A 252636-nucleotide genomic window follows, 5' to 3' on the forward strand; every position below is an offset into this window, starting at 1 on the left:
ACCACAACTGAACTGCATATACAGCAAAACTAAACTTTACTTTAGGTCAGAAGAAAGAAAAACATTATCCAAATATAGAAATATTGTAGGTAAGCAGAATTTACTTAGGTCACCACAGTCGGACATTCTAATTCTCCTGTCACAAATTCAATCATCACAAAGTCAGGACAGCTGTAAGATGGTCTGTAAAAAACAGAGTGCCTCCTCAGCACCTTAAAGCAGCATTTTCTCAGCAGTGAGCCAGAGAGAGAGCTGGCTGCATCTTCTGACCTAGAAACAAAATTTCCTTAAAATGGAGAACCTTCAAAGAGCACTTGATAGACATGCAAGATCTGTACTACAGCATTACTTGACAAATTCTCACATTTCCCTTAAGAAATCAATTCAACTCGCAAGAGAAAGTTTTCAGTTTTCAAGGTCATTTTTATTGAACCAGCTTTGAATTACATTGCTTAGCTGGTAGCAATACTAAGCAGGACCAAAAAAATAAAAAGGAGAGTGCCATTCAGCATTCCAAGCTAAGTCATCTAGCAAGGTTTTGAAATATATTTTATCCATCTTCTGATTTCACAAGTTGTCATGCCAACGAGTGTTTGGAAACTATGTAACAAAATCCCTCAGAAGGAACTGTTTATGCATTTAATTAAAAAAGACTAGACAATTTAATTTCTCAAGTGTGCATTGGTCTCATGTCTACAATCATTTACATTCCACACTTCATGCTCTCAAATGAGTTATTGTAAAGATTAAGTTTTATTCATCACTGATACTACTGGAAATATTAGCCAGGCTCATGTACAGCAGCCTTATTATAAGTTATATTTTAGTAAGCAATAAATTATGACACTTGCTGATCAACCAAAACAAATTTCATCTAGGCTAATATTTGATACATTCAGATAAGAAAAGCATTTGGAAGTTTTATGCTACTCATATTATACCCCGCAGTGCAAAAAAAAAAAAAAAAAAAAAAAAAAAAAAAAAGACACCTATTTTTTCCTGAGTGTTTAGGAAGTTAGTATCCTTTTTCTCCATTGTAACTTGTGATCCATTTAAAATATGCCCCCCCCCCCCCCGCTTTTAAACTTGTCTTGTCAAAACTATACAACTAAAACACGCTGCATTTTGTAAATATCAGAAATATCTCATCAGGAATTATAGGGTTATTTAAAAGCATTTTTAAAAATCCTTCATTTCAGTTTTCCAAGTCGGAAGAATGCTGTAAGTATAACACTTAACAAAAAGTTGAGCATTAACATATTTTCCATTGACCAAACGCTCCAAAATATACATGCCATACGCCTTTCAAAACTTTAGAGAAATAGTCTGTTTGAACAGTTTCAAAGTACTTTTTTTTTTTTTTTTTTTTAACAATTTATATTACAAGTTTCAACTCATTCTTCCCTAAATAACATAATGCCCAATGGAGCTGCCCCTTTTCTAGACAGAAAACATCAAACACAAAAAAGTTCTGGAATGTATTTTGGGCAAGCGGAAAGGATACTGCATCCCTTACAAATTCATCTTCATGCTGAAGGCTACAGACCACGAGTCTCTAATTCAATCTTCTCTTCCGTTTGCAAAATGTCTGGTTCTACTGGTGCCACAGGTGGTCGAAGTATAACCTCTGGTCCTCCCCCATAGATTGTCTGCAGAAAATTCCATGTTTCCTCAGATATCTGCCCAGAATCAGCTCCTGAAAACAAAAACACAATTAAAAGAATTTGAATGAAAATCTGCATAACATTCCTAATCATTCTTTTTAAAGAAAAATGTATGAGGGGGTAATAATAATTTAATTCTTCAAATTAATGTTATCCTCACTGAATTTCTACTACCTTGCAGCACATACTACTCAGCTCAGTGACAGTATTTTGAAAGCTAATGGTCAAAATGTAATTTAAAAACACACTGCTTCCTACATTTCCTGCCTGATGCCAACATTGACTGCTTTCCAGATGTTGTTATACCTTGTCTGAAACACTAGACTAGCAGGGCTGTGAAAAGTTTTGGTCCCCAATTCGATTCGGCAGAGATTCAACCCAATTAATTCATTGGCCAAATCTCCAAATCTGAATCGAATCAGAGGACCCTTTAATCCCTCTGAATCGATTCGGACAGACACAGCTTTAAATGTTTTTTCTACATACCTCTAGGTACCAGTTGGCTCATGAATGCTGCGGCGCTGGGGTGCTGGGTCGTCCCACAGAAGTGCAGGGGGTGCTCCAGCGTGCTCAACAGCAGACCCAGAAGTGGACCAGGTCTGCTAGGGAGCTCAGTGACTGGTGCCTCCTGGATCTGGTGGTGGCGGGGGGGGGGGGGAGGAGGTGAGGGGAAACCCAGGGTCTCCCCCACAGCTGATAGCTGAGCTGAAGTAGTGCAGGGGAGCCCAGCACATTCTCCAGCAAACCTAGAAGTACTTCTGGGTTCACTGCTGAGCATGTGGAGGGCCTCCCCTCCTCTAGGACACTGTATCCGCCCCAGCATCACAGTGTTCACAAACTACGCCTGGTACCTCCAGGTACATAGAAAAACATTTAAAGCTGTGCCTATGTTTGAACTGCTGATTCTCTGAATCAGCATTAAATCTTCAGATTTGGCCAATTCAAATCAAGGACAGTGATCTGAATCAATGATTCAGACTGAATCTGAATCAAATAGGGCCCACTTCGCACACCCCTATGAACTAGCACATCATCTGAACCTCAGAAGGTGATCTAGTCCAACCTCCTAGCCAGTCATCTTAGCCTGTGTTTGTGCAATGTAATTTCTGTCAAGTGCACTCATCCTCACTGCACCTGGACAAGTGCCAAGTCCTATACTTGGGCTGGAGTAGACCGTCAGGATAATACTGATGAGACTTTTAGAATCGCATTGGCTTTGAATCAATGCTCATCTTGGTCTCTTCCCATTATGTGCAGCATTAGTAAGCCAGCCAATTTCCCTTTCTAGCCACCAATTCCTGCTTCACATCTGGTGGTTTACTGTGCACTGAGGTCATAGCACAGCCCCCCTCTTTTCTCATCCTAGGGCTGTGCCCACACATTTTTCTAAGTACCAGGCAGGGACCCTGTATGAAGCAGCTGAGACCAGTTTTCCTTTGCTTATTAATTCCTCATACCACACCTTGAAGGCATTCTCTCACTCCTGTACTCCCTTTCCCCAAGGCAGCTCCCTTAAGGTCTGGTGGTGCAGCAGGCTCCTAAGCTTGTCCAAGGGAAATTTATAGGCCTCATTCTCTAAAGATGACCTCCACTGGGAGCAATATCCTCCTCAGCTTTACTGTCCTCCCTAAGCTCCATTCCATGCAGTCATTCTAATGCCAGGCCTGGGCCACCAGGTCTCCTGCTATGGTAAGGGGTCTACCTACATTGCAGGGGGGCGTACTAATTTTCTCAGGTTGATTATGGCATAAATTTCTAATTCCACAGTCATTTCACAGTGGCCCCACCCCTTCACTGGTGTAGAGGCCCCACCCCCTCTGCTGATTGCGGGGGGGGGGGGGGGGCAGGGATGAGGGGGCAGCCACCATCTTGACTGCTGGCTGTCCTTTGCACAGACCTGCCCCTTGGCGCTGATTGGTGGAGAGGCCCCAGAGCAGGGCAGGAGGGACAAGGACATGCCATCTTGTCTGCTGCCCTTTGTGCTCTCCACTGGGGAGCCTGCATTTATTTTTATTACCTTTTTTTGTTGTCAATTTCTCGGTTTCCACAAAAACTGGCAAACTGTGAATTAAAGTAGGCGCCTAATTATAGGAGAAATGTGTTTGCCAACCCTCAGATCCTGAGCTTTCTTCTTCCATAGTACAACATGTGGGCAGCTTTAATTGAAAGGGGTTGGCCAACTGAGTCACTGGATTGGGTCATAAAGCAAGTACTTAATTAATCGTTCATCTTCCCAACTTTGATTCAATGCAAAGCAAGAGGGTTTTAGGGAAATATTTACTCAATTCCTATTCAAGTTCTACTATGAATCAATGAATCTAAAGATTCACCACTAAACTCTCAAGTTCTTTAGTTTCTTTGTTGCCATACTTTATGATCATAAGCTCAATATTACAGGAAGGAATTTCGTGTGTATACCTTAAATAAGAGGTGACAAACCTACAGCTCAGGTGCCACATGTTTGTGGCATGCAGCAGATTGGGGAGGGGACAGACAGGCAGGGAGCAAAAAGGCAGAGCACCAGATCAGGCAGGGAACAGAGCTACAGACTGGGCAGGAGAAAAGGGATTGGAGTGGCACTCAGGTAGGGTGCAGGGCTAATTTGTGGCATTTCTGCTAAAAAAAAAAAAAAAAGGTTGGCTCCCACTGGCAATACAATATGACTTGATTTGTAAGAGCCTTAGAACCCATAACAAGTTAACCATACTGCACTGCATGCTAGCTTAATGTGTCTTTTTGAAAGTATTACTGTGCTGCCTATCAAGAATTTTCAAGTCAGTAACTGCTACAAATACAGCTAACTTCTCTGCTTGTGATGACTTATTAATAGTTCTCCATTCAAAGTCCCTAATTGACTTGCTCAACCTCCTCTGAAAAGATTCTCCAATCTCATGCAAACTTTTTTCCTGAAATTTAAGATATAAATTTAAATATATAAAGCCTGCAAAACCTGGAGAATAGAACAAAAATACAGCCAAGTTTTCCAAACCATTTAAAAAATATATCACTACATACACAACTTTAATAATATCAACAGATACTTACCTTGTTTAAGTGTAATATTTCCACACTTAGTAACTGCAATCTTGGTGTTATCAATAGGACCTGGAGGATCTGGTACAATAAAAAGAATTATCAGAAATTGAGATTGAAGAAAATATCAAAGCTAATTTTTAAACATGTTCTCTCTTGATATTACTACTTAAGAGTTTTGCAGATCCCAAGAGTTACTTACCACTATCTTTGCCCTTCACAAATCCTTCCCACTCTCTGAACCACTGCATACTTATGCAGTAAAAAGTAGATGGAGATTCTTCTTCTTGGAATGCTCTATTGAGCTGAAAAAACAGAGATAGGTCCACTTGTAGAAAGATCATTCTACAGCTATCTAACAACTGATAAGTGACAGTACGAGAGGAAAACATACTTTTAATGTTCTCTAGGGCCAAAGCTTAAACACCTTGTGAATACAGATGCTGGAAGCAGTTACTCTGTTCATCTGGTATTCCTGACCAGCATTTAAAGGTAAATTATTTCATTTGAGAAATTAGGATTTTCTGTTTTCCTTTAAAAAATAAAAGCTTGCTTTAGTTTCTAGTTAAGTCACTAAGGCTCCTGCCATATGATACACATATTACACAATTAACTGATTAATCACACAATAAATTTAGACTGGCCACACCTGCAAAGTAATTACTGCGCCATAAAAATATCCATCTAGATATAAAAAAAACCTAACCAGCTACAAAGTTAGTGCTTGAAAGTATGTAACAACTTTACAGCTGGCTTCCAGCTTTAATTTAAATATGCTGCAGGGCCCTAACACTGATCTGAAGTACAACCAGTGCAGAGGAATGCTAGGCAAAACTGGACCCTGCAAGCAGGTCACTTAGCCTGCTGGCTTTGGCAGGAGACCTTGCTCCCTGAGGAACCCCTCAGCCAGTTCTCCAAAGCAAAGTTCTTCTAAAAACAAACAATACAAAAATCCCTTCGTCCTTTAACCATCTTCTGCTCTGACTTCAGCCTAGCAGCCTGGCCCTTCCCTGCAGCAAGCTGTTCCCTTCACAGTTTGCTTCCTCCTCTCCTTGCTTACTCTTCTGGAAAAGATCTCAGGGATGCTCCATTTTTACTCAAGTGCCCTACAGCCAGTCTTTCTTAACAGAGCTGACTGTTCTTCTTTAAAGAGACAGATCACCCTGTTACAAACCCATAAGCAAAGGAACGGAGTTATTTTATTTTACTATGTAAATGGGTTTGTAATTCTTAAACAGCCTTGATTTCTTTAATGGCCTAATGAAAACTAGTAAGAAAATTAGCCTAGCAAAAAAGACTGATTTTATACCTTATTTTTTGTTACAATTTAAAAAGAATGAAAGAGGGTTTTACTCCTACATTTTTACATTAAGAAATTAACATCTGCTTGATTTTCCTAAACAAGCAGAAATAACTAGAAAGGAAGTAAAGTGAGAATGAGTTAAAGATATTTTAAGACTGTTAAAAATTTCAGGCTTGATTGTTTATATGCAACAGCTGGAAGGAACAGATTATTGGTTAATGAACAGCAAGCCCAAACTTGCAATTAAGGGCTCCTAAATTCCATAGACCATTTTTGAGTCTTCCAGATCAGAGGAAAAGAAAGTACAAGTAGAATAAAAACAAGAGAAACTTCAGACCTTATTTTACATCATAAAGAAACAACAAAAAGGGACAAAACTCCACTATTCCATAAAGCAGATCACTTTTAAACCCTGTTATGCTAACAACTGGAAATCAAATTCTGCTGCTACTCTTCAATTCAAAAAATTAGCCAGAGGGGAAACAGCCGTATTCTCTTTGATGCCAAGTTTAAATGTCCCAGCTTTTAAAGCACCAATGATACTGACCTCCTGCAGTGTCAGGTAGAGTAACCCTCAGCAACAATCATTCTCTGCAGCAATCTCTACATAGGTCAATTTAAATATAATCCTTTATGCTTGGTATCCTGTCAGTTATGGTTTACTGGCAAATATACACCACCAAAGCAAAAGAGTTATGGTACATTAAACTGATAGTTCAGTGTACTAAGGCTACAGTGTTAACATGGACAACAAAAGATTTTGCAGAATAACTCTCAATCTCACTGAACAGCATTCAAGTATGGACTGTAACCACACTGAAAGACATGCAGGTAGCTGAATATATTGTATGTGTATCATTCTCTGTATTCCACTATTCAGCAATTAGGTGCACTATTTCAACAATCAATACAAGAGATACTAATTCTAGAACAAATGTTAGAAGCATTTTATTCAAAGGGTTTATTAAAAATAAAAAGACCAAGTTCGGGATTAAAAAAAAAAAAGGCTAATAGTTTTGGTTGTAGTGTTAACAAAATTCAGTAATATAGTGTGCTGAATAACCACAGAGTTAAAGATTAAACAGAACACCTAACTCAGCTTCCTTTTGTTTGACATAACATAATAGAAGTCAATAAAAAGAAAATGAAGACACATGTAGGCTAATCTGAGATAATTTAGCGCTGATTTTTTTTTGTTTAAAAATGATGACTTCACTACATGACTACATGTATGGTTACTCTACTCAGACTGCCTCAAAGCAGCCTTAGTTCCTCTATAGGTATAAGTTTCTGTATTTTCCATAAACTTGGTGTGACAACTCCTACTTCTGACATTAAATTTACATTCAATTATATATGTAAAACCATATTTTATATCAAGAACAGCTCTTACAATGGAAGTAAAATGGGTCAGGAAGAATCCCCCTCTGTATGTACCTACCCATAGAAGTACTGAATTAACTATTTCCTAGAACAGTAGTGGTGCACCCAGACCTTTCAAACTTTTCTGTAGTCTGTTGCTGATGCATAGCCATGACTATTCACATGAATCCACCTAATTAGTCAGCCAAAACCCACATTAATTATGCCTCTAAAGTTACAGCTCCCATGTAACAACTGGCAGAGTTGCCACAGGAATATTAGTATAAATGGCAGAAAGTCGTGGGTTTGCTTTTTTTACATGAACGAACTATTCTGTTAAAATATCACCCATATTATAAAAGAACTTAAGAATCTGGATCTAAATATTGCTTATGAAGAATGTATGGAATGAAGATAGAGTTCAATGAATCAGAATACTGATTACTTTTTTACCCGAACAAACATTTCTAATTCAGTCTTCCGTCTTTTCTCAATTTTCTCAGCCTCTATTTGACAGGTATGACAAACATACAGATGGTTAACAGCTGGTCCTCCTCCATACCTATAATCATAGTAAAACTTCATTAATTTCATGGAAAATAGTTCATATATTCCCTCCATGTCACTACTAGCCGCCAAGAATGTCAGTATTGCATTTTGGTTGCTTTTAATGGTGGATTCCATATGCATTTAGCAACATAAGCCAATTCCTTATTTTTGTTATCTTGGATAACCCAGGGCCTGCACCTGTGAAACTACAGCCTGGCACAATTCCAAGCTTTAAGAGGGGTGATGAGTCGGACAAGTCTATGATGCACTCCTGTCTCATCACTGAGGCACATGTGCTACTCATTTATTGTCAGTAATATTTTGCATTTGATGTCTGAAACATTCTCCTTATTCTGTGCAAACCTAGATTCAGGTTGAATAATTTGTTACTGAGATCTTCTAATATAGACAGTTTGCTACAGGTTTTTTTAAGACTGATACTACCAAGTAAAAAAAAAAGAAACAGAGTTGAAGTGCAAAAAACCTCTTAGTTATTGAGATACTACAAACTATATAAAAAAGCACAAAATCGAGGCCCCAAAGCTATACCAGAAAAAAGCAGCAGATACGACTTATTACTTCTAATAGCAAATATTTTACATGAATAAAATAGAATTACCAGAGAAAGCTGTAAAAAAAAAATAAAATATAAATATATATAAAAAAATAAAACAAACAAACAAACAAACAAACAAAATCTATTTATGGCATTTCTTCCAGATGAGGATTCAAAGAAAAGTGAAGGATGTTACCAATAATAACATTTTTAAAAGCGCAGTTCATTCAGCAGGCACAGAGTCACTCTGGTTGCCTTATCACTTATTGTGCTATTTCACTTCTGTTTCATAGAAGTGAACAAGTACTACATGAATTACCTGTAATGGTGATGGATTCTTAACCCCTAAAATCTCCACTCCTGATCCAGTAAAAAAAAAAAGACCCGAGCTTTTTAAAAAAGAGAAGCAACAGTATCTTTTAAAAAGTCTCTCAGCGCATGCCTCAAAGAAGTTATCATTCAGAAGAATGCCCCCTTGACCAGTTCTAACTTTAAAAAGCTAATATACAACGGCTTTATACTTTGTATCACAGAAAGGTATTTAAAATACTTCAACAAATTCTGACTTAAAAACAGCCTCCTTTCTCTTGGTTATACACTTGGCTCCCTACCACTGATTCCAACATATAAACTTGGTCAATGTCCATTGTTTTATTCATGAATAGATCATTTTTCAATTTCCTCCTTTTATTTTCACTCCCTGCCAGCTGCTGACGCATGAGGAGTTATCTTTAAGAGGCACTGTTAACAATCAAATATGAAGCAGCCAGCATCACCATCCAGGGGATGGAGTGCAGCATCATGTGAACTGCAAAATATAGCCAGGCAGACACTGGGCTGCTTCTGCATGCCTCTTAGCCAATATTAATAATATTTATTACTGCAGAAAGGTCAAGATGAAATATAAGTTAAGTGCAAAGGCGTTTTCAGATGTGATCCTTTCCAACAGAATTCACTACTTTAAAGGAAGCAGTGCAACTCTGACAGTCTGACTCTAAGTTTAAGATTTATCTCTGGAAATTTTAACATTCTACTCAGCTGGTGTACTCTTTAATTCTACTGGTAGAATATTTACTCTTCAGAGTTTTTTAAACTTAATATAAGTGAGGGTCTTTTGTTTTTCTTTTTAAATCATACACAAAATACAGTGCTTTGAAATGATGTGATGAAAAGCATTTTTTTTTAAATTTAAGAATGTTCTCTTCACTTAGACAAATAAGCACCAGGCTAAAACCCATAATAAGAGACCTTGGGCTCAGAAGAGAGCTGTATTCAAAGCCTCTGAAGCCAGTATATTTCATGGTACTGAAATTAATTTGAGAGTTTGTTATTCAAGTTACTGAGACACCTTACTGCAGTGAAATAGCCAAATATGTTTTTTCACATACACCTCCCTGCTGGTACATGGAAGATCTTAGATTTCAGAGATTTTAGGGTCGGAAGGGACCTATTAGATCATCGAGTCTGACCCCCTGCCCTGGGCAGGAAAAAGTACTGGGGTCAGATGACCCTAGCCAGGTGTTTGTCCAATCTCCTCTTAAATACCTCCAAGGAAGCAGACAGCACCACCTTCCTTGGAAGCATATTCCATATTTTGGCAACCCTTACTGTAAAGAATTTTTTTCTGATGTCCAGTCTAAATTTGCTCTCCTTCAGTTTGTGGCCATTGTTTCTAGTTACCCTGATGGGCGCCCTGGTAAACATCATATCCCCCATTTCCTGATGAGTTTGTAGATGGCCACAAGATCTACCTCTCAGCCTTCTCTTGCTGAGGCTGAAGAGATTCATGTCCCTCAAACTGGTCCTCGTACGGTTTTCCCCGTAGGCCTTTAACCAGGTGGGTGGCCCTCCTCTGAACCCTTTCCAGGTTATCTACATTCCTCCTGAAGTGCAGCACTCAAAACTGGACACAGAACTCCAGCGGTGGCCTGACCAATGCCACATAGAGGGGAAGTATCACCTTCTTCTAGATCTGTTTGTGATGCACCTACTTATGCAAGAAAGAGTGCGGTAAGCTTTACTTATTACTTCGTCACATTGGTGACTCGTGTTCATTTTGGAGTCACCTATGACTCCGCGATCCCTTTTCGCAGTTGTGCTACTTAGAATGCTACCTCCCTATGCTGCTTTTCTATATGTTGTCACTCATCATTACTTCACATAGAGATACATTTCCTTAGGTGACTGCCTTAATTGTACCTTACAAGACTGTATTTTAGATTTTCAACTACAACGATCTGTCCACAAATATATCAGACTGAACTACATCATATATGCTGCTTGTACACTTTGGATTTTAAAAATGAAAATGAAATGAAACCATGAACATTCTGCAGAAACTGCAGATGCATTATGAAAACGGGTTTTCTTTAGCACTTCACCCAAAAGTCATCCCTTCAATCCAAGGTAGAATGTGAGAAAGCCAGCACATGGCTGATCTTTGCCACACTGCTTAATGTGTTACTGGAACATATTTGGATACTGAGGTGACTACAGCCTAGAAGCTAGGGAGGAGTCCATCAAAATGATTTCCTGTCAGAAAAAGCAGAAAGATTTTTATTTTGCCAACGTGTACTGGCTCTTCCCTAAGGAAAAACCCACAATGAAATATTTCAGTTTAGATCACTTGCACAACACCTTTTTTTTTTTTTTTTAAAGGGACCAAAATATATTTAATTTCCAATTAGCTAATAAACCATTAAACTACATTTTCTCCTTCATGGCCAAGTGCATTACAGAAGTTCAGGCCTCCATTACCAAGAGGCCAGCCTGGGAAGGGTTACTGCTTATGCAGCTCAGGTGGAATGAAAGGACAATACAATACACAACAGGAAGTGGAAGCAGGCTGTAACAAGCCTATTTCCACCCCCTTTTCTTATGTTATTACGGCTGTCTGTAAATCTTTGGCCTGGGCTTCCATGCTAAGGTGCCCGGAATATCAGAAGTGCAAGAGTCCTCACTGACCTCAACAGGGCTCCAATGCAACTTACGTTGCTGTTTTACAAGGTGTTGGGCTTTGCAAGAGTTCCTCTTCCAGGAGGTATTCACACCCAACCTCCAAGAAGAATACACAGTAATTACAGAGAACTCTTAGAAATAACCTTTTTCAAAGCAATTCTGGCAGCTGACAGACTAAGGAGACAATGCCAAAAAACAGAAAAAGCTGGCTTTCTCCAGCCAGCAGAAAAAGAGAGGCTGATACAGATGTGTTTGCCAATACAGATGTGTGTTTACTGACCTACTTTATGGTGTTTTTTTTGCAGTGTGCTGTGTAAATTTAATACCCCAGATATTCCCATCGTTTGCTTGGGCTTTTAGTACTACTTTGTTCAACCAAACCTAAATTTAACTCCATTCATTCTCATTTTGCTTATAATTCCTTTTTACCACTTATCTAAGGATCTGTCAGCTTATGATCTAGATATAAATGCAGTCTCTCAAAACAGAACAGGGTGGGATCAGTTATTGTTGGAACCTTACCTGCTGTACAGGTTATCCCATATGTTCTGAGGTAGCATTAGTACCAGGTCCTCTATAAAGGCAGCCTTACGTGGAGGAACACCTATAAAATAAAGAAAAAGTTTTACTGTATTGTTTTTTGGCCATTCCATTGCAAAGTGAGTTAGAGAGAGACATAATGAGACCTTTAATAATTAGTTACGTCAAGGCTGTCCAACTTATGAGTGGATGGGAGCCGCAGATCCCCAGCAACACACTACGAAGGCTGCATCCTCGCTGGGCCATATGCCAAGTCTCATTTGTCTAGCTCCTACTCTGAATTCACCAAGTATCATAAACAGCTATCGGATGTGTCTAGCCTACTCAGCAGTCCCTTTTATTTGACAAGAACTGAAGACTTCAGGATATTATGACACACAAGAAATTTGCAGCAGTCCTGCACAGTATCATGGGTATGCCAAGAGCTGCTTTTAACTACAGCAGGGGTGTCAAACTATATGGCCCATGGACTGGATCTAGCCCATGACCTGGCCATGGGTCACTGGACTGACACCACATGTTGGCCCCAGCCCTGCAAACTGCATGCAATGTGTGGAGTTGACACTGTCTTGTGCCCTGCATGCAGCACAGGGGGGCAAGTCCAAGACATGTACTTCATGTAGCACCCTGCCAGGCTGGGCCTGTGCTCCAGGGCCAATCCAGATTGGGCTATGCCAGAACCAGTGTGAAGGGATGGTTCAGCAGGGTGCTGCAGGCAGCATGCACCCTACATTGGCCCCATGTGTGCTGCATACAGTGCATGCAACCAGTCCAGCCTCATGTACAGCATGCACTGGTCTTCGGGTTTGTTGTGCAGACAGCATACAGGAACAGCACAAGATGTGTGCTGTGGGCAGCATGCAGGTACGGACCCAGCACTATACGAGGCACAGGGGGCTCCAGAGCATGGGCTGCATGTAGCAGGTCAGACTGATCCCCCTATGCTGCCTGCAGTGTTGGGTCCAGCCTGCGCACCATGGGCAATGCTGGTCCCAAGTGCCTTATACAGAGCCCTAGGGCTGGTGCCTGCTGCATATGGGTCTGGACCCAATGCCATGGATGCTGCACAGACGGTTGGTTCCTGTCTGGTTTGCAGATTGATTTAGTGATGAATCTGAAACCCCTATCCTACAGCATACGCACAAACTCTGTGAAGTTCATCATATGCAAAACATCCTTTTCTGTGCACATACCCATTCAGAAGAGCATGTTGGAACCCTTTATATTGTTGATAAACATGCTGAGACAGTTACTGGCCTAACATAGATGAAAAACTTAAGGTTACCTTGCGGTTGTTGCTTGGAAAGTTAGACGCTAAAATAGGTTTTGAAAAGACATTTCAGTTCTCTCCTATTTCTATTGGTATCTGGCAGAGGAAAGACAATTTAAAACTTGAGTACAATGCACATCATAAAACTTCCCTGATCACTACAGATTTGTTGGCTAAGTGTTGGATACAATCCTTCACGCACTCCTTCCTGCTTTGTTTACAGACCTACAGTTAGCAGCAGCCAGTAATTTAAATCCTTGTTTCAACTAGAGGTGCTAATCAAAACGAGGGGAAGTTTAACTAAATAATTAAGGATATAAAACAGTGGAAAAAACAATGTAAATTATTAGTAAACATGCAGAAAAAAATATTAGGAGCTGTATAGAAAAACGTGTACACTACAGAAAGTTTTTCTATACAATTGGCTGTCTAGAATTACACTCTGATAAGATACTGTTTTTTAAAACATTTACATATTACCCTAACTAGAAGCAATAGAAAGAGAAATGTCAGTTATCCAGAAAACAAAAATCCAGAACAAACATTACATACAAGTCTCTGAAATGTAAGAGACATCCCTGCATGCAATTATATAATCTACCTCCAAGTACATTTTCTGTTTAAGTGGCAATGCTATTATAGGTGAACGCTCTCACCTCCATGCGCACAGAGGAAATCATTATTTGAAATGGGTCCTGGCTCTGCAAAGGTCTTGAATTTATTCAGCCACTGTCTAGAAATGTAGAACTGCAGAAGACTTGGTTCCATCATATTCAACAGACTTGATATCCTCCGTCTCTCTCTCTGTGCTTCTTCACTGCTTTTTCTATTATTATAAGAATAAAAAATAAAAGCTTATTATTACAGGAATTAAAAAAACAAACAAACCCAAAACAAAACCTTATACAGGATCTGTTCTGGCGCAGTGGCTATTATTTAATGAAGCCCGATTTAGCATTTTCTTTCACTGGATTTCTTGGTGTTTACATTGAATGCACCTTAAAAACCCTACGAAGAATATCCCATTAATACACCACTTCATAAAGCATTTATATTTTACTTTACAATTTTGAAAAACAAAATGGGAGTATTTATTTCACTTCACAACTGTAAAAACATGAAATATGCAGTTAATAAATACACTTCAATAACTTTTCCAAACCATCAATAGAAGTCGCTGATTATATAAAGTGACACAGACTAGAATTTTGATGCGTCTTCTAAGAGTATGCCTCTTTTTGAAAGAAACACAGAAAGCAGTCATTCTGGTAAGACCAATGATGGCAGCAGCCTGTGTCTAGTGCTTCTGATCAGAGGCAAAACATTCCCATTATCCACCTAATAATTTGTGCAAGTCTAGCCTATTTCTGTTAGACTCAAGAAACTGATATCAATACTAGAAATGTATATCTTGAAAACTGAATTTTAATAGTTAAAAAAAAACACTGGGAGTTAAAAACAACTACAACCGACTCAGACTGAAGTTAGTAAGAGCAGGTCTCCCTCCCACTGCATTTCAGCTTCAGGGAAGGAATGGCCCCTGAATTCCCTAAAGTTAAACCAAGACGCAGTAAAACCCCCTTTGTTCCATGTTCCAGCTGCTAAAGAGTTTCTTCTATTCCCTTTATAACTCTAACAGTCCCAGTCTGTGCAGAAGCCTTCCTGCACAAGTTCTCTCCTGCATGAAAATGAGGCAATCTTAGTGGCAATTTTAACAGTTCTTTCTAGTCATCTTACTGAGTTCTTGTAATTCCCAATCTGCACAAATAACGTGCTGACCCATTTCTCTGCCTTTACTGAAGTTTTTATGAAATGTTTGAAAATTCAAAATACTTCACCTTGTTATTGCACAAAGAAAACAACCTATAGCAAAGTATTTCAATGAAAGCAAAGCACCTCCAGAGTGCCACCTGGTGATATTCAGAGAACAGTGAAATCAAGTTTCCTAGTATGGTAGCTCCCCTAAATTACACCATTCATTAGAAAGACCACAGCCTCCTCTTTACTTGCGTTAAAATTAATATGCTTTTTGGGGGGATATCATAAAATAAAAATATCACCAAAGTATTTTTGATTTTATACATGAATTCTCCTTGAAGTACAAGGTCTCCAGTACCTGGGTCTCTAGCTGCCCTTACACTGCCAACCTCTCTGCAACTTCTCTGACCAAATTTTGAGAGCTAGGTACCAAAATGGCCAACAGCTTGTACTTAACCAAGACAGATGTAGACATCAACCCGTCTCCCTCTAATTCAGATTCTTACCTGTAAAAGAGAACATAAGCTTCGGCGTTTTGTACTGTAGATTCTGTTACTTCTGTAACACTCTGGTCATCAAATTCATACCAGAGATTATTTAAATTGTTTCGGCAATAAGCTATGTAATGCCCACCTAGAGAAAGAATGTGTTAAGCATTAGAAACTATACAGTGAAATATACTGTTATGAACTATACTGGTAAAAGGGGCAAACAGCATGAATTTATCTTTTCTGTAGACACGTTCAGTGGCATTAACAAAACAGCTTTAACTTACGCATACTTGGTTTGAATTATAACTCAAAGATCAGCAGCTCATTCCATCTTCCTCCCAGGTAATAGAAAGAGGCAAACATGATTTTACTCCTTCAGTATATTCTGTCCTCTTCAACTGACCTTTAGCTTGAAGTATTTCTGACCAACATGAATATTTTACAACAGGTCTCTGAGTCCATTCATATTGTGAATTGATTTTGGAAAAAACAATTTTTGTCAACCTGTATAACATCAACCTGCACATCAGTACGCACAAGAACAACATTCTACTAGTTGGGATCAAGATTCTGAACGTGCTTCTTGGATATTACTCATATTTAGACTTCTATTGTTTCTTAAAATACAAAGCCCACAGTCATTAACAAATATCTACCCGTGATCCACAAGGCAGACAGTATTAAGGAACAACTTGATTTTAACAGTGAGGCCCAGCTTTTGGGGCTTTACTCTGTGTATAGACACTGTAGAATATATTTCTTTTTTGTAACTGAATGCATCCTTATGCTCTCTGACTTGTCAGATACACCAAACCAAACTAGTCAAGAATACCACATTGGCTTCATTGTTTAGGGCATTCTTTGTTTTGGCCATGTCACAGAGAACAAAAAGATGATCCTCTCCTGAACAAGTGCTTGTCAGACAGGAATAAGCACAAATCTTTCTATTCATCCATTCCTGTACATGAACTTCATCAGATAAAAATCGTATGAGGTAACCAGAATTATGGTGGCAGACAAACACCAGTTTTTGACTGCTAGCCATCCTCCGCGGCACTCTGTCAACCATTGCAAGAAAAGGAGAATTAGGGTACAGACAGACATAACAATTATTTTCATACCAAAGGATAACAACAGTTATATCTGCACAATCCTGTAGAGATGCAAGTGCAGCAAAACCACTCTACCTTTAACTCGGATTCATTGGTGTCATTTAACTTGCCTTGCTACAGGATCATGTAGATATAACCTCTAGCTCATAAGAACTGCTGTTCACTCCTGACCTGCATCTCCCCCTCTCCTTGAGACTAAAATGAACACAAAGCTAAAATGTAATTAAGTGGATCAAAATCAAGTGCCAGAGTCAGAAAAGTAGTCTACTGTTATCCCTACAGTGATTATAACATATAAATCAAAGTGGACGACATTTCAGGGTATACGATTATCCTTAGGCTGAGATGGTTTCACAATTCTTGTTATATTTACTGTTTTGTCTGCTGGAAACAGAAGAAACTGGGAAAAAGTAGCCAAAGAAGAGCCTGTAGACAGTACTGTTAAGTCCTTAATGCTTTATTACTTACATCCTTCAATTTCTATAACAAGAATCAAAGGATGGTTACCTAGAGAGGCTTTTACAAAGTTAAATATAAATTTAAGGTTTCGTTATTGTTTTTTAGTGCCAGTATCAGTTGATATAATCCTCTTGAAGCTGTGCAAAATTCCCAAGTAAGATTCCAAGTGTATGTGCTATATGATGGTCTGCCCCTTTAGGGTCTTGAGGAGCAAAAAGTAATAGCCAGCTGTATTCTGGAGGAGGCAAACAGAGGCAAGATGCACCCATTTACTAGGGCTGGGCCCCAGCTGGGAGTTTAAGAGAGCTCCCAAAGGAGGCACAAAACTCATGACTGGAACTGGGTGTTCTTGTCACGAGTCCTGGTGATGTAAAAATCACGGTTCGTTTCTTTGGAGGCTCAATGAATAATAATCCTTAGGCACACATTGTTGGTGATACAAAAGGTATATATTTGCAAATAGGGTCAGAGGGAGAAGACAAAAGATCAAAACCCTCTGCCCTGGGAACAATCATTAGCAGGCTTTTATCCCCTCTCTTCTGGCACGTGTACAGAAGCAGGAACTCTTACAACTCATTTCCGGTTCATACAAACATGCATGTGAATACGTCAGATCATACATCGCATGTATATTATAATTAACTACTTAAGTATGCGGGGCGGATAGGCTTAATATGTATTAGGTTATTGCGCATGCTTAGAAGGGACCCGAGGTTATGAAGGGTTCAACCCCAAGGCTAAGATTGCAATTACTCTTATCTTAGCCTAAGAAATGTGGGAGCCATGAAAGAAAGTGTGATTTAGTGTAACAAAGAGATAGTAAATTTGCAGAACAAAGAGAGAGTGATACCTTAGTACAAAGAGCCTTTGGTAGTTTTCCTTTCAATTTCCAACCCCCCTTCCCTCTCCCATTAAGGAGACAAGGAGGGCTAGCAGCTGTGTTTTTTCTAAATCTGCTATTGATAATGCATTTTTAATAATATTTCTAACACTGGGATCCTCCAAAACTTTATATGCAGATGAGGTGCAGGCAACTTGGTCCGGCTTCATCTCATGGAGGGTGGCACCACACTAATCATTTGCTCCAGGCTGAGAGAGGGGACAGCATGTCTTGAAAAAAAGTTGGTACGGGGGGGGGGCGGGCTGCACTGAATGGGTGTTATCATACATCTTATTCAGATTATCTGCACTAAGGACATAAACACCTGCATGTTTTTTATTTTAAGGTCCAAAAGTATGTAAATAAAAGTTCCCTTCAGCAATAAATAAAAGTTCCCATGGGCCATGTGTTTTACAGTCATGCTCTGTGGTGTTTGAATTTAATCATCCTCATACTTGCTTTCCATTGCTGAGCACATGCTGCTTTTAATGTCAGCAGTTTAATGATAGACAATGTAGTTAGTGAGATTTCCTTGTATGCAATAATAAGACGAGAGGCTTTTTTCCCCCTTGCCAATGGGGGACTAGCAAGGTGATAAACCTTGTTGTGTATCTGAATAAATACAATATATGCCACAAACATGTATCACAGTATTTGCATTCTGAAATAATTTATTTATGCTTACTGCTTGCGGTTCCATGGTGGCAGATGACAGACAAGAGATCGTAGGTCACTATTTGAGTGGGACTGTCTTTGGCAAGGAAAGGCTGAAGATCAAGTCCTTCCAGAGGAAATGATACATGGGTACCAATTTTTGTGGAAAACATTAGCTCATGTCTAAACCTTTTGAGATGAATGCATAGTATCTGTAAGAAAGATTGACAGACACAGTCAAGAACTTAATTAAAATGTGGACTGCTACTGTTTTGTATTTAACAGACACACTACAGGAGGCCTACTTTCCTTTTGTCACTTGAAAATAAGGAATTTCAAAGGCCCTTGTATGGGTTGGAAGGATTTACTTCTAATTGCAGAAGGTGGCTGACAGCAGCAATCATGATCATTTTAAAATTTGCTACAGCTTTGGTGTGGGAAAGAATCTCAAACATATTTGTGGAATTTCTTCAAAAAATCATCACTGAGGGTACACGTGCAATTAATTTGAAGAAATAAATTCTGGAGCAGTTTAAGCCAGAATAAACTACTCCCGGGTACAGCTACAACATCTACACATGTACCCAGAACAGCAGCAATTTGAGCCAGAGCAGAGCAGTTTATGCCAGGACCGGGGGCACTGGGGGTCAGCCCTGGGCTCTGGATGGCAGCACTGGGCAGCAGAGGGGCTGGCTGGCGCACAAGTGTGCTGAAAGTGTGGAACTGTGTGGCTAGGCTGCAGGCAGGAGTCTGGCCCCCTGCTGGCTGGGCTGACCAGGCACAGTTTATACCTGCAGTCAGAGTCTACATATGTATTTAAATTGCAAAATACATATGTATTTTAAATTGAAAGAGTTCAGAGGAGGGCCACTCGTATGATCAAGGGTCAGCAGGGCAGGCCTTATGAGGAGAGGCTACGGGACCTGAACCTGTTTAGCCTCCACAAGAGAAGGTTAAGGGGGACCTTGTGGCCTGCTACAAACTGGTCAGGGGGGATCAGCAGGTATTGGGGGAGTCCCTGTTCCCCCGTGCGCTGCCAGGAGTGACCAGGAATAACGGTCACAAGCTGGCGGAGGGTAAGTTTAGATTAGATATTAGGAGGCGCTACTTCACAGTCAGGGCGGCTAGGGCCTGGAACCAGCTTCCAGGGGAAGTGGTGCAGGCTCCTAGCCTGGGGATTTTTAAAAGGAAGTTAGATGAGCACCTTGCCGGGGTCATCTGACCCCGGTGCTCTTTCCTGCCAAGGCAGGGGGTCGGACTAGATGATCTACCTAGGTCCCTTCCGACTCTAGCTACTATGAAACTATGAAACTATGCAGTTAATTACCCTGCCATAAGATAGTACTGTTCCTGACAGCAATCTTACAGCAGCATTAGTTAGTTTACTACGGCCAAATAGTATCACACTTGTAGATGGTAATGCTTTACTCTGCAGCTAATTAATCTACTCCACAGTTAAGTGCATTTGTAGATGCAACCTGTGAAGCCAGCCCTGAGCAGTTGCTATGCCCAATACTGCAGTGAAGGGAAAAACTCTTATGCTTCCATATTTAACTCTTTGTTCAAGCTGTCACGAGGGAAAGATTCTTTCCTGAATATTGCAGCCATCAGCTGATGTTATGAAGCATAAGATTTGACTGTCTTCAGCATGCTAACTACAAACATTACTGGAAAGATTTCCAGCACAATTACAGTATTTAAACTCCATGACCTCCAGTAAAGGTGAATTCCACTAGCTGACTACAGGAATGAAAGGAAAGCATTTTCTTTTCTTTTTTTTTTAAACTTTACCTCCATTTGTAATTGCTCACCTTCTTGCTGAGTACAAAAGTACAATCAGATATTAACAGGTTTTTGTGAATGCAAGTATGCAGTTATATTTTAATCATTTAATATTCAAGACCGACTGCATCTTCTATACAGATCATTAGTCTTGCCACATTTCTAAGCATGTAAAATAAGTGCTTCTAAAGTGGGTGTGCTAACAGTACCTCAGGAAATATTTGCACTTTGCAGAATTTCACTCCATTTCTTAACCTAAGCACAGAAAAATAAAACACATTTAGTGCCAGAAAGGTTTTACACTTCCTTGTGCCAACTCAGCAAAAAAGTTAGTCTTAAAGTTGAGAGTTACATTAGTAAACCTGAAGTATTTCTGGAATGCAAACTAAATATACAGTAGCCAAAGTGATATGAATAATAAAGCTGTGGAAGCAGATACACAATCTGTACCACTAAATAATTGAAAACCATTACTTTATGTGCTCTCTCTCTCGCTAATGAGTGTTTTTTGGATGGGAAAATAATTTACTGTTTAAATGTTATGAAAGCCTGTTACAGGGAGTTGATTCCCATTTTTGCTAAGTTAGCTTATTCTTGAAGAAAAATTATTTCTGGTAGCTCAGTATAATTGTACCAAGGGCTAAACACACTCCATCCCCACTATACATTCTTTAGTTCCATTCTTCTACATATTCCCCATTCCCACTATGCATTCTCCCTCTTACATTAAAACAGTATTATGATACCTGCACATGAAAATAATTTCACTTTATAAACAGCAACTATTATTGTGCTAAACTTCTAGGTGCCTTTATTTTTATTAGGGCTGTCAGACAATTAAAAAATTTAATCATGATTAGTTGTACGATCAAAAAAATTAGTTACAATTAATTGTGATTTTAATCACACAGCTAAACTCAAAATTATGCACAGAAAAATTCAAAATGATACAAAATTATGCAGGTACTTTGTATGGTGGGGGTGGGGGGGCAATCTGTGAACATGTGGGCAGTTGTGGTTGTGTGTGGGGTTTGGAGCCTGGGGAGGGGGGACCCCCACGTGCCCTTGCAGTATGTGGGGTACTGTGGGTCAGGAGTCAGGGGAGCAACAAGGCTGGGTGGCCTGTGGCTTGGGAAGGAGGGGCAGGGCACATCACTGCCCCCCAATCAGATTACCCATTCCCCATGTGTCCTCTTTTTTGAAACTGGAAATGGTAACCCTACAGGAATGCAGCCTGGCAATGTGTAGAGCAGCAGCAGCAGGTAAGTCTGTGGAGGGGGAGGGGTGAGAAAAAGGACTGTGGGGGGTAGGAAAGAGAGGCCCCCATGGTGAGGGATGAAGGGGGCAGGGGTGAATGAAATCCCAGGACTGGGGTGGGTTGTGGGACAGAGCCGCAGGTGGCTCATCCAGAGTGTGGAGGTAGCTCCTGGGGGAAGTGTGAGGGGCAGAGGCAGGCTGTTGGCTGGGGCTCAGCACTCTGCTGCCTTTGCCCTGGGACCTGTGTAATGCCATATTGTGCCTCCTGCCACCAGGCAGGCAGGGAGGCAGCCAGTGTGAAGCTCCCGACACTAAGACAGCAGGGTGCAGAGCCCCAGCCTGCAGCTGGCAGCCCACTTCCACCCAGTGCACAAATTCAGGAGGCACATACCCCATATGTCTCCTCTGGGGTGTGCACAGTGGCAGGGAGCACCCCCTCCCCTCTGTCCCTGGACAAGACGCCTATAGCTCTGTCCCATGACCTGCCCCAGCCCAGCCCCAGGGACACATCAACCCTGGCCCCCCTCCTCCCCTCTGCCCCCCTTCCCCCTGCAGCAGCTCAGAGCTCTTGCCTGGGGTAGCCCTGCAGCACTTCTACACTGCCCAGGGGTGGTGGTGACAAAGAGCTCAGGCACAGGCTCCAAAACCATGTGTGCAATTAATATGTTAATTAGTTCTAGCTTTAATCACGCATGTTAACATCAATTAATTGACAGCCCTATTTTTTTTTTTCTAATCATGTATTAGACCAGGGGTGGGCAGTTATTTTGGGTGGAGGGCCACTTACTGAGTTTTGGCAAGCCATCAAGGGCTGTATGACAGGCAGATAAACATTAACTTTCTAAATTTTTAGGGGCCCTGCGGGCCGGATAGAATGGCCTGGCAGGCCATGTCTGGCCTTTGGGACGCATTTTGCCCGCCCCTGTATTAGAGGGGTACTAACTGACCATTAAAGAACAGTTATAAGTATAGCAGAATGTGGATTCTTTGCAGAGTCAGATTCCTTACTGCCCCTTCCCAAGATGATGGTTTGTGAACTAGATGGGGACATATATAGATAGAACAAGTGAATGGGACCACTAAGCTGCTTTAGCTGCTAGCTGTGTCATTTATTTCTCTAAGCAGCTGAAACAGAACCACAGTTGAGTTACAGCAAAATGGAAAAATTGTACCTTTTGAAGTGAAAGGTGAAATAATCAGCTGAGTGGTTTGTCCCTTGTTTAGCAACTGGCTGAGAACCAAATGGGTGGTGAACAACCCATATACGAATGATCCTGATTCTACCATTCAAAGAGTTGTCATACAGTTAAATGAAATGACCTTTACATGGCAGTGTCATCCCTCCAGCTCTTGCAATCTGCTGCACCTTCACTGCTACTAGACTACATGTATAGAACCAAATAACTTAAAAAGATCCTCATAAATTCTTGTCATTAAGACTGTCACAAAGACAGAATTCTCCCATTTAAAAGGTTATTATATGATGCATTTATTTCCATGCATAAACTGTTTATAGAGAATGTGAGAACAAGACACATTAAAGCAAAGAGAGTAGAAAGTTACTTACTTTTTACACTTTTCACAGCTGTACATATTGTCACCTGCAAGTGGTGGGAGGAGGAAATAGCATTATTCTCCAACTTCATGTTTTATCCTTCAAACCATCTAACTACAATTGTGCTTTTCCTTTGCATTAGTTTGGATGTGTCAGAATAATTTCAGAAATATTTCACTTTTAGGGTTACACGTGTTCATAGCCTCAAGACTCTGGATTGCTCTAGGGCAGGGGTGTCAAACATGTGGACCAAGGACCAGATATGAATGACTCGGCCTGAAGACTTTTGTTCCGATTCTGGCTGTGACTGGGACCTTTCCATAGTGGCAGTTAAGTGCCTGGGCAAAACCCACTGGTGTTAGAACTCCAGCAGCTTGTGGCTTGTTCCCATGGTGGCAGCCAAGTGAGAGCCAAAGTGCTGAAGCCTCACAGTAGGGCCGAGGGAAGTAGCCCAGCACCAATGCCAGGGTTCCTTCTTGTGGTACTACTCAGGATCCAGTGCCTCAACTCTTGCCTGGGCATTTGCTCACTACTGCAGGAACAAGCTCCAGCACTGCTGCTCTCACCAGGGTCACTTGGCTGTAGTCGCAGAAAGAAGCTACAGAGCTGCTTGGGCTCCAGCATGTTGGCTCTTCTCAGCTTGGCTGCTAAGCACCCAGGTGACAGCAGTGGGGCTGGAGCCCTGCAGCTTGCTCCTGCAGCAGCAGACAAGCCTGCCAGGACTCCTCTTGCTGGGTCCTGGACTGGGTGAAGTAGATGCTGTGTGTACTGGATCTAGCATGGGGATGGGGAGGGGCAACAGGCCTGATCCAGTACACTGATCCAGTACACAGTACATTGATCCAGTCTGTGGACCAGTCCTATGCCACTCATCCAGTTCATGGGGCCAGACAAATTTGATACCTCTGCTCCAGGGAAAATTTTAGCATTGAATTAAATATATGTATCACAGGGTTCTTACGTTTTATATTCCCAACCATTAAAGAAAAAGTAGAGTCCAAAGAAAAAAAAAAAAGAACGTTTAATCCTAAACAGTGTATATGTTAAGGGCAAAATAAGAAGCAAAACCCCAGATTCAGACAATATAGTAGTCACGACAGAATTGAGAAAGAAAACTACTAGTCAGAAATTGTTCTGAACCTTCATCTGATTTTATTTAGTTCAGAGGAATCCAGTTGTGACTAGTATTACCAAGTAAATTTACATGGAAAATTCTTCCCTCAAACTTCAGTCTCACTAGCCATTCTGCAATAATTGATCCTAGACCAGGTCATGGGATATATAATTTGATTTAATTAAAAAAAGAACAAATGGTATTATTTAAGTTTTGGTTTAACTAAGGAAGCATATTAGATTTAATTTAGACTTACCCTTGAGCTCATCTCTGGCAAAAAAGGCAGCAAGACAGTCTTGTAAGGTTACAACTGGACCCCAAAACCAGCTAGGAACACGTGAGACAACAAACGTGAAACATTGTTGATAAAAAAACCCGCAAAAAACAAAAACAAAACAAATGTTCTGCTTGAAGAGCAGAAACAGCCATTTTAAAATCCAAGCACTACAAAAGTGAGTTACCTTTTAATGTACTCCATGAAAAATGCTATCCACCCTTGTGGGGCATATGCTTCTCCACATGACCCTGCTTTGACCAGAGAAGTCTGATGGCTTGCAGAATGCAGTTTAGCAAGATCTTCTTTGCCTGGAATAGGCAAAGACAAATCCTGAAAAGTCTCCAGAGTTATAGACACCTGAAACAAAAAACAAAGAGGAAAATTAGACTCCTTATAGCTTATTTCTTTTAATAAGCTGACCTAATTCTTGAAAAGTCCATCAGTTTTCATTGCTTTGTTTTTTGATATGGGAAAGTTCAACCAAGGAATGACTGCCAACTGAAGATGTAGAGTTTTACTCCAAAAATTTCACTAGATGGCACGCTCTGGTGATTTATTATAAAGCAGGGTAGAGTTGCTCTTTACAGACCAACTAAATCAAACGTAAAAAAGCTTTTTAAAGCAACTGCTTACTTCACCAGATGTTGTGAAAGGACATCTGTTGTAAGAGCAGACTTGTAAAAAAAACACGTGGCATTTGTATACCTGAAGTAATAACAATGGTTCTTTTATACATCCCAGCTGGTTCCCCTTGAAGGTGATGACAGTGGTGCAGGACTGTGAAATTTTCTCCAGAGGCAGCCTATCAAGGGCACTAGGTTAAAAATGTTATTCAAGTTACTTTGACTATATTTCACTTAGTATTTGGCCCCAGAAATAAGCACTGGCATATTTAACTTTTGGGAATCCTGTCAACAAAATGAAGCAGGTTATTAAGACTTCTTTCCAAAATAGTTTTGACAAGTTTCTAAAATTATCAGTTACTATTTGAGGGGCTCTCTGAACAAATGGGGCATGATTCTCTAAGTGGAGGGTGTCTTTTTTATGACATAAATACTACACTTTCCAGCAAAGAACTAAAACTTGTGAGGCAAATCAGAAGGTCAAATAATTTTGAAAACTCTTTTTAAAATCAGGCGCTGAATTTTCTCATCTAACTTGCTTGATGAAACTTCCAAAATGGTACGGATTAAATTATTGCCTGAATTAAATTAATTATTTTCTGTATTTCTGAAAATATACCATATTTAATTATTTGCCTTTTATAACCTGATGTAGTAATTAGATGATTTTATGTGAAAGTAGTATTTTTTCCTCAAGATAAGTGTATGAGAGTGTTAGAGTAATCATGATTAGCTTTTTTATTAAATGAAGCAGAATACAAAATATTTCATCAATCTTGGGAGGAAAACGGTCATGAAACACTTCTCATAAGCAAAGGCTGTGTATCAAGGAATGAAGAATTCTTTCTTGTTTAAAAACAGAAGATTTACATAATTCAGTGCTCACAAATTTATTTAATCCAGAACTGCTCACTCATCTCTTACCCATGAAACTTTGAGCCATGGTTATGCACACACTGACTGGCTATAATATAATAATGAACTGTGGGCCATTCAAATAATTTATCCAACAACAAGAAGCCAAGAGCAGTAGTTATTAGGTGATTAGAGGAAAAAGACAACTACTAATCTTGGAGGAAAAATAGCTGCAAATTAAACCTGACAGTTTTGTTCACTTTCAGGTATATTTATGATTTTTCTAGTATCATATGAGAAGGAAGAGTTTGAGTAAATGAAGGGCTGAAACAGCTGCTATTAAGGCTTACAGAATCAAAATGAGAAACACAATTGCAGAACTCAAAAGTGGCCATACCCTTACCATCTGTCCGCCATAAAAAAAACCCCAATAAAAAGATTACACCTCTAGTACCCAAACTACTGAAGTTAACTACTGTATGTTAGTATAAATAGTCAAACCCAAATTCATATCACAACATGGCTATTCTCACTACACTTACCCGATCACAAGTCAGGCACTGCACTGAGCTTATGATGGTCCCATCAAATATGTCAGAGATAATACTCCTGTATCGCTTCTGCCTCTTCTTTTTTGGAGAAGTCACACATGAAACTAATGCAAAAAGGCAAAAATAGTTTTAAAAAATAGTTCAAAGTATATTGCTCAACTTTTATCGTACTCTGCCTAAACCCTTTAAATAGCATAAAATGAGTTGTCATGTTTTTAGGTTTGAAAAAAAGGGACAAACTTTATTAGGCAGTAGACATGATTACTGTCACCTACGGCTAGGCTGTTATAGCCCCATGGCATTTCTTTTAGGAGTAGATATGGACAAACAGAAGGGTTAGTACTGAGTGGATTTTTCAATGAGATAATTTAAATAAGCAAAACTCAGGCTGCAGGAGCTATTTTGACACTCTTAGTCTACCGGTCTTAAATTAAGATCCAGTTCAACAATATTCCCAATGAGCAGCATGATTTTATACATTAGAGTGTACAGGCCAATGCCATTTGACTGTAACCACTTTACAGGTGGTCTTCACTATGTTCTGGTCCAAAAGACTCAATCTATGCAAATTCAAAATACTGGAACATTGATTATGCTGGATACAATTAATGCAACTTTCAGTGGTCAATACAGAACCTAAGAAACTGCTGACTGAATGGGAAAAAACCCCATCCCTGACCAAACAAAGCAGTGTCTGAGGGCTCTCAGCAGTATTTTCTCCCACTGATCAGAAAACGAGTAGAAATAATTTTGAGTCTTGATCTGCATGAAGTCAGTCACTGAAGATATTTGCAACAATCCCTGGAATACATAAAGCAGCCCTTTGGGACCCAATACTTCAGAGAATAAAACTTGGAAACTGAAGTACAGACTACAAATTCCCTCCATGAAGTCACACAAACGCAAATGACCCAGTTGGCCAAAATCCTTTTGGTGGAGTCTTGAAAGCAGACTGTTCACCTTCCGAGTGCAAATACTAATGGAGATCAGTGAAATAAGGCTACAGCAATTGTAAAAAGGGAAACTGAACTTGCTCCAGCAACATCCCATAAGGGATACGATTCTCTAAAGCTGTTTTGTAGATAAACAGAGTTGATACAGCAAATGATTTTCTCCTAATCAGATATCCTTGGCTCCTTGCCCTCTTAACAGTAGCCAGAATTGCCCGTCTCTTCCTTAGCTGGAAAAGGTTCAGAGTTACTTCTGCCTTTACTTGAAGTTACTGACAGAAAAAGGTATAAATTCTTGCAAGTCCTCTTCTCCTATATGATGTGCACTGTGAGAAGACTGCCATTTATACTGTATAAATACGCTGCACGGCTCCATTTCCAGACCCTAGTACACGGATTTTTTTAACACTGTGCTGTAGAACAACCCTCAATTTTCAGCTTACCAAAGTTCGTTGTGCTCAGCGTGCATAATCCTCTCACAGACATAGCTGGAGGGGAAGTTGGAGTTGCTGACAGCTTGGCCTCTTCACACTCTGAAATGTGAGACAATTCAGCTTTTGGTAACCAGAAAGCAGCTCAGGCTTTTGGTACAGAGAGGGGATAAGTCTCCTTTTTGGAGACCTAGCTTTAAAGAGGACAAATTTTACGTTTCCAGGAAACCACGATTGCTGTAAACTAATTGATTACTACCTCCTGCCCCCTATCTTTCACTACACACAAAAATTATGGTGTAAGCTTAATATTTATGCAAATATAACTAAGACTGAAATATTTAATGCTGGAATTTAAATTTGTCATTAGACTTCAGTGTTGACACACCAATGGGAAAAACAAATCAATTAATCCAAGAGCTATCGTCTCTACTGAATTCAGCAGGATTCACCATCTGGAGGTTTTCTTCAAAGTTGCAAGGGATTCAACAATTAAGAATACAGAAGCAGAAGTTCAGATTCTGGGTCACACTTGAAAACATGAATGATTACAGAGCAATTTCCCTGGTTGGTTTACTGCATTACACCATGGCACATGGGCAATGAGCACAAAAGGAATATAAAGAGCCAGGCACTGGCCATGTTCCAAACACCATTGGTAGCAGACCCTTGGCAGGGTAAAGACAAAAAAAAAAAAAAAAAAAAAAAAGAAGCAGGATACCGAAGTGGATTCCCATTGGGATGGTTCACAGGTTCCTGATGATGGCTGGAGGGGCCAGCTGTCAGGCTGAACACCAGGGGAAAAGACACCACAGGTGATAAACTGCAGTACTGCCAGTGCTGAAACTAAAATAAACTTCTTAATGGTGACCCACCCACACTTGTGTCTGAGCACCTTGTGGGGCATTTCAGGCTGTGAAAAAAGAGGGAAAGAATATACTTGGGTGTGGCTTCAAAATGCTCCTCTGCTAAGCTGTTCATGGGTCAGCTAACCAAGGAAGAGGAGCCAGTCAACACAGAAGACAGGATAAGAAAGAAACACCTATCAGTGGTCTTCCACACTGTGATCGATTCTATGAAGTGCCCAGTGACAGCAGCAACTGTCAAGTACAGAGTAGAGGTATTTGTTACAGAGACAAAGGAAGGTGATACAAAAGTATACATTCTGTATCTAGAGACTGTAATGACAGAGGAACACCATCGCAGAATCAACCTCTTTCCCTGACAACACAGGTCAACCTGACAAATTAAGGAACCAAACCAGACTCGTCACTATACCGCATAAGTGTAGTAATTAGCAGGGATCCTGGTTTTCTCCAATTTTAAAAAAAATCTCCTGTTTTTGGTTAAAAATGTGGTTACCCCAAATCCACATTTTCCCATGATTTAAAGGAAACATCACTAATATATAAATCTATATATAGTGGTGTTTCATTTTAATCATGGAAAAAAGTGTGGATTTGGGATTACTTTTTTAAAACCAAAAATTTGGAATTTTTTTAAATCACAGAAAGCAAGGATCCCTGGTAATTAGGACTGCTAAAATGAGTCAACTTACCACTTACATTGGGGCACGATGAACATATTATGAGCCCCTTTACCCTGAGGGGACATCATTGATGCCCCATTCCCCAGAAATACTGTCTCCTGAATACACAATAGGTTGCCTCTGGGGACTGTTCTCCTTTAAAATAAAAATTAACCTTTACCTTCTCTTTTAAGGCATTCCTCTGCCCACCCATTTCTCCAATCATATGCTCTAAAAGAAAGACCTTGAAAAATACTGCTCCATGCTTCAACAATTAAGAAGCAAAAACAACTGCAGCACCAAGAGGGTGCATCTGCCTGTATATGCATCTTGCTATAGTGAAGAAAATCACGTGAACAATTTTGCACTCTGGTATCACTGTTTGATGCAAAAAGAATACAATAAAGGACAAAACACTAATAAGCAGTGCAGTGCAAAGTGAAAAAGAAGTAGGTACCTTTGTGGGATGGTGCCAACGGTGACCATGATGAGACTGATTTTGGAGGACTTTGTGCTGCAGACAGATCATTTGTGTGGACGTCACCAGCAGCGTAGTCTGAAATTAGAAATCTGTATTATTACAGTTTCCAACAAAACAATTATGCCAGGTTGAATAATGGCAATAATTAAAGTTATATTTCAGCACACCACTGGATTTCTGATTAAGCACTGAGCAATAAAAACTAAATTTGAATTCATCAACTGGAAAAGTGGCAATAATAAGCAAAGGTCACTATAAGAATATATTTGGAGCCTTTCAACCATTGTAGTTCTTGAATAGTTGATAGTGTTTAATGCATTTCAAAGCAGTAACAAAACACATAATCACTGTGCTGACCTTAATGAACCAATTTAGAAACATATTAGGATATATACCGAGTTTTAGATCCAGTATTTTCGTTCTAACTTCTATAAGCACTTCAGTAAATACTATGACATTACAATTACACATTGCAGCTTGATATAGTCACCTGAAAGTCTGCTGTGTATTTGTACTTTAACTGTTCCTTGGTTGTTTAAAAATTCAGCAGTTTCTGAAGCACTGTGTGCGTCTTTCTCTAAGACTTCCATAGAATTTGTTCGATTAAGCTTGTTACAGAGCATTTTTTCCTTCTGCCAATCTCTGCATATGAGAGAGTGGTTTTCATCATCCTGAATTAACATAGCAGACTCTGCAGGATCTTCCATGAGGGGTTTGTAACTGGCTTCATTTTCTGCTTTATCACTACTATTACAAGATTCACAAGACTGGAAATCCAGATCTGATTGGCTTTTGTCTTCTTCCATGTTTTCTTCTACACTTGTAGGGTGGACATCTTCTATTTCCATGACTGGTTCCTTTAGCTCTTCATGAAGCAGATCCATTAAACAACGCAGAAATTCTTGTGCATCCTGAAATAATAATAAAAAAGTTAATTAATATTGTCCTTGTCTATTTGGAAGATATGTACATAGTGGTGACAAGACATGACCACAAAAAGCTGGCTATTAAATCAATAGTTCAAGGTGTGAAAAAATCTGATTGACAATTCAAACAATATTCATGTTTCTTTTCTGTGTCACAAAGATTGCTACTTAATAACACTCCTCCTTACTTTCACTCATCACAAAAACTTATGCTGTATGAATTCCTTACTTTAAATTGGGAAAGTGCATAGTGATGTAAGCAACCACCAACTGTCTTAGACTCTAGCTGTGAAAGCAACAAAAAGGTATGGAAAGAAATCTACCTACATTATAATATTTTCAGGGCCTTATCTGATCTGATCATGGAAATTATATTTGCACCTTCCTAACAATCAGGTTTAAGTTGCTTCAGTCTTCCAACTGCATCAGAGCAGCACTGCCTGTGCATAAGAAGAAGAGTGGACTGGCAGATTCAATCTGCAGCAATGCAGCAGCTTCTTATGGGAGCAGTAGCAATGCCACTGCTGACTTAGGTCATTCAGTCCCAAACAGAGTAAGTGAGCAAGACAGATTGATTTGGTGGTCTGGAAAAAAAAAGCTGAGATGGGGAAGGTCAGCAGTGGTGGGCTGACACTAGAGCCTGGCATGTGTAACAATTTTGTTGTTCATTTACAAGTTAGAAGTGCTGTCACCAACTGGTTTTAAGCGAGCCTCTCCCTGGCTAATGATTTATGCATATATACACATGCACCTAAAAATCACTTGTAATGTTTGGTCCTTTACAGAAAGAGAACAATGGAGATTTGGATTATAAATTAAGGAATGTTTTTGATTTCCCAATCTTGATTGGAAAGTGAAAAAATTTATTCTTCTGCAGACTAGAAATAAGCTGACCAGGATAATATTAGGCTGTTGGAGAGCAACTACTGTCAGCCAGGACTAAGCAAGGATTATTTTGGTAATACATTTTATTAGACCTAGTTAGGTGAGAGGTTAGACAAAGTTTGAACACAAATGATCTTCCGCATATCAAAGTTATTTTAGAGTTGCTGTGTTTAGTCACTGGGGAACCCAACAATGACTTGTTTTGATGGGTCAAAGTAGGGTCTAGATATCTCCTGATAAATGTTCTAGCACAGAGAGACTACATCACTCTTGAGAACCAGAGGTCAATAAGGATGCAAATGATTTTGTCACTTTTCTAGCTAGACCTAAAGGAAGAAACATGTTCAAGAATAAACTTAAAAGTGCTTGCTGGGGACAGCACAAGAGATGGCTGAAAATACCTAAAAGGCATGAGCATCAGTTCTAAGGCTTCACATGCCAAATAGGTAACTCTTGACTGCTACAAATACTTTAAAACAGCTGCATAAAGCGCTCCCCACTTCAACAAGAAAAATAAACAAGCAAAACCTAAGCTCAGTTTTAAAATGTTACAGGATGAAATGAACATGGTAAAAACTTGCTTTGCTATACTCTTATCTAGGAAAACCCTTGTGCCATTTTCTGGAACTGCTTGTATGTCACCTTTACTACAGGTGAAGAGGTGTTTTTGGCATTAACCACTCCACTGCTTTTCCCAAAAAACAAGAAAAGGAGGCATTCATAACAGTCACAAGGCTCTTCAGCAGTTGTTACCTAGGCTGAGTAGGGAAGACTGTGATTAAGAGAAGCTGGGCACGTCCACATGAGCCTGCACGTGCCACTTGCAGTGTCTCAGAGCCCTTTGTGACACTGTAAGATGCACGCCAGGAACAAAAAAACCCATTCCCCGTGCTGTATATTTGCAGTGCGGGGGCAAATTTGATATATGGAGATCTAGGTATTAAAAAAATACCCCAGGGAGAAAAAAACAAGGGGGGGGGGGGAGGCCACGTTCCTGAACAGTGCCCTGAGGCAACTGGAGGCTCAGGTCCTCCACAGAGCTGCTCTGCTAGCCAGCCAGGGTTTCTCTATGGCATGCTTTCTGCCCGTGCAGGGCAAACAGCGATGTAGGCTGCAGGCACCTAACCTCTGTGACAGGTAAGCAGCTGGGTAAGCAGCTGGGGGGGGCGGGGGGGGATGACCCAACCACAGCAAAGCAACCACAGCTCCCCAATTGTTCTCCCAGCTCTGATTGCTCCTCTGTCTGGTCCCAGCCCATCCCCAGCTCCTCCTGGCCTGGTCCCAGCTCCTGCCCAACCCCAGCATCTCCACACTCACCAGCTGCAGCAGCAGCCATCAGAGCCACTTGGGGCCTCACGACACAGTCTCCCCGCGCAGCATGGGGCAGTGGGGCTCGGTCCCAGCTGCAGGGCGCCAGGTGGCGCCGTGCACTGTTGGGCAGCTCAGGGCCGCTCAGGCTGAGTGGTGCCAAGCCCTGGGTGACTGTTGCAGTGGCCCCGAGCTGCCTGACAGCACACAGCGCCACCCAGCCATGAGGTCCTGCAGTGGCCCCAATGGCTGCTGCTACTGCTGGTGAGTGTGAGGAGCTGGGGGAGTGGGCAGGGGGTTGGGAGCAGGTGGCAGGGACTTGGGGGCTGTAGCCCCTGCAGGAGGCCATGTTGCCCCTGTTGATGGGCTGTAGCCCCTGTTGGGAGCAGTCCATGAGCTGTGTGGGAAGGCTGTGAGGGGCAAGTGAGCCACCCCCCCCCCAAGCAGTCCCCTCCATCTGCCCCCCCACACTCAGTCCCCCCACAAACTCCACCCCATCCCCCCAAACCTGGTCCTGTGGGTCAGAAGTGAGGGGACTGGCGCAGGGCACTGGTATATCAGTGCTGCTCAGTGCTGCACACCTTGGTGAGCAAAGGGGGTATGGGCAGCTCTGATTTTTCTATGACAAAAAAGCCGAAAGTAAATACCTAACTGTACAGATATTTAGAATTTATTTTATTATGATGACAGAGGCAGTGGTAGGCTTCCAAATTGTAAATATATCAATAAAACATTACCCAACCGATTTTTCTCTCTCTCTCTCTTGTTTTAATTGTGGAAGAACATGGATTTTGGGGTATTTTGAAGAGTGACCTTGGAATTTTTTAATTTTTTTTTTTTTTAAATCAGGGATTTTGCAGTTTTTAAATACGGAGTATCAGAATTCCTGCTAGTGAGGCAGGTGGCAGGACTCCGGCAGAGGAGCCTACTCAGAGTTGGCACCTGGGACCCAGCTGGAGGTAGCTGACCTCCTGGCCACTTGAGTCGAAAAGGACATTCTTCGCTAGTTCAAAGCAGGCCACCACACTGAGAACATCTTCCGGGAGACAGCTGCCCAGATGGCCAGGTGGTGGCACATATGGCAGTAGTGCCTCAAAGACCAACTGTGCAGCCACAGCCTACTTGCAGCTGGCCCAGAGGTGCAGATGCCTCTAACGGTTATGAAGTCTCCATTTGGGTCTGACAGGCGTGCAGCCTTGGGGGCATATGGTGTTACACATGGCAGCAGGTCACAGCCAGGCAGCAGCTGCCACTGCTAGACTGCTGCAGTGGGTAGAGGGTGTAGGGAACTCCCAGGGTTGCTTCAGCAGTCCAGCTAGCATAAGGTGTAGTATCCCCAGGTACTGGGCCCCAGAAGCTCCTGAGAGTGAGTAGCCCTCAGCTATTTGCCAGGGCAGCTTTTTATACTGGTAGGGCCAGAACAGATGCTGGTCCCAGCCTCTAGCTCCTGCTGGCTGCAGATCTGGGACGAGCCAGGCATGGTTATTTTGCCCCAAGTGGCACAATTTGCTCTACAACAAAATGCATGTCTGGGCACGTGTGCTAAGGCAAAAGGCCACAGCTCAAATTTGTGCTGTTTCTATTTCAGCTGCTGCAAGCGCACGTGCCTGCATGTGTGGATGTACCTGTTGAGTGTTAGGAGATATATACCTAAAAAGCATATAAAAAGTAAGAAGGGTTACGTTTAATGTAATTTAAATAACTATATTTTAATGTGTAATGCTTTAAATCTTACATTTGAACCTACCCGAGTCTTGTAGTTCTATTTCATTGTTCTAATAGTGAGTAAAAGGCTAGAAAATCTTACCTGTTGGGAGTAGCCTCGAAACGTTGGATTAACCGTTTTAATTCCTTGAAACAAATTTGTGGGAACAATGGAACCAGGTCTGGGAGAGAGGTTAAAAAAGGTAAAATTGTAAGTGAACTTCAATTTTTCTACCTTCATTGGGATCTGTTTATTAGGAAGTAAATTAGAACGCAGGCACTGGAAACTCATTGCACAAATTTTCATAAAAGGACACCGTTATTTGCCACTTGGGAGGCTTTGTTGCATGAGAGTCCTGGTAAACATTACTATCGTACAGTGACAAAGTTTATAACACTACAAGATACCGAGTGCTATGTGTAGGTACATGTGCACAGCTCCCTGGCTTAGAATGAGATTAGAATATGACAAAGTTGCCCCAAAGGCACAGTCTCCAGCCACGGGGAGACGGGACGAATGCCCCCAGAGAGATAGGACGGGTGTTCCTCAGGGCCCTCTGCCCACAGAGAAGCTAGTCAGTGAGCCAGATAGCTGATCCTGAAACCATGTCAGTGAGCCTGTTACTACTGTACCAGCTGCAGCATCCAGAGGTGGATCCAGTGGTCTTTGGTTTAGGGCTGTTGTTACTACAGCAGTCCCTTATGCATACACAGTCCCTTGTGTGTGCATAATTACCAGCCAGCCATCTCAGGCAATGATGGGACAGGAAACTGCCGAGTCTGTGATTGCTGTAACCCTGTCCTTGTCACTGAGTGGCAATAGAGACAGAGCACCTTGCAAGCCACTCTGGCGCAGCAAGGGCTGACCAGGCAGGGAAACTGTCCAGTAGGCTCCTGACAGCACACAACAACAGGAACAGGGCAGCCTGCATGCTGCCACAGGTGGCAGGAGGCCAAATGGACAGCTGCCTACACTACAACCCTGTCCCTGTTGCCACTCAGTAGCAACAGAGACAGAGCAGCCTGAAAGCCTCCTGACAGCCTGCCCAGTAGGGAGATAGCTATCAGGAAGCCAGATGCTCTCCCTCCCTCCCTCTCCGTTGGCGGGGAAGAGGCAGAGCAGAGCACTGTGAAACAGGGGTGGGGGGAAGGGGGGGGCTAAGACCTGGCTAAATACTAAACTTGTCCTGGAAAGGCAAAGAAGTTGCTGCTTGAAACAGAAACCTCTTTGTTGTCAACCTGCCATTTTTGTGACGAGTTAGTCATTTTTATAGCGTGACAAATGGTGTGTGTGTGTGTGTGACCATTCACATTTTGTCATGTTAACCTTGCATATAAAATAACATCTGCTAAGACTCTAAGGAAGTCAATATAAAACCATAAAGCCGTTTTTCATGATTATGGGTTCAACTGCAGAATATCAAGACATTTCAGTTATCATGTAAGAGAAAAATCACTACTAAATTTGAAGGCAAGTTGGACACATTTGAGACTCAGCAATATGCTCTTCGAGTGTCACGTTATATATACAGAAAAGCCTCTTGTGTACCTCTTGCACTAAAATAAATGCTGCCTTCTGAAACTGAACACATACCAATTTAGAGTTATTATTTTCAATTAAAATGAAACTTCCAGATTTTGTAATATCTCTTCTGAAAAATCAGAAAAGACAAATCTGCCCCTGGCTTGTACTACCATGTGAAGTTTACTTATAATATGTTCTGCAGGGGAAACAACAGCATACCTGCTTTTGTGCCAAAGTTCTGTCATCAGCTTGAGGTAACTTTTACAAATTGCTGGTTTCTTATCCGTTCGAGCTAAGGCGCCACAGTCGAGAAAAAACTGTGTCAAAGGCGGACTGATAATAAGGAAGAAAAACCCTCATTAATTTAAAGTGGTGCTAAGAAAAGGGTGAGCTCCTATTCCCCCTACTCATAATAATTAGTCTTGGTCAATACCTCATTAACATCTAAACACAATGATTTATTTCTTATGCCTTCAGGACATATTCAGCTACTCAGTTACATGGGAAACTATATGGGAGGAGCAAGTACCTTCTCCCTCCACATAAATCCTAATATCTGGTAAAGATGCTAGAATTGCAGCGGTGGTGTCCGACAGCTGCTGCTCCTAATCTGGGTCTGGGTCCTGGAGGAGCAGCTGCCAAAGACAACCTGTCCTTGCCAGGGAAGGGGGAACCAGGCAAGAAGTCAGTGATCAGGGCTTCCTGACACAGTCTCCCTTGAGGGCAGATGAAGGGAAAGAGCAACCCCAGGTGAGCCCCTTAGCTAGAATACATGCCTTTGTTTCCCTACAAATAAATGCACATCAAGGCCTAAGAACAATTAATGGGAAGTAAAGAGTGCACTGAACAGGAACTCAGAAGATTGTGCTTATATTCTCTCTGCTGAGACAACTTGGATGAGTCATTCTGTCTCAGTTTCTCCCATCGATAAAATAAAGGTAATGATACCTCCATTTTCGAATGTTTTGACATTCACTGATGGAAAAAACATGATGTATGAACTAAGCGTTAGTACTAACCCAGTCCTTTACCATGGTTTTCAAGGTGGGAAAGTTGCAAACAAAAAACAGTAGCTAAGCAACAAACCATTAACTTAATAAGAGAAGTGTCTAATTATGTTTTTGGTGTTTGTACATAAATACAAAGATTGAAAATCAACTATATCTTCTAAATCAATACATTAATTGGCAATCTACACAGAGAGAAGTCATTTAATCTATTTTATCACTAGAAACATTAAATAAACAGTAAGTGGGAAACCCCTAATTTTCAAAGCACTTCCAAATAAATATGGCTATGCTGGCTTTTCTGACTTGCAAATAAGATTAGAAATTAAGCCTTCTAAATTATGTCTCACTGAATTCCTAATCACTCTTTATCAACATTTAGTATTTAACTAGGATCTTGAAATACTTTGATCTGTTTTTGAGACTTGGATCCTAGGAACTGAAGAATGTAATCAAGGGTCACAGGACTGAGGCTATCAAACATTTTAGAATGAAGTCTACAGAGGTATGATTTTTTCCCCCCACTAATGTTTCTACTTTGGTTTTAGAGGGGTTTGATCACTGAAGAATGTATATCTTCATACCAGATTTAAGTTTACATTTAATGGCTGTTTTCCTTACCAATTGGAAAGAGCTTGCAAAGCTGCATTCATGTAACAAGTGTTTCCTATATTTTTCAAACCAGTAAGACCTGTGGGAACAGAAAAAGTTACATTTTTAGCTTTCTGGAAAATATATTAAAAAAAGAACATTTTTTTTAATCAAGAGACATACTAGTCCAATTCTACACAGCTACACTTTAAAGCCAATGTTGTTGCAAAGGTACAGCTGAAAACAGAATTTGATTCTTGGACAATAAATACATTATATCCCAGAGTAAATATTGTTAGAAGTACACTGACATATTGGTTGTATGTCAGATTGGCACTGATAAAAGGAAAATTAACATTATCAGCTATCAGCTTTTTTTGGCCAGTGTAGCCGATAATGTTACTGATAAATGCTGTGTGCATGCACAGAGCCGCAACATGCATACAGCTAGGAAAGCAGCCCAGCAGCACTGCCCTGCAGGTAAGTCTGTGGGGTTAAAGAGGCATAGGGGGGTTGGCGGGGCAGATTGAGGCCCCTTGCAGTGAGGGAGGGAGTGGGGCAGGGGCTGCTCAGCCAGGGCAGTGAATAGGACCCCGGGGCTGGGAGTGGGACACAGCCACAAATGGCTAGTCCAGGAGTGAGAAGAGTGAGTGGATGCCCGCTGCTGCACGCACCCCCAGGAAAGGTGTGGGGGGCATGTACCCCCCAGGATTTGTGCGTGAGGCAAAGGCAGGCTGCCCACTGTGGGCTGGGGGCCCAGGATGGCACTAGTCTCTTCCCAGTGTGGGGGCTGGGACAGGGCTGAGCCAGGCTCAGCTGCATGGGGCATGTGGCAGTAGCTCTGCTGGGAGGGGTGGATACAGGGGAGCTAAGACAAATGTTGGGGGTAGCTATAGTCCCCCCCAGCACTACCCCTTCTCAGGGCACTCTGGTCTGCTGCCTTTCCCCCCGGAGCCCTATGCTGGCCACACATCTCCTGCCCTCCCTCAGCACAGGGCTTCCAAGAGAAAGGCAGCAGAGCAGAGTGCCCTGAGCAGAGGCAACACTAGTGGAGAGCTATAGCCACCCCAAAATTTGCTTTAGCCCCCAACATAGCCACCCCTCCCAGTGCCACTGTTGCCCACATGCGTGCACAGCAGGCAACCTGCCTGCACCCTGCAAGCAAATCTGGGGGGGGGGGGGACGGACACATACCCCCCATGCCTCCCTTGGGGGTGCGCTGCCCCACCCCGCCTCCACCCTCTTGATGAATAACCCTTGGCTCCATCCCGCTCCTGGCCCCAGGGTCCCATTCACTGCCCTGGCTGGGCAGAGTCTGCCCTTGCCCAACTCCCTCCCTTACTGTGGGGGCCTCAATCTGCCCCACCCCCACCCCTCCACAGACTTACCTGCAGAGCACTGCTCTCCAAGTTGCCAGGCTGCATTCCTGTATATCAGCTACTGATCAGTATCGGTCAATATGGCTGGTTAATAATCGACTATAGGCATCAGCGCACACCTACATATTATTTTACTATTTGTTGATTATGGTACCTACACTGAATGTATTTTATTTGATCTTTTCATTCATGCATAGTATTTTTTCAGTTTTTTGTGAAATATGAAGGTAGATTATAAAGGTCGAGGTCTATATAGCCTTTAATTTTACTTGCATTTAATGATTTAACCAGTTCAGTTGTGTTCTGTTTGTATATGAAATCTGTCATTTTAACTGTGCAATCAAATGGAGGATTTAATTTTTCAATAACTGTTCAAATAAACCTTAGAGCTTGGAAACTGTATACATGTAATTAATGATAATGGGAAATAAAATAATTTTATCTGTACAACTTTCATATGAACTGTATCTCCAAAACATTCATAAGGTAAATACAAATAAAAGCAAAAGGAAGAAGGTTAGGAGGCACTAAAAGGGGATAAAAGACAGATTTTTCAAAGATTTAAGAACAGATGGTGAAATGGCAAGGTGGAGACACACAGGGAAGCAGTACCAGATGGCATTAACTGCAAAGGAAATGCCTTTTGGGTCAACAGCAGGGAGACAGTGGGGAGGCTGGTGTATATGAGTGGAGAAAGAGCAGAAAAACAAGGTCCACGAACTAGATTAAATATCTTTCCCCATCACTGATGTGAGAAATTGTCTTGTCATCTCAACAAGGCAACTGAGAAAAATATGATCAGCAGATTAAGCTAAGGAAATTTATACAAATATAAAAACACATTGATATAATCAATTTAAAAATTTGAAAAGATGCTATGATACAGCTCACTTGTTAAATGACAGAATAAACACTTTGTTTTGGGCTTCACAACAGTTTCTGTTACTTAAATATGTGGCATGGGTAACTTTTATGTTAGCTAAAATCTACAACTGCCAAAAATAAAAAAAAGAAGAAAAAAACCCATTGCTATGAACTGCTGGCCCAAAAGGGTTACCCAAAATATAGAAAGCATTAATACAAGGCATCCAGAATAAAAAAAATATGCTTGAACAAGTTTAATAACTACACTCTGACCAGAGGGGACAGAGACATCAATTTTAGTCCACTGAAAAAAAGGAAGTTACTTACCAAGAACTGGTGTTCTTTGAGCTGTATTCTCACTTGTGGGTATGTTTGACCCTAAGCCTTTGACCAGACACTTCTTGCCTTAGCAGTACCTGTACTGAACGCACTTCGACCACCCATCCTCTCAACTGAAAAAAACCCATATATTAGACTTCAAGGGAGAGCACAGGATGAAGATGTATACATGGAGAAAAGTGCAGCTGCCAATAGCTGGTATAGCTGTAGCAAAATCTGGATTAAGGCAAAGGAGTAGACCACTAGCAGTCAGAGGCTGGTCCATAACTCTTTCAAGAAACAGAATTTCTCGTCTGTAGTTCCTCTGCAGCTGAAAAGTTCCATTCCTCCAAAGGACAGTTTTTCAGTTGCCCCCTGATTATCTCTGGGTAAACCAAAATCATGTCGGTAGAATGACTTTTTCACAACAATTGTGCTAGCCATAGATCGGAGAGGCTATGTCTCCTGCATCCATAGGTAGTCTGCAAGGCAGTCTTAACAACCAGCTGGCTCTCTGTAATCAAAGGGGATGATTTGGAGCTTGGTCACATGGTCAAAATGAAATTACAACTGGTGAACAGTATCTGATATTGCCCATTGTTGAGGACTCACTGCACCACAAGCTTCACTGAGTCCTTACTGGGTAGTGAAGATTCTGGCCAGGAGACAGGGACAGCATCATACTGCCCAGTGCTCAACAATCCCGTTTTGGGATTCCAAGTGTTATGTCCTTTCAGAGTTTGCAGATCCAGTGTTGGACAATATAAGCCTATTGTGGGTCTTTGAAAAACAGAATCCTCCCAGACATGAGAAGATGAAGCAGCCTTCTCACTTGACACCTTGATTGGAGATCTCCCTCAGGATCAGGATGCTAGGTATAGTGAGGGCCTCCAGGGCAAGTGAGCACTGGAGGCATCAATGCCAGGTGATAAGAACCTGAATCCAAATAGCAACAGTGTGACTTATCAAAGAGAAACATCCTTAACTGTCCTTTCTGGTTCTTGGCTTGAACAAACAGTAGAGAACACACTTATCAGAGACACAAGATTTCCCCTGGCAGTATAGGGACCTGGAATATGTCTCACACAAGAGGAGATGGTGTTTGAAGAACTTCTTGGATAGGTAAAGGGGAGGCCCTGATCCCAAGTGTGGCTGAGAGACCAGCATGGCAGTGTTGCAGAGCACAGAGAAGAACTTTCAGGGACAAAGCAGGTAGGGCAAAAACAAAAAAACTAGGTACCCTCAACCCCTTAAGGGGAAAGGAGTAGAAGGGATTAAATAGAAAGGGAGAAAAGATAAAGAACAGTTGACAGGATTCAAAGGAGTAGTCATCAACACAGAACAGCAATATGTTTGGTCCTAATCAGGTAGTTGAGAGAAACTAGCGGTATACTGCCTTTCACCTCTCAGCGTGGGAGTGGGGTAGAGTGTACTCTGTGGGTACTGCTAAGTCTCTGGTCAAAGGCTCAGAAGCTAAGCATATCCACAAGTGAGAATGTGTATCTGGATAATTACTAGGAGGAGCGCTAGCACACACACAACACAATTATTTAAGTGAAGGTGTGACCCAACACTAGCCATTTAATTAGTTGACTGTAAGGGGTTTAATCATTCAGTTCTATTACCTCTTGTCCTCAGTTCATCTTCTTCCACCTCGATATCCAAGTCATCAAACACAGCAACTAGAGGAATCTTCAGTGTCGGATTACCAGGTATTTTAAAATCCTCATTGGAAGAGAGGGGAAAACATAAGCATGATTATTTTAATTACTCTAAATGTTGGTATATTTCTACTAATCTGACTTTGAATTAAACAGCACTGAATATATGCAGCTAGAATGTAGTTTATTTTACTTAAAGCAAAAGTTTAAGGTAAGTTCTCAGGAAAAGAACATAATACCGAGCCATTTTCTGTAGACTAAGAAAAAGAGTCAACCAAAATGCAAGGCCAAACATTGCAAAATGTCATGACACTGCATTAGGAATAGCAAATTTGCATTGCAGTTTACTGTACAATTACAAACACTGCTTTTACAGAGGATTACATGAAAATCTGTATATACACTTTTGCTTCTACCACCAGATGGCCCACTGCATTTAGTCAAAAGAAACAGAAGGTGAGCCAAGCAAGTACTTAATTGTATTATGTCTTCTTTCTGTAAGAATGTGAACAGGAAACCTTAGAATCTGAATGCAAAAAGAGGGAACAAAAATTTCACCAGTTACGTTAATTTCTCCTTACATGATGCAACTTCCTTGGAGAGTGGAAACAAAAATTGCAGATATTTGCACAGTAGTAATGCTAGAGTGTTTTCGTAGCTGCATATTTCCTGGACTACTGCAATAATAAGGGTTCTTTGGTGGTATCTTTTATTCGATCAGCTGTATAGTTGGGAGAGAAGCTGGACAGGCTTTTGGGCACAAAATGTTTTTCTTCAGAGCACTTTGTGCCAGACAGCTTGTCTAACATTTCTCCCAACTATACAGTTGGTTTAATAAAAGCTATCACCAAAAAAACCCCTTGCTTCTTGCTTAACATGCAGGCATTTAAAGACAGAAAAGGCCAATCCATGGTTTTTTCTACAATAAAGCTACAGTCAGCTTCATTTCTACAGGAAAATTCTGCCACAGTTTCTCAAAGCAAATGTTTCATGTCTAACGATTACATATAAATAATTTAGAGTGCCAGTGCTACTGTGCATAATACTGTTTGTAAAGCACAATCTTGGCAAGGGCCGAGAGCTCTTAATGCTTACATAACAGATAATACAGGAGCTTCAATACCTTACAAAAGTAGATATATAATCTATGTGAAAGCAATACTCCTGCTCTTAGGAACTATAAGTACCTACTTTAGATAAAGAAGTGCAGTTTATTTTAATACTATAACTTAAAAAGAAAACCTTGAAATTACCTGCTCTCCTTCTGTTGTCTTCATTTGTAACAATTTAGCTAGTATTTTTTTTTACATTTACAGATTTCTAGTGTAATTTTCATTGTTTACTAAATCCTAGCCACACAAAAACATGAACAAAAGCTTAACCAACCTAACTGCTCCAACAACTAAAATTAGCTGTCTATTGACTTAATTAAATTAAATGACTAGCCTATAGAATAACATTGACTCCTCCCATGACTAGCTGAACTTCTGTGTCAATAGGGCCAGTACTCAGGAGGTTAATACTGCTGCTTGCCCTGCTGGTCATCTAGCTCACATGGCCAAAAAGGTTTGACACCCCTGACAGAACTGAACCATAACATAACTTTTATGAAAACACAGTGTCATTATTAAGTGCTTGTGTGCATTTTAAAAAAAGGAACAAAACTATTTCTTGCTGCCCCCTGGGAAAGCACCTATGATGGTCAAAGGGAATGAGATTAATAAAAGTAACTGAAGCCACATTGTTCACCAAAAAACAGTATTTCCAGAAAGAAAACAATTATGAACCTCAACTGTCATTTATAAAGAGATTTAAAAAATTATGGTTGAGCTAATCCTCTGCATCTCCTCATATTAGAAAATAAATTAAGAGGGACAGTTTGCCTGGGCTGCTTTAAAAAAAAAAAATCACCATACTTTTACATTTGAATTTGTACCTCTAACTGCTGCAAAATGATCTATGAAGACACCAAAACATGAGACTCTTCTACATAGTAGCTAGTAATAGCTTCCTTAAGATCTGTAACTAAGACAGTTGCATTAATCCTGGATGACAGGAAATAAAGTTAAACTATTTCAATTTAAAAACCTCAAATGTAAATCTACATTGTTTCTTCACCCCCAATATATGATAAATTAAAAAAAAGAGGATTAAATATACTTGGTACCAGTCTTCTTGGGAGACAATATTATACAACGATTTAGAGCAGATAGCTTAGTCTTCAGAGACAGCCTTATAAAATATCCTGAAAAAAGCACATTATTCTCCAACATTGTCAAAAATCAAATTGGGCTTTAATTACAAAGCTAAAAAAGGTTTGTACATATTTGACTAGTTTAAAAGTTTACCTGTACACTATTTTCTTGTGCATGGTGAGATAACCTTGCATTTGGTAATGGAGAACGAGTTCGTAATTTTCTATCCAGAAATACTTCTTTGCTACAGGCATAACACCAGACACGGAGGGTAGTAAGGTTGACTGTAAGATAGTGCTGTGTGTCCTACAACAGAAAAAAAGTGATTAGGAACATGGAAAAATGCTTCTTGATAAGATAAGCATAAATCAAACTATTAAAATGAGGTTAATGATGTTCATATTGAAAACAGCAGTAATTTAGCTGCCTCTGAAATCCTAGACTCCTTTTTTAAGATGAAGTGGTACAAACCAGCAACAGAAACTAATCACATCACAATCACTGTCAAAGCTGACACACATCTGACTAATGGTATAATCAGAAAAGAGGGCAAGATGTTGATGGTGTCCATAGTAAAAGTATTTCTGCTTGTTAATCAAGTATCTAAAAAGGATGGACGAGAGCCACTTCCACATAGTGATCACTATGTGTAAGAATGAATGAACATCAATTTGACATCAATTGCAGAAAGACATAAAACCCTGTGGCAGAACACTTCAGCTACCTTGGACACTCCATTTCTGACTTCAGGATTGCTGCTCTCAGGCAAAAAAAAAAAAAGTTTAAAAAACAGCTTGAATGGGAAATTGTAGAGCAAGAAATCATCCACAAACTGGATTGTGTTAAGTATGGTTTAAATATGGACTATGGATTTTTATCTCATTGCTCAGATTAGCTTTTGTGACCCAGTTGTTCCCAGGTGTTTAATGCCTGTTTGCTTGTGTATCCTAGCACAGCCCCACTCCTCTACCTCTCTCTTTTCCCTGCTCCCCTTATCTTTTGCATTTTACTTCTGTCTCCTTCTTGGTCTGCTTTCTGCATGCCCTTTTCACAGCATCTGATAAAGTGAACTTGGGTTCATGAAAGCTTGTGCTGTCTATATAAATCTTAATTAGTTTATAAAGGTGCATATCTACCCTACCTTCTGACTTATTTCCAACTACCACAGCTAACTACCTGCTTCTAAGCTTTCAGCTCTCTCCTCCCTCTCTATGGGGCTAGCTGCTTTTCTCTTTCTAGCTATTACTGCATGCTCAGCTTCTGCCTTTCTTCTTTCCATTTTCCAATGTAGCAAGCCTGTTCCTCTGCCTTAATCTCAAGGTTAAACAGTTCTTCCTAGTCTGACCTCCGGGTCTTCTTATTCAGTAGGTCTCTGCAAACCTTGAAATGTCTGTGCAGTCTTCTTTCCCTCCTCAACCCCCTGCCTGAATATGACCATGTTCTGCAACTGAATCTCTATTCTTCCAGGATTCTATCAGGTGACTTGCCATGCATACAAATGTCCAGCTGGGTAACTACTCAAGCACAAGAAACATGCCACAGCTTCTGCATCAAAGTATTTGTACTGAGGCTGCAATTCTTCAGGTATTCCCTACTCTTGCCTCAATTGCTACCATCTTCTCTTCCTAGTACCTACTGTTAAAGAAACAAACTCCCTGTTTAAAATTCTGCCTGATGGCTCATTCAGCCTTTTTACCTAGATCAGCTCTGCTTCCTCATTCCTCCTTTAGGCCCAGGCTAGGGACAGGCATTCAAAAAGCCTGACCACTGAGGGACCCAGCAGGGAGTTGATAACACCCCATCAAGAAAGCAAAAGCCTCTCTCATTAGTTCAAGCTCTTCTTAAACAACTTTGTCCAAGGAAGGAACTGAGGGACATTACCAGCAAACCTGTTGCTGAGCTCCAAAAAGCCCTAAGCAGACACTGTCCTGTCTGCCTTACAGACACCTCTCCGCATTAGCTAGCATACCACATGCTGGCTACAGTCTGTGCTGTGGAAGAAGTGGGGAGGGGGAGGGGGGAGAAATCTCTGCTTGAGCAGGGAGTGGTGGGGGAGCTCGGGCAAGGGGAAGCCAGGCAGACAGTGCTGTACTTGTAGTCTCCACCGGAGCTTCAGCAAGGGAACAGAGAGTTGGGGCCAGTCATGCTCTGGAGCAGAGAGCCCAGCCCAGGGTTGCCAAGCATCTGGGATGCTGGAGGACTCTGGGTTGACTGCAACCAGGAAGGAGTCTAGGACAGACATTGCATAAACAGCTTTGACCCAAATCAGTTGTCTGATACTACATTCAACCAGGTTTATCTCAAGCCGGTTTCAGCCATTTTCAAACTGGTTAATGTGCGCTGAAAGTCTGTTCTGTTACAGGTTCAAACCAGTTTCCGATCACTTAAACCAGTCTGTGTGTAATATCTGTCCCTAGCCACAGTGGTTAACTGGGCCTCAGATGTGATCAGAGGCAAAGACACTCACACAACAACATCAGCTGCAAGACTCCTGTAGTACTCATACACAGCCTCGACACTCCACAAGCTACAAACTGCAACCCAACAAGTAAATTACTTCACTCCAGAGGAATAGCAACTGCTCTGTTTTCACCAAGAACAAGCCCCATGCACCTCTTGTTTAGTGTCTTCTGGTAGCTTAGACATTTGTCTTATGAATTCCTTGACTAGACCATTGGTCTAGTGGTCTAGACCACTAGACCATTAAGTCAGAATATCTGACTTAATAATATTCTCTTAAATGCTAAATGTCCATCTTCCAATTGTCCGACAACGTATTAAACTTCTGTACACATTATTTGGATAGTGTCACTAAATTTGGATTCACAGCCATTTCTTATCAAATGGCTACTTCTATCACCTTTATTTTAAAACATTCAAAAACAAATTTCCTCCTGTGAAAAGTGAGGTAGCAACTCAACTTTAAAAAAAAAAAAAAAAGTTGCAACTACAGGGTTAGTTGACATAAAATTTGCTTAGTTTACTTACTGCAGTGACAGCAGCATTTAAGACTCCAGAACACAGGTCTACAGAAGCATATTGCTAGCCACAAAAATTCCAGAACAGCTGCCTGTATCTGCAACTGCTCCATGTTGTTCACACTGAACAACATGTTCTGTGTAAAATAGTATAGTGCATCTACCCACAGACAGAGCAGCCTGTCATAATTATGCATTACTGCTTTTCCCACAACTAAAAGTACAGCCACTTAAGACAAATTCTTGGCTTGTTAAAAGACATGTTAAACAGCTCGTCTCACATACATTGCAGAAGTGGGATACAGATTTAAAAATATACTAAGTAATTGCCCATTAAGAATGACCAGGGGTGGTGGGGCAGGGAGGACCTGGGGGGAAGCTTGCTAACCCTAAACACTCCCCCTGCCTCCCTCTGCAGCCCCCCTCTGCCAGCATCTTGCACCACTGCCACCTCCAGGGAGCAGGGCTGGGGGCGGGGACGAGGCCTGTCTGCTCCACCCCGTCCATCCCTGCTGTCATGGCAGTGCTCCACCACCACTGCTTCCTGTCTGTAATGCTCTCGGAGTACTCCGATTGGTTGTTTCAGTAACCAGTCAGAGTGTTCCAAGAGTGCTACGGACGGACGGACGAAGTCCTTAATTATATTAGAACTAGAACATGTTTATCTATAATTGCAAATAAATAACTAAGCCTACATTTTTTCTAGGCATTCAGATATTATCTAGGATAGTTTCCAAAGTTCTATCAAGAGCAGGCAAAAAATACACTAGAGGTGTAATCAGCAGCCAGTTTCTCTGCACAGAATACATTTTTCTCTAAAGACTCAAAGACCTACACAGCTTTTCAGATAGTCCTTTCTCATCATCTAACCAGAACCAGATGTTTTAAACACTGTAGATTCCAATCAGGACAGAAAAACTTCAATAAGCAAGTTCCTAAGAGCATCCAGTTGCTGCAGACAATTAAACGCAAGAATTACACACATGCTGAAGCAATGCATTTAGAAAATAAAAACAAACAAAAAGACATTCCCGTTAAAAAGTTATGTCTGAGAAGGATGAAAACAAAAAGTTTCTAACTTATAAACTTATCAGACCAGACTATTAGGAGTTGAAGAAATACAAACTGCACAGTACACCAAAATCATACAAAAAGAACCTCCAAACTATGAAAGGTCAATTTTTCACCTTCTTTCAGTCAGCAGTCTCTCTCTCATTACTGATTTTGACAAAAAAAATGGTTACTTTATCCAGATTCTCTATTGAAGCTGTCAAGCAGAAGAAAAAGGGTTTTGGAAGCTCAAGCTTTTGGCATCCAGGAAAACAAAGAACTCCTTTTTCTTGCTACAGCCTGGCAATAACTAGGTCCAACAGTAACAAATAAGAATTTTTGTTAAAAATTGTCAAAAGAGAAAATATGCTGAAATCTAAGGCAGCATAATTAGAGTTCGCTGTTAACACCAAAATAAGCTGGATGGGCAGTTAATATTACAGAGAAGAACTACATAGCAAAATTAAGTAGATAATACTGCATAAACATAAAGGCCTCTCGGGAAAAACTACTCCTGAGGTACTGAATGTACTGACAAGATGCAAACATAAATAAATAATTAAATAAAATAAAAATCACTGTAACTATATTACTTTCACTAACCAGCCAAAGTCACTATTTCAACATAATGGGACAGTACTACTTCAAGGCTTTTGCTTACAAAAGCTAAAGTGAAAACATATGCACATACCTGAGAATGGATGGTACTGTGATCTACATGGGATTCACCACAGCCAACATATGAACATCTATTCTGTTGAACAAAATTTGAGAAGTTAATAACTGAGAAGAATTAGAGTACATTGCATTACAGTATGTTAGAGGTCAAATGCAAACCCAAAGAACAACTTTGTTAAGGCTTCCAAGTCCATTTTTAATTCACAACACTTATGATTGAAAGGTCCTGAAAAGAGCAAAAATCATGCAAGTTAAGTACTTTAATAAATACAGTCCATCAGATCAAATTAAGATTGCTGCAAGATTTAACTCTTGAACCTCCTTAATTCTAAAGTTAGAATTAGACAAAATGCTTCTGATGCAGAGTTCTTCAGCCATTTTAACTTTTTTTTTTAAATAAAGAAAATCAAGTGAACAAGATAGTGTTAAAACCAGGAAACATGTCAGATATTAATTTTCCTAATTCAAAGTTTGACACCCTGAAGAGTAACGATTTTGAGATATTATAGAAGTGTGCATTTATATGTACATCATATCAAATGACCATAAAACATTATTTTAAAAATCAGTAGGATTTGTCACCTTTAAAGGTTAACAGCCATGAACATTTCAGCTTTAAATATGTGCTGTGACTGGACTACAAAATGCAAAGCTCTCAGTGCAAGTGCTCTGATTTAAAATGCATTTGCTAAGCTGGCTGTGGAATCTTGCAGCTGCCAATAATATGCTAACCACAAGCCATAGATATTAATCTCTCATTTCCATGAGCACTAAATACAGGCATTTAACAAAGCATTCTATGAAATGCATATATGCCGTTATGCACACAGATTTACACATACACAAATTGTGCTTATATAAAGTATTGGTACTTAAAGTAATTAAATAGCAATTGTATGTTTATATTAACTGCTTTCCAACACTTTAATTGCAGCCATTTATAAAAAAAAAAATAACCATAGGTAGTGGTTAAGCAATAAGTCACAACAAGGTGTCTATCATGCTGGGATCTCACCGCGTGCTGAGTTGCTTTGCTATGCACGAGGGCGACGGCAAGGTGCCAAACCATCCAAGAAGAGGAGATATCACAACATGACACCTCTTTTGTAGTATCTTACTGTGATTTTAAAATTGCCCTATGGAAATATTGGTAGGAAATTACATTAAAATTTTCAATACATGTCCATGCTTTCCAGATTAAAAGACAATATTAATTGTAAATTGAAAAATAAAAATCTGGGTTGGTTTTTTTTTGGTTTGTTCTGTTTGTTTTTTAAACAAGCAAATACCTTTTTTAGGCTGTGTCATTTTCTGCCTGTCATTCCAATTCTCCCCACATTTTCCACTTTGGCTTCTTCCTTTTAAAAAGTTTTTTTTGTTTGTTTGTTTGTTTGTTTTTAGAGGTAACTTGTTACCTTTTAAAAAAAAGCTTAATTTAAAGTTAATAATCCTTAAATCAGAATACTCTCTGGTGACAGGAATAGCAGAAAAATCAGTTCTGTTCCCTGCAACTGATTCACTTGGAACAAAGGGGGTGAAAGGAAATTTTTAAAATAAAAGCATACTGGCTGTTCCATCACATTTCAGTTCAGATTTGAGTGCTCACAAGCAGTGTATTTAAACCTACAGAAAAGAAGTTAATCTCTGCTGAGATAGATCTACACACCTGGAATACCTATAAAAGGCATCATTGATTCAACTGCTCTTCTCAAAGCACAGAAAGGCAGTTCAATCAAAAACAACATTGTCTCTTTCCAACCTAAAAAAATAGAACATCACTTGGTCTATAGCTAGGAGAATAAAGCAGCACTAAATTTTAGTCTTAGAGAAAAGACTATTACATTACTTTAAGAGAAAACAGGGCAGAAGTTGCATGTGGAATAAATAAGGTCAAACATGAACAATGTTTTTTAAAAAGTCTGAGAAAAAATTTAATCTACTTGTTTTGTTTGGTGATAATTATGAATTAATTCTATGCACTGACATGTCACATTTACCATTAGCGCACACTTTAATGGTATTATTTATGTAAGAGCTCAAGAAAGCTAATTTGTTTGGCCAAGTTTATTACCCAGAAAAACACAGGCTTTGTGAATACTATTTCACATACTACTCACAGACAACAGCGAATAGCCATCAGTAGCCTTTCCAAAGCTGAATTTAAGCACATTAAAATTCTGAGCTACCAGATAGATGTATGTTTAAATCTTATTACAAAGCAAATCACTTTAAAGGTAAAAACTTTTTTAACAAGCTTTGGTCTAAAGTCATTTTTAAAAACCCATCCTAAATATTTACATAAGAAGTATTGCAAACTTTCAGCTATAGCTTCATCAGATGAGGACCCTGCGTCTTGCATAACATATGGTAGATCACCTTACCTCTAAGCATGCCCAAAGATTTGGTCCTCTGACTTTACAGTCTTGACAAGTGCCCTGTTGATAAAATATGAACAAGGAATTATTTCACTAGTAAGGCTGCACAGTCCAAGAAAATAAGACTCTAAGGCAAAACAAAAAATCATTAGTACTACAAAGTAATTTTAAATAAATCAGTGGCATATTATTTTGAATCAAGCCTACCATTTTTAGGTTAATCTTTATAAAACAAAAATTATGTGGATGCCAATTCAGTTTTCATTGCACTTTGATTACTAAAACATGTCAAAACTCTCCTAATCTTGTAACCATTCTACAATAGGACAGACACTGAAAGAAGTGTTTTATACGTAGAATAAAATGTGATATTCCATTTACCATTAAAACAGAATTTAAAATATAACATTTAAATATAACTAACATCTGACCTTAGGTTTTCAAGGTGACACCAAAACAAACCCTTTTAACACTTTAAACTAAAAGATCACATAAGGGCCTGGCTTTCCCTTAGAATAGGACCATGCAACTAATATATCATAACATTAGTGTAATAGTATCTGTAGAGCTTACTGTGTTGCTACTTATTTCTGTAATGTTGAACTTCTGAGTGGCAAACCATGTAGATAACTGTTGTACTTTTATGTAAATGAAATTCACTTTTAATTAAAGTATCATAGGCAAAAAAAAAAAAAGGATTTTTTGCCAACTCATAGCTATCAAGTTTATAAATTACTAAATGCTGGGTCTGCCTTGTTTAATAACAATATATAAAAGCAATAATATAAAGGTAGATGGGGCAAACAGTTTCAGAACAGTTGCCTTTGGATCACAAAGGCCATCAGAGTCTAGTAAGAACTGGCTAGTTAGTCATGGGGTGATCCTTCCTTGCCCCTTTCACCCTCTTCTAGAAGCATAAGTAGCCACTTAAAAATATGTGCATTTTCATTACATTACTTTCTCAAGTAAGCAGTTACTGTAGTTTATGGATATTATTAAATTGCAAATAGAAGGTATAAGCTGTCTGTTCAATTATGGGTAGGAGGAATCAGCTCATGAAACTCCCTATTAAATGAACAATCCCTGAGAAGGATACTTTCTGAATGCAGCGTATGAAGGTATTTTTAAGGTTTAATCAGGCTCATGTTTCCTTCTCACTTTTAACTACAACTCAGATTTCATACACTGTAATTTACAGTAACCTGTGTGGTAAAACCTTTAACATAAATATTTTGTCCACTGTAACACTTCCCAGTTAAATGTGTTGCACATATAGTAATTTGTCAATCCATCACTGACAAGCTACATACCTAACACACCTCCAAGTAATCTCAACTAAATGTGGAAGCAAATAAAAAAAACTTGAAACTCACGTGAGATTTTTGTATCAATTCTTCTTTTGTTATTTCGCCAACTGATTCCAAGTGTGGGCAATCACTGCTGAGTGCTGACATTTTAAAAAGCAGTAGGTCCCTAACTCCTGCAGTTTTCAAGAGCAGGCAATATCTACATAACAGGAATAAAAAATATAACCTTTGGGAATATCTTACTGTAGACGTCTAATATCACTGTGCATCAGAGCTGTATACATATAATCTCGTAGCATAAAAGTTTTTATTTAAACTTATTTTTTACACAATTTATTTAAACTTATTTTTAAATTTTATTTATTTAAAGAATGTATTTAAACTTCTTGTTTAAACATTTTCACTGACTGGCTCTCACATGCATACCAGCTTCTGGCTTCTTTATTATTATAAACACAGACCACCTGCAGATGCTTCCTCAGCCTGATGAAAGGAACTTGTACCCGAAAGCTTACAAAGAACAAATTTTTCCAACTATTTTAGTTGGTCTAATAAAAGATACCAGATTTACCCAAAGAACTTTTTCTGCCTTGTTTAAACAAAAGCATATTTAGGAAATGCATGTGCTGAATTTTAAAAATGAATGCAAACTGGACTTTTTATTTTAAGCAACAGAATCCAGTAAATGAAATTAAAGTACAGGTGACCCTACTAACTGCAAGCCTGAAGCTTACTGAGGCACAGAGCAATGAAACAAATTATATGCTAAGAACAAGAACAGAATTGGTTCCACAGAATGCAGGAACATAAACTCCCTTGCAGAGAGGAAAAAAAAAGTCAACATGGGAAACTTTATCCTGACCTAATTTATTTACAATGACACCCGCTCTTGAACAGGCATATTAAATATCAAAAGCAAGCTGAAGCTTATCATTTGTATGTAGTACACACCACCCTGAACTTCAACAAAATTTTCCTTTGCTCCCAAGTCCTCTAACACAGAATGTATTTAAATATACTATTTTTTTTGTTAGCAGTACATGGGAATTCTCTATAACCTGGTCAGCTATGACACTACTAGTTGGTGGAAGCAAAAATTATTTGTACTGATTACCTACAAGACCCCCTTCAACCTGGTTTTCCTTTTCCAATGCCAAGACCCTCAACTAAATCCACCTAACCACTTCCCAAAGGAATGTCTAGACCCTGGTAGTCTTGATCTGTCTGCTGCTTTCTGCATGATTCATGACTCCTTTGTTGCTCTTATAATGGCTTCTGTAATTCTCTTTCCTCCAGTTTGTCCCTTTAGCAATCGTTCTGGTGTTTCCTCATTCTTCCCATTTACCTAATTTGTTGGCAACCGTTATTCCTTCCTGCTTCTCTATATTGTTTCCAGAGGACCTCACCAAACTCCTGGTTCCACATATTTTGTCCTTTCTCCATCCCTGAACAGTACTTCCATCATAGCCTCACCTCCTGATCTCTCTCTTAGGCAGGGAGTTTGCAACCTTTTGCCACGGCAGGCAGCTGCTTGCAACCCAGTTTCTGGCTGAAGCCACAAATCTCCATGGTTCCCAGTAATCAACAGATGTTGTGGAGGGAATAGAAAACAAGGCGGGTGGTAGGACCATGGGGATTCCTCCTGTGCTGCACCAGTGGCAGGAGAGGAATAAACTGAACAGAGCAGGCAGAGACCCTGGGCTGCCTCCTTCATTGCCCAAGCTGGATTATTGAGTAGATTCCCCATGCTACCACCAACCAGATCCAGTTTCTTCATGGGCTGGATCTGGCCCTCGAGCCACAGGTTTTCAACCCATCTTAGGCCACAACTCCTACAGTAGCTACAAACTCATTTCTCAATCAACTTCCTACTTTTTTCTCCCTTCATTATCACCATTCATTTCTTTCATTTCTAAATTCAGTATATCCTCCATTTGACCCAACCATTTTGATTTCTCTTAGCCTGGAATCAGGAAAAACTTTTTCTAGCAGCAATCTAGCCTCTCCATTTTGTTGTTAGACAGCACAACAATTTTGGTAACACATTATAAGAAACTCTTATATTAAGGTCTAATGGTTTGAGAGTTGAGAAAGCCAGAAATGCTGTAGCAGACAAAGACAAAATTTGCTTAAGGTTCTGGAGCAGTGAAGAGAAATTAAGAATTGTCACACCTAAGAGCAAGGTGCAACTGGGGACATAATCCTCAAGTTTTATAAAACAAGTGTCTACTTGCAACACAGCTTCAAATTTCCTGACAAGTGTTGGAAAAAAGGTAGCTTGCTAGCTCAAAAAGAAAAAAAAATATGTCTGCCCTCAATGTTTAAAAACATTTAAAAACTCTGGTCATACTCTCATAATATTATATAAACCCAAGTACATGTTAAAGTAAAAATGAACAGGGTATCTTTCCCAAATTCTTTTAATGTTAATAACACCAGCTAAAATGCAAAAATCAATTCCTTTACTATACAGAAAAGGAAACAAGAACGTAGGCTTCATCTTGCACATATTGCAAGCCCTACCAAGGCATTAGATTTGGATGACTGAGTTCTAAATGAAGCTCATATCATCTCAAAAACCTCAGGACTGTATTAATGCTGAAGATCAATGCAAATACCTTGGAAGGAAGAGTATAATGGATTAGTAAGCCTAAAGGCTTAATTATTTGTATGTAATAAGATTTCTGAATGTATTACTTTAAGTAACACAAAGCAAGCTAGCGGAGAGCTCATCTTGTATTATTAGATCCGTAGCTAATGTGCTGCTTTTCACCTCTCAAACTGCTTCAAACCTAACCTGCAGTCCTGCAGGTTGGATGCAGATTTATGAGTTCAGTTCTATTTTTCATACAGTTGGTATGTGATCACAAAAATCAAGCCCTAATTTTCCACATGGAGCCTATACCCAAAAAACATTAAGCAAGCATATCAAGAGCAAGCCTTAAACTTTTTCAACTTTAAGAAAAGGCTTCTTTATCACAAGCTAGTTGTTACTGACATACAAAAATGCAAACACAATACATTCAGCTCTTATATAGGTGTAACCAAGTGGTCTCTCCTCTCTTTCACCTTCCTTTTCTTTCCTGTGGCCACAATGCTAGCTCGCACATGTTAGTGTCCCATCATTATCATATCTATTACAGTATTCTCTTCCCTTGCTTACTTGTCTTTTCCTATGGCAAACACTTTCTATCTCATTCAAAATGCATCTGTTAAAAAGCATTTCTTTTCCCTTTTCTCTGACCATGCATTACTCAAATCTCTTCAATAAATTAAAGTTTCTCCACTTTAAGCAACCCATACACTCCACTACTGCCTACAAGTTTGCCCCTTCCCTATATTTTGCATTTCATTCCCTCTCTATGCTCTGCCCTGTGTCTTCGGGTGACTTCCAATTTTGTGTTTCCATTTACATTGAATATTTACACTTATGGAAGTAGCAAAGAGCCCCACTTACATAATGCAAGATGCAGCATGCCCTAGAAAGCTTACAGTCTATATAGACAAGACAAAAATGGTAAAAAGGGAAACAAAGGAACATGGAAAGAAGCAAAAGCGGGGGTGGGGAGCGGAAAGAGGAAAAAGAATCCAACTTGCCTTACTTCCAGTTCACTGCCTTATGCACTGTGGCATACATGGTCCCTCTTAAATGTCCCTTGTTCATTTGGAAAAACCTTCCAGTTAGTACACTCCTAGCTCTTTCTACTGTTACAAAAAGCTTGTTCCAGCCTAAGTCCATAACATATTCTCATTGTACCAACCAGGTCACTTGCTCCTCAGGGCAGGGACAAGATAGTAATTTAGCACATTTTCATTTAGTGTATCATGTACAGCAGTGATTCAATACAAATAGCAACGAGCCTAGATTCGAAGGCTCATCCTAAATTGCATGTAGTTAAATATTCTTTTATTTATTACATCAAGTCTGCTCAATAGAATACTACCAGAGCAACGTGAACTGCGTCTTAAAGCATGATGTGCAGCAGCTTCTTTCTCTATTTATAATTCATTATAAATTCCACAGCACCATATGTGCTATGGGAAAAAGCCACTTACCTCACACGTAAAGGTCCTGCCAACCAAAAAAGGTCCCTAACCCCTCAAACAGTACTAGAGACTATTAATCAGTTCCCAAAGCTTAGTCTAAGCATTCCTTAGTCTAATGCAGCAACCCTTGAAGCCTTCTCCTTAGTTCCCCTCTGATTTTGTTACCACAATGATATACTCAAAAGAAAATCATATACAGTATGCATTTAATGTTAGCCATCCCGTTTGCCTTCAACTTATCTATCAGTTAACACTTCAAGCACTACTAAAATAAGTAAATACACATCCCACTACATTGTGTAAATCCTTAATATGCACCTATTTGACCAAACAATTTCATGGGATATTTCTTCCTCTGAACGCTGAATATGAATGTACGCATTAGTGACATGAAAGGTTAAACTATTAAATAAGTATGTTTACACCAGTAACGCACAGTAAATGGTTAACATTTAGCACCGGGCACAGTCAGGCTGGGAAGGGAAACAGCACAGTGCCTCAGGAACAGGAAGGGGGCAGGGCATGTAGGAAGGAGGAGCGAAGGTTGGGTGGGGCTAGTACCCATAGTTAGTCTGCTACCCTCCCTTTCAGGGAAAAGCCTTACTTAAAGAGGAGAAAAACAACAGCAGTAGTAAAACCTGGTAAGGATTCCAATAAAGCTGAGAACTACCACCCAATAGCATTATTATATGACTTACAAATTATTAGAAAGACTGATATATAATAAAACTTTTCAGATTATAAATGAACATATTACTCCTGAGCAAGCAAACCAGGTTTAGACCAAACAGAGGATGTTGCTATCAAATCATGCCCTGTTTACCAGGATTTGAAAAGTCACTAAAAACTGTAGCCGTTTCCCTTGATTTCTTGGCTGCATATGATACAGTCTAGAGTCAAGGACTTACCTTGAAGTTCTTGGACATCATACCTTGTCTAGTAAACTAGCAGTTTTAAGACAACTTGCTTAGCAGTAGATAGTTCCAGATTTTTTCTGATAACATTAAGAATAGGCCACATAAATTGAACAACAAACTCCCAAGGGCATCAGTCCTTGCAACTCTGCTGTTTAATTTTTACATTCATGACCTCCAGGCATCTTCTCAAGAAACATCATACATGCTGATGACATAGCCCTCATTACGCAATGATCTTGTTTCTCCAGAGCAGAAGCAATACTCACAACTGATCTGAATACTTTAGAAACCTACTTTAAATAATGGCATCTGCACCCAAGCCCTGGGAAAACGGAAGTGTCTACATTTCACTCGAACAATAAACAAGCTAATTAGTAACCCATTATTGTTTTCAAAAAGTCAGCTCTTAAGTTATAAGAGTACTTCTAAATTTTTAGGAATCATCCTAGATAGAACACTGTGCTATAAAAATCACGTAACTATGCTAAGTTAAAAAACTTGTAAAAATTTGCTCCAGAAACTCACTGGGACTTCCCAGGGAGCTGATGCTGATGCACTGAGGACAACAGCCTTAGTGCTGGTTTACACTTTGGTGGAACACTGTGGCTCAATTTGGTTAAATAGTGCTCACACTGATAAGGCTGATAGTGACATGTAACAGACTGAATCATAAAACGAACAATTTGATCTGCCCCTCTTTAACAGCTCCCTATTCTTAGTAACATACATCTTCCCTCACGAAAAAAATGCCTTAACTAAATTATGAACTAAAATAAAAAATAACCCACAGCTGCCTATACAAAAGATTTCTTAAACTCACATCCAAGACTAAAATCTAGACATCCCAACTGGAGAACAGTAATTCATCTTGAGCAAGATTCATTTAACATCCAAGATGCCTGGATGCAAATGTGGTTCAATTCATCCCCTGACACAGAAAATATTACTACAAATCCCACTAAAAGACAAGCCAGCTTTGATCTCCCTAGATGTCTTTGGTCTTCTCTAAACAGAATCGGGGCAGGACACAGCAAATGTGTATTTCTGTTACGTTGTTAGGGCTGAACTAGCTTACAGAACTGCAGTTGTGGTGACTCCTTTCAAACTCTGCATTGCATCACCCCTGAACGCTCTCTTCATACACTTAATGGAACTCTATTGGAGCTGAACAATACTACACCTAAGGCAACGAGCTAGCTGCAAAATTTGGACATAAAATTGTGAATATGTTTCTCCTTGCTTTGTGATCACTGTATCATCAAGTGCTAAATAAAAAAAGTGGCTGCAGCAAGTTGGGAAAGCAGGCTGCTGTCACCCCTGGCTTCATGGTGGGCTTAATAGTCTGGCGAGGCTTGGTGCCACCTCCCCGCAACTCAGTCAAAGGCCGCAGGGAGTGGTCCCCAGCACCAGCAGTGTCTGAGCGGGTCTGTGAACAGCCCTTGGCTCCCCACGCTGCTCCGGGCAGGTGGCTGCGACATCTCCCCTGTGGCAGGGCGGGGCAGGCACTGGCCCAGGGCTCTGCACCGCTCCGCCAGGACTAGGCATGCATTATTAATCAACTGTTTAACCAATATAACTAGAGATGGTTACATGGATAATTTTTTTTAACGCTATTTACACCTCTAGCATGTATACATGAACGGAACCCAACTATATCAGTTTTGTAAGGCTCCTAAATATACTGGTATTACAAGTCCTTCCTTTTTTGTGCACTTGTGACAAAGTATTTAGCAGAATTTACAGATTCACTGAAATCTGACAGGCTATGCTATGAGTGCTTCTGCCATGGCCTCATCATTTTGATTAAAAACACAGAAAGCAAATCATGATAAACTACACTGGAATCTTGGTACAATTTTTTTAATGTAGTTTATAGAATTAATAATGTTTCCTAACAATACGGGTAATTGTTTTATATGGCATTACATGCTAATCCTGCAATCTTCATTGTAGTAACACACTGTGACCAATGACAACAAAGATAACATATTTTTAAAAGACATTGCTTTGAACTCTGGGAAGTACTAAATACAATCAAATTGGGTCCCTACTCCATGTACTTGCCCACTCAGAGAAAGTTACAGGTTCTGGGCTTTGATTTGTACCTGCAATTATTTCCAAGACTATGCAACAAAGCAACAGTACTTTATTTCAAATCCTCACTCCCCCAAATCAGACTCTGTGACTGCAATCATATACTGGAAGATTTAGACACAAACACAAATTTAAAGAAAAGAAATCATGAAATCCTGCATCTTCCAGCAACCACCACACTTTAACACAAACTTTATTCAATGTGCAGCCATACAGAAGTTGTGCATCCAGTACACTGAGGGGCTTCAGAAAACCTTCCATGTTTTAATTTTCAGATGTTACTGATTTTGGAGCTGCCCAAGTATACACAAGTCATAGGAAATAATAAATACTACAAATACATAACAAATGATGCAAAATCAATGCTTACAAGAATCAGAGCGCTTGAGAAGTCTTGCCACTGTACTCACAGGAGCACAGGGAAGTCAGGCTGGAAGGGATGCCCAGGGGTCACCGAATCCTAAGAGATCAGAGCAGGAAGGGCCCTCATCTAGTCCAACTGCTGTTCACAGCAGCACCACATCATCCCAGCTAGGGTTTTGTTTTAAAAACCTCCAAGGATGGTGATACCACCACCACTCTGGGCGACCTGTTCCAGTCCTTCTCCACCCTCCTAGTGAGGAAATCTTGCCTAATAGCCAACCTAAACCTCCCCTGCTGCAACTTGAGCCGACGGCTCCTTGTCGTGTCACCTGCCCCCCGCAGAGAACAGCCTCCCGGGGGCCGCACTGAGCTGCCGCTGCTCCTCCCCCTCCCTCGGCCGCCCTTCTCCTGGCTCAGCAACTCCGGGCTAGTCCAGTCCAGCCCCTCCCTGAGGCAGGATCCTCCCCACCCGACACGCGCCCCCGCGGGGCACTGGCCCAGGCTCCGAAATTAAGCCTGCAACGCAGCCCAGGCAGGGAGACGCTCGGCCCCGCCGCGGGCCCCGTTCGGCCCAGCCTTTTCCCTCGGAGGAGGAGCGAAGCCAGGCGAAAGGGCAGCCCGCAGGCGCCACGACGCAGCCCCTTAAGTCCTTCGGCTCGTGCCCTTGGAGCTGGATGGTAGAGCGAGCCGAGCCGAGGATCCCACCTCACCTGGGCCACCGGGCGCCTGCGGCTCCCACCGTCCTCAGCCCCAGCCGGCGAACGCGCCCCGCACAAAGATGGCGGCGTGGAGGCGTCGCTCCCTCCCCGCCCCTCAGACACACGTGGGGGCGCCCCGCACAAAGATGGCAGCGCGGAGCCTGCCCCCCCCCGGCCTACTCCTCACCAAGATGGCGGCGGCGGCGGGCCGCGCTGCTGCCCCGGGGCCTTCGCGTGGGCAGAGCTTAGGGTTGCCCGCACAAAGATGGCGGCGGCGCGGGTGCACATTTGGGGCTCATTCCTCCACCCAGCTCTGCGTTGACCCCGGAAGCGGATGTGCTGCTGACTCCTAGCGGCCGTCGTGGGGGCGGGGCCGGGGCTGGAGCGGGTGGTGAAGGGCTGCTGTTGCTCGCGGAGCCCAGTAGGTAAGCGGGGGCGCGGCCTAGAGGAGGCGCGGAGTCCCCTCAGGGTCCGCCCCGCCCCGCCTGGAGGCACATCGCCCTACCCCGCGGGGCCGAGCAGCGCCCGCCATCCCCGCCTCTGTGGTAGGGAGCGAGCGAGCGTCTCCTGCTGCGGGTCCCTCCCTGCCGCTCCTTGCAAATCCCTCCCCGCAGGCCGCTGTTGCTCCCCACGATGTCCGGTGCTGCCCCCTGCCAAGGGCAGAGCGGGGTGGAGGACGGGCCAAAACCTGCCGCGCCCTGCTCAGCTTCTCGGTAGAGGTGAAGGAGGAGGATGCCGGCCCGCCTCTGCGCCCTCTGCAACCCCAGGCTTTGACAGGCTGTAGAGAACAGACTGGGAGAGGTGTAATTGAACACATCGCTTTCATTTGACAGGGGATGCCAGTGGCAGGTTGTGACTGATGCGGCCTCAAGGTAGTTTTGCTTAATGAGGTTATGGGAGAGAGAGAGCCATGTCCGAAGAAGCAGTTAGTGAGACGCACTTTTCTTTGAAGACAGCAGCTTTACAAGTGTTTCATCTTCCCCTTTCCTGGTATTATTCTCTCATTCAGGTAATGAACATAATATTGTGTTATCTTCATTTGTGGCATTTTCATCCATGGATCTGAAACGGTGTCAGTTACTTAATTTTTTTACAGTATTTTAAACAATTGAGCTCCTGGGGGGCATAATATTTGGTTACATCTTCATTAAACGTTTTCCCCCAGGAATCTCTTTGTTCTGGTTCTCACCCAATGTGAACGCATGAGAGACAAAACTATTTTTGTTTGTTTGTTTTGTTTTTCTCCCTTCTACTCCCTCAAGTCAGTTGTATGTCAGATAACAGAAATGACTCTCTGCAAACCCATAGGTTTCATTGCAGAGTAATCATTGCAGCATTGTAGTACTTCTGATCAAACCAAATATCATGCTCTTCAGTTTTGTTTTTCACAAGAAAATTTGTCAGTTTCTTAAAAGTTTAAATGCAGAAGTCGTTAACCCAAATAATCGTATTGGGCATGTTCTAAAATCTTTTGTAGATTGTAGCTATTTTTTCTTTTTTTGACTGTATTTGTTTTGATGAACTATTGCATCAATTGTGAAGATTCACCCAGCTGACAGTGTTTTTGACTGATTTACAATAAGTGATATAGTACTGAGAGATGCTTGGTTTAAATCCAATCTGGTGGTTTTTTTGTTTTTTTTATGTTAATAGTCCCTTATAGTTGAACATAATGAAGCTTTAGTTAATCACTTCTTTGGCTTTTATGCAGATGCTTTTAGCACTGATTTATTGCCATCCATTTTCTTGGTTTTATATGCTAAGTTGCTGTATGTAAAAATAGTACTGGTGGGTAATAAATGATTTATCTTTAATAGTAAAGAGTCCGTTGTAGTCTTAGTTTCCAGACTCATAGAGCTTAGTAGCATCATGGAGTTGACACTCCCTGTCTGCAGGGGAACGTGTCCCTGGAACATTCTTTAATAGAAAGTTAGGGTGGAGAATCAGTATTTGTGCTTTGACTACAGCCAAGGGAGGAGGCAGTTCTTAGTCAGATATAACTAGGGCATGTTTCTGAACAACACAGTGAAACCAAACCTGTTTAAATAACTGTAAGCTTTATGAAATGGGAAAACTGCTTCCATATTTCTTATTCACAGAAAAAGTCCACGTTCTAGTATGTTGAAAAAGATGCTACTTTTCTGTTAATATAAGGGGGGAGATTGTGAGCTTGTTCTTTATTTAATCCATGCAGCCATACTAATAGGTGTGAGCGTAAGCAAAATATGATCCATCATCAGGACTCTGGCACTTTTTTAAGAGGAAAGATGTTACTGAGTCATTAATGCGGATCCTGATTTTCTCTGTTTAAAAATTCAAAATTCTCTGATTAAAACCCCACAAATTCATGTTTTTTTCTGCCATTAAAATGGAATGCCACTATCGACTGAACACAATGTTTTATTGCTATATTTACCAGTTTAAAGCAGTGTGGAAGCCTACCAGTGCCTCAGTTATTATAATAAAATAAATTCTAAATACCTATAAACTTTGGCATTTCATTTTGGTGTTTTTTATCATAGAAAGTGGGAGCACCTCCTGTCCCGTTCCCTCACAAGGACACGGGTCCAGCTGCAGCTGTCCCCGCAGTTGTGTTGTGGCGCAGAGCATCACTGATTTGCTGTTGCTCTGCCCCTGCTGTTGCCCCTCACTCCTGACCAGCAGCCCCTGACTGCCCCCGACTTGCTTCCTCCCGGCAGCAGTAGCGCCCCCCCGCACCAAGCCACAGGTCCAGCTGAAGGTGTCCTGCCTGATGCTTTGTGGCTTTGAGCAGTGCTGGCCCTTGCTTTTCTGCTCCCTGTGCCCAGGCCCCAGCGGTCTCCATAACCTTCCTGGGAAGCCCTTGACAGGGCTCAGGGACTGGACTGGACTGGATTGGGCCTGCCTCTGACTGGGCAAGCCCCTTCTCTTCTATGCTAGTCTCCCTCTGCAGAGGCAGCTCTAGGAGGGCAGGGAGTCTCCAGGCCCAGTTCTAGTGACCATTTCTATCTGGAGCACCTTCCTACCCCACCTTTCTCTCTTGTAGACCCTTCCCCATTGCCACCCCCAGCCCATTACATATGCACACACACATAGACCCTGCTGCCAATTCAGTCCTCTTTGCAGGGTCCCCAGCCCTCAAAAGCTCTACTTACCCCAACAGCTGCAGGAGGGAAAGTGAGTCTGAGCCAGAACTGGCTGGTCTCAGATTCTCAGGCTTTGTCTCACCCTCTCCAGACAGGGCTTAGGGTTTTCTGCCCTTTTGCAGGTAGCTCTTGCAGGCTGGAACTCTGCCCAACTGCAGAGAGCTGTTTGCAAAAGGGAAAACCCACAGTTTCCTCCTTCAGAGGGGAAAATCCACGTTTTTCTCCTTTAAAGGGGAAATCTGTATTTTTCTTCATTTTTCTGCAGGAAACAGAAATCCTAGATCCCTAGTCATTAAATCTCAATAACTCTCCAAATCCAGTGGCATTGATAAAACCCTATTTTATGTTTTAATAGTACAAGCGGCCTAAAACATCTTTATCGTATTACATAAATATATGTGTATGTATATGTATGTTTTAGTATAAATATTAAGAAGAGTGAATAGTCTTAATATCTCTCATGTGACTACCCCAGGACTGTAAATTTTTCCAACATGGAAAAAATAAATTCCTTACTAAGAGCTCACTGATTGCGTGGTCTGTATTGCTGTAGTGGTTTTTCTAGAGCTCCTGCATCTCTCAAGTCTTTTATTAACTCTGGGATTAATTATACATCACCAGAGATTCCAGTGTATGTCTGTTCACTTGTTTACCATCTTCTGCATGTCCAGTGGGATGGAAAAAAGTCACGGAACATCTAGTTACAGTTATTAAAACTTCTGAAATGTAACGTCCACTTGGTTGAAATGAATTTATAAATGGATTTCTAATTATTTATTATATGAAATGAATATGAACTCAGGTGTAATATTTTGCTTAATTTAATCTTTCGTACAGTATTACTGCATCTTTACTGTTTGTACAGAGAGTGATTTTTTTATTTTTATTTTTTTAAGCATTAAAGTACATTTTGTGTTTTAATACCTGAGCTAAATCCTTTGCTTTGGTTTAGATTAGGAGTGGATAATTATTTGGGCAGGAGGGTCACTTGGGGAGTTTGGGTGTGCTGTTATGGGCTGGGTCAACATTCCCCCCCACACACACACTCTTCCTCTCCCCCCGCTCACAAATACTCACCAAAACTCCCTTTGGCTTTGCCCTGTGGCCCGGCCCTGTGCTCTCACTGCCCAGTGATCCCAGGGTCACCATGGAGGTTGGCCTGAGACCCACATGGGCAAGGCATGCTTCAGGGGCGATGCGTAGTGGGTGCACATGCACCTTGTGAGTGTGACAGTGCACTCCCTGCCGGCAAGCGATTGCCACTTGCCATCCTGCCACTGACACTGCCAGCAGTATCTGTGGGCAGTCCACGATTGCCCCTGGCTGCCGGGAGCGCCTGTGGGTGGACGGTGTCATCAGCGTCTGCAGGAGCTCCCAGCTTATCCCACTGTCGCTGCTCTCCTGCTGCTGCCAGCATAGCCATGCCCCCACAACCACTGGGGGCATGTGCCATTCATGGCACACTTGGTCAGGCAGATGGGGGCTGTGGGTGGGACTGGCGCAGGATGGGCAGGCAGGGTTGGGGATGGGATGAGGAGTATGGGGCAGTGACAGAGCTGTTATTCACTTCCTGCATGCTCCTGCCCATGGAATTGGCATGTTGCAGGAATGTGCAGATAGTGGATTTTGGGCACTTGCAACTGCCTCCTCATCCCAATGCTGGCCTTGAATCTGCCCGTCCATCCTGCTCCCAGATGCCACTCCCTGCCCTGCCATGACCCCATCCCATCTGTCCAGATGCAGACCTTGCCCACATGGGTCCCAGGCTCCATGGAAGCTCTGCCCATCTAATTCATCTGGTGCCCCCAGTGATGGGTGTGGGACAGATGGGTTGGGGTACCCAGGCGGTGGGGCCAGGTCTAGCTATGGTGGCAGAGACTGGCAGTGGCAGCTGGAAGGAGCTATCAATGTGGGGGCATCTAAGAAGTGAATCCAACCACTGCACTGCTGCAGCCCCACACACCACATCTTAGGCTGCCCCCTGCGCAGAGAGCCACGTGGGGCCAAGGGACTTGCTGCAGGCCAGAAAAATCCCTTGGCAGGCCAGATCTGGCCCACAAAATGTGTTTTGCTCACTCCTGCTTCAGATACAGTCAGTAAACATGAGGCTGGGGATGCTGCCTTTTCAGTTGTCTGACCCAGGTCAGGGCTCACAGCAGCAAGGAACTTCTCCATCCAGCCCTGTTCTGTCTTACCACACCAGGTCCCACCTGTGGCACAGCGGAGGCCCTGGGGAAGGGCAGCAGGGCAGGGAACCCTAAGCCTGCACTGGGCAGCCTGTATCTGTGGGGTATGTGCTCCCTCAGGAGTGCGCACAACGGGGAGCCAGCCCCGCTCCCTTGACAAGCCGCCTGCAGACCCATCCCACTCCCTGCCAGAGTTCTGCAATCACACAGTGCAGTCCCACATACCACATGGTTGGGCACCAGCCCCAGTCCTGCCCAGCGTGAGACTCTGTGAGGGCCTCGATTCCCCACTCCTGCCAGACTTACCTGCAGGACCTGCTACCCAAACTGCCTGGAAGCCATGTGCACATATATGCACATGGTGCCCCCTACCAGCTTGCCCTCCTCCCATTCCCGCCAGCCCCTTGCGGGCTGGAACTCTCCTAGTCTGCAGAGAGCTGTTTGCAAAAGAGCAAGATCTGTGTGCATCTCCTTTAAAAGGTAAAATCTGTGTTTTTCTCTGATAAAAGGGAAATCTGTGTTTTTTCCTATGGGAAATGGAAAACCTGGATACCTGCTCATGATTCCTTGCATTACAGTAAGCTTGGTCACTCTGATTCTTTCCTAGTGAACTGAAGCAGAACTTCTTTGTCCTGGGCGGGTGATGGCGGGTGGAATTACCTTACATTCTCACTGAGACGTGGGTGGGTGACTAGCTGCCCTGGCCAGGCTAGCTAACCCAGGAGCAGCACCCTATAATAATTGTGTAGTGAAGAGCTTCTCTTGATGTATTTCAGATAAAGTTTTCTCCTGGGTTGAAGAAGCTGTTTGCAGTAACAGCAGTGAGTGCAGTATCTGTAATTTTTCTGGCCCACCATTTTAAAAGAAGACGAGGAAAGAAAAGCCGGAAAGTGTCACCATGGGAACCAGGCCATCTTTTACTAGAATGTACAAAAACGGTTGCATCGGAAAAAGGTACATGGGGAAAACCAAAAGTGCCTTTTATTTTTCTTCTTTTCCATTGGAAAATTATTATTATTGAAGTAAACCCAAAACTATTTACATTTTAATTCTAGGGGTGAATGGATGGGAAAGAGAAATGTGTGCGTTTTGTGATATTAATGAAGAGAAAGCATAGAAACAAAAATTAGAATGGTGCTTTACCTTAGGCAAAGAGTAGCTCTGCATGCTAATGTTTTAATGATCTCTTAAATGCTCTTTGAATCCAAAGCCGAAAGCCAACAATCACCTGTTAAGCTTCAAAATGTTCTGAAAATCCCTCCAACATTGAAAGAAATGGTGTGATTGCTTATAGAACTAATGTACTTACTAAGTTCTAACGATTGTTCTTGCAGGTGTTCTAACTACATTTATATATGTAAATAGTTAAGTAAGAAAAGGTTCATTGTGGTTCAGGATAACTATTGTAATGTACTAGATTAGACAAAGTTCTGGGTAAAGCACCTTGGGTACAATGATTCCAATTGCAGAAGTTTTAAAATTGGTTTATCTGTTTCTTAGGTTCCAGTTGTTCCAGTAGCAGACAAAACTTGACGCTTTCTTTGAGTTCAGCCAAAGAAAAAGGATCTCAGTCTTGTATCTATGCAAATGGAGGACCTTTTAGTAAATATTCTGGTTCAGTACAGAGTTTGGCCTCAGTAAGTATAAGCCATCTTTAAGGATTTCTTGTACAATGAACTAAACAGACTTCTGAGCTTTTAAGTTCTGCTGCCTACTGTGAATGCACTCAATGCTTCCGTTGAACTGATATGGTTTGCCTATACCAGGAATGCTAGGCATACAGAAAGATGACATCTATGGGGAAGTCTAGCTTACTTTCTGTAATAAGAGCAACGAAACAAATTCTGTGTTCTGTAGATCAAGTATACAGGCAGCAGGCCAGATTCGGCTTGTAGAACGGTTCTATCTAGTGCATCATTAGGCCGGTGGGCTACTAGAAGCTGGGAAGGTATGGCCTGTTGCAGAATTCAGGATCTGTGGACCCTAGCAGACATGGCAGTTGGCACCAGCCCTCCAGCTCCCACTGCTGCCCTAATGCAGACTCCCATGCTAACACACCCCTCTGGATCTGCGCTGCTGCCCAGCCGGAGTCCTATGTGGCTGCATGCCCTCTGCTTTGTGCTGCAGGCTGGCCAGGGCTCTGTGCTGCCACATGGCTCCAGACCAATGCACAATTCCATACAGTTGCTTCTGGCCACGTGGATCTGGCCTGTGGTCTGGATGCAGCCTGAGGTAACTTGATGCCACTGTTGTAAACTATTAGTACAGCACAATTCTGAGGAGCTCATGGAGCCCTGGGGCTGAATAGCTTTTGTGCAAGGAGCAGTAACAAAAAAAACAAAACAGTTTTCTGTAACCTTTCAGAGAATGCCAGAAAGGAAAGGAATTGGCAGCAGCCCCTCAATTTGAGTTCTGGTAAGAAGGGGAGTTTTTTCTCTTCTACAAATGACACTGATCTTTACCATAGCATATACCAGGCATTTAGGCTGTGGATGTTCACTAGGTTCTTTTGACTTCTGTGAGGTGTTATGCTACCATGTAATCAGATAATTTGGGCATTCATCATCAAATTTAACTTGGAATTTCTCCACTTCTGAAGCTTCTTTCTCTTCTTTTGCCCCCAGTTGGAGAAAGTGAAGCCAGTTATACTCTACTTCAACTATCCCATGTTTTTAAAGACCTGTGTCACAGGGCAGGGACCCAGGAGCGGCCGTGATCTTTCCTGGCGCCCCCCTACCATGCCAAGTTGTCTGTCAAACACCCTCGTTTTCGCCTGCGATGTCTTTGATGGTGAAAGTATTCTAAGGGGGGCTGCCTTTACTTGTCCCCTTGGACACGGTGCTCTGATTTATCCCAGCCCTTTGTCTCATGTAGGTCAATCTAGTGGTCCCAGCCCTATGGGCTGTGCGTGGCTCCTACTACCCCTTAAACCACGCCCCAAGCCTCTCAGGTGTACCAGATGTTGTTGCGTCTATTGTCTTCTCTTAGTGGCCCTCTCCCGGGCCTTTCCCCGTACGTTCGCCCTCTCTGGGGCTCCTACCCATACACTCGCCCTCTCCGGGGCTTCTACCGGTACGCTCACACTCCACGGGGCTAAACGTGTTACTCTCGCCCTCCCTGGGGCTTCTTATTCCTATATGCCCTCCCTGGGGCTCTGCTCGTGCTCACGCGTGCCCTGGGACTTGCTCACGCAACTCCTGCCTGCACTGGGGCCTGTGTGTGCCCTCCCTGGGGCTCCTCACAGTTGGGGCTCCGGCAGCTGTAGCCATGCCTGGCCCCCAATGCACTGTGCCCCTTCTCAGGGCTCGGGTCAGTGCACCCCCTCCTCGGGTCTGCAAACCCCACCAAGGCTCAGGTGGCTGTAGCCGTGCCTGGCCTCCAAACCCACCTTCTCGGGTCCCTCATCCGCACTGGGGCTCCTCGTCCTGCACAACACTGCCCCACTGGGGCTGGGGCCTATACGCCCCCAAAACGCAGCACCTTCTCAGGCGCCAGGAACCCCCACGCTACTGGGGAGCTTCCATGAGGCCTCCTCCAATCCCTACAGCCTCACCCGGTCCTCCGGTGTAACAACAAACAAAACCATCAGCTGCTCAGCCCCAACTCAAACTCAAGCCTCCCGGCCCAAAATGTAAACCCTAAACCCTCTGGCTAATCGTCATTTCCATCCCTGCCAGGAGTTCCTCTGCCTGGTATTCTCACCCATAATCTGCTCAGGTCATCAGGCTTCTCAACTCTGCCTACTCCCAGCAGAACTCTCTCTTTCACAGCTGTCAGAGGGGAACTGCCTATGGCCTCAGCCTGTGCTGTTTATATAGGCCAGGACCTGCCCCTTCCTGGTCAGCTGACCCTTGTTGCCCCAGCAACCAACACCTGTTCTTCCCTCTAGGAGCAGGCACTTCAGTGCACTGCGACAACCCGCATACCTAGTTCTTTCCTCTTCTGCGCCTGCTGTCCTTGTTCGAGCAACTTTTAGTACAGGGATCTTAATAATAAACTTCTCTACATTTGAAAAAGTCTGGTAGCCCAGTGTTAACTCTGGCCACTGTCATTAGTGGCATCTGAGTCAGGCTACTTACAGACAGTCTCTGCTCTCTCCCAGAAGAAACAACAAGTACTGTATACAGATGTTCAGGCCTTTTCTCTCAAAGGAAAAATGGCTGCTCCAGGAGAGAGAAATCACTTCCAGGAGAGTTTAACTTATGAGAGCAAATGGCTATACAACTTACCCTTCTGAGAGAAGCCACAATAGTGTTCTCCCCCAGCCCAGGAACAGAGTGCATAGCTTGGCAGACTCTGCTATTCCAACTGAGCAGGGAGCAGAAAACGTCCCATTTACAATTCTGTATTTTGCTGCAGGGAAATGTAAGCTGACCCTGAGCAATCTGGGTCAGCCAATCAGGGCTGCCCTATCTATTGCTGCTATCTGTCTCTGGGCAAACTGAGGGGGCCTGTAGAGCATCCTGAGATGTGTGCACAGGCCCCCCCTGGCTGCACAGCATCAGCACAGAAAACTCTGTTCTTCAGGGGCTCAGCAAGTGAATGTGTGTTCAGGCATCTCTGGATAAGTATGTCTACCAGGAGAGCAAACCTGGGAGAATTCTCCCAGGTCATTTGAATGTGGGTATTGTTTTAGTTTCCAGTCTCAATTAATGAGCCTTTCACATCTCTTGCATATTATAGGCATCTGTCAAGTTGTGCAGAGAGCCTCTACATTAGTTGCACTTGCTTTGTGGTTTCCATAGTAATCAGGATTTTTTTTTTTTATTAAACGAAAGCTGAAATTGAGGAATAATTGCAAAGTCTGTCCACACCCAGCAACTTAATTATTTATGTGCCCTCTACTCACTCACTTCCAAAGGAGGCTCTGGATTACATATTACACATTTTGTTAGGTTAGTGCTAGTACTTTAGTGAAGGTGTCTCCTTTGGCCCACTGTGATGGTAGATTGGGATCATAAGCCATGATGAATATGTTCTCTTGTCCTGTTAGTGTATGCACATTTTTACATGTATAGAGTTTTATTGACACCTTTCATTTTGTAATGAATTTTTTTTTTCAGCTAACGTTAAAAAAAAATCAGAGTGGGATAGTTTGCATTACATACCGTATTTTTCGGACCATAAGATGCACTTTTTCCCCCCCAAAAGTGGGGAGAAAACGAGGGTGCGTCTTATGGTCCGAAGGTGTGTGTCCCGGGGAGACGGGGCGGAGCTTGCCCGCGGAGGCGGCGGAGCCCGAGCGGGACACCCGCCGCTTGTTTGTGCCGTGTCCCGGGGAGATGGGGCGGAGCTTGCCCGCGGAGGCGGCGGAGCCCGAGCGGGACATCCGCCGCTTGTTTAGACCGGAAGCCGGCGCCCGTGCCGGTGGCCGGGAGCCGGCAATAAAAATGGCCGGCCGGAACAGATGGGGCAGGAGTCCGAAGGAGGGACTCGCTGCCGCGGAGACTGAGGCTCCAGGAGGGGTGTGTCTTATGGTCCGGTGCGTCTTATGGTCCGAAAAATACGGTACATACTTAACAGCAAAAGATAGAAATTGTCCAGTAAATGACAGGCTTAGAGAGATGTATATTTTTTTTAAACATTTTTCATATGAGTTTATAATTGTTTGTTAAACAATTTTGAACAGCGATTCTTATCACTGATTATTTTCTCAGTGCGATAATGGGTTACTATTGATTTGATTTTGTCACACAGATGAATTAGCTAGTGAGACAAAGTATCATCATATCCATGACGTAGTTATTAATATTGGAGTTAGGTTTGCAAAGAAACATTTCTCTTGATCTGAACAGAACCATCATACTTTGAAAAATAATTTGTTGCTGAAATTAGGGAAGTATCCCTGATTTGTAGCTGCATGAGGAAATGCTACTGCATCAAGACAGATCAAGTCTTTGTTTAATAATGCACCCAATTTTTTTAGGTTCAAAGTGCCACCTCCTGTCACAGCTGTGCTTGTGCCAATTCCAATTCCTGGGATAAAACAGATGAAGACGATATTAAACTTGTCAATATTCCAGTTACTACTCCTGAAAACTTGTACTTAATGGGTAGGTTATAATAAAATGTGATGCCTGTAAGTTTTGCTTTTTGCTAACTATTTTCAGCTACTTTGTTTCATAGTAAAATGATTTCTATGCAATATTGTCATGATAGGGTCTGAAGGTGTCCTGCGATTATTAATCTTTCTACTATATGATAAAGGTACTTCTTCTTGGTAAAGCTTGAATACCAAAATGTTGGAATTATTTTTATCTGAAGATAATTGGAATTAAGATGAGAAATGGAATTTTTATTGCTGAGTGAAGTGAAATTTTTCCCTGGTAAAGCAAAAACATGTATATTTTTTAGTTAAATAAAGAAATTGACCTTTCAGTTGCAATTAACTCAGTGGGGGCTTATCTGTAACAAAGTAAGTAAAAGAGAGAAATTCCTACTGAACTGCTTTGTTGCTATATTTAATCATTGCTCTGTAAGGAACTTCCTTCTGGTTTCTACTAGAAATTTACATTTTTTAAAAAATTTTATTTATTTTTTGAGAGAAAAGGAAAGCTTTCCAAGTATGATGTATTTAAGCCATTTATACCCATGGTTGGTTGGAAACTGAAAAAAGATGCAGAGGGTGTGTCTACACAAGACACTTGACTGTGAAGTAGCATAGTTACTGGGCAGTAAGCATATGCATCTACATGTGCACATCCTTACAGTGTAGTAAACCTTGCTAATCATGAGTAAATTTGCTACCTGCGTTTTCAGGTAGGTAAATTTGCTACCTGCAAATGCAAGTAGCAAATTTTACCTGTAATTGCTAACTGCTCAGTAGTGGTTGTGTAGAAGCCTGACCAGGAGCAAATTTGCTCCCGGTCAGCCAGCCACCAGGGGGTGGGAGATTGCTTCCTGCCTGCAGGAACTGCCTGCTGCCAGGGTAGGCTCTGCCACTGGAGGCGGCAGGGAGCTCCAAAGTCCCCCACCTCCTTGCTCTGAGATCTTGATCAGGGAGTGGGAATTGGAAAATTTGTGGAGCTGAGCAGGAAACAGGCTCTCCAGCCCCCATCCTATTATTGTGCAGCCAGGGGCTGGGAACTGTCCCAGTCAGGGGCAGGTCCCAGCCCTGTGCCCCAATTGGGTGGTTGAGGCATGGGGCTTGGAAAGAGCTACAGGAGTGAGGCAGGTCCCAGCCTCATGCCCCAATCTGTCAGTAGAGCATCTGGTAGCGAGCCTTGAGTGGGGAATCTCCACCCATCCAGGGGCTCACTGCTAGCTGTGCCACCAGTGGATTGGGGCAGGGGCCTAGAACCTGCCCCACCTCTGCAGCTTTTTCCAAGTCCCTTAACTGGATCAGGGAGCCAGGGCTGGGAGCTCCTAGTTGTGGGGGCCGGTGGACTTTGTCTCTGCTCCTGCAGCAAGCAATTGCCCAGGTCCCAGCCATGGTCAGGAGCTGTCTCCTGGCCTGGTGCTCTGCCAACCCCTGGGCTAGCACCCAGGGGAAGCCCAGAGCTCCCCCTGGTGGCAGCAGGGGCCAATTGTAGGGCCCCAGGAAGCAAGAGCAGTTTGCTGGCACTGGTAGCAAATCTGGTCCTGCTTCCTTACACATGTAGACGCCTGCTGTGGTGCATTTACTCATGAGTAAACTGCTCCCAGATCTAATGCACATGTAGACACACCCAGAAACTTTTATTTAATAGAATGCAGATGTTGTTTTTTGGGGGTTTTTTTAAAGGTATGGAGCTTTTTGAAGAGGCCCTACGTCGGTGGGAGCAGGCACTGACTTTCCGTACCAGACAAGCTGAAGATGAAGCAAGTTGTAGTTCCATCAAACTAGGAGCAGGAGATGCCATTGCAGAAGAGAGTGTAGAAGTAAGCATTAAACTGTGTTATTTAGTTTCTGCTTAGCCAGATCACTCTGACAATTAAATATTTTCAGGTTCTGCTGTGACAATGAAACTAACTCCCTCAATTCAAGCTTGCTGTTTGGAATACCTGCACTCAGAGGACCTCCTTACCGTACCCTTTTCCCCCAGTCCTGTTTTGCTAAGACAATCAGTGCTCTCTCATTGTTTACTACTACTACCATTACCACCACCACTACTATCAGTCTTACCATCATAATTCTGTCAGCAAGTTCCCTACAGAAAATCCCTGGGTCACTTCTTTCCTATGTAAAAAGAATTGATGACCGTAACTATGCAGTAAAAGCTGTTCCTGGGACGAAAGATTAATTTGTAAATACTGTAATAAGATAGAATTGAATTTTACTTTGTTTAACTTTTGTTTGTATAAATTCTAACCTAAAATGCCAGAGCAAACACTGGGTTATCCTAGGTGTTCATAATCACGAGTGTAAAAAAGTGTTAGTAGTAATCCTAGGTGTTCATAATCACTAGTGTAAAAAAGTGTTAGTAGTAATAATTACCTTTTTTTTTCTTGATTTATTTATTTTTTTTTAACGCAGGTGTTATTTTACTTAATAGGCATGTATGCCTGGTAATTTAGGCATCCTAGATGCATATCTTATCTGATATTACCCTTTTCACTTCTGTTTTAATGGACAGTTAATGGAGTACTATGAGCTCTTTGAAGCTTAATATTTTTAAAATTATAAAACTAACTGCACTTGAAGGGCATGCACCAACTGCAGATGCTTCCTCTGACCTCACATGCACATGTTTATACCCATAAACTTGCAAAGAAGAATTTTTCCAACTATCTGAGTTGGTCTAATAAAAGATATCAGATTTACCCAAAGAACCTTGTCTGCCTATGTCCTTAGACCAACACAGCTACAACCTGTACCCCTAGAAAAATATGTGATTTTCTGTTTGCTTATAGTCTGATTCCATTATGTTTGCAGGATATCATTAGTGCTGAATTCATTCATAAGCTTGAATCCCTTCTTCAAAGAGCTTATCGTCTCCAGGAGGAGTTTGAAGCCACCCTTGGTGCTTCTGATCCTGCTTCCCTAGCTAATGATATTGGTAAGTTCTCTTACTTTTACATTTTTATCAATAGGATCATCATTAGTGCCCCCTCCCAACATTGCATATGCCAAACATCAAGTACATCTTCCGCACAGCAGAGCTGAGCTTTATTTTGCCAACTGACCTTTTTTATTGAGTCAGTTTCCAAATTTTACACACATTTATAAATCAGAATTGGCTTGAAGGATTACTTTTTGCATATACGTGTGTGTATCTCTTTCAGGATTTATCTTAACTCAATATATATGGTAAGGATATGTATATAATAAGAATAAGAACATTGTAATATTTGGAATAACCAGTTGAATGTCTTGGTTCAAAATTCTTTTATCACTCAGCTATCTAAACTGCTGATGACAGTGGCTGAAATGTCACAAAGAAGTAGATGAGGGAATGGGGAAAATTGGAGGGCTGTGACAAATAATTGTGCATAGATTTGCAAGAGAGAGAGATGAGATCTGGCAGTTGCCTGTAGGTAAATTGGTCCATAGTTATTAGTGAATTCCACTAAATTTATCTGATGGGTTAGTTTCCCCTTTTTTGTGGTCCCATAACATTCTATTGGCAATGACTGAAAGAACAGTAGGAAAGTATTTCTGTTTCAGTTGTCAAATACTTTATTTTTCTTTTATTCTTTTTCTTCTTCCTTCAGCTATTTAACTCCTTTGTCTTACCTTCCTGTACCTGCATTAATATAAACACCAAAGAATTAAGTCAGGATTCAGAGTATAACAATCACAAGTTGAATTTTTTCCTTAAATAATATTTTTTTGGTTTACAAATTTAAAAGCTAATAAACAGTGCCCACAGCCAATAGGCGTGACACCTGCACCATGGTGGAGAGCTCCAAGGTTTTCCTTTACTCCTTCCTTAATGCGGGTGTTGCAGCAGTGGAGAAGACAGGTTAGAAGAGAACAGAGCTGGGCTTTTCCTCTCCTATGTTAAAAAAACAAACAAAAAAACAAAACAAAAAAAACCTGGCAGCTCCTCTTGGCTCCTGAAAGAGTGGTAGGAGAGCAGTTGCTCTGATTTGGATGTTCTCCCTAGGAAGTGGATAAGGCTATTAACCCTCTCCACCCCCCAAAAAACAACCACCAAAAACAAACAAACCCACCCCCCACAAAAATACTAGCTGCTCATTGTTTCTGTTGTGGGAGAAATACATATGTATTTTGTGCATATATGTGCACACATACAGTCTAAGTGAAAAGAACAGTATTAAAATTGCAGTCATCTACTTATGTTAAAGTCCTGTGGAAAGTATTGCATAGAAGTATTTCTGCCCTTTCCATTCTAGCCTCTCTGTCTGTTCCTCAGACTTCGTATCTTAACGAGTCTTTGTCCAGCCATTTTCAGGCTTCCTTCTCTTAAGCTCCTTGTCCAGTCTTTTATACCAGTTCTCCCCAGCGTTCACTTCTCCTGGCTCCTAGTTCGAGTCCTCTCATCCTGACTCCTTAATTGAATCTGCAGTCTTACCTAGATAATGCCAGTTTTCCTCCTCTTTCCATAACACACACTGGCACCTTACCAGCTTCTCCTGTGCTGCTGCTGCTTGGCTGTCAATGAGAGGGAGTAAAGAATGTAGGAAAGACTTTCTTTGCTTTTTGCATTTGGTGCCTCTTAAACACACCACATGTATATTTTCAAACAATAGTTTGCTCAGCTCTGGCTTAGAGCATGCCCAGTGTTGGTAGAATTTTAAGTATATTTAGCAGCTAAGTTCTGCCAAGTCTGAGTCTTAACTTGGCGAAATTTGGGAAGACTGGGAAAAGGCAAACAATAAAACATACCTGGCACAGAGGCTCACTTCCTGCTGAGGCCAGGAGCAGACATTACATTTTTATCAGTATAAATGATTGAAAACTGGTCTGTACCTATAACAGAATAGAAGTTTGGTGGATAGACTGGTTTAAAAAGGCTGCCTGCCGCTTCCCTCCCCCCCCCACTCGGCAAATGTGTGTTCTGCTTGCGACCAATCTAAACTATGCTGATTACACAAAATGGTATAACTTTAAATTGATTCTGGCTTGGGGTTTTTGAATGTCTATACCTGGCCTGAATGTATAGCCCCTGCTTCTACACACGGGGGTGCTAGAGTTTTTTGAAGCAAACTTGAAAATATTGTCAGGTTTGTAAAATGGGCAAAATCTGTCTGGTTCTTTCTTCCCATCGCCTTCCTGGCCCTGTTTTCAGGAATTGCTGAATTGTTTTAAAGTTCACCTTTACCCTAGGAAAAACACAGATCATAGGCTGAGATTTTTAAGTGGTTGAAGTTACAAGCAATTAAACAAACATAAGATCTTAAATGGCAACTGTTGGACATACTTCTTAATGGAGGTGGTCCATAATACACAATTTAATTTAAAAAATAATTCTTAAAATATGAATGTCAGGTGTTCTTAAAAGTACAGCAACTAAGCCATTTTAAAATTTAACTACAGTGGTCAGTTGTCACTGACCTAAGTGGAAAACATTGCGATCAGTTCTTTATGGCCTTAAGTTTAAATTTTGAATGTCACTAGGGGGCAGCAGTCTGCATTTCTTGAGCTTTATGATATTCTATAACCCCTAAATAAAGCTCTTAGCAACATGGGAGTTAAATTTAGGTCAAAGGCTGATTCCTGGCATGTTTCTCTACACCTGTTCCTGTAATTCATAAAGCAAAAAAAGAGTTTGGATATATACACAGAGACCTGAAATGACGGTAATATAAATGTCCAGTGGCACATGAGGTGCCAGTGAATGTCAGATGTTGAATGTCAGTTTACTTGTAATTTCCATTTTCTCAACGGGGGGGGAAAAGTTAATAAGTTTTTAAACCTTGCCCACGAAGTTGAAATCTAAGGGCAGAATATGTCAACGTGTTTTAATTATTGTGATTAAGCAACAAAGATTTCCTTTTTAAGATGAATTTTAAGCTGATGTTCCATTATTATATGTGACTATGGTATTACTTGTTTAGTAAGAATATGTTCTAAAGTAATTGCATTCTTTTCAGTGTTCATTCTCTGGGATGAGTTTTGTAGCTCCCCTGGGGAGGAGCTTTTCAATTGTCTGACACAACTTATTATTATCAGAAAACATTTTTGAAGTGGCATGTGGTTATTTTCTGTACTGTGTGAACTTTTGAAGTATAAAAACACTAAATAGGATAAACATTTAGTGTTTGAGAAAAATGGATCTTTTAAAATTATCATTATCGTCTCATCATTTTTATTACTACTTTCTGGGAGGAGGAGAGTTAAGGAAATGTATAAGAGAATGGAGAAGGTTAAAGGCTCTTAAAATCATAGGAGTGTAGGGCTGGAAGGGAACTCACAAGGTGACCTAACCAGCTCCGTGCTGAAGGCAGGAGCATCCCTGACTAAACCATCACAGCCAAGTGTCTGTCCTATCTGCTCTTGGAAATGTTCAGGGATGGAAACTTCCTAACTTCTCCAGGTAGCCTGTTCTAATGCTTGATCACGCTCACAGTCAGAAAGCTTTTCTTAATCTCCAACCTAAATTTCTTCTGCAGCAGCCATTGTTCCTAATTCTGTCTCTTATAGGCACAGAGAAAAAATCCTTTCTGTAATTGCCCTTCAGGTATTTGAAGACTATTTTCAGATCCCCCACTCCATCTTCTCTTCCAGACAGGGCCATCTCTAGGTGTGGGGAGACCGCCCCAGGCCCTGTGCTTTGGGGGGTGCCCCACGGAGTTGGGCAGGGTGACTCTGCTGCCGCAAGCTTCACATCCGGCCACTCGCTACCGCCTGCTCCCCTGCTGCCAGCACTTGGTGCCGGCGGTTTCTTCGCATCCAGGGCACGTGGGATTGGGGCTGGGGCAGGGCCCCGCACAACCTGATTTGCTCCGGTCCCTGCACCCTGCTCAGGTTGGCTCTGCTTCCTAATTCTTTCCTCACAACTCATGCTTTTCCAGGCCTATAATCATTTTTGTTTCTCTGTACTGGACTCTTTCTGATCTGTCCACATCATTCTTGAAATGCGGGGCCCAAAACTGGACACAGTACTCCAGGAGGGCCTTGCCTCTGCCAGGTAAGAGTGGAAGAACCACTTCCATTTATCTGCAAATGACACTTCTTTTAATACAACCCAGTATGCTGTTGCCTGTTTTTTGGTTTTTGTTTTGTTTTTTTTGAAGAGCACGCTGGTGCCTCATATTTAGTTTATAGTTCATTAAAGCCCCCAGGTCTTAGTATGGAGACTAACCAGTCACTTCCCAGACTGCCTTTGTGCATGCAATTATTGAATTCCAAGTGGAAGACTTTGCACTTGCCCTTTGTTGAATTTAATTTGGTTGAATGTAGACCATTTTCCCAGTCTATCCAGGTCATTCTGGATCCTGGCCCTACCTTCCAGAGTGTTTGGAACTCCCCCCAACTTGGTGTCATTCACAAATTTGCTAACTGCACATGTAATCCCATCATCCAAATTAGTATGTTTTATACAGGTACCAATTCTTGTTGTCTTTTTTGGGGAATCTGACCTTGATAAACCTAGTGAGATATCTCTGGGTGCCCTTGATTCTTGTTTTGTTTGTTTTTAGAGCTTTCATTTTTAAAAACTATGTGCTGCCCAAAATATGTAAATGTACACATTTGTGATCCATTTCTGGGTAGTATTTTTCCCTGTGAATTGCCTTTTAAAAATGTTTGAAGCACAAAATCTTATTTTTCAAATTTTGTACCATCATGTAGTCTTCTAATTGGGCTTGTGCACCATATTTATGACTGACTTCGTTTTTTGTTTTAGATAAACTGTGGTTTTCTGTGGCCTTAAGAGTAATGAGGACAGGAAAAGGCACTGATATTTCAAAGATTCCTTTGGTCAATAACATTAATGATAGGTATTTCTTGTTCCCAATATGTTTTTAAAAATACCTGGGGTCAGGTGTGGTTCCACTGTTAGATGCATGTGGTAAAGTTGTAAATAGTAATGTAGACAAAGCAGGAATGTTCAGTGCCTATCTCTTGCATATTTGAAAGGAATCAGGGAGATGCAGCCGTCCTATATGTTTTTCTTGTAGGTTTCGACAAGGTATCAACTATGCTTCATGTAATACATTCAGAGGCATATCATCTATATCATAAGTGCTGAGTGCTTTATTTCTAAATAGACACCTGATCCTAAGAATGAAAAACAAGTGTCCTGGGCTATAAGCAGAAAAAAAACCATGGTTTTACAGACCATGCTATCTTTTGGTGCAAATATATGCTATTGATGCAAATACACTCGTTTTGTGTTTTGAGACTAGTTGCTCGCAACTTCAGTTTCTTCTACTGATGAGCTATCTTGACCTTTCTTAATAGAGATTCAGTTGTCATCATAAATGCATGGTCAAAACTGAGATTTCTTCTTAATTCTGACATAAACCTTTTTCTTGCCACTTTTTTGATTTTATAGATAAAACTACTATTCTGCTAGTAAATCAGGTGTCTTCTTTGACTTGTCCCTCTCTCTGGATCTCCTATCTCTAATCCCACTTAGAAGGATACACTTTTAAAAATGGCATCAATTTTTCAACAGATGCTTGCAAGTTATGTTCCTAAGACTGTCTCACCATGTTGTCCCATGAGGGCTGTCAGCTGGCACTGTCTCAGCCCATCATGTCCCTCTGCCCATCATCGAATTGGAAGATCTTCTTGGTAGGGGTTCCCTTTTTCTGAATGTGTAGATCAGCAAACACAGTGGGGCCCTCATGGATTGAGACCAAAATATAAATATTTACTATTATTAGTTTACCCATATATTTATCATTCCCCTTCCCTGCCAAATTGCAAACAAAACAGGATTAGTATTTGTCTAAGTATTACTTGATCCTGTTTCACTATTTGTGGAATACTGTTTTTGGAACTTCTAGGTCCTCAGTCAGACTTGGCTTGTGAAAATGAAGTGATAGTCTTGAGATCATTATCACAAGTTATATTTTTAGTATCTTCAGTATAGTACCTTGGATCGAATTTTTTTTTTTCCAGAATTTGTTTACACCTGCAAATACAAAGTAATTTTCTTAAACTTGTTAGGCTTCTTATTTAACACAAAGATAACCAGGATTCCTAATTACTACTCATGTTATTTCAAATGGGATCATTGTACATCAGTGATCATTGCACAGCAACTACATGGTTTGGCACCCAACTGTACACAAGGGCACAAATACAGAAACGCAGGAGAGTGACCACTGAGGTCTGTGGGACACATCAAGCCTTAAATGTTTCCTCTGAAGTAATGCAAGTGAGGAACGACAGTCTTCTGATAACTTTGTACACTATGGAACCATGTATGTACCAGGCTATATTTCACTGTAATTTTGTAGCAGTGATCACTACTTCATGTATACCATTTTACTTTTATTTTCCTGCATATTTTGGCAGTGTGGAGGGGATTGACTATATTAAACCTTCAATACTAGCTATTTTGATGCTTATATACATTTTTGTCATACCAGGTTTTTTTTACCATGTTTACTGACAATGGGATAGAGAGAAATAAGATTCATCTTAAAGTGAAAAAAAAACTACTTTTGCTTCCTCTGAAGTAATTGTGGCAATTTTTAACCAGTTGATATTTAGATATAACCTTATTAAAAAAGGATCACTTCATAATTTGTATGCAATTGCATGTATACTTTATAAGTGTGTAAGTGTACTTGTAGCAAGAGGAACGATACTGCCCAAATGACTGCTTGAACTGGTGAGAGAAATGTTAGTTGTTGTTTTTATCTGGAGTAGAACTATGTGACGTTTTATGCAAACTGATGATCAATAGCATATTTTGGCTTTCAAAAACGGGAATTACCTCTAGTAAGAATTTCTCTAAATATCAAAAGTAGATTTTGTCTAAAAGGCATTTCAATAGAATGTCCCTTACCTTGCAAAGCTGCTTTAGAATGTAAGTGGGGATAGTTGTTCCTGGGCTGTTACCTTGATTAATTACGCTTGAGTATATACAAGATTATATACCATTCTATAATGATTTTTTTTAAAGGTGATTTAATGTAATGTATAAGACTGCTTAAATATGGTGGTTAGCCTTAGAGTGCAATCCGCTTGGTAATCTCAGACTTTTAGGTTGGTATTAAGTGAAATTAGAAACGTTCCTGCATTCCTAGATTTTGTTGCTGATGTTCCTGATAAAATAAGCAGAGGTTTCTCATCTCTGCAAAAAGACTGAACTGTTTCAAGGCCACTGATTTACGTGCAATTGGCAGAGCTCTTGGAAGACCAATGAAGATCTGTTTTGAAGAATACAAAGCTCCTAGGTAGCACTTCCTGGTAATGGTACTTGTATTGATTTCTCTCTGTTGTCTGCTGCTTCAGTAGGGTAAGCTGTGTGTGTGGAGGAGAAGAAACTAGCAGAGCTGCTTAGGAGGGAACTAGGGGCTAACTGATTATGCACTTAAGTGCTATGCTGACTTGAGACTACTCGTGCTTCATGTTACTGTCTCATTCATTTTAACTACAGCAGGTTTCTTAAAGTGAAAAACAGATCTGAGGTATGAGGAGAAAAAAATCTCTTAACCTTTTAACCTTCACCCCTCAACCTGATAAGAACCCTTCTCTGCTTAAAATCTGTTGAGGATTACTGTTTGCATTCTCCGGAGAGGGGACATTGGGGCTGGAATTTGGAGGAATAAAGTTAACCCTAGATGGGGAAGCACTAGAATTAGTCTTCCTTTTCCCTACCTTTCAAAATGACTTCATATTTTGGGTCATTCCTGCATCAGAATACATAAATATGCCATCGCACTAAATGGTTGGGTTGTTCCCCAATTGCTAGGAAATAGCTCTGTGTAATAGCTTTGAATGTCACTGCCTTTTCCTAGTTTTTCCACATTTTAAAGACAGGTAGAAGTAGGGCTAGACTCTAAAACTTGTCTTTAATATGTGGAAAATCTAAGAAAAGGCAGTGACGTTCAAATCGGATGACAGAGGTGTCTGGCAGTCATCATGGCACTCACTCTGTTATAAAATCCCCACTGGACAGCCTGGATTTTAGAAAAGGCATCTCTGGAATTCAAATGAGACTTTGCTGTGGCAAAAATAGATTCAATGCTTTCTAAGCGGCAGGAAAATAGAATACAGCTAAGAAAGGAAAAAGTGAAATCAGCCATGCTGATAGTCTACTTGAATTAACTGTGAAAGATCTGGATAAACTTCAATTTATTTAATTTATTGGGTACAGAAGGCAAATCAATACATCAGTTTTCAGGCCTGAAAACACTGAATGGTGAAAAGTCAACGTTCTTCAATAAATGAGGCAGTATTTTTTGGATTGGATTTCAAGCTGTCAACCAGGCAGGACCCACTTATTTGGCTTCAGTATCTAGCAAAGAAAAGCAGCCATATGGAAAAATTGTAAGTCTGTATAAATATTTAAGTGTGATTTTTCAGCTCACCAGTGGCAACAGGATTTTTTTTTTTTTTGGTTACCTTCGTAACTGGCAGTTGAAAACCAGTATTAGGAATGTGCTTGCTGACATGGGGAAGCATATTAGAGAGCTTAAGATAGTACAACACAAAGATAGGCTTCTTTACAGAGCTGAAGCATCTTGCATCAAACAACAGCTAATTTGATATAGCTGAAATTGGGCTTACCAGCATTAGGTTCCAAATTTGATTGTGTGATGGCAGAGCAGCAAAGGGGTGGAGTCTTAATGAGACTAAAAATATAAGCACAAGAAGTAATATATTTGTCTGCTTCCACTGAAGTGAGTAAGGTGTTTTCTAATCTAGGAACTATTTATGCTGTAAAATGGTTTTAATAGCTTCATGATCCACTCGCAGTTTAAATTATATGGGCAGTGAAGAAGATGTGCAGTTGTTTAACTTCAATCCCAGTATTCTGTTTAAATATAACTGTGAGACAATATAAATCAAATATGATTTTATCAAAGAGATTACACCACTGGCTACCTATCAGTAATTGCAGTTATACTATCCAAGTGAATGGGAGAAAATCACCAATGTAAATTTGGATTATACATGAGTCTCATGAGATCACTAAACTTGTTGAGAGATCTTGGTGAAAAGTTTATGATGCACAGAGGAGTTAAATTTAAATTTTTAAAGGAGAATAAGTAAATCCAGAAAGAGCAGACCTTCCAACCAAATGAGCCTTGCTGTATATGTATATCACATATGTACATCACTGGCACTTTCAGAAAAATTCATTACACGTACATCAAGCAGAATCAATAGTAGAAACAAAAATGACAAGCTCATATTTAATAGGGCTGTGCAAAATTTGGCCAAGTATTTCCTTTTGAAGCTGTTTGAAAGTGTTTCAAGCTGGAAACAGCAAAATCAAAACGAAACAAAAAGCTTTGAAATGAAATGAGGGCACTCGAAACTAAATGAGGGCTCCACAGCCCCATGGAGTGCAGCTTGGCAGTGGGAAGCGGGCAGAGCCAGGGCTGCGCTCCGTCTCCTGCCACCGGGCTGAGGTCCATGGAGCTGCGGAGCCGCTTGGAGCACAGTCCTGGCTCTCCCCTGCCTCCCGCCACCAGACCAGATGACAGGAGGCTGCTGCTGCTCCCTGGGGCCAGTGGCAGCATCAGTCTTCCCTGGCACTGGGTGCAGGCTGCGCCCAGTGCCGGTCCCAGGCAGCAGCAGCCTCCTGTCATTTGGCATGCAGATCCGGGGGCCCACACACCCGGGAGGAGTCCGGCACAGCCCTGCAGCCCTCCCATGGGTGCAGGCTCCCGGGTCAGCGTGCCGGATGATGGGAGGCTGCCAGAAAGTGTCACAAGTTTTGCTTTTTGCAGTTTGAGCTGCGGTTTCTGAAAAACCTCTGCACCTATCTCCTTGAAACTTGGCAGGCTTCATGCCTTCAGAGGGGGCTAACATCCCTGCAATTGTCATCCGAATCAGGCAAGAAGTGACGAAGTTTTGGGCATTTTCATGATTCCCCATTATAGCCTGTGGGCAAAAGGTCAAAACAACGAAACAATTTCGATGAAACGAAACCGGACAGTGCTTTGAAATGAAACGAAACAAAACAACAAAGTGAAACACTGTCCCTTGGAAACAGCAAAATGGACATCAAAACGAAACGATGATGTTTCGCACAGCCCTAATATTTAATGCACATAGATTAGGGTCAAATTTGTTTACTAAATATAGTTCTCTCAGTATTTAGAGAAATGGGTCAAAAGTTGGTGTTACTTTAATTTAAAAATAACAGATTAATATAATATCTAGGAGCTGTAGCTGTGGACCAAGACCCCATTATGCAAATGGAGAATACAAAAGACAGTCTCTATGGTCCAGAGAGATTACATTTTAAGTAACAGTACTTGTTTTCCTTGCATCAGGAGTAAGGTCACTGTCTGCAAACATGTGTTTTTCTGAGCAGGTGGCAAGGAAGATTCTGGCACCCGATATAAAAAGCTCTTGGGCTTCCTGCTGTCCTTAAAAAAGCAACAGAGAGAGGAGGGTTTCATGTGGTCTCCTTTGCTGTGCTTCACTTGGAACCATTCTAGCCAGTTTGGCACCATTCCACTGAATCACTGCCCTGGTTCTTCAGTTGGCAGCTCAGTTGACATGAAAGTTCAGTTTACTACACATGCCAGAAGCATATTTTCATTTCATTAGAATTCAGAAATGCTGGCAACCAACAGGAGTTAAGGTGTGCCATTTGTTGTACTAAACCTGTTTGCCCTGCCTCTCTCGCTGAGATTTTAATATTAGCTGCACACATTCAGATCATCCAGGACAACTCTGGTTTTCCTGAGGGGGGAAAAAACTGACCTGTACAGAAGTTCAGACAGAGAAGCAAAGAGCCTACAGTGCAGATGCTGGGCCTCCAGGGGTCCCTAGAGCATGCAGCCCAGAATGCTTTGCAGGTTTAAGTGCAGGTAGGTAGGAATCATTAGGGTCAGGGTAGGTGGGGACAGGGTCTGTGCTGTTCACGAAGTCCTCCAGCCTTTCTCCTCCCCCATGTTGTGTTGGAGCCCAGCTAAGTATGGGCAGGGTGAATGGTTGTATGCTTCCCTGCAACCAAATGCTTCAGTGCGATTCAGTTAGGGAACAAGCCAGGAGAAGAGCATGCCCCCTAAGTGCTTTAGCATTGGGCTTTTCCAGCCCAAAGCTTGAGTGGGGGAGGGAGATAGAGAAGCAGCAAATCACACTGGCTGCCTGTTCAGAAGATCAGTCTCCTGAGTGAGATTCTCCAGAGAGCCACTTCACTTAAGCTGTTCCCAAATTATTTTTCTTCCAGAGTGGCCACTTTTAATCTGGAAGAAAAATTATGAACGTCTGTATGCTTTTAGTTTCTCCAGAGCAAGCAGAGACTCTCCCTAGAGAAACTGAACATCTCCCCAAGCTCAGGGTGCTCAGGAACAGCCAGAATGGATTCACAGGGAGCAAGTAGTGCCTGAACAGCCTGACTTCCTTCTATAAGGTGACATGTGCTATAGATGTGGGGAGAACAGTGGCTTTAGCAAGGCTTTTGACACTGTCTTTCATGACATTCTCATTAATAAGCTAAGGAATCAGAAGTTCCTAGACCTTAAATGCCTGAGGCTGCAAGTGAGAGAGGATCAGTGGAAAAAACCGTAGTTATACCCAGTTCGCTCTCCCTTTCAGCATCCACTCTAGGCCACTGTGTGACACAGGATGCTGGGCAAGATGGACCTATGGTCTGACCCAGTAAATGGCAGTTCTTATGGCTAGACAAAAGTACTATAAGGTGAATACATAACTGGTTGGATCATTGTACTTGGTGAGTAGTAGTTCTTAATGGCTCAGTGTCTAGCTGAGAGGAGGTATCAAGTGGGGTTCCCCAGGGGTCTGTCCTGAGTCCAGTATTGTTCAACCTCTTCATTAATGAGTTTGATGATGTGATTGAGTGCACACTTAGCAAATTTGCAAATGACACTAATTTGAATGGAGTTGAAGACTCTCTGGATGGTAGGACTAGGACTAGAAATGACTTGGATAGACTGGAGAAATAGTCTGCAGTCAATATGATGTGATTCAAGAAGGACAAGTGCAAAGTCCTGCATTTGGGATGGAATAACTGCATACACAAATGCAGACTGGGAAATGACTGGTTAGGCTGCAGTACTGCAGAGAAGGACCAGTGGGTGATGGTGGACCATAAGTTCACTATGGGCCAACAGTGTGGTCTTGCTGCAAAAACAAAAAGAACCCACAACAAAACAAAACAAGAAACCAACAACAACACCTTGGCTTGTATTAACAAGGGTGTCATTTCCAAATCAAAGGAATTCTTCCATTCTGCTTAGCACTAGTCAGGCTTCACCTGGAGTACTGTGTCCGGTTTTGGGTCTCAGGCTTCAAGAATGATGAGAACAGTTTGGAAGAAGTCCAGCACAGGGCAACAAAAAGGATCAGGGGTCTGATTTCTGACGAGACTTATGAGGAAAGGCTGAACGAACAAGGGATATTTAGTTTGGAGAAAAGAAGACTATGGCAGGATTTGATAATAGTTTTCAAGTACCTAAAGGGTAATTATAGAGTGGATGAAGATGGGCTTTTCTCTGGCTACAGGGGGCAGGACTAGAAGTAATGTCCTCAAGATGTACCAGGGGAAATTTAGGCTGAAGAATAAGAACTTTCTGACTGTGAGTGTGGTCAGGCATTGGAACAGGCTACCTAGCAATGCTGTGGAATCTCCATCATTTCAAGAGCAGGTTAGCTGGACACTTGGCTGAGATGATTTAGTTAGGGTTGGCCCTGCCTTGAGCAGGGGGCTGGATTAGATGATGTTATGAGGTCCCTTCTAGTTCTACTTCTTTCCTATGATCCTGTGATAGCCACTGTACTAGTTCCTCAACTCTGACTCCAGGAATTAACCACTTTCACTTCTATCTGCTATAACAAAGGCATAAGAGTTTGTAGGTGCGGCAGGCCAGTAGGGGGTGCTCCTGCATTGAGCCACCTGCCTCGCTGTGCCCGACCACCTTCCAGGCTTCAAGTGCCTCCCTGGGGGTGCCTCACATCCGGCCTACCCCCTTCCTGGAGCACGCTCGCAAGCCTGGGGATAATGCCGACACCACCGACTAACTGTATACCCAGGAGCATGCTAACTGCTAAGAATATGCAGGGTCTAGCAATTGTTTCTGTAGATGGGGGTGAATTAAATGGTCACAGCAGGGTCTAAAGAAAAGCAGAAAGCTGGGGGAGCATTTAGGAAGGCTGTAGAGAGAGCTTCTTTATGAAGAAGACAGGTACAATATTAATTATTTTAACTATCATTTAATTTGGGCTAAATCTGTTTCTTTTCCAGACCTGAAGAAGGCCTTTTTTTTGTGCCTGGTAGCTTAATAACTCTCCCAACAATAAATTGGTCTAATCTCAGCTCACAGATCTTGCTTCTCTAGTTTTTAGAGTTCTCTGTGGAACTGACTATATTTACTTAAAAGATCTGCTTTGCCTCTCTAACCTTTTACCCCCAGGACCTATCCTACTGGGAGAATTGGGAGCGCAAGTCACAGGACTTTCACAGGAAGACTTTAACTAGGAAACTCTCCAGCTTAAAAAATAACCTCAGACTGTGCAGCATTAAAGACTAATCTTTTTAACCTGCAGTAAACTCCTTATACACAGATATTCATGTTCTTTCTTTCACAAACATGTACATGAAAACACTCCCCATACCACCCTGTTCATACTGAAATACTTGATGCTTGCACCCTATTAGATCCAAAGGTGCATGTGAAGTGTGGACTACTCCTTTGGGAGTTCAGAGGATCAGCTCTGAGGCCTGAAAATACTCGGGTTATAATGTTAAAATAAATAGACATAAAATAGATTTGACAGTAACTTTTATGTAAGGCTTCTAACTTAGGAGTGGGTAAAGTGGTGGATCCAGCTGGCAGCTAGACTCCATTTCCCAGCAGCTTCTGCCTGCGTTGCTATGGCCAGTTTCCATAGAGAACCCAGTAGCGGTGCCACCATGACAGCGAGGGGCGAGGGTTTCTGTGGAGTGCTTGCAGGGCATGTGACTGGGCTGGGGGGGTTTCCGTGACTGAGGCTGGAATCTTGCAGTGGTGACAGCATGGTCCAGAGCTGGAGCAACACCGTGCTCCACTGCCTGCACGCCCCTGCCCAGGGTGTGTGGGCAGCAGGTTGCAGCTCTGCTCCAGTTCCAAACCATGCTGTCATGGCTACAAGATCCCAGCCCTGGAGCAGCTCCCTGCCCGGCTGCCTGGCGTGCCAGTGCTGCTGGACCTTGTCTCCATGGAAACCAGCTGCAGGGATATGGTCAGGGGTTGCTGGGAAATGGACTCTGCCACAGGCCAGACTTTGCCTGCCCCTGTTATAGCTGTTACTTTTGTCAACAGAACATCTGCAAAACTGACCTCAATGTCTTTATGAAGGTAAGATGGTCTTTAAAAATCCATTGCTTCTCAAATAAAAATAGAATGTGAGAAGCATATAAAATAACTATGGTATTAGACTACTTGAGAACTTGGGTCTACTTAACCAGCAGATGCAGCCTCCAGTGGGCGGGTTTTTCTAGCAGCTGTTCATTCCTGGACTTTCTTTGTGCTACTGTCTCTATTTCTCATGTTCTTGTATCTAGTAATGTTCTCAACACTTGTACAGAATGCACTTCAGCTGTAACTTATTTTTTGCCCTAACACTGTCATAATGCAGTGTTTTCTGAATAGTTTTGGTGTCAGTAAGCACCTGCTTGGCTAAAAGAATCTTAGAAGATCAAGGCAGTAATAGTCAGAGGGCCAGAAATATTTGACCAGGCTTTTTTTTTTTTTTTTTTGGCTTTAGTGGAGACTCTTTGCAAGTGATATATCCAAACAAAAATCAGAAGATTGTTTGAGTTTTCTGCTCTTCAGCATGGCTATTAAATGTCATAAAATGTGTCTCCTGTCTTTTATTAGTAAAAAGCTCATGCATTTTCTGTGTGTAAAAACTTAAAACTCCCATAATCCATATAGTTTAAATGATAAAAAAGGTTGTTATGGATGAAATCTTATGTGCACAATTTAAAAATTCAGTTATGATTATTGCTTCAGTTGTAGATTAGTTATATTGCTCACATGCAGTTCTAATAAAGAAACTTCCATTTTGTTGCTTAAAATAAACTTGAAAAATATTTTGTCTTTTGATTTTTTTCCAACGTGAAATAGTAACATTTGTCTTTATTAGTTATCGTTCTAGATCCACCTTTTTGGTTAGGAGGAAAGAATATGTTTTGCTTAGGAATTTATAAAGCAGCCTGTCCTGTTTTATCTGGATGCTAAATACCACATCTCCTATACATTAATTTAATCCAACATGAATAATTTATCGACATTTCAGTAGTAAGGCCATTGAGCTGCTTGTCAAGGATTACCAGAGAGCAGGGTGATTTATGCTCTTACTTTTAGTTCCTTCCTACCAATGTGCAATCTAACAACTTTCAGGAAATTCTACAGTTTAGAGCATGCACAAGGTACTGCTACAACATCTTACTGCATTAACCTGCAATGGAGGCTGGAAACTGTATGATCTTTAATTAGCAAGAGATCTTGTTAAATACCAATATCAATACCAGCTGGTTAGTGTGGGAGAATCAAACTGGCAATCAGGGTAAAGATTTTTTTTTAACTCGCATAACAAAATTTGCTATAGACAACTATATTTGGTCTTGGTTGGCACATCTTTAAATAAGGAAATCATCTGGAATTCAGAAATAGTATTTCTTAATGAAAAGATCAAATAATGGCACTGCTATTGAAGTCCAACGTTGCTTGACATTCAACATTGAAAAAAGTGAAGTGCTCCACCTTGGGAGGAGCAACCCCCAACACACCTACAGGCTTTGCGGTACCAAACTGACCAGCACCACAAATGAAAGGGACCTGGGGGTAATAATAGACCACAGTATGAATATGAGCTGGTAGTGGGATGCTGTAGCCAGTAGGGCAAATAATGCTCTGGCATGCATCAATTGATGCATCTCCAGGAAAGCCAAGGAGGTGATTCTTCCACTCTACTCAGTACTGGCGAGATTGCAGCTGGAGTACTGCATCCAGTTCTGGGCACCACACTTTAACAAGGCTGTGGACAAGTTTGAGAGAGTCCAAAGAAGAGGATCAGAGTCCTAAAAGGCAAGCCATACGAGGAGAGGCTGAGGGATCTGGGACTCTTCAGCCTGAGGAAAAGAAGGCTGAGAGGGGATCTGGTAGCAGCTTACCACTACGCTAGGAGAGCACATCAAGGCCTTGGTGAGCAACTGTTCACTAGGGCACCTGAGGGGAAAACCAGGAGTAATGTCCACGAACTCCTGGAAGATCGATTCAGGCTCAGCATTAGGAAAAACTTCTTCACAGTCAGGGTGTCCAGACTGTGGAATCAGCTCCTTCCAGAGGTGATGGAGTCACCCTGGAGATTTCATAGATTTCATAGATTTTCATAGACATTAGGGTTGGAAGGGACCTCGGGAGATCATCGAGTCCGACCCCCTGCCATGGCAGGAAAGAGTACTGGGGTCAAACGACCCCAGCAAGGTGTTCATCTAACCTCCTCTTAAAACCCCCCAGGGTAGGAGCCTGCACCACTTCTCTTGGAAGTTGGTTCCAGACCCTAGCCGCCCTGACCATGAAGTAGCACCTCCTGATATCTAGCCTAAACCTACCCCCTGCCAGCTTGTGACTCTTATTTCTGGTCACTCCTGGTGGTGCTCAGGGGAACAGCAACTCCCCCAATCTTCAAGAAGAGACTGGACAGTCACCTGGCTGGGGTCACCTGACCACAGTTATCTTTCCTGCTTGGTACAAGGGGCTGGACCTGATGATCTTCTGAGGTCCCTTCCGGCCTTACAATCTGGGAAACCTTAAAAATGTAAATTGCTAATAAAACTAGTAAACTGCTGACAAAACCTCTAACTAAAAGTCCTGTAAAATATACTGAAAAACTGAAATGGCTATAGTATTTCAGGTACTATGTCTGGTGGAAGTCATCTGCTCAAGGGTCAGTTTTTTAGAAAAAACTGCATCAGTGCTAAAATTTGTTTAGGTTTTTTTTTTCCTCTGGAAAATGTTACCCCCAGTGTCCAAATATCAACAAGTTGGCAAAGTTTATCGGTTTCATGGACGACTGGTGCCTCCCAAGTCTGGGGGGGAGTTGCCGACCAGCGGGGTCCCCTAGCAGCCAATCACTTCTGCCAGCACTTCCAGTTTTACTGCTCGCGCTTCCAGGGGATGCATGGCCGATCTCCCCTACGTGTCGCCAATTATTGGTTTAATTTAAAAACTTAAAATGATTGTAATATGTTCTATTCAAAGTGTATAGGAGCACAAATACTCCAGAATGACCAAACTTTTCATTTCTACCTTCATCTCGAGTCCTAGAACGCTTTTCTTCTGTTGTGGTGGTTCTGAAACTTTTCCATAATGTGGACTTCACATTAATACAGGGATTTTTTGTGACACCTCGGATTCTCAATAGTATAGGCTAGTTTGGTTTTTTCCCCTCTCTTTCGGAATCGCATCACCAAGGCTCCGTGACCCTTTGTAGCAAGTTAAAACTAAATTTTGTGTCAATTCTGTATCTGTTCTGTGGCACCATGGTGCAACAAACTGGAAATTACGATGCTGCTCCATTTTCATTAAAAATAGTTTAAATTACATTATTCCTCTTACTTAATTGATTTAGTAATTCCTATCACTCCTCCCTATGTGAGAACAACAAAAAATATGCATAATGTCAAATTAAGATTTTATTTATTTATTCATTTTTAGTTTTCAGTGGGCTGCAGAGATTTTTTTTTTTTTTTTTTAAATAAACATTACTATGTAGCTGTTGTCAAGGAATATCTTGGGATAGTGAGGAGGGTAATAGTGCTATTGGGACTTTTTACATGAGAAGATACTGGAGGCATTTGTTTTTGTGAGATAAATGCCTCAGTATGCCTGAGTGTCACTTACAATAAAATGACTCCACAGTGGTCTTTGTGTACATGAGAATTAGGCCCATTTGGAGGTTCCTGCTAAAATATTCAGTATGTAATGAAATGGTTAACAATATTGACACTTGCATTGTCATCAATAGGTCACTGAATTCACATTACAAACATGAATAGGGCAGTTCAGATTCTCTATGCAGTTTTTACAGACTGAAGACCTGGGTATATCAGAAACACAAGGCAGCTTTGGCTTCGTCTCAGTTCATGTTTTAGGGTCTTCTTTCGCAATAACAAGAGAGGAAAAACTTTGTTTTTAATGGAAAGTTTAACTTGGAAAACAATTCTGCAGTAAGGCAAGATTGAACGGAAAATTCTGCAGCCAGACTTTATCTACTTGCAACCCTCCCTTCCACAGAGCTGTTGCAGCTGCAGCAATTGTTTATGTAGAAAAGTAATAGTATAACACACTTAATGTAATTTTAGGTGGGAATTAATGCATATTATGAGCTAGAAATAAGGAGGAGGCAGCATCATATTACAAAGCTTGCTGTCTTCAGACCTCCAGCAAGTACTTTGTGGACCACACTTTGGGAACTTTTGCTACCCCCTGTTCTACAAATTCTAGTACAGGATATGGGTTTTTTTGATGCCTGAACAATCCATCTAGAATGTTGCAATAATTTTGTTTCCATCAAAGAAAAAGTAGGCTAGCAGGGAGAGAAGAAGCCATAAAATTAAAGTATCTAACATGAGAATTAGAATGTGTATCAATGAAATTGTGATTAAAAATTGTACTCAGTCTAACTAAAATTGAATGCAGCATAGCAAAATCTTTGGCCAGAATTTTAGTATTTTCCTCATAAGGCCTTCTCAAACACAGATACATATTCTGCATGAGTTTTAAACTGCTGTTTTAAAGCTATAACTAATAGAACTATAATCACTGAAATAGGAGTTATGTGGATTGGAGCATTTCAGCTGATGAGTAAACTGTTCCAATAAAGCTGGCATCTAGCCACTTTGGTATGTAATAGTGTTTTTTTTTTTTATAAAGAATTGCCATAGTAACTGATCTGGATGACATTGAGAAGTTGGTCGCTGCTGACTGTTGGAAATGAAACAGACTTTTAACAGTATATGTGTAATGTCTGAAGGTAAAGTAACTCGAGATAAATGCTTGTGCTCCAGTGAGAGTGTTGCATGAGCCACATCAAGCCAAGGTCTGACTTAATGACTTATGAATTTAATTCTTCTGTGAAGGTGCTTCTGTACCATGAAGACAAAACCATAGACACTAGTGGGATTATAGCGACTTAAAATCTGAAAGTAAATGAAAATTGAAATAATCTATTGTAGATTTAAATAAGTGTGATTTAGGCACAATTAGGATTTTCAACCAAACTTACATGCTAATAGAAATATTTTCTAGGCATTTTGGGGGAATGGAGGAGAAGGGATGTTTTGATTACTGAAAAGGGAAATCTAAGGTAAAACAACAACCTTGGTTGGAAAAAGAACCTAAATTTAATTTGATGATTGATCCATCTGAATAAAATACAAAAAGTGCATGGGGGGAGGGTACACTTACATATAAAAAAATATATATACTGAATGTCTCTGTTTAGCAAGAATTCCAATCTATTTTCCTTATAAATGCAGCTACTAAGATATCACTGAAATATCAATCGTATATAAAAAAATTATATATTAGTAGAAATAAAAAACCTGCAGTAAGATTTACTGAGTATTTCTTGGAAGGATTTGACAGTTAGAAACTAACAGATGAACCCAATTAAGATTTTTTTTTTTTTTTTTTTTTTTAAATTCAGCTTCTAATTTTGTTTTGGGTAAAATAAGTAATATTTCCTGGTTACTATATTTATTACTGAAAGGCTTATTAAGCCTTAGCTGAGGTTTTAAATAAATCTAGCAATGTAGTAGATTTCTTTGATGGAGTCAGGGAAGAGACAAAACCCATAGCGAAATTTTGCCTTATTTTTTCCAATTAAATTTTCTTACATTGTAAAAGTAGTTGAAGCACTTACAAGGCCACCTTCTCAGGAAAAGCAAGATAATTTAGCAAACGCACATGTTGAGGAATTAAAGTAGGATACAATAGTTTTTTTTTTACACACGACTGTATGTAGCATTCTAGGTGTCTCGCCACAACCAGTACTCTAGTAAGTATGAAGTTGTCAATGAATTTGCTGCATCATAAGTTGCTTAATCAATTTTATATGCAAAAATACTGTATCTAAGATCTTGCTGCACAGTTAAAGGAAGGCGTTCTAAAAAAATCCACTTAAGTTCAAAATTAACTGCTAAATTGGAGATTTAGACAGAGAAAATGGCAAACTAGTAAACAGTCTTTTCATTTTTAAGATAAAGATACAGACATCACTGTGAAGGATAATACCGATGATTTCTGCCTGCGAGATACATTGAGCATTGCATCAACAGACTCCTTTGTTTCAGCAGCTGAGGTAAGAGTCTGAAGGATTCTTTAACAATTCTAGAGTCTCTGTTTTTAATCAAAGTAAATAGAAGACTCCTAGTTACTCACTATTGTAAACTAAAAACACTAATAATTTTGTGCAGAAAATAAATTGCATATTACGTGAAAATGTATAACTGCAAATAACTTGCTAGTATATTAAATAATGCAATTAAAATCACATGTACATGTCGCTTCTGAACTTAAAGTGCTCCCCCACTTCTGCTATCTTATTTCCTGAATCCTGTTAAAAATGAATGCCATATAGTGTAAATAGCAGCCTTCCCTGGCTCTCCGGCTTTAACCACTTATAAAAATTCAGATTACTGAGGCAGCAAAATTAGGTGGGATCATACCAATCCATTTAACTATTAACTGCTTTTTTCCTGTGCCACATTTCTATAATCAAAAGGCTTCTGGAGAAGAACATTCATTTGTGCAGTGAATTTTCTAAAACAGCTACCTGCTTTAGTAAGTTTTATTGGCACTACAGGGAGAAGATATCATTAAAGTGGAATTGGCCCCCTTCTGCCCTCCATACAAGAAAATCAAAGGAGACTTAAAGAAGTCATTTGACCTTTGGTTGTTTGAATGTCACCTCTTAGCTTTAATTTGCTAATACTTCTTAATTAGTAATGAGAGGATTTTCATAAAAAAAGATAGTTGCAGTTAATCACTTTTTACCCTCTCTCTCATTTTTATAATTCCCTGAGTTAAGTACCTCAAAATAACATTCAGTGTTATGTTTAAAAGTTATTTCTAGCAAATAATGTCTACCAGACTAGTTGCCTTTCCTGTGATTTGGATGAGAACATTATCAAAGATCATTTCAGCTAAGTGAACTCTTGTCAGTTCTTGAGAGAGGCTACAGTACAAAATGTCCCTATATATCTTTTTTTCCTGAGCTTTTCCACTATTTATGCCAATTTACAGGAAGCAAGAGAATCTAGTCTGCTTTTTTGTATCTTCTTTTTAACAGGCAGGAATGCAGTGACTTGACAAGACTGATTTCAAGGGTATGTCACCTTTTGGGAAGATTTTTTTTTTCTACTTTAAAACTAAAATAATTTAATGTAGAAGAAAATTCAGTATCCACAATGTGGTGTCCTTGAAGTCACTAATGGTCATTTAATACCCTTCCTCCCAAAAGCACAGAAAATGGTACAAATTGGGCTGCCCAACTGGCACCCCTGGGCTTCTACCCAGCCACTGCTCCCCACTTTGCTTCAGCTGCAGAAGCAGCTGGGGGCCCTGGGCTCCTTCTCCCTCTCGCTTCCCCTTCTGCACCCCAGGGAGCGAGGTGGGGCAGCACAGCCTGCAGTGTTAGGGGAGCCTGGTGGGCCTAAGAGGCATGTTGCAGTGGGGCACCTTATGGCCAGGGATTTTAGGGTGAGGTGGGATACCCAAAGGTGGGGCATACCAGGGCGTTGGGCATACTTAGAAGGTAGACAGCCATGGTACAAGTTCATTTGGGTAACCTACTAGATCTTGCATGAGGAATAAGCTAATTATTAAAAGAGGGAGCCCTGAAGGGCAAGGGACCAACAAAAGTTCACAGGAACACATTTAAAAGTGTATTGGAATATATTTTGTTTCCTTGTAGTTGCTTCTGTGAGAATAAAGAGCAGGTTATACCCAAAGATTTCCTCCTTCCACATTCCAGTTGTAGAGTTTCTCTAAGTGGATGCAGGCTTTGGGGGAAGATGGTACAACAGCTCTAGAAAAGACTAATACCACAGGTCAAATGGTATTTGATAATCTTGTTATGAGTCATCTTGACTTGTAAGTGGTCTTATAGTGAGAACCTTTGCATAGAAAAAGATAATAAAGGCATTTTGGTGTTTGAGTAACTGCAAAGTGTATTGACAGTATTTTTGCACTACATTAGAAATACCAGAATTTGCTGCCTTTTCACACGTCCTGAAAGAAGACTGACAGTTTTTAAAGGGCCTAACATATTCCTGTTGTAGCTTGAAACTTGAGTTGCAGTATTTCTAGCTTCTAAATGGGGGAAGGGTTGTATAATCTTAAATTTAGGGCAGAGATAGCTCAGCTGTCATGCTACTGCAGTGATGTCTGCTGTTTTGCAGAGCTCTCTGGAAGAGATGATAGCTTAGGAACCTGAGGTTAGTGCTTTTTGAAGGGGAAGATGGTACAGTGGTACTTTGGAATATGGCACATTTAAGGGATGGGTGGAATTGCTTCCTTGCCTCTTAAAAAGAAAGTTTTGCAGAGGCTTAATAAGAAAACAACAAGCATATCTATCTTATCCTAGAATGGTCTTGGGGAGAACCATACTGACATGAACTGTTTTCTACACATGTACTATCTCTTGAACTGAAAGTATCTTAGCCAGTTTAGTATAGCTCTCCTGAAAGGCAGGTGCTCACAAAGTACTGTACAAAGCCAACTACTCTATCTACCATAGTCTGGGAGGTCATGAAGGCAGGGTGCATCTCAGGACAGCCCTCCCTAATTGCACACTGCTGTGGTATAGACCAGCCGTACTTTTGGTGGCTGAAACACTCATTTCCTGAAGAGCAAGCCCTTGGGAAGGGAACCAAGTCACACCACTGTACTACTATTCCATGTATTTCAACTATTAGTAAAAACTGATGCAGAAAAAGCCATGCTCTTTAAAGGAGTTGGAATGAAATTATAAGGCTCTACATTCTAGATAGAGGCTGCACACTCAATAGCAGATTGCTGAGCTACCCTTCTCCCTTGTTCCACTTTCCAAGACAAAGAAGAATATTTGGGAAAGGTCTAGGATGATGCATGGGGGAAGAGTCTCTCAGCTGTTACTTACTCTTCACCGGGCAAGGAACAAACTGTTCTTCTATCCTGTTTACAGATCTTGATTACAATCTTACTAATTACCAGGGATCCTGGTGTTCTCAGTTTAAAAACTGCACATTCTCTGATTAAAAAAATCCCAAAACCGCATTTTTCCATGATTAAAATGAAATGCTTATCTCTCTCTAGATATAGATATAGATAGATCTATAGAGATCTATATATGGTATCAGTTGAATACAGTGTTTTAGAGAGATATTTACAAGTTTAAAGCGATTTGGAAGCCTACCAGTGCCTCAATCACCATAATAAATTCTAAATATCTATACATTTTGGCATTTGATTTTGGCTATTTTATAATGGAAAATCAGAGCTGTCCCTACCCCTTCACTCACCAGAACATGGGTCCAGCTGTGGTTGTTCCTCCCTGGTGTTTTGTAGCATTGAGCACCCCTGATATGCCCGTGCCCCTGCTGGTGCCCCTCACTCCCACTCCACAGCCCTGCCGGCACCCCTCACTCCTGACCCATAGTTCCCTGTCCTTGCTGATGCCCCTCACTCCAAACCTGCAGCCCCCAAGTCCTCCTTGTGCCCCTCACTTCTGACCCGCTGCCCATGCTCCCAGCATGTGAAACAGGGAGTGGGTGTGTGGGGAAGGCGGGGAGGCATCGGAAGCATGTGCCCCCCAAGATTTCTCTACCTACAGTGGGGTGTAGGGTGCAGGGCTGCAGCCAGGCCAGATCAGCTCTAAGCAGGAGCCAGTGCTGGAGGGAGTGCTGTGCCACTATAGTGAGGCACAGCAGTTCCAGTGGTGTAGAGTTATGCACCCTGGTGCTGCTGGAAGGGCAGAGGGTGCCTCACCTGGTGGTAATGGCCATGGAGGCAGCTCCTGCCCAGAACTGGTCTGGCCTGGGTAGAGTCCTACACCCCACTGTGGGACAAGAAATCTTGGGGGGCATGTGCCCCCCCCACCTGTGTAGCCTATGCCCTTCCCCTCACATGGCCTGTGCACCTGCCTGTCCCCACCCAACACGTGGCCTATGTCCCTTCCCCCCCGTTCCCCTGCTGCCCGGCCCCATGGACTTACCTGCAGGGAGCTGCTTTCCACTGCTGCCTGGCTGCCATGTGCATGTGCGCATGCATGCACATGCACGTGGTACTTCTGCCTGATCGCCATCCTCCTCCCCCTGCCCAGTCGTAATTAGCCCTTTGCAGGCTGGAACTCCTCCAGCCTGCAAGGTGAAACCCATGGTTTCCCGTATTTTTCTCCATAACACTGGAAAATCCATGTTTTAGTCCATTACATGGGAAAATCCACATCTTTCTCCATTAAAAGGAAAATGTGCAATTTTCGGCAGCAAACCAAAAACCTGGATCCCTGCTAATTACACTCAACTAGGTAGGCCACTGTTACAGGGATGTGTTAGAGGTGGAGAGTACTTTTCTTAGCTGCTATATGTCTAGGAAAGCTATTGGCACCCTTTCTGAAATCTACAGCTTGGTCCATAGCTGATTGACTTGGTTTTAAGTTGGATTTAATTGACGTAAATAAATTGGCAATTATGTAGTACTGTATTTTATTATAATGTAGCTGGTGATTTGTTGTTGTGTGTTTTTTGGCAGTAATGTCACCTTTGCAGTAAATTAAAGTATAGTAATATTTGTGTGATTGTGTTTGTGCTGCAGACCTTTTGGCAGCTCCCCAGCTTCCCTCTGACTGCACCCTGTTCCAACTGGCTGTTTTGTTTACCTACATGCCTTGTGCTTCTCTGAGGTCACAAAGATCGAATGCCACATTCCTATCTAAAAGCTGGCACTGTCTATAACCATTTGTATGCTCCAAGAATCAGGCATTTTGTTCTAGCCTTGTGCCATGCTTCCAGCTGGAGCTGTCCTGAGACTCTGGATTTTCTGTTCTGGGGAGACAAAAACATACAGGAAGCCCTAGAATCAGACAGAAACCTAATTCTATCTGAGGGAATCGGGGATAGCTGAGCAGGTTCAAAACCAGGTTGCCACGCTGTGCCACACTAAAACAAAAGGATATGAATATGGCATACAAGGAATCTAAAGACAAACTGGACTTGAGCCACCTACCGATAACAAACTAGTCAGGATTTTAGCATGGGGCACAGTTCATCTTAGATATGGCTTGTACATATCAATAGTTGTATGACTGACAGTTCCACAAGGATGTACCTAACAGCCAGGTACTCTTTGATTTATGCAGAGGCATGAGTGAGTTCTTGTAGAGACATCTTCATTGACTTCTGTCTCTGAAAAATACTCAGGCTGCAGCAGCCAGTACTGCAGAAAATTCTGGCAAATAACATTGTATTAAATGTTATTGGTATTTCATGCTGTACTGTGATTTATTCAAACTATTTTTCCTCCTGGAGTTGTACATTACCAGCTTGGGGGCAGGGTGTGAGCTAGTATTCTTCCTGAATATCTTTTCTCTCCACAATTATGCTTTCCCTTACATTTGGGCACAAAGATCGGGAAGACTGCCTCCAGTAGCACAAAACAATTGCTGGTCTGGTCCCTCTGGCCCTAGCCCCTTACAGTGCATGATAGTGAAAATGATGGCTGGTAGAAGCCAAGATACTTTGATCCCTCAAATCCCAAAGTTGAGTTGATGTCTTGTCACTCTGACCACCACACTGAAAAGCTGAGGCAACAAGGAACAGTGCATTTCTGCAGTGAGCCTGTCAGCAGAAACATAACTTTCTTCATTATTGTTAGAAAAGAGGTCCTGATATGGCCAAAGCCAAAGTCATCTTATACAGTGCAAACTCATCCCCCAACTGTTTTAAATTAATAGAGCTCTACAACACATTTCTAACAAATTCTGCATGGAGACAATGAACCCCCACTTGCCCTGAAATAGCCTTGAATTTTACTGCATGGACTATACACAAAACATGCAAAATATACCCTGCATAGTGAAAATGTGCAGCCCAGGGATGATGTTACTACTGACTTACCCTCCAGAGTAAATTCGCATCCACCATTTTCCTTAAAATTATGCAAAACCAGTGTTGCATGTAAAAAACACCCAACATAGAACAGGCAGCCTGCTGGGTCATGACAAGCAACTCGGAACATTAGGCAAAGCTCATAATGAAAACACTGTACCCTTATCTCAATGTAAGCACATGAGGTATTTTTGATAACGTGCCTATGGTTATTTAGGGGCATTTTGTATACTGCTTAAGTGCCCAGAGCTCTTTACATGAGCAAAGTTCTTTTGCTTGCTGTCTCCAATGTGGAGAACACAGCTTGCAATTATAATTTGAAGCAGATATTGCTCTACCCTCTCACCATCCACCCTTCAGTCTCACACGCTGCACTGCAAGGTCTTCTAGATTAAGTACGGGAATCTGAATGTCATTAATATTAGCTATACTACCAGCTAAATTCCTAAAAATTATAGCATTGTGAAAATTTCCAGACTGCCTTGCACTCCCATTGGTTGGCCTATTGTGATAGTCAGATGGTGGAACAAGACAAAATTATTTCTGGACACTAAGCCCTGGTCGGGGTGACCACTGTTGAACTCCATGTATGAAAAGCCATTGGTAATGGCTCCTGAGGGTTGGCAAGCCTTCCACATATAGTGACAGCAGGATAGTAGTAGTACAGCCTTCATCACAACAGCTCCCACAGTCGACCTGACCTCAGCAAATTGCTTAGCAACTGATAGCAAATGGGGGGAGGTGAACTAATAACCTTCCAGAAAGTGATAGCTATATGAGTCTAAACAGATGAGGGAAGTCTTCTGTTGCTGAGAGGGTTCACTTTGTCATCCTAAAGTTCTTGCAACCAGCACTGGTCATCCTGGATGTCCAGCACAAATCTTGCCTATCAATCAAACCTTTTGTCTTGAACCCAAAAAGTCCCTCCTGAAGCAGCTGCTCAGTCTCATAATCCTGTTTGCTCTCCTACAGGCAACTGCAGGTGGAGTAGGGCAAGCTGCAGCTGCTGCTGCAGGAATAGGAAAAATAACCAACAACCCTTAGCTAAATGTTCTCAGTAGTGTGATTAGCTTGCAGAGACGCAGCTGTCCAGTGGTAACATGTCCAATGCACCTATATGAGCCCCTACATATTTTTGACTAGTGTCACCAAGATCCTGTTCTTGGTGATCTTGATTACAAATCTTGTTAATTACCAGGGATCCTGGTTTTCTCAGTTTAAAAATTGCAAAGTCTCTGATTTAAAAAATCCCAAAATCAGCATGGAGTACCATTTAATTAATAATGATCTGAGAGGGTTTGGAAAATGGCTCTGGTTACCCAAAAATGATCAAGGAATGGCAAGTGAGGACTTGCAGGATTTTTTTAGAGTTTGATTCTTGGATGGGGAATGCATTGGGGGTTTTTTCTGCTTATTTCCACTAGATACCCTATCATGCATCGTGAAAAACATCTTGTAATGTAAAGTGCTTGGCTGCTGCACAGAATATCTGGGTTACCTGGACACAGTGCTGAGCTCATAGATTGGAAGAAAACTCCTTTGTGTGAAAGCAGTGATTTGTAGCGAAGTAAAAGCACGCTGTTCATTTGGATGTGGTTACTGCATGTAAGGCAATGCAAAGCAGGTATAAGAAGGCATCTCACTTTGAAGTAAATTCCTGCCTTTCTGCTCTCTACTCCCTAGGATAGGGGCGGATAAAGTTCGGCCCACGGGCTGGATCCAGCCGGCAGTGGACTCCATTTCCCAGCAGCCCCGCCCATGTGGCTGGATCCACTTTCCATGGACACCCCAGCAGCAGCCCCCCCTGTGATAGCTTGGGGTTGGGGTTTCCATGGAGACCAACTCCAGCAGAACTGGGAAGTGGAAGTGGTGCCAGCTTCTTCCTGGTGGGAAGCCTGAGGGAGGCCTGTGCTGTGGGTGGGAGCGGGGTGTGCTCAGCTGCCGCCCCCTGTGCAGGGCAGGTGGCGGTGGTGCTACTGCGGGGGGGTGGGATGGTGGCTATGAGGGTCTACAGGGAGTTTTGGGATGACTGTAGCCCCAAGCTCCCCTTGAGTGCCGTCCCTGCTGGCAGGGCAGAGAGCTGCTCCAGAGCCAGGCTGGGATCTTGCGGGGTGACAGCAGGACCCAGAGCCAAGACAGCAACGATCTGCAACCTGTATGCTCTGGGCAAGGGCATGCAGGTAGCAGATCATGGCTCTGCCCCAGCTCTGGACCACACTGTCACTGCTGCAAGGAGCCCAGGCGGAGTCGTGATACTCTGCCTGCATGTCCCTGCCCAGGGCATACAGGCTGCAGATCAGAGCAGCTCCACATCCTGCCACATGCCTTACTAGCACTGCTGGGGCCAGTCTCTGTGGAAACCCTGGCCTTACGCTATCACAGCAGGGCTGCCGCTGAGGTCTCCAGGGAAACCAGCCCTAGCCACACAGGCAGGGGCTGCTGGGAAATGGAGTCTGTCTGCCGCCTGGATCTGCCATTTTGCCCAACCCGGCCCTAGGAGTTGCAACACTTCAGGAACTTGCAACCTGTGGAGTTAGTGTTCCCTTTGGTCTCACTTTGGGAATTAATTCCATAGAAAATGTGCTGTGCTCCCTGTATTAGTTGACAGGGTTTGGTGTTGGTGTGTGTCACTGCAGTATCTGATCCTTTGCAGGGAAATGCGTCTCTGCTGTGTTAGAGGATTGGATATGCAGGTGTATGTTTAAACATCTGCTGTTTCTCATATTTTATAACTTGAATTTAAACAGTAATTTTATGATAGATTTGTGGCAATTTTGTCCTTTTCAGATCAAATCTACTTATCATTCTTTTCTGTGGTCGTCTAAGGCTTTATCTGAACCAAGAAATAATATTGGTGAACTTTAGACCTTAACCTGCTTCCGAAAAGAAAATGAAAATGACCATCTCTAGACCTCAGAAGGTTCCTTGTTGCTTTGAGAAGGGGTAAAAAACCCTACTGATCAGTTTAAATCAGTGCCATCTTGAGGCTTAGGGTTCAAACAACAAATAAGAAAGGTACTTTTTCTAATTAAAATATATATTATTCTGAAAAAGATGACTGTGTAAGCTATAAGAAGCCAATCCTCCATAAAAGAAAGCATCAAAGAAACTGTCTTGACATTCCTTTGTCAAACGTAATTGGCCAGAAACAACAATAATCTGTACTGAAATCGTTTCTCAATGGAAGGTCAGGTATACCGTTTTAATTCTGCTGTCATAATAGGAGCTGGTGAGTGAGTTAGTAACTGGTGACTTTACCTTCAAATCCTGATGGTTATACAGAGAGTAAAGAAATGTAACCAAAAGTTCCTCTCTGCCCTACTGATCTGGTCCATGTTTGCATTGTTTTGATTACTAAAGGAGAATAAATTCATTGGGAAGGATCTGCCTCTCCAAAGTACTTGACTTAAAAAATGCCTCCTTGAAATTTGAAAAGGAAAGTCCCTAGAAAAGGTACTTTGCATTTATTGCAAATAGTCTGAATTAAATCACATTGTATAGTTTTACACTGGATTTTGAAGATCTAAAGGTAAAATATTACATGAGGAATGGGGCTGACTCCAAAGTTGTGTGGAAGGTGAACTCTTGAGACCTTAGGTACTCTGACTCAGAGTCTCAGCTGTGTTATGGTGCTGTTCAGCAGAGTTGACTTTAAAACCCTTTCTTCCATAATCTGTTCCACCTAGTAGAAGCTTCTGTCATCCCACCACAATGGACCAATTGCCAGCAGTCCCTGAATTTATCTTTTCTGAGCATTAAAGAGTTGGGGAGAAAGTAGTTGTTCCACTTCTTAGTAGCCCTGATCTGACCACTACCTTTCTGTAACTCCATTTCCTATTCTAGCTCATTGGGAAATAAGATCTCCCCCTGCCCCCAGTGAATAGGTATGTGTACTAGACGGCCATTAAGTAGCTACAACTTGAGCTTCATCTCCTAACCCAGTGTGGGGGGCAAACTTTTTAGGCAGGCATGCCACAAGTTAAGTCCCACTCCCTTTTGTGGGTATTAAACAAGATAGGCCTGCCACCCCCAAATTAAGATTTCCTAGGACTTCAAATGCCAGAAGGTATAAGGATAGAGGGGCAGACCTGTCTGGATAGGCCTTGTATAAGCACTCTTCCCCTTTGCATCTACTCTCCAACACTGTGAGAAACATGATACTGGCTAGATGGACTTGTGGCATTTCTTATGGTTCAAAAAAAGGCACAGTACCTATAACAGAACCACAAATCCTGGTCTTCCTCTGCTTCTGGAGGTGGGTGCTGTTATTTTGGGCTTGTAATGGTACACTAAACACAGGGGAAATGATTATACGCCCTCCTATTGGGTTTGTGGCAGGGCCCTTGCTCTGGTCTATCAGACCAAAGTGAATGGTGTGACAGAGGATAGAAATGGATGTCAGAAGAGAAAACTAAAGGGAGAGGACCTGAGACTCATACTGGTACCATGAGGAGCTGCATTTTTGTGACTGACAACTTAGAGACCCACCACATGGACAGACTGAGGCAGGAAAACATGTGCTGCCTATAAGGACCAAGGTTACAAAATGTTGGACTTGAAGCTGCAGAGCACTGTGATGGAGTTAGAAAAAGCCTCTTCAGTTAGTGACATACGACACTTCCAGATGCTGACTGAAGCAGATGAAGAATGAAGGACCAGAGTTGCTTAAAAGAAGTACAGGCCCAAGTGATCTTCAATTAAATCATAATGGTCTCTAGCGAAGAAGGACAATAGTGTGACAAGATAATGAAGGCTGGTGTTATAAGGAAGGCTTTGAGATGGTTTGAGAGGGTTTTGATTGAGAGCCATTAATAGAGAAATCTTTTTGGTAAATGTACCTACCTGATACCTGGGATATTGGCCTTCTGAGATTGAAACTGGCATGACTAATAAAGAGTTTTAACTTAAGTAATGGGTGAAGAAATTTGTAAGGTTCTCCATAATTTCTTTACTTAGTGTTAATAACAGGAAAAGGGAATAAGAATAAGAATAAATAAGAATATGGCAATGGATTAATGAATGCCAGAAAGCAGGAAATGGATACTAAGAAAAGAAAGTGTAATTATTGATGATAGCACCAGTTGAGTAAGCAGTAGTGAAGGGAAATAGGTTGTGGTTAGTGATGTTTCTTTGTTAATGAGGGACCAGTGCATTATTGCAGGACCTAGGATTACTGGTGCAGAATGGGCAACTGAATATTATATAAATATAATAAATAGGGTAGAATAACAATTGCAACTTGAAAACAAGTGTGTTCTGCTCAATTAAGGAAGATATCATAGCATTAGGAAGCTAAGGCTGAAAGGGACTTTCAGCACAGCCCCTTAGCTCACTGCAAATGCATCCTTGTGTAAACAATCCCATATAAATATTTGTCTGCCTTGCACTTAAAACGTCCAATACTAGAAGTTCCATGACCTCTCTAGGTAATCTGTTCCATTGTTTAACCAGACTCATAGTTTGAAATTTTTTCCTAATACGCAGCCTAAATCTCCTTTCTTGTAACTTAAGACCATTCATTACTCTTGTCCTGTGCCCTGTGAATGAATACAAGAACATCCTCCCCATAACAAATCTTTTTTTTTTGTATTTGAAGGATATTATCAAAAACCTCTATCAAGTCTTTTCTTCTTTAGACTAATTAATCCTGATTCGTGCAAACTTTCGTCATCTAGCATGTTTTCAAGACTTTTATTACCTTTTTTGCTCTCCCCTGGACTCTCTCCAACTTGTCCATATCCTTCTAGTATGGTGCCCAAAACTGGACACAGTGAGGTGTGAGGCCTTACCAGTGGGAAGTAGAGTGAAGGATCACATCCCATGACTTGCCTTTGGAAAGTAAAGGTAATGGTGGTGGAATAATATGATAAGTTAATTATGTCATTAACGGTAAAGAAATGAAAAAGGGATAGAAGTATTTGGCTCCAAATCACTTTAAGGAAGAATGGTAAGAAGTTCTATGGAAGCAGGGGTCTACTCTTAGAATCAATGTTATGAGAGAGAAATACCAACAGGAAGTAAGCCGTGAATAAAGGTAGGGACCCATTATTTCTGAATATAACAGCCAACAGATTTATTTGATAATTAGTCATTCAGCTAACAAAAAAGAGATTCCTTTTTTTTAACTCAGTTTTGGTAAATTGAGAAGCACTCAAGGGCTTGAATGTGGAGATGGCTTGGGATTTCCTTAAATCAAAAATGCAGAGAGCATACAAAGAATGGAAACAAGAATTGATTAGTACAGAAGGCTATATCCTAGAATTACTAAATGACAAGCTAAGCTAGACTTCAAATAGTAAGAACCAGTTCTTTGGTTACATAAATAAAATGAGAACAAGTAACAAAGTACTGCAGTGAAGTTGGAGGAGTTTATACACAACTTAGTCATCACCCCAAAACTAAATGAGTACTTTAGCTCAGCTTTGAGTGAGGATGGTGATGAACATGAGGTGAGAGAAGCTGGCTAATGGGAAGGAGGATATGAAAATTACTACATTTAAGTTGGAAGCAAAACTCAGAGGTTAATGCGCTCAAGTTACAGAGACCAGACCATGTCTATCCTTATAATACAGAAAAATGGCACAGAAAATGCAGTCTAGTAGCAAGAATTTTCAGTAAATCTCTAATGTTGGGAATGATACCAGGTGAATGGACAACCTGAAAACATAGTGTATATATGAAGAAGGGGGGGAGAAAGATGCTACAGTCAACTATAGGTTCATCAGTATGACTTCAATAATATGCAAGGTTTCAGAATAAAATTTAAAGGAAATGATAATTAAAAACATGGAAAAGAATAAAAGAAGCATCAGTTTATTGAAATGAGACTTTTCTAGAATAACTGGGTATCTTGATAACAAAACCAATTTTTCTTATATGAGGAAACACATCTATTTGACTTCAGTAAAGCATTTGATGTAGTGTTCAGAGGAGGATGAGAGTTAATGCCCAAACTGTTAATGTGGGTAACCTGATTTAAAAGGAAATTGTGCAGTACATTGTGCTGAAAATTGAATTGTTGGCTGAAGGAAGTTGTTATTAGTGAGATCTTAAGGATCAGTCTTGGGACCAATCTAATTTAATAATTTAATTAATGACAGAACAAAAGTATGCATAATTTTAATGAAATGTGTTGATGATACAGAGTTGGGAGGTATCATCAACAGATAGGCAGATTTGAATATTAACAGGAAGAGTTTTCTTACCACACAACCTGGAGTAATGCAAATGGGAGAAAATTCAACAGTCTGATAAGCAAAGTCATGCACTTAGAAGCTACTCTTAATAAAAAGAGTTTCTGACATAGTCAAAGATGGTATCTCATCAGCTGGAAATGACTGAGGAAGAGGAAAATCTGGGTGTACTGGCTGATCATAGGACGATTGAATTGCTGAGTATAATGTGGCAGTGAAATAGGCAAATGTAGGTCCCCTGGGTCACATATGTCCCCACTCCTCACACTCCAGTAAGATGTACTGAGTAAACTATTTCCAGTAAAGAAATGGCGGTATCAGTGTAATTGTACAAGGCCCTGGTTAAACCTCATCTGGCATATTACATACACTTTTGGCCACCCATATTTAAGAACAATTAACTCATACAGAGAATGACCGGGAGAGTACAAAAAGAGGCAAAGAACTGGATTTGTTTCCTATAACTCAGGACTGTCCAACTTGTGGCCCATAGTTAACTTTCAGCCTGCAGCCTCCCACCTAGGTGCCATGCCTCCCCGCCCCCCCAGCTGGTGCTGGGGGTTTCTGGCTCCCTCTCCCTTCCTTCTCTGGCTTCCGCCCTTGCCCCTGCCCCTGAGGGTGGGGCAATGCTTAAAGGGAGCTCATTCACCAGGAGAGATCAGGGAATGCATGCAGCCTATATGGCAAGAGGCAGGAGTGGGGACATATGATGTGGCCCCCGACCACTCACAAGATGTGGTTATTGTTTTGTAAATATATCAACTAAATATATCAAGCTAAAAGACAATATTGGCACAATTGTAAATGCATGTAAACTGCCAGGACCAGTCTTGCAATAGTAATGGGGGTACACAAGAACCCAGCTAATTTCAAGATGGATATAAACCATGTGACATGGTTACCTGTGATAGCAGGGCACTGCAGGCATTATCCAACGGGTTGCCTCCAGTCCTCAGTTTGAAATGTTTGGTTTCAGTAAATCTCTATATTCTGATGAAAATCTGTTCTGCTTGAAAATTCCTGAGCAGTTCATTGAAGTCAGTGTACCTTAACCATAAGCTTATTTGCTCACCTGCCAATCAGTGCATACGGGTACATAATCTTTACTTAAATTCCCATTGTAGTCTCAGGAATTTCCTTATGTAAGGACCACAAACATGGTATCCCTAGAAGTATATTTTCTTATGTGTATATAAGCTTTTTCTGCCTATCACTAATAGCTGATCATCCAAGAAATAGAAATTAAATACATGTCCATCAGACTTTTATATTCTTTTGAGGATTTTGATGTTGTACTAGTATCTTAAATTTTAATATTACAGTAATTTTATCTAAATTTTGACATGTCTAGAACATGGCAGTTATGTTAGAAAGCTATCTAGAATATATATAGTTTTCAGCTATTTAAAGATATTTCTGAATTATGCTTTTGAAGCCTGAAAATGCAATTCCTTTTTTGGCAGTCTACAGTAATCTGAATTTTTTAAAAGTTGATGGAATGTGTATTCCAGCCGTTAACTAAACTGAGGAATGTGTGTATCCGCAGTTTTCTGGATAGTTAATAAAAACGATGTAATGTTTGTTATAGAATTTGTAGCTTTAACATACCAGCTACTGCTACGTTGTTTGAAATAGGATACTTCTTACAAGAATTCTCTATGCTACTATTAGTTTTTAATTGTTAACTATTTTTGTTTGCTATAATAACCACTTAGGGGGTAAGAGTAAAAAAAAATTTCTGTAATAATGGTTTAAACTAAAACATTAGAAACTGTAAAGGAGAACCTTTTAAGAACCCAAAATTAAGCACTGGTTTGTAATAATTTCATAGGAAATGTGTTTTAGTAATTAACAGCCACATTTACCAGGAAGATGACAGCGTTCTTTTTTTTAATAACGTTTCCCGGCTTTTTTTATGATCTGTACAGTACGATCCTCCTGCCCCCTTTTCGTGCCTCATCAATTTATTCTTTGTGAACAGCCGTTTGACATTTCCTTTCCACATACCCTATGGATTTAGCTAGTCAAAATCAAAACAAGACTAATCTAAGCCTATCCTACAATTTAACTCTTTGGAAGCTTGTATTTGAAACTATAGCTTTCTGAGTGTAAAAAGGTACAGTGTAATATCCACTATGTTGAGTGTGTTTGGTTTCTGTTTTTTAGCATAGAGTGCTGACAAGTAATTTTTTTAACAGATGTGAGAGAGAATATAGTTTTCAGTAGAATAGCAGGCAAAATTTCAATTAATTTATCTAACTTTCAAAAAACTTTTTAGCAAGTTTAGTTACTGAACTTAAACAAAAATGTCTTTCAGCTTGCGGAGCACAGAGAGATCCGAAATACCTATGGTCTAGATACTCTTTGCCATTGTCCTTTATATGAAGAAGCCATGCATTTAGCAGAGGAGGGCAAAATATATTCCAGAGTATTAAGGTATTGTTTTATATCTACTTGCTAGTTTCCAAAAGTAGCAAAAAATAAAGAGAACTATTCTATATGAAAAGACATTTAAATGATCAGTAGTGGATAATCTTCTAGGTTCTGTTTGAATTCTGTTATACTTAGTCCTTTAAGTAGCCTTTAAAACTTGTTTCCATTTTATGTAGGACTGAAATGTTTGAATGTCTGGGAGACAGTGACTTTCTTGCTAAGCTTCACTGTATTCGACAGGCTTTTCAGGTAAATGCTTAGCTATCACTGTTGTTTGTGCGTATTAGCACACATGCATTCTCTGTCTGCCTTTCACAAGTGCAATGCTGTATAATTTCAGAAGGAGCAGAGTTAGGCCAAAGCTAATTGACTCTGAAAATCTCATCCTACTTATTCAGTGGCTCATAATTTGTACTGTATTACTTATAAATAAATGGTCATTCTAAAATGATGATAGAGATTGCAGCATATAAATTCTGCTCAACTTGCAGAGATTTTTTCATCACTTTTAAAGCATTTTGACTTGTATCTATATCACATATGTATTCTTGTTCCAGTCAAGCTTCTGCAACTTATTGGAGCATGCTTAAGTATCTGTCTTAATCAGGGCCAATAAATGTCGATGAACAAAGCTGAAGGACAAAAGAAAAGATCTGATTGATAGTGATATGCACTGTTGCATGGAAGACCTACTTTTATTAGTAACCTGGGGACTTTGCTTCAGAAGTTGGTTGGAAGCACCGGGTATTTGCATGGTGTGTTAATATTATCAAGCATCACTTATTTGATGGATTTGATTAAAATAACTATCCTTATTTGGTGCATTTCTTTTTCTCTTTTTTTAATTATGGATTTATATATCTACCATCTGGAATATTTTCCAGGTAATACTTTCAGAGACAGCCAACAGAATATTTCTTGCTGAAAGTGGAAGAAAAATTTTGTCTGCGTTAATTGTGAGAGCGCGAAAGGTAAAAATCCTTTTTATTAGTCTTATTTACTTCAACCAGGGATCAAAGTTCATTTTCCAAAGTTATTTATGATAATTCCAGAACCAGTAAAAGAAAAAAAAGTTGTCATTTTAAGTGTTTAAAATTAAGTAATGTTTTAATTGGCATTTACTGATTTTTACTTCCAGAATCCAAAAAAATTTGAAGATGTTTTTGATGAAATGATATATTTTTTAGAGCAAACTGACCATTGGGATAATACTGAAATGGAACTTGCTGCTAGAGGGGTGAGTCTGGATTTCTCCAATGCTTTTTTATCATTAAACCTAATTATGCAGTCTTTTTTCCCCTTGAAACTACTGTTTAGTAATTCATATTTTTGAAATATTGTGAAGAATATTATGAACCATGTTCCTTGTATGGTTTATGTTCTTTAGAGAAACATGAATCCCTTATTGCAACTTCAGAAGCACAGGTTGTGCTATTAGTGAAATAACATTAAATGAGACACTATGATAAATCTGAATGTTTTATATATGGAATTGGAACACTATGCTGTACAATTATTTAGATCTTGTTCTAATTTAATGCAGGTGAAAAATGTAAATTTTTATGATGTTGTTCTGGATTTTATACTCATGGATTCTTTTGAAGATTTAGAGAATCCACCTATAGCTATACAGAATGTGGTGAACAACCGCTGGCTAAATTCTTCCTTTAAAGAAACTGTAAGTAATTGTCTATATTTTTTCATATACCTTGATTGTCAATCATGGCAGATCGAAGTCATAATAACATGACAGTGTCAGCATTCTTTTTAAACATGATGAAAACATAGATTAGAGAATAAATATTTTACACTGAAAAATGAAGCTGCTAGTACTAATGAGACTAGAACTCATCTTTTTATCTATTGGTTACACGTTATGCAAATAACCAAAATGCAAGATTCTTCATGTTGTCTTGCCAGTGGCATCGACTCAGATTTAGAGAAACCACACTACCTCTTTATGTAAAAGGTAATGCATCTTCCCACATAACTCATTTCTAAAATATTCCTGAGCAAAAATGACTACTTTGGATATTATCTTTTCAAAATCATAATTTAAAATTTGTTAGATGAGACATGAAACCTACTTGCCAACTCTTTCCTAGGATGATTCTTTATAACGGAGAAAACAGCTTTGCTTGTCCTGAAAAAATAACTATTTGTCATGGACAGGGAGAATGTTGCAGGCTGGCTTAGGTTAGCCATCTTTGAGAGCTGGTGTATAGAATTATGGGAGAACATATTAGTTCGTGCCACAAAATGTTACTAACAAGATCTGAAAAGTGGCTGGAATTGCAAGAGAACATACAGGCATTTCAACATGTCTAACATGTTCAGAAACACCCTTCAATTTTTCCATAGAAATTTCAGCCTGTTTTGCTTGTTAGGCTGTGCCATGGCCAGCTGATCATTTGTAGACGTGATGCTGTACCATACTCATTTGTAACTATAAACTTCAATTGAAATATTTCCTCTGTGAAAAAAGGCAAAGTGCATACATTTATTTCTGTAGTAAATGCAGTAAAGTTCTGTTTTTGTGAGTCATAAATTACCTCCTGGTATCGAGGTAGCATCACATTCCACAAGAATTCTGTTCCATGCCACTGAGAGAGAGAAGCCTAGATTTGTCAGCATATTGTATTGTTCAAATCCATATTTGGACAAAATGGCTCAGCTGTATCTAGAACTATTTCAAGTATGTTTTTCTTAAAGTGAAAGGACATTACAATGTGTTCATTTGTTACATTTTTTAAAATCTGAAATAGTTACAGTTTTTGGAGCCATACCCGTTCTGGCATGCAATACTCTGTGCATCTGTTAAGTTGAATAAGCCTTTCTAATGCTAAATTGTGAAAAATACATAAGAGGCTTAGTAATTCAAATACAATTTGGCACCACAGCAAAATGTGGCAGAAATTGGCAAAGAATATATGTTTTAATTTTTTAAAATTCAAAATGACAAGTAATATGAACTAATCCAAGCCAGTTATTCACAACAGGAAACATGTTATGGTTTTTAACTTTTATTTCCCACCCATGAAATTGAGAAATGGAAATACAGAACTTCAAATATAATATCTCAGAGTATGGACTGATACAATATTTGAAGTGCTTCAGCAGCAAACTCTTTGCCATGTCCTCTGGCTGGAGAACTTCAAACTCACTTCAGGGGACCAGGGGTTGCAGAGAGGAGCTTCAGGACACAGAAGGGTACAGATTACAGCCACAGTTTGCAAAAGCTCCTAGGGGCTGGGAGTTCAGAGCAAAGCCCCAGATTGCAGCAAACATAGGAGACCAGGGCCTGCAGTAGATCTCTCCTGTGCACTCCACCTTTATTCTCCTGGAGCGCTCTCCTGCTGCTAGAATCAGGAAAAACTTGTGGGGGGGAGAGGAGGCTTTAGTTCTGGTCCCCCTCCCCTCCCATAGGGACAGGGGAGCGCAGAGCACTGTGAGATGCTAGAGGACTGAGCCCTCTCATGTTGCCCTCCATAGAGAGTGCACACTTTTTAAACAGTATTTTTTTCTTCATGGTTATTTTTGTAGCACTTCCGCCATTTTTTGAACACTCCAAAGTCTTTGAAGAACTCTAAGTGTTACATCTGTCAACATCCTTATACATTATTTGTTTTCAAATGGAAAATCAGTTCTTATGTAGAAATTACTTAAAAATGTATTTTTATATTTAGGCAGTGGCTTCAAGCTGTTGGTCAGTATTGAAGCAAAAACGTCAGCAAATGAACGTAAGTTTTCTTGCAGACTAAAAACCGCTTTATTTTGTAATTCAGATATTCTCACTATTTTTCAATGGTCAGCTGGCCTGTTAGGAAACTGAAGTCCTATTTTGTAACAATGTATAATTAAATTGCAACTTCCCTGATCCTATAGACACTTGTGCTTATTTGTGAATAGACTATAACCATGTTAATTAATATAGGCTCATACAAGTTAAAAGCAACTTGTGCAAGTACTTATACATGTGCTTAGGTGTTTGCAAAACTGGGGATTTAAGACATGCTTACAAGAAAGCAGAGAATTTCAGTATAGGGTACAGAATTGAAAGGCAACATACCTGGTTCTTGTCTTCTCCAGGCACTTGTGTAGTCCCAGTTACTGGTTTCTCCAGTTTGTCTATAATTCAGACTTGCCATGCTGAAGCTCTCACAGATGTTACATATGTCTCATGGTATGTGTGAGTTTTCAAAGGCAAAATATAATATGTCATACATTAAAGGAATTTGTCTGTAGATAAAAATGGCCAACCTTCCACAAAAATGGAAGATCTATGACAAAGTGGTTATTTCAGACAGCAACTTCTTTATCTTGCTGGGACATATTTAACATTGGGCCAAATCTTAAACCTTCTACTGTGCCTCAGTGCTCTGCTCTCCTTTCCCACCTTCAACAGGGGGCGAGGAAGCTGCCTTCCTGACATCCTGACCAGCAGTGAGCTGTCAAGGCAGCTTGCAGGCTGCCCTGTCCCCGTTGCTACCTGGCTAGGCAAAAAAAACTGGCCTTCCCTGCTTGTGGGCAGCCTGTGAACTGTGAAAGGCTTCTGGGCTGGCCACGTGTCCTTTAAAGTTCCAGGGAGGCTGGTAGCCTGGGACATGGGAACATGGGAATGCCTGCCAGCAGCATCCTCAGATCCCAGACTGCTGGCCCACCTGAAACCCTGCAGTCTCCTGCTCTTCCTCCTTCCTTCCATGCAGGTGACAGGCAGCCAGATCCTGATGTTTGTCACTGGGCTCAAACTATATGCTGCTCACACATTTAAAAGCCTGAAAGGCATGGCAGTGTTTCGGCTGCAGCTGCTTGTCACCTGGGCTTCATTGCCATGATGGCAACAATTAATGGAGGAAGCCTGTTACTGAGCCTTCCAGTGTACTGGCAGGCTGGGGTGGGAGGAACGAAGGAGCATCTTCCTGTCACCCTTAGGCTAGAGAGCATGCAGCTGTGGCAACTTTGCCATGCTGCAGCCAGAGGAGTTGAATGTGTAGCTACACATAGTCCTTTGTAGTACTACAAACTTTGCAATACCACACTGCTCCACATATGCTGATTCCTGAAATGGAAGCAGCATAGCCACATTTAGCATGTCACTGCACTAACCATGGTTACAGTTCTGATTTGGGAGGTGGTATGTGTGGAGCAGTGTGTCAGGTTTGAGTGGTCAGAGTGGATGATCTAATGGCCCCTTCTCATTTTAAAACATAAAACTCTATTAATAACAGTGTCACACCACAGACGTTCCTTGAAAATGTTTGTATTGTAAAATACCATTAAAGTTAATAATTCTTTTAAACAGTCCATCCATGTACTTGATACAGTTGTAACACAATTTAAACAAGTAGTTTGGCTAGCTACCAGAGACCTACATAAAGCCTTAATTTGATATAACGGAGATTTATACCAAACAGTTTAATTTTCTTTTCTGCTTCTTACATCAATAGGTACCTGATGGGTTTTTTGCACACTTCTATGCCATTTGTGAGCATATCAGCCCTGTTTTGGCATGGGGATTTCTGGGCCCGAGAAACTCTCTATATGATTTATGCTGCTTCTTTAAGGTATACAATTGTTTTGTGATCATTTATCAAACATAAGAAAACCACCCATCAGATTAGCAGGTGGGAGGTTCTTACTTAAAGGGACACCACTAAAATAGTATGTTTTTTTTTAAATTGCAATTTGGGATAAAAATAGGCCAAATGTTTATGCTAATGATTTTCAGCAGAATTTTGACATAGATTAATTTAATCTTGTGTCATAAATTAAAAAAGGATTGATTTGTCCATGTACTGAAGAAACAGTTTGTACCTATGTTGTTAAGTACACTGTAAATAAGGGGTGGGCAGTTCTTTAGGTCAAAAGAGCCACTTAGGGAGTTTTGGTGAGCTGTTGCAGGCTGGGTCAGCATGTTCCCCATCCTCCCCCCCAGCTCGCAACAGCTCACCAAAAGTCCCTAAGTGGCTCTGCCCTAGGGCACAGCCCCATGCTATCACCACCCAGCAATCCCAGCCCTGTCCTAGGGTCTCTGTGCAGACAGGCCTGGTGCAGGCAGGCAGGGAGCAGCATCCAGGGATCAGGGCTGGGGCCGGAATTGCAGGGTGGTGACAGTGCAGGGCCGGGCCCAGGGCAGGCCTGCGATCTGCTTCCAACATGCTGCTGCCCTTGAAACTGGCATCTGTTGTAGGGACATGGCTCTGACCTGGCCCTGGCCCTGGCCCCAGCCCCATGCTGTCACTGCCCTGCAATGCTGGCCCCACCTGACCATTCTGCTCCTGGACATCACACCATACCTGCCTGCGGTCCCATCCATGGAGACCCTGCCCACCTGCTTCATTCAGCACCCCCGGCAGTGGGTGCAGGGCAGATGAGCTGGGGTACCCAGGCAGTGGGGCTGCTGCCAGCAAGGTTGATGTGGCATTCAGCTGTTGCATTACCCCAGCCCCACGGTGTACCCAGGAACAGTGGAACCAGCTGCATGTATGATGGTGCCCCCCCCGGGCCTAGGCCAGGTGGGGCTGAGGGACTTGCTGCAGGCCAGATACAATCCCTTGGTGGGCCAGATTTTGCCTGCCCCTTTTATAAACAATTAAAACTAAAAAAATCCTAAAACACAGGCTTCAGCCCTACAAAACACTTAGAGATCTGTGTAACTTTACCCATGGGTAGTCTCATTGTGGTCAGAATACTACTCGTGTATCTAAGTGTGTGCAGCATTAAGACCATAACTGGCAATTCACCTTTAATTGTTTTTTTTTCTTTTTCTATTATCTCACTATGGAAATAGATGGCTCAGGGTTTTTTTAATATTTCCTTTCTGGTTCTTATACACTGAGTATATTCACTTTGTTTCCAAGACTGCAGATAAATGTAGTTTATTAAGAAAAATACTTCAATTTGTTAAGTAGGTTTTGAGCCAAGAATTTTTTGCATAAGGTTTATTTTTAATGCTTTTCTAAATAGTCAAGAGAATTAGTAAGTGAATGTCTGTAGATACCACTGGAAATTACTTTCTGAAAAAAATTGTTAGAACATTTTATAAGTGATTGGGAAAGATAATAACGAAGGAAAGATATGTAACATTGTATGATTGATTTTTAACATATAGATATGTTGTTCATAAAAGTAAATGCACATTTTTAATGTTTTTTGTTCACTAGGATCAAGTACTTTTCTTCCTCAAAGACATTTTTGACTTTGAAAAAGTGAGATATTCAACTATGGAAAGTTTAGCTGAAGATCTTATGCAATTGCTAATCCGACGCACTGAACTTTTAATGGCCTACCTTGGAGCGGATTCACTGAGACATGTCAGTGGTTGTGTAAGTGGTCATGGGCATGTTGTGGCCACTGGGCTTTTGGAAGCAAAAGTACAATAAGCTTAAAGATGACTACACACAATCACATGCACCTTGATTTCCCCCTCATGCAGGGCTATCATTGCTGTTATTGAGCAAGTATCTGAAATTTACCATGTTACTAAATATAGAATGGACTCAGGGAGGTTTAAAAGAAAAACATCTAGGGAAAGAACTGGTAAGCATATTACTGTACATATTAGATAAAAAAGATACAGCTCAGCTGTTACTGTATTTACATGTAATGTATCCCAAAGCTTTTTTCTGCAATACTTGGATAAAATTTATGAAATACTGTGCGTTTGCCACAGATTATTTCTGAGTGAAGCTAATGTATGGTAAGTGGAGTTGTCTCATTGTACGAAACTGTCAGAACAAAGTCTCAAAAGCTCTACCATGTGTGTTTCTATCTAGAAAGTGTTTCAGACAAGGTACACACCACCTCCAATTTGTGACAGATGCAATAAAATGATTATACATGCTGTGACATGTTTAACTTTCCCTGAATTGCATTTGTGTGGGTGTAGGTTGTCATTTTATACTGAAGCATAATGGAGTGATGCAGTAAATGCAGTCACCATTTGGGCAGTAATGACTTCCAATATGCATTGTTCATGTAACTTTTCATTGTGTAATTTAAGTGAAAAATGTAAATGCAGATTGGCGTTGTCTTAATGGATGTAAAGAAATCATTACTGAGATTTACATTTGAAATCACTATTGTGAGATCACTGTTTACTGTATCTAAAAGAAATTACACTTTAATGGATCAGTACATTGGTTTAAAAATCATCCTTTTAGAGCTCATAAAACTTTATATCAGGGGTGTCAAAGATCCAGCCTGTGAACTGGATCTGATCTGCAGAGCCTTATAATCTGGCCCCTGGTGCTGCCCCTGGGTCTTGGATTGGACCAGCATACTGCTGTGGTGCACACTGGACCAGCCCCCATGCTGCTTGGGAAGCATGGGGCTGGTCTATTGCGCATTGTGGGTGATGTGTGGAGCCAGTCCAGAGTGCATGTTGCTGCACTCTGGTCTGGTCCAGAGTATATGCTGCTACTGCTCTCAGGGCTGGTCCAGGTCACAGGCTTCTGGCTACACCTCAGGCTGGTTTGGGCCACAAGTTGCTGTTGAACTCCAGGCCAATCTGGATCACAGGCTGCCTGCAGCACTGCACCCAGCCTTCCCCATGTGCTGAATCCAGCATGCGGGGCCAGTCTTCAGGGTGGATCCAGCCAAAGTACCCACCCAGGGCTACTCATCCAGCCCACAAGGCCTAATGAGGTTGACACCCCTGCTTTATATGATAGTTTTTGGATAATTATTGTCATTCTCGGTTTAAATGTAGTATTTTGACTAAGGATAGATGATCAGACCTATTAATCATGAAACAGTATTGAAAAAAATGTTGCTTTATGTTTAAAATCTTTCTCAATCTTCACTCGCCCCCAAAAAAACAGTAAATATTTGAGCTTTGGCAAATGACTTACTGTTTGCATATGCATACAAAACTTCTGCTCGCTCTAGATAAACTTTTAGTTGTTGTTTTGAATCTTCAGATATAGTTTTGGAGGAAAAATATGTTTTCTGGATATTTCAGAACATCTTTTGCATAGAATTTTAAAGGAATTAGTGATTATCCAACATCTGAAGATCACAGAGCCTAGAATGAATTTATCTTTTGAAATAGCTTTCTACATTTCTTAAGTCCTAGGTTCTGACATTTAAAACATCAAGGCTGAAAATGTGGCAGGTGTAATATTCCACTGTGAACAGAGCTTAGTACAATTATTTCAGCAAATCTATTACTTAACAAAAATGCAGTTTCAAAGCAGCCAGTACTATTCAGATTCAGGTCAATTTGGCAAAGCGGTTTTGTCCAAGAAAAAAATTAAAATAATTAAAATGTCTAATCAAACCATTTGGATATTTCCAAAAGGAAATACATGCTTATTTTTTTGTTAGATTGAAAGAGGAACTTGGAAGGCATTCACTAAATTAGGGATGATATAATGGTGGCGATGATGGATAGCTTTCTAACCCAACAATTAGGAGACTCAGATTCAAAGCTCCTCCGTGCCTCATTCAGGATTTACTGGGATGGGTCACCCTCAAGTTACACTCACCTCCTGATAATAAATCTGTGTCATTTGGTGTTAATAGTTATTTGCTGAAGCAAAGACTGTAACCTGTTATTTCTCAGATGAGTGGTTTAAACCTGCCTCCTAGTGATTTTGTCTAGCCCAGTGAATATTTAAGTATTTTATGGAAAGTTGAACAGCCTTACCAGGAAAGACTGAGAAAATTCACCCTGGAGTACCCTAGAACCTAGAGATTAAGACGAGCTTGTGGGAAGTGACAGACCTCTGTTCCAACCCCTTCTCCAAATCAAGCAGAAAGGTAATTGGAAGCTAGGTCTCCATCATGAAAGTGTGCCCTGGACACTGTACTATAAGGTAAATATGCAGCACCATAATTTTGTTAACAACACACAAAATTAGCTTGTGAATGAAAGCCTTCAATTTCCAGGTTTCCCTCTGCTTATTTAAAATCAGATACAACCACCTCAGAATAAAATATGACATTTGATCCTAAATTAATTTTCAGCTTGCCAAAAAAAAATTATGCTTGGTTAAAGTGAAAACAATTTTTCAATGTTTCAGAACAGCCAAGGAAGCAAAAACATCATTTGCCCAGCTCTTACCGTAACTTAAAAAGCAAAAGTATGAAAAATGAACTTAAACCCTTATTTAATATATTGTTTTATTCAATTGAGTATATTAACATATTCCTTCCTGATTGTTTATGGGGCAATAAGTTAAATATGCTTCCATAAAAAAAAAAAAAAAAAAAATTCCAAACAGTGTGTAGCATCTTGACTTGCTGGCACCAACATCTGAGATTTAATGAGCCCTACTTATTACCATAACCTAGAATTAGGGAAGTTCTAACGTAATATTAATCTCTGATTTCTTTTTCCTCCCTTATTTGAAATTTTTCTTACACGACCATATGTTGTGACCCTTGTTTTCAAACTTTTATGTGGGTAATATAGCAGGTACTGCCTTTCTTTTGTTGTAAAACTATAAATCGGTTTCAGATATTTCTCATAATGTGATATAGTCACCAATCTTGCCTTTCCATCACCGCCAAGTTCTTCACTTAAATTTTTGCAAGAAGGATTTCTGATCATGTAACTTCTGATACAAATTTCAAACACTTACGGAGAGGAGGGGGATGATGCAGTTTTTCTGGGCTGTAATATGTTTTTCCTTCCTAGTTCTAGTTCTTGTTAAGCTGGATGACAGGAGAGCTAAACTCTTCCTAACCCAGGCATTCATTTTATTTTAGTTGGCTGGAGGAAGGTACATAAAAATATCTATTGCTAACCAAACACATATCTGAAGTGCTTCAAATGCTTGCTACCTTGGGAAGCAGAAATGCTGAAGTTGTACTACAGCATTTGTGCTTGGACTACTACTGTACTTGATATGAATGATTTATTTGCTCCATAATTGGATATAAGAAATTAATGTATGATTTGTTCTACATAATGATCTATACTTTAATTCTTTAAACAGTTTGAATGCAACTTTCTATGGTAATAATGGCAAGTTAAGTTCAAAAGGGATCTTCTTCTACCCTAATATACTACTAGTTCAGTGAGAAACACTGGAAGATACAAGGATTTAAATTTAAACATTTATTAGTTATCATTTAGTTGTAATAATATCACTTAATGATTACTTCACTTTCGTAGGTTGCAGTTTTTGTGTCTTTCAGAGTAAACATGTATCAACTCAAGTTGGCTAATTGTAAGCATATTTGTGAACTTTATATTGCCTAAATGAACTGCAGTTGTATGTATCAAATAAAGTAATTCAAATAAATTATTGTGGAAGAAAAATAATTTTAAATTACTTTGAGTTGTACAGTGCACTTATTTAATAAACCAACTTTTTTTTTATTTGCACAACCATCTCATTGTATTCAGTGTTAAATAATTAGAAAATTCAGGTTAGATGACTTATGATAAATAAGTTCAAATATAACAAATGCCATAATTGTAACTTGGGGGTAACTTTTATTCTGGAAAAATGGCTTTTACTTCTACTTTTCTATTAGAGTTATACACAATACCTTATTCTGGTGCTGTGGACCTGGAGAGAGAAGTAACATTCACCATTCTTCTGCATTCCCACATAAAGACTTTTAACAACTTAACCATAGTTGGGTAAGCCTAATGCTTCTCTAACATGCCCAAACTTGAATTGTGTTCCCTCTTGTTCCTACTGATTTAACGCAAACACATTTTATTTGCAGCCAATATGAATCCAGATTAATCTAGTAGGTATACAAGTATGTTTTGAATATAATCATTAAAAACAAGGAAGTGGAAGCTGCTGGGAATGTCCTCTGTTTTAAATTGATTTTATGGACCTGCTTGTTTAAGTCTTGACTTGTTAAACAGTGCACAATTTTCAGTATGATATAGGCAAACAACAAATCAATATTTCTAGTCCTGAAGTGGAGACACTGTTGTTCCTTTTTCAACCAAAAACTAGCAAGCACTACTCTAGGCCAGGGATAGCAAACATATGGCCCGCAGGCAGGTTATGCCCCACAAGATGAATTTAAGTAGTCTGACTAACATAGGCAGTGATTAGGCTGTTGTGATACAAAGTGTCTCATGTACTTTCAAGAAATGCAAAACTCTAGAACTCTTGGTTCAGAGATGCTACTTGTTATTAGACCAACTAAGAAATCGCAAAAAAAATCTTTGCAAGCTTTCAGGGGCACACACCCTTCAGGCTGAGGACAAAAAATTCCCCTCTGCAAAATGAAGTTTATTTTCTGCCTAAGAGGATTTTTACGGTCTTGGATTTGTCCTCAGTCTGAAGAAGGGTGCATGTGCTGGAAAGCTTGCAAAGAAAGATGTATTTATTTTTTTGTGATTTCTTAGTTGGTCTAGTAACAAGTAGCATCTCTGAACCAAGAGTTCTAGAGTTTTGTATTTCTTTTTGTCTCAGACCAGCACCGCTACCAAATACACCCCTGAATCATGTACTTTCATGTCTTCGTATAATAGGCTTTTATGAGCCTATAAGGCCCTTAAGACAGTTTTTTGTTGTTTTTTTTCAGTTCCTACAATAGAGTTCCAGTTTATGAGTGGGGATCTTTGGTGCTGTATTACTATAAGTGATATTGGGCAAAATGTAGAGATTCATTTTTAAAAAAAGGGTTTTAGCCTTCAAGGCTGCTGACAGCCTTCTGAATGCACGTGGCATAATACACTGTCATGAAGTCTGCCTGAATCTCAAAAGGGGAATGTTTCTATTTTCTGTTCATTTCAACTTTAAGGCTAATAATGACACTTCATAGGAGATGGAGGTGGGCTGGAGGAGTGTAATCCTAAAGAGAAAATTAAAAATTGCTGCAAGAAAAAAAATCCAAAAAAGGGGATGGGGAGAGGAACAGAAACTGTACAAAGGGAAGAAGAAAGGAAAGAAAGATCAGAAATAAAGGCAAGCATATTTTCCCAGTGAATATGTGTTAACCAGCTTCTTTTCTGATGCTGGAATGGTAGGACATGGTGTTTCTGCTATGGTATATCGTAGGGTGTTCTGGATAGTCCTCCTTGTAGTTGTGGGTGACGATTTGCAGTGGTCATTTGGGGGATTGTTTTGGTCAACAATTGCCTGCAAATGCAAGGGACTGGACTCAGTGGTTTAGGAAGCCCCTTCAAGTCATAGTTTACAGATACCTTGTGTTCCCATGTTTGGTAATGGGTGTTATTGTTATGCATTCTCCTCTGATGCAAACTCTTCCCTAATTTCAGTAGGAGATTTTCTGTGGGTGAAGGAATACAAAATCATAAAAATCTCCCAGGCTGTAACTAAATATTGTATCCAGCTCTCTTCTGTGAAGAAGTTTGATATCCTTTTGCTAGGCCTCCATCTCCTATTAGTAGAGTGAAGGTGCCCTCACCTGAGTGTAAGCAAGCGTAGTTCCTAAAGTCACAACCAGCATTGCTTCAGTAACATCTCCATAAAAAAAGGAGAATTGTAACAACTTGTAGAGATGGAAACACATCATATAAGAGTTTGTATCAGCACGCTATATGCTGTACAGATATGGATGTATTTTATTGTCAATCTATCTTTTCACTTGCTTTTCATAATCCAAAAAGATTGAGCCCGTGCCCTGTCTTGGCCCAAAGGCGCAGGTCTTCGTCTTCTCCGTGGGCCTGCCTTGCAGGGGGTGCAGGGGCAGAGCTCTGTGTCTCTGGGTTAAAGCACCCCAGGCCCCTGCTTGTGAGTGTCCCTGAGAGAAGGGCGCGGCGGGAGGGCCAGGGCCCTGGCCTCAGGGCGCGGCCGCGCGCCGGGCGTGTACAAAGCAGGCCCGAGGAGCAGCCCCCAGCCCCGGGGCGACCGGCCACGCGGACGGGTCGCCGCAGCCCGCACCCAGCGCGGAGCGGCCGGGCCGGGGGCGCTCCCGCCGCCCGACGACCTGTCACTGCCTATTATTAGGCGCTTGCCACCACGGGGCGCGGGGCTATAAAACCGCCGGCCGCAGACGCTCGCGAGGGCGAGGGCGCGCGGAGCCGGAGCCGAGGTGAGGTGAGGCGAGCGCCGGGGGGCGAGGCCGACGCTTCCCCGCCCCTGCCGCCCGGCCGGGGTCCTGCAGCCCCCCTGGCGCGGGGCGGGGCGGGGCAGGCGGCGGCGCGGGCCGCGCTCCGGGACTTTTATGGAAACTTGCAGCGCCCGGGCCGGGCCGGCGCCGCGCTCAGCCCGCACCGACTCGCGGGGCGGGGGCCTGCAGGTAGCGAACTCGGTAGCAGCCGCGGGCTCGGCCTGGCGCCACCTGCGCAGCGGAGCCTCCGTCCCCGCGGGGAGTGCCTCGGCGGGAGCGCGGCGCGGCGCGCGGGGGCACCCCGGCTGGGGCGAGTCCGCCCCCCGCGGAAGGTGAGAGGAGCTGCCGGCGGGGTTGTGGGGCGGGGGCGGCGCGGCGCGGCTCGGCTCTGCCTCGGCTGCGCGGGGCGGAGCGGGACCTTGCCTGGCTCCGCTGCCCGCGGTGTGGGGGTGAGGGGTCTCCTAGAAGAACAAGAAACTCCAGGTAGGAGTTTTAATTCACTGAGTTCAGGATGGGTTGTGGTGGCTTGTTTTACTTTTAATTCAAGCACGTGTCCCTGCTTTTAGTTGGTGGTAACAGCTGCCCAAGAAAAATTATGAATGGGACGAAAATGATTTAGGCGGCTGAGGTGTTTGCTGGCACCAACAGAAGAGGGGACACCCACCGCGCTGGGCCAGTATGAACCTTTTCCAAACCCCCGTTTATGAAGGTGACAGGCAGGGGGAGAGGTGGGGAAATCAACTCCTGGCTCTCAGTTCTCCACTGGAGGCTGCTATTAATAGTTTCTAAATGGTAACCTTTGATATTGGATAGATGATGTATTTTAAATGAAAATATTGCTTTTGGCCCTTTGGCTTTGAACAGTAATCCAGTAATGGACCGTGTAAGAGGGGTTTGTACCCCGCGCTAATTTCTGGCATGTTCACTGTCACAATGCATTTGCATATTTATTTTACTTGAGGTTGAATGTTGTGTTTCAGGGAGCCTGTTTCCAGACAGAGTTTGTGCTGGCATTTCATGTAGTGCAGAGGGAAAAAATCTTACTCATTCAATGTGAGAAATAATTTGGAAAAAAGGATAAATCCTTTGACTTTTAGTCTTTGAGATTTGCAAAATATTGGCCTGTTCTAGTTTGTGGCCCAGTATTTGCAAAATATTGGCAAAACTTCTAGCACCACTTCGGAAAATGTAGCTATGGGAAAAATCAGAGCAGTTGACAATCAGAAATAAAGATTACAAGTCAAGAATTCAAAGGCAGGAGGTGCTGAGTGCTTGCGTTTTGTACCTACAACTCTGCTTTGTAAAGTAACGTTAAAAAAGTATGGATTTGATCCGTATATAAATCACAGAGTACTTGGTGTATGGATCAAAATAGAGAGAGAACTACATCAAATCTGTACTTTCTTTTAAGCCACTTCATAAAAGAGGGTTGTGGGAACAAAAATTGAAAGGCAGGAGGTGCTGAGTGCTTGCATTTTTTCTTGACTTCCCCCTAATCCAAATATATTTCCAGGTTACATATTGCAGACAGTTATGGTCAGAAGAGGATATAGCATATCACATGACACTTTCCACACATGAATATCAAGGTGGCGTTGATAATAAAGTGGCCATCATCTTAACCAGTTTATTAACTCTTGGAACAATCTGTACGCTGGAAGTATACACCGAAATAGAACTGTGAGTTAAGCATGTTTTGAATAATATCTGCCTAAGAAATATTTTCTCTAATAGCAGTTTTTGGAAGACTTTGTAAAAGGGGATTTATGTTCTTAAATGGAAGAAAGCAGACACACTGGTCTACGCAGTATTGCAACACTCGGCTTTGAAGCTCTCAAGACACAGTGCCATTTTCCAGCTGTTCTAATGTCTGAAGCAAGCTGGAACCTATGTGAAAAAAACTAGGTCAAACAATTTGATAATGAGGTGATGATGGCATGCAGAGGAAAGCATTTCAAGAAGTAGTAGGAGCTATGACCTTGTGTTGTATTGAGGAGTAAGTCCACTGTCAGTGTGATCAAGGTGTTATGCAGTTGCTGATTTCTGTTGGCACCAACACTGCTCCTGAACAATCCAACAGAAGTAATAGCCAGAAATGCTCTTTATCTTCATACAGCCGGGACACTTTATCCTTTCCTTTCAGATGCAGACATAACCAACATGCCCTATGTATTTATCACTTCTGGGCTGATACAGTGTATTCTATTTGGAGTTGACCATAAGCTTTATATTTAAGTTGCAGGAATGACGTGTTCCACCTTTCAGTAAGGACAGACAGATCCCTAGTCTCTCTGGTTCTGCATTACAGAGTTGCAACCTTTATCTTAAGAAGATTTAGCTGGCAAGAGTCAAGGTACCTCTTAGGTCACATCAGCTTCTCTCTATTCTGTTCCAGCTGCTCAAATAGCATAGGAAGTTGTGGTTTAGTACTGCTTTTTCATTTAAAGAGACATTGGTTCATATTTTGATATCACCCTAAATTAAGATTGGCCAGTGTCTTAGTACATGAAGTCTTTGCAGAATTAGTAGAAGGGAACCTTTCACAAGTAAGACAACATTAGCCCCATCTCTCCTCGCTGTTTCTCCTGCACTATGGCCATTAGGATTGATCCCATGAGAAAGGCAGATGATGTGTGAGAAGAGGCTACTTTTTCATGCAGAAGATGTTATCTTAGTTTTGGGCACAGTGCTAAAACAATACAGTAATGTCCTTGTTAAGAATCTCTTAGATGTAGATAATTATTATAGAGTATCATCAAAATAATCTAAGTCACCATTATAATAGCTGCCAAGTTTATTTTACTATAAGACTTTGGCTATAATGTAGAACTACATACACATTTACCTTTGAGCTAGAGGAAAAAAGAATGTGGGTATCATGTCTCTTCGGTGGGATCCTCTGTGCCACTTACTGATAGATATTTCTGTCACTAGCTCAGTCATTTCATGTAAATTTGGGGGAGGAACAGTTTCTCTCCCTGAAATCAGCAAAAATGTGAGACTGCATTTAGTCATTAAAAAGATGTATATGGATTAGTGGGCAGATGCTCAGCTGGTATAAATTGCTGTAGCTCCTCTGATCTACCCTCATTAACCTCAGGTGAGTCAGGACAATTTCAACTAGGTGAAGTTATACCCAAGCCCCACAGTCCTTTCATTAGTTTCAAATTCATCTTTTATTTTAAAAGCTGCAGTTTTCAATAAAGTTATGATCTGAACATAAGCAGAACTCAAGTGATGAGCAGTGAGCAGGATGGGATACTGTTCCTTTCCTTTGTCCTCCCCTCAGCTTTATTAAACTCTGCTTTTATTTAATTCTTTTAGCATGGGGAGCTGGCTTTTCCTCCCCTCAGAACTTTGGCCACAAGTAATAAGTTTCCAAGTTTCAAAATATGGTTTCCTAATAGAAAGGAATCTTCTCTGCGAGTTGATCACAAAAAGGAGACAGATGGTAAACATAACATAGCCTATGCTGTAAAAGGCTTATTTATAACTCACAGTTGCCAGTAAGACAGTAGGGGGGCCTACTGGAAAGAGGAATTACTGAGGAATTGGCTAGTTCTTCTTATCCTAGTTTTCTCTTCCATTGTCTGTAAAAGTAGTGTTCTATTTAGAAGTACAGTGGAAATGGACTAGATCCCTACCTAGGCATTTTCCATTTTTATCAGATATAGAGACATTCACTAATCTATCAGTAAATAAAGGTTTTCATGCTTTCAAATACAAGTGGAACACACAAATTTAGAGGTAAGGACAGTTATTTATGTATTAGATTTGTATGCTGCCTTCCCAGCAAAGTAGCAACTTGTAGTAAATGTTAACATAAGGTTGGGGTGGGGGGGTGCAGGGACATAGACTTATGAAAGCAGGTAGAGTATTAAAAGTAAGAAATAAACATAAAAACTTCCCAAACAATATCCAGAAACTTAGCCTTGCTCCCCAAGTGTGATATTCAGTTTTAACAAAATTGCTCTGGATTTTCATACTACCTTAATCTGTCTGGGATTTCTATTGATGACAGAGAAAGTATTTTGAAGAGATATAGCATGATTTAATAAAGGCTCTGAATATATGGGAATACAGTATGTTTAAAATAGAGTTTAGGACTTAAGAGTTGATACAAGATAAATTCTTGGTGTTTCTTTGATCGTTTTCTACATTTATTTAATTATGAATACTAATGAGTTTGTCCTGGGTGAAAGAAAAACTGAAAAAGTAATGTCTTTACCTGCTAGGATTACATCACATTTAGGTCAACACTTTTCTATTTAGAACAAATAAGATAAGCAAGTTATGTTTGGAAACAGTCAACCTGATTTCTTTTCAACAACCCTACTCAGTGACTCAGATATTCTCGCAAAACAGCTAATCCAATAGCATTGCCTAATCTACTACCCAATTTTCCATGAGTTTTGTAATACTGATACAGCAACAGAGCTGAAATGTTCATTTTAGTCTTTTGAGAAATCATTTTCTCTGTGATGTCCAACCAGTCTATTTTAAATTATGATGTTTGTTCTGCTATTCAGTTCATGAGGAAGAATTAGACCTGTAAATCTCAGGATGGGAATTTGGCTCCCCTTCCTGAGAGAGTCCCCACACAGAGGTGAAACAGTCCAGGGAGTGTGATTAACAACAGTAAAATATTAGAGTAAACTTTCCCAAGATATTGCTTTATACTACCCAAGGACTGGAACATGAAATAACTTCATAGATAAATGTCATGTAGGCAAGTGATGGGTTGCTGTGACTGGAGAGTCCAGGAAGAAAATCATCAGTGGAGTTTCTCTCTATCATACCTTTGGCCACTATTCCAGTGATGGATGTTCTACAGAAAGAAATTTCCAGTGGGAGGGGAGGGGTCCTACCATGAGGTATCAAAAAGTGGAACAGTTAACTGTGACTTCAGGAAAACAAATTTCACTTGAAAAACTAAGAACACATAAAAATAACAACTTAGCTTCCAGTTACAGAGGAAAACACATAGGCTTCTGGCTTTGTTTTTGTTGCAGAACTCTCCCTGGTAAATTTTCTTTTTTCAAATGTGGGATACACAACTGTAAGACATTTAGAATTAGTAATATTTTCTGTGCGAAGGGGATCAGTGAAGGCATTAATAGCAAGATGTGATCTTTATTAAAGAAGCGCTTGTCACACTTTTTTGATAAATTACCCTTTGATTGTGCTATTTTTCTAACTATTACTAGTATTTTGGGGATTGCTGTAACATGTTTTAGTAGAACATTTTTATCCCTATCTGGAGTCCTCAGAACTTCTTGGTTTAGTTCTGAGTCTTCTAGAGAGATTGTATGGATTCTCTCTGGTCTTTTTTTCATTAAGTATTGCTGATATGGTAGGAGATTCCAGCAGCATTGGATGAAGTCACTCAAATAAATTCTCTTCCTTTTTTGTGAAAGATTATAATTAGGAGTATCAGACAATTGCTTGTCAGTTATAAGGTGGGCTCTTGGGTAGCACTGTTCTTTTCTACCATTCCTGTTCGAGGAAGATGCTTCACTAGGTAGCCTTATTTCCTGATTATCAAAACAGAACCACCTCTGGTATCCCACAGCCTTCCTCCCTGCCTCCTCCTGTAAACTCAGCTGTTTCCAAGCCCTATTCTCAGTTCAGCATGCCAAGGAGTTGGTGGGGAGTGGACAGTCCTGGTAAAAACTGACCATATGGTCACCCTGTGTATCATTAGTAGGAATAGGAGTTAGAGGGCATATATGGACTGAAGCATATTTAACATGCAACAGCACTGGTATCTTTTGAAATAGATGGTGGAAGCAGAATGATTTTCCTAGTGTCAAAAAATAATTTCAGAATGGATTACAGCCAGTTGGCTACCTCATACCGTATTAAGGGTAAAGAGATACTTAAGAGAGAGGAAACAACCAGAAAAAATGGCAGACATATCTGCACTGCAGATTCCAAAATATACCACTATCTCACAGGCTCTGAACATGCTGGATCTACACCTGCTGCTGGATGCTTAGGTAGCAGTAATTGCCAAGAGGGTTTTTACACCATTTGTGCCTGGTAAAGTAAACTTAAGATGTTCCCTTTGAGGGTGAGCCGTACCATAGTCTGTTATGTCTTCATCAATGTGAAGCTGAACACCAGCTATTTAGAACTGCTGAACCTCATGACAGCTTTAGGTTTGAACATATATATAGCCCATAGTACTTAAATGCATTTTTTAAAGTGTAGGTTGAAAAGTTGTATCAGTTTGTGAAGTTACTTATTAGAGTTTCTCTTCAGTATGTACAGTAAAGCTGATTTCGTTTTTTAATTATTTACATAAAATGCAACACTGAAGGATGCTGGAATCAGGCATTTGCAGGAGCCTAGAGTCCACACAAATGCTTGCAAATAGCATCTGAGTTCCTAGACACAATATTTCAGCATGTTATCACCAATTTAAAGACAGCCCAAATGGGAACCAAGTCTGAGCGAGTACTGTTTTTATTCAACAGTTTACATAACTTTGCCAAACTTGACCTTCTAGTTTTTTTCCATTCCACAAGTAGAATGTTGTCACTAAACATATCAACTTTACTTTGGAAGAGATGATTACAAAAACAAAAACTAAAGGTATTTTAAGGTTGGTTAATTCTGGGTTTGTCAGAAAATAGTTACAGGCAGTCCTCGACTTACAACGTTTTGAGTTACAACATTTCGCACCTACAATGCATATAAATTGACACCCTGTTTCAACTTTCTGACGTCAGTTTTGACTTTACAACACTTGATCTGACACGATGCCATGCCAGTGAATAAGTTTGCAGACAAGACTCCTTGCAGCCAAGACTCCTGAGAAGACTCCAGCCAAGAACCCTTCAAAAAGTCTAACCAAAAGTCTTTCAAAAAGTTGAGCACCTCAGAGAAGTCCTTCCAAATCAATATGATTGCTATTTATAGATTCATAGATATAGGGTCGGAGGGACCTAAGTAGATCAAGTCCGACCCCCTGCCCTGGGCAGGACCCCAGCTAGGTAATTATCAAGCCTCCTCTTAAAGACCCCCAAGGTAGGAGCCAGCACCACTTCCCTTTCCCCCCTGAGCGCCTCCTGGAGTAACAAGGAATAATGGCCATAAATTGTTTGAGACTAGATCCAGACTAGACATCGGGAGCTGCTACTTCACAGTCAGGGCAGCTAGGATCTGGTACCAGCTTCCAAGGGAAGTAGTGCTGGCTCCTACCCTGGGGGTCTTTAAGAGGAAGCTTGATGATTACCTAGCTGGGGGCATTTGAGCCCAGTTTTCTCTCCTACCCAGGGCAGGGGATCAGACTAGAAGATCTGCGAAGATCTGCAAGGTCCCTTCTGAGCCTACATCCATGAATCCCTAGGCATATCAGAATTACATACCAGTTTCTAAACGCTTTCAAAGAGTGGTGGTTAAGCCATAAGCATGACAAGGCTGCAGATGTAATGTGGAAAATACTGGTATAAAATAGTACCAGATTCCTCCAGGTACAATTTTGGCCAGTCAATTTACTGGGCATGCATATCTGCATGTTTGCCTTTTGAAATGTTTTAAAGATACTTGCAATGCCCCATAAATATGGTAAATGTAACATTTGTTCATACCTGAAGAGATCTTGCTATTATTGGTCCAGAGGTGTGCATTAAGTCCCACTCTGGCCTTGTGGCAAGGGCTGCTCTACATTAACTTAAATGAGTGTTTGGGCTGGGGAGTCAAATTTAGCTGGACATCATTAGCTGCACTGATCTTTCATGGGCCATTGACTCCAGAAAGTGGCATGCCTTAACCACATCAGCTCTGGGGCTGCTAGCCTTCCACAGACTTTTGATTATTTTAGCTACAGCAGCTCTAGTAGATACTTAGGATTCTAGAATAATTTTAAAATAGTTTGTTTAAATGAGTACTGGTAACATTCGCTACTTTAACAAACCACAATGACCGCTATTCACAACTGATTAATGAGCACAAAGCAGAGAGCATTATAGAACTCAAAGCTTGTTTCGGGGGACATTAGTTGCATCAGCTCAGACTTATTTTCGTAGAGTTTAAAGTAACAAAATATATTCCTATCATTATCAGCAGTAAGAGCTGAGATGCTGACCATTTGAGTTGCTGGCCTATGTGAAGAGATTGAATTCTAGAAGGTTCCTTCCAGAGTCTTAATTGTTTTAAGCAGATTCAAATTGTATGTGATCTGCTTTTAAATCCATTTAAAATAATCAGCAGTTTTTTTAGCTGGATTTTTTACAGTTCAGTAAAAGGATTAGTTAGGTTCTCTGTTTGCATCATTTTACTAGTTGCTTTGTTTAGTATATATACTGCAGGCAAACAATTTTTATTGTACAAAGCCTTCTCTAGTCGCATGTTAAATTTCGTAAGTATTAGTTTTAATTATTTTAAAACAAGCTTAAATATACATCTGCCCTACCTGACAAGTGATCCTTTACAAATTATTTGAAAATGCTAAACTATATAATTCCACTTCCCGTTATAACAGTTTAATGAGAAGAGACTTGTATCTTACTTCTGCAAGCACAGATAGACTTTGCACTCAGACATAATTCATTGCAAAACATGGACTTCATTTTTCAAGTAATTATGTAAAAATGCAAGAGGAATTACATTAAGTAGTGATGGTTATTAGGAGTGTTAGGCAAAAAAGAAATGTGACTTCCACAGGTATTGCATATAAAGCATAAGCCTGATTCAGGCAAACAGTATTTTCATGTCCATTCTTTACCTTTAGTTTTAGCATGAACAGCTTATTTGGTCCCAACTGGAAAGTTTTGAAGCCATGCTAGCACTTTCCTAGGAAAAAAATGTAAAGATGTTCAAGGAACTTTGATGCTTGAAAACTGAGTAGATGAATCATTAATGTGGAACATGAACATGTATGGAAGGTAGTCCTCAGAAATAACTGTGTGTACTTAAAGCAGTTGGCACAAAGCGGATAGTTTTACAGAGCCTGACAACATAATTATAGACATGAACACACTTAATAGCAAAACCACTAGTTTAGAAACTTGACATGGGTTTGGCTAAAATCAAACAAGGCTTATTCACTCTTATACCATAAGTAATTATGCTTAGCTTATTCATAAACAAATGGTTTGGCCTCTTGATTACAGTGTGCTACTATCTTTGGACATGCCTCTTTATAGCATTTCTCTACACTACATTTAGCATTAGTTTGTTTTGATTGCTCCTACAATGTTTATCCCTAGTTATATTAATTAGTATGTCTTTTCATACGTGAATATATCAAAATTAAGGAATGCTCAGGTGCCAGCTTGCATTTCAAAACACTAACATTTCTGTTCTGTTTTTTGTATTCTAGTAAAAGACATTAAAATACTTTTAGCTGAACAGCCACAATGAATCAAGTATGTCCATATCTTCCTGTGATATTTGTCACACTAAGTATGAAAAGTTACTGTAGTCAGCATTTCCAACTTACAGTTGCATTCTGATTACCTAGAATCACTGCAATATGGAAGATTGGTAATGAGAGATAGAAAAGACTCTATCTGACCCTTGACTTATTCAGACCAGATCTGATAAGTTCTTTTCTTCATTATGAAACATATGCACAGCCACCCAAGTGGAATAAAGATACTGCACTGACTCCAATATAAAAGATGACCATGAATATAAGAAAATCCCCCAATAAATAGATTCTCTATCTTGAAAATGTATAAATTTGTTATAATTTCCAGGTATAGAATCTAAGTATTGGAGGGTTGTCTTGAATTCCATCCTTCCACTGCTACAGTAGCAAGAGCAGTGACTGGGGCGGAGGCCAGATGGCCCTTTTGCCTTCTGCTCCATCCACTTCTTCCCCCTACAGCCTTCCTGTGCCTCCAAGTCTCTGCCTCATCCTTCCCCTCGCCCTGTCCTTGGGCTGCTTTGTCCCAGAACACAGCAGGTGGGCACTTAGCCCCTATCTGGCCATGCAAGTGTTGGTGCTGCTGCCTGGCCAGGTAGGACAAGGAGTTTCCATGTGCTTTGTCCCTGCAAGAGACCCCAACCTGAGCTGGAGCCCAGCTGTGCCAGGCAATAAGGGGGAGAAAAGGAGGTGGGCTGGGGGGGCAGAAACTACAGGGGGGAATTGGAGGAAGCTGCTGTGGGTCTGTTTCTGGCCTGAACATGGAGTCAAGGCCAGGGTCAAAGGCGCAGCAGTCACCTACCTCCACTTCCTCCCCCTCCCCCTGCTTCGTATACAAATGTAAGATGAGAGGCTTTTCCCCCCATGGTAACTGGGTGGTAAAATCTCATATTTGAGTAAATATGGTAGTGTTCTTAGTCTAGCCCTGATAGATAATTGTTCGTGTAGAGTCTGTTTGAACTCATGAGGCTTCATATAGTGCCATGGATTAGAGCCCTCTGCCCCCCTCCCCTACAGCAGACATTTGACTGTTAGGTGGTGGGGAGGAAGAGGAGAGAAATCAAGCCTGCCTGCATCACTCCTCCTGGCCAGCAGGCAGGGACCCAAGGGTGCTGAACTGCTCCTCTCCCCAGCCCTGCCCACCCCAGCTCCAGAGATGTCAATAGAGGAGGGAGGGAAGGAAGCAGCACTCACTTCTTGGCTGTTTTGCCCAGCCTGAGCTGGAGAGGGAAGTGGAACAGAGCCCCCTTGACTTGTCCCCCCCACAGCTGCCCTGGCTGGGATATTGGGGGAAGCCGGACTGGGCCCATGAGGTGAGGGGCTCTGTTCCACTCCCCCCACCTCCAGCTCAGGCTGGGCAAAACAGCTGGCAGCTGAGTGCTGCCCTTTCCTTTCCTTCCCTCCCCTTCCAAGACCCCTGCCCGTCACTCAAAAAATTAACCCTCAAGGAAATGCAAATTTCCTAAAGAGCTTAGCTTTAGAGTGCCTTAATCAAGTAGCTGATTCAGCAAGAGTTAATTTTTCACATGATCAGCCAGTTTAAAAGCACTCTGCAGCTGTGCATGTGTGTTACGTCATGGCTGTAGAGTGCTTTCAGGGCCCAATCATGCAAAAAATGTCACTTACGTGAGCCCTCTATTATAGCTAGTGCCACTGCTGGTAGAATATAAGAGGTTAGTAACTGAAAGTAAATAGAAATATTTGTTTTCCTGCATATTCAATGCATTTTCAATACACCAACCACAGAAACAGGATTTTTTTCTTTTTGTGAAATCATCCTTTTTTATTCTATTTCCTGAGCTGACTTAGCCTCACTGACTCTCTTCCATAAAGAATCATGCTGGTTGCATTAGAGTTTGTCACTGAAAAAGAGATTGAATGAAAAACTGATCTGGCATCAAACTCCAAAGGTGTCTTGATCAAGGGTTATACTGACCTCAAGGGGTAGAAAAAGCCCATGGATTAAGATTGTGCTCTTCAAAAGATCTCATCACTTCCCCTGCTGTTTTCACTTTGGGGACTTGTATATAATACTTTATTAAAATAATAAAAGTTACAAGTGCTAAATAATTATATTCTCAGTATGAGTGAGGTAAGCACATTCATCAATGAGGAACAAAATAATTTATTGTCAATTCTCATGAGCTAATGCATAAATTTCCAAGGAGTTTCAGTCAGTGCAGAATATTGAGATTGTACTATAAATCAGAACAGCATATTAATTTCTAAAATTAAGTCCTTCAACAATTAGTTTATTTTTGATAAAAAAACAAGAAATTAGCATAAGTAGTATAGTATTTGTTCTTGCTCAACATGTGACCATGGAAGACAGCACTGCTGTATTACTCTGGACCCCAGAACCTGTCCTTTAAGAAGCCAGGTATTAAGTGACAGATAAAAGCTTTACAATATTACCATACAAGGAAAGCAGTAGGTGAGGACACCGGGTTGAGAGAACAATTATAGTTGCCTCAGGTATGATTTCTTTTCCATATGCATTTACTAACACCATGGCAAATTGAAAACAGGTAAAAATGGAATTAGGCATAATGCTCACGGTATCAACAAATCCATTTCATTGTAGGTTGTGAATATAGTTTTGTAATTCCACTGGTTTACTTTACCAACCATGAAACATCTTTGAGTTCACTGACTAACCACCATCTCTTATTATCTTTATGTCCATTTCCGGTTTAATCCTTGATGATCCCTTCACCCTCCTGTGCAGAGACAGGGTGCAAAAAAAGAAAAAATGCCCTCCTGCCTTACTTCAAAAGTATGATCTGCACATCCCCACCGAATCCTCCTTTACGAAGCAGAGATAGTGTACCAAATGAGATACAGACCTACCCTGCTTCTCACCAGCTCCATGGCTAGTGAACTAAAGCCCTAGGTGGCATCCTGCAGTTCCTTGGGTTCAGTTTCTCTGTTTGCTGATGGACTAGTAGGGTCCCCTGTGGAACTTCCTGCTGGAGAGGTGTGCAGGTTGTGTTATTCTATATGTGATGATTTGTACTAAACACTCACTAATTGGAACGAAGAGTTCTAATATTAAAGAGAGAAGGCATAATGATCCGAGACTAGCAAAATACAGCATGTTCTAGGAAACGTTTAAACTGCAGTTTACCATAAAACATATATTTCCCTCACTGAACAGGTTTCACAGCACCATAAATGAGAAGTACTCTACAACTACATATTGTACTTATTATTTGGGACTGAGAAAAAGGCTTAGCATTTCTCCAGCATATGCTTGTATACAAACTCAGTGTAAACAATGCTTATTACATAGGAGCAGCTTGGGATAAGATTTTTGCATCTCATTAGGGCTAGCGACCTTGTTTCTCACAATGCCTTATGCCTCGAACCCCACCCTGAAATTCATGGAATCTAGTTAGCTCCATAGACCTCTTGAAACTGGTTCTTAGTTATTGTAATCAATTATGCAGTTAGCTTACAATTGCTTTACAAAGAGAGCATGGAGTTGAAAAGCTGATGCATTTTTGCAATTGAATTTTTGACTAACATGGAAATAACTATTGTTTGGTGTAGCATAAACAATTGGCAAAAAGTTGGGGTCAGAGACATGCTATATAGTTATGCATATTGAATAAGTGCATAGTTTGCTTATAAGTAGAGAACGTTGCCCTGACATTGCATGTACTTGTGATCACTAGGGTAATAATACCTCAAATCCTGGGGAGGAGGCAGAAATCCTCCTCCTCTCCCCCATTCAGTCTGCTCCAGAAAATTCAAGACTAACTGCCTTCCAAGCCTTCCTGACAACAAAATACATAAACCTTGCAGCAAATTACCCTGGATTTCTCTTGCCTCAGATGCCTATGTTGACTGACTCTTGTCCAGTGCTGTGAGACTCCAGGGGCCATGCAATGCCTCACTTCTACAATTCCCTCCAGCCTCTCCTCTTCCTCATCAGACTTCTAGCATGTCTCCCCCAACAGTCTCTTTCTCCTGCTCTGGCAACCCCTTGCTGTCCCTCTAACTGCTCTTCTGTCTGCCCAAAACTCATCTCACCACTCACACTGTCACCCCGGTATTTCCTTTTCCACAAATCCTGCCTTTTCCCCACCCTCCACTCCAAGATGCCCCTGCCTCCCACATAGCTGTCCATGTCCTCCTAAAAGAAAAGAAGGAAACTACTATCCAAGCCACTTAAAGCTTCAGGTCCCTCCTGCTCAACCAACACTCAAGTCAGTTTGGGTGGGGCCCAGGCAAAAATGATGCTCAGCTGGGTGCAGGCTCCTGCCTGCCAGGAGGAGGAACACAGCAGCCCTTACCAGGAAAAGGTTGCAGCCTAACAAGCCTTGAGCTTGAGGGTGGGAAAGAGCTTGTGCTCAACTGAGCCTCTCAAAGCAAGCTCATGTTCTTATAGTCCCTTCAGTTGGAAGAGAAGGCATTGCTTCCACCCAGCTAAAAGTTGCTGGAGAAAAAATATCCCCCATTTCTCTTAATTACAAACTCATGCATGTGAGGACAACTATTTTAGAATTTTATCCCACAAGCTTTGGCAACACTGTATTAGGCCAGTATCCAAAACCCACTAAAACAAAGAAGCAGCTTCTGATTGACATCAATGGATCAGGCTCCCAACACATTTAGTGTGTTTTAAATATTGAACAAATGATCAAGAAAACAGTATTTCTGGTTCTCAGACCACATTAATCTAACAAACTTACCATACTTACTCAAATCCAAGACTGCTTTGAATTTAAGATGACCTCCAATAATTAGATTCTATGCATGGAAAATTTCTATGCAGGGAAATTTTAAAATTGCCCCTCTCCACTGCTACAGTAGTAGGGGGCAGGCTGCAGAAGAGGACAAGGGGCTGCCCTCCCCACTTAGTGTCAGGTGTGGCTCTGGCCCCGTTCTGGCTTAGGGAACGGAGGAACGCACAGGAGCTCTGGCCTCAACACGGCTGGGCAGGTAGTTACAGTAACAAGAGCTTCAGCCTCACTGAAGCTACTGCCACTGCTGCCATGTAGCCAGGCCAGGGCCAGACTTTCCATGTTCTCTATGACAGAATGGGGCCAAACATGGGACTGATAGTGAGCAGCAGGGGGAACAGAGACTGTGAGAGGCAGGTGGAGTGGGGGGGGCAGAAGTGGCAGGGAGGCAGATTGGGGGGGGGTGGGCAGGGACTGCTGTGGCTCTGACTGGCCCCTGACCCAGAATTTTGTACTTAAATCCAAAATGAGGGGCTTTTTTCCTCCATGTTGAATGAAGGAAAAAAAACCTCCATCTTGGATTTGAGTAAATGAAGTATATAACCCCTTTCTTCTCGTCTCATCAAAAGATGTCTGAGAGACAGGAAAAGTGTTGCTACAGATGTGAAGCAGACACAAAAAGATTAGTGATTTGCCCAAGATTACATAGAAAATTTATGGTGCAAAAGGAAATTATACCTGTGTCCTTCAAGTACCAACTTCTTCCCCCCATTAGTAATAGCAATATGCACAATTACCGCTTCAAAAGTACTAGAAGAAACTCTCATTTTTAGATAAATATTGATATCTCATACATATTGAAATATGTATGAGGTGTTCAGATATTGAATTACATATCACAATATCATGTAACTGAATTTTAGTATCACAAATATTGAGCTTCCTACAAGAGATATCAGAAGTACTGAATCACAGTGCATTTAAATATGGTTGTATGCTGGTCAGATTAAGTTATGGTACAGCATTTTAAGTACACATGAGCTTTCTTTTTAGAAAAGATGATAGAAGTTCCAGCTAAAGCATCAATCTTTCTAAGCAGGTATGCAATCTCTTCTAGGTAAAAATTGAAAAATATCTTGTCAGATCACAGGCAAGCAACTATGAATGACATTGCACAAAAGGCTGAGGTATGTATCAAATTTTAAATGTTCTAATTCATGTAGTAATTTATAAATGATACGGACAAAAAGACAAATATTGGTGTTTTAAGCCTCAAGCTACAAATGGCTAATAGAGGAAAAGCTCCCTAGAAGGAAAGGCAACGTACCCAGTTATTTTAAGATGCTAGAGAAGCACTTGAAAAGAACAACTTGATTGAAAAAAGGCAGGTTATCTTATTCGCTGGAATGTGTTGGGCTTCTTGCCATTATAAAAAACCAAGACACTGAATTTTCTATAAACCTGGAAGTGGATGTCCAAAGTGAGGATACAACATAAGGAAGATAGTACAGTGCTGAGGATAAAGATGATGAAGACTACAATATTTTAATTTTGCTAGAAAATGTTTTGGATGCTAACTCAGTGACAGGAATGAAAGCAAGGAATACTGACACTGATATCATGTAGTACTGAAATGAGAAGCACATCAAATACAGAACAGTACTTTCATTCAGGTTTTCCACTGCCTCATAATTCTTTATTGACAAACTATATGTTACCAAAATGTAAAGCGACAGAGCCCTTGAAGATCTATAAGAAGTGTGTACAGTGTGCTAACTGGAACCTAACAGAAAAGTTAGGAGAGCATAGAAATAGCCATATCTACAACAGGTCCCCACTAGACAAGTGAGCTTAGCATCTCAGCTGTAATGTACACACCTATTAAATTAAAATATAAATCAGTTAAAATATAAATATATTAATTTACTATTAAAGATATTATGTAGTTGATTCTGGGTATGACTGTAAACTGCAGCTGACTGGAGGACCTGGTGGCAACATGGCAGGATTACTAGTGGTGGGGTAGCTCCTGTAAAATACCACATGTTGCAACCTCCAGAATGAAGCAAGCATAGGGTATTTCAAAACCCTAGTCCCCACTGCCTTGTTGGTACTCCTTGGTTGGAGAAAGGCTAAGGAACATCACCCTGACAGAAGTGCACCCTTGCTGAGGTGTTAGGTACTGTCAGCAACAGGTCTTATCTGTTGCTCTCTGACAAAAGCTACAACCATTGAGACACTGAACACCTGGACTCAGTCTGGCCTTTGGATTCTGTCTCAATGGTCTAAAGGGGGCATGGTAGGTCTTGGGCAACGTCCACTCCTCCAAACTCCTACCAAGACGTACACACTGAAGGTCTTGGTGTGATGGGCTCTGTACAAGTGGATTCATCAAGCACCTGACTAGACCTCTTCAGCATGCACCAAGATCCAGAGGATCAGTGGTTGCCTAATACTATCATGTGCTTACATTTTTAAAGGAAATAAATATCCTGTTCTACTTTGAAATGACGACTCATTACAAGGTTGAACAATGTAGGTTACAAAAAACCCAAAAATGCACATTAGAAAATGTGATGCTAATGTCTGCATATTTTAAAAATCTAAATTCTAGTCTTGCTTCTAAGAATAGAGTCAAGTATATATTTCTGTTTTCACTGTGGGCGTATGTAATTCTAAAGCAGTGATATGGAAATGTACTTCATAATTATATGGACGCTAAAAGGACATGTTTTCAAACTTCAAGGTTTTAACAACATATTCACCCATTAAATGGGATTCCTGTAGTTGAATCTAACAAAAACCTAGGTTATTTTTTAGTGTTTATTGCTACTTGATTATAAGCAAATATGATAAAGTCAAACAGTAGACAATAGTGGCACAATATCATTATCTCATATGTATTTTCTGTTTTAATGAGTCTTACATTCTTTCTAATTCAGTCTATATCACATAATTTCTCTCCGTTTCAACTTTCTTTTTCTTATCTTCATCTCTCTATTTTCACCAAGATTCTGCTTTCTTCATCTAAACCTATCCAAAAATCCTATGTGCCTAAACTTCGCAAGGGTGATGTAAAGGATAAATTTGAAGCTATGCAGAAAGCAAGGGAAGAAAGAAATCAAAGGAGATCTAGAGATGAAAAGCAAAGAAGAAAAGAACAATATGTTAGAGAGAGAGAATGGAACAGGAGAAAGCAGGAGGTCATTTTATTTGCAAATATTTTTGCTTTAATTATTTTATTCTAATGTTCAGTATTTTATATAAGAATTTTAAATTAGTTTTTAAAATTTTTCAAGGTAATGAAAATAAGTAGACTCAGATTTTTTTGTATCGTCTTATGTAACAATAGCATCTTGTATTCTAATGTTTAAAGATGGTTAATTTTCTCTGTTTAATTAACTAGATGAAAGAACTGCTTGCTTCTGATGACGAAGAAGAAAAGTCTAAAACAGAGAAAGCTTATGTTCCAAAGCTTATTGGTAAGCAACTTGGTTTAAAAGATTACGTAATTTGACACTTAAATATTAGATAAAACAATTACGTTCTGTCATTCATATATATATATATATATATATAGGAACTGTTAAAGGCAAGTATGCAGAAATGGAGAAACAAAGACAAGAAGAAGAAAGAAAAAGAATGGAAGAAGAAAGAAAGCGTAGAATTGAACAAGATATGATTGAGAAAAGGAAAATTCAGAGAGAACTGGCAAAAAAAGCCCAGGAGGTATGTTTAACTTGATCAAAATAAAAATAGTAAGTATATAGCAAATAGGAAAAAACCCCCACAAACCTATTTTTCACTGATCCACAGGTGAACATGAGGATTTAATTTAGGTTTCTGACAGCAGGTAAATAGACTGTGGTCTATGGAGGAGAAAATGGATGTGGAAATGAGTATTTTTCAGGGGAAGGAGTTTATGGGAGTAGTTATAGGATACACATTTTGTTAAATATTGAATTTGAGTTACAGCTAAAGCCTGGTACCGATTAAAAATGGGGATAGGGTGACCCAGACAGGTACAGGCTTGGTATAGACCTGGGAGTGGATTTACAGTTAAGTTTATGAAGTCAAGTCAGTCAGTTCTAAATATTTCCTTTTATTAACAAGGGTAAGCCCTTGTTCCAGACACAAGATGCTACTTTCTGCTTATAAGTGTATTACTGAGTATGACTTATAAGCACAGTTGTAAATTGATTGTACAATAAATACGACTAAACTTACAGCGGTGGTGGTTCAATCATGTTTTATTCTGTCATTGTGCATATCAGTACTGTTAAATATTGAAATGGCTATCTTCCAACTCTAACTGGCTTGCATTCTTTTCTGCTCAGTGGCCCAACTTCAGCAGGATTGGTTTTGAGAACTAGATCCTGCCAGCCCTTTGGTAGCTGTACTCACATCAGGCTCCTCAGAGTGCTGGTTTCTGGTTCCCAGTGGAATTTAGGCAAGAGTTAGGCACCTTGCTGTTTGAACCGGGACAGTTTTGGGCATGCAGAGAAGTAGAACTGGAGGCAACTAGAAAATTTCAAAACTAACAGGGAGACAGACACTTAGCAAGGGTTAGGGTTAGGCAGCAATTAAGTAGATATTTTTGGATTGCAGGCTTGGATTTGGGCAGGCTTTAGCCATCTGAGTCCTTTTCTGAATCTGGTCCTAACAGTCTCAGTGCATAGTCAAGGACCATAAACAAGTATTTAATTAACCAGAGATCTGTTTTTCCTCAAAAGTGAGAAGAGCATTTTTATTGGGTGAATATCTAACAATAGCTTAGCTACATCTTCTGTTGAAATAACATTGTTAACTTGTGTAAATTCTGCTGAATGTTAATACTCTTTCACTATCTGTTCTCAAGTTTATTTACTTTGCAAAATAGAACTATGTATATCTGTACTCAGAAAAACAGCTATACTAATTTTAAAAAAGTAAAAAATAAACTCATGTCAAGACTATAAAATGAATGTAGGGAAGATGGTCTTTCTTGTAAAGAGGACTGGCAGGGAAGGATCAAATTACTCTGATAGGCAATAGCTTGCTTCAATAGTTTTTTGCGTAGTTATGGAACACATATGTAAGAAATCTGTATTAAAGCACTACATTTCAAATACTGCATCACATTGATATGCTAGATTTGGACTTTAAATTCAGTTTACTATACTAGGAAATGTATCAAAACTGTCCCAGGACCAATACTGTGCGCATGTCTACACACCCCTATGGCGCTGTTACGGCATCATCATTTAGTACTTCCAAGAGGCACACTAAATGATGGCGCAGTAACAGCTTTTACCGTGCCATGCCAATGGTGCATGGTTTTAGCTCCTATGTCACCATAGCAATGCACTACACTAAGGGAGCAGATTGCTATGGTGACATAGCTGTGGTGTCACGGTTTGTGGTGTCACCGTAGTGTGTTGCTACAGCAATGTAACGTTACATGTAGATGCACCCCATGGGTTAGAACATGGTATACGATCTGTGCATTAACATTTGATGTCAGGTTGAAATCAGACAGCGAAAAGCATTCAGAATAAAGTCTCTCCAGTTCATCCTAAAGATTTGTAAACTTAAATGCAACATGCGTATCATGATTGATGCAAATATTTTCATTTTTATGTTTGAAAACTCAAGGCAAAGAGCGAAAGTAATGTAATTATATGAAATTCTCATTTAATAGATTGAGGACTTAAACAATACGGGAACTGAATCAGCATCGGAGGTAATCAGATATTTTTTTCAAAGACACATTCACCTACCTTTTTACTTCTTATCACTTTGTTTTTATTGCTGTAATAGGGTAACAAGAAGGGTGCACTTAACTTTTCATAAAAATTTTGTAACAAGACCAGGTACCTAAAGAAATATTTTTTGAGCTGCATAGAAGGAGCTTTGTAGCTATGGAGCTATAGCTGAGGCTAACTTATTCTAGTTTTAAAACTAGTTTAAAACTTATTTGTCTGTGAAAAGCTACCAGAAAAAACAGTATTAAGAATAGCTAACACATAGACTTTTAAAGCTACCAAAATGTTTTGGATACCCCATAGGAGAAATGGGCATCTAAATTACTGGTGGCTTTGAAAAAAGCCTTTAAAGCTCACTTTTAAAGCTCTTTGCCTTTGATAAGATTGAAATTAAAAAGATATACTGTTAATGTAAACATGTTAAATGGCAATGAAAGTTTAACAATTACATGTTTTGGTTTACTTATTGCAATTTAAGCTTGGATAGTATACACTGACTAAACAAGCCTGCCTATTTTGTTAGCAGAGTATTATTTATGTGCTAACAAAATACTTAGTGTTTGTATTTTCAGCGTAACAAGGGGATGTTTATTAAAAAAAAGTTAGACAAAACCCTACTATTTTTTACCAAAGTGTCTAATGGCACTTCTGAAGTTTATAAATAAAGAGAAATTATTTGGCAGTCTCTCTAACGGTATTTGGTTTATTTTCATAAAATCATATTGTAGGATACTTTAATATATTAATTCCCTTTGCAAGACACCTCCATATGTTCTTGAAATGAGATGTCAGCATTGCTATAATCAGACACTTGCATACTGCACAACTTCTATCACTTGAAAAAATTACTAATGGCTTGAACCTAGATATTGTGACTGGACATGCAAATGCATTCAGAAATCTTAGACTTCTTAGTTGAGATAAAATTCCCATAGATTTTAATGGGTGTTTTGCCTAAATAAAATTGCAGACTGGTTGTTACTTCACAGGCTATTTTTAGCCACATATTTCTCTCTGAATAGAAAGATATTGGAAGCAACATTCCTCACAGGCTTGTTTCTATGCAGAGTATATGTCAGACATAACACTTTACAACTGAGATGGACTTGCATTTGCTACATCTTCAAAATTTCAGCAACTCTTGTTTGAACAGCTACAAATAGTTGTAGATAAGTTCACCTGTCAATGAAGATACTCAAAGTACTCTGAACATTTGCCAACTACATTTACAATTTAAAACAGAATTGTTTTCAGGGCCTTCTGTTGTCAGAAGAAAATTAACAGCTGTCAGTAGCACTGGAAGATGGGATTTGTATTGAGTACTAGTTCTGCTCATAGTACACCTCTCACTACTTTTGGAAACTTTGGCAAATACAGGTAATGATGGCAGTTCCACATGCAGACAGACAACTTCAAAAGCAATATTTATGGAAAAAAGTTTATTTTTAACAACAGGAAGGAGACGATTCATTGCTGGTGACAGTAGTGCCTGTAAAACCTAACAAAACACCTGGAAAGATGAAAATAAGTGCTGATGATGTAGGAAAAGAAAGAGAAGAAGAAAGCAAGCATGAAGAGGAAAAATTAAGATATGAGGAACAGAAACAATCTCTAAAAGAAGCCAAGTGTCTTTCATTTGTCATGGTAAATAAATCATTGTAAATAATTCTTAGGAAACAGGAGTTTAATGTTTAAAACTGCATTTAATTAATGGCTTTGTTTGTTATATAGGATGAAAATGAAGACACTGAAAGACATGAACCCCTGTCTCCTGGGAAACTGAAAGTAACATTTGAAGAACTGGAAAGACAAAGACAAGAAAATCAAAGACGGCAAGCAGAGGAAGAAGCAAGACAACGTTTAGAAGAGGAAAGACGCACCTTTGAAGAAGCTAGACAACAAATGGTAAATTAATGCTTTATTCACAGTTCTGGAAGTTTCTTGCTTATGCTGGATACAAGTATGCCCTTTCGTGCATCTGAATTCTTTTGCCTTTTTATACCTGATTTTATTTCAAACTGTTAGACTTACCGTGAGGTGTTAACTATTCACAGATTACCGTTGATGTCACCATCAGTTTAAAAATATACTTTCTGACTTTATTCTATGTATTGATTCATATTCTTTTAAACAATCTTCTGATATGTATGAAACATCCTGTTCTTAAAAGTGTGCCAACAGTCAAAGCCATTTTTACAAAAAGTATCTGCATTATATCATACTGCAGTACCTTGTAAAACTACCTTTTAGTATCTTTAGAATCAAAACAACAGTTGTATAAGAGTATGAACAGATTTTGATTTATTCCTAAACTGAATCTAGTTTTTTTCTTAGGGAATTCAAGTCATTGAAATTAAACTACTCGTGATAAATTGATCATATTTATGGGTAGGGACCTACTGGAATTAGTATTGCGTGTTTCAGTATTGCTAACTCCCATAATTTTTGGCATTCTTAAAGTCTACACTTCGGGAATGTGAAAAACTTAGCTCTTTCCTTTATATATATTTAAAATATATACTTTTTAATTTTTGTGGAAAATGTTACATTGGGCAGGCTCTGCAAAAAATGGTGGGCTCACTGCAAAAAAAAAAAAAACCCCAAGAACCAAACTTACCAGCAAGCAGAGAACAGGGTGGAAAGCCCTGCAGTCTTGGAGCATGAGCAAAGAGAAGAGGAGAGGGGCTGCCTGCAGTATGGGCAGAGAAACTGCAAGGAGGTGCACTAGGATCTGTGAAGCTCTGGCCCACTTCATTGCACACATGCACCCACCCCCAACAATGAGCTGGGCTGAGGCTGTTTGGACCCTAGTACAGCTGCTTGCAGCCTCCCAGCTACGTGCCTGTCAGCCTGGAACACTTGGGCAGCTGCTTGCAGCCTCCCCACCTGCGGATGGTCTGAAACCACAGCTTAATTACCCTGATTAAGCTAGGGAAAGCCATTAATTCACACATTATTAAACATGGATGAATGGCTTCTCTGGGTTTAATCAGGGTAGTTAAACTTCCGTTTTAGGCCATCTGGCAAACTGTGGTAAGGGACCTCTCAACCAGTCAGAGGTGTGATGGGGCCCTGCCACACTCAACTCTACAAAAATGGCAGCCGGCTACACGATCTGCCTGAGAAATTGGCCAGCCGCCTCCTCAAATTTGGTAAATCCCTACCTATGGGTATCAGTACCTTTTAAAACTAAACATTATGTAACAGTAAGTCACGGTTACCTAAGTTTTGACTGTTATTGTCAGTGGTACTTTAAGGCCAGAGCTCCAATGCCTCCTTTGTGAGCCTGGGACTGCTGCTGACAAACGATCTCTGCCCACTCATTTCTGTCTTGCATGTGCGAAGGCCCAACAATTTGACAGTGTAGATGGCTTAGCTGAGTCAAACGGATCAAAACCAGTTTGATTCTGCTACATTAGTCCCAGGCAGAATGTGATGCTTGAGGTGACTGCTTTACAGTGCTATTTTTAAAAGATATAGAATTATTCAAACTTATACCCTAATACATTGAAACCCTGAAAATTTACAGTAGAATCCAGTTGCTGGTGACCAAAAACAGAAAGCCTTCAAATATGTATAGGATTAAAATCCAGATCTGATCAAGGAGCCAAAATCTTGAGGGTTGTGATTGATGGCAGTCACTCATCATGGTGCCCTGTAACCAGTGGGGTCCCTCAAGGCTCTGTCCTGGGACCCATACTGTTCAACATCTTCATTAATGATGTGGACATTGGAGTTAGGAGTGGACTGGCCAAGTTCGCCGATGACACCAAACTTTGGGGCAAAGCATCCACGCCAGAAGATAGGCGGGTGATCCAGGATGACCTGGACAAGCTCAGGAAATGGGCAGACGAGAACCTCATGGTGTTTAACACCGAAAAATGCAAGGTTCTCCACCTTGGGAGGAAAAACCTGCAGCACCCTTATAGGCTCGGCCGTGCTACGTTGGTTAGCACTACAGAAGAAAAAGACTTGGGGGTCATCATTGACCACAAGATGAACATGAGCCTGCAATGCGATGCTGCGGCTAGTAAAGCAACCAAAATGCTGGCGTGCATCCATAGATGCTTCTCGAGCAAATCCCGGGACGTCATTCTCCCCTTGTACTCGGCCTTGGTGAGGCCGCAGCTGGAGTACTGCGTCCAGTTTTGGGCTCCACAATTCAAAAAGGATGTGGAGAAGCTTGAGAGAATCCAGAGGAGAGCCACACGCATGATCAGAGGTCAGGAAAACAGATCTTACGATGACAGGCTGAGAGCCATGGGGCTCTTTAGCCTGGAAAAGCGCAGGCTCGGGTGATCTGATGGCCACCTATAAGTTTATCAGGGGTGACCACCAGGATCTGGGGGAACGTCTGTTCACCAGAGCGCCCCAAGGGATGACGAGTTCGAACGGTCACAAACTCCTGCAAGACCGTTTCAGGCTGGACATAAGGAAGAATTTCTTTACTGTCCGAGCCCCCAAGGTCTGGAACAGTCTGCCAGCGGAGGTGGTTCAAGCACCTACATTGAACACCTTCAAGAGCAAATTGGATGCTTATCTTGCTGGGATCCTATGACCCCAGCTGACTTCCTGCCCTTTGGGCAGGGGGCTGGACTCGATGATCTCCCAAGGTCCCTTCCAGCCCTAATGTCTATGAAAATCTATGAAATCTGTAGGTTGGCCCATCTTTAGTTTTCAAGTGCTTGATATTAGGGTCATTAGTTTGATGTTAAAGGACACAGCTTTCCAGTATTATTATTACAAACCCACTGTGGTAATTCCAATCAAAATCTTGAAGTCTTATAACTTTCACAGTTGTCTGACGAGCAGCCCATTGCCATGATGGTTAGATGGTATAGCCATCTGGAGTTCTGCTCCATAGCTCATGCATTCATTTTCTCCACAGACATGTAATCGTTGAAGGAATAGTCCAAGGATAGTGCTTGCTTTCATTTTTATTTGCAATCTGCAGATTCCCAAACTTCTATTGCTGATAATAATGGAGAAGGGAAACACTAAAAAAGTTGAAGCTGCTTATTTCCACTCTTCACTGATGTTTCATTTCCTCAAAGAACAGAAATGCCAATCTCAATTTGCACTAAAAGTAAATTCTATTGATGTTGTATTAGGAAAATAAACCATTGTAATTTTTTCTAACTAATCTGCATCTGAGGGAAAGTAATTTATGTGCAGAACAGAGACTGCCATCCTAACTGTTTACATACACCAAAAGGCTCATTAATGTTACACAACTACAAAATGCCTAACAACAAAATATCAATACAGCCATATACGTTTTACTACTCAAAGTATTAGGACTGTCCCCTAAATGGAATTGTCACGGTTCTCCCAAATTGACATGTTGCAATTATCCTACCCTTAAAACATAAATCAAGTTTACATTCTGCTAGTGCAATATTGTATCTGCATCATAAGTGTACATTATTAAACTACCATCAGATAAAATAAGATATCCACAATTTAACTGAGCACCTTAAACTCTACAGCATTCAGATGAGCAGGGTAAGAGAAAGGAGTATAGGGTTTGAGATGGACTTGAGGTTTACACATGTCCTAGAGTGAGCTTTTCTCTCTTCCCTGTGGCTGAAACCCAAGACGTTTTATTCTTAATTATTTTCTTACGGATAAAAAAATTCTTACCATAGAAAATTCCAATCAGGAATGTTTTTTAGAATAGTATTATTTTGTTATACAAAATTCTGATAGGAAAGAATTTCTAAATTCTTTCTTCCTTAAGGCAAATGATGAAGAATATGATAAAGCAGCTGAAAGTTCTATCAAAGAGTTCCGTCCTGGTAAACTCAAACTCAGTTTTGAGGAGTTAGAAAGACAGAGGAGAGAAGAGGAAAAAAGGAAAGCAGAAGAGGAAGCAAGACGACGCATAGAAGAAGAGAAAAGGGCATTTGCTGAAGCCAGGAGGACTATGGTAGGATAACAAGTTTTTTAATCTCTGAATTCTGCTAGTAGGAGACTGATGCCTCTGGAAATGGCATAACATCATAACAGCTCTTCAGGAGTGTATTTTTCACTTGCTTCATAAATTCAATTAATACAAGGCAGTGAGCCATCTTGATAGCTAAACAAGTTGAGAGAGAGACAACCTCCCCCCCTTCCCCCAAAAAAACACTTATAGCCAACCTAGAAAATAAATCCTCATAATTTAAAATAACATTGAAGTTAGTGTTTGCAACAAATAGTATTACACCATAATATCAGAATGTGAAAAACAAGAATCATCACAATGAAACATTATAGAGATCCCATAGAAGAGAAGGTATCTTTTTGTGGATGCCCCTATTTTTCCAATGTATACTCCTTTCTAAGGCCACACTAAGGGCCTTATATACATGCTCTGGGAGCAGGAGGAATGCCACTTTAATTAGAGTGGATCTGAGTGCAGAGCCACTAAAACACCCAGATCGTCATGTGCATCAGCAGCCCTGAGCTGAAAAATGGTGGCAGGGGTGCTTTAATTAAAGCTTGTCGAATGAACTTTAAAGTACCCCCGCCACCATTTTTCAGCATAGGAATACTGATACACATGATGCTGGAGTCTGCTGGAGTGTGGTAATTACAGTGTGTCGGATTAATCAAGTATGCTCTGACACAGCATGGTAATTACAGCGTGTCGGAGCAGCCTCAATCCCCGTGTATAGGGGACCAAGTTTTACTGCTGTATATTTTAGGCAAATCAGTTAGGACAACTAAAGGCAGAAAGAGCATAGTCTTTACTGTGATGATGCATTAGCCAAGCATCAAACAGAAAACAAATTAAATCAAACTCGTGTTCCTTAGAAATGACCCACATAAGATATTTTAAATTTTATTCCAATTTCACCAAAAGTCTGTAAAGCCATCCCGCTGTGGAGGGTGTGGCAGAGAGCTCCATTCTGATGTTGTCACTGCAGAATTATCCATTCTTTTTTAAAAAAGAAAACAGTGAATATTTGTACAAATTAAAAGTATGTGCAACTTAGTGTTTCAGAAGGGATATAACCCCTCCATGCTTTTGGGCCAAAGCCACTCTCACTAATGGAGATTAAGAAAAACTTTCCACGTCAGCAGATTATTCTTCAGTTGTTTTGTACGGTATGTGTCTTACCCCTTCTGAAAAGCAGCTGCTACTGAACTAAATATAATATTGGTCTAGTTGAACATGGCAATTCCTATGTTCTCAACTGTAGTCTTAACGAGAAACACTTGTGCTATTTGCATAATGAAATTGTTACCTCCAGAATTCAAAGAATTAAATTATCCCTATCATAGCTCTTGTATGAAACCTGTTTTAAGACCACTACAGCAATATTTTCCTCAATTTAAACAGGAATAAAAACTAGAACATAGACCAGGGGTTTAGCCTACCCATAGACTAGCCAGAGAATTAAAAAAAAAAAAAGCATTTTGAGCAACAGACATGTGTAGATGGCCTGCAAGCCATCCTCAGCCTTGAAAGGGCAAAAGTGAGACATGAAGCCAAAAGATAAAATAAGATGAACACTGAGTACTGCTGGGGCAAAGCTGGATTACTTTTTGTGAACACAGCAGGCGATTAAAAGGGTAGTTGCACCCATTATTTCCTTGGAAGTGTTATCCTTTTTGTTTTGATAAAAGCTACAGCAGAATTAAAATAGAACCTGCTTTTATGTTGAAAGCACTAGTTCTAGCAAGAGCAACAGATCAGTGAAGCTGCTTTCCTGTGGGACAGTCAGTTATAGCAGCAATGTGAATACTTCAAGTTAGATAAGAGGAAGAAAGCCCTGAAGATTACAGTTAGCCAAAGCTTACACTCAAACTATTCCCAAAACTGCCGTACATATTAGGGATCATATATTGGTCCACCAATTAGACACCAAAGTGGCTGAAAGGATCACAGTTAAAAATGCAATTGTATTCAAATTACTCAACTTCCTGGGTGGGGCTTTATCCTCCTCCCTTTCTGTACCTTAGTTTGAAAGCTAAGGGGAAGGTGCATTAAAAACGTAAATGCAGATACAGTTTCCAGGGACTTGAGCAGGGTGAAATAGGATTGCATTTAGAGGCTTAGATACTAAGGCCGGCTTAGCTGTCTAACAGATGGAATAGAATAGGATCTGGTTCAAGTTGTCCTGTAAAAGAAAGGCAAGTTTTTACAGGATAGCATGAATTGTAGAACAAGACAAAACTTTCACTTAAATTTACCTGGGAATTCCATTACCTGTTATATGGGTAATATGACTGACTGTGTAGCAATCACCAAAAACATCTAAGATTTTGTAATCGACGTTAGCCAAATACAGAGTCTTAAATTTACTAAAGTATACTTTATAAAACACTGTCTAAGAATACTTCTCATCGCTTAAACTTCCTAGCCTGAATTCAGGTGCCTGTGCTTCTACTTGAAGGTGACAAAAAATGTAAAGCAGCTGTGCAGAGAGATGCATTCCTTATGGCATTTTAAGTACTTTCATAGTTATAGACTCATTTTAAAAGAATCACAGAACCTGCAATTTAAACATAGGTCAGGCCCACCTGTCTCCCTCCAGCTCACCTTTTTCCCTTCCACCAGATTAAGACTTTTTTAAAGTTTAAAAAATGATTTAAGTAGCATTTTGGATGCCGACAGATATGAGAAACAAAACAAAACAAAAAACAAAACAGTTGCTTTACTGGAAGAGGCAAATGTGTTAGTTTGATCCAGCAATACAGTGTCAGATTGCATGCCTCAGCAGGGCTTTTTGATGCTTTCATCTAAAGCTGACTCAATTAGCTATTCGATAAAAGCACCAGAAAACCTCACTGGAGTGCCCGATATATATGAGCCAGGTCCAACTAATGCAGTGCCTCTTCTCAGCATGTGCTGCGCTTTGTCGTTTTTATTCTACATCTGTAAGCGCCATTTTTTCCCTGTATCTGTAAGCACCTTTTACGTCCTCTTGCATCGCGATATGCTTTTTAAGAGTTGCAGCTACAGTAAGACCTCTCCACCTTTGTTCCAAAGGATCTTGCAATGTATTCCCTCACTCTCAGACCGCACCAGCTTTTCCCAGCATTGTTAGTCACCTTCAGGCTCTTGCCTCACCCTTTTATGTCTATTTAATAGCCAAAGAGAAAGATGCTTTGTGCAAAGTGATCCAAAAATCTCTTCTTCCTCAGATGTTACCTCATTGGTTCATTTAGACTCCACAAGTACTGGAGAATATGGCAATTTATAGAACTTTTTTTTTTTTTTTTTATTTCCCAGGTTAAGAATAAGAACAGAGTATTTTGCCCTATCGAAATGTGAAACAGAACATTTGATGAATTGGACACATTGGGCTAAACTCAGATCTAGTGCAATTATGCTGATTTTGTTGGGTCTGCAACGGAGATACAATTGCCCATTAGTTTGATTTCTTTTTGAAGTTGTAGAAACAGATTGCACATTTGGAGCTCCAGCCAACACCCTTCTCACTTTATTTCTATACTTTCAAAATCTACTGATTGCTGTCAAACCCTTGCCCTTTCTATTCACTTAGACTTCCAGTATATCTGAAACAACAAACATATGACCTAACAAAATGTCAAAAAAAAAAAGGGCTCTTACATTTCTTAACTTGTCTAATATGTGGTTATTTGCTTTCTTTCTTTCAAGGCCAAGCAACCAGTAGCTGAGACCGTCACATTTTGTTTATTTTCATTAAATGAAATGAGACTGAGATTTTATGCCTGGGTCTCTGTCATCTGCTGACTTCGTTCATCTTAGCAAACAGGCTGGCCACATGGCAACCTGAAGACCTAGGAACGAGAGCAGAGGGAGGTTCACAGGACCGTATCAGAGATCTACATAGGAGGGAAAAAGAGTAGTAATCAGAAGGGCAGGGAAAAAAATAGGGAAGAGGGAGACCAACAAGAGAAGATGCAGAAGAGTGATTCCAGATGAAGTTAAAAGGCACTAGATATTATGCCATATTCAGAGAGCTAGAAAAGTGAACTGAAAATTAATTTAGAAATGCCTTTATCTGAAAGGCTATTTTCTCGAATAGAAGCATTGTTTCCACTTCTAAACTTCCTTTAGTTTTTGTAAAAGACTTGTGATGGGGGTGGGTTTCCCAGCTTACTGTGAATTTGAACACTTTTAGGCGAGCAGATTTTTTGAACCTCAAAAGGCAGATAGCTGTACAACCATGTTGGGACTCAGCGGGGATAGTAAATAGTGATGAGTTACAGTTGCTCAGCTTTCATCTATTTGGACAACCTCTGTTTTCACTTGTTCTCTAATCATCCCTGTTCCCAGTGAGATGAGATCTGAATTTGTAGATTAAAGAAATATGAAGTGGGGTGAGGGTGGGGACGGAGCCTGGAACATACTAGCGTTGAGGGGATTTTCATATGCACACAATCCACATTTCCCCTAAAACTTAGCTGCTAGAAATTTGAGTGTGCATTATATATCAGAAATATGGTAAGGACAGTTTCTGCCAGTTTTGGGCAAAAGTGAAAATAAATTGTGTACAGGACAACAAGCACTCAGCTCCCTAGCAGCTGCTACTCACAACTGGAAGGTTTTTTTCTTTTAAAAAACAAGGTGCGTTTTATATTCCAGGGTGTGAGATGTATGGAAAAGTATGGTAATAAAATGCATTTTGTTTAGAAATGAGAGTTAAGTGAGTCTGTATAGTAACATTAAAAAGCAATGACAAACAATGTTTATGCAGCACTTTTAAAAAGTTAAATGCTTGGAAAATTCATCTTCACAAGCCTGAGTTGAGGTAGTTGAGCATAAGTTATCCACCTCACTTAAAGATGGGGAAAATGAACTCAATAAATGTCAGGCAACCTCTCCCAGTTTTTATAAGCAAGTTGTTTTTGGCTCTTTCAGCAACTTTCCCTCACATAACACTAGAGAGGGGTTACTAAAAATGTTTACTTGACAGCTTAGGTTGTAGTTGCATGTACTGCGTCTTCAATACTCTGAAGTTTTGTTTTTTTACTATTAGATTTAAAAAAAATACAATGGTAAAATTACACACTAATATTAATTTAATCTGAGGTTTGTGCCTTTCATATTCATGTATATTATTATAAAAAGAAATAAGATGTGACATGTTATTTCACAGCTTCTCAAATTGTGTATCCAAACATCCCCAAAGAGTTCTAATTTTAGTGCAAATATCTTTTAAACTGTATTAAAGTTCTGATAAAATTATTTCCAACAGGTACTGGATGATGAATCCCCAGAGATGTTTAAAACAGTTTCTCAAGAATCTCTTATACCAGGTAAACTGGAAATTAATTTTGAAGAGTTACTGAGACAAAAAATGGAAGAAGAAAAGAGACGCACAGAAGAAGAACGCAAGCAAAAATTGGAAATGGAGAAGCAAGAATTTGAGCAGCTTAGAAGAGAAATGGGAGAGGTTTGTATTGTGCAAAATAACTAAGTAAATGTCATGTTGGGTTACCTCTGCAACAGATAATGGCTTGAATGGTTATGTTAATATACTTAGAATTATAAATTAAAAAGGTATTAGGATTTAGAGTAATTGGTACTTAATTTAAATAGCCTTGCTTTTAAAATAAGAAGGGGAAACTGGAAAAAAAAAAACTAGTACTTTTTATATTTTCTCCCTCCCATTTTGAAATGTATTTATCAATATGCTTCACCATCCCCAGGTGAGAAGTCCAGAACCTTGAGACTTGTGGGGGCCTATCTAGAGTCTCAGCAACTTCTGCAAGCTTCACAGCATCCTTTGCTAAGAAGCTGTTTTGTAACATTACACCTGAACTTTCGAAAATCACAACTTCGCTATGAGTAAATCAAGAGCAACTTTTTACTCTTCCAGTGTTGATTTTATTTTTGTAAAGTCCTAGCTCTTAGATTACAACTCTTTTATTAACATTGCAATATCTTTGTAAAGTTTCTTCTTCACATGATAGCATAGGAAAGCTCATGGTTTGAAACCTAAATGCTAAGAAACCAGAAGGAAGATGTGCTTTCATGAGTGTGAAGGCATTTCTCATTTATTATGTTGTGTGATGTTGCCTGTGGCTCAGATACTGTAATAAAGTTTTTACATGGTTTTTGCATGCTTTGGGGTGGCAATAATATTCAGAAGTGAGCAGATACAAAGGTTACTGAGTTCATATTTAGAAGACTCAAGGGGAGTAATAAATCCAGACTTAAATTTCAATTTTGGCTTGGAATCTTATGTTGGAGAAACACCAAGATAAATATTCCAAGGTCAGAATGAGAAATAAGTGATACGAAAAATGTAAAATAAGGAAAGTGATTTAGTTGTACAGTCCTAAATTATTTCAGGGAATTACTGCCAATATGTGTATTTTCACTGGAAACCTGGAGGGGTAAGTGATTCCATAATTTTCTTTTTATTATATATTAAAGAACTTAACCTTTTTAAGAAGAGGGATTGCAACTTAACTTTTTTAGAAAAGGGATAGAAAAAAAACAAAGCATCTAAAAGCATAATTCCCATTTTTAAAGCAGATTTCTTTAGGAAAGTACTTTTTTAATGACATCTTGCATTAATCAGCATTATTTTTGATAAGAGATTGGATGCTAAGTTACCAGTTATGTGTGGTCTAACTACTAAAAGTTGTTACTCATTGAGTGGCTGTTCACTGGACCATAAGAAATATACTCGTGGTTTCAGTCCCAGCCCTAGCGTGCAGGAACATGAAAGAATTGAGAAAAGGTCCCTGTACTGACAAATTTAATTCACTCCATCTTTCAATGGACTGGTTTCATTAGATTTAAGGAAAGTTTCATTCATTACATTAAGTATAAAGTACCCCTCAAAAAGGAAATAAAAAAGTTTAATGGTCAGCTTTGTTTGTAGTTTTTCAATTGATTGGGGGTTTTTTTAAGGTCTTAAGCATGATATAATTTCTTAACAGGAGGAGGAAGAAACAGAAATCTTTGAGCTAAGCAGGGAATATGAAGAACTAATAAAATTAAAGAGAAGTGGCTCTATCCAGGCAAAGAACTTAAAAAGCAAGTTTGAAAAAATTGGACAGCTATCTGAAGAAGAAATACAGAGAAAAATTGAAGAAGAGCGGGCTAGAAGAAGAGCAGTGGACCAGGAAATTAGAGACAGGGAAGCAGAGAAATTTCAAGAGGTAAATTATAGCCAGTATAGACAAGTGCTAATATGTTGTCATAGGTTGTTACAGCCTCATAGTTAAACTCCTAACTAATATCTTCCATCCTCAATTAAGTTGCATTACAGAATTCATTCAGGGTATCTTATGACCTTCACGTGATCACTGTTCCCTCACCTGTTTCCCCACTAATTCCTCCAAGATGTTCTCTCTTGTAGCAACTGTCCCAGGACATTCCTAGCCATTGCCAGAAACCAGCACAACTCCATTCTCATCAGCTAGTCAGCAGTAAGTATGGATTTGTGCTAGGTGCACACATTTTATTCCTCCCCTTCTGCAAACTCATTCAATGATAGACTAGCAACCAAAATATCAAAACCATAGCTGGCTTGCCATTGTGCCTCAACTGACAGATTTTAAGCTTTTCTTATGAAACTGGCTTGTTTCCTTACTATCCAAGTTAAGTAATGTTTAATCTATTATACTTTTGAGGGAATAGACTTCTTAGTGTACTGCAGGGACTTGTTCATTTGCAAGGTTCCCTGCCTAGGTTTTCAAGGTTTTCTATGTGGGGCAGAAGCAGGGAAGCTCAGTTGTACAGGAGCAATTTTCTTTGATAGGTGGTTGCAGGAAATGGGCAAGGCCACTTTTTAACACGGGGAAGAGGAGGAAGAAATTGAGCTTCCAAGTCTGAGGACACTGAAAGAACAGGAACTGCTCCACTGCATACTCTCCTCGCTTGCTCTGCATGATGTGGCAGCCCAACTTCCCTCTCTACTCTGAAGAGGGAGGGGGCCCCTGAAAACAAGGCACCTTACCTTCAGAGAGTGGGCAAGTAGAGATGGGAAAAGCGAAGAAGAGTAGGGCACCAAAAGAATCCCCTTTCTCTTCTTTTCCTGTCAATCAAGAAGCTGGCACTACTTCTTGTCACAGAACATCCATCACCCGAGGAGGTGCAGTAGCATAGGAAGCCTGAAGCAGTCAGCATAGGCTTGAGCCCTTCCCCACTAGCCACCACATCGTATCGGTTCTATACCACCTCAAAGTCCTTACAGGGTGCCATTGTACCCATTCTTTTAATCCAGGGCTGTACAACTAGCAGCCTGGGGACTGAGGGCTTAAACTTGTGGCACCACAGGCTCCCACTCAACAACTGCTTTCCGCATTGCTTAGACTGCAGTAGCAGCAAAGGTATCCAGGCTCCCCCGTTCTTTCCCCCACTTTCTGCTTCGCGTCTGTCACAAGGGCTGGGCTAGGCTCGGCCATGGAATGCGTTCCCAAGTGTGAGCTAGGGCATGCCGTGCAGAGGGGCATGGCCCGTGCTATATGCAGCCCCAACTGCTCAAGTAGCATGGCCCCTTAAGGTTTGACACAGAGGGTACTGGAATTCGTATTTAGGTCTCAGAGTGTGCACTTGTACCTGAACATCTCTTATGCAAAGCTATAGTATAAAAAACCCGGTCAACACCAATTTAGTTTTAGGCTTTGTCCATGTTGCAATTTAGGACAGTTCACATTTAAATTAAATTTTTGAATAGCAAATGAAAAAAGCAAACCAAAACAAAAAACACACACCATTTTGCTTTTGAACTATTCTACTTTCTCCAGATAATTTCCCTTTCCTTCTGTCCACTTTTGTCTCTGATGTTATTTTTATAACCCTTTCTAAACAAGCTGTTATTCCCTTGGTAGGTAACTTTATGAACAGGTTTATTTTTTAAGGACTAGTTACAAATGTCTGCTAGTGGTCAACATCTAAAAAACCGGTTCAAAAACCTCTCGCATTATGATCACGTACTGCTTGGTAAACTTTCCTCAGTCTCAGAACAAGAGGGGAGAGAAATTCATATAGGAGAGTTGGCTAGGAATGAACTAAGTGTCCAGAATGGCTTCTGAAAAACAGAATTAAAACCAACTCATTTTTAACTAATGGAAAGCAAGAAGGGATTGGGATGAAAAAAGAAGCCATGCAAGTAGTAGTACATGATCTCAGTGGGGGAGAGATGGCATTCTTTGAGGAAGATATCCATCTTGTTGTACTTTTACCTCTGGTTAAAAGAAGTATAGCCTAATGGGAGCAGGGAAAGCTACAGAAGTTAGTATCTCCTAAGGCTAGTCCTTCAAATACTTCATGGAGGGAACAGAGTCCCTACAACAGCTGTGTAAAACAAGCAGATTTAGAAATAGAAAAACATGGACATAGTCACAAAACACAGGAAGCTTGGGAAGCGTAAAAAAGGGATTTTGTTGGAGTTTTAAAAGCTTTACCTAGAAAAGAGAAGAGAAAAAGGACATCTACTAAGACCCCCCCCCCCCCCCAAAAAAAAAAAAAAATTTAGAGGACATAGTAGTTAGTAACTCCTGTATCCATTTCTCTTACTTTGGTCTGAAAAAGATTTACTGTGCTATATAGTGTAATATAAATTGAAGAGCCAGCTTCTATGTATGGCTTTACAAGTATACCTCAGACTGTTAACATGGCCAAGTAGACACGTCTACAACAGGCCAACTGGGCGCTTTTGTTTGCTATCTTGGAAGCAATCTTTTTTTGATCAAAAATAATTTTGATTCTCAGCATGTCCCCTATATATAGTTTGATTTGCTGGCATAAATGATTAAATACCGCGTGCAGTAGCGCTAATCCTCCAAGTCCCCTAACCAGTGCTAGGATCCAGTGCACTGTAAAGACATGCCTCAAAGTTTACATTCAGAGTCCCCAGTCCCATGATTTCTGTGATGACAAATTCTTGTACTACCGTTTGGTACTTGACCCTGACCCTGGTAACACTATCCAGTCTCTGGCCTTATTTAAACCAGGGCTTTGTTTTTATTGTGCCATGTTACAGGGGCATAGGTTGTAGCTGGGTAGGTCTAAGGACATATACCCAAAGAACCTTGTTTGCCTATCTGATATATTTTATTAGACCAACTCAAATAGTTGGAAAAAATTTTATCAAGCTGTACAAATCCTTAGTCAGGCTGAGGAAGCACCCACTGCAGATGCTTCCTTAGCCTAACAAAGGGTTTTTAAACCCAAAAAGCTTACTAAGAAAATTTTTTCCACCTATTTGAGTTGGTCTAATAAAAAAGATATCAGAATTACGCAAAGAACCTTGTCTGCCTTTATTTTTATTGTGACACTTAAAATACACTTTGAAATACAGTAGGTACACCTCAGTGTAAAATCATACTGGATAAGAAATGAGTCCTTACTACCTTTAAATAAACCTCAGGTAAGGAGGAGTATGAAAGGCTGAATTACCTGTTAAGGTAAAAATAATTTCGTTTTGTTCTGTGTTTTTGTAAATTTTTATATAAATTATTTAAATTAAAATCTAGTCAAGTTCTAAACTTTGCAATGCATTTCTAAATTTTCTTTTTGAAATAAAAAGGAAGACGAGGTAGATGTGAAACCAGCCAAGAAATCCGAGGCTCCATTTACTCATAAAGTAAACATGAAGGCTCGGTTTGAGAAAATGGCAAAAGCAAGGGAGGAAGAGGAACAGCGAAGAATCGAAGAACAAAAATTACTACGTATGCAGTTTGAACAAAAGGAAATAGACGCTGCATTACAGAAGGTATAGATTAAAATTTGCTCTCCAAAGACATGTTCCCTCAGAGTCAAGGGCTTGTACTAGTGAGATACACGTTTTAAGCAGCTTACTTGGCGGCACCAAATGTCTGGACTCGGTCTGGCTTTTGGATTCTGCCTCAGTGGCCTAAAAGGGGATGGAAGGTCAGGGGAGTCTCCACTCCTCCAACTTCCTGCCTAGACACATGCATCAAAGGTCGGTGACCTCTCACACACCATGGTTCAGATTTACAGTTGCCGAACCAACCAAGCAGCTTACTACGTTATTACCATTTGGTAGCATATTACCAACATTATCAAAGCGGTATTGTACTCATGGCACTCATTAATCTGCAGTACCCATCAAAATAAAGATGCAGTAAAAATTTGCAAATATTCCCATAGAATTAAAATGTTTAATACTACTATTACTACTACTGAGGAAACCAGCAGTTTCCTCTGAATGTATAGCTGATTCTTAAGGAAAAGGAAAGCTATGCAACATGCTTAAAAATCTTCTTCATATTCCAGACTCCCCCTCCACTTCAATCAAGCTCAATCTTCACAACCTTCGGGTGGGGGGGGGAAATCTATCCAGTAGCCAGATTCTATGGTATTGATACATATTATTATCCATAGCAAGATTGTACTTATGCTGCCATCTCCTGCTGCAGAAAATGTCATTGCTTTTTTTTGCATTCCAGTGATCAAGTATGTACTAGTATTAGACATCCCAACTGTTTAAAAAAGGTTCTAAAATTAGTTGTTTTAAATGCAGAAGAGGGAGGAAGAGGAAGAGGAGGAGGGAAGTATTCTTAATGGTTCTACTTATGAAGATGAAGAGGACCAAGCACGGTCTGGAGCTCCCTGGTTCAAGAAACCGCTAAAAAATATATCAGTTGTTGACAGTGAGCCAGTAAGGTTCACTGTTAAAATTACTGGAGAGCCAAAGCCTAAAGTCACTTGGTGGTTTGAGGGGGAAATGTTACAGGACTCTGAGGACTATCAGTACATTGAAAGAGGAGACACATACTGCCTTTATCTACCAGAAACCTTCCCAGAAGATGAAGGAGAATATATGTGTAAAGCAGTCAACAGCAGAGGCACATCAGCTAGCACCTGTATACTCACCATTGAAAGTAAGAGTTAATAATTTAAATCTGCCTTGTTTTGCTTCATTTCAGAGTTCCAAAATACAGCTCCTCTTGCATCTTTCCTGTTACAAATCTATTAATCTTTTTTTCTTAACCCTTTTTCTCTTCTAGCTGATGACTACTAATGTTCTGCTTTTGCTGGAAAATTTCCTTCCCCTCGACTTCCTTACTACTGCATCATCTCTCTCTCTCTCTCTGTGGTGGGGCCAATTAAGAAAACAAGAAAGTGTTGTTGATTTGTCATTCCTGTATCAGAGGTGGATAGCCATCAAAATGCACAGGGTTCAGACTCATTTCAGTGTGAAATTCGGTACCAAACAATATAAATGAGGTTTTGATATGAAAAGAATAAGTTACAGGAAAAAACTAAATTGCTTGTGTTCCCACGTATGAAGACCAAGTATTCTGCAAGAGTCCAACAACAAAATATACTGATCTGGAAGTTTTTGAAGTAGTATACACATACCAATACATTCTGCATGTACACTAAGCTTTTAACTGCTTTTGTCTCAAAAGGAATTAGTAGACAAAGAGAATGATCTTGGAAAAGCTATCAATAAGCAATGTACTGTTTTTAAACAATGACAAATTATACTATGGCTTAACTTCTACTATAATTTTTTTTGCCTCCAAGTTTGCTTTAATACATATTTACATTCAAAATGATGTGTTGCTTTTAAAGTGTGTAATCACTGATAATGTAAATACATCCATAGGATTGAGACATCTATAAAACTACCAAAACTTATACAAAGTAACAAAAAAGTACCAATTACTTGTGAAAATCATGCCAAAATAATGGTGTATCAAAATTAAGTTTGTAGAGCAAGTTTTTGGATACACTCTGGTAATACTGTGGTTAAGTTTTTCATCTTCATCTTTACCGGCTAGAATTTGTTCATTATTGCATCTCAGCTTAAATGCTTGAAATCCTAAAATAAAAATGGAGTATGATAACAGAACTACTTGCATTTAGTTTCCATGCTGTATATTTATTTTAGTCTTTGGGGGCTGGCAAGACAGATGAATTCTTTTTTTTGTATAAGGACTTGTAGTGGTGGAAAATTCAGGAGAAAGTGGATATACAAGTGCCAGTTTCAAAATAATAATAATAATAATAATCTTAAAATGGACTTTTGTTCAGAGTACATCTAAATTTTATAGGAAAATGTTTTTAGCAGTAATTACAAGGATTTATTGCAAATCATGTCTTCTGGTTGTTGGATCCATTTTTATTTGCACCAACAGCATCTTCTATAACACTTTTTTGGCTTAACATTTACAGAGCAGAAGTGTCCCAAAGTCCTGTTTGTTTAGTAGTTGTGTGACAGGATTCTGTGCATTAGAAGATAAATAAAACACATTCTGCCACCAACAGATTTTAGTTTATTTCATGTCAGCGTTCATTGATTTTCTTGTGTTATTTAATACCAGGAAAATGAACCCAACCATATATACTGTTTACCTGATGTCAACTGATATATGAAAATAGTGAAGAAAGCAAAAAAAAGAGACAAACACCGTTTGTACTATTAATCAGTTTACATTTATTGAGAAAGCCATAAACCATACAAAACCATTATACAATTAATGTGTACCTATATTACATACAATGCCAATGCAAGCTCAAAACCACATTTTGTAAAGCATTCAATTTACCTCAAGTCCAAGCTGCATCTCCCTAAGACACTGTTCCCATCACAGTTGCCTTTTAAAGCCAATCTTCTTTTTACACACGGGTAGTTTCTGTAGAGAACACTTTTCTCAGGACGAAAATGCATTTCACGTGCACGTAAGAGAAATATTTGTGCATATACATATGAGCTGTATAGAGTACTACTAGGGAAAAGGGAACCCTGTCAACTGTGTGCTTTCTAGAATAGTCAGTTTCTTCCTAATCAATTTATAGCATGCAAGAGAAACCTAAAGGCTACTTTGTGTGGGACAGGATGGAAGAAAATGTTGGATAGTAGAAACTAAAATACTGTAATAGAAAACCAAAGTATTTCAAGTAATAAAGGCTATGCAGTAAATAATACCACCTTCCTGACACTATAATACACTACATATAATGATTTGATAAATATTATCCTTCTAGCTGATATTTTATTTCACATCATTTCCTGCAGTATAGTATAGACTGAAGAAAGTGATCTGAAAATATTTTTACTACTTTGAACATTAATGCTTCCCTACTTCCCCTTAAACTGGAAAAAAAACTTCACTTTCTAAGTTCATTCATAGGTTTTAACAAAGAAATATTTCTTTAAAAGCCCCATTTTGGAAAGTTCTAGTTTTCTAAAATAATTCTCAAAAACTCCCTTATCTGATCATATTCCAATTTATTTTCCGTCTTCTGGAAAAAGTCTCAGTTTTGAGACTGAACTAACACCATTCAACAGTTACATGCCTGTAAGTCCAGCAGCTAAGTGAGCTGAAAAAAAACAAAAAACAAACAAACCACCTCAGGCACTAAACTAAGGCAGATTCATCTTATCTTTCATGCTCCAGCAGCTATCCAATAAAATGACTTTCGTCTTTCCTCCCCACTTTTTAGGTTTACTACAATTTATGATCTTAGTAATTAAAAATATATTGCAGTGAAATAAAATAGTAGCACATTTAAAAGGAACTGAAAGAGAAGACCCACCCAACAATAAATTCTTGGATTTAAACTGGTACATACCTAGCTCTTCCCATGAAAAAAATAAAGTCTGAATTACATTATCAAAACTACATGTCAACCAAAATGAAGTGGCTTAAAGAGATTTAAGTACAAATATTAATTTAGTTCAGAAAGTCAATATATCTAAACTTGACTGTTTAGAATAATGTAAATCAAAATAGATGGCTTATATTATTAACCACAGTTTAAAAAACTTAACAGATTATGGAACATTTATGGTAAAGAAAATAGCACTTTAAAAGAATGAAAAGTGATCAAACAGAAAAAAAAATATTCCCTACACCATTATGAATGGGATACATTTCAAATCTTGTTATTTTTTTTGCCAATGTTACCTTCTACATGGAGCCCTTCTATGGTCCATGCTCATCGGCTCACCAATGGCATACACTCAAAGGATTCCTCTTTAATGGTAGTAACTATCTCAGGACCTGATTCTATGAGCTATGATTTGGTGCTTGCAGCATCTTCAGCACTGTGTGTGAAAATGAAGGCAGTATTTTTGAATATTTTTCTTGAACGCACAGATAAGCAGGACTTTTGAAAAAGGATCAGCACATTTTAAAAACTGAATAATAAAACAAATTCTGGTAAGATGCTGCCGTAGATATTTTTTTCAATTTAACTGAAAAAATTATACCAGACCATCTATGAAACACACTAAGCATATACAGCAATTCAGTTAAAGTACCAAGGAACAGAAAATGCTGATTGCTATATAGATCATTAAAAAACTAATTTGCCATACATTAGCATTTCATTGGTGCACATGCTTTCTATAAAGACATACTATTCTGAAAAGCTGAAGTCTGTTTTTTGACCATATAGATGGATAAAAAAAAACTAGGTTATCTAAAAACTGCACGAATATTTTGTATACTTTTAAAATTACCAGCATCAGTAATAATAGAAATACAAAGTACCCTTTGTATTTAGTTCTTACAGACAGGGTGGCAATATATCCTACTTCTTTCAAAAAAAAGAACAACGAAATTTGTGAAGGCTGTTGAAATTTCTAACTATTTTTCTGCATAATGAAAAAGTTTGTTTGTTTAATTGTAACGATTGAACTGCTTGAATAAAAGTCATAAAAATGGCTATCTAGATCAAGATGAATTACTGCAGCAATCCACTTATCTTTTCTAAAAGATGCATGTTTACCTAGAAATATAAACACTTGTTTAACAACTTAAGACTTCCCACTGAAATGGTACCATGAGTAACAATGCATTTGGGGAAAGCAGCAGATTGCTTTTGATACACAACCACAAAAATAAAGAAAAAGAAAAAAAAGAAAAAATCTCACAGGGACAACATTAATGTACTGAAATATTTATTTATATACTTCCTTAGGTTGTGCTTACCTGTTGCTTTTTGCAGCAGAACCTAAGGTGGAAGGTCTGGGAAGGCACTGTGAAGTATAAATAATTGCACTGTTTGCAATTAATAAAGATTTTATACCTTAAATGAATCAAAATCAACAGCCTCCATTTGTGAATGATAAAGAATCCAGTGAATTTAAATTTTGTTCAATTTAGTTCATTATAAATGCACCATTTCACTACAAAGGTCATTATGTAATATCATGCAAAAGATCTGAACTATTAAACTTCATATCCTACACTAAAGATAGCAAGCATCTTCCTGTTTCAAACTACTATTTTAATTCCTAATTTAAAAAGGGGTAAAGACAATTCCTTCTAGATTCTACAAACACAATAAATACATTGCTGATTACCTGCATGATAAAACTACTCAATTTTCAAGCCTTAAATTTTAACTTCTCTGCGCAGCCACCTTAAGGTATTATTCTCAAAGCAACAAAATGGTGCTCCAAAAGATAAAGCAAATACATGTTTATAAAATGATTTAACATACCTACATCACTACACTTCTGCAAACTAACTGAGGACAAAACAACTGTCTGACAAGCAGTTCCAAAAACTTTTATGTTAGATATGCATATTTTCATATGCTGAATAATACAGCCTTCAACTCATGAACACTAGTGAAAAATACTACATTACTTAGATAAATACAAAGTTTTCTTTAGCTATTGCTAGGTTTTTCAAGAATACTTACCCATAAAGCTCACATACATACATAAATATATATATATATATATATATGCACACCTATGTTTCTGAATTAAGAAGCAGTTATGATTTCCTAAGATAGCAGCACTGTATTCCAACATAATATTCACACAGGTATGGCATTTGCATTATGTGGAACATTGACAAAAAGATACTGTTGCAGTTCATCAATTTGTCATTCTGATGTACTTACAGTGCAATGCTCCTTGAAGGAACAATCAAGGATGATACACAGCACAGTCCTTCTCACCCCTATAGAGCTAGTTCTATACTGGCTGGATCAAACCTGCACTTCAACAGACAATGGCAAGACAGACTGTATTGCATGAAGTCTAATATATGCAAAGAGCCAATAAATATGCAAAGAGCAAACAATGGATTTTAAAAGAATATCAGGTTTTTAGTATGAGTATCAGAGCAACAGAAACGTTTCAAGTATATTAAAAAAAAACATTTGATTCAACAACTGGTGTTGAGCATTTAACAAAACAGAAATTATCTGTACTGCAGGAAGTTCTCAGCCAACCGCTCACCACCACTCAAACAAAAATACAGTGTTTCAATGACAGATGCAATTTTGGTAACTAAAAAGCATACTGCATTCACCTTTCTACACTACATTTTGAAATGAACTACTGCAAACTGAATGCTTAACATTTTTACTTATAAAACTGTTTATACCTACTCTGAAAAATGCTTTAAAAAGTTATGCTGAAACGATCTTGAAATCAAGTATCAAATTAAGAACAGAGAGGTTAACTGTTATAGCCGCTGTACAGGTCTGAAACAGTGGTCAAGTATAAAAAAGGAAATTTCACTGTTAATGCAATGGAAGTATGCCAAAAGATCTTCTTAAACACATGCATTTTTTTAATCAAATAGAAAGAAAATGAAGATATCAAGATTACTGGTGCTAGACAGCAAGATACAATAAAATGAAAAATCCTTCATCTACAACTATTCTGCAAGAGGGGAAAAACATGCCATTGACAAGTTTTTAAACTCAATTAAGATTGCATGGGGAAAAAAAAGTCTCATTTGTGTACATGTACCTTAATTCAGCATTGCTAATAAATCCTAGAATTCTTCAAATACCCACATATCCAACTTACCGACACAGGAGGTTTCATATTATTTATTGTAAAGCACAAAACAGGCATTTTAAAAGTGATAAAGTATACATTGAAAAAGTACATTTATATCACAAAGCATTGACCACATAATTGCAAATACATTTGCTGGAATGTGTACATCTACACTAGTACTAAAAACAAACCAATTTTCATTTCTACACAGAAATATTACCTCCTATCAGTAGTGATAGATATTTTGTACATTTTCAAAAACACTATTTTTAAACCAAACAAAAATTAAGATCTTCATCAAGGCGTCTGCATCCATACATTTAACAAAGGTTTTTTCCCCCACACAATGAAGCAAATACTGTATTGTCCACTTCTTATTATTGGCCCTGTGCAGAAGAGATACATAAGAGATATACAAAAAGTTAAAGAAAATCCTTTAAATTGAGCTAACTCAGGAGTGAAGCCTTTAAGAAAGAAAAGTTGGTTAATGTAAATGGTGGTGGCTTCTTGCATGGTTTTCAAAACCCTGGGAGGAGAAAGTTTTCTTTTTAATTAAAAACATTGAACGTATGGAGATACACAGAACTCAAGTTATCAGATATCATCAAGTCATTTATACTAAATTATGCTGATAGTTATTTTGCTAGAAAAAAGGATGCATACTCCAAAGGCAACAAAGCAGGAGACATGCAAAATAAATATATAAAAAAAAAAAAAATGAACAAAAACAACCACAAACCACCTCTAATTACTGAAATAGAAGCCAGCCAAAAATAAATTAAAAAAACCTTTATACCTGTGGTGCTGGTGGATGCTGTGGCATTCCCTGTGGACTTGTCTGGGCATAATATGCTGCCTGTTGTCTGTAATATTCAGCCCATGCTGCACTGTAATCAGGCTGACCACCTGGTGGGGCCCCGGCTGGTGCTGGAACTGCCTGACCTAAAAGAAATTAAGATTACACATTTTTGTAACTGCAACAAAGACAACAGAAGCTCAAAATAATCTCATTTCTAACAAACATTACCTTGCTTCTTGTAATATTCCTCCCAAGCCTTTGAATAATCTTGTGGCTGCCCTTGTTGACCTGAAAAACCCCCCCACATTAATGTAACAATTCCCATGTAAACCAAAATTAAAAAGACATATAACAAAGGTAGAGCTCTTCTGCCATCTCAGCTGATGTCAGGTCCAAATAAAATCTAAAAATGGCACCCATGTAAATCACTTACACAATGCTATTCCTGCTCATACTAGAGATACAGCTTTAACTCTGCAGCACTACCATTTTGTTAATATACTCCACATAAAATGAGAATCCCCAGACTTCCCCAATCTCATGATGCACATTAAGTTGCTGTGTATTAATGATCGATTACACTGCTTTAAAGGAGTTCAGAACTACTTACTATTTGAAAAAGAAGAGATCAGGCATGCCCCTGACACCTGCTCTGCACCCCATCAACACAGAAGTAGACAACTTCTACTCATCACCATCCTCTTTTCCACAAAAGTAAGCTGCAGAAGTCTGCACTTTGCTAGAACATTACAGACAACAGAGCTGCAGTACTACAAAAAGCTCTTTGCCAGCTGGTATCATGGGATGACAGTTGGCTGGGATGGTTTAGTCAAGTATAATTCTGCCTAGAGCAGGGGGCTGGACTAGATGACCTTAGGAGGGCCCTTCTAAACTACCTTCCTATGATCCTACTATCAAAAGGAAACATGCCTACCAGCCAAAAGAAATATTTGCACACACAGACAGTAATTAGGATGTACAGAAGAAGTGGAATAACTGATGGCACCACAAATTTGCTGACTTGTCTAAATCAAACTCCATCTGGAATACTGAGATACCTGTCAATATGCTCAAGTAAGCCCAAATCACAAAACTAGGTAAGAGGTAAGAAGAAAATAGACAACTTGGGAGAAAGGCAGAAACCTCAGTTCACCCTACTTAAAGCAAGCTGAATCCTGATCTCTTTGAATATACAATACTCATAAATCCATGGCCCATTTAAACTGATCTTCCATATGTTAAAGAAAAAGCTTGGGGGACGGGGAGGAATTAAATCAGTTTTCAAGCCTTGAAAACTTAGCACACAATCCCTAAAACAAAACATCCCAAGTAAAAGTACCTCCCTCCCTCCCTCCTCCAAGTAGTGAAAGAAATTGCTAAACACAACATGGGTTTTCTAGAATGCTGAAGCTAGGACCATGGTCCATTAAAGTTGTAGGAGTCCTAGCAATTACACCACACTGAAAGATCCATCCTCCCTCCTTTTGTTTCTTTTCACGATACTCTTGAAAATATAACAACTATGGCTATGTCTGCATTGGAGGAGCTGTTGCTACTTCATTGCAGCAACGCTTTGGTGGCTGGACTCCATGATGCAAACACCACTCCTGAATAGTGGGAACTGCCAACAGAAGCCACCTTTGCAGCTACAGAAGATGTGACCACACTGAGGATGCGGGTTTGGGTGAAGGCAAGTCAGAGAGTGACACTGGCTGCAGAATGAGATCTTTCCATACCCCTCACTAACATACTACTGCATGTCTATTACAAAGTTTAAGTAGTGTTGGCAGACAAAAGGCATCAAGTGCTTCAAAAGAAGGAAAAAAGTTACAGCACAAAAACTTTAAGTACTCTTCAACTCTCCCCTGCCCTCTGCATCAAACTCCCTCCTAACTCTTTGATGCCTTATCATGGGTTTTATGAATAACTTGTTTCCTTAATAGCTCCTAACACAAGGGCAAGGTCAAACAACAAAACAAAACAAAAACAGCAGCAATGAAAGTAAAATATCTACCTTCCGGTAGCCAAAATTCAAATCCTGGAAGAGTCAGTCAGCTGTTCTTCATTTTATATATGCTAGCCAATTACTATTTTGCCTAATGCTTAGGGATTGATTTCCACTTACTTTAAAATCATATTTAAATTTGTTTTCTACCAAATTGTGTAGATACCAATTTTAAAGCAACTCTCTCATTTCCCATTGAGAAAAATTTAAGTCAGGTTTCTGTTTGGATCATCAGGCTTGAAACTATGCAAGATATTCTCATGTGCAACTGGACAGGGATTTAGTCTATTTTCCACACAAAAGTGCTCAAGTGATATCCAGTATTGATAAATATATTTCTACACTTTTGGCAATTTCAGTACAAAAATTAGATAATATAGTCTCACTTTTAATCATTACTACAGAGCTTCTATTAGATATGCATCCTAATTTAAAAGGCTGATTGATGCACTACAAAACTGGTTGTGAAAGCTTTAAAAAAAAATCCTTCCAATATTTAACCTCCTGCTTTCATAAACTGCAAAAAAATTCCCATCAAAACAAGCACAGAATGTTTGTTTTTTTAAATCCACTAAATTTCTTTCCAAGATAGACCCATTCCCCAACATCACGATAATTTAAATTTCACCATTTCCTACACACACAAGATGCAGCTCTGGCTTGACTGTGGAACTCGTGAGTCTTAGCCAAAAAACCATTCATTCACTCAAGATGCGTTCTTCCAAAACTGCACTGAAACATGAAATTCTTATTAGCAAGCTGAAAATGTTTACCACTAATATTAGACCACATTATCTAGAATGATCTTGTACAGATGTAGGACATTCAGGAGAGGAAAGCCCCAGAAAACTCATTTTTATTCTTAGTAACAACCATTTCACTACTTTGGAACACATGCAGGAGGGACACGGGGCAACTCCGAGACAAATTAAAGCCTAGCTCCATCCCTAAAATGTCACTTGGATCCCCTTGTCTGCTGCTCTGCTTGCTGTTCCCTGCCCTCTTGAGAATCTGCTGTGTACCCCATACAGAGAAGCTACCTGTGCCACTTGTGGCACACATGCTACAGGTTGGACAGCCCTGAACTGGGATGTAGTGAGCATTAAGGAGCAGCAACCCTACCCTTCCTTTAATAGCACTACAATATTAGAGGCAAATAAAGATGATTTTGTAGAGGAAGTTAAGGCAGCAATATCCTGAGCATGATAAACCTGTATTGTCAGCAAATTATCTGCCCAAATGTCATTATAGAGCATGTTGCACATGTTTTGATCTTCCAGGGGACTGGCTTATCCTTAGACTTATATGATGCAGAATTTGGCTGCAAATCAAATTAGTAGGATCCAACTTGTATAGTGAAAGGAAACAGAAGTGATCATGTCCTGAACTGGTAGTTTCACTAAAATAAATTTTAAGTGTTCTTCACATCAGTACACAAAGCTTTCAATTGGAAAGACTTTTGAGGCAAGCTAAAGAAGAATGAATTAATCTAATGTATTAAATAAAGTTTATTTTTCTCACAAATTAATCTACTAAAAGTCATGTGGTAGTTTTTTTTGCCTTTTTGATATAAGAAATATTTTTCTTTTTAAGATAACTGAAGCTAGGATTCATAATTTTATGGATACAATAAAAGGAATTCAGCACTCTGGGTAGACCCCAGGGATGAGAAAAGTCTGACGGAAGGTTAGGCATTAGACACCAAAATATAATTATATACACTATGTACTTGGTGCATAACTGGAAAGCTAGGTCAGGCTCCACTACTGCAAGAGTTACTAGGATGTAAAATGCTTCCTATTTCTCTCATTTGATCTACTTTTTTAGGATTTTCAGCCTTTGTTTTGCCTTCTTTTTAAAATTGCAATTCTTCTGCATTTAAGGATTGGTTCCCTTGTTTCTGATTTGTTCTTTAATTAGACTTGGCCCAAAGAAAGGTTAAGGCTTTGGTTCCTGAATCTTCATCAGCAGTACATAATTGAAAGAAATCCTAGGAAAATTCTTAAAGGAGCCCAGATCTTCCTCTCTAGGGAAGTCAAAGTATAGAAATATTCCAGAGTCTGATGAGAAATGTATTCGTCTGCTTACAAATGTGAAAGCATCTAGGCTTTTTGCCTTTGGAGGTGAACTGGACCAACGAGCAGATGTCAAAAGGTAAAATACACTGAACACAACCCTTTCAACCCCCCACCCCAAATAAATGCAGGTGCTGGGAGGAAAGAATTGATGAGGAGGGTAGTAATGAAACAGGCAGTGGGGGGGACAGACAGTGCAGGAAGAAATGGGAGGAAGGGGGGGCTATGTTATGGCTATGAACAGGAAGTGCAGAGGTGGGGGGGGGGGACAGGTAGCGAGGCAGGCAGCCTGTTACTGTTCCCCAAAATTAGAGAATAGGGCATTTTGTACAGTGAAATTTGAGACACAGACAGATCTAGAAAGCAGGGTCACCCTCTATGGTGGTACCACAATGTGTCCAAAAAGTTCATGTGCTTTCTTGGAAATATTTTTTCAAATACATATGCTTCTATACCTATTCCTCCTAGGACAATTTAGGACTAAGGAATTCAAGAAACAGCAACTCCTCCCCACCCTCAAATATGGTATACTGCAAAAGTCTGTTCACTAATAGAATTAAAGGAGATGCTGTAAGCATATTTTAATTAAACATTTTAATTCCCAACACGTGCCAGGAAGTCTAATGATAAAGGAACCTATGCCACTTAACTGACATCAGACCAAGTTCTTATTTTTATTGGCAGAGCTCTTCCAAATCCAATATGAACCTCTCTTCACCTTAACTATTTTGGCAAACAAAAATGTATTAACATACCCATTTTTTTGTAGTATTCTTCCCATGCCTTGGTATAATCAACTTGCCCTGCTGGTGCTGGATTTGGCTGATCTCCTGATTTAAAGAAAGTCAAAATAAAACGTTAATACATTTTATGTTTTTTCTCCATTTGCACCAATTTACTTCCTTCTTAACATATCCAAAATATAGCCAGGTAATTTTAACAAAACAGCTAAAAAGCAGTTTAGAAAAATATTTACAGATCTCATGAATCAGTTACAGACCACTAAGTACAGTCGCATGGGACACCTGTGTCCACTACGGGCCAGGGAGGTCCAGGTAAGGGTGATCCCCCGCCCTCCATAAATACTGACCTTGTGAAGGAACACCTTGACAGGCTGGATACCTTCAAGTCAGCTGGCCCTGACAAACTACACCCCCAGGGTACTTGAGGAGCTGGCAAGCATCATAGCCCAGCCCCTGGCACGGATCTTTGAAAACTCCTGGTGCTCTAGTGTAGTGCCCGACGACTAGAAGAAGGCCAATGTGGTGCCTATCTTCAAGAAAGGACGGAAAGTGGATCTGGCTAACTATAGGCCCATCAGCCTGACTTCTATCCCAGGGAAGATCTTAGAAGAGTTTATTAAAGAGGCCATCCTCAACAGACTGGCTGACACCAACATCCTGAGGGATAGCCAGCACAGGTTTGTTGTGGGTAGGTCTTGCTTGACCAACCCCATTTCCTTCTACGACCAGGTGACCTATGACCTGGACAAGGGAAAAGAGATTGATGTCGTACATCTTGACTTCAAAAAACCCTTCGATCTGGTATCCCACGATCACCTCTTGGCAAAACTGATGAAATGTGGCCTTGGGTCTACCACGAACTGCTGGCTGGGAAATTGGCTCCGTGGTCGGACCCAGAAGGTAGTAATTGATGGAAGTTGATCATTATGGTGCCCTGTGACCAGTGGGGTCCCCCAAGGCTCTGTCCTTGGACCCATATTGTTCAACATCTTCATTAGTGACGTGGACATTGGAGTCAGAAGCAGACTGACCAAGTTCACCAATGACACCAAACTTTGGGCCAAAGCATCCACACCAGAAGACAGGCAGGTGATCCAGGCTGACCTGGACAGACTCAGTAAATGGGTGGATGAGAATCTAATGGTGTTCAACACCAAAAAATGCAAAGTTCTCTACCTTGGGAGGAAAAACTTGCAGCATCCTTATAGGCTCGGCAGTGCTACACTGGCTGGCACTATGGAAGAAAGAGACTTGGGGGGTCATCACTGACCACAAGATGAACATGAGCCTGCAATGCAACGCTGCTGCCAGTAAGGTGACCAAAACACTGGCTTGCATCCATAGATGCTTCTCAAGCAAATCCCGGGACGTCATTCTCCCATTGTACCAGGCCTTGGTGAGGCAGCAGCTGGAGTCCAGTTTTGGGCTGCGTCCAGTTTTGGGCTCCACAATTCAAAAAGGATGTGGAGAAGCTTGAGAGAGTCCAGAGAAGAGCCATGCGCATGATCAGAGGTCAGGAAAACAGACCTTACGACTACAGGCTGAGTCATGGGGCTCTTTAGCCTGGAAAAGCGCAGGCTCAGGGGTGATCTGATGGCCACCTACAAATTTATCAGGGGTGACCACCAGTATCTGGGGGGAACATTTGTTCACCAGAGCGCCCCAAGGGATGACAAGGTTGAATGGTTATAAACTACTGCAAGACCGTTTCAGGCTGGACATAAGGAAAAATTTCTTTACTGTCCGAGCCCCCAAGGTCTGGAAAAGCCTGCCATCGGAGGTGGTTCAAACACCTACACTGAACACCTTCAAGAGTAAACTGGATGCTCATCTTGCTGGGATCCTATGACTCCAGCTGACTTCCTGCCCTTTGGGCAGGGGGCTGGACTCGATCTCCCGAGGTCCCTTCCAGCCCTAATGTCTGTGAAATCTATGAAAGTAAAACTAAGAGAAAGAACTTTTTAAAAAAAACTCAAGCCCCCTAAGACGACCTTTCAAGAACAAGAGGAATCTGCTTAGTCCAACCCATTTACAACAGCACACCTAGCAAACAGTTATTTGCCTGATATATGCAAAAGATGTTTGAACAACACAGCTCCCCTCGCAACCACTGTGCAGTAGTATCAGCTATGTGTCTGCAGCAGCAGATACAACTGAAAAGAGAAAAAGTACTTGCACTTGATGACTTCTAGTCAGCTTCTAACAGCAGATGAGAAACTGTCTATTGGCTAGTTTGACTGACTCAATCTACAGGCCTTACAAATAACTAGGTAATTGCTCTATAAGGGGCCATAAAGTGTAAACAGCTGAGCCCATACTGCATCTGGACCAAATAGCCCTTAAAATTAAGGTGGATTAAGCAGTGCCTTTAACAGTCACAGTCTTGCACTATTTACATGGTTTTAATGGCTGCCTGTTACTCTTGGCTGTCTTAAGTCACTTAATTTAGGCCCCATACAGACATTCAGTTTCTCCTGGAAGTCACTACTTTACAGGTATATAGAAGTTTCGATTTCTTCTCACAAAGCAAAAAAAGCCACTCCAAGAGAATAACCTGGGAACAGAGAGTTAAATCACTCCAAGGAGTTTCAGCTTCGAGAATGTCCATACACCTTCCCTTCCCTTCCTGTCAGAAAAGTGCATCAGAGCCAAGGGCAACAGGCAGTCCCACAGGTGGGAGTTGCAATTAGCCGAGTCTCCCAGCCATGGGACCCTCCAAGGGTCCACTGTGCTGCGCAGGCTGGGAGTGCTAGTCAGCTGGTCAGATGTTCAATTTATGCCATTATGGGGATTAGCTACAAAGTTATTACACATTTTCTTTTCTGTAATAACTTTGTGGCTATTCCATTTTATTCCACCATTAAACTGAATTAATTTGTGGCCAGGTTACTATTTAAGAGGCAATTAATGATTTAATCACTTCTAAAGTGTGGCATCTCCCAGGAGCCAGAGAGAAGCCCCAGAACAGCCCCTACCTCTAGTTATTTGTGTTGGACTTTTCTACTCCTGTCAAATGGAGCAAAAAAAAACACACCCTGTTCACAACCCCCATAATATGCTGCAGGGAGATAGCCTGCATCAGCCAATCATGGCTTCACTATGCATTGCTGACATCTGTAACCAAGCAAAGTAAAGGAGCCTGCAGACCACATGGAGGTGTGTGCACAAGAGGCTACACAGCATCAGCACTGTAAGCTCTACACTTTTTAAGGGCTCAACATCTGAATGTCTGTTAGGTATCTCCAGTTAAGTTTTTCTGCCAGAACAGCAAAACTGGGAAAATTCCCCCAGATCATCTGAACACACGTACAGAGCCTTATTTGCATCCAAGATTTATTTACATCTAATATAATGTGCATTTACATGCCATTGAAATTTTTATTTCAAACTCTTAAAAAAAACAAAGACCCAAGAACTCTTGAACTGAACTTTAACTTTTTTTTTTTTTTTTTTTAAGGTTTAAAGTTTGGCACCAAAATTAAGAACGTGCCAATCCCAACAGGGTAAGTGCCATTTTCCCTTGTATGGGAAACCCCAACATGCACCATGAGGACAGAAGTCTTCATAGATCATTACATTCTCAATAATGACAAGCAGCTTCTCCTTTTAATAAATGGATCCAATTACCTTGTCCATTAGTTTGAGTTGGAGCTGGTCCAGCAGGAGGAGCTGCAGGTGGTGGCTGTGCTTGCTGCTGATAGTAGTGAGCATAATAAGCAGCCCATGCTGCAGAATTGGGGTCTGTTCCTGGCTTACCTAAAAAAATAAAGGTCCACTCTCTTACAATGTAAATAGTATACTTTGGAAGAATACTTTGGAAGAATATTACATAGCTATAAATATCACATAGCTTTGCTTACAGTTTTAGTTGCTTATATGTAGAGCATGTATTGTTACACCGTCTACATGTATCTTACTATCTTTTACCTTTCCATCTCTTTGCTTTTCATCATGTTGTTTCACTTACCTTAAATGTTCAGGGACAATTCATGTTTTCTGCTGCACCATCACTCCATAATCAACCACAGTTGTGTGATGAATAAACTCCAACAGAGTATTTTGCAATTCTAAAATGCTGTGATACTCTCTCAGTTTAACTGTTACAAAACTGCAGTTGATCCTTTGATTCAAGCTAGCATCAAACTAAACTCTATTGTTTCAATTATACCCTTTAAGTGTAAGTTGAGTCATGACCTGACTAAACTTCATTTTAGTAAGTACTAAACCACAAAAAATGCATCGCTAACTCTCCCTGGTACACTTGGATTTCAATGGCCAGTTCCATTTTTAAATAATGAGAAACACCTAATACTAGAAAAGAAGCCATCTTGAATTTTGAGTCTCTCAAAATGTTTTCCAAAGTAATGAAAAGGTACTACGTCACAAAAAAAGTTTAGAAGCCCCATACATACAAACCTTGCAATATTTAAAAATCTGGTCAAATCTCTCCAAATGAAAAACATTTTGATATTTCTAAACCATTTATTTTCATGTTAAGAATGCCTCCTGATGCAAGCAAACAGCTGACAGAACACGTCAAGTCCTATTCCATTTAGATGTCTCAGAGATAGTCTAATTAGTGATGTAAATTAAGAAGACACCATGATGAGAGTTAAGCTGTTCTTTTGCACTGTAATTTAGGTCATAAAATTTTACTGGAAGAAAACAAGCAAACTACAGGGATGAATGTAGGCTGACTGCAATGCTGCGTGGAGTACAAGAGAAAAGGAATTAACTGAACTCTAGGTCTATCAAAGCATATGCTACCAAAAGATGACCGAACTGCTTTGTTCCTTTATGGAAGGAAGATCTACCCTAAAAAACAAACAAACACAAAACCGAACACCCTTAGAAACCTATTCTAGAGAACTAGATTTTGAAGACTACTGAAGACTCCTAGTGAGAAAAAGATATATAAATAATGATTGAACAAAAAACAATTCTTGACCACTTTACAATAAAAACAAAAAGGTGTCTAATGTCAGAATTATTGGCTGCTTCCAGATGTTAAAAAATGCCAACCCAGAATACCCCCATGCTTTACCAGAAGCCACAGCACGTTACACTGACCTGACTCTGCAATGTCTGTATAGATGAGACACTTCAACAGGACTATCTGGCACTTTTAACTAAAGTTGTTTTAATCAGCTATTAGATAAGAGCACCAAAACAGCACCACTAAAGTGCCCGATTTATGCAGACATTGGCCAAGCCGGGTTCAACTAACGTGCTGCCTCTTCTGGGTATGTTCTGGGCTCAGGATGGGAGTACGCCAAGTTTAAAGACACCTTTTTTAAAAGTCTGCACAAAGCCATTGTGTGAGGCCTGGAGATCAGAAAATTGATTTTTACCCATATACGGTGAAAGACTTCAAGTACTGGTTGTTTAAAACGGAAAATTCTAAATAGATGCGTCACACTGACTCACTGGATGCTTTATGCCCTGGTCTCATAAACCAAGTTAGTGATCTGACTACATCTCCAAAGACCAGTCCATCTCTCTTGCTTCATGAACTTCTGCCATGCCAAAACCAAGATGAACAGCAATGAAGTACTGAAAATCCCCTAAAGAGCCATCAACACATTCCTGCATCAAAATATTTTAGTTTGCAGCCAAAACCTAAACATGATTTCCAGATGTTTAGTAGTACAACAGAAGTATGACCCCCCTGATTTTTGGAAAAAAAAATTGAGGGGAGTGCAGAGTGGGGAAAAGAATTTATTTCCTCTCAAGAGCTTTGACTGAAATCTTTTATCCAGCTTTAGACCACTGCTGAAATCTTTTATACTAACAGTAAGCAGTTAGAATCAGAACATTTTTACCCAGGTTCTGCCATGTCTTATAGTTTCATAGTTTCTAGGGGCGGAAGGGACCTGAACAGATCATTGAGTCCAACCCCCAGCCATGGCAGGAAAGAGTACTGGGGCCAAAAACCACCCCAGCAAGGTATACATCTAGCCTCCTCTTAAGGACCCCCAGGGTAGAAGCCAGCACCGCTTCTCTTGGAAGTTGGTTCCAGATCCTAGCTGCCCTGACAGTGAAGTAGCGCCTCCTAATATCTAGCCTAAATCTACCCTCTGCCAGCTTGTGACCATTATTCTTGGTCACTCCTGGTAGTGCACAGGGGAACAGGGACTTCCCCAGTGCCTGCTGATCCCCTCTGACTGGTTTGTAGCCTTGGCTCCCTATAGATCTGTTTTCTACCATCCTGCTCAACTGGACACTTGAATTACCCTTAAAGTTGCTCAGGTAAAGGTTTTTAATAAGGGGGATGGACTTCGGAAAAGATTTTGAAAGATAATTACCTACCAAAAAAGAACCAAACAACAACAGTCTTAATGCTAACATAATGGAAGTAGTTAACAGAAACCAGGATTTCTGAAGTGTTGCTATCCTTTAAGGAGGAAAAAAAATGGCGAGAAATCCAAGATTTTGACTCAAAGAAGCTTTATCCTCGCTGGGATCAGTATCACTTAGAAATAAGATACAGTTAAACCACCAAGTGAAACATCATGGCCAGTGAGACTAGAAAGGGCTTTGGGAATCAATATAAATCACAAAATCTTTGTCGGAGACCCTCAAACATGCTACTTCAGCTCTCTGAAGTAGTGGCCTGCTTTTCTTACTCAATTTTACAAGATAAGCTTAGTAGAGAAACTTGAACCTCTCACTCTAATGCAGGTAAAATTTTGAGATTTTCCATTTAGAAGAATGTAAGCAAATCACAGATGTAACAAGGAAACACTTCTGCTCTTTTAACTGAATTTCAGTAACTTACAAGTTATTTTTATGCATTTTATGTATATGCAGTTTCTCAAAGTAACGATCAAGAAGCGGTTTTCAGATTTAGCAGTAAAAATAATACAAAAAAACCCCCGTAAAACACACTTTTAAAGCAGCACATATGTACATCAAATGCATGTCTGAGCAAGAATATTTTATAAAAAAATGCATTTCTTACCTGGATCTGGTGGGTTTGGTGGCTGCCAGTGTGGATAGGCGTTACCCCACCCTTGTGGGGCATATGGTGCTGGTGGACCACTGTAAGACAAAGTACCATGCTCAATGACATTCAAGTTGAGGGTGACTCCACTCCCCCCACTTTAAAAATGGAACTAAAATGCTGCTTACTGGGGTGCAGGACCAGGGGGTCCTGGATTATAAGGAGCAGGATTATAAGGTCCCATAGGAGTGCCGGGACCCGGCGGTCCAGGAGGTCCATGCGGGCCAGGAACAACACCATGGGGCCCATGAGGAACAGGTGGACCCAAAGGATTTACTGGACCCTATAACAGGGAAGAAGCAGGCAGGGAGAAAAAAAGTGACCCCCATGTTTTCACATACTGAGAGCACAAGTCTGGATTCCAACAATGAGCTAAAAACTTTTGTCCAGATGTCTGGACTTTTCCTTCAGAAATTGATTCCTTAAGGCATGAACACATGTAATAGGCATAGCAGTTTACATGTAGTTTAACCCTGAAGCAAACAAGCCTGTTAAACCAGTTTAAAGCTGCTTGTTCAAATGTGTACCTGGAAAACTAAGTATTCATTTGAGCAAGTTCCTGGCAAAACTGTTTGATGTGATAGTTCAAATGTTCTGCAATATGGGTCTAGCTGATTATCAAGGCAAGAACTGGAAGCCTAGATTGTGTCACTTTACCTCCCTCCCTGCCCAGCAACTGGCCACTCTGGTGCGCACACAGCAAGAACTCTACTGGCTCACCGCGCTCTTTTTGGTGCAACTTTTTAATCAATAAATTAATATAAAAAAAAAAATCAATAAATTCCAGTGTCAGACCTACAGTACTTCCCACACAATTGTAAACCAGTTCAAAAAATTAGTGACATATGGGAATGATCTGATCATTATATATGTCCACATCTTTAGATTCTCTCATGGATCCTCCCTCCTCTAATGTCTTCTTAGTACTTCTGGTTCTCAAGGGCCAGAATACTGCAATTCCCATTCAGACAAACTCTCTTCTTAACCATATAACAGTAAACTTCCAAGTTTTTAGATCGGTGAACCATGATAATTCATCAACAATCTAATTACCACTAACTCTAGATGAAAAAAATTTTGAAAGAATACTTGTTTTGAGGGAACAAAATCACTTTACATTCCCACAAACGAACAATGCATTCAAATTAATTACATATATTTTGATCTTAACTAAGGGGTGTTTTGGTATAATTTTCTACAATAAGGCATTCATCAAAGCATGCTTATTGTTTGCCTATTTAGACCCACAAATGGTCTCATTTCTTGCTGACTTCATTTTTAGCCTAACAGAAAATGCATCAAGCCTAGATTATAACTATATATACACACTGGATTAATCTAATTAATCTAGTAGTTTTGAAACTATCCAAAATTAGTCTCCAAGGCTGTCAAATTCCACATTATGCACAAAACAATTATAGTACATGATGCTACAGTGAAAACTACTTAATTTATGTCAACCCTGACCCAGAAGAGGGTAATTCCATCTCTTTCCTATTCAGTTCTTCATCACTCAGCTCATCAAGAATGAAAATCAGGGCTTTTGATTATGCTTACGTCTGACTTTACATTCAGACACTAATGATTAACAGTAATTAAATGACTGTCAATCAAGTTAACATCTGAAAAAAGGAACTCAAGTGGAAAGAACTAGTGGACAGACTCAACCGCTCAGTTCAATTTCCTGTATTTTCTCACTTGCACCTTGCTAAAATAAATATAAAGATGTATCAACAGCCTTACACAGCAATTTAAGATGCTTCTCAAAATACTCACTCCAATTTTTTCTTCTATAAGTTGTCGAGCATAATCAATCTGCTGTGGTGTCCCACGGATAGTAAACATTTTCATGTTTGGATCTGCATTTGGTGGTGGATTTCTCTGAAGTTCTATTCTAGCACCAGACTGCTGGCTTATGCTTTTGATAGTTTCACCTCCTGTAATTAAAATATCCGACTTTCATGGCAAGACATTGCATTGAATTCAAAAAACAAAAACACCTTAACTAAGGTGCAAGTTGGTCAAAAATTTAAAAAAGTTCAGACCTAAGTGAACAAGAGTTGATGAGCTAGCTACCTATTCTTACAGAATTTTGTACTGGCACATAATTTTTAAAAAATATTTAAATGTTTGCTTTTAGTCTAACTGACATGTTCTTAGTAGTGGAGACCAATAAATATAATGAATGAAATAGAAGGAAGAAAGTGCAAGGATCTGTACTTGAAAAATACATCAGTGAAGAACTTCAAAAGTGTTTCTTGTTTTTTTGTAATGTCTAGGCATGACACTCACTAAACTCTAACATAAAAATCAAACAGGAACAACAATGGATATGTAGAGCCATATGCAAGTATATACATGCACATTAATATCTATAAGTTAAATTAGAAACCAGTAATTGTTTTTGTTTGTATTCAACAGAAAAAGAGTAAGGGAGAAAAGTTTAGTTATTGGTTGCATAAAAATCAAGAGTGATATAGGAGCAAACACTGCCTAAAAGTGAACACAGATTCTCAACTGAGTATTTTCTTAAGAGAAAACATGATACTTTAAAGGTGATTCTGTAAAAGTTATTTTGATTAGTTATCAGTTGTATAAAAGGTCAGAAAATTTTAAAAATAAGCTCTTCCTGAACTTCAGCAGTATTTTGAAGCATTAAACAGGCTGTGAATGTGTCTGTTGTTTTCAGCTTTTCAGCTGTTAGTGATGGACTTCTGGCAAGATGTATGGAAAAGCAAAATCCAAGTGCTGTGAAAAATACACAAATAAAAATGACAAGTGGAACTCTGTCACTAAAGTCAACTATTTACAAGGGCCAACATGTACACAACGTAGACAGAAATGGACAGAGGAATATATATTCATTTCTTGATTCTTTCATTTGTAGTATTGTAGTAGCCTCTGATGTCATTTTAACCATTTAAGTAAAGAGTTCTCAGACACATGAAAGCTTCAGAACACAGACTAGTAGTCCAAGTCTGGAAATTAACAGTAATAATTTGTACTGTCCAGAAGAAACACAAGGATTTTTTTTTTAAGGTTTCATTTGACAGCATGCTGCAGCTTAAATTTAACCATAATATTCAATGAAATGTGTAACTTTTTTGTAGAGAGCAAAATCTTAGTACTATTTACTACATTACAACTTTGCTGAAAAATGTGGAAACCACTTTTGCAAAAAAAATTAAGGATGAACGATAAGACTAAATTAACAAGTCAATATTGAATGCACACAAAAGTTACATTTGCACAAACTGGAAGAATTCACTAGATGAGCAACATGACATTATTTCACAGCCATTAATTAAGGGAAATGCACTTAAGGCTAAACGTGTTTAGAAACTGTGTCAAGATTATTGACCTCTCTGGTTACTAGAAACAAGTATCATTTCCTACAAGAAAAAGAACATTAATGTTAAATAATTCAACAATGACAAAATGAGAGCACACCAACTAAAGTAGACACTACTGCAATTTTCACTAAGATCTCTCTGAAAATCTCTATGATACAGTTACCAACACAAGAAATGATTTCAAGTTAATATATAAAATGCATTGCCTTTGCCAATGATTAATCCAGTTTTTCCAGTGGGTACAATAAAATTGAATTCCTGTAATCCACCAGGAGGCCCCATGTTCCAGTTGCCTTGGCCTCTACCCCTTCCACGACCACCTGGTCCTGGTCCTCCAGGATTACCAGCCTAAGGGGAGACAGGGAAGCCAGAAGGGAAAGGCACATGTTAGCACACACTACTAAAAGTTACTACACCATTCAGTGCAGCGCTAGCAACTAACTTCCTAGAATACAATGGCTATGACAAAATAATGAGCATCAGATTAATACAAGTAAAAAAAAAAGCTTTAATTAACTGTCATATACAAAATAGCATTTTCTATAGTTAACAGAATATTAAGAAGCTTCAGTCCCCGATTCAATTCAGCGGAAATTCAGCCCAATTCAGTGGCTGAATCTCCAAATCAGAAGACCCTTTAATCTCTCCGAATCAAATTAGAATCCTCCAAATCAATTTGGAAAGATTCGGACAGACATAGCTTTAAATGTTTCTACGTATCTCTAGGTAGCAGGTGGCTTGTGAACACTGCAATGCTGGGGCGCATGAAGGATCCCACAGAAGTGCGGAGGGCTCACCAGCGTGCTCAGCAGCAGACCCAGAAGCGGACCAGAAGCACGTCTGGTCCACTTCCAGGTCTGCCCCATCCTCCTAGGTTTGGGGGGCAGCCAGGGTCCCCCTGTGGCTGATTACCAAGCCAGGGAGGTGCTGGGGCCCCCCCATCAGACCCGGAAGTGGACCGGAACTACTTCTGGTCCACTGACGAGCACATGGAGCTCCCTCCCCCCCCCCCACGGGATGCTCCATCCACCCCAGCATCGCAGCATTCACAAGCTGCGCCAGTACCTCAACGTATGTGGAAAAACATTTAAAGCTGTGTTTACGCATGAATTGCTGATTCTCTGAATAAGCACTGAATCTTCAGATTCTGCCAGACTGAATCAGAGATGGTGATCTGAATCAATGACTTAAATCACTGACCCCGATTTAGGCCGAATCCAAATCCAATAGGGCCCATTTTACACACCCCTAGTGTGAAACAGTAGCATCTAAGTAAGAGCACGATTCAAAAAAAGGTGAGAGAAAAAGCATGTGTACACACATAAAGGAAAAAAGCTGTGCTAAGTACAGTATCTCAGAAAAATTAGTACAAGATCACATTTCTTGTATATTAAAAATGTAGCAGTTAAAAGCCAAAGCACTAGAGGTGCTCTGGATCAAAACCATTTATTTTTACTGGAAAAATAAAAAGTATAAAGCAGCTCTACAAGACAACACAATGTGAGGACTGCTTGATGACATCAGATTCAATGGTGGGAATCCGAATCAAGCTTGATTAAAGGTTATGATGAAGTAATCACGGCAAGATTAAACACTGCACTAAAACAGCTAGAATCAAACACTGACAAGTACTTTACCTGGACACTACGAAGGAGATCTGTTATAATTTCTGCAGCATGCTGGCACCTGTCTGGAGGTCCTGTGATTTGGGCTATTCTATCTGGAGTTGTTCCATCATCTGGAATAAGATCATTATATTTTGATAAGCTTAAGCCATATTCTACTGATAAACAAAGCTGCTGATCTACCCTTTACATGCACATTACTTGCCTGGTTTGAACTGGATCCTAACACCAGCATCATTCTGTATTTTTTTGATCATCTCTCCATTTCTTCCAATTACTATACCTACAGCAAATCGTGGTATTGGAACCTGAAAGAGAATATACTAAGCTATTTCAAGATGCTGATGATATAAGTATTTTTATGAAAATCTAGAACATCTTTTGTGTAACAAAAGACTAAACTATGGCCATTGACCTCATTACTTCAGTCTGTTATTCTGTCACATTTGTGGTCTAAAGGAGTTACAAATCTAGCCAGTAACCGCAAGAGTGTGAAAAACTAAAAAGTTTCTAGACACCAGAGGTTGTGATGATGGCAGAAACTTAACTTGAAGAAAGTGTCTCCTCCTAATGCCCAAGCAAGTTGTTAAAGGTCTACAATAGTCACATCAAAATGACATCTGTACATAGGCCCCTTCCATAATTTACCATCATTTACCACACACTTGTATGTGCGCCAAGCAATTCCCAAATTTTAAAACTACACCCTTCACTCTACATTAACTGGAAAAATTATCTGCACCTTCCTGAAAATATAAAAACCCCACCCAACCAGCAATAAACACTATAAACCCCAGTTATTAACCCAAAATGGCTGCTGAAATACCGCATCTAAGAGGTGGCAGCATTTCAGTGGTGAACAAGTCATACTTACATATCATAAACACTAGTTAAAAGTTATTATTAGTATTAACTACCTTTTGGTATTAAAAACAGGTTTCAAAATACATAGCGAACAAGTTTCAACCATGCTTACGTCTATCCCTTCATTTCCTCCTATTCTTGACCCATATTCGTTGCGCACCTCTCTAAAGCCACCTTGGTCACGAATTAGCTCCAACACCATTTCCTTGGCTTGCTAAAAAGAAACCCCACAAAACAAAGCAAAAAACAGTTTAGATTCCATTTCGTTATTTTGATGAACATTAAAAAAGTTTTAAAAAGAGGAAGAATTGAACACTTCCATCTTACTTGAACTTTGTATGGGTCTCCTGTTATCCTAAGAGGCTTGTCTGCGCCAGTGTTCTGTGGCCCATCTTGAATCATGACCATTTTGACTCCTGCTCTTTCCTGTTTGACAACATAAATATAAGTTTCCGCAGAATTCCAAAGTCTGACAGGAAATATTAACTCTTAAATGTTTAAAACGTACCTGAAGTTGCTTAATTGTCTCTCCACCTTTCCCAATAACTAACCCTGCTTTACTGGCTGGAATCATAATTTCTTGCACTGCATTTCCAGGTCCATCACCATGATGAAAGCCAGGTGCAGGTCTGCCCTTTTCAACTATCTGATCAAGTAATCTCTTTGCAGACCTGTGAAGAGACACAGACACTATTGTTATGAAGAGCAACTTGTTCCATTTGGGAAAAGCTGCATAAAACCATTTCTAATTGTTTCTTATTTTTAAGTCCACACATACAGATAGATATCAGAAGAGTATATTTGTCAAATTCTGTAAGATACTTTGTCAGTCTGCCTTCTGTTACACTACATCAGATATCATAAAGCTGAGTGTAGTACTAGAAGAAATATAATTGTGGCAGATTTCTTTTAAAAGAATTTTCGAAAGGATGGGAAAGTAGCATGGACACTGACCCACAGGAACCACCATGAAAAAATGAACTTTCAAACATCCAAGATTCATACAAGATTTTTAATACACCATCACCACCATGTTATTAAAACAATATATAATTTAACAGCCACAACAAACTATCAAGAATAAACATAAAATAGTCACTCAACCAACTAATTATAATAGGACAACAGAGGATCCAGGAGGTTTTTTTTTTTCCCTGGGAAGGTACTGAGGATGAATTTATTTAGAAACTGAGAACACCCATTTCCTAAGCATCTTAGATCACTAGAATGCCTTAAAAAAAAATTGGAACAAAGGACTTCAATCTTAGCTCATACAACACCACATTGGGATAGGACTGGGCACTTGACCAAACAAAAAGGATTACTTTATCCAGTACTGTTACTGCAACTTTTCAGAAATTTATGGATTAAAAATTCACCATAATATATGCAAAGTTTGAAAAAGAAGTAAACATGCATTTCCTGCCCCAAAAAACAAAAATATGATAACAAAGCGTTTCATTTAGTGGAGAAGAAAAAGTGTGTAGTTTTTAGAGATGTTGTAAAAATTATCATCATCAGAACTGGTCGATAAAATTGAATACATCAATTACAAAGCCAACAGGACAAAAAGGCTGGTGAACTGTTGACAGAGGAGGAGGAGAAAAGAAACAGTTATGGATACGCAAGAAAAGAATTCAGTTAAACTGGAAACAATAGGTATTAAGAGAAAACTGGAGTAAATCAACACCTGCCCTACTTGGGAATAACAGGCTACTACTTCATTATAAACTGAAGCTTTCAGATGCTTTTCAGAGATGACTACAAGCAGAACAAAGTGCAGCAAGATGCCCATGCAACTAGTAAGACTTCAGGTGAAGGTGCAGATGAAGCTGGTATCATGCTGCAAATCTGTCATTTGTGAACCAAGTATCAGTGACGGCTCCAACCACTTGTTTATACAGAATGGATACATGCTGTCCTGTTTGAGGGCTATCAATCTCAATCTGGAGCAAGAGCTGAATTACAGTATAGCCTCATAAATCTGGTTTTCAAAATTCCTAAGTTTTCAAAAATCTAGCACTTTTTAAAAATACGCTTCATCAGGGAGTAGTGGCAGCTGGTCCCAGAGCAGCAGCCACCTGCAGTGGTGGCATGGGGTGGTGGATGATGGTGGCACCTGCCATGTGCAAGCTTCTCCCTCCACACCAGGGGGTGTGTGGATTTATGAGGTTATACTGTACCTTTAAATAGATCAAGAGCAAAGTTTATTTAAAGAAAGTATAGATGTTTGTAAAATATGCTTTAAATAGCATTTCATTTCACCAAATAAAATCAACCTAAGATCTTTACAACTACATAAGCTTTACCCTCCCACCTTTTTCTTTTAAATCTTTTAGTCTCTTTGTTACCTCCAAACACACCTTAAGCATACTCCACTTTTCCTCTCTTCATTTTGTCCTCAGTTTCCTATGTCCATATGTTCAGAGCTACTCCTCTGTTAGTGCTTGGTGGTTTAGTAGCATGGAAAGAAAAATATGGGGCTATTGTGTTTGAAAAGGTATAGGGAGGGAGACCTTTTCTCCAAAACTATAATGTTTTTGGAGCAGATGGATCAAGAAAGGTTAAAAATAAGCCTGTGAACCCAGGCTCCAGAATATTGTGGTGGCAGCATCATCTGCTTGAATAGCTGAAGTGGAAGGGAGGTAATCATTAGCTGTGGCTAGTTAGGTACAAGGTTCTACTGAATGTCTTCTCACTTGCATTATACACTCTCAGTCCTACTGATCAGCAAGTTCTGTTTGGTAGTATCTTTTACTGGACCAACTCGATGGTTGGGAGAGATATTAAACTGATGTGGCCCGCTGGGTTGAGCTACCTTGGGGCTCACTGTGCATACAGCATACAAAGCTGACACAAGACCTGCACTCCCTGTGGCACACAGGCTGGACCTGATGCTGCAGACAGCACAGATCTGGCCATCACATGCAGTGCCACTTCCAGCCCATGCACTGCCCCCCCATGACTGTACCAGATGCTGCATGTCAGCAAGTTGCAAGCCCAGCAAGTGGGCTAAACTGGCTCTGAACACCGATTCCTGCACTGTCCCAGAGAGAGCACACATGGCCAGCCCAATAGGGCATCGCATGCAGTGCACATCCTGGACCACCCTTATATTCTGTGCAGCATGCAGGACCAGGACTGCCATCGACCCACAGACCAGATATGACTCTGTGGGCTAGATCCGGCCCATGGACCCTGTTTGATACCTATGGGTTAAACTGTAACTACTTCTTTCCCAGACATGAAAAAGTATGCCCAAAAACTTGTCTAACATCTTGCTAAACTTTATAGCTGGCCCAATAAAAGATATTACTCAAAAAAACAAAAACCTTGTTTTTCCTATATTCTCTGGGCCATTAAGAGCAACACCACCACTGAGACCCTTCTGATAAGCAACCAGTGAAAAAAGCTGGTGGTCTGTAAGAGCCATGGGTCTCTGGGTTTGTAGTTTATGGATGTGTGTGTGACGCTAAACACTTCCTCATGCAACACATCAGCATGCCTTATGTTGTCTATTTTTAAATCACTTATCTTCCAGAAGTGTATTATAACTTGCAGAGAATGGATAAGGAGACGAGTTTGATAATACAGAGGGTTTAACTATGGCAAGCTGAAACTCCAGGGCCTACATATGCAAAACACGAAAGCAAGAGAGAACAACACAAAGGACAGTCCCACAAGGTAGAAAAATAAAATAAAAATAAAATGAGTAATTGTGAAAATACAAATCCCAACAAGAATCTGAATTAACCAATATGTCATGAGTAACAAAACTCAGAATTAAGCTTACACTTAAAATCAAAAACACAAAACCTTACAAAGAACTGAAACCAGAAATTTAGTAGCCACTCCCTCCCATTTAGGTCCTGTGCAGAAACTCAAGCACAGTTCTTTTTCCCTTACCACTCTACGCTGAGCTGGAGATAAACCAAAAGACAGCCTGTAAATTTTCAATATTCATGTTAATGCTAGTAAAATGTTAATTTTGAAAGCTTATTACTAAGGGTATAGATAGAGAGGTCTACGAGGGGGCGGTGGTGTCCTGCAGCCACCCCAACATTTGTCGTAGCCCCCCACCCACAATCCCCGCTCTCCCAGCGCTGCTGCTGCCACTCTCACAGGGCTCTTCTCAGTGGGGGCTGGGTTCAGAGCAGGCGCTGGGAGGATTTTGCATCGACCCCAAATTTCACCACTGCTCTGCTCCTGGCACCAGCCAAAGCCCTGGCTCAATGCCCCACCTCCACTAATGCACTGGGAAGAGCTGGGACTGTGTCGGGAGGCTGCAGCACTGGGAGCGGAGCGGCAGCAAAATTTGGGGTGGATGCAGCATCCTCCCAGTGCTGCCGGCACCCCCTCCGAGTCCAGCCCCCTCTGAGAAGCTGCAGCCCGCCCTACACAGATCTGGTGGTACATGACCCCCCACTCCCATGCCCTCCTGGGGTACAAGCAGCAGTGGGAGCCGCCCCCACGAGCCATGGCTCCACCCCCCACCTGGGCAGTACCTGCCCTCTCCCTCACCACAAGCAGCATCAATTCCGCCCCCCACCCCGCAAATTCTTACAAGCTGGAGGCAGCTATATTGGAAATCAGATTGGTATCAGCTGATATGCTTCCTTAAATATTAGCCATTGATATCAGGGTACACCCCTATTCTCTATATCTAATTTCAGCTAGATGGGTCAAATATTGTGTATTTATTTTTACACAGACAAGTATCAGAACTATTAAAATCCATTAGAATTATTTTAAAACTCTTGTGTATTCAGTACAAAAATCATGAAGTTCATGTCCAGGTAGCTTGAGTGTTCAGTCAGTTCACCAAGGATCAGTTAAATTCATGCATCATGAAGCTATTCTTGAGCTGCCCAAGATGGGCACAGGACACAATACGGCCCTTTAAAAATGTTGACTGGGCTTTCTTCCAAATTTTGCATGATGGAATACTATAAACAAAACTAAGTCCGAACAATAGACTCAAACTCCACTTACTATTACATTAATTGTAGAAGAAAAATACCAAGGTAACTAGTTACAAATATCACCAAACCCTACAGAATCCCCACAACACAGCAAGATTTCACAAAGTTATTGTATTCAGCACATACCAACTTCCCTCTCCCCTACCAAATGTACAGCCAGCCCCATCACCATAATAGATTGTTCTCATTGTGAAACTAGTGCACAGATGGATCAACACCAGATGAAAATGGATCAGCTGTACAGTCATAGAAAATTAAGGTTGAGAGGGACTGACCTCAGGAGGTCATCTAGTCCAACCCCCTGCTCAAAGAACAGGACCACCCCCAACTAGATCATCTAAGCCATGTCTTAAAAACCTCTAACGATAGAGAATGCACAATCTCTCTGGGTAACCTGTTCCAGTGGGTAACCCTCCTAGTGGGAGAGTTTTTCCTAATATCTAACCTAAACTTCCCTTGCTACAGCTTGAGACCACTGATCCTTGTTCTGTCATCTGACACCACTGAAAAGATTACACCATCCTTCTTGTAACCATGCTTCAGATAGTTGAAGGCTGCTATTAAATCCCCTCTTGATCTTCTTCTTCAAACTAAGTAAGCCAAGTTCCCTCAGCCTCTCTTCATAAATCATGTGCCCCAGCTCCCAAACCATTTTCACTGCCCTCCACTGGACTCTCTCCAATTTGTCTACATCCTTTCCACAGCAGGGGGCCCAAAACTGAACACAGTACACCAGATGTGGTCTCACCAGTCTGAACAGAGGGGAAGAATAACTTTCCTCAATCTGACAGCAACACTCTTACTAATCCTTCTTCACAACAATGGCACACTGCTGGTTTGTATTCAGTTTATTGTACTTTTCTGCAGAGCTGTTGCTTAGCCAATAGGTCCCCAGCTTGTGCTGGTGCCTGGGATTGTTTTGCACTTGTCCTTTAATCATGATGCGATCTTATTGGTCCAGTCCTCCAATTAATTGAGGTCTCTTTGAATCCTAGCCCTAACCTCTAGCATATCTACTACTCCCAACAGCATGGTGGCATCTGCAAACTTGCTGAGGGTGCACAATAGGCCATCTTCCAGATCCCTGATGAAAATACTAAATAAACCCAGTTGCAGGACAGACTCCTGGGATACTTCAGTTGATATCAACTGCATATTAGACATCAAGCTATTGACTACTACCCTCTGAGCCCAACGATCGAGCCAGTTTTCTATCCAACCTTACAGTCCATTCATCCAACCCATACTTCCTCAGTTTGCTTGCAAGAATGCTGTGGGAGATGAAAGCCTTACTGAAGTTAAGTATTATTAGCTATTTGTAGTTCTCATTTAAGAAATTTATGTCCTGACCCTATTAAACTTTGCTTCTGGAGCTAACTGTGGAACCAGGAACTACTATAATGCATACAGTGATATTTTCCTTAACACACAGAAACAGCTGAATGTTTATATTTTCCCAACACTATACAGAATTCACAGGATACACTTGTATGTTTAGACCTTAAAACATAATAGATGTTTATGTTACTTACTGGACAGATTCAGGTGTTCCAGTTAACATACAAGATCTTTCAGGAAGGCCACCACTATCTAAAATGTTTGTAAAATAAAAACTTAATTAACAATTCTATTGAACTGAAAAATGATCATTAATAAAAATTAGCTGGACTGAGTATTAACACTCAAATACAGTCACTTTCTCACAAGATTTAGGCCTGTTGTGCACATGTGGATAAAATATGCTTTATTCTAAGATATTTAACTGAAAAGCATCAACTTATATTTTAAACCTACCCCTCTGGAATGAATAAACCTCAAAGAAAATAATTACCAGGAGCTATCTGTATTTTACATCCAGATTCTTGCTGTATGCGTGAGATCTGTTCTCCTCCTCTGCCTATTACTTTGGAGGAGAAAAGTAATAGAAAAAGATGCATATAATTAGTTCCAACAATATTTTTAAGATGTCAACTGAAGTGTTATTATTCTTATGTTACTTACTGAATCCAACCATTCCATCTGGAACCTTGTACTCCTCTGTCATTACAGATCTGAACAAGATGAAATGCAACAGAAAACATTTGCTAAGAATGGTGAACTGGTTTTCAATTCAGAGAATTATTTCATCTGTCAAGACAGACTGACTACCTTTAAACCATTGCCAATGAAGATAAATTTACATAACTACCTTGTAGTCTTTTGAGAAACCTACTTAGCTCTGCCTAACTTTAACAACAGCCCAGTGCACACATTTTTACTTTAAGAAGTCTGTCAGTTTTAACTTAAAAGCCCTTCAATATAAATAGTGGCAAAAGCACAATCTAGTTCTACAAAGCAAAATGAAAATCAATGATTGCAGGGATGAGGGGACTGTTTGCTTGTTTATGGGATAGTCTACCGATGAAAAAAAAAAAAATACTGAGAGTTTGTTCTTCCCACACAGTTTAAAAAAAAAAAAAATGTGTGTGTAGTCAACAAAATGGCATCCCATGCACTTAAATTTGGCTCTCAGCTATTAATTTTCACAGTTAACTTGGGAAGACTTTCAGAAGATGTTTCATAAAAGAGCATCAAGACAAAAAACAAAACGCTAAAAACCCAAGAGCAAATGAAGCAACAACCAAAATCAGAAATTTTTTATAGCTCCAACCTTTGCTGTTGATGCATCGGTGGCATCTGGGTTCCAAAAGCTACAAAGAAACGCATGTTTTTAAGTCTAAGTCATAGATAATGGCAAAACATTTGATAATTACACCAAAGCAATCCACTAATAAGCTAACTATCTGTAGCTATATACAATAAAACTAGGATTTACAGAAATGTCGCAAAAAGGTAGAAAGCCAATGAGTAATTTACCGACTCAACTCTATTGCAGGATATAAAGGAACAACACATTTGGCTAGACAACGCTTATTTTTATTCAAGAAACTAACGTAACCAACGTAAATATTGAACCACATTCATACAGGACAGGGATGGTATGTCTATTTATTGAACAAGTGGAGCATCAAGGACTCGCTGAACTGCACATGCAGAGAGGTGCCATCAGTAATCCAACTTCAAATTCATGTCCTGAACTTGCATATATATCACGGAGGGATTGACGTAATCCACTTAGCTGGCCATCAAACCTCAACATACAACTTTAATTAACCTGCACCTTCTCTGCTGTTGCTTGCCCTAGCCATACCAAAGAAAATGATTCAAGAAACTAAGACTCCCTCATGTCACCTTGATCTCACTGGTTCAAACATTATCTATCAGAATACTATGCCAAACTGTTACTGTGAAAATGTTTACACTTGTTTACATTTTAGTCATACAAAATAATAATAAAAAACCCACTTACAATCATTCTGAGGTGCAACTTTCTTAGCGTCTGGTTGATCTGTAAAATTAAGATGTTTTTATTTTTTTATTTTTTTAAATTAAAAAACCTGTCAATCTAATGGCTGTCCCTTCAGTGTGAACTGTAATTTTCCAGTGTATTTTAATCTCTTCCCCCCCCTGGAATTTCAGGGAGCAGATCATCTGAATAAAAAAAAAGAATCTTATGAGAACTCAGCATTCAGTTAGCATAATTGAAAGTAGTCTGGCATTACCACGTATCTGTTCACTGGCCTAGTAAAGACAATTTTTAGAACACGCTGTAGATTTTTAACGTATACTCAATTACTGACAGTTAACTAAAACTGCTCTGTTACTAATAACTGACTGCTCAAGCTAATGATGCTTCTACAGTAAAAACCAAAAGAACCACAAATCTAAGTAGAACATCAAATGTAAGATGCAACAATGCAAGGTAATCTCAGTCTGAACTACGGTACGACATTCCTGTTCCAATATCGGGTGTTTCAGAACAAAGGCTTAAATAAAAAAAAAAAGCTAAACCAAAGCAACTACATCACTACTGTCCAAAACACCTCTCTGTACAAATAAAGGTATAAAAAAGGCATAGATAACCTGTATCTGAAAAGATGCAGATGCTTCCTTCCCACCCCATATTCAAATTCATATGAAGAAGCTATTAATTATGCACAACACCTCAGACATGATCCAAGATGTATTTGTGTCACCTGTTTAAAAAGATCCACTAATTTATTTTATGTTTACATACTAAACACAGGTAATAAATAAAAATTCCTGCCTTTAAAAGGAGAGGGCATTCCCTCCCAGTGTGCTGTACTGCTCAGACTTGTCCAAGAGCCATCTACACATAAAATAAAAAGAATACATTACATACATCATCTGAAGCATCATTAGCTCATTTCTGAAAATCAAAAACCTCACTATTATAATAGGAAAAATCCCACATTATTACAGGACAAAGTCCTGTAGATTGAGTCACAATCCTCTTAATGGAATAAAGTCAGAGCTCATACACAAAAGACCTAGAACATATTTCAGCACTTCCAAATTCAAAATTTCTCCTTTCATTTTAGTAAGTATTGTGTGTGTGAGAGTGTGTGTATTATGAATCAAACCCTGTTAAGTTCACACTACTAGTTTACTAAGGAACAAAAAAAAACAAACAAAAAAACAAAAAACAAAAAAAAAACCAAACCACCAAAAATCCAGCATACTATACATTACAGGTAAAAACATTACTGTAACATGTAAGACAAGTCAAAAAAATTAAAAGTTTTTACAACAGGATATCATCAATATTCACAAGTTAAATATTTCAAATAGAAGCTTTCCTGAAGTCTAACAAACCGAAGATTTTAGTCCTATACCGTTATACAGAAATAATTAAGAACTGCTGCACTATTTCTCCCTAGGCAACATTAAATTAGAGATTAAAGCCAATGTAGATCTGAAAGGCAATCTCCTTCTACATTAGCAAAATTTGCAAACTACTGCCAGTCTTATACAGCAGGCAAATGACTTTGACAGCACACCTAGATACAGGCACTCGCTGACAATTTGTTTTTACCTATTTTGCCCACATAATTTCCTGTCTGTTACTGTAGTTAATTTGGAACAAATTAAGCTGTAAAATATGCTTATACAGACTTTGAAGTCACCAACTACACTGCATGCTAACTTCTAAACAAAAATCCCCATTGAAATAAAAACGTGCAACTTGTAAGGGTGATCAAACCACGGTACAATCCAGGAAATTTAACCTAGGAGCTGTAATCCAGTGCTGCAGCACTGAACAAAGCAACATTATATGGTGACAGTTCCATGTATTGACACATACCTCCATCCTCAAGAGGTCTTTTTTGTCCTCCATAACCGTAGTCGTTTGAGTTCATTGAGGTCCCTGCGTCTCCACCAATTTTTGCTGCAATCTAAATAAAAAGGAAAAAAAGTCATGTAACAACAGACAGGGGATACCTGTTTTACCCGTAACATATCAGAAATGCAAGTCCTGATTTTGCTTGAAATTACTCATGCTTTCAAAGAATGCATTAAAAAAAAAACAACCATGCCCCTCAGGTGGAGGAATGGGAAAACAAAAGCCGGAAGTGGTCACCTTGGAGAGCACTCCTGCAAATAATGACTTTAACAAATGCCTTTAAAGGACTGTGGTGCAAACAGGAGGATGCTACCCCCACAAGGTGGAGAAGAGCAGTACTGCACCTACTACTGCACAAACCCTGCGTGACACCGCACCTTACACCAGGCACCGAGGGCTCTCCCAGAGAGCCTGCAGCTATGCCAGTCTGCCCCCGAGCCCTGGATCACGTTGTTTTCCTCCTCCCCGCATCCACAACAGATTTAAAACACAAGCCAATAAGGCCTCTACTTGCTCCGCCCCGCTAGTCCCCCAGCGCCCCGCCTGGTGGCAAGGGGTAAAGTGACCCAACGTGCAAGGCACAAAACGCCCGCTCGAGGCCAGGCCCGGGCCCGCCACTAAGACGGGAGGTGCCTCCAGGCGCCGCTTCGCGCGGCCCCAGCACCAAACAGGGAAGGGCGAGGCAAACCCCCCTCCCCCCGCTGCTCGTGTGGGGAAGCGACGAGACTCACCCGCGCCTGCAGGGGAGGGCGCCCGGGCCCAGCCCCGGCCCGCGCCCGCTTGCGGCAGCCGCGGGCCCCCGTCCGCATCGCGGGGAGAGAGGGGAGCGGGCCCCGTGCTGCGCTCGGGCTGCGCGGCCTGGTCGGCGGCCGCCGGCAGGCCCCAGAGCCGCGGGGCCGGCGCTGCCCACAGGCCGCCGCCCCGTTACGCACCTGCCTCGCCCGCTGCAGCGCGTCTTTAAAGGCATCATTGACCCCTCCGCCTCCGCCGCCGCCTCCCCCGGGCGCGCCCGAAGCGGGAGGGGGCACCGTGGAATAGTCCGCCATGGCCGCTCGGCCTCCGCTTCCTGCCCCGCTCGCTGCCTGCCAAGAAAGAAAGAAAATGGCGGCGGGCGGGAGCCTTTCACATTCCTGCGCGGCATCGTGTTCGGGGGGGGGAGGGGGGAAGTAACCTCGCGAGACCCCCCGGAGGGGTGGGGCGAAATTTCCTAGTGGTTCGTGAGCCGGGAGAGGAAATCTCGCGTAACTTCCTCGGGGTCTGATCTCGAGACGTCCTTCAAGAGGCCCGGAATGGGAATGAGAAGAACGGCTTCGCGAGATTTGTGCCGAGAGACAGGATCGAAGAATGCTCCGCGCTAAGGGGCGGGAATCTGTCGAGGTGATGGGGGGAGGGGGGAGAAATCTCGCGAGACTGGCAGATGGACGTGCGGTGCTGTGGAAATCTGGCGCTGAAGCGCATGCGCGGAGCCGCTGACAGCGGGGCGGACCTGGGGAACCGGCTGGGGCAGTTTCAGCTGAGCGGAGCAGCGTGGGCGGAGGCGGAGGTGGAGGTCGGTGGCGGGGCGGGTGTTCATCCATCCATCCATCCATCCTGCTGCCGCGTGCCCCGTACAGGCACCGCCCCTGCGTCCCGTCCCTGCGCTGCTCCCGGGACCGGGAGCGCTAGTGTCTCGGGCGCGGTGACTGTCCCGCGAGCATTGGCAGCGCGGTGTTGCCCCTCCCCGCCCCGGGGCGCCGAGCTCAGCGCTGCGGGCTCTGGCCCTGTCTTGGGGTGCAGACAGGAGTGATAGTTTTCGCCTGCTCTGGCCCCAGAAAGCAGTTGACAGCCATGACCGACCACAAGTGCACGGCTGCAGACAGCTTCAAAAATGGCCGATCAGGTGAAAATTGGACTCCCTCATCGGATGAGGGGGGGTCAGACAAAGGCGCTTCAAAATAGAGCATCTTTTGTAACCTCTGTCTGTGCCGCCTGCCAGCCTTCAGCTGTCTTCAGAATGGGAGGGGGGAAGAGACCAGAGGAAGCCGGCCTGTTCAGCCTCTGCTGGAGGGTGAGGTTGGTGTATTGGAGGGCTGAGGAGCTCATAGAAAGTGGCCTTCGGCCCTCCCCTTCTGAAACAGGGACAGGCTGGGAGAGAGGAGGGGCTGTTGCTAGGGGAAACCAGCTGCAGGCATCAGCCAGGTATTTGATTGCCCTCCCCCTGAAACCAACAGTGAACTTCTGTTTGGTTCAGCGGGTCCTTTAAAGTGCTTCCTGAAAAGCCTTCTGAGTTACAGTGGGGAGCTGCACTTCTGTCTGCACCCTTACAAGCTAAACTTCTCATGACCTTCCTGTCCAATGTGCTTTTCCTCTCTGTTGTAGTAACCGTGTAACTGAAGGGAAAATGAAAAATGTGTACTGAAAGTGACAGGCTTTTTGCAATTCTAGGAAGGATGAGCAGATGATGAAGAGAACCATTCTTTCTTTATGGGGGGTGGGGTGTGTGTGTGGAGGAGAGTGTCTCTTCCTAAATACACTTACTAATTAACTTCACTCCAGGGAGGTGGAAAGAGACAGTTCCATATTGGCCTCTCTGCCTTCTAATTTCAAGGCAATTACAATGGGAAACTTATTTAAAAGTGATTCTTGAGACTAAATTTTTAATTACTGCAACATTCAAAGGTCTCTGCTTGTATTCAGTGTAACATCTGCTGGTAAGTAAAGCTGAATTTCACCTAAAAAGGTTTCTTGCTAAAAACACTTATTTATATTCAATTGGAACACTGTAAGCTTAGGAGGTTGTTTGGTGGAGGGAAAAAAATCTGAAACTTTGTCTTTTTTCCCCCAAACTATTTCATTTTTCTATTTCTGCAGCAAAGTACTTAGCTTTTTTTCAAAACCGGGTTTTCATTTCAAAATTTACCTAAACTCAGTGTTAAAAAGCTGTTAACACTAAAAGGTTTTTGGCTAAATGTTTTGGATTAAATTATTTTAAAAATAGAACATCTTGTTTCTTGCTCTGGCAAGTGAAAAGGAGTTTATGTAGTTAGTAGCAAAATGTATAGCTCGTGGGTCTGATCTGGACTATGGAACAGCAGCATCCAGCCTGGGGCATCCAGCCCCAGGGTATCCTTTAGGGGTATGCATTGACAGTTGGGGATGAGCAATGGCTGTGTTAACCACCACGGCTGTCACTGCTTATCCCACCACTGCTGCACCCAGACCCAGCCTGGGGTGCTGGGTGAGTTGAAAGTGCAAGTTCAGAAGCTATTGGCTGCCCACACATTTGAATGTTAAAAACAGTTAATGGTGGTCTAACGGCTAGAGTACTGGACTGAGACTTGGAAGACCTCGATTCTCTTCCTTATACCACTATCTCTATTCCTCAATTTTCTTACCTATGAAAAGGGATAATGATACTTTTTGTAAAGTTACTTGAGATCTGCTGATGAAAGGGAGTTATAAATGCCAGGAATTATAAGAGGAAACTTGAGGTAATGGTATCACTGCCTACTCTGTTCTTATTTTTGGCATGGGTACTGAATAAACCTATTCTCCAGGTAGGTTCCTTAACACCAGTCAGGTTGTCTTTTAATATTTTACTAATCCCTGTCTGGTATTCCACACAGATACCTTATGCTAATGCATTCCTTTAGGAGGGCAAAGCAATTCCCCTTCTAATGTAAGGTTTTTCATGTGTGTCTGGCTGTACAGGTTTTTGAATAAAGAATAGAAGATTTATTCTGAGTCCTGAGAATTGTGGCAACAGTTATTTTCCTTTGCAGCCTTTTCAGATATATAAGATCAAGAAAATTGCAGAGACACTCTTACTTAAATATTTCAATGTTTCTTGTTTTTTTTTTCTCCCCTCTCTGAACTTCTTGGTCTGATCCAATGAACCTTTTCCCCTTTTATCAGTTTCTTTGTCACTAGTGGCTTTCATCTATACTTCCCTTGATAGATTCTAGCATAGAGATCTTTCTCCCAGATTCCTTTTAACGTCCCTACTAGTGCTTCTCTTGCACATTAATCTGCTTATTAAATGCCATTTTTGTTGAGATGATGGCTTTCAAGGGATTTTCCTTCTCTTGCAACTGGGACTTGTTTGCAGACAAACAAGTCAACAGTATGAACTACAAATTCCTTCTCACATAAATTACGTATTAATAACATTAAAAATACCATCGTAAGCAAGATACACAGTTGGTTTGCATTGAAAACTGTGGCAAAACCTACAATAAAAAATATTCAGAAATAGATTAGGAACTGTCAAAAGATAGATACTTCTGTGTGATTGCCTTGAAGGTTATTTGCATTTCCTGTGATTATTACTTATGCATTGTAGTGATAAGTGTTTTCCTCTAGGAACTGATGGCAAAAAGTAGTTCTATAGCACTTCTGACAATCTTTCAGATATCCAGCAACCAGCCTAACGTTGATTGCAGAGAATTTTACTTTGCTTTTTAAACCATAGAAAAATATGGATGGAAGGGACTTCATGGTCATTTGGGTTAGCTGCATAGTCCAGGCAGAATAATCCCTATCTAGTCCACCTCTATCTAGCCCACTATCTGCACTTAAGCCTCCACAGGTTGCATATTTTTAGCAAATTTCATTTCTTTTTAGAAACTGATCTCTCTATTTTTGAGCCCAGGTTTCTTTTTAGTTATATGCCAGATGTATAATTTATATATCAAAATCTTCCTGGAGGCAGTTTAATTAAAAAAACAAAAAACAAAATGGGTGGTAAAAACCATAATGCATATGCATGTGTGGAAATAATCCCTAATATAATGGACAATTCTGAAATAAGCATAGTATAAGTCTCTTCTTTTCAGTATAAATCAAAAACTCATCAGTACATAAAGGTTATGCTACAGTGATTGCTTCTCCAGTGACTAACCCCATATATATGTATGGGAAAAACATTTAACATGCACAGTATGCTCAAGTTCCATGAGGATATTAGAAGTATCAGAACAAAGCAGCATCCCCAATCCACTGCCCCCCTCCAGAAAAATTTTTTTTTTTGAGGGGGCATGGTTGCAGTGGGGATACTGTATTCTTCTCGGGAATTGGTTGCTTGTGGAGGGTTTAAAATTTAATTTCTGGAAAAATTGCCAGATTGAAAAATGACTGTATATTTCAAGTGCAAATAGAGAATTATATCGACACTTCAGTTCATGTAGACAAACCTAAGCTAATTCTAAATTAGTTGCCAATACATTGGCAGGTCAAAGGAATGAAGAATTCGAGTGTAGAGGGGAGTTGTTTCTGATCTCCTCGTGGAACTTTAGCATACTGAGCATGCTGCCTAGAGTGCTGACATATAAACCTACTTGGACTATATAAAGTGGATATAAACATTTGATGAAAGAAATGCCCCATACCCTTGATCATAGCCTAATATGTACCACTAATACATTTGCGATCCTGGAAGGATCACAAATAATTTAATTTCCTTGTTTCCAAATGCCTGAGAAAGAAGTGATACCTAATTATGGCTTGGGGTATGCAGTGCATACTGTCTTATATTAGAGACAGTGGTGTGGCATCTTGTATTAGAGAACATGGTGTTCCTAAGTTTGCTTTTGCGGATTAACAATAAGCAGTTTCTCAGTTTACTTTGATATGAAAAAATGGAAACCTCCTATAAGTAACTATTAGAAGACTGAAGAACAGAATGAGCTATTTAAAATAATTGCTTAGCTATTCCTTCAATATCTTTTTACACATCCTGTATTACTAGCAGGTAGAAGTTGGGGTGTGTGTTCTGTGTGAGAAACAAGGCTCCCCAAAGGTCTAGACATTTGGTGATGGGGGAGTGGTGGCAACATTTAATTGCCATGGCTCCCAGAGCTGGGGGGCTGCTACTGCTCCTCCACTGCTAAACTTCTGGCCCCTGGGGGAGTCTGCTGGCCAGATAATAAATCAGATTGCTATACTGGGATTCCCCCCAAACACTACAGTGTGTCTTCAGGCTGCACCAGCAGGGCACACGGGTGTGGCCCATGCACACAACCCACCCTACTGGCACTGCTCCACTGATGGGATTAATTAACAGCCAGAAACTTCTCCACATACTGTTTTTAATGTTGCTTTGTTTTTACCATTTAAATTTTATGCTGTCCTTACTTCAGCCTTAAATATGAGTCTGGCTGCATGAGTCAGAGCAGTATGTGGGTAGGATTTGGACAGAAGCACTGTGGAAAAATATCTAGTACAGACATCTATCTACTTTATGTAAGCACAGTAGTTGCATGTTCACAGCAGAAATTTTTGCTGTTCCTTATTTGGCAAAGAGTTAATATCCTTTGTTTTTATTCTAATCTAATGGTAAATAAAACCTAAACTGTAGTATAGAACCAGTTTTGTTCTTTTTTAGTGCAACTCTGAACATCTTTTCAGTTTTCTTTAGGAAAGAATCTTTTTTTTTTTTCTGGAATCTTGTTAAAATTTCCAAAGTGAGTTCAGAAAATACTGACTACTACCAAATAGAATGTAGGTAGGAAATGTGTAAGTGTTTCTCCCACTCCACGTGATGATTTTTATCTCTGATCTGCAGCACATTGTGCAGCATATTTTATTTTCTCATAAAACTTTCTGTTTGCTTAACAGTTTTTAATTAGGTCAGAGGGCCAATGTATTTTTCTCTTTACAGTAGCATTTATTACATATTTGTGATATTCAAGTAGGTATGAGAAATATGAAACCTGATAAAGCATTTGTGTGCTAAAGAGGAAGGATGCTATTCTTTTTTTACACACAATTATTATTCTGTTTCCTTCAAGTTGTGCCACAACTCTAACAGCCGTTTCACATCCCATCAGTCAATAAGATGTCTTATTCAGTACTTCTTAATGGTATGAATTTACACAGATTTACAGAAGTTTAGGGCTGGAAGGGACCTTGTGAGATCATTGGGTCCAGCCCCATTGCTCTGGGCAGGAAAGACTGCTGGGGTCGAATAACCCCAGCAAGGTGTGCATCCAGTCTCCTTTTGAAGACCTCCAGGGTAGGTGCCTGCAGCATCCCCCTAGGAGTCTGTTCCAGAGTCTGGTCACATGATCCGTGAAGAAGTTTTTCCTTTTATCCGGTCTGAAACCTTCTTTTAGAAGTTTTCCGCTAGGGCGCTTTGGTGAATAGTTGTTCACCTAGCCCCTGATGCTTACCCCTGATATATTTGTAAGCTGCCACCCAGTCCCCCTGAAGTCTTCTCTTTTCTAGGCTGAACAGTCCCATATCTGTCAGCCTTTCCTCGTATGGCGTGCTCTTCAGGCCTCTAATCATATGAGTGGCTCTTCTCTGGACTGCTGATTGATATCAGCTGATGAAAGATCTGAATGCTCAGAAGTTCATTGAGACAACCAACACATTTTTAAACCATCACTCATCGTATGTAACATCTTTGGGTTATTACCACTACAGTCAGTCCTCAGACTTACGACACAATTGGTTCCTGAAAACCATGTCTTAAGTCGAAACGTCGCAGCTTGGAACCAATTTTCCCATTGGAAAATTTCCAATTTCCAAAATTTTCCAATTTCCCCATGGTGTTACAAATGGGGGATTGGTTCTTGTACAGTGGTTGATAACTGCATGCAGCTGGTAAGTGGTGGAAGGGGAGGGGGAAGAAAAGGAGCATGGGGTGGCAGATCAACACCCCCCACAGTGAGGGTGGGGCTCTGAGGCAAGCGCTTCCCAGCCAGGGCCAAGTAGGTGTGGGGAGAGAGGGAGTGGTCGCTCCCACCGCTGCATGCTGCTTGTCTGGTGGCTTGACCAGCTGTTGCTGCTTCTGCCACTGGTCCGGGAGGGTGTGTGGTGGGGCGTGTGCCCTTGGATCTGCACGGGATGGGCTGGGCAGGGCCATGGCTGCACTGGGCTGTGCTCCAGGCAGGCAGTGGGGGCTATGGTAAGTTTTTGGGTGGCTGCAGCCCTCCCCTTAACCCCCCAGTCCGCTGCCTGCCCCACCCCGACCAAGGGGCACATGCCCCCCCATGCCCTCAAAGCCGTAGCTCATCTGGGAAGCATGGGAAGTTATGGGACAGCTCCTACTGCTGTGTGCTGCTTGTCTGGAAGCAGTGCAGCAGGTCTGCCCTGTGCCCATCCCACCCTGGCTGGGCAAGTGGCATGGGGGCATGTGCCCCTGGACTAGGGTGGGGTAGCTGCAGCCACCCGAAAATTTGCTGTAGCCCCCACCACCCACCCAGAGCACAGCCTGGGGTGGCCCCAGCCCTGGCTGCCCCACCCCGTGTAGGTTCAGGAGCACACGCTCCCCCTCCCCACCCATGTCCTGGACCAGCAGCAGGAACTGCCGGTTGAGCTGCCAAATGAGCAGCGTGCAGTGGCAGGAGCCACTGCCCCACATGCCCACCCGGCCCTGGCTAGGCAACGCTTGCCCCAGCCCTAGTCCCTCCCTCACTGTGGGGGGTGGGGAACCCCCCCATACCCCTTGCCTTCCCCCTCCCCTTCCACTACTTAGCAGCCAAACTTTGGGGAAAAAGCATCCGCACCAGAAGACAGGAGGGCGATCCAGGCTGATCTGGACAGGCTCAGCAAATGGGCAGACAAGAACCTGATGGTGTTTAATGCTGAAAAATGCAAGGTTCTTCACCTTGAGGGGAGGTGGGGGAACCTGCAGCATCCTTATAGGCTCGGCAGTGCTACGCTGGCTACCACTAAGGAAGAAGAGACTTGGGGGTCATCACTGACCACAAGATGAACATGAGCCTGCAATGTGATGCTGCATCTAGTAAAGCAACAAAAACGCTGGCTTGCATCCATAGATGCTTCTCAAGCAAATCCCAGGACATCATTCTCCTGTTGTACTTAGCCTTGGTGAGGCCACAGCTGGAGTACTGCGTCCAGTTTTGGGCTCCACAATTCAAAAAGGATGTGGAGAGAGTCCAGAGAAGAGCCACACGCATGATCAGAGGTCAGGAAAACAGACCTTACAACAACAGGCTGAGAGCCATGGAGCTCTTTAGCCTGGAAAAGCTTAGGCTCAGGGGTGATCCGATGGCCACCTACAAATTTATCAGGGGGTGAACACCAGTATCTGGGGGAACGTTTGTTCACCAGAGCACCCCAAGGGATGATGAGGTCAAACGGTTATAAACTACTGCAAGACTGTTTCAGGCTGTACATAAGGAAGAATTTCTTTACTGTCTGAGCCCCCAAGGTCTGGAACAGCCTGCCATCAGAGGTGGTTCAAGCACCAACATTGAACATCTTCAGGAGTAAATTGGATGCTTATCTTGCTGGGATCCTATGACCCCAGCTGACTTCCTGCCCTTTGGGCGGGGGGGGCTGGATTCGATGATCTTCCGAGGTCCTTTCCAGCCCTAATTCTATGAAATCTATGAAGCTGCACACAGTATTGACTGTCATAAAGACAAACCCATGTTGGAACGTCAAAATGGGGTATCAATTTATAAATGGCGTAAGTGATGTTGGTCATAAAGTTGTAAGTCGAGGACTGCTTGTATATGTAACCGCTTCTTATTTCAAATCTGCCTGGTTGAGCCCACAACCAGGACTCTACAGAAGAGCTCACAACCCTTTAATGCAGAGGTGCTCAATCTTTGGTCCACAGGCCAAATCAGCCCACAGAGCCAAGACATTTGGCCCATGGGGCTCCAGGCCTCAGGGAGCAGTGGAAACTCCACACAGGAGGATCCAGCCTCAAGATAAGGGTCAGGACCTGCTCCTGTGCATCTAGGTCAGGCTGGGCTGCATTTCCCCCCGCCCCCCAAATATCCTGATTGGGACTGCTGCACTCTGCTGTGCCACATGTCCAGATCAGGTATGGGCTCCTTCCTCCCCCTCCAAAGCTTCTGGACCACTCCAGGAGCCACTCCATCTCCTCTCCCCTCCCCTACTCCCCACCAACCATCTGGATTGGGGCTGCCCTATCCTGTGCATCCAGATCAGGGTTGTTCCATCCCAGCTTACCTCCCCTGTCTTCCTCCCACCCGCTGCATGCCTGGATCAGGGCTGTCCTGGACCAGAACCAGACTGCTTTCCACCCCTAACCCCACATGCATTTGGATCAGGGCTGCTCTGCCCTGGCCCCACCCTGGGCAGATGGATCAAGATGAGGTTGCACAACCCTCTGTAGCCAGGCTCATTGGCTGGGTCCAGCCCATGGAGGGACCTGGCACCACTCATCTAGCCTGTAGGGCAAAAAGGGTGGGCACCACTACTTTAGTACAGTGGTGTTCAACCTTCCAGCCCTGTGGGCTGGATGAATGTCCTGGGGCCAGTCTCCAGGCTTTTATCTCATTGCAGGGGAATCAGTAAATAGATCTGATTCAGTGTGGAGTTTGTGTGTTGGATCTGGCTGCGGAGAGACCACATGCACCAGTTTAGCTCAGTGCACTGGATCTAGTTGCTGAGAAGCCTGGCTGTGTGCTACACGCAGCCATGTCCTGACCCTGCATTCTGGTGCAGTCTTATGCATGGGACAGTATTATCCCACCCATGGGGCTCCCCACAAGTCCACTAATTTGGTGGCAGGGGAGAGGTGGCATCATTATTTGCTGCATCTGTGAAAGCTGTGGCAATTAATGCTGCTAGGCTTTAACTGTCACAGATCTGCGCCCTACCCAGACGGGAGCCACCAGATGAGCAGGCAAGCGCTCGACCAATGTCTCCCAGATGAACGGTGTGTGGCGGCAAGAGCCGCCCCCCATGGCTCCGTCCTGTACCCTGCTGACTTGGGCTGGGCAGTGCTTACCACAGCCCCACTCCTTCCTTGCCACCAGGGCCTTGATCTGCACCCCCACTATGGCCTTTTCCTCTCCTCCCTTTCCCCCACACAAGACTTACAGCTGCACGCTGTTCTCCAGCTACTGGGCTATGCTCCTTGCTGCCTATGTGCTGCACTACAGTTGCATGTACGCACGGGCATCTATAGGCCAAATAATCAGCCACATCAGGCTGATTTCCAAGATGATCAATTTTCTTTATATCGGTGCCGATCCGATATCGGACCAATGTATTGATGCACCTGTACTTACCATTTATCCTTTAGCTTGTGGTGTGTGCAGTCTGGCGGGGAAGAGAAGCTGGGATGTCCCAGCAGGAATCAGAAGGCAGGCAGAAGTGAGGAAGACTAGTACCCATAGCCTAAGAGAAAAACAGCAGCAGTCTGCTGCTTGTTCACAGGTGCTTCCGTTCTCCCAGGGCGGGGCTTCATGTGGGCTGCCTTGTCTGGCTGGGCTTGCCTCTTCTCCTCCTCACCTCAGTCATAGTTTCATAGTTTGTAGGGTCAGAAGGGACCTGAGCAGATCATTGAGTCCAACCCCCCTGCCATGGCAGGAAAGAGTACTGGGGTCAAACGACCCCAGCAAGGTATTCATCTAGCCTCCTCTTAAAGACCCCCAGGGTAGGAGCCAGCACCACTTCTCTTGGAAGTTGGTTCCAGATCCTAGCTGCCCTGACTTTGAGTAGTGCCTCAAAGGGCTCTGGGAGCCGGAAGCAGCTCCCAGCAGCAGCTGTGTCCAAACTGCTGTGTTATCTGTTTAATTATTTAACATATATAATTAGAGGAGGTTAAATTACTATTTTAAAAACAATATTTACATACCTATTGCAGAACTCTTTGAAAAATTAGGAAACAAGGTATCAGTTGCGCACAGAATCAGATGGGAAGAAGAACAGGCAGCCTAGTTGCTGGTGACCCATTGCTTAATATGTCGTGTATCTAAATCTAGTAATGCTGAAAACTGAAATTTTGCACGATTTTTTTTATATATATGTAAAATATATAACGTGTTGCAAAAGCTGGCAGTACAAATAGACTGGATTACTAGTCTATTAAAAAGATGGAGTTGTCACTTACATTTTATTTCGTACAGAAGAGCATATGCCTTGCTGAACTTTCCATAATCCTTTATGAATTATCGTATATCCAATGAACAACAATATTTTAATCATCTTTAAAGTGAAAAATGTTGTTATGTTTCTACAATATTGCTGTGCACTAAATTATTGATTATGGGAAATGGAGAAAGAAAAGTGGCTTATCCAACTCAACTCAAAACAGAACATGTGAACAGGATTAGAATTTAAATTCCTAGTTCTCACAAGTGTGATCAAAACAGTAGACAACACCTACCTTTACAGTTATATGTCAGTTAAACTAATGACCAGTTTCTGGAGACTAGATTTATGTTATCTTCTAGATGATTAGGAATTGTTCACATTTGAGTCTGACAAAGAGTTCTTTAGTACTTTCTGGCCAGATTTTTACTATCCACTTGGTTGTGTAGTGCAGAGAGCATATAGAAATTGGATAATAATGAAAATCTCAAATGCAGTATGTCTACAAAGTATAAAGGTACCTTGCTATACGGTATTAAAATGCATGTTGTGAGTGTTAATAGAGAAAAAATATTTATCCTACTTGTGTGTATGTATAATGTTTAAGAGAATATGCATTTACCTGTTACTGTGCACATCATTATGAAAACCTTAAAACCCCACTGTAATCAAACACAAGGAAGTTTTTTTAGTTGAAGTCCTAGGCATCCTGGCATTGACAAAACAGGTTGTTGCCTACAAAAATCATGCCTCTGAACCAGTTAGTTTGAAGGTGCCAACTTGCCCTACCTTCTTGCCTGAGAGAATTGAAGAGAGAGGAACAGGAAGGAAGGCAATAATAAAAGGAATAAGCCAACTGTGGCTGTAGTAAAAGGAATGCAGTTGACATTTTTAAGACTGATTTAGAAGTGAAGCAGCAGGTCAGAGCAACAGATCTTGTGATGTACTGATTATTGTAGCAAAGATGTGACCAATCTAAGGCTGCAGAGTTGAATTATGCTATGTTAAAATAAAGATATTCATCGGAACAAGACTTAAGGAAGTTGTGACCAGAAGAGAGCAGAGCAGGAGAAAAGCCCCAAGAAGCTTGAGGAAGGAGTACTTACTCTAGGTGCCAAGGGAAACTTGGACGGAGCAGGGAGAGTGCTGCTGAATTTTTGAAGCATGTGCTCCCTCTGGATCAGTGGAAGGAGCATGAGCATGAGTATTTCCAGTACTGGACGGGACGGCCAGAGGACTGCAGCTGGCAAAAGAGGGAGATGCAGGAGGTCTTCTCTGCTGACTGCATCCTGCGGACAACAGCAGGGACAGCAAGTGGGCCCATGGGGCAAAATGGTCAGAGGTCACTAACAGAACCTGGGACATGTGCCGTGCTAGAGAAGTGGTTCCAGGACAGCCAGGAGGAGACAGAAGCAGCGTAGGCATCCTGCCCCTTTTTGAGTTGGCCCATTTTCCTTGGGTTTGGGTTTGGGTTTTTTTCTTTTATTCTTTCTGCTTCTGGGATTGGGGGCCTCTCACTTTACACACTGGGAAGGCAGCAAGAGAGAAAGCTGCTCTCCCCATGAAAACAAGTTGATCCTGACCCTGAAGAGCCAGATCAAGGTAGAACCCCTAGCAAAAATTGATTTCAAGTTACCTGGCCCCTGAATGGGAGGAATTGCTCTCGTTCAGTTGCCCCATGAACACTTGGAGGACTGAAGTAATTTGATTGAACCCAGAACTGGGAAGGAATTGATTTTGTGTTTTGCTTTTTTTCTTTGGATTAATTGATGTGGGGTTAGTTTGATTTGATTAACCCAAGAACTGGGGACAAACTGATTCTGATTTATTGTTTAATGGACCCTTAGTAGACCAATTGAGATTATTTAACCAAGGAACCAGTGATGAATTGATCTAAGGCAGATGCCGCATAGTCTAAACGGGCTTACTAACTGATAGGGCCTGGAAGGCTGTATTGAATTGATTTAAGGATGGATGCAAAAATCCCAAATGATGGAGCCTAATTCATAAAACTTTTATTTAGGGAACAGCAGGTAGTGGCCAATGGCATCTTTAGCCAACACAAGACCCAGGCCCGGATGTGTGTCATTCTGGATGTGGTTAGGGTGAAGTGTAAGAGAGGAAAAGAAAAACCATCTGGGAGACCAGGTAGAGTCATCTTCCATCCTCTAGCCAGCTTGCAAGTTTTCAGATAAAGAAACCCATACATCAAGACATGGCAGGAGAGAGGACATCAGAGGTTTTTAGTAACAGGTACATCCAGTTTTCCCCACAGATCTATTCAGTGAAGTGTCAGGCAGGCAGGGGACTATAGCTGTAGCACCCACTCCTGACAGGATGAATGATCAGACTCTTCAGTTTCTTGATGTAATCAGTTCATAATCTAAATTTGTGGCCATGCCCATATCAGTATACCCCAATCAAGACAGCTACATGTTTTTACAAAGAGGCATGTATGTGTAGACTATTTGCAGAAGGGAAGTGTGACACTTCCCTTCCTATCACAGGATTGTGGATCATACCTTGGAATCCTCTGAGTTATCTCTGTGAAGTTCTTCTGAGTAATTCTTCTCTCCTGTGGATAAATTTATAGGTGATTATGCCAGGCAACAGAAAAAGCAACATAAGAACTAACAAAAGAAATGTGACTACATTAGCTCATTTGCTGAGGGCAGTTTATTCTGTGGAGTATAGCTAAGTATAAAACCTCCATTCTAATCGGTTTGTAAGAATTTTCAGTGCCCTGGGTGAAGGTATCTGTCTCCTTCCAAACACTATACAATACCATAGGTATTGTTTACCTTCAGTGGTACTTACAGTTGAAAGTCTACTATGGAAATAAGATGATCAATTATAAATTTTATTCTGCTGGCCTGTTATACAGTAATAACATGCTCAGATGATAGAGTAATGAAAGTTATTATAATATAATAACAAACAGAAAAACTAAATATTAAGCCTTCAGTTTTGAAGCAGAGCTTTCTATTGATTTCACAGGGGAGTTCTGATTTAAACTTGTAGTTATTGAATATATATTTTTTTTTTAGTTGAATGCGGGTCAAAATGAATATAGTGTTTTAAATAAGGACTCTGAAAATATATGTGGAGCCTGTGATCGGCTTTGTTAAGCCACCCACCTTCTTTGTAGATAAAATATTTCATGCTTTTTTACAAGTATCTTGTTTGCTTAAATTTAAAAGCACTGAAAGTGTGATCCTTCTCTTCTGGGTCCTGACTATCATTACAGCTACTTACAGACACTAAAAAAATGCAGAAAGGACACGCTTTACTGGAAGAAGCAGCACATTAGTTGGACCTGGATCTGCAGCATCTGTATAAATCTGCAGCATCTGTATAAATCGGGTACTTCAGTGGGGCTTGTTGTCACTTTTACCTATTGGATGAAAGCACCAAAAAGGCCCCACTAAAACACCCAATCTATACAGACACTGGGCAGACTGGGTCCAACTAACATGATTCCTCTCCTGGGCATGCTACAGAGTCAGCACGGAAGCATGCTGAGCTTAAAGTAAAGCATCATTTTTAAAAAATGTTTATAGCAGCCAATATTTTATAGTCACTAGGGACAGAAGTTACACACAAACCAGTTTAAGTGATCAGAAACTGGTTTAAACCTGTAACAGAACAGAAGTTCAGTGACAGAAACTAATTTAAAAATGGCCAAAACTGGGTTAAGGTAAATCTGGTTGAACGTAGTATCATAATTAATTGATTTAGGTTCAACCAGTTTCAAATTCTGTCCCAGACCCCTTCCTGGTTCAAGTTAAATCACAATCCCCCAACATCCCAGGTTGCTTTGCAGCCCTGGGCTGAGCTGTGCTGACTGCTTGAGCAGGATAGGGTTGGCCCCACCCCTCTGCTCTCTAGCCAGAGCAGTGAGGGCTGACTGACAAGGGGGTGGGGGTGAAAAACCTGGCTGGGGAAGCAGCAGCCCTGTCTGCTTGGTGGGGGAGGAGCAGCCCCTGCCAGATTTTTTTTTTTTTTTTTTTCCCTGCTGAAGTAGAGGGGACAGGGCATAGGCCCACAAGCTCAGGTGGAGGAGAGGGAGAGGGGCTTTAAACTCTGTCCATGGGTCCTCAGCCCGGGTCTGCATGGTGGGGCTACCACACTTCCCCCTCCCCCCCCCAAAGCTCTGCTCGAGCGGGGAGAGTGGACAGTCCCTGCCATGTTTTTTCCTTCCTTCCCTGTTCAAGTGGAGTTCAGAGAGCTTGGCCATGTCCTGGCCAGGGCCAGCAGGGTGAGATGGGAGAGAGGGGTTTAACTGCACCTCCCTCCCCTCTCCCGCTGTCACAGAATCCCAGCTGGGGCCTGCCTGCAGCTTCCCCTCTGACTCATTGCTTGAAGGTGTGGGGTGGAAGCCTGACAGGGTTCCCTTCCCTCACCCTCTTTGCCTCTGCATGTCAGCCAGGGGCCAGCGTCTGGCCATGCGCCCTGTGCTCAAGTGGTGAATGGGGAAAAGCCTGGCAAGAGCTTCTTCCTCTTTCCCCCTCCAGGCACACCCTGGCTGGGGACTGTGGAGGCCGGGGGGTGGGGTGAGTTTAAACCCTCCCCAGTCACACTCAGAGGTCTGCCAGGGCCTGGCCATGCTCCTGCTCAGCTCAGCTCAGCTTCCCTCCAGCCTTCCAACTACTGCCAAAGGAAAGGTGGGGCTTACTTTATCGGCCCCCCAGCTTCTAGCTTGAGCCACTGCAGCCATGTGGCTGCATTTCCAGAATCAAAAATAAACATCTATTCACTTGCTTCTCGGTTCAATCTATGCAGATTAGACTAACCTGGAAAGATCAAATTGATTCAGGCTTGGGCTTTTAGAATGTCTGTATTTAGCCAGTATGATCAATGTGTTAACTGCACTACACAATTTAACATGCCACATGTTCACTTAATTTATAGTGTGATACAATGGCATATCAGCCATAAAGATGTTCTGTATAATTAGGGATCTATTTAAAGCGCTTAGAGGAAAAATTACAGGCTCCTGCATGAAAGGCAGTATTCTAAGCGAATCGGCATTGGAGGGAGGAGTGGATGGCCACCGTCTTGGCTGCTTTCCCTCATGCCGGTGGTTCCCTTCCAATGGGCTGCAAGGCCAGAGCACAGAAGCTGCTAGCTCCCACTTGAGAGCCAACATTTTATTTTTTTTCTGACTTTTTTTGTGCAAAATTGCAGAAACCACTATTTTTAACCTTTTCCTCAAAAATCATGAAACTGGTTTGAGTAAGTCCTTATATATCAAGATAAGCAACTTTTTGGCCAGAGAGCAAAAAAACCGTGCAATGTTTACCTTGTAAGGTGCTGGAGTGCTGGCATGCCAGAAAAACAAAGCCAGGATGAGGTGGGTAGATGGCAGGATGCACTGCATATTGATGTTGTTAATAATCATAAATGTTGCTTCTTTTTTACAGTAAATACCAAGTTTTCTTAAAATTCTAAACCTGGTGACAATAAATACAACTTCATATACTACCTTTTGTTGTGTATTTTTTTTTTTTATTAAGCAAGCTGTGAAAGAGAACAAAAAAAGAGGAAGAGGAGTGAGGGAGAAAGAGAAAAAGGAGAGAAAAGAGGAAAAAATAGAAAAAAGTGAAGAGAAGGAAGGACAGAAGGGGGGGCAGAAAAAAGGACAAGAGAAAAATGGGGAGAGGGAAAAGACTGCCCCATACAGGGGCTCAGTACTCTGCAACTGAATAACACAGTGTGAGAGTAAATGAAAGTAGTGTGGAGTCATTGGCAACCCAAGTGGAGCCTGTAAATTTGGCAAGTAAGTTATTCATTGTTTTGATTTTTTTTTTAAAGCAGTTTTCTGGAGTTGTGACTTATAATAAACTGAGAAGCTATCTGGTTGGCCAGGAGAAACACCACCGACATCTATAGCCGATTGACTGGGATCTGACAGTTGTCTGGTTCAGTCCACTGGTAGCATCATTAGCTTCACTGATGGTTCAACTACTTGCAGGAGCAAGGATGACATAAAGATGCTTGATAACCAGGCCCTAAAACAGGTCTTGTACTCCCAATTCACCAGTTGTCATTGCTCTAGAGGTGGGCACAAGAAGAGATTTAAGGGCACCTTGAAGGCCAATCTGAAGAAATGCAATATTACTGTACTTGGGAGATGCAGGCACTGAATTGTCCTCAGTGGCACTCTGGTGTACCACTGATCAATGGTGATGAAGCATTGATCATTTTCAGCAAGTTTGCCTCATAAGGGAGGTTGACAGACAAGAGACACAAAGCAAAAAGGTTGTGATCCAACATCACCAGGATGTACGCCTTCCTATTGGAACTATTTGCCACATCCAGAGTTAAATATGTGGGTCTTGAATTTGCCTCCTCAGTTACCTATGGACTGCATGATGGCTTCCTTAGTTACCAGAAGACTGTTGTCCTCATATTGAGGAACTGCCAATGATGGCACTTTAAACTTGGAGCAGGGATTCTCTCATTTTTTGAGTATCGCCTTCGTGATGATAATCTTTGGATGTTTTTGTAAAGCAGAAAATAGAACTCCCTGATTAATGGCTTTGATAACTAGTCCTAATAGTTTTGTGACATAACTTCTGTTAGGAATTCAAAGGCCAATAAATCTGTTTAACATTTATTTTATGCAGGAATTAATGACATCATTGCAAACTTTCCTTCAAGCTATTGAAACTTTAGTAAAATTGTACTTTTCCTGTGTGTTTTTTGGAAAAAAAAGAATATAGCAAGAGACAATTTGATGTAAATTTCAGTTCCTGATGAAGAAAGAGAATATAGTGTGTCCCGGGAGAGAGCGGGAGGAAGAACCCCAAATTAAAAAGGGGGAACCCAGGGAACAAAATCCCCTTGAAGAAAAAAAACAAAACATAAAAATAAAACAAAAAAACTGCTTACCTGCAGCAGGAAACACAGTGCAGCTGGAACTAGGAAACAAACCTGCACAGCTCATCAGTCGCATCTTCATACAACTGAGGAATAAAACAAACTGCCGGTGAAGACAGAAAGGAGGAGGGAGCAGACCCAAGGAGGACACCGTCACAGGGTGCCTCTCGGGAGTTCCTCAAGGAGGCAGGAGGATGGCCTATTCAGGCAGACAAAGAGCCAGAGGAGGCTCCTGACACTGACCATGACGGCAGCGGCATGGAACAGCTCGTCAGATTCAGAGTAAAGGACAAGCCAGAAGAAGCTCCTGCAGCTGGTGAATGCAGCAACAGTGAAGGGAGCAGAGAGGTGGACGTGACGTTCGACACCATAACAAGTGGGAGCATCGGGGACACTTGGGAGGTGAAGGAAACTTCCTCTTCGAGAGGCACCACGCAGGAGCAGCGTGAAGGACTGCAAAGAGACAGGGTGCCGCCCCCAGATATAAGGAGCAACTGGGCATACACAGAGGGGTTATGAGGCACCCCAATAGTGACGCCACTGAAGGGAGAGAGGAGGAGCAAGGTCATATCCTGGGAAGAGCTGGATAAAGTGGGAGAGATGACCCGAGCGAGGGACCACGGGTACCCGGTCCCATGTAGGGATCATTCCCGGGAGAGGTTTTGGGGAGCAAGGCACCCAGCACCCTGATGTAGGGTCCAGGGAAGGGGCTACATGGATCCCTCACAACATTGTGGAGTCTTATCTTGTGTTTTCTTTTGTGTTTCCCCATTTGGAGGAGTTGAGGGGTAGGAGTAGAAGACACAGCTGAGGTAGCCACTGCAGAGCTCATATGGTTTGGCCCTTTTGTTTAAGGCAACAGTCGGGCGTTATATCCTGGAAGGGATAAGTTTCGAGGCTGGGATTACCGACTGCAAGTAACCCTAGGCTGACTAAGCGAATCTAGTTTAGGAGCCTGTGCCGTGGACAGGAGGGGGCTAGCAAGGCTGCTGCAACTCAACAAGAGCGGGAGTGTGGCCAGGAATACTGAGTGACCCATCAAGGTGTGGCATAGTCGGAGTGTAGGGGAGGTAGACCGCTGGACAAATCTTGTGCTGCAGAGGGACCCTGGGTAGTCACCCCACCACTGGGGTAACATTCAAAGTCGTGGCAGGTGAGATTGGGGGAGGCCGGGGAAGAAGTTGTACCTCCAAAGGTTGGGAGAGAATTGTATTTCTTTTTAGTGCAGCCCTTTATAAAAGAGTGCAAAATCTCATGCACAAGACTAAAATGCACATTAGTGTACTTAGTTCTGTAACAGGCTTGGCTTTTGAGTTTGGGTTGAGTCCCAGCCTTGAAATCTTGCTGTTTTTGATTGGTGGAGCCCATCCACCAACCAGGGGGCAGCAAGAGGAGTTAAGACATGTCCCTTGCCTGAGGGGGGCGGGGATAGGACTCCTGGACCTGATTGAAGACTGCAACACTCAGGTCTAGAAGACTTCCGGGGAGAAACCCTGGAGAGTGTAAAAGGAGCTGTGTGCCCAGCATGAGGGAACACATCCAGGACAGATAAGAGAGAAGAATGGGGCTTAGAAGAGCTGAGGAGAGCTGCTCAGTGTGGCGAAGCAGTAGACCAGAAGCGCCTCTCAAGAATTCCATGAGCAGGGAACGGCAGATGGCTCCAGCAGCTAGGCTCTCAGTGTACAGCGTGGCACATGGCATCCAGACCCTGGGAGCTGCATGAGGTGGCTCAGGTCTGCAACCTCTCGTGTGCAGCCAGAGACACAGTGCATAGGACAGTGCATGAAGTAGGACTTTTGGAGCGCTTGGGTGGCTCAGGTCCTCAACCCCCAGAACAAGGCTGGGGGTTGACGACTTCTTTGCCTCCATTTTCCTGAGCAGGGACCAGATCAGCGCCCCCCCCACTGGGCCCCACTCAGGCCCCAGGGGAGGTGCACCTAGGTCAAGGGTCAGGGAGGATCTAGTCAGGGAACTTTTGGAGGGACTGAATGCATTTAAATCAGCTGGTCCTGGACGATCTCCACCCCAGAGTGCTGAGGGAATTAGCTGAGGTCATTGCAGGACCTCTGGCACAGCTTTACGAGCACTCGTGGTGCTCTGGTGTGGTGCCAGAGGACTGGAAGAGGGCCAACGTTCCCATCTTCAAAAAAGGGAGGAAGGAGGACCTTGGGAACTATAGGTCAGTTAGTCTTACCTCGATCCTGGGTAAGCTTTTTGAGAGAGTTATTCTAGCACATGTCCACAAGGGGCCAGCAGGGGAGATTATGCTTAGGGGCAACCAACACAGGTTCATATAGAGGCAGGTCCTGCCAGACCAACCTGGTGGCCTTGTACGACCAAGTCACCAAATCCTTAGATGCAGGGGTAGCAGTGGACATAGTCCTTCTGGACTTTTGGAAGGCCTTCGACACAGTCTCTCACCCCGTTCTCATTAAAAAACTGGGGGACTGTGGTGCTGACACCTACACAGTCAAATGGGTTGCCAACTGGCTGGAGGGCTGCACCCAGAGAGTGGTAGTGGATGGGTCATTTTCGACCTGGAGCGATGTGAGCAGTGGGGTCCCCCAGGGCTCAGTCCTTAGGTCCGCGCTGTTCAACATCTTCATCAGTGACTTGGACAAGGGGGTAAAATGCACCCTGTTCAAATTTGCTGATGACACCAAGATGTAGGGGGATGTGGGCACTCTAGAAGGGAAGAATAGGCTATAATCAGACCTAGACAGATTACAGAGGTGGGCGGATGAGAATAGGATGGGATTCAACACTGACAAGTGCAAGGTGATGCACCTGGGGAGGAAGAACCAGCACCACACCTACAGGCTGAGGAACTCCCTTCTCATCAGTGCAGAGGCAGAAAAGGATCTGGGATTCATCATTGATGCCAAGATGAACATGGGCCGGCAGTGTGGGGATGCAGTCAGGAAGGCCAACCACACCTTGTCATGCATCCACAGATGCATCTCAACCAGGTCCAAGGAGGTGACACTCCCCCTCTATGTGGCACTGGTCAGGCCACAGCTGGAGTACTGCATCCAGTTCTGGGTGCCACCCTTCAAGAGGGATGTAGACAACATGGAGAGGGTCCAAAGGAGGGCCACTCGCATGATGAGGGTGCAGTAGGGCAGGCCCTATGAGGAGATGCTACGGGACCTGAACCTGTTCAGCCTCCACAAGAGAAGGCTGAGGGGGGATCTAGTGGCCTGTTACAAACTAGTCAGAGGGGACCAGCAGGTATTGGGGAGTCCCTGTTCCCCCGAGCAGTACCAGGAGTGACTAGAAATAACGGTCACAAGCTGGCAGAGGGTAAATTCAGATTAGACATCAGGAGGTGCTATTTCACTGTCAGGGCGGCTAGGGTCTGGAACCAAGTTCCAAGAGAAGTGGTGCTGGCTCCTACCCTGGGGGTCTTTAAGACAAGGCTAGACAATCACCTTGCTGGGGTTGTTTGACCCCAGTACTCTTTCCTGCCATGGCAGGGGGTTGGACTTGATGATCTGCTCAGGTCCCTTCCGACCCTACTAACTATGAAATGATGAAGGCTGGGAGCTCAGTGCAGGAGGCGCTACACGGAGGGTCCAGGAGTGGACTGAGCCTGGTGCTGCATGAGGGAGCCCAGACCTCCAACCCATTGCAAAAAGTTGAGTCCAGGGAGCCAGAGAGTGCCTGGGCTACAGAGGCAGCAGACAGGGCTGAGCCAGAGGCCCCAGGAGCCCTACGTAGAGGAGCCCTGTTCCAGCGGACTGTGACCACCACGAAGCTCACTGCAGGCAAGAGAGTAGCTTGGCGCGGAGGATGGAGGGCCACCTTCCAGGCCACCTTCCAGGCCTGGGAGCTGCGAGTTGCAGGGAAAAGAGTCCCCCCTTGTTAATTAAGGGCTCCTGAAAGTAGAGGTCCCACTGGGAGGGTCCTGCTAAGGTTGCCAGCTTCCTTGTAGGGTTTGGGAAGTCCCTAGGGTTTCCCCTTGGGATTAAGTTAATCTTTGGGGTCCCTGCCCATAAAATGGCATGCCAGATATTTTGTGAACTCTTATGTTTGTAAATTAGTAGATTAATCAGATTGATTAGAGTCCTAGGGCTCTGCTGGAACCCGCTGTTGCTATTATTTCACCTGTTGTTTACTTGTATTTATTTGTGGCTTATTTATTGTTAGCCCATACTTATCTATAGTTTATCTTTTGGCTACCTATGTTTATTTTGTGGTTTATCTGTTTCAGATGGGATACTACCTATGACCTACCTGTATCTGGAGCACTGCTATAAGGTTTTATGCCATTAACCCAGAGAGTATTGTTTATGTTACTTGTTTAGATATCTTATAAATATATATATTGTACATACGTTTTTATCCATGTTCTTTTCCCTTGTGATAAGTTAATGTAAATAAATTTGTATATAGTTAAGTTCCCCGACTGTCCTGGCCTGGTTCTATAGGGACAGAGGGAAACTGAGCAGTCTGCATTTCCCCCCACAACAGCACACCTGCCAGCTAACAATCCCCTTCAACTGGAGAAAGGGAGTATATACCTGAGTTACCTGGGCTACAGTTCATTTCAGTTTTTCCTGTAAATTTTATATATAAAACAAATTTGGCCATCTCTCACAATGCACTATGTGCCTGCTGGGCCTCGAACATCCGGTCAAGTGCGGCCTTGATCCGGGTGGCTGGTGGTGTTCACAGCTCTGCAGTGTTCATTTTTTAAAGTGATAAATAGAATGTTTAGTGGCACCATTAGTGAAGTTTCTTTCCAAATTCATTCCAAAACAATGGGATATATAGTTTTGGCTCTTGTACTGCTGACTTCTGTTTTTTAACTTAAGTTTTTAGCTCAAAAAGCATTTTTGTGGATCCAGTGTGGAATTGTCCTAATCTAAGGATTCATGGAAGTTGCACAGAAATGCTACCCTTTGAGAGATCATGAAGGGTTTCCAATAAGTGCAGGTTTCCATTGCTTTATGCTGTACATGCATTCCTGGAAAATGGCACATAACTTGAATTCGCATAAAGGGAACCCACTTTACAATGTAACAAATAGGGATATGTTCCAAAACCTCAACTGTACTGACCCCCAGACCCATTTCTACCACTTATACAAGACAGGTTTGTTACTCACCAACAGCAGACAGTGCACACAAACACAGGGTGGTGGTGAATGTTTAGTTGTTGCAAAGAGAGGGTGGTGAAGGCTCCACTGATGGACAGGGAGAAGGGTAGGAAATAAGCTAGTGGAATGCTTAGAAGCCATAATGGGGATGACAGTTACAGAAACAAGGGTCACAGGCAACGTGTGAGGAGCACAGATCCACACAGGAGACAATATTTTGGTGTGTGTCACTCCCACAATGCACCACGCAGAGCAGCTGACTGCAGGCTTCACCACACTGGTTGCGTAAGAGTGAATTTACCTTGCATATAATGAATTTTTGGTATAAAAAGGGTCGTTATATAGAGCGAATTTGCACATACAGAACCTGCATAAAGCAAAGGAAACCTGTAGAACACTTGTGTTCTCTTCCTCACATAGAAGTAATTTTTGCTTTAGACATCTGGAGAAGTTTAGTTCATTAGTGGGGAAGAAAGTGGTCTCCCTGGTGTGATTTCTACCTGAAAAGAGTCCTGGCAGCCTTCTCTGCCTTTCGCTCATCATTCTTATTTTGTCTCAAAAGTATAACAACTTTGTTTTCTTACTTACATCTCTTGACTGGTCAAAATGACACCGCTTCACTGTGAGCCAGTAAGCACCTTTACAGTGACAAAGAGAAGCAGCTATTGTGTTACGATGAGTGTGTTTCATTACACGTAAGATGAACTGATACATATTAGATGTCATTGGGTGGCTTGACTTTGCCATTAACTTTTTCCCCTCGTGAAAATTTTAGGATATTTACTGTATGGTAATAGGCTGAAGTCTTTTGAATAGTTTTCTATCTTAAGTGTTTTTAACCATATCTCTTGTTACTAATTGTACCAGTGCAACCTTTGCTTTAATAGATAAACGAATCTTTAGTGCTTGTAATGGAGGGTCAATGAACAAACGTTTTGCAGATTAAGAAAAATTACCTTGGAAAAATATAGTCATCAATGCCATGCCCAAATTATATTATTTAAGTATTTCTCTAGGTCTTAATATCTCTGAGAGAGATCTGAGATGTCTTCTGTAAGTTTTATGATGTCTGAAAGAAAAGGATTTCAATCCATTCTGTGTTTTATATAGAAGTGTCTTATATAGAAATCTGATTTTTATATTTGGATAAATCCGGCCCTTGGTTGTTGGTGTTTCAGGTTCTTTGTTTCTGAAGAATACCTTGTCTTGGATATCTTTGGATATAACTGGGGGTGCATAAATAGGGTCTTAATATTGAAGAACAGTACAATAAACTTTTAGGGCCATATGCAGCCTAAGGTGATGGAAAGTTCATCCTTCCTCAGATCTTTTCTGGAAGATTAGTGTTTGCAAAATGTAAATCTCTTACACTATGCAAAGAAGACAGGATAGGGCGGCAACTTTTTTAAGACAAACTCATTCAGAAAGGTGTAAGCTTTCTTAGGAAGGGGGGTGTGCCCAGGGCTCTCTCGGGGCGGATTAAGGTGTCTCTTCACCAATGCAAGAAGCATGGGGAACAAGCAGGAGGAGCTTGTTCTCCTGCTTACAAGTAGTAAGGTCTGCCTGGCTGGCCTAGTGGTGGGATGAAACATTTGACTGGGCATTAGACATAGAGGGCTATAGGTTGTTTAGAAGAGATAGGAAGGAGAAAAAAGGTGGGGTTGTGCCCTATGTTAGGGAACAGTATACCAGTTCTGCCTTCCAAATGGGACCAGAGGAAGGCTTAACTGAGATCCTGTGGGTCAAACTTCAAGGAGGGCAGGGGGAGAGGGATCTGGTGGTAGGGGTTTACTACAGGCCACCACATCAGGAGGAAGAGCTGGATCTGGAATTCTCCAGGCAGCTGAGGGAGGCCATGTGTGCAAAGGATGTTGTGGTCATGGGTGATATAAATTACCCTGACATCAACTGGGAGGAGCAGTCAGCCAGGTCTAGCCACTCACAAAGGTTCCTGATGTGTGTATAGGACCTACACCTCGTGCAGGAGGTACTTGTCCCCTACTAGGGGAAATGCCATACTGGATCTGGTGTTAGCCTCTGGGGACGACCTGGTGGGGGAGGTGCTTGTACAAGGGAGGCTAGGGGACAATGATCATGAAATGATCCAGTTTGATATTCAGAGAAAGGTGGGGAGGGTAACTAGCACGGAGCAAATGCTTGACTTTAGGAAAGTCAACTTCGATGTGCTCAGGGCAGTAGCCAGGGAGGCACTCGGAGCCCAGGGGGTACCTAGTATGGGGGTCCAGGAAAGGTGGTCCTTCCTCAAGAAGGCTATCCTTGGGGTGCAGCAGGACGCAGTTTCTCTGCGCAGGAAGGCGGGAAAAGGTTCCAAGGCTTCATGGCTGAGCGCGTATATCCAGGCTGGCCTGAGGGCAAAGAAAAAAGAGTACTGGTGGTGAAAGCAGGGGGCAGGGACAAAAGAAGAGTACACCTCCCTGACCCGAGCTTGTAGGGATTTGGTGAGGAAGACGAAAGCAGTGCTAGAGCTTAGATTAGCTTCTGGGTTTAAGGATAACAAAAAGTCCTTCTTCAAGTATATAAGTAGCAAGAAGAAGTCTTGGGATAACTTGGACCCCTACGAGGCAGGGCAGTTGGTGACGGACGCATGACAGAAGGCAGAACTCTTCAACAAGTTCTTTGCCTCTGTGTTCCTGTCTGCCGACAATGGGGCACTCTCGGGTGATAGCGTAGAGAGGCCCAGGAAGGATGTGAGTCCCCCGACTGTTAGTTCAGACCTAGTTAAGGACTACCTGGAGGGCTTAGATGTGTCCAAGTCAGCAGGCCCAGATGACCTTCATCCGCAGGTGCTGAGGGAATTGGCTGGTGTCATTGCAGAGCCATTGGCACGGCTGTTCAAGTACTCCTGGTGCTCGGGCCAAGTCCCTGAGGACTAGAAAAGGGCCAGTGTAGTCCCTATTTTCAAGAAGAGGAAGGAAGAGCCTGGCAACTACAGGCCAGTCAGCCTCACTTCTATCCTGGGGAAGGTCTTTGAAAAAATTATCAAGGGCCACATTTGTGAGAGCCCTGCAGGGGAAGTGCAAGGCCGATCCTGCCTGACTAACCTGGTCTCTTTCTATGACCAAGTAACAAAGAGCTTAGATGGGAAAGGGGAAGTTGATGTCATCTTCTTGGACTTCCAGAAGGCCTTCGACACAGTGTCCCATCCTATTCTGGTGGGCAAGCTGATCGACTGCTGCATCAACGAATGCACAGTCACATGGGTGGCAGACTGGCTCCAGGGGCGAACCCAGAGGGTGGTGGTGGATGGGTCGATGTCGACCTGGGAGCATTTGGACAGCGGGGTCCCCCAGGGCTCGGTCCTTGGGCTGGTTCTATTCAACATCTTCATTAGCGACCTGGACGAGGGTGTGGAGAGCACCCTGTTCAAGTTCACTGATGACACCAAGCTGTGGGGTAAAGTGAATACACCGGCAAGCAGGGACCGCATCCAGGCAGACCTGGATAGGTTAGAGAAGTGGGCAGATCTGAACAGGATGCGGTTCAACAAGGACAAGTGCAGAGTGCTGCACCTGGGGAGAGGGAACCAGCGTTATGGCTATAGGTTAGGGGCTGACCCTCTCGGCAGCACAGAGGCAGAGAGGGATCTTGGAGTCAGGATTGGCTCCAGGATGAATATGAGTCGCCAACGTGATGAAGCAATAGGCAGAGCCAACCGCACCCTGTCCTGAATCAACAGGGGCATCACTAACGGGTCCAGAGAGGTCTTGCTCCCCCTCTATGCGGCACTGGTCAGGCTGCAGCTGGAGTACTGTGTCCAGTTCTGGGCACCACACTTCAAGAAGGACATGGAGAACCTGGAGAGGGTCCAGAGGAGGCCACTCGTATGGTTGAGGGCTTCCATGGCCATCTCTATGGGAAAAGGCTGAGGGAATCATCTTTCTGAATCTCTTCAGTCTGCGCAAGAGGAGACTGAGGGGGGAATCTTGTGGCTGCCTACAACCTTATCAGGGGCCAGCAGCAGGGACTCGGAGAAAGTCTGTTCACCAGGGCCCCCCTTGGAGTCACCAGGAACAATGGCCACAAGCTGAGGGGGATAGGTTTAGGTTGGATATTAGGAAGAACTACTTCACTGTAAGGGTGGCCAGAGCTTGGAACAGGCTTCCCAGAGAGGTGGTGCTCTCACTTTCCCTGGAAATCTTCAAGAGGAGACTGGACAGGCACCTGGCTGGGGTCTTATGACCCCTGCCACCCCCAGTGCTCCTTCCTGCCCATGGCAGGGGTTCGGACTAGATGATCTGTCTAGGTCCCTTCCCACTCATGGATTCTATGATTAGGTAACAGCCTACTTTGTCAGATGCTGTGAGTGGCTAATTCCTGTGAATGGCTTTCATGGCTAATCATGCTATGAGTAGGAGACCTTTCTTCAAACTTTTGGAAGACCTTTCTTCAGTCCTATGTGGACAGCCGCACAAGCTGCTCCAAGTGTGTCTGGTAATATTAAAAGACTCAAATTTGTTGGAGCTTTTCTGGGATGGGGGTTTGGCTTCTCTGCCTGACATTTCCATGTATATGAGTATTTATAGCAGCAATCTGTCTGGAATTTGCCTTTGTAGTTTTGTTTGCTCTTTGTGCTGCACTACAACCTAATCCCATATTCAGTTTTGTATTTCTGTACTTTAACATAAAAACAGCCCTTCTGTTTTTTTGTAAATGACACCTTGGGGTTTATATGAATGAAAATATTCACAAAGCTTATTTAAGAATATTTTAAGTACTTTAGAAGAATAAAAATGCTGTTTGCTAGAACAACTTCAGACTAATACGGGTACTGACTGTCCTATAACAGTAATAAATCTAGCATTTGATTTCAATGCTTATAATGGCAGAGCTAGCCTTTCTTTAGGTGTAATTTGGATTTTTTTGAAGTGTTCTATAAGAACAAAATTAAAATCATTCAAATCTAGAATTGTCAAAAGCAACAGCTGCACACTTTGAAGTGTTCTGATTCCCATCTTACTTCATTGTCATGTTACACCTGTTAGTATAACAAATTGTACACAAGCTGAGCTGTATACACATACCAGTGGGATGAATGGAAGGTGTAATGTTTCAGTAAAATAACTGTTGCTGTAAAATAACAAAAGTGGAGCACAGAATCTGGTCAGAGAGGTCAGATTTAACTTAAGAAGTGTAGGTGAGGTTTTTAAAATGTTAGATGGCTTCCTTGAAGCTGACTATATCTAGCGTTAGTGTAAGTGGTAAGAAATTAAAAAGGCTATGCAGCAAAAATACAAGAGGGCTATTCTTTTTTTCTAAACAATACTAAGAAACAGCAGGTCTGCTTTGGGAACTTCTTTGATTTCTAAAAATTAATTCAGTATTGCAGATTTTACAGTGTTTGATTAAAATATAAATTTTAGGTGTTTCATAACTAAACAAAGTATGGCATTTTCCAAATGCTTGCTTGTGTGTGTGTGTATTTCTATACACAAATGAAAAATATATTTTACAACTGTGGGAAGGAAAGGAATTTAAAAGTGCTAGTAGAGTAAAAAATATACTTTCTGGCCCCAATTAAAGCTCTTTATGCTTGTAACAAATAGGAGAATTCTGTTATTTTAAAACTTTCAGACTTGGGGAGAAGGAACTGCTTTTGGGGTTGGAAACCAATACATCTAGGTCCTAGGGAAGTAACTTAGACAAAAGTCCAGTACGTTCTTGCTGGAAACAGTGCTGCACATTTGACGAAAAGCAAGACCCACAGTAATTTATACTATTTAAGTAAATAGTGCTAGTGCAGGGATTAAAAACTTTAACAGCATCAGTGTGAGCCAGATAGTTTGAACAACTTACTAATGTTGAAGAAGAAAGTGAAAACATTTAACATATGCACTATCACCAACTCCTGCTTAATGGTTTTCACCCTTCAAGCCAACATGTAGGAATTAAGGAGTAAATTTTTTCTCTAGCATGAGACCCACTGGTCATGAGTCTGAGCTGGTAGTTGTCATCATCAGGGATTCTGGTTTTCTCTGTTTAAAAATCGCAGGTTCTCTGATTTAATGGTGTTTCATTTGAATTGCAGAATGGGGGGGGAGGGGTTAATCACTGCTGGTAGGCTTCCAAATTGCTTTAAAATGGTAAATATATCAATCAAAAATTATGTTCAAATATCAATTGAACACGATGTTTTATTGATATATTTAGAATTTTAAAGCAATTTGGAAGCCTACCAGTGCCTCAATCACTATATAATAAAATTAAAATCCTATAAATTTTGGTATTTGATTTTGGGACTTTTATCATGGAAAATCAGAGCTCCCTCTGCCTCCTTTGCTTACCAGGATGCAGGTCCAGGCCTCCCAGCCCTGCTGGAAGGAGTCCCCACCTGCCAAACCTATGGGGCCAAGGACCCTGGTCTGCAGGCCCCTTCCCCTGCAGCAGCACCTGGGCCCTGACTGCCACCTATGATGGCTGCTGCGACTGAGTGGAATGTGGAGCCTGGCTCCCCTCCTCTATGGGCAGCACAGCCCAAGCAAAGCCTGTCGGAGAGGGGTGGGGACGGATGCAGGCTGCCCAGTCCAGGCTTGGGCTCCCTGCCCTGCTGCCCTCTCCCAGGCCTGCTGCAAGCCCTGTACCACCACAGTGAGGTGCCCCCTGCCTGCCTGGCAGCAGCAAGAGGCATATCTCCATGCTGCTGCTGCTGAGTGGGCAGGGGACCTTTCCCCAGGGCCATGCAGGGCTTGCAGCAGCAAAGAGCTTTCCTGCCCCGTTGTAGCCTGCTGTGCCATGTCCCACCTGGTGGGCTGTAGAGGGTCTGGGAGGAGGGCATCAGGGAAGGGAGCCTTGAGCCTGCAGTATGCATCCCACCCCAGCTCCACCCCGTACACAAATCCGGGGGGCATATGCCCCCCCGCCTCCCCTCCCCAGGAGTGCACGCAGCAGCTGGAAGCCATCCTCATCCCTCCCCCTCTCCCCCCGGACAAGCCACCTACAGCTCCATCCTATACCTTGACTGGGCCCTGTGGTCGTACACTGGGCCCCAAGCCCCGCATGCTGCTGGAGCTGGGCAACAGCCACAGCCCTGACCAACTCCCTCCCTCCTTCCCTTCCTATGAGGGCCTCAATCCCCACTCCCACTCTGCCAGACTTACCTGCGGGAGCTGCTCTCCAGGCTGCTTGGCAGGCATGCACATGTGTGAGCGCACACGTGCACGTGGCACCCCCTACCTGACCGCCCTCCTCCTGTTCCCACCAGCCCCTTGCAGGCTGGAACTCTGCCAGTTCGCAGAGAGCTCCTTGCAAAAGTGGAAAATCTGTGTGTTTCTCTGTTAAAATGAAAAATCCACATTTTTTCAGTTAAAAAGGCAAATACACATTCCTTCCCCACCCCCGCCCCTCCATTTTTCTGGGGGGAAACAGAAAGCCCAGAACCCTGGTAATCACCTTGATGAACATCAGTCCTAAGCAGGTATTTACTAAGGTACTGGCCAGAGGCCCTGATTTTGATCATGCCTCTGTAGTTCCAGGCATAAAAAAAGACGTGTTCTCTGCTCCTGAGAGTTTACAGTAGAGTGGGAGTCTGGCATTACATACGCAATTTCAAAAGTTGCCCCAGACTGACTGGAAGCTTTTTGCATGATAGTGCTTCAGAAGATGGCTGGAGGATTCGGATGCCTGTACATGCCATTAAAAACCTTCATTGCCTACTGTGAAAAACAGATTTTGGGTTATTTTTAGTATATGTGCGCCTGTGACTCTGTGATTAATAGGTATGTGTTGCTATGTAGTGCAATGTCTTGTTTTCATTGTTGCTAAGGCCTTGATAAACCTTCTAGGGAATGGGGGAGATGTGCAGCTGACTAAGCCGAGACACTCTCTCCAAATAACTGTGATTCTTGCACCATGAAAGGTATAGACATGCGTATTAGTTGAGCATCGCACACAAATGTTCCCTGTTGCCTGCTGAAGCTAGACATTGTGGGGGAAAGGAAAATAAAGCTGTGATGCAAAAGGGAGCATCGAGACTTACCAACAGTTTACATGTCTAAATACAAGTCCTTGACACTTGGTAAATATATTTCCATTAGTCAGTCATGACTCTTGGCCACATTTAACATTAGCAGGAAACCAACTTGTATAAAATGCACACAAATGCAACAACTTCTGTATGATGCAGAGTGTCTTTGTACCCATGTTTGCAGTTAAGTATCCAGGGAGAGAGAGAAATGCAACTATAAGGTTTAAATGGACGGAATTGTCTGACACAGCTGTCTAGTAAAGTCCTAGTAGTGTATGACATCAAAATACAAGCACTATAGACCAATGCTGTGCCCTTGTGAGAGAAACTGGCCAGAATGATAACTGGTGTTGGAACTATAATCATTGTATTAGCACTGATGCCATTGTTAGATCCTGACTGCTTGGCTTGTTGGCTGTGAAAGCCATGAGGTGTCGCTGTCAGTTTTCCTTGTGTCTACCTTGAAATATGTTCCTAGAAGCTGGCATCCATGGACATCACTTTGAAGTGTAGTTCCAGGCTGTGGGTAGTGGTGTTCTGTAGGGATATCATTTCCATTGTCTGCTTCCAAGGAACTTTAATAAGTAGCCTAGTGATGGTACTGATTGAATACAGCAGACCAGCCACTGTGGGCCATGTTGAGAAGGAAGTGACATGCATGTGTTTACTCTGTGGTTATTCTTGCAAAGGAGTACAACTCAGACCCCCAAAAGACTCAAGTAGAATTAGGGACTGAATCCAACTAATTCTGTTATGGATCTGAATTCTATCCATGCCTAAGGTTTTTTGCCAGTAAAGTTTCCTAAACAATTAGTTGTCTTGGCATGGCTGAGTTGGTCTGGCAAGTGGTGTTCTCAAACGTTAATTTTCATTTAATTTTAACTCTAAATTCCATTTTTTTTAGAAACAAAAATATGGTAGATTCTCTTGCTTTTAATAGAAGGCAGGCATTAAATGGGTCCTGTTATCTGAAATTTGCTATCATTAATTCTCATCATGCTCTTGAAGACAGTACGTATTTGGTACAATATTGCTCGAAAAAGAGTTCTCAGACTTTTTCTTTTCTTTGTTTTACATTTGCTTATCCAGACCATACATTGCCATTTTGTTTTGGATGGTTGTTTTTAACTAGAGTACAGGTCTCAGATTAAAGTAATCTATGTTATTGTTTTGGCACTGACTGTATGTTCCCTATATACACGAAAACAAAATCCACTAGGGCTCCATTGTAGGCTGACTAACTGTAGTAATGTCCACAGTAATTTATATACTGCTCTCTGGACTAACTTTGTTGCTCTTCTGATAAGGAATTGGAATTGTTAAAAACTAACCTAGCAAAACTGCCATAACGCTTTCTTGATAATAGGCACTACCTAAAATGGAAATATATGCTGGAGCATCAACTCTGCTTTATAGTACAGGAAGACAATATTATGAGCTAACCTAATAAAGAAAATTTAGGTTTTCAAGCATATAGTGTGCTTTTAACGCAAGCTATTGCATTTACTCTTCATGGTACATCCTAGAGTACTCTTTAAAGGTAACTTGAGTGTAAAAGCAAGGGGGCAAGTATATCTTCTATTACTTAAAGGACAGTGTTTTGCATCAGGCATTTTATAAATAAAATATAATGGAATTAAACTATCTCCTCTCATCCACACAAGGACCCTCAATCTGTATAGACAAGACACAGAGGAGCTGTTAAGACTAATGGCACTTGCCAAGTCTCCAAAAGAAGAGTACTGTATGTAGGGGAAACAAGTTATTGACCACAGCTATCTTTTTATCCAGTGAGGGGAACAAAAGTAGCTCCTTCTCCCCTCTTTGAATGTGGAATTGATACTGACAGTAACTATGTGGGTCAATCTGAACCATGTAGCTCAGGTTTAAAAGATGCAAAGTAGTTCTGGGGGCCGGAAAGGTGAGGGGAATTGATGCAAGTGTTCCGATTCCAGATACCCAAATACCCCTTTCCGAACTGGGATTTAAGTATACGTGCTCGAAACCTATTTTTTTTCTAATTAAAAAAATGCCAAAAAATGAAATTTGGTCAAATGATTCCCCACCCCCACCCCAGCTTGTCTTCTGACTGCCTCTCCTCCTCCTGTCCCCCTCCCTGCAAAAAAACCCAACCAAACAAAATATTAGGGAAGAAAACTTTTTTTCTAAAACTCTGAGAGTACGGTCATCTTTTTTCTTACCTCTTTTACTTGCACAGTACTTTAAGTGTGGGGAAGAAACTAACGTCCCTTTCCCTCCTTTCCCCCCAAGTCGAAGTTGCATAAAAGTTATGACTTTTAGCCTTAACATCATTTTTCAGATGGAAAAAGTAGCTTGAAGAGAGAATATGTTGTTACCATTTTGCAATGGCAAAAACGAGGACAACTGTTTTTCCATGCCCCGTGATCCTAGAGGAACGTAATTTCCCAAGTTAAAAGTCTTGAATGGGAGAGAGACCCTCTTGAGAAAATCCTTTTCTGGTCAACACTTATCATAAGTCATGTCCAAGAGATCTATGAAAAAAGCCAGTTCTGAAATATATACCATCTGGACATCTGAAGTTAACAAGCAGCAGCATACTTAAGTTCCCCATTAGCTTTGCTGAGGGTCCTGTAACAAGATACTGCAGTGACATTTGCAGCTGAGAGTCAGGGCATCTGAATACAATAAATAAGGAGAACAGTTATATAGAGTTCTCTGCTCCCCTACTTCTATTTACAAGAGACATGAACAAAATTGTGAAAGGGGGCTTATAATTACACTGCACTAATCAATGTTCTAGCCTTGTAGTCAAGTTAAGACGGTGAAAAACTCAGTCCAGAAGTTGAGCCAAAACAGAGCCTCAATGTACTGCAAGCTGTAATTTGATAGCCTTCTTTCTGCAGGCTTTGAGAAACCATTTTAACTCTAAAACTTTATGTGGAACATCATTATGGATAGATAACTTGGCTTTATTTACCTCTCACAGATGTCATTAGGCCAAGCTGTTAATTTACTTGTACTTGAATTGCCTGTTCGTTAAAGCTGGAATTCTGCTTTCTGTTCTGTATTATCTAAAATGTAGAAAGACTATGACTGTTCTTTGTAATATGCTTCTGAGTGGATTTAATGCACTGGGTTATACAACATGCTGTGATTGCTTACAACTTAATTAGCAGTGAAGTAGTATTTAGTTAATCTTATTAACTTGCCTCCAAGCAAGATAATTAGAGGGGGGAGGTGGATTAATTTGGGCTTTAATGAAATGAAATCAGCTGTCTGAAACTTTTGAGACCTGATTTAATTTGAATATGAAATACCTCTAATGCAAATACAACAGGTGGCACTTTACAGTGGGGGCTCATCCCAGGAGCACCTGTACCTTCATATATGATATAAGGATTTATATATAGATTAAAATATACATTGGAATTTGAGATTTCAGTCTGTTTGTATAGGCCATTGCATTACTGTTAAATAGTGTTTATTTTCAGTCCCTGATGACCTTGTTTAGAGACCTGGAGATGAAGGACTCTCTGCCTTGATGTCAGATACCTGAACTATCCAGTCACTTGAGTGAGAAAAATGGAAATTGAACAGTTAATTGGAAGGGAGAGTGGAAGCAGTGCAGAGTGTCTGGCTGTAGACAGCCTGGGAAGTGACGTCTTGTAGCATTTGCTGTTCTAGAAAGAGCGGAGACACGTAGTGTAAATGGGAGGACTTTGGAGAGGGGCTGTCTCCCCAGCAGTGTGTATATTTATCTATAAATGAGCAACAGGAGGGGAGGGAATGAAATAGGAAGAGCAGCCTACCATTACTCTGTATGCCAAGGGCTTTGCTGATTTGTATTAACTTTGTTTAAATAGCAGATGTGGTCTTTTTTTTTCACCTCTTCCCTCCAGTATCTGCATTGCTAAGACACGGGACACTGGTTTCTTTATATAAAGGAAAACCTAAATTCCTCTTACTTTCGGAATGGGGAAAGATTATTATTCAATTCTGGGAATTGAAAAAGGGGCTTCTGAAGAAGATATAAAAAAGGCTTACAGAAAACAAGCCCTTAAATGGCATCCAGATAAGAACAAATCCCCCCACGCAGAAGAAAAATTCAAAGAGATTGCAGAAGCCTATGAAGTACTGAGCGATCCCAAAAAAAGAGACATCTATGATCAGTTTGGGGAGGAAGGTAAGTGCTTTTTTTTTTTTACTGCCTCTTCTGCACTTTTAAAGTGGATATTTGGTTATTTTGGCTACAGTAAGACAACTTTAGGGAATATAACTTTTCAGTGCATGACTGTTTTCTGGTTTAGACAGTATGTCTCTGATCTAGAGACAATGATCCTTCAGTTAGCAACTGCTACATTAACAGATCTAATTGTGTATGTAATGTATCCTAAGAGTTTAATATTAAGCTGTTCAATTTTCTTTAAGGTAGAGAAAAGTCACCAACTCATTGATAGGGAACTGCTGATTTTACTGCAGAGTTTCCTGTTACCCAGAAAGAGCCGATTGGAAGCCCTCCTTTTCCAGCATTTTTAAGATTGCTTTTAGGCACATTATTCCAAGGGCTTTATTTTCTAAAGATTTTGCTAATGGGTGGCCTGCTTGGACAAGACCAGTCCCTCTTCTCAGCAAGAACCCAGGTGTCCAGTCCTTAGCTGTCCTTGGCTTCTTGCCTGGAGAGGAAAGAATTTGACTGATGTCATGAAATACCAGAACATTTTTTTTTAACTTAGTTGTAAACAGTAATAATGTGCCAAAAGAATGAGGCCCCAGAAATGTCATATTTAACCTAAAATGGTTATTTGACTATGAGGCTCTTTATTTCCAGCTGAAGTGGTTCCTCAGAAGTTATAGGATTGAGCAATCGAGAGAAGCATTAGCGCCCCTTATTTCTATCCATCCTGCTGGAAATTCCAAACTAGCTAAGTGCTTCCACAGACACAAGGAGGCCCATTCAATCATTATCATTCATTTGGGGCTAGCTTCTGATACTTGTACTCATTCCAAGTGGCACACTGGCTTTAGTAATTCCATTTTTTGGAGAACATTGCTACTTGAGATGATTCTAACTTACCAAATATGTCCTTTTATCAAACAGTTTATTGGTTATGGATAAAAGCTGGATTTTTGACTCTGCATTGATTATTCTCTGGGAAACTTTAGCTTTTGTAAGTGAGGAATATTCCATTTTCTCATGTTTTACTTTGGAGCGAAGGAATTCTGCAGCTACAAATCTGAGTAGGGTTTCTACTGGTTCTAGCATCATTTTTTGAAAGTCTTGATGCCTGATCTGATCCTATCCATAAAGAACCAAGGCCTGTGTTTCCAGCTTGGTATAAGTCATAAGTCTTTTCACTTTTCAATATGATAGTATGCCTGCCTAAGCTCAAGATTTTATTTCTGTTCCATCCCAGTGGTACATTCTAATCCACTCCTAAAAATATCATTTTAGTCAGATTTTCCTAAGAGCTCAAGGCAAGATATATATAAAGTAACACATGGCACCACATACCTGAAGCCAGAGGTACAAAGCATATTCTATTTATTTTAAGCATAGTATTAACAGGAGTATCAACAACAGGTTCTTGTGGCTACAAATTTGGAAGAATCTGTTGATTCTTCAATGATTGCCTGAGCTTTGTCATTGCTATCCATATGTAGTCAGTTATAAGGCTTTCTGCTTTTCTTACAGCTATGAACTCAATTAATGTTCCTTTAGAAAAACCTGTTCACCGTCTATTCTAGGAACTGTCATTCTCCATAGTCCATGTGATGCAGTTTGTCTTCTATCTGTTTGACATTACCAGTTAACAGTACAACAAAAAATATTTTGAAATATATAATTTAGTATTAACATTGTGGCATTTTTGTTCTAATGCCCCCCTTGCTAAACATTCTTGTTCAATCTATATATGTCCCTTAAACTTTGGGGTGAAATCACTTAAGTTATCTTGGAGTTATACAAATATGGGGGAAAGACCTTTTCTTCATGCATGGTCTTTTTTTTTTTTTTTTTTTGTTAAATGGCTGAAGTTGGACACATCTCTTGTTCTAGAGTCTTTATTTATACAGAGAGAGAACAATATGTACTGGGGAATATTATTTTTGTGTTTAATATTTCCAGGGGTAAGTTGTGTGTTCTGGCTACTTCATATGGTGCAGAGGTAGAAGGACCCTAAAGCCAGCACAATGAGAGAATCTCTCAAGAGCAGCCAAAAAGCTGACTTGGCAGCTTTTATGCTGATCTCCTCTCTGTTACCAGCCTAAGGGGAATGACTGGGGTTCTGTTTTGCACATCTGATTCATGATTGTCACATTAACGTTCTTGTTAATGGCCCTGCAGCAGGCTGCATGCCTCGGGGCCTGTAGCTCCAGCTGCAGGCAGTAGGAAAGTTGTTACAGGCTTGCGGAGGTCTGGGCCAGCCAAGGAAGATAATTGCCTGGTGCAAAGCAAGTTTCATAGATTTCATAGACATTAGGGCTGGAAGGGACTTCGGAAGATCATCGAGTCCAGCCCCCTGCCCAAAGGGCAAGAAGTCAGCTGGGGTCATAGGATCCCAGCAAGATAAGCATCCAATTTGCTCTTGAAGGTGTTCAGTATAGGTGCTTGAACCACCTCCGATGGCAGGCTGTTCCAGACCTTGGGGGCTCGGACAGTAAAGAAATTCTTCCTTGTATCCAGCCTGAACCCGTCTTGCAGGAGTTTATGACCATTCAACTTCGTCATCCCTTGGGGCACTCTGGTGAACAAGCATTCCCCCAGATACTGGTGGTCACCCCTGATCACCAGGGATGGCTATCGGATCACCCCTGAGCCTTTGCTTTTCCAGGCTAAAGAGCCCTATGGCTCTCAGCCTGTTGTCGTAAGGTCTGTTTTCCTGACCTCTGATCATGTGCATGGCTCTTCTCTGGACTCTCTCAAGCTTCTCCACATCCTTTTTGAATTGTGGAGCCCAAAACTGGATGCAGTACTCCAGCTGCGGCCTCACCAAGGCCAAGTACAGAGGAAGAAGGACATCCTGGGATTTGCTTGAGAAGCATCTATGGATGCAAGCCAGCGTTTTGATTGCTTTACTAGCCGCAGCATCGCATTGCAGACTCATGTTCACCTTGTGGTCAATCATGACCCCCAAGTCTCTTTCAAGTTAAAAGGCTCCCAGGGAAGGGAACTAGGGGATTCATAAATTCATAGATGTTAGGGGCCTCATAAGGTTCAGCCTCCCTGTGCTTGGACAGGAAAGACTGCTGGGGGCAGATGACTCCAGTAAGGTGAGCGTCCAGGTGTTTTTCTCAAGATTTCCAGACTAGGTGATTGTACCACATCTGGGGGGAATCTGTTACAGGCCCTGGACCTTCAAACTATAAAAATGATTTGCTTTATGTCCAAAGGAGAGAGAGAGAGAGAGGGAGAGGGCTGAGTTTCTATTAGCTTCAACGCTGAGCCAGGGACTTTCTGAGCGTCTGGGAAAAGACCACAGGGTTTGCTTTGATTCTTTATTATGTTGTACTGAGTGCTTGAGGATTTGACTGTTTTATCGATAAAGCCTTATAACTGACAACATATGGATAGCAATGACAAAGCTCAGGCAGTCACTGAAGAATCAACAGATTTTTCCAAATTGTTGTAACTTGGGCATGTCCTGTGGGGCAGGTTTGCCCAGGGAAATAAGAGACTGTCCAATATAAACTGGCAACCTGCTAGAGCCCCATAACACCCTTTTGGGTTGTTCTAAGTTATGTAAGAGCATGCTCAGGATTAATAAAATGTGAAGGGCAGCCTTGAACTCCTTCCAAGTTGCATTTAAAATTCATTGACTATAACAGAGAAGCTAGAGTTAAAAGCTTATATGTGTGCAGTTAAATGTTTGAATTAAGCATTTTTTTTAAATGGATCAGTCTCATCTAAAATGGATGAGAATTTAGGGCACAGGCTCAACTGTTTTAGTATAAACTTTTCCTATTTAAGGTCTTAGAACTTAGTGCTTGGCTCCTTTCAATACAAGGCTCAGTGGTTATGACTCTTCCTTATAAAAGTTATAAGTTTAGCAGTAACAGCATTTCTTTAAGGACTGAAATGCCTTTAGCTTCAAGACCTTTAATAATTTCAGAAAATAAGCTAGAATCTGAGAGTGAGCATTGGAGCTTGTAAGAGGAAGTAGATGGGAATCTTTAAGCAGGAAATGGAGGAAGTGATGGTTGTGTGAGTCTAAAGCCAAGGGCTATTGGTAGGATACATAGTGGCCAGTGACAGTAGTTATGTATAAATAAGGACCTACTTAATTCTCAGTTTTGCGGATTTTGCAGAAACTGAAATCTGGGATCGTCCATGAAATCTGTGCAAACAAAAACAAATTAATAAATATATAATGCTGGCTTCCCAGTGGGAGCCAGCAGTTCTTGCTGCTGGGAAGGGAAAGTAGTGGCTGGCAGGGTGGCACAAAGGGCAGCAAACAAGATGGAGGCTGCTGCCTCAACCCTTCCCCCGCCAGAGCCTCTCCACCAATGAGCGCCAAGGGGCGGGGCTGCAAAAAGGCGGCAGGCAATCAAAATGGCAGTTGACCCCTCATCCCTCCCCCTGCCCCAGTCTCTGTCAGTCAGCACCAAGGGGCGGGGTCTCTGCCAATCAGCACTGCGGGGTGTTAAGTGCTGCAAAATGCCTTTTGAACTCAGCTCTGTGCACTGCAAGCAAGCTGTGAAAAGCCTTTTGTCTCACCACAATTTAGGTAGGTTCCTATGTATAAGCAGGCAAGAAACTGTTAGCTGGAGGAAGTGAAAGGGAAATTTAATGTGGGAAGAATTGGAAGGGGGCCAACAAAAGGGATGGAGCAGTAGGTTTATCTGTGAGAGGTAAGAGTCACAAAGGGCTCTTGGGCAAGGTGGTGTTTTTGGGGAGTTGCAAATGTGTGTGTGCACTTGCCAGAAGATTTAGACATGGTCATTTCTGTCATTAACAGGATGGGATAAAAATTGCAGGGGGAAACTGGATTCAGAAGATCATAAGCATTTTTTAAATCATAATTGGAAGTGGAACAGTGGTTCTTGATTATTTTTTTTTCTTTTGGAGTTTGTGGAGCTCTTGAAGCTCCTGGACTTTGAGAATCTCTTATCCATAATGATTGAAAGCCATAACTAAATATTTTGGAAGTGGATGGATGTCCTTAGTTATCATTCTTCTACTATTTTTTTTCTGTGAAAATAATTGCAAGCAATTAAATACAAAAGCTGATGCATCACTAAGGGTGAGAAATATACAGTAGAAAGAAATCAAATTTGTAAGTCCAAGGGTAGAATTATTTCCTTTTGGGATCTACAGGATCATTTTCCAGCTGTGTAAGTGGCCTTTTTGGCACTTATGCAAAGTTTGTGATTCTGTTACCTTCTATTACTTATAGACAGACATGTATATGTACATGCATATGTATACTGAGCATATTCAGTAGGCAGTGCACTAGGGGTGTATAAAATGGGCCATATGCAATTTGGATTCAGCTTAAATTGGGGACAGTGATTCGATTAGTTGATTTGGATCACTGTTCTGATTCAATTTGGCCGAATCAGCGTCGAATATTCAGATGCGCATTCAGAGAATCAGCAATTCAGCCATAAACACAGCTTTAAATGTTTTTTCTACATATCTCAAGGTACCAGTCACAGCTCATGAACACTGCAATGGTGGGGCAGAAGGAGTGTCCCACAGGAGCAAGGGGGGGAGGGCTGTGTGCTTGACAGCAAACTCAGAAGTGGACCAGAAGTACTTCCAGGTCCGCTGGGGAACGCACAGGGGGCCCCCCTGCACCCTCCTGGCTCAGTGATTGGCCGTGGTGAGACCCTAGGTGCCCCCCAGACCCAGGAGGCACCAGTCGCCAAGCCAAGTACAGGGGAGCTTCCAGCAAAACCGGAAAGGGACCGGAAGTTCTTCTGGTCCACTTAGGAGTCTGCTGCTCAGTGTGCTGGGGAGCCCCCCGCGCTCCTGTGGGACACTCGATTTGCCCCAGCATCACAGCATTCACATACCTTGAGGTATGTAGAAAACACATTTAAAACTGTGTCTGTGTCTGAATTGCTGAATCTCAGAGACCTTAAAGGGTCTCCTGATTTGATTCAGATTTGGAGATATGGCCACCGAATCGGACAGAATCTCCACCAAAGCTTTGTGCAGCCCTACTGTGTGTCGGCCGAGCAGTTATAGGGCTACATATACTGGCTTAAACACTGGAAAAACAGGAGTAGGAAGGCCCTCCCATGGTATCCACAATATTGGCTATTTTGCAGTGTACAAATGTAGATTTTCTGGGGTAGACAAAGTTCTTTGGGTAACTCTGATCTCTCTTATTATTATTATTAAACCAACTCCAGTTCTTCTTTGCAAGCTTTCATTTTTTGACAAAAAAATTGAAAACCTTTTTCATAAAAACTTGTATCTGTTTTCACGTTGCACTTCCCAAAATATTTCCTCAAGTGAGATAAAACTCCAAATGCAAGAAAACCAAGTATTTTCTATTACTTTGCAAAAAAGAGTTTACGAAGTCTGAGGTAGTAGATGAGGGGTGTTTGTTTCCTGTTGTTCATTTAGATTATTGTGTCTTCCAAAGCCAGTTGGCTAATCTATGGCACTTCACTAAAACAGCACACTTAACTTTCTTCATCTGCTTGGCACCCTATGTAGTCCTACTGATTCTGAGAAAAAACCAACACAAAAATTGTCTTAGTCTGTTTGAAGCGTGTCAGTGGGTACATTCAGTACCTACAAATGTTTTTCAAGGGTATAGGGTCTAAGCCTGCTCCCACTGATCAGAAAGAACACTGGTGACAAAAAAGGCATTGGAATATTATCATTATGATCATGCACACATTTTACTTTCCGTCTAAGGTGATAAAATCTAAGAGTGAGTGGCCCAGTAATAAGTAGATACGGCAATGACAGGGCACTTTCTAACTGAGTGACTAGAAATCAATCTAAAACTTCAAAATAGCTGTAGGTTACTTAAGATGTACAAGATGTACTTAAGATTGTACATTTGTACAATCTGTGATAAATAAAGGGAACCCTTTTAAGAATTCCTTCCTTTGAACAACTGTTAACAGCATTTTTGATTTCATGAATCATAAATACTGTGTTTTCCATTCTGATAACTGTATTAATATAGGCTTTCTTAATTTTGCGTATGTGCCATGATTAGGTTTGAAAGGAGGCGCTGGAGGACCTGATGGACAAGGTGGCACCTTTCGGTACTCCTTCCATGGTGATCCACATGCTACGTTTGCAGCGTTTTTTGGTGGTACAAATCCTTTTGAGATTTTCTTTGGTAGAAGAATGCCTGGTGGAAGAGACACTGAAGACATGGAAGTGGATGGTGATCCATTTGGATCCTTCACCAGTTTTAGCATGAATGGATTTCCAAGAGAAAGGAATACAGTTGGTAGCCAACTCCGTCGCAAGCAAGATCCCCCTGTTATCCATGAACTTAAAGTATCACTGGAAGAGATATATCATGGGTGCACCAAAAGAATGAGGATTTCCCGAAAAAGGCTTAACCCAGATGGCAGAAGTGTCCGAACAGAGGACAAAATTCTCACTATAGAGATCAAGAGAGGGTGGAAAGAAAGTACTAAAATCACTTTCCCAAAAGAAGGTGATGAAACACCCAGCACAATCCCAGCTGACATTGTTTTTGTCATTAAAGATAAACCTCACTCGCACTTCAAGAGGGATGGGTCAAATATTATCTACCCTGTTAAGATCAGCTTACGAGAGGTAAGTTTTCGTTTGAAATGTAAAAACAAATTTCCTTAGCATAGTACTGTGGCTATGCTGTTGAGGACAAATTATTATAGGCTGGTGGTACAATTCTATAACTAATACAGTTAAAGTTGAATTAAAACAATAGGTCATAATTACATGCCAGAATCACTAACTACTTTGCTGGAAAGTAAGGAGGAGGGGGAAGTATAGCAGCACTTTTCTATATTTCCTAACTTCCTTTGTTACTTATTGCAAATTAGGCTGAAGTAGCAACAAATGTTGCCAAAAGAAGTATTTGGATGTAGCATGGTATCCCCTGCTTCTCTAGCAGGAGGAGAAGAAGGCATCTGTAATTCACTCTAAAACATTTTTCACAGCTTGCCATTGGAGTTAAATTTAGCAAAATTTGTTAAATGTCTTTCTTTTCATGTCACACATTATTTCATTGTGCTTTTACAATGTACAAAGAGATTTCATGAGGATAATTCATTATGAACAGGTGCTGAAACGTATATATGACAACAAAACTGTTATAGTTTAAATATTATGGTTTGTTTGTATATTTTTATGCAATACCAAAAAGAAATCAATGTTTGCTGTCAAAAGTAAAGGTAAGGAAAGCTCTTAAAGGTATTTTTTCAGGCTGTTTCTTTTCTTAATAGATACTGGTCTGTATTAAAATAATTATAGCATAAAATAAGAACATATGCTTTTACTCTGAATATTATTACAGTTTGCTCATATTATGGGTTCCCAGCACAAGGCCTCGTTTTGAGAAATGAACACCTAATACAAGGAAAAGCCAGTTTTTAATATGGGTATGAGAAATGTGGTTGCTTTATGAATAAGAATGTATACAACTTGGCCACTGAGTCCAAAATAATATTTTGTTAGCCAAATTACATGCACAGAATCATGCGAGTCATAAAAAGCAAAGCTTTGCACCAAGAGTTATGATGATTGATGGTAGGGACCAAGGGTAAAATGGAGTAATGTGGGATGTATATTGTTAATGTATAGTGTGGGGATGCAGTCAGGAAGGCCAACCACACCTTGTCATGCATCCACAGATGCATCTCGAGCAGGTCCAAGGAAGTGATACTCCCCCTCTATGCGGCACTGGTCAGGCCGCAGCTGGAATACTGCGTCCAGTTCTGGGTGCCACCCTTCAAGAGGGATGTGGACAACATGGAGAGGGTCCAGAGGAGGGCCACTCACATGATCAGGGGGCAGCAGGGCAGACCCTACGAGGAGAGGCTATGGGACCTGAACCTGTTCAGTCTCCACAAGAGAAGGCTGAGGGGGGATCTAGTGGCCTGTTACAAACTAGTCAGGCACTGGGGAAGTCCCTGTTCCGCTGAGCAGTACCAGGAGTGACTAGAAATAACGGTCAGAAGCTGGCAGAGGGTAGATTTAGGCTAGATATCAGGAGGTGCTACTTCATTGTCAGGGTGGCTAGGATCTGGAACCAACTTCCAAGAGAAGTGGTGCTGGCTTCTACCCTGGGGGTCTTTAAGAGGAGGCTAGATGAACACCTTGCTGGGGTCGTTTGACCCCTGTACTCTTTCCTGCCACGGCAGGGGGTCAGACTCGATGATCTGCTCAGGTCCCTTCCAACCCTAGGAACTATAAAACAGCAGAGTTTCTTTAGTAGGCTTATTTTTTTATTTTTTTACCAAAGAATTATGTCTTAATTTTTACCAGGCACGTGAATCCATGTGCTTTATTTTAGTCCTTGCATTGAAAAGGAGACAGTCAAGTTGTATAAGCCGTGGTAAACACAGTGTTAATGTTGAGCACTGTTCCTATAATAAAAAAGGTTGAGCAAACAAGGGAGTTGCAGGAGTCTTAAAATAAATATGTATTCTATGTAACTTGAGCAAGACTCTGAATTTCAAACAAAAGCTGAGATGCTTGTCATCAAGTAGAGATTCATGAACAAAATAGAGTATACAGTATGTTCACCCTGCCTGTACCCCCTCCCTGTATTATCTAATATTGTTTAGGGTGTTGGGAATAAACAATATGGAAGCAGGAGCTACCCTAACAATATTTTCACAACATTGATAACTATCTTGATATTAAGGACACATCAGAAATGAAATTATCCATGCCTTTTAAAGGGAGAAATATAGCTATTGCTTTTCATTTGTGTCACTTGTCCTTTCAGCGATGCTCAGTGCAGAATATTTTATGTATTCACAGTATCAAATTTGACTCCATCTTAATGTCACAATTCAGTTTTTTTTCAAAATACTACTATTTTTCTTTTTTAGGCTTTATGTGGCAGTTCAATTAATGTTCCAACAATAGAAGGCAGAACCATACCTATGACAATAAATGAAGTTGTAAAGCCTGGTATGAGAAGGCGAATTATAGGATATGGATTACCATTTCCCAAAAATCCTGATCAGCGTGGTGACTTAATTATAGAATTTGAAGTTCTTTTTCCAGATAACATATCTGCAGCATCAAAAGAAGTACTCAGGAGAAATCTCCCTGTTTCGTAAAGAAAAGGACTGAACACTGTTTATTCAGGACACTGAAAATATAGAAGACTGGCAAGTTCATGCTGTAAAAGTGCAATCTGTAATAATTTGTGGCATATTCATTTTCTTTTGTGGGATGGGGGGAGGGAGCACTGTAATGCTGCATGAGAAGACCTGGATTAAAGAAATACAGGTCATGTAAGTGACTCCTGCAGTAAAACTTCCAGGGAAAACCACTCACTGCATTTTATTTAGATCTTCCTAATCATAAAGTTTTTCCAGTATTTTGCTTAATGTAAAATGTAACCATTTTGCAAAGTCAGTGCATATATTTCTCATTAAGTACTTGGGTGCTCAAGTACTTTACTTCATGTATTTCTAGAATAGCTACATGACTTGACCCACTAATGCTGGAAATCAGAATTCACAGTAAAAACGCACATAATATGCACCAGTGTTTAAAAAGAAGGTAAAACATAAGACGCCATTAGATACGCATATGCACATGCTACCTTCCACTGCATAAAACGGAGACTTTGAAAATCCGCTTGAAGCTCCTAAACATTCATAGCCAGATTTTTGGGAATGCCCAACAGGATTAAGGGAGGGCACATGGCTTGAGAAAGAAGTAGCGGTTCAGCCATTTTCTGGCATGTTCCTGTTGGGTCCAGGCAGATTTTTCAGTCCACTCAGGAGTTCTTACTATACAGCACTAGGGCTCCCTGAAGATGAATTTGAAACCAGGAATCAGTAGAAATGGCGTGATAATTTGGCTATAAAGGAAGCCATCTGCTCACTATAGAGAGATGTTGAAGAACATAAAGGCAACTGGCCAACATAGCATGCCAAGATCATGCAGGTCTTGACATCTAGGTTTCAAGGGATGAACCCTTCACCAGTCATAGGAGAAGAGACAATACAAGAGACTCAACTCCAAGCTGTACATTTTTGAGGAAACTTGATGCCTGATCCAAAGCTTATTTAAACCAATGGAAGTCTTTTCACAACTTCAGAGAGATTTGATCATCTATTGTGCATAGAAATACAAGTTTCTAGCCCCTTGGATTAAAAAAATATGGAAGCGAAGCAGAAAGCCCTCAGTTAAGTCTAGTTTTATAACATTGCAATAGGGCTGGTTCCCTTGGTAGTAACATGGATTTAGTGATAATATTGCCTGTTTTCATTATTTTAAATTTAAAAATATGCTTTAGTGCTTTAACAGTATTCTTTAGGGAAGAGTTCTTTTTCTTTATAAAAAGAAAATATTATTTTCTATCATTCTTTTACCTGTGGAAATTTACTAGTTGCCTGCTCTTCTGGGTAACTGTAAGATATAAAAGGGTGTTTAACATCTTCGTATGAAAGATTTTCTGTAGAAAGTGGACTATATGTGAGTTGGGATTAATTTAGTTGTAACACCTTGTAATGAGAACTAGTTCAGAAAGAATTCCAGTGACATACTTCTAGAAATCCCCTGTGCTTGAGTCAGTTCTCCAAATGCAGATTCTCTTTCAAACAGTGTTTACGCCATAAATAGAATAAGTCATATTCATGTGCAGTCCTAAACGAACACAGAACCAGAACAGTAGCTGGAGTGGTACCACAAAGGGGAAAAAATTGCTGCTTAATGCTTACGCATATTGTTAATGTTATATATTGTGTTTATGCGTTTAAAAGACTCCCTGTTTCAGTATGTTCTGTATTGCATTTCTAATATGTTTTTTAATTAAAAAAATGTAAACTTTTTAACTTCCTTTTTTGTCTGTTTGTTTATTTGCTATAATAATGTGTGTAATATGAAGAGCAAATAAGGGTGAATACTTGGAAGTTTTGGTTACTTGTAAAAGTAATTGCAGTATTTCGAGCAACGGGGAATGTTTAATATTAATTTACTTAAGAGTAGCAAAGCTAAATTAAGATTATTATATAGTACAGTGTGGGCTACTACTTGCACAAACCAAATGATCTTATTTATCTTTTCTGAATATGGAGTTAGACTTTCAAGTAGTAAGAAAATCTAACAGTCTTTTCTTGAAGTGAAGCAGGAATGCTTTCTCATACAGTCGGACAAAATATTTGATGAAGCCAATAGTTTAGCAGGATCAAAAAGAAATTAGAAAGCCTTCCCACTACTAATGCAAATTTTAAACATGCATAAAGGCCACAGTTCAGAACGTACTTAGGTGTCTAACTATGCAACTAAATATCCGGAATATCTTGGAAAATGTTACTGAAAACGTATTCATGTTGGCAGGCACAAAAGAACCTCTAAAAAGCTGGGCCTGAATGATTTGGGCCCTCTACGTGCTGCCTCTCTGGTACTAATACTAAAGAAGCCTGCCCTGAGCTCTGCATGCCTAAGCCACAGCTGGACAGTGATTATGTCTTGGAACAGTTCAGAGAATGTGCTCTGCCATTTTAGGGTTTGCTGTGTTGGGAAACCCTGAGAGTGGTGCTGAGGCACATGTTCAGGGCTGCTGTTAACTGTCTGCATCACCAAATTGTTGGGCTTGGGCAGCTGCAGTGTAGGAGCAAGAGGATGACCCTTACTACTTTGGCAGTGGTTCTGGGTTCATCAGGGAGGTAATAATTAAGCCTCTATCCCCTCTACAGTGATTAGAGATCTATGTCACTGAAAGTAAATGGGATACTTCTGAACACTCCACTCAGTGCCATAGTGCAGAGTTATAGTAGAAGATACTAAAATGCAACTTCCCCCAGCAATCCCAAAAGAATTCTGGCAAGTGCATCAAACCCTCATGCATCAAAGCTGAAGCTAACTTCAAAGTACTGAAGGCAAGGGAAAAGTTGTACCATAACTGCTTTCTATGGTTATTTCCTGGTTATTTATTCCATCACAGGGTGTTTGCCTTGCAAGATCTCTACATTTCATGTCAAACATTGATGTCCAATCTCTACTATTAACTAAACTGAAACTCCTCAAACACTCACCTACAGGCGGGTTGAATCCATTGGATTAATGCAAGTGCCCTGGTAACTTTGCAGTGTGAAAGCAGACAGTCTTCCTGGTTTCAGTCCCAACTGTCCCCCATGGGTGTTCCTTTAGTGACCTGTACTAGCATACTCTAGTCCTTCTGCTTACTTATTCGATCTACCATTGGTGCACCAGAAACTACCTGTTAATGTGCCTAGATCATTTTTGTAGGGATAGAGTGTTGTAGCTGTGGTGGTCCAGGAGATGTCAACTGGCAAGGCTTTTTGTTTTCTTTTATTGAACTAACTGTTCAGTTTGGAGAGCTGTTGGACAGGCTTTTGGGTATTAGATACTTTTTTCCAGTCAACTTATGCAACTGAAAAAGGGCACATGATACCCAAAAACTTGTCCAACAGCTTTCCCCAATTATAGTCTTGATCCAATAAAAGATATAAAAAAAGACTTGCTTCATAGATTTTTTTTTTTTTTTGGCATTTAATTCTTCACTTTGATGTGGCCTACTCCTGCTTAAACAGCTCAATAGGTCTGTTCCAAATGAAACTAAAAATGTGCACAAAACATGGTGCTAGCTGGCCACAAGAGGATACCACAGTTCTAGTTAATCTCTGGCATGAGTACTCCCAGATCACGGTTTTTAGCAAATGCCCTGTTAATAGTTATTTCCAGGCAATTGTTTTGAAGAGGCTGATAGGGTTATGTTTTAGGGAAGGGAAAAGGCAAGAACTAGTGGTGTGCAGTTCAGGTACTTGGTATAGTTTTCCTTCAAGATGAAGGATATGAATTATAGGTCTGAAAACTTGTGCCCTTGCTGCCTTTGCTCTGGGGAGCTTTACCAGGTGCTTGCTACTTCACTTCCCTGAGCACATCCGAAGATGCCTTCCTGGATGGTCTTATTTTTACACTGAAGGAAAGGAGCTGAGGTAGCAGCAGACAATACCTCTGGAGAGATCTACAAAGCTAAAAGCCCATCTTGTCCTGCTTACCTGGTACAGCCTGATAGGAGTCAGGTAAAATCTGTGAAAAGAAGGTTGGGGATAAACCTGAAGAATTGCTTGGGAGAGAGAACAGCTCTGGATTAGGAACTGGTTCTGTAGCATGGTAAGTGCTGTCTTTTGTGCTCATTTTTCTCTTGTTTTCATTGTTTTAATACGAAGAGGTTTCTGGGTTGATTAATACCGGTTATTGGATTAGGAAGCAACTGTGGTCTGGGCGAAGTGGAAACTCTGACTTCTGGTTTCTGCTGCAATCATGAATGTGAACATAACAGCTGGCATCAGCCACCACACTTTTGCCCCTACTCCTATCCCCCACCCCCAAGTTGGCACCTGGGACAGTTTCCCCCCACCCCCTTAATTATGCAACTGTGTTAGCGAGGGGTTTTAGCTTCAGGTGAGAATGAAGGCTAAGCTACAGCCCGCTTACAGAATAGCCCTCCTGTTCCTCTTAGATAGAGCCCTCCCATGACTATGTGTCATCCAAGATGAATGCCAGATAGGAGGAAAAAAGCAACTTGAGCACAAAATTGTTAATCTTTCAAACTATCTTTCAATCTATCGCCCATTACATGTTAAAAAAAGTTAAATCACATAAGACTTGGGAGCCTAGAAAGCAGGACTTTGTCTTTGCAGTACTGTTTTGTGACTGCCATACTAATGTAATGATACATTACATTATCATTAATATAGTATATTAATACTATATTATATTATATTAATATAATATAATACTATATTATATTATATTATATTAATATAATATAGGAGCTAGAGAACTCCTTGTCCTTGTTTTGTTTGTACTTGGGAAATTGGCTAGAGTGGCATAGAAAGAGGAGGATGCATGCTACTACTAGCAAGCCTTTGCATCCTAGTTCAGTAGTCAGTTAATTTTTCTTCATGTATTGGTTACGCTTCCAAGCTTTTAATTCAACAGGTTCTGTAGTAGGTTGCCTTCCCCAGGAATGTACTTGGACTTTCTGGAACTGCTTTTTGGGAACTTATTAACTTCTTTGTTCACTGGCAAATAAAGACATAGTTAGCCATGTTAGTCTGAAGTCAAGTAGAAGGCAGGGTAGATTTGTACCTTATAGAGTAACCCAGTGGCATAGCAAGGGTTGGGGGGTGAGCAGGGTGACTACCCCAGATGCCAAAGCAAAGGGGTGCCAACAGGCACTGCCCAGCCGGGGTGCGGCACAGGACAGAGCTGAAATTGGCTTGCTGGGGTGGGGCGGGGGGGTGTTGCATGCACGGGGAATGGGGGAAGGGCATTGCCCACCACTGCATGCACTCTTGGGCAAGCATGGGGGGGGTCGTGTACCTCCCAAATTTGTGTGTGGGACAGGGGCGGGCTGCCACTGTGGGCTTTGCCCTGGGCAGAAAACTTTGTTGCTACGGCACTGGATTAACCAAACTGGGGGGTGTATGTGCGTGCCTTGTTCCATATATAGCATAAGCTTTTGTGGGCTGAAGCCCATAGGAACAAAGGAGTTACAAAAACTAAAATTAAACCATATTTGCCACAATCCAGTCTGTGGATGATTTGTTTCGCAATTGCCTATTCAAATCGGCTTTTAAAGGTTTGCTGCTTGAGAATAGCTACCCTCAGGTCAGTCTCCAGACAATGAAAAATCTCCTTAGTTTAGATTGAATCCCACCACTGGCATGGAAAACATTTACCATGCTGGTGCAGTAGAACCTGGATCATTCCTGTTTAAGTGACTTGTAACCCACTTCATTCACAATGGATTGCAGAGTGAAGGCTCCTCTGTTTGCTGTGGCTTTTACTTCAAAGAGTGCTGTTTCTCCACTCAGCTGGAGCACATCACTGTCTTGTGCAGCTGATTGGAGAAGCAGCACCCTTTATAGTAAAAGCTTTCAGAATCGGCTGGAGCAAGCACAATTTAGGAACCCTATTCCCCAAAAGCTGGGGCATTTTTTTGCCAGAGAATGAATCTCTTAACAAGCCTCAACAGCCCAACTATTTACTTGCCATTTCCAAACTGGTTTACAATGAACTGGTGGCAGTCTGGAGTAGCCAGCTTCCAGAAACTGGTTTTGATTCTGTCGATTGAGTGTTATAACAGGTGACGGGTGGGACAAGCTTCTTGATGCAGCTCTAAGAAATTCTTCCCTCACGCATGCATTTTTGAACCACTGCAGAATCTCCCACATCTGGATGGCTGTGAACCCAGCAAACCTTGCCATTTCTCCTATAATGCCAAAGGCACTGGTTTTGCAACAGTGAATCTGCAACAGTGGCTACATTCAGTATGTGTCCAGTCTTCTACTTTTTCAGTCCTGCATTTCAAAAAGAAAAAAAAACTTTCCAGAATGCCATCCAACCTCTTGATGAATGTTCATCCACTACATAAACAATTTAGCTGCAGACAGGAACAGCTTATCCAACGTATCTGTAGCCTGTCCACAGAAGTTTGGAGCATAGAGAGTCAAAAAAGCTAGATGTAAGGGTAAGTTAAAATCTCTTCTGCATAGCGGTCTAGGAAAGATAGACAAATACTTCCATAGTCTGCCACAAAGCACTTCCTAGAGTAGCTGAGAGTAAGAAACTAATACTGACATCTGCCTGGTACTAATCCTGCTACCGAAAGGGTAGCTGCCCCCTTGGCAGGTAGGATATGAGTGTATAGGATGTGTTCAGGCCTGTAATGTGAACTTTTAGAAGAAGGTTCAGTTAACTTATGCCTGCATGTACACGAGCTAGGATGGATATAAATAACCTTCCAAAATGTTAGAAGGAATATGGGACCAGAAAAAACATCTTGAGTTACTGAGGTCAGTCTTCTACTGTGGACAGCTATTCCATACAGTCCTATTTATTAGACTATTTTAAAATAAGTTAGATCAGTATGAATATAAAGTCTACTGGAAGGCTGTCTTTCAAAATGTATTCCTTAAAGGGTTACAAACCTTAATTTCAGCCTAAAATTCATGGTTTGTTTATATTTACTTATTTTTGTGCCTGCACTGTCCTTTTGCTTAAATAGCTCTTAGCTCTCCATTGTGTTTAGCACCCCCCTACCCACCCCCCCATTTTCTTATCAGAAGAAATCCAAGTTGCCTCTAGCCTTCACTTTCATGCCACGATATTGGCCTGTCTAAAAGACTGCAGCTGCAAAGCCAAGCAACAGGTTGTTGGCTGCCCGGTGGGATGTACCACATGATGTTAAGCTGAAACACTATTAATTGGCAACTTCTGTTCTCTTGCCTCCTCTAAGACAGAGCAAATATTAAAGAAGAGAAATTAGGATTTATTTAAATAGAGAAATACATTTTCTAAACTAATGATAAATACTTGTCAAACTGTGATATTTTTTTTGTTTGTTTTGTTTTTTGGACCCCAACTTTCCTGAAGTTCCAAATTCAGGTTTCTGATCCAGCTAAAAAGTATTTATGCCAACATTATATTACTGCTGTTTCCCTATTAACTACATATCTAAATAAATCTAAGAATGCATTGTTATAATCATTTTCAATTTTGATCCACTAATGTAATTACTTATTTGGACTCCAATTGCCCTCATATTAGAAATGACTAAATCCAGATTGTTTTCCTCTGTCAATGAACTTTATCAATGTAGAAACTAATGCGTTTATGGAATATACAGCATGATAGGAGAGAGGAGTTCTTGAGCAATAATCAGAGCATGTGATATATGGTTTCAGGTGTGTAGTATCCCCATTACGGGGATACCAAAGAAACTTGATCTCTGTGCAGGAGGTGTCTGGCAATCCATGTTTGAAGTCTTCTGCGGGTCAACTGCAGGGATCAGGAAATCCATCCCACCACCAATAATGCATTATTTTGCTTCTGCGTTCTTCCTCACCTTCCTCTGAAATATTGGACATTAACAACAACTAGAGGTTGGGGTTTGACTGAAATGTGTTGGTCCTGGAACTTGGACACCTTTCATGTGCTGGGCCAGACCATCTCATGCACTCTTGTACAAAGGATTGTCTGTCAGTTCTGGGGACTGGACTTGATGGACCAGGAGACTCCTTCCAGTTCTTAGTCTTTAACAGACTGGTTTTTATTCTTTTGATTCTGATGTATATGTATGTACTGTATTTTATTCATCTGGATTTGCTGTAACTGATGCAGGGAATACTTTGTCTCACTGTTTTAATTCTATCAACAGCAACATTTTGACAAGCTGTCACCCTTTTTTGGGGATTGAATAGAATCCATGATCTGTACATTCCCTGGTGTTACTACTATTTTAGCATTACATGCTCTTGTGAGGTCCATAAATCTAGTTATGTCTTTTAAGGAATTAGAATCTCAGATAAAGTATTGACATTATCAAAGCAACAGGTATGCTAAGCAGAAAATTTTCAGTTTTTCAAACCAGTATGTAGCTCTTGGAACAATCCTACCAGAGAAGAGATTTGTCAGGCTTTCTGATGTCATTTTGTACTTAAAAGGGAATGGTGATTTGCAGGTTTCTTGATTTATAGCTAAGGTGTAACAAGTCTTCTCTGTCTTAAATAGGAAAGATAAAGGCAAACTAAAATTATAGGGCTCCACATTATTTGCAGGCTTAAGACAGTGCTAGATACAACTCACTGGATCTTTGCTGCAATACTTTTCCTTTCTCCAGATGAAGCATTTAGTTTCATAGATTTCATAGACATTAGGGACTGGAAGGGACCTCACAGAATCAAGTCCAGCCCCCCTGCTGTAGGTAGAAAGTCTGCTGGGGTCAAATGATCCCAGCAAGATAATCATCCCAACGGTATGTTAATGATTGTTTTATTTGTTCTAAATATGTCTGCTGAGGCAGAATAAATCATACAGTTGTTCCATTTCTCTGATTCATAGCGAAGAGACGTCAACGTTGATACCTTGCATGCTAGGTTGGGGATAAAGTGGTAAGATCCAGTCCCCGGGATCCCTTTTGTTACCTGTGAAGACAGCCTGAGAGGTGGACTGGTTAGGGTGGCAGTGGATTGGAAGAAACCTGGACTTAGGATAAGGGTTTGTGTGGCATGGAGTCTGTGGAAAAAACCCTAGAGTGCTCCCAGAGATAGACCTTGGATTTGTGTCAGCTTATCACTCCCTATTCTGTTGAATGGATACCCCCAAGTTATTCATTTTGCCCGGAAATAATGGCTTACCGTGCTGTAAAGTAACAGAAAAACAAAAGGGTTTATTTACAAGGAAGAACGCATGGGATAAAAAGAAGTGATCAAATGCTTTGACAACAGAGTACGGTAAAACAAAAATTGACAAAATCCTTCCCCTTAGTTATGATACCACCTAGCCCCCAAAAATTCCTGTGAAAACCCCCTAGGGATCAGCCTCCCCTCCCCTCAGTCACAGCTACCTCCTCCCAGCTGGGGACCTCCATTCCCCACCTCACAGGGAGCCTCCTTAATCTAGCCACCCCTTAATGGTCCCTGCCTCGGGAGTGTTATGGACAGTCCCCCTCCAGCTACCTTCAAGGGAGCCAGAGAGAGTTTGCAGAGTGCTCCTGCCTGTGGATCCATGACAGAGTTTGTGCCGTCTTGTCTTGGATTGGGTCTTACTGTGGCTGGACAATTATGGCACCCCCGTGTTAGGTCTCAGTGGACTTTTACACTGCCAGTGTTTGT

At 41.2% G+C, this 252636-nt stretch overlaps 5 protein-coding genes across 38 annotated transcripts; 3 read left to right on the top strand and 2 right to left on the bottom strand.

The window, feature by feature from the left end:
- Positions 1-399: 399 nt before the first annotated feature.
- Positions 400-61190, bottom strand: USP33 (ubiquitin specific peptidase 33). 8 transcript variants are annotated; one of them, XM_090049180.1, is made up of 26 exons: positions 61051-61190; positions 60173-60262; positions 52811-52943; positions 51444-51497; positions 49076-49138; positions 44510-44662; positions 42126-42225; positions 37970-38039; positions 36561-36674; positions 34920-34998; positions 30484-30904; positions 29970-30068; positions 27997-28086; positions 26595-26707; positions 24759-24931; positions 24554-24624; positions 23196-23229; positions 20581-20626; positions 18621-18801; positions 15500-15626; positions 13892-14061; positions 11948-12029; positions 7816-7924; positions 4900-5002; positions 4710-4778; positions 400-1696 (listed from the first exon to the last, which is right to left on the bottom strand). In XM_090049180.1, the coding sequence occupies exons 3-26, from the start codon at positions 52889-52891 to the stop codon at positions 1539-1541; spliced, it is 2760 nt and encodes a 919-aa protein (XP_089905306.1). In that variant the 5' UTR covers positions 52892-52943; positions 60173-60262; positions 61051-61190; the 3' UTR covers positions 400-1538. The 8 variants fall into 8 exon arrangements, 7 of the variants coding, with proteins under 7 accessions (XP_089905306.1, XP_089905304.1, XP_089905303.1 ...); XM_090049178.1 differs by lacking the exon at positions 60173-60262 and having other exon boundaries at positions 61051-61181; XM_090049177.1 differs by lacking the exons at positions 60173-60262; positions 61051-61190 and adding an exon at positions 60876-60986.
- MIGA1 (mitoguardin 1) lies at positions 61170-122178 on the top strand. 3 transcript variants are annotated; one of them, XM_090049186.1, is made up of 16 exons: positions 61170-61288; positions 61697-61872; positions 66951-67128; positions 67675-67811; positions 72101-72227; positions 73898-74034; positions 75029-75152; positions 95415-95515; positions 110811-110929; positions 111103-111175; positions 111811-111897; positions 112065-112163; positions 112470-112604; positions 114613-114666; positions 116374-116490; positions 118090-122178. In XM_090049186.1, the coding sequence occupies exons 2-16, from the start codon at positions 61774-61776 to the stop codon at positions 118306-118308; spliced, it is 1806 nt and encodes a 601-aa protein (XP_089905312.1). In that variant the 5' UTR covers positions 61170-61288; positions 61697-61773; the 3' UTR covers positions 118309-122178. The 3 variants fall into 3 exon arrangements, with proteins under 3 accessions (XP_089905312.1, XP_089905311.1, XP_089905313.1); XM_090049185.1 differs by having other exon boundaries at positions 61202-61872; XM_090049187.1 differs by lacking the exons at positions 61170-61288; positions 114613-114666 and having other exon boundaries at positions 61734-61872.
- A 2589-nt stretch (positions 122179-124767) lies between these two features.
- Positions 124768-163493, top strand: NEXN (nexilin F-actin binding protein). 13 transcript variants are annotated; one of them, XM_090050421.1, is made up of 15 exons: positions 124768-124903; positions 126435-126601; positions 140103-140172; positions 141997-142188; positions 142392-142467; positions 142566-142714; positions 144666-144707; positions 146185-146373; positions 146461-146634; positions 150470-150658; positions 155907-156104; positions 157603-157824; positions 161199-161384; positions 162156-162516; positions 162643-163493. In XM_090050421.1, the coding sequence occupies exons 3-15, from the start codon at positions 140146-140148 to the stop codon at positions 162654-162656; spliced, it is 2019 nt and encodes a 672-aa protein (XP_089906547.1). In that variant the 5' UTR covers positions 124768-124903; positions 126435-126601; positions 140103-140145; the 3' UTR covers positions 162657-163493. The 13 variants fall into 13 exon arrangements, with proteins under 13 accessions (XP_089906547.1, XP_089906549.1, XP_089906553.1 ...); XM_090050419.1 differs by lacking the exon at positions 124768-124903 and adding an exon at positions 124990-125253; XM_090050420.1 differs by lacking the exon at positions 124768-124903 and adding an exon at positions 125281-125404.
- Positions 163494-164054: 561 nt separating this feature from the next.
- FUBP1 (far upstream element binding protein 1) lies at positions 164055-198235 on the bottom strand. Of its 11 annotated transcripts, none has more exons than XR_016442771.1 (24): positions 198025-198235; positions 197054-197144; positions 195995-196057; positions 195197-195235; positions 194498-194537; positions 193849-193898; positions 193679-193750; positions 193380-193437; positions 187374-187536; positions 187193-187291; positions 186978-187079; positions 186207-186309; positions 186014-186114; positions 184583-184724; positions 182800-182960; positions 181152-181306; positions 180982-181061; positions 177648-177776; positions 174033-174107; positions 169426-169485; positions 169195-169340; positions 166582-166628; positions 165553-165692; positions 164055-164277 (listed from the first exon to the last, which is right to left on the bottom strand). XR_016442771.1 is itself a non-coding variant. In XM_090050412.1 (23 exons), the coding sequence occupies exons 1-23, from the start codon at positions 198136-198138 to the stop codon at positions 165662-165664; spliced, it is 2121 nt and encodes a 706-aa protein (XP_089906538.1). In that variant the 5' UTR covers positions 198139-198235; the 3' UTR covers positions 164055-165661. The 11 variants fall into 11 exon arrangements, 7 of the variants coding, with proteins under 7 accessions (XP_089906538.1, XP_089906539.1, XP_089906541.1 ...); XR_016442774.1 differs by adding an exon at positions 167507-168784 and having other exon boundaries at positions 164055-165692; positions 198025-198234; XR_016442772.1 differs by adding an exon at positions 167507-168784 and having other exon boundaries at positions 164055-166628; positions 198025-198234.
- Positions 198236-198331: 96 nt separating this feature from the next.
- Positions 198332-244825, top strand: DNAJB4 (DnaJ heat shock protein family (Hsp40) member B4). Of its 3 annotated transcripts, none has more exons than XM_090050435.1 (4): positions 198332-198469; positions 232740-233023; positions 240021-240595; positions 242860-244825. In XM_090050435.1, exons 2-4 carry the CDS (start codon positions 232813-232815, stop codon positions 243091-243093), a joined length of 1020 nt encoding a protein of 339 aa, XP_089906561.1. In that variant the 5' UTR covers positions 198332-198469; positions 232740-232812; the 3' UTR covers positions 243094-244825. The 3 variants fall into 3 exon arrangements, with proteins under 3 accessions (XP_089906561.1, XP_089906560.1, XP_089906558.1); XM_090050434.1 differs by lacking the exon at positions 198332-198469 and adding an exon at positions 198512-198641; XM_090050432.1 differs by lacking the exon at positions 198332-198469 and having other exon boundaries at positions 227886-233023.
- Positions 244826-252636: the final 7811 nt, after the last annotated feature.

This window comes from Crocodylus siamensis, chromosome 5, assembly GCF_052110815.1.
Source record: "Crocodylus siamensis isolate JL-2025a chromosome 5, ASM5211081v1, whole genome shotgun sequence".
In the NCBI taxonomy this organism is placed as follows: Eukaryota; Metazoa; Chordata; order Crocodylia; family Crocodylidae; genus Crocodylus; species Crocodylus siamensis.

Coding starts and splice junctions, on each gene's coding strand:
- USP33 (XM_090049180.1), bottom strand. CDS start 52,891: ATGTCAGCACTCAGCAGTGATTGCCCACACTTGGAATCAGTTGGCGAA. Junction 42,226..44,509: donor CACAAGAAAATAGTGTACAG/GTAAACTTTTAA, acceptor TCTTCCAATGAG/GATTTTAAAATACCTGGTAA. Junction 24,932..26,594: donor AGTGCCTGACTTGTGATCGG/GTAAGTGTAGTG, acceptor TTTTTGTTTCAG/GTGTCTATAACTCTGGAGAC.
- MIGA1 (XM_090049186.1), top strand. CDS start 61,774: ATGTCCGAAGAAGCAGTTAGTGAGACGCACTTTTCTTTGAAGACAGCA. Junction 111,176..111,810: donor GTATTCGACAGGCTTTTCAG/GTAAATGCTTAG, acceptor AATATTTTCCAG/GTAATACTTTCAGAGACAGC. Junction 116,491..118,089: donor ATTTATGCTGCTTCTTTAAG/GTATACAATTGT, acceptor TTTGTTCACTAG/GATCAAGTACTTTTCTTCCT.
- NEXN (XM_090050421.1), top strand. CDS start 140,146: ATGAATGACATTGCACAAAAGGCTGAG. Junction 142,468..142,565: donor TTATGTTCCAAAGCTTATTG/GTAAGCAACTTG, acceptor ATATATATATAG/GAACTGTTAAAGGCAAGTAT. Junction 146,635..150,469: donor AAGAAGCTAGACAACAAATG/GTAAATTAATGC, acceptor TTCTTCCTTAAG/GCAAATGATGAAGAATATGA.
- FUBP1 (XM_090050412.1), bottom strand. CDS start 198,138: ATGGCGGACTATTCCACGGTGCCCCCTCCCGCTTCGGGCGCGCCCGGG. Junction 196,058..197,053: donor AAGACCTCTTGAGGATGGAG/GTATGTGTCAAT, acceptor TTTTATGTGTAG/ATGGCTCTTGGACAAGTCTG. Junction 165,693..166,581: donor TCTGCTGCAAAAAGCAACAG/GTAAGCACAACC, acceptor TTTCACACACAG/TGCTGAAGATGCTGCAAGCA.
- DNAJB4 (XM_090050435.1), top strand. CDS start 232,813: ATGGGGAAAGATTATTATTCAATTCTGGGAATTGAAAAAGGGGCTTCT. Junction 233,024..240,020: donor TGATCAGTTTGGGGAGGAAG/GTAAGTGCTTTT, acceptor TGCCATGATTAG/GTTTGAAAGGAGGCGCTGGA. Junction 240,596..242,859: donor TTAAGATCAGCTTACGAGAG/GTAAGTTTTCGT, acceptor TTTCTTTTTTAG/GCTTTATGTGGCAGTTCAAT.